The following is a 288,358-nucleotide window of genomic DNA, read 5'->3' as shown; positions in this document are numbered from 1 at the left end:
AGGGTCTACATTGTAAATGCAGAAGTGAATCCCAAATGCTAAAGCACGGAACGTCTTGCAGTTTGCAGGGCCCAATGTGTTAACAGTACAGCACAGTCTTTAGCCAGCTGGGGTGACTCTAAAACGGGAACACTGCAAAGATTAGACGTGTCTAAAAATTGCTCAAGGCAAACTCGTGAAACTTTGGCGGAGTAATGCAAAAACATCAGAAAGGCATCAAAACAAATGCATATTCTGATAAAACTTAATTCCATGACAGATTATGACCTAACCAGGCCTGCACGATGCACGTCACAATACACAGCTGTCTGCTCGAGATATGAACTTTCATTAAGGTAAACTTAACAACTCTTTCAAAGATTTGCTTAGCAGCTGTAACCACTAATAGCAAGAGTGTAGGAATGATTGAGGAGCCTTCCAGGCACAAGCAAGGAGTTTGGTGCCATGTGTGAAAGCACACCCTCAGCAAGCTTATATGAGGCAGCTGGGCAATCACAGAACAAAATGTAAGCCAGAGGTGTCAAATGTGCGAATTAGGTTGACTCTAAAAGCAATGAATACATTGCTATAAAGAAGTCAGAGATTTTTTAGTTGGCCTGCACTTGACCTGCATTTGTTCCTCTGGCTGATGCTGGCCTAAATTGGTGCACGTCAAATCTTACAAGGGGCATGCTTCTGACTGGATGTAACAACAAGAGCTGGCTTACCACCTATTGCCGAGCCAGCACCCCTAGAGATATACAAAGACTCTTATTGACTAATATAGGTCAAGTCGGCAAGCACATTTTTGGCAAAACTTGCTGAATCTAACAAAAAACCATCATGGCTACTCATTCCTGCTCAGCGAAAAGTGCGGCAAGCCAAGGAAGGCATTTACCGGATCTTTTCATTGGATTTAATTTTCCCTTTATTATCCGATTGTGTCACTAATATATCCGTATTGCGATTGCACGGGTTTGCTAGCATGAAGATTATATTTTGAACTTTGTAGATTCCAGCAGTCAAATTAAATAAGTCATATCTGGATATTTTATTGTGTGTCATGTGCAGGCACGTTTACATGTTTATTGGCTTAGCTGTTTTCATCTAAACATTATGTGTAGCTTTTATTTTGATGCTATATGTAAAGGAGTTATCTATCCAGAATGATTAGTTCAATAAATAAGGACAATTGTCTACACTTGACCTTCTAGTTGAAAGTTTTATTAGTTTAAGCATTATATTGAGTCCTTGTTTTAACACTCCAAAATTTAATAAGCAATCAGCTCTCTGTATTGGGTTTATCGACTTTGTAGAATATTTAATTATCTGCAAGAGGTGGTTTACAGCACACTGAATTTAAGCTTTAATATAGACTTACTTGTTTCTATAGAGCTAAGTAAATAGATGTCAAGCTATCAGCATTGTGATTGGACAAAATATATTGAATTATTTAATAAGAGAATATCTTACTTACTAAAGTAATCAGTGATGCTGATTAATGGACTGGCTGGCAGCGATTCACTCTCGTTGTTACAAACACTTCACTTGATAAGGTGTATAGCCATACCAGTGAACGTAAATGGCTACACCCTCAATCACTGCAGTGTAGTAGCTCACAGAGTCGAGAATAATGTAGATAGTCAGACTTGAGGTTAATATGTCTGCTGTTTTCTAGCAGGTTATCTAGTCAACCATAAAGTTTTTCAACTATCTTAAAGGTATGTAATACAGCAGTGTTGTTGTGAGTTATTTTTAAGAGAATTCTTCTCAAAAAAACCAGAGCTTGTTTAAATTATCATCTAAAGTAGTTAAGTGGTATATTTTAGAGAGAGCTGAATTTATATATAACAAGTTAATGCATATGGCTAATCATATTTGTTGCATGATTATCTTTAAACATGAAAATAAAAAAACTATTTAAAATGCTAAATTACCGTTAAAGAAGCAGTCATTGACTAAACATATTTACACTGACTTCTGCTCAAAACATAGCACTGAGCTTATTTCAGTAATGATGAAAGATGCTACTTGAGCAATGCACAAACAGTTATATACATACCTTGTTCACTGAGATCATAACATTCATGAAGCTAAAACAATTTTATATCGGCCCATTTCCATCTTGAACTTTTGAGACACGACTCAAGTCAAATGCTCTTACTAAAATATATCATGACATAATTTAGCATCTCAACTCCATGTGTAGATGTGAACCCAGTGTCAACACATATTCTAAAGGAAGGGCAATGAACCTACTAGCTACTTATTAGATACAATTAGGCGCTTTCCCTCACAGGGGATAAAGTATTTGTGGGTCACGACTTTCTATGACTTTTGAATGTACTAGATAGTAGTTTTTTGCTAAAGGCAGCCGTTTATGAAAAGGGTGTCTGGCACACCGTATTTTTTGTTAATCTTTTTAATTTTAAATAAAAAGATGGCCTGTTATTGACACCTTTTTCTATTATCTCACTTGCTTTTATGAAAGCTCATCACTTGCCTATTGAATACAGATTTCAATTATGCTCAATACCGTATTGATTGATTCTGTATAATAGTATTCCACTGTTACAATCAGTTCCAACGAATAGTCAGACTTGAAATTTAAACATCTTATTTGTTATTCAGAAACTCATCTTAATAAACCAACAGTGCAATTATAACTTGATTGATGAAAAGGCCTTTTACTGTGAAACACATTGCACTCACGTGTCCTAAATTAGCAACTTCTAAATGACTTAATATTTACAATCCGTGATAAGTTTTTATATTCCGGATGAGATATTTACATTCTCTGATATGGCAGTTCCACTGAAAGTTTTGATAACAAACTGAAAATTTCTTCTATAGCTTTGACATTTAAAACGCACATATAAATATTTGATTTAATCAGACACAAGCTAAAACACTTCACATGTGCTTTAAACAATTAGTGGCGGCACCATGCTATGATCTTTAGCTTAGGAGGAGGACACTATCCACTGTGTTAGGCTTATGCTTCTATGTTATAAACAGCAAATGAGCACTTCTTAAATAACTTTAGTTTGTGTTTAATTAAAATTCCAGCAGTGGCTGGTGCAGCTCATTTGTACAAAATATATATTGTCAACTTTACACAACTGTTAGTTTTTTTTCAAATGAGCAGTTGGTGCTCTAAGCTTATTGTTATATTGTTTTATTTATATAAATATATAAATATTATGTCTAGCTCTTGAACTAAATGCATGTTTGGCGCAATTTTAGCCTTTTATTTACCTTCACAGGCATTCATAGGTTTCATCCGCTTCATCAAAAGGAAAATCTGATGAAAAATGAACCTGCTCTGTCTAGAAAGTCGTCCAAACCAGTTAATGCACATAACTTTTAATATAAGGTCACCAGCTTTTACCACTTGATGAAGAATATCACTCTACTTGAAATAAAGGCTAGTCCGGAAGAGCGTCGACAAATAATGGCAAGTAAATCTATTATTGGTCACTCAATATACAACTTAGTAACCTGCAGCTATTGTATTGATAAGTGTTATTATTTTCTGTGCATACAGGTGTTTCAAATAATGTGACACAATTATCTGTCTGCTAGGCAAAAAAGTTACAAAAATATGTGCATAACTTCAGGAAGCCTGTGTAATAAAATTATCTTTGTGCCAGACACCTTGAAGTTTGATCAATTCTGAACAATGCTAACGGATATTTTTGGAAGAGGAAACATACATGACAGAGATATGAAAGCCCTCTTTAGAAAAATATCCAACATCCCAGACTCGTGCATTGGTTGGTGTGAGGTAAGGGTGATCATAAACACTAGAAGTGTGTTCATGCTCATTTTCAACACTAGAAGATGTTCTTTGACAAATGAGCATCATAAAGAATTTTGGATGTTTGGAATATTCATCAATGCTCCTTACTTGAACATGAGAGCAAAAAGTTGTAAATATTTTCTTGATGTTTTTTATTTTTTTTGCCCAATGTTCACACCATCTTTAAATATAGAAAAAAGTTTATTACTACTGAAAACCTTTAGGTAAGCCTTTAAATTACAATAATAAATTAGAAATATATAAATTGTTACTTTTAACATTATTTATATTTGGTTATACAACTCTGTTCTTATAGTGGTTTGGTTATAAAGACTCTGGTATGGCAGCCAATGAGGATACTTTAACTTTTTCAAGGGTGAAAGCAGAAATGTTTGCTACTAACTTCTGAACAAGCAATTTTAATGGAGAAAAGGCGCCTCGATAGCACCCTTTCAATTAACTACTGCAAGCAACTGGATACTTACATCGCTACATCCAAAAAAGGCATCGTAACCCAGTGGGACATGAAAGTAAGTTTCTAGCTAGATTGCTCATGTCTTATCTCAAACAGACATAACTTAAAACATTGAAGTTAGTTGACCGATTGCTCATTTTTTGTTTGCCGTTTAAGAACTTTTATTGCACAGACTTACTAGTTATCTCATGGCTCATTGACTGTACATACCTTGTCAACTTGAAAATTTTTGTCTGCTGCACAGAGAGGTGGCTCGTAATTTAGGATCCAAAGTCACAACATAAGAATATGGCATAGTTACAGGCTGCGAGGTTTAGATTGAAAGTATAATTTGCAAGAATTGGATTAACCCACTTAAAACTGTAAAGATAAACAATGGTTGGTTTGAGTGGCACAGAAGAATAGAAAAGCCAGTTTCCTAGAAATCAATTACATGAAATTTACATCAATGTTTAAAATATGTCAATAGTATAGAACCAGACTCACTAGTTATGAACAATTACTGCTATAAACCACAGCCTTGTTAACTGAGCAAAGAATCTGTTCTTTAGTAAGATCTCTGCATTTCAGTCTTCCATTAATTCAATATTTTCCTTCAGGTTGTTAAGCGTTTGCCACAACTTCTTAAAGACCTCAATATAGTTTTTTTATTATATTAGCTTCCTCCTATTTTCCAATAATTTGAACCAGCTGTGCCTCTTTTACCAGATTAGTTTTCTGATACTAAACTGAAGACTGTTCACTCTAATTTCTTGATTTTCACTAAATTTTTCCTTTTTTCAAGTTATTGAACAAGTATTTTAAAGAGCTATTAAAAACTTTTTTCTTTAGTAGTATGTAATATGGAGATTCTGGATCAGAATTTTTGCCCTGGCATTTTTTGTCTAAAGATGGAAAAATTTAGAATTTAAAGTTTTCAAAATCCCTCGAATTTTGAAAAATGGAGAATGTGAGAAATTTATACGGAGAGAAAGTACGGCTGCCAAAGAGCACGCGACTGCAGGACCTAAGTGCTGGTCACGCTTGCCATTTGTACCTTTATTATACAAAATTCTTTAAACCTCTGATTGTCTATTTATTATACGCTTTTCTTTAAGGGTAGTTTAAAATAAAAAAAAGTGTAAAACTGGTGTTGTGGAGAGCTGGCGTTGGGTGCCCCGAAGACGAGGCTATGCGCTAGGCGAACTGTAGTTGTAAAAATGTGTTTATTAGTTGTTAGATGCGCAAAGTGAATATCCTTCCTGTGCATAGCACTTGCAAGTATATAGCGCTTGAATGATTTTGTGATATGACAGGCGTATGCAGTGCTCAGTTTAATGTAGGGTTAAATAAAACTGTATAATAAATAACAATGCCAGTTACAATCAGAGGAAAAACTTACGGATACTCAAAGGTGCATAACATTAGTGAAATACCAATGGAAATACCTCATATGTGCGTAAGCAAAGAATCAAAGCCAACGAGGTACGGGTCCTTTATAGTCACTGTACTTAATATGGATACTGATGAGCAATACAAAGTGTATATGTCAAAGTATGCGGCTGACGGTGCTATGCCAGACAGGGAGTTTGTCTACTGCGGGCTTGTAAAGAAAACTGATGGCAGTGGAGAATCATACCACTGTGTAGAATGGGAAGAGTAAATTTGAATTTAAAACATTTTACTAAGAAAAATAGTGCGACTGACAATCATTGCAATGATTGTCTGCACATTGGACAATTATGCTTGAGTTTTTAGCCCATTCCTCTATGCATTCTTTATGAAATATATGCTTGCAAAGTGTAGCCACCGCTTCTGAAATATCAGCTAAGCATATAGAGCATGGATCTTTTGCTTCTGCAGAGGTAAGTACTATAGGTTCTATTGCACGCTCATCTACAAAATTATGGTCTAACCAGAAACTCACATATACAATATAGTTGTTTAATCTCTGTGATCTTCGGGGAATATCTCTTTCTCGTTCTTCTTGAAACAGTGCTTGCGATATAACACTTCCTAGAGTTTCATTGCTTCTATTTTGATAGTCTAGTATGTTTAGTCTCTGTGCTTGCTGTTCACAGTACACTCGCAAGCTTGGATGAGATAATATCACAGATCTTAGTGCACATTTTCGATAATACCGCCAATTATCCCGCCATGCTCTTATGTAAATATTTCTTATATCATCAATGCTCATTTGTTGGTAGTCTTGTAAATTAAATTCTTCCATATCACTCTCAAACTGTGCTCGCAATCTTCTTGCTTTTCTAGCTTTTTTCTTAGCTTTTTTTGTAGCATTTCTTAGCTCTTTTTTATCCATTTGCTGATAGCCTTCTATTTCAAACTTTCTCGCTTGACCTTCACAGTGAGCTCGCTGTATTGCTTTTCCTAGCTCATTGTTGCTCATACCCTGATAGCCTTCTATAGCCAATTCTCTTGCTTTCTGCTCTATTTGTTGTCTATTTCTCCTTTCCATTTATTATACGTCGACATACAATAAAACCGTCAACCAATTTTAAAAACTGTCAACCAATTTTAAAAACTGTCAACCAATTTTAAAAACCGTCAACCAATTTTAAAAACCGTCAACCAATTTTAAAAACCGTCAACATAAAATAAATGGATAAGCTAAAGAAACAATATTATTCGCCGTCTGGCTATGAGCGTGGTAAGACAGCTGCTAGGAAGCTGCATGAAAAAACCCCCGAATTGAAACGAAGTCAGATTCAAAACTGGCTTGACCGTCAACCCATCTACCAGATTTACAAGGCAAAGCCAAAGCGTATAAAATTTCCCCACTACAGCCAAGACAAACCAAACCATACTCACCAAATTGATCTTCTGAGCCTTCCTACTGACAAGGGGTACAAGTACGCGCTGACAGGGGTGGACATCGCTTCTAGATACAAAGAGGCGGAGCCACTCAAAAAGAAAACGGCGGCTGATACGGTTGAGGCTATTAAATGTATATATAATAGGTCACCACTGGAATATCCAAAAGAAATAATGTCTGACAAGGGGCGTGAGTTTATGGGAACTTTCACAGAGCTGATGAACGAGAAAGGCATAAAAATATCTAGAAGCCTTAATAAGAAAAAGGTAGCGTTTGTAGAGCGTTTTAATAGAACGTTGTCAAAAAGATTGTTCGCTCACCAGTACGCTGAGGAAATTAAAACTGACAAGACCAACCGAGAGTGGGTAAAGAGGTTGCCGGGTGTAGTGGCTGCGATAAATGATGAAGAAACTAGTATGATAAATATGAAACCGATGGATGCTATAAAACTTGACAGTGTAACACAACCCGAGTATAATGATGTTAGTGAAGACTTGCCAATAGACTCATTGGTGCGGTATTTGTACAAACCCGGAGAAGAGCGCAATGACACGCGGTACAGAGCCACTGATGCCATTTGGTCGGTAAACGTATACACCATAGATGAGATTCGTTCAGCTGAGAATCAACCATCCGTGTACACGCTCCAAGGCATTGATGATCGAACGTTTACTGCAGAGCAGCTGCAAGTTGTACCACCCGATACAGAGGGATTAGATATACAATAAATGACGGAAAAAATATATCCCAAACTGCCGACAGCGCCTCCGGATGGAGGTTTTGAGCTGTACAACAGAGTGCGCGACATTCGCAATGAGCTGCAGGTTCTGAGAGACAATCGGAATGGTTATTACAAGAAATACAGCAAGGCGGTAAGTGGTCTACAGAATGCTCAAATAACTCTATCGTCACTGGCCGCCGTGGAATCGACAGCTGGTATCGCTACATCCCTTACTATAGTAGGGCTGCCCATTGGTGTGGTACTAACGGGTCTAGGTGTTGCGTCAGGTCTGATGGCTGCGGTACTGACACCCATAGCGAAGCACTGCGCCAAGAAAAAGGTCAAGCATGCCAAGAAGCACGCCATTCTGTGCACTGGCATATCTGTGCTAAACAAAAAGATCTCACGCGTGCTGGATGATAACTTTATTAATGACGCGGAGTTTGAGGACATTGTGAATGAATACAATGCCGTACATCGGGAGCTCGAGTCTTTTGACGTTGACAAAATAAGAGCGGAGGCTAAAGAAGAGCTAACTCAGCAGCTGCTTCAGCGTATGCCTGGCACAAAAGAAGCTGCACAGTAAACCTCGCAAAATTTTATACTCTCGAGTATAAAATTTGAGGAATGAGTTAGTAGTGAGCAGTACTGAGAAAGGGGCCAAATACATTCCGTAGTCGTAGTAGAATGGCGGGAAATATTCTTTGAGGAATGCCTCGACAAAGACGTCTTTGTTTAGTTCAGCTTCCAGTTCCACCTCATCTACAGACACGACTCTAGACACAGATTTTGTCCAGAGTTTCTCGAGTATAAAATTTTTATTTAAATACGTTTGCGGGCAGTCCGGCGTCCTGTAGTTTCTTCAGAACAAAGCTAGCCGTTGCAATTTCTGCGGACAACATGCCAAGACTCTTGACCTTCATTTCGACGGGTCTGTCCTTGAAACCCAGTTCCTTAACCGCTTTTCTAGTGACTACTAACCCTGTAGCTAACAAAGCGCCTTGGTACAGCGCGTTACCAATATCCTTGAGAGTGTTGTTCATCTGCGCCATTTATTATACTAGAATATTCTCGCTTTTACAGCGGGCGTTGGTGTAGGCTTTGGTGTGGGAGTTGGTGTAGACGTTAGTGCTAGTGGCTTTGTGTACCATTGCCAACCTATCAACAGTAGAGCTATACCGAGACCGACGGTTATCCACGCGTGTTCAGTTTCTTTGGGATGTTCAGTTTCTTCGGGATGTTCAGTTTGCTGGGTTATCGCGGAGAGCTCATCGTTAATGTCACTCAGAGGTTCTAGAGGAGTCTGCATCGGCGTCATCCTCTTGGGGTTCTTCTTGACCGTTGTCATTTATTTCTAGAGAATTTCCTACCCACTTGTAGTCAATGTGGTTGGCAGTAGTGAGCAGTACTGAGAAAGGGGCCAAAATACATTCCGTAGTCGTAGTAGAATGGCGGGAAATATTCTTTGAGGAATGCCTCGACAAAGACGTCTTTGTTTAGTTCAGCTTCCAGTTCCACCTCATCTACAGACACGACTCTAGACACAGATTTTGTCCAGAGTTTGGCGAACACCTTGGATACGTTACCGGCAACGTTGTCAATGATGCTCTGCTCGTGTTTGAGATATAACTTTTTAACTTCATTCTCTGACATTTTGGCAAGGTCTTCTTCTGTCTTGACGCGTGCCTTTACCAGCCTTTTTCGATAGTTGGCATCATGTACTGATGTCTCTTCAGCCTGCTCCGGTAGTGAAATTGTTGGTTCCATTTTATTATACAACCGTTTCCATGTCAGGTAGCACTTGATGATTACAAAGCTTCCCAGAGAAAAGAAGAGTGAACCCGTCGCGTAGAATATTTGTTCAATCATTTGCTAAGGATCAAATACTGTCCAAGGTCAGTGTTGACAAACAGCATAAAAGTATTTACTAGTCCAGCCTTTATTTCAGCGTGGCGCTTTGACGGGATAATGTTTTTCTCGCTGGTAAGAGTCTCAAAAGACTTTTTACAAGTGTTTTTGGTTACCAAGACCCAATGAATATTTTCTCTAAAATCTTTGGGAGCCGAAACATAGCGCTGCGTTATGAACCAAGTGGTTAGGTTGGCATGGCGCCCGCTAAAAGCGATCTTGCTGAGTGATGTACGGTGTTTGTTGAGGTCTTTTTCCGCGCTGCAGTCGTCAATGATGATTAGCGACTTTTTACCTGACAGTTGGCCGCCTTTGGAGTGTCGCTTGATCAGGCTTTCTAGGTTGTCAACCAAGTTACCGTTGCACAAAACTGTGCACCTATTCAGCCAAGGACGATTGTAAGTCTTGTTGTCATGGAATATGGGACAGATGATAAAAATGTGATCAAAATCATGAAGGTAATACCTTTCAATTAAATTTAGCGCGTGATAAGTCTTACCCGTGTTTGTTCGTCCGCAAATGATTGCGTTGTGCGGATGCTTTGGAAGTAAATTGTCCATTTATTGTTCGATATTACTCAGTTGGTTATTTACAAAAAATACACGTTTGTCAGTCACTAGAAATACAAACGCTTTGCCATCGTCTTGCGTTACATCTTTTGATAGCTTAAGCTTGACATAGTCTTTGATCTGTCGACCCGTCCCACTCGAACTTTCATCATTCAAAGTCCTCATATCTATAATTAAACAAAACTTGTCTGTGTAAAATTTTTCTTGGTTGATGAACGCTTCTCCTCCATCACCAAAGTACTTGACCGCGTTCTCATACGAGTAGGGACCTAAGTAATTTGATGTAAATTGCTGGTTTGTTGCGCCGTCTATATCTAGTCCGACATCTTTTAGCATCGGATTCCAAAATGTAGTGTCAACAGAGTTATCCTTCTTGAAAAACACCACGATCGCTCGAAGACTTTCATAGCTCGCGTTTATGTTTATTTCAAACTCGGACTCTTCTTTTTGTATATCCTTGGTCATGTGAGATTTGTAATCGTTGATAATGTGACTATGATTAGAATATTTTTGTTTAATACCTTCAGCCAAACTGGGTTCTAAAATGTAGTCATATTCTAAGCAGAGGTTGGTCAGCGTATACTTACCCGCGGCGAATTTGATATGAAACTCTACATTGTTTTGGATCGCCTGCGGAGTAAAGGCGGCGTAAGTCAAAAATGATCTTAGGTGAAAAGAATATCTCTCACCGTGAATCTTTGCGAGAATGTCTTCAGCCGCGCCATTTATTGAATGTCGTTTCTTTTTAGTCGCTGTAGACTGAATACCTCTATGCGTAAGATCGTAAGTATAATTTTGCTTCGAATGCCAAAACTCTCTATATATCGCTAGATGAGCGTAGTTGGATATGTCGGATATAGTTTGACCATTTATGGTCATCTTAAACTTTTCTACGATCGCCGATGTAAGGTGATCGGGAATGTCCGCTTCAGTTCCATCGCTGGCTAGTTTGAAATTGTAGGTTAGATTAAGCGATTTGGGGTAAAGAACTGTATTGGGCGTTAGCTGGGGCATTTTAATTACTAGCTCATCGCTAGGACTCGCTGTAGATGGATTGTGCACGACTCGCGCGCGCATCTTGTGCTCTTTTAGACCCTGCCTGTCTCTCGCGGACAGGTTATGGTTTAATTCTCCTGTATACATTTATTATAATAAATAAATATGGATTTGGAAGGTAAAGACTTTAACCCCGATGTCGATGAAATCCCGGGAGAACCATCATTTATTGAGCCCACATTTACTGCCGAGCAGCGCATTCATGAACAAAATGATGCGATATCCAAGGCGAATAATTGGCTCGCTCAAGCTGACTTGCCCAGCATTGATGAAATAATTTTAAAAAAGGGGAAAGGTAGGGTTGTAGATAAATGATTGTTTTCGGCTATTGTTGAAGTCGTGAAACCCCGAGATGTTGATGGAATAAATGCGGCTATAAATATTTATGACGAATACTCGCGGTGCGGAGGTACTTATGATGACTTTGTTAGTAAAAGGTTTTTTACGCGAGAAGAAATTGATAGCTATCTCACCTCTTCTATAGATAGTGTACCTAATCCTCCCGTTAACACGCCTGGTGTAGACACGCACACGCAAAATACAATCGGTGTAAAACTATCCAAGCTGGATATATACTCTGGTATAGATCATTCCAAGTTTGTTCTGATGGATGACGGTGGCCTAGCGGTAAAAACGAGCAAAGGCTCGCAAATGTTGACTTATGTGCGTAACCCTGAGTTTTTTGTCAAGAATCCAAAGATCCCAACCGTGGAATATCAAGGACTTTTTGGCTTGAACAAAGATGAATACACGAAAAGAGTAGAAAAAGCCAATGCTAGAACCATCGCTCTGGTGGATGAAGAAGTGGATGCGGATCAAGGCAATTTGACTGACTTCAAGTCATGGCTATCTAAACAGGGAGATACGGTGAAAGACCGAGCAAAAAATTTCATAGATCGGCTCAAAAGTAACAGAAAAACATCAGAGTTTAATTATCGCGAAGAACTTGAAATGAGTGATATAGAGGGAAGGTTACCGGAACGAGAGTTAGTAGCTATTGATCAGAGATTTCAAACTATAGAAGGACAAATATCAGTGGCTGTGTCAAAATCTGCGAACCTGACAGAGCAGATACAACAACTTGATGCTAAAGAGGACAAATCTCCTAATGAACTCGCAAAGTTGCAACAACTAAAAGAAGAGTTGGATGCGCAAAACGGTTTAATCAGTGATCTAAAAGGAGACCTTTCGGATAATACAGCAAAGATGCGAAAGCAGCGCAACCTAATTTTAGGCATTGGTGGTGGGTTAGCCGCTGGAGGAATTTTAACGGCCATATTCGAAGCGGTAGCGAATGCATTGGGATCTGATGCGGTAAAAGATCTTATTCCTAAATCTACCGATCCGAAGGATATTATCGAAAGCGGCATTGGCAAAATTATCAAGAAAAATCTGGAAGACTTGGCCGCGTACTTTCATGACAGATATCTAAACACTTCCGGCGCAGTACAAGCATTTTGGCACATGATGGAAAATGCTGTAGATTATCTCGAAAGCAACTTGTGGATAATCATCGCCGCGGCATTAACTTTGTTAGCGTATGAAATAAATAAGCACAGATAAATCTTTTATGATGCCATAAAAAATTGTTACAAAGATTTTTACAAAGATTGCAAAGATTGCAAAAATTGTTACAAAGATTGCAAAGATTACAAAGATTACAAAGATTACAAAGATTACAAAGATTACAAAGATTGCGAAGATTGCAAAAATTTTTTACAAAGATTGTTGAGGTTTGCGAAGATTGTTGCAAAGATTGTTACAAAGATTGTTGAGGTTTGCGAAGATTGCAAAGATTTTTACAAAGATTGTTGAGGTTTGCGAAGATTGCAAAGATTGCAAAGATTGCGAAGATTGCAAAGATTTTTACAAAGATTGCAAAGATTGCGAAGATTGCAAAGATTTTTACAAAGATTGTTGAGGTTTGCGAAGATTGCAAAGATTTTTACAAAGATTGTTGAGGTTTGCGAAGATTGCAAAGATTGCAAAGATTGTTACCTTATTGGATTAGCGCAAAACCTCCTACACCCGCAGCCGTGGCAGCGGCTACAAAAACTCGCTCATATTTTTTTTGTTCAGAGCTAGGGGTGTAATCTAAAGAAGGCGCTTTTAAATCAGGGTGAGGTAGTGTAGGCTTTTCACCGTAGAGCTTTTCATAAGTATCAAAGGCCGAGTTTACCGAGTATATTTCATCGGTAGCCTCCTGCTTTCGAGCATTTTGCTCGTTTAGCCAATCTTGGTTTTTGGCTCGTTTGATGTTGTAATCCGCTTGTTCAGCGTTTAGCTTTTCTAACGCCGCATTATGCCTCTTGGCTTCTTTCTGAGCTCCATTCTTATCAATCTTTGAAAAAAGATAATTTCCACCGGCGAACGCTAAAGAGTTTACGACGGCTCCCACTACCATAATCGCGATACTAGCCATTTATTATATCTCATAAAATACTATAAGCTCTTATATATCAGTACAGGATACAATACAGGTCACAATTCCGTCTACCTGAAAATTGATCGCGTGTAGTTTATTACTTAACACCCCGGAATATGTAACAATTTCGGATTCGTCATTAAAAAATTGTACATCTAACCTCACAACGGATGAGTATGGCCAGTAGAGAATAATATCTTTGATATTTCCACCTCGAGGAATAACTATCTGAAACAAGGCTTTTTTATCAGAAACACTTATCCGCTTTAGCCTGACTTGATGCACAGTCACGGATTTTGATTTTGATCTGCCATACATTTATTATACGACAACTCAATCTCAGCAACAAACTTGCCAAGATAGGCATTACCTCGTTCATCGGATATTGACACGTTTAAGCTGTTGAGCTCGCCAATGAGCATGGATTTGTAATTATTAGTAGGATGGTGTTGTATTGTTTTCCCCATATCAGTTCTGCCTATGGGAATAATTGAAAGGAGATTTGATCGTTTACCGTTCCATAAATTTTTAGACGTGTCTATTCCATCGATGTATAAATACAAACACAATGGGGTCAGATATAAATATTCATTCTCTATCAGTTTGGCTAGTCCACCCGTAATCGTCGCGTCAGTACTAACCTTTAAAGTGTTTTGATGAACTTTAAATGAGCCTGGTAATTTGGAAAGGAGCTGCTCATACGTGTAATACCCCGGCTGAATAGTAGTCGTTCTACCGTTGTACGTGTAACTGGTCACCTCGGTCAAATTGTAAAAAGATAAATATAACGTAATTGTCTTAAGGCTAATACCAGTTGCCTTCACGGATCGATCATGCTCAATGCGACCGGTTTTGTTTATTGTCAAAGAGGTCATTTATTAATAAATGACTGAACAACTATCTAGCGGTTATCCCATAGATTTTTACAACTTAACTGTCGTCGTAGCGATAGACGAACATAACAAAATATCGTATAGCTTTGTCAAAAAGTTTGTCGATATCTCACCAGCACCGGTAGTGGTAAAAAGCTTTGATGATGTCAATCGATGGTATGATGACCCCATGTTATATTATTTTCAGCAATATAAGTTTGCTTTATACTGTGCGACTGCTTTGTGCGGTGTGAGTAAAGATCAGCTGACACGAGGTCTACCTCTTACAAAAGCTATTTTAAACTTTCACGTTATGTACCAAACTAAAAAGATGTTGGCGCAAATGGAGATAAGAAATCCCGGAGATCGAGATTTTGATCCGTACAACAATCCTTACAACAAAACCGAGTACTGCAAATTGCTCAATGAGTTTAGAGTAACCGCTAAAGATATTTCTGAGATTGATCAACCAGCCAGAGGTCTCGGATTTATCATACAAGACGGTGGTAGTAAAGTAGGTTCTTTAGAAAAACAGATGGCCGATCTAGGCAGGCATCACAAACCGTATCCAAAATATCCATCAAGCAGTAAAGATAAGATGGATATGGATGTGCATCGGAGTGGTGCCAATGGTTGGGGTACTTATTACCAGTTTCCGGAGTGGAATTCGAGTGTGGGTACTAAAATGGTTTCGGTAACTCAAGACCCATTTGACTACAAAAGGGTAGTGCCCGATCATAGTAAGTCATTCACATCCCCCGGAATAGTTAGACTTAATGATAGTATTAGAGCTTACGTCTACTGTTTACTGGGAGCTCAGGTGCAAGCTAGACAAGCGGGTTCCTCCCTCGAGTCTCAACAAGAATTTTTAGTTCTGGTCAATGACTTGATCATGAAAAAGCAATCTCTCCAAGATTCTATATCAAACTTTGAGGACGCCCTCACTAAAACTCGCGGGCAAACAAATTATGTTATAGCCAAAGGTCTGTACATGATACCGTCAGACTTGAACTTGAACGCTTTAGGACAAAGCGTAAAAGGATTTAACGATAAAATTAAAATAGCCCAAGCGTTTGATAGCGTAGGAATAAAACCTCCACCGAAACCAAAACCCGCGCAACAGCCAAAACCTGCGCAACCTGCACCAAAACCTGCGCAACAGCCAAAACCTGCGCAACCTGCACCAAAACTCGCGCAACAGCCAAAACCTGCGCAACCTGTGCCACTACAACAGCCACCGAAACCTGCACCACTAAAGCAGCCTCCAGCACCGACACTAAAATAAACTCCTTCTTTAAAGCCATTTATATTTCCTACAGAATTATTTTCACCAAAACCTGCCCCGTCTGTAAAGCCATCAACAGAATTGTCACCGCCCGAGGGCAACGTTCACGAAGGAAATAAATTGTTAATTGGCGGCACTATAGTCATCGCGGGTATAGCTTATTCCATGATGTAATTTTATACGACCGTATAAAATTATGACAATGCGGCTTGTAGAGCCGCCTTTTTCATCGTTTTGTACCCGGGTATACCTTGTGCCTTGGCCAGCTTTTTGAGTTCGGGTAAGTTAACGCACAGTTCTGGTGGCATTCTATTCTCATACCTAGGTATGGGTCTACCTCGAACTGTATATCTTTCCGTCGACTCTTTATATTCGTCATACACAGGGGGTCGGACGAGATCAAACAACTCCATCGCATTGATCCATCTTTGGCTCAACTCATCTAAACTTTCTTTTGCTTTCCTATTCAAGAAGTGCGGCATTGTTAATGTCATTTATTCTGTAATGTCCGTGTGCCAAGCTATTTATTGAATCTAGGTAATAGCGTTTGTCGTCAAAGGCCGACAGAGTCTTTTTGCTGAATGTCCAATTTTTTATCTCGTGTAGCTTGGACTGGAGTGTCGTCATGGTTGCATTCGGAGCCGGATCTCCACTATCCAGGCATTGTGTGTAGGTATCAAACTTTAGGTTTTCGGTTATACACTTTTTCACTCCTTTGCATTTTGTCAGTTCCCAACCCTCACCCTCTACGCAGTATGACTTGGCTCGCAAAGCCACAAATTCCGCTATCGGTTTGCCACCACCTTCATCCTTGGGCAGACCTATCACTTTCTTGTTTTTCTCACTGTAGCACGGATGATCTTTAGGGTAGTTGCTCGTATCATACTTTTCGAGCGGCATTTCCTTATAAAAATCTTCTGTCTCGATTAATAACACTAAGCTGTCCGTGTCAGTATACATCATTCTAGCATCAGGGTATCGCTGTCGTATGTCATCGTAAAAGAATTCGTACATGAGCAGTTTGGACAGATCTAAAATGGCCTGACCGATGTAAATAGGTTTGTTTAGGGTCACTGTAGATTTGCTCATGAGAATGGCCGTCAACTTTTCATTAAACTCTTTCTGACACTTGAATCGCGGCTTATTTATGAGCTTTTGTTTGCGATTCATTTTAGTAGTCAACTCTACATCTATCCGTTTGCGAACATTCTCCATCGATTTCCCGAAAGGTCCTGCATTGTTCATGAGCTTGAAAAAATCTTTTTCAAAATCAGTTTTAGCTTGCTTTCGAAGATCGGTGTTTAGTCGAATGTACGGCTCCATCCATGCACTTTCTTTAAACTTGAGAGCTCGGTGTACTTTAGTCAAACGCAGACCCTTTTTCAAATAATACTTTAAGATACTGTGATGTACGACGTACTTGCGCTTATCTCGAAGGTTTGGCACCAGCTTAGGAACTTTTGCATAGCACGGCTCTTCAAGCTTGTCAAGCTCTCCCACATCGCGCATATACTCTGACCACTGATCAGGTTTCATTGATTCGGGTGCCAGCGGATAATCATTGTGTTCGTCGTGGAGCTTGTTTGGATATTCTAGATCTACCTCCGCCATGTAACCTTCATCATCATTAATGTCTGGCAGCCCTTTCGATTTCACCCATTCGAAACCACCAGTCGGTAGCTTTTGCGACTTGGCCCACCCGTACAGGTTATTCTCATCCAAGTACATCAGGTAGGTAGCTGGTTTATTTTTATCATACCCCTCCACATAAGGATTGTTGGCCTTGGCGTATCGTAAGCCTCCGCATGTAGACACACCACCTCTTATACCACTCTCTACAAAATTGTACATGTCTAAATCACTGATGAGCTCCAGTTCTTGTTTTGTTATTTTAAGCAATGCATCCCATGACAATGAGGGTGCTGAGATGTAGTGACACGGATCGAGACCATATACATCCATGGCTGTCGATCTATGGCTCTCAAAAACATCAGTCAAAAGCAAGACATCCGTCTTAAGATAAAGATCGTGATAATCACCCAAAGTCTCACACCCCAGCTCCTTCCACACTTTTTGAGCATGCCGATAGTCCTCATCACTTATACCGGCATAATTGTCAAGCGATGAACTAAAGTACTTTTTATCCGGCAGTCGTCGTTCTTTAAACCACTCGTGAGAATCCATGTACTCGTACGGATATACACCCTTCCTAGAAAGTAGCCCGGCATGCTCTGGATACTCTCGTTTCAGGTGCGGTAGATCATCTAGGCCTTCCACCAATGTAGCCAATGAGCTATTGAGGTGCTGGAGGCTGTCCATAAACTTAAAGCGACCTATTCTCATTGACATGTACTTTTCATCCGTGTTTGCTATAACATCAATGCCCTTGTCCCCCTCGTAAGCCTTGACAATTAAATGAGAGTCATACCCCTTGAAGTTGTGAAATATCACATTAATCTTTTTTGTCTGTCTGTGCTTGAGATTGCAGCTATTGTGCGCGGGGCCTCTGTACGACCCAGAGACATGATCATGATCTCTAACTAGACAATCTTCTTCCGTAGCCTCGCGCCCACACATGTAGCACTCTGTCGCAGTTTTAAATTCTCGCTCTTGCTCCGGAGTGATTATTATTTTCGCGATTGGAATGCTATCTATCAACTCTTCTATTCTATCCAGCTCTGCAAAGAATCTCTCCATGCAATCCTCACCCCTGTGAGTCTCAAACCTCAATGACTTTCCTAAGCTGTTCACCAGGTTTACGCCGTAGCCACACGCTGTATAGACTTTGGTATTTTTGTCTATAATAGACTCAAAGTCCGCGTAGACGGCGTAAGGCGCCTTTTCCATATTTTTAATGTTCTTAAACTTCATGACCGAGCCAGGTTTGGGCATCTTGATGACGCAAGTACCATCGTGAGTGGCTAGGCACCCTTTGATGTGGTCCTTAAATGTTCTCTCACAAGTAGAATGATGAAGGCAGCGTAGGCAGGTATAGTTTCTATGTCCTCTGTGATCAGTTTGCTTCCTCATTAACGCTGACATACTCTTGATCCACATGTAATGATCTTTGTAGAGAAGCAGGTTAACCTCGGGGAGACCTTCCGCCTCCTCAGTATACAACTGGTTATTCGTGTGGACAATCTCCAACCCGCTCCTGCTCTCGCCGCCTTCTCCCTTAGATTCGATCCACTCAAACACATTAATCACAAGTTTGTTTTTGTAGGCAAACCTTTGTATTTGATCTTCCGAAACCGTCACCGGATACTTTAACATTTTAGTTTTTAGGGCATTTTTATACGGAATGTACTTTGATAGCCTGCCAGCATTGTCATTCGGTGGATGTAAGCATGATAGCACCGCCCACAAAAAGCACTTGTTATCTACCGCTTCCGGATTTATATCTTTTACTTTTTTAACTAACGCTGATTTCTTGGTTTTGGTAGTAAAAGCAATGTCCATAGATTTTGCAATCCGTTTTATCTCTGCCATTGATTTGGCACCTCCATTGTTGATGTTTATGATGGCATTTTTGTTCGCTAAAGCTTTAGGGGTTGGTTTGTACGTTCCACCTCTTAGAGGTTTCCACCGATAAATTTTCAAATAAAATCTAGATACTCGCTCCAAAATCCACCCCGAACCGTTGTTCGTAAATTCATCAATTTTTCTGATTATATTCGCTAGCTGTCTGTTTAATTCTTCATCCAGATTGGTTGATGCTAGGATTGGTACGGCGCCTTCTCTAGGGGTACCCCAGAATCGAGTGATTATAGTACCACGCTCTAGATGGGAGAATGCAACTTCAGCACCTACGCGAAGTTTTTTAGTTCGGTTAAACGCATCATTAATCCTACCTATAATGACGGGTTTGGCGTGATTCCATACAAAGTCTATGTTGGCTGATTGATAACTGGATACATCTATAGTAGATTTGTTGGTGACCTCGTCTACAAAAGTGGTTCTTATCTCCACCCGTGGCGCTCTATCAACACCTCTCAATGCGTCCACCAAGTCCGCTTTTTTCACACGCGGCCCAACTGTTATATCTCTGGCTCGAGCTAAAGATTTTAGATCTTTCAGACTCAAGTCATCCACTGTAAGACGTTTCTTGCCATCGACAATATCCTTTAACTCGGCTTTTCTCAGCTTCGCTGTATTCCCAAACCCCATACGCTTCGCCTCCTCCCTCATCTGACTGGAGGTAGAGTCTCTGTACAGGTTTCTCACATTGCGGAGGGCATCATCCGGGTGTGGCTTTTTGTAAGTACCGTCTAGCAATATCGGTATACCCTTGCTAGTTTTACCAATCACCTTGGATTGATTGCCAGCGTGATACGCGAGCTCAGCCTTGCTCATCTGGCTATATCCTTTTACACCGCTTCGCTTGGCATCTTGTCGAAGCCAACTCTTATTCCCTTTTCCGTATAGATTTTTCACATTCTCCATTTATTATAAACTTCATGCTTTAAGCCTATATCAAATGACCTAATGTTCAGTCAAGCGTATAATAAATAGACAATCAGAGGTTTAAAGAATTTTGTATAATAAAGGTACAAATGGCAATCGTGACCAGCACTTAGGTCCTGCAGTTGCGTGCTCTTTGGCAGCCGTACTTTCTCTCCGTATAAATTTCTCACATTCTCCATTTTTCAAAATCCGAGGGATTTTGAAAACTTTAAATTCTAAATTTTTCCATCTTTAGACAAAAAATGCCAGGGCGAAAATTCTGATCCAGAATCTCCATATTACATACTACTTTCTTTATTCGATTTCATCTTGAGACGTGCAAGGCTGAAGCCTTTCATTTCTCGTTTGTTTTTTTAGTACCACCTGACTAAATGCTTCTTTAAATTAATGTTGCATCAATTTCTTCTTGCCCATATATTTAGTAGAGTTTGTCTTGTTAATGACTGCTATAGATCCAGTCTTACCTCACTATTTTCATTAACTAATGACTATCAGCTGTGAAATTTCTTCAGACATGCAGATTCAGGTTACTCTAGTCCAATGCAATAGTGTCTCCATCTGTTTAGAGAGATTTAGCAGCAGTGAGCACCATTTTCAATATACATGGTCTTTAACTTTGTTCTACATGTGCATTGTACTGACAACAATGGTAAAAGTGGAAGCTGTTTCTCTCATTTGTTTATGGAAATCTATTTGCTTTTTCTATATTCAGACATTACACTTTTGAAACTTTTTTAAAGAAAGCCCTGAAGTAGTAAACTAGTCAGAAAACATCGACAAAGAACAATTATGAGTTTATGTTTTATGGTTTTCAGGAGTTCTATATAATTGGATCGTTTTGAAATGTGTTCATTTCGATGGCCATTGTGCCCACTGCTGATCTTTTAAACAAGAGGATTTTGCTAAAATAGGACACAGGATTCATATTGAAAGTCTGCCTGTTTGCTGCAGACCTGGTCAGCAGACACGCCACAAACAGTAAAAAATTGCCAAATGGAAACAGGACCACGTTCATATTAAGCCCAAAAAAATCTGCCCATGTGAGTTGAAGTAAATAAAGCTAGGTGGAGGTATGAAGTGACCTCCATTTTTAAAGTATTTAAAACCAATTGTCAGATCTCTGTACAATGCATTTTTATTAGACTAAAAATAGAAACACTACCAACATGCAATGTTTTTGCAGTTTTTTAATGTTATATAGAAAATAAATGGCATTATCGTTTGTGATACATTGCAGTCTTTTTGCCAAAACTTTCCAGTGAAATATTGTGAATGTTTTTTTTTTTGGGAACCATTGCTACAAAACCAAATATACTTATAAATATTATTACTTTGTCTTAAGACAGTAATCAAACTATAGATTTTTATTTAATTCTAAAATGAGCATTTGAATATGTTTAAACAGTTCATAATGCGTGGTTTATTATTATATGACATGTTAATGATAATTATACACAAAATATGGTGGTTAATGTAGTTCAATGAACTACCAATTTTGAAGCTCATGCTTTTTACCACTGTTACATCTATTATTTGTAAATAAAAATGATCGTTTGAATATAGTTAAACAGTCCTTATATGCTGTACATTATTAAATGTTATGTTAAGGATAGTTATACACAGAATATGGTTGTGAATATAGTTCAATGAGCTACAAACTCTGTATCTCAAGTTTTTAACCGTTGTTACATCTATCATGAGTAAATAATTCTGCTGAAAATTTATCTCAGTATTGTGACAAGATTTATTTAAATCCTTATTTATGAAGGCCAGTTAGAATAAGGCAGGTACACAAAGGATGGGTGCTGATGCTGAAGTAGGTAGAAGAGTTACAAAACTTCATCTCCTGCTCACCAACAGATATTCAGTCCTTAGTCATTGATGAGCTCAACACATTGCACAGTGCTCAGGGCTCGGTGCTCTTTTTCGATTCTTTTGCTGATCTTGTTTTGTATTTTTTCTAATCCTCTCTTTTTGCTTTTCATCTATTTATATTACTGTAAAGAAACCAACTGAGTTTCGCTACTCGCTTCACAAAGAGACCAACCATTCCAGTGCAAGGCAATTAATGCATATATTTCTCAGTGAATATATAAAGATACAGTTAAATATGCGATAAGCCTACAAGTAACTGTTTGAGGTGAAACTTCCAACTGCTCTGGTTTGTTTGTTCCTATGTTGAAGGAGGCAGATTGAGCTCTGCCTCCTTCAACCTCGGCTGGTTGTGTGAATGTGACTTAGGTTCATTGTATGAGCTATAAATTGTCTAGTTTTAATTGAGCTGGGTATAGCCTTAATAATTCAGCTGACTTTGTCTTTCATAGCCGAGATGGTCTCAACCATGCCGACTTCGATCCTGTTAGCCGAGCTGGTTGTAGCTGTGCCGATTGTACTCAGTCAACTGGTTAGTTTCCGATTTCTTGGCTGACAGCCTACACAGCTTGTTGTTAACATTTAAGCCAAAATTCTCAGTGCCGGTGCTGCTGGCCTCCAAAACATTACTTTTGTATTGTGCAAATAATTTCAATTTGTGTATACTTTCCTGAACATTCTCTACCTTTTTTATATATGATCTCTATTTTTTCTCTTCTTCTGTTTTTCTCTCAATCTCGGCCTCACTTATTTGTTTTTTTTTTCTTTCGTTTTATCTATTTTTCTCCTTTTTAAACTCACTTTCTCTTTCTTCTCTATCTTTTTATATTTTTTCTTTTTTCCATTTTTCTTGCTCCCTTGTTTACTTCTTCTCTCCTTCCTTCTTTTTCTATGTCTTTTTCTTTCTCTTCTTTTGCTCTTTTGCACTTTCGCTATTTTCTCTCTTCTTTTCTTGATATTATTTTTCCTTTTTTTCATTTTCTCTTTTAACGCTCTCTTTTTCTCTCTTTTTCTCTTTTTTCATATCTCACTTTTCTTTGTCCATTTTTTCCTTTTCACTCACAACCCATTATGGGTCTCCGTTATTCAACCAACACTAAGAGTAATTATCAGATTGGAGATAGCATATTTAAAGTGACAAGATTGACATACAGTTTGTTTGTGTTTTTAAGATATAGAACAATTGGAGTTACAGAGTATACGTATTGCCTTGTTAATGATTGGGTGAATCAAGGCAATGAGTTTTACAAATATATATAAAAGCTGATGTTGAAGCTGCACAATGACTTGCATTGAATAGTTGGTTAAAGTTTAACTCATAGCATTTAATTGTTACTTTGGATTGCTGATAACATGCAATAGAAAGGGTCGAAACACTTGCTTGAATGCGCAAATGCTCAAATCTGAAATACAGTAGCTCAAATAAAATTACAAATCAATTCTGCAAAATGGTTGCTAAAGGCATAATGAGCAGTATACATAAATACTTTTGGCCTCTGATATCCAATGAGCATACAAGCATTTTTTTGCTGATAGTAATAAATGTTTTACTAGTACATAATTTGCTCAACGATGAATGTCAACTCTAAAATCTAAACTACATGTAGTGTTAGCAATTTCATAATATACTAGAATAAAAACAGTGAGCATTTTGTGGCATATAAGTGGCATTAAATAGTTCTTTGGCAATTCAACTTACAAAAAACCCAAACTAATTCTTTTTAGATCTAGTCAATGTTGTGTAGCAGCAAAGGTTATTGTTTTTAAAGAAATCCGCAAAGGTTTTTAGTAACAAAGATCTTTGTAGTACCACCTACACATCGGTTAACTTAATTTTACTAGTTTAAGAAGGTATCTAGAATACAATAATAACTTATGTACAAACAGACATTTTTCGCTGAATGATAATCGAAAACAGAATAAAACATTTTATTAAAAGTTATATTTTATTTAAACGCTGCATTAAATTCAGTTATTGCTGTCAGTCCTATTCAGTTATTGCTGGCAGTGCTCTTAGTGCATTCCTGGCTCAATTTTATTAAACATTTAATGCATTAAACGCTCCTAAAAGTAAAGCAGCAAAGTAAAGTTGCATAACAAGAAATTTTGTGTATGGTTATTTTGTACATCTCTTGCGCTCTTCAGACAACAGTCTCTTGTTTTCCTAAATAATTTGGAGTGATATTGTAAGTAAATTATTTGCCTACATAAAGCTTTATACTTATTCGCTTACTCCGGGTGTTTTATTTTTGCCAGGTGACTTAATCCACTTTCTACTTCTTAATCAATATCATCAGCCTCACAAGCGAATTTAGTGTTGTTGTTCCTTGTCTTTGTGCTCAATGGCGTAGACTATTTGTTGTTGCATAAGTATAAATATGAAATGATTTATGGCTATCCAGCTTCCAGCTGTAATTTAAAAGTTATCATATTAAAAATAATTTGTTATGAATGAGAGACTTGTTCTAATTGAGCTTAAATGTATTTTGCAGAAATCGAAATTACGAAAGTTCTTTCGCTGTTAGTATATTGACTCTTGATAGTTTTGCACTTTTTTCAAAAACTGCACTGAGCACTTGGTTTTGTAAGGGAACAAGTTGAGAAAGTTGTAAGGTCCAGTGAGCAAAGTGCAATTTCACTCGCTCTCAATTACTACAACATTCCAAGAATTGAATTGTGATTTCTTTTTATTTTAGAAGCCAACTAAAGCACACTAATACTAACAATTTTTTAGAAGAATCTGACAGCCTCAATATAAGTACCAGTTACCAATTTCTAAACAATGTTGTAAAGCGCACTCATCAAATTGCAACCAAACCAATGCAGAACAAGATTATGAAACATGAGCACACAAATTATCAGCGAATCATTTAAACATTGGTGTTTAAAGTCAACCGACTCTAAATTCTCTGTAATCTGCTGAGCATAAGTGCTTTTTGTGCTCGACAAACATTTGTCTTTTGACTAGGTACATTTATGCATAATGAAATCATCAATTGCTGCTGTAGTAGATATTGGGTGTATGTTTGATGATGTGTGCAATTAACTGAAGCTAACTAATTTATATACTTGTTGGTCATATATTATAATCAACTCTCTTGCATGGATCTAATCCGACACTGTCTCCGAAAATCTAAAAACCATTCTTGAAGGGCAAAAGTTTGCATTCTAGAGGTGCAAATGTGTGATGCAAAAGAAACTCTAGAGACTTCAATTGTCAAGCAGATCGGCATGATTATCAAGGCAAGATGAAAGTCATGCTGATTAAGACTATGAAAGAAAAAATTAAAACAGATTTGCTGAGAGTGACATAGACAACGATTTGGAGAGCCGATTCTCTCTGATTGTACAGAAATCTAGTGAGTTTTTAAGTTTTTTTGCAATCTGCAGGCTCTTACTACCAAAAACAGGAGGCTGCTATAAGTTCCATCCAAAAGCGCTTACTTATATAAGTGAACTGCCAACAGCTGTTGCTATAATTTTCAGTACAATATTTACGTTTTGTGCTACTAAAGACTAAAGGACTAAGCTCCGCCTTTTCAAAAGTTTGGCAGCCACCCTAAAAGAATCCAATGAAGCTCTTATTTTTTCTATCCAATGGTGATTTATGCTGGCGTCAATTTTCAATCCCTTTTACATGTAGTTATTGTTCTGTAAATGCAATTTGTTAATATTAATATATAGGCTACATTTGAATTTTTGTGCTGTAGTGCTATATATATAATGCCACAACTATGCAATCACTCTTTGCAACAAATTTCAGCAAGAGATTATTTTGTTGATGCCAAAATTATTTATCAATAAATTGACACAGTTCTTGTGATCAAAGTAATATAGGAAAAGCAGCTGTATTTGCACAAGAGCTTTGCCAAGTTTATAGTGATTTTGGGAGGTAACTCGTTAGAATAAGTGAATGGATCCAGAAAATTTCTCATTGACTGTTGTTCCATATTGGAATAGTTTGAGATCAACAACCACAATGTTTAGCACTAGCAGCCTATGCGCATAAAACAACTATCAAAGTGATTGCTATCATCCAATGCCTAGCTAATTACAATTATCGCTTACCTCAGTCTTTTTGGCTTTTCAAAATACATGTAGTTTGTTCATAGACGTGAAATAACTGCAGTAATTTATTTGTTTTGTAACAAATTTGACCATTCTTTTTGCACTATGTGTACTGTGTTGGTGACCATTTCTACTGAACTCGGCAGTATCGAGATAAACTAGTGATGTTGATTGCTTTAATTACTAAATTCACCAATGACTTCTGGGGTATTTTCAGATTAACTTTGCGTAGTTGTTAACACAAGGTAGTTTCCAGAGCTGTCCGGGGTTAACGATTTCTGCAGTTTGAATGACTGAATTACTGTTTGATCATTGAGTCTCGTACCAATGTGTGCAAAACATGTCGTTCAGCATCACACTGAACTTACACATTCATATATATTTACGCAGTCAACTAGAAAACTATTTCCCCACACTACCATCTTCTTTCTCAGGCGCATACCATTCACCTGTGATAGAAATTTATTTATGACTTTCAAATTTGGTCAAATTGTTGTAGTTTATAATCATATTTATCTTTATACTTTCCAATATGGAAGTTTATGTTATTTTAAGAGACCTGCTTAAAAACAGTTGTTTTGAGCAGCGGCCAGATCAGTACCTGCCACCAGCAGTTACTTTGTTTAAAACTTGTCTGAAGAGCTAAAATATTGTTTTGATTGTCTTCAACTCTATAGGTAGACCGGCTATAACCTAATGGTATAGAGGTCAAAAATACACCCTGCTATATTTATACTCACTTTGGCTACCAAATAGTATAGCTTTTAACAGAACTGGAAATCAAAAAAATATAGATTATTAGTCAGTAAGCCACCTCCAATTATTGTTCAGTTTCGCTCCAGTTGCATGGATATACACTGTGTGGGTTGTGGGTTATAGAGTTGAAGGTGCTGAACAACATGGCAGGTAGTAACTCACTGCAAACTGGCACATTCACTCAGAATAAACGATTGTTTGAGGACTAAAATTGAGGAGTTGCCCTCTCTTGCCAAACAAATATCGGACATTTGATCGGTTTAAAGCGCAAGGTCGTTAAAGAGTGGATACAGTGTGTGGAGGTCTAGCATTTATTTGTATTGAGAAATTAAGTTCCAATCGACATGTTTTTGATTTTTGAGTAAAATAATCAGCATTATGATTTGTTGCTGCCACTTTCAAAGCACTAGTCAAAGAAATCTACCCAAACAACTGAGTCAGCAATGCTATAATACATAGCTGAAGTATGCCAAAGACTGGGTAATTACTAATAAAGAACCAGAAAAAACTTTGTGCAAGGAATTTATACATTCTTATGCTTATGATGATGTTGTTGATAAGGCCACTGGTAACCACTGGTGGCCACTGAGCTGCCTTTAATTCACCAAACCTGTTATGTAAGGGTAACCAGCTTAGCAAAGCTCAAATCAGCACAACAGTCAAATGTAAGTAATCTCATAATTCTGAACTAACCTGCAGTACCTAGGCCGAATGATGTTTTAAAATTTTTAAATTACATTTATTAAATTAAATTACAAACTTTGAGCTAGCCTTTCACTGTTGTCTAGACAACTCTGAATGATGAATGTAATGTATGAATGCCTGCATATGGTTAAATTTTATTGATAGCCTACATGTTTCTTTCAAGATTGTAACTCATGAGAATGAAGATCCTGAGCCATGTACTAAACAACTGCGCTCCTCATTCTCAATAATAGCTTAAACTATGCTACCCAAACTATGTGTTATTTGTGGAAAAAAGGAGCGGTGGACTAAAAAAGCTGGTAAGCACATCAGAGATGGTCTACTAAGGGCAGAGGCAAAAAATGCTGGTAAGTTAGGTAACCTTGGCATTATGTTTATCACAACCGTCGTCTACCTAAAGACTAATTAATCTAGCATTTGTGATGTTTGTTGAATTGTTATGTTTGTTTTTACAAAGTAAATTAAAGCAAGCTGCTGAGCTAAGAGCTCATCATAGCCTCCTGGTACATTTTCTCTCTGCTGACACCGTTGCTCAGGAGATGTGTTACCACAGACAGTGTTACTACCAATACCCAGGGCTGAAATCATTGTATAACTCCCACACACAAGACACGGCGCATCATCTAGGTTGGTGTAATTACTGTACATTGTTATTTGTGTGAATATGAACATTATTGCTGTATGTTCTGTACGTAACTGCTCCCATCGTCCAATATCAACCAAAACCAGAGTACAAACTAACATGACATGTCCACCATATACTTAGATTTTAGCTAGGCACCAAACAAAATATGAAAAGTGTGTAAATTGTGATTTACATCAGTACTTAATATGTAGAATTTAAATTATTTATGACATGCCATAGCTCAGCTATACTCTGTTTCTTTTCAGTGAATCTTTTCTCAATCAGGTAAAAACCTAACATATGTAATACTGCACAGTATGTAGATTGTGTGAAATGTGGCTATTTCTTTTGCAAAACAGTAGAGATGCCCCGATTCTAAATTCACCAGCCGATTCAGATACCGATCTGATATACCGGTTCTCATTGAAAAATAATCCGATTCAGATCTTTTGTGTTGCACAGATAGTTGTTCATTTTATTATGCAAATACAAACATTATGCAAAGAAAATATAAATATTAATGTATTTATCTGTTTGTATTTATGGAAATAATATACATGTATATACATACTCACATACTGACATACCGTGCATGTAGTAACAAAACAGTCTGTGTTTCTTGTAATTGGTAAATAAAGGTAATTACTGTTAGTGGTACAGTTCTCTCTGTGATAACGAAGTCTCTCTTCTATTGCTGGATAAACTGCTGCTCCTGTACAAGTTTAGAGCAAATCAGCATTTGTTTTAGTTACCTTTAGTGATTCAATTCTCTTAGTAAGAAGTATCTTTCTTCTATCACTATCAATGTAGCCACTCGTACTGAAGGGCGATGCCACAGATGATGAAGGACAGGCTAAATACCGATAAGCCCCTAGGATTACTGTTTTTGTACGATACAAACGATATATTGTACCGTCAGGATCAAGAAAGTGATAAATAACTTTATACACCGATTGTTTAAATTACTTTCGTATATATATAATGCTAGAAAATAGAAATATTACACCGCGTTTTTGTCTTCATATTAATTATCTTGCTCAAGATTGGCTGCAATAAATCCTATCGCTGTAATTGGGAAATACCACACTTTGTGATTACGTCTTGACTAAAGCAAAAAAGTTCCTTAGCTGTGTTGATCAGGCTGTAGACATGAAATAAATTGTGTGACAGGCCTGAAATTCATTAGGTAAAAGTAAGAAGCTTGCAGCTGATGATTTTTTATCAGTGTAGCAGGCTAAACTATGGATTTCTGCAAAATAGTTTATTTGTAAAAAGTATCGGAAGTTTCTGATAGTTTCAGAAAAAATCGGCCGATACCGATTCAGATACTTAACACCCACATCGACACTGATACCAATTCCGATAGGGTTTGGTATAAAATCGAGGTACCATCGGGGTCGGGGTAGCTCTACAAAACAGAATGCATAATCTAACACCTAACACACTTTCATCCTGTCTGTGTATGTAAAAAATGAAAAACTTTTTAACATGGCCTATGCTGGACTGGTGTCCTTCTAAACAATAAAAAACTTGATGATTGTTTCCTTGGTGAGGAAACACCTTCTTATGAATTACAGTAGATGCTATCTGAACATAATGGTACATGGGAATCTATTGTGACAAACAGTACCATATGCATTTGTAATAATGTGTTACTTATTTTTTTAGTAACATGGAGACACGATTCAGCCCTACCTTCTGCCGGGAAGTGATCACTTATTGATTAGTCACCATGAAGCAGATCTTATCGATGACTCAGTTAAGAAAACTTCACAATAAGTATGAAGATGCCCCTGATATCGAGAGGTATGCATGATCAATACATAGCACCAGTAATGGATTGTTCATTAGTTTATTTGGAAAGATGTTCCCTTTGCGAAAAAAAAACAAACATGATTTGACCTGCAGCCAAGAATATCTTAAATTGCTCAAAGAACTGTTGGTCTGCCAATAATAGTTTACAGCTTATCATCATACTTTTTTGTCTAGGTGCTCTGCAAAGATGGTATCTCACACAGAGTGGGGAAGTACTCAAAGATGCTTCTTGCTCATGTAAGGCTAGTAAATGTCAGTATGGACAATGTGGCTGCTATAAGCAGAACCTAAAATGCACCGAGTTCTGTCAGTGTTGTCAATTGTGAGAATAAAGCTGGATGAGATAACAACGACGAAGGAAAAATCCAAGAGGACGACGACTTTGATGGCTAATTTCAGTTCTGGTGTATTTGAATTCATTATTTTCTTCATTTGTTCCAATATAATATAGTTTTAACTTTTCCATAGACCAGTGGATAATCAAACAAATCAACTACCAAAGTTTTTTAACTTTTTTGATAACTCGCACGCGTATGCCAGCAAGAGGCATTTCTATCTACCCCTGTGAATTTTTCACAATCAAATTCTTTAGTTATACTTTCATTTAAAAGATATGAGTGTTCAGTCAATAAATTTATAAAAACTTAATGCTCAGTTTGATTTTAAATGATTCCCATATGTAATGAAGTAGGTTTGTTCATATTTTTATACACCCCTGTTTTACCCAACTATCGTGCCAGTTTGGTGCAAGTTACTACCCAGATTTGAAAAATTCAGTTTTTTTCACCCAGAAACCACTTAATTTGTGTATATCCATGTAACTGGAGCGGAACTCAATTTTTAGGCCACTTTTTAGATAGTGGCTTACTGACTATATCAAAGGTTATCAAAATAATACATGAATGATGACTCGCGATTGCATTCATGTAATTTTAGGAGTTATTAATACACAAACACAGCCAATTTGAAATTGTCAATATATGGTATGCTATTATACTTATTATTATTATTATTATTATTATTTTTATGTTTTTTCACTGTATTATTTTTCAATTGATTATTCAATTATATTTTCCTGTCCTTATTCTGTTGCAAAGTTTTTAAATTTTTGGCTCATGCAAAGCAAATGTAGATCAGTATGTTTCACTACCACTTATTAAAATGCTTTTTTATTGTAACTGTTTATGCAAATTACGTAATTTGATGTATATGAAAGAATTGGTAGAACACATCATTAGGTCAAAAATTGTGCTGTGCATAATGATTTATTTAATTTTCATTTATTTCTGTAATGCGATATTTATTTGTCTTTTAACTTCATCTTTAGCAACTATAACTTGATACTTAAAAATTTAAAGATTAATGATTGACAGCAGTTCTGGCAATTTTATAAAGTCATGTTTATGATTATCTCTAAAAACTGGAGTACATGATAAATAATACAAGACAAATGTGCTTGTATCACAACTCTAACTGCCTAATCCTACAACCAAACACAAGCGAAGCAATTGTTTGGGAGCTTTATGGTAAATGCATATGTGCACACAACTCACGAAATTTATTCATGAATGTCGTCCCAAATCTCATTAACAAATTTAACCATTTTTCTATGGTTAAATATTACTAACGATACAAAACGCATATAAACCTATTTAAATATGTTATCAAATCTTTGAAATTTGTAGACAATACTTTAAAACTTACCCACCTTATTGGATTATATTGCGACCAAACGAGCGGAAGCGAAGTTTGAGAGTTTGTATGATAAATGCATGTGCACACAACTTACAAAAATTATTCATCAACATTGAGACGAACACTTGTCTCGAAATTTCATCAACAAATTTAACCATCGTTTTGTAGAGTCATTAAAGTATAATAACGATTCAAAACGCATATAAGCCTATTTAAATATGTTACCAAGTTTTTGTAGGTTGTCGACATTCTCTTAAAACTTACCTATCTGATTGGATTATACACAAATAGATTAATTTGGCCAAAAATTGGCTCAAAACGCTTGAAAAGCTTAGTTTAATAAAAGGTAATACTGGAAATTGAAACGCCAAGTGACAGAGAATAGAATGATTAAGTCGTGCACATTTGACAAAAAACCGACGTGCGCATTTCACCAGTATATAGCATTGTCGAATTGACGAAGGTTTCTGTAATTAACGTAAAAGAACTTTAACAACAGTTTTCTCAATACTATGTTTTCACACTATTGGTAAACATGCATTCAGTTTACTGACCATATAATCTGCTGTAATTAAGCTGAAATCAATTTTATAGCAAAATAACTGAATATTTTCTCCTTCTGCTAGTGTAGATAACTCTAAATCTCACACACCCAACTTAACCAGGGTTTCTGTGATCATGACCCATTTCCTCCATTTGGTTACAGATCGCTGTCAAAGCCATCCTGCATTTAACACAACCAACTTTCAAACTGTGTATATTACACAGCAGCTTGCCATTTTACTTCTAATATTGCATTTCTCCTATTGCAGGAGAGAGATATAAACATATAATCTTTTCCGTTCATTATTGCTGTTTGTTGTACATAATAACACCCAGTACATTACAGCTACCATTGCAGCTACCATTGCAGTTATCCTATTGCACTGCAGTGCCATTTGACTGCTAATATTGCATTTCTCAACCAGAAGTACCCTTCTTTTTTCTCAATACCACTTCGGTTGTGGGCTGTAGAACAGGGGAATTTGTAGTCTTTATATTTATACCCTTGTCTATGTTGGCTTGCTGGCATAACAACCCCTCATATAGAAATGGTTTAAAAGTATCTTCGGATGATGCCACACTCTTGTTCTCAAAATTTGACTAATTAAAGTTTCATTTACATGTAAAGGATTTAAAACCTTTTTACAGATAATGGATCGCAAAAGAATCAAAGTTGTACATTAATGTAAATTTTTGAGACATGATCAGATAAATTTTTACTTAAGTCATTTGCCTTTTTGATATTTTTTCATTTTTACCAATTACGTGAATACATGGCTCCGTGACCTTAAATTACATTTCTGCTACATTACTTCATTTCTGCTAATTTTAATATCTCAGCTTCAGTTTTAGCTAGTTTGTTGCAGCTGATAGATTTTTGACAACAAGCAAATGCTGAAAATTATTCCAAGTCAAAGATATTTGCTAGGCTTGAGTGGCTTTTACGTCAATCAAAACAAAAGCTAATTCTATTGTTGCTATATGGATTAGCATAGAAATATTACAAGTTTGTTGGCTATAATAAACAAAACAAGTTATGTAGAGATTTGTGAGAGCCCATTAAGCAATTGAGTGCAATTATGGTTTTGATTGAAGCAACATAATTGACTCGATTCAGCTTTGAAATTATGAGCAGCCACTGCAGGTATTCTAAAGGCTAACAAACAAACCTCAAATAGCAGTCAGGCGTAAAGAACACACAATTAGTTTCAAAGTATTTGAATAGGCAATGAAAGAGGAAGTTCCGTGTCTATTTTTAATAGGTCACAGACTTAACAGTCATTTCAAAACTTAACCGCAGTGTCTAATAGGTGCTGTTACTAAAAGTTAGAAAGATGATTGGAGGGAGTCAATTACTGATCGTAATTATTGCTGCATTTATAGCAACCGGTAGGTGCTCGCATATACATTTATTATTGGCTGTAATATGAAAAAACACTTAACCATCATGGCTAATCAAAACATATTAGTTACTTCTTAAAAGTTACTTCTTCATCATAAAAAAAAAATAATTAGACCATTTCACTTGGTAAAAATATTATATAAATATCAGAATATTAAAAATTATGGACTTATTTAGCTATTAGTGTTGAATAGCTAAGATTAAATCAGATAGCTGAGCAAAACATTTTAAGGTACATTTTCCTCAACACCAACTTTCAAACCAGGTTGTTCCGCTTTTTATTGTGAGAGCATTATGTAAACGTAAGCATATAACCAATGTAATACCTGTGTACTGCTTATAGAACAGTGATTTAAAGACTGTTTACTTTTAATTTAACACTTATGTACCACTAATGTAACAGCATTGTAGTACTGATGTAACATCAGATGAACACTCGTGTACTGCTAATGTAAGACAAATATCACACCAATTTAATACTAGTGTAATACTTGTGGAACATTTGCAAACTATTAATATAATACACCTGTGTTCTACTCATGTATTACTGGAATAAAACCTGAGTACTAACAGTGCAAAACTAGTGTCTAAAGCTTTTGAAGTGAAAATGTTACTCCAGTGTAACTCCTTTTACTGTTAATTTAATGCCAGTAAAAGACTAACATAATACCAGTTTACTACTAATTTAACATCAGAGAAAACCATTCTGCTGACAGTGTAACATAGTTGCCTCACCAATATAACACCAGTGTATTTCTAATGTAACACTTGTGTGCTATTACAGTAACACTAATGTAATACCAACGTAACACCGGTGTAACAATTGCATACTACAGGCGTAACACCTGTGAATAAGTAAGATAACTCTAATGTACAACTCATGTCTTATACATTGGTTTTTACTAATGTAACACTTGGGTACCACTAGTCCAGCTGTAGCGTATCACTTTTGTATTGATAATGTAACTCCATTGTAACTCTTTTCGCTGTTACAATAATACTAGTGTAACACCAGCATAATAATAATGTAACACTATTTTGCTAATAAGTTAACACTTGTAAACTTGGGAACTATCAACACAAACCTGTTCAGATATTTTTGCTTTCCAGCTGATTCACCCATGGAAATAAATTCAAATTGTTCGTTAACGTTGTTTGTATAGCAGTTTGTTAAAACACTCAAACAGATGAGATATGTTCACCATGCTGTTTACTGAATGCGTGTATTCATCCTCCCTCACTGTAAATCTGTCAAGTTTCTGTGCAAGACTATATTTTTCATCAGCAGCTGGAACCATGTACAGCTACTTGAGTAACCTTTCTTTTGCTCATTGATTTGGTAACACATGAATGTGTGCTCATTTGCTCGGCATGATTATTTTATGTGAGCACATGCACTTGACTGAAAATTAACAAGAAACTCTTTAGCGGAAAACACAGCTTCATGTAATTTTATTTCTAGTATGTTTAATGAAGAAGTTTATCCATGAAATGAGCCAAAGGAAATATTGAAGAGAATAACAGATAATCAACTTGATGACCATTTCTTGGCACCACCTCTGCTACTTAGATTAATAAAAAATTACTGTTAATATATAGGTTACAAAGGAGAAATTTCGGTAAAAAATTTTGACAGTGGAGTTTTATAAGATTTCGTCTTAAGAGCAGGTTTGCTAAATACATTTTAAGAAGACTCACAAAAATTGTTTTGTGTCAGGAAGAGTTTGGGCACTTAATTGTGACTGGACTGGTGGCTCTGGAATGCTGAAACAATACATATATGGCGACCCAACTACAGTTACTAGTATAGACAGTACTGATCAGTGTAAAAGTCACTGTGTGAATCAGACAAGGTTCATCTGTGCTGCCGTGAACTACAAAGATGGAGAGTGTCAGCTGCTGACTGAGAACAATGATACAGCTAATGTAACAGATGACATGGCCTGGCAGTACTTCATCAGACCAGCATGCGCAGGTAAGCTTCTGGACAATGGATGAGTCTGACTTAGTGGACAGATTGTGGCCTTAATACCCTTTGAGGACACAATCTGTCCGGAAAGGATATTCTAAAATATATCTTTTTTGATTCCTCAAATTGATGTTTGTATTAAACAAAATTCAGATAGTACTCTATTTTTTACATAATAACAATTTTAAATCATTCATGTGTTTAATTGTAAAATGATGCATTAAAATTACCAAATACATGATGCTTATAAAAAACATCCAATACATCAAATCCCACTGAATTTTAGTGCAGCGATTCATATGATAACATGTGAGGTCAGGCAAAATACTTTATTACCCTATTTGTAAAAACCTGTTACACCTTTCACCCTTCTGCAGACTCTGCTTTAAAATAAATAACAATTTTGAAATAGCTTATATACTTCAGGCTAATGTATGGATATATCTAGGCTGGTGCTAAAGTTTTGTTTTTTATGTTACCTTCATATTTACATGCTTCAGTTTTTCCAACTAATTAGGAATTAAATTTGAGTAAAAAATCTGCTATAAACCCTTTACTGTTTCACTTAGAACTAATAATTGTGTTTGACTATAAAACAATATATTTGCAAAATAAATATGTTATATATTCGAGAGTGTGGGCATACAATCAACTGCGTAAAATGTGGCATTTGGTGCTGTGCTGTACCGTGCTGCTCTGGTGTACCAGGTGTTCTTCTATTGTGCTTTGTGACAGAAGAGTATTGCAAAAAGCATAAGCAAAAGCAAAACTGTAACGAGCCTATCATTAGCGCCCCAACAATATATTAATTGAGTTACATTTGCAAGCTGGTTTTGTGCCAAAAAAAGATGAACCTCTCAGTGTTTTAAAAGTTTTTAATATTGTCTTGACCAAGTTTTTTAGTATATATTATGAATGTAACCGATTATTTTGAGTGAGTAGAAACATTTTGGCCTGGAAATTGTAATCTACACTGTAGCTGAAACATAAAATAAGACAAGTACAGCAGAAACTTTGATTCATTCAAATTACATTCATGTCAAAACCAAATTTGGGGTCTTTATATCTGCTTAGATTAAATAAAATGGAAAGTAATTTAGGGTAAATTTTAGGTATATGGCTACCATGGAGAGCTGAAAGAGGCAGGTACATAAGTGAAGGCCCAATAGTCATATATGAACCTATGAATGGAATAGAACAAGGAAACCTAGAAGACTGTATGATTGGATGTCTGAGAGATCCAAATGATGGTGATGCCTGTAATGCTATTAACAAACATGTGAACAACCACAAATGTAGGTTGAAATCTGACCGAGTTAATGCTTCAGAGATGGGTACTTCCAACTTGAATTGGCAGTACTTTAACAGACCAATCTGGTACCTTGGTATGTAATTATTACAACAATATTTGCATGTAAATTGTAATAAAGTTTAGAAATTTATGATGTTAAGAGTTTTACTAATTTAGTTATCTCTGAAAAGTGTGATAATCTTTTTTATTTAAAGTTTTGAAAATTTCCCTGTAATTGTATTTGTGTTTGTGTGACTAGCAACAGCTGCATTCCTAAGTCTCAAGGAAGTGAGCATTCAGTGAAGGCTTCTACTTCTAATAAAACTGGCAGTATTTTAACAGACCAAATCATTACTTGATTATGTATGTACATTTATTTAAATGATAACTTTTGTACCTGGATACTGGAATACCTAGGCAAACCGACGCTTTGAAGGGTTACATACTTCTTTGTTACAATGAGTGGTTATCAAACGGTGATACATGTAAATAATTAAACATAGGTATACAGGGTTTCTTTTAAAATAAACTATCCTTATACCACTGTTAAAGCTAAACAAGGTAAAAATATAAAACCATAGGAAGTCAAATAAGTACATTTTGTACATAACATTGTAGTTTGCTATCAAGCTATTTTTTACTCTAAAAATATATTTGTCTTACAACCAAACAGGAGCGAAACAATTGTTTGGGAGATTTATGATAAATGCATATGTGCACACAACTCACGCAAAATTATTCATCAACGGACGTCACAAACCCTTGTACCAAAATCTCATCAATAAAATTAAAACTTTTTCAATGGAGTCGTTTAAGAATAATAACGATACAAAACACATATAAACCTATTTAAATATGTAACCAAGTTTTTATTATCTGTAGAAAATCTCTTAAATCTTACTTATCTGATCGGATTGTACATAAATAGACAGATTAATTCGACCTGAAATCGTTATTAAAACTTGACAAGCCTTATTTTTGTCAAAATTAAGACAGGCAATTGAAACGCCGAGCGACAGAGAATAGAACCATTAAGTCATGGGCATTTCACAAAAAAACATGTGCATAACACCAGACTATAGCATTGTCGAATTGCCAAAGGTTTCTGTTATTAACGTAGAAGTACTGATAAAGCAATTGTTTTTTGCCGACTTCAAAGTAACTGACATTTTGCACATTTATGAGTACTTTGGTATTCCAACAGATTTCCAAAGCAGTGAAGGTAAAGGAAATGACGATGATATTTTTTGACGATTCCCATGAGGTTTTTACAATATTTAATTATAAGAATAACAATTTAATGTTATAAGATTCAATTATAAGAATAATCATTTGAATTCACAAGATCAAACTATATAGTGACTGATGTTGGGCAATATGTTACTGTTATTTTTTTTTCCAAATAGTTTTGTTAAATAGATTTTCTAAAAACCTATATAAATACCACAACTTTTTGATATTGTTAGCCATGACGTTTTGAAATGTAAACAAAATTGTGTATTGGTTTTTTATTGTTACCTTATTACTATATTAATAATATTGGTTATTCTAATAATATCAGTACATTTTACTTCTAATATTGCATTTCTCCTATTGCAGGGGAGAGATATAAACATATAATATTTTCTTTTCATTATTGCTGTTTGTTGTACATAATAACACCGGTGCATTTCAGCTACCGTTGCAGTTATCCTATTGCACTGCAGCGTCATTTGAATGCTAATATTGCATTTCTCAACCATCAGTACCCTTTCCTTTTTCCAATATCACTGTGGTCATAGACTGTATGACAGGATAATTTTTAGTTGTAAATATAAGGCAATTACTGCACATAAAAACCGATTTAGTAGTAAAATCTTTAAATACTACTGAACATTCATTGAAACTTCTAAAACAAGTTTCAAATTTGCTACGACTTGTTTGAGTTGCTATGCCTACACGTATAGAGTAAATTTCAACCACCGAGGTACTTATTTAAATATTTTTAATTTGTGCACACATAAAAATGTCTAGTTAAAATTTTACTGTTGAGTTTATGAAAAGAAAAACTGCAATGATTTATAGTTAAAACCCACAAAAAAACAAGCTACAATGAACTGACTGCTAGCAACTGAGATACAGTTGTTAAACTGTAAAACAATCAAATTATTGTTACATCTACCAGCAGATTGATATATATCCTTTATATATATCAATGTTATCTTTTATATCTGAAAGACCTTTGCACAAAAGTTACAGTTTTTTACTATCTCTAATTGCTAATCTGCTTTGTGTTGCAGTCTGTTATTAGCTCTATTTACATGTAATTGATTGATGAAGTTTAAACTTTAAAATACAGTGGAGTATATAATAAACTGCCACTAAGGATTCAACGCTGATTGTTGGGATATTAGCATGAGCTTTATCAACTTTGATTTGGCTTATTATTTATAAACATGTAGCCATAAAATGGAAGATTCAACTTTTATATCACAATCTGGGCAGCAAAATTTCTCAAATATAGACTTTTTTCGTAGGAGTGAGCACCAAATTTGTTCAAGTTTATAACTTATTTCTTGAATATACCTACAGTTAAAACATTGCAAGCTGTTTTTAATGTACAGTGACTTTATACAATTTTCACTGCTAATAAGATTACTTTGACTTGTAAATATTAAAATAAATTATTATAAATAAACAGAACTGATGTTACGAAACTACTTTTTCTACTCATTTCCTGAAATCTTTGAGGTTTTTAAGAAAAATTGTCAAAAGATAACTACTTCAAGTAAATATGCTCTCAAAATGTGTTAGAATTAATAATTTATTAGATTGTTTTCTAGATTTAAATTTGTATATAAAGGTTTCTAAAAGTTATATGTGTCTAATATTTAATTATAGAATCTTCAAAATCAGCCTCAGTTGCAGAGATAGAAGATAAAGGAACTATTGGATACTACACGAGTATATTCATCAAAGTTAAAATACCAGTGAGTGGATATCTGGTAGCCTGGCAGTATTACATGAAGAATGAGTCATGTACTTCATATGCTGCTATCTGGAGACATGCTGGTGGAGATGACTACACAATCATTGCTAGAACCCTTCTAGATCCAGAAGACAGCACAGTACCTGGTGTGAGGTTTCAGTTTATCCATAATGAAGTAGTCAAAGTAGAGCAAGGAGACTTCCTCTCTATACATACAAAGAAAGGAGACCAAGAGGATAGTTGTGGAAAAAACAAAGTATCAGTTAACCCAAGTGAAGGTCAAACTACTATATCAGCACCAGTTTTCTCTGGTATCGAAATCAATGAAACAAAAACTTTTAGAGACCGAGTAAATCTGGTTACCTACAGACTTGCCAGTCCAGCCTTAAAAGCCTATGTTTCAGGTACTTTTTAAGGAAACTTGTACTAAAAATTAATTTTAGTAAAAAAATGGTTACCTTTCTAAACATAAGAACAGCAAAACATGGTAAATTTAATATTTCTAAAAGTATAATTTACTAAAAGATTTCAGAATATATATTGAAACTGTATATTCACTAAACATTGTTTGCATGAATCAGGTAAAGTTTAATATGAGAAGATTGGACATATCCAGTTCAGCGCCCATCATAACCATTACACCAACTTTATGTATAGACAACCGAATTGTTATCTGCATTACTAAATATCACTTCATATTTGTCCATGCGTACAAAAGTTTTCGAACATGTGTATGTGCGTGATTGTTGGTGCTAGTCTGTACAAATACTATCATGCGCTTCCACGTTCAGCGACATATGCTCTCTACCTTTCATGAGGCTTTCAAGATTTTGGTTCTAAAACTTCACAATGTTTAGAATAATACTTCACAATAACCTGTTTCTTCAAGAAGTACTTGCAGGCTATCTGATTAAAAGTGAAAAAGATCTGAGACATTGTCAGACTCACTGCTAGTTATAAATAAAGTCAAAAACGATCAAAAGTTATTTAGAGCAGGACGATGACCAAGCAGTGAAGTTCAAATATAAATTTAGTGGCCACAGAATTTTGCATTTTTGCCAATTTAGAATGAACCATAATATTCATTGTAGAAGTTTCTTTTGTTTCAGCATATATGTCATCCAGCAGAGCACCAACTCTTTATCATAGCTTTTCTCTCAGCCATGGCCAGAAGTGGTTACAGCTACCTCTCCTTTATGATACCGAAGAAAGTTTTGTAATTGCTGGCTACAAAGTTTCATGCTCAACAGATGCCCATATGGCTAAACCAGTAGATTGCTATGATGGTCTGGCATCTGTAAACTCTGGAGATATCCTACTTAATCTACCGGATTTCACACAGCCATACTATGCTGCTATACAGATAGTTAGAAACTTCAATGGTGTGGAACTACCTGAGGGTAACTTGGCTGTAAGTGCTGCTTTTTGTACAGGTGAGTAGTTTAAAATGGCATTACTAATATTTGCTGACTACAGCTTTGGCCTACAACAGGTTAAAAATTGAAAGCTTCACCTAAAACATATTAGCTCATACTTGGTTTCCACTCAATTTTTTGTCATAAGCATTTATGTAAACTTTTTTAAACATTTTGTTTACGTAATCGTTGAACTCATACTAAAACTGTTAACAGATATTGCTTATTAGTGAGTGGCAAAAAGGTCTTATGCTTTAAAGTATGTGCAACTTTTACAATTATAGTCTAGTATCTACTCACTTAGATTTATGGTTCGGTGTTCCCACACTTCAATGTAAAATAACTTACCAAGTTGTATTATGTTTCATACCTGATAGTAAGAGCAAAGTAAAATTTTTAAAATTCTTGCCTCCAACCACTCCTTACTTGCAGGAAGAAATAAAACAGATCAGGTCACTATCACTGAATCTATTATCTCCAATGAGGATGATTTACTTAATGTGACTGTCACATTTTTTCACATCTTCCAGGTTAGCTGTTTTGGATCACATGATCAATTAATTAATAACTGCTCCAACAATTTTTAAATAATGATTTAGCTTCTTGTACCAATCGTGAGTGCTTTTATCGTCTGACAAGTTAGCATTTTTTTACATGGAAAGTGTCTTTTCTAATACAGGAAAGTGACATATGTGCAAAAGAACTTCTCGCCACTACTTCGGGATATAATAGCAGTTACAGAGAAATAAATGGTAAACTGCCGATAGAGTTTATGCTTTCATTAACACAGGGAACCACTTACCACTTTACAATCTACTTAAAGCTGAGCGATAACATTGAGATGATTTTTTGGACTCAAAACTACACCACAACCAAAGGTAAGTATATTGTTGTAATGCAAACTGACTATTTTTGTTTTATTAAACTCACAAACTCACTTTCTATTGTTGATTAACGCAATTAAAATGCAAATGCATTAATGGTGTAGAGCTGAATGATCATTGTTGCCGTGTTTAAGTAAACAATTAAAATTTGTATACCATTTAGCATATTTGATCTAGCACAAAACTATCACAAAATTTTGATTAAAAATCAGCTTATATTGTAACGATTGGAAGATTCTGAAACATTTGTTCTGCTCTGCATTATAGTATTGCATTATGTAGTGATTTTACGGCAGTTAACAACTTTCGAATATGCTCCAACGATGAATTTTTCAAAGCAATTTGCTTCAATTTTACTTCCATGACACATTACCTGAGCCTAGAACTTCAGGCATCCTGCGATTACGCATTCTGCAAATCTCGAAACTGCTTGCGTATGGCAACTGGGCATCAGCAAGATGTTGATACTATGGATCAACTGACACTGTTTGCTTTCCAAACACTTGCTTTCCAAACTGCATTGTACGAACCCTTTATGTGTTATGTTCAGCAACCTCAATATTTGATGATCTAACTCCCATATCAGTTTGGAATAAGAGGCTTGGCCATGTCAATGTTTCAATTAAACTATTATCATCATATACTATTCTCATTAGCATTACAAGTTAAAATCATCATAGATTCTCATTTCCCCCATATTCAACCTACTTTTTGTGATCAAATTCCTTGCTTACTTGTAATCAGGTTTGAACAGTATTCATATTTTGCATATGCGTCGTGGTTGTGTTCAAGTCAGTTCAAGGCTTGATTTTGCAATTCTGCAGTGTTTACAAACATATGCTGTGCAGGAAAGTACAGCGTAATTCAAAATATTTATTGTTAAATGTGCACTAGTGGCGCTGCAGACTATTTGAAACTGCTTCCTGTGTATTAGTTAACATCTTCACTGCCCAACCATAGCTTATTGTGCATTAGAAAATAGTGGTACTGCATGTATATTGTCAAGTGCCCAGTAGTAAAATTAAACAACACAATTACATGTACACTGTATATCGCAAGACTGTAAGATGCTGTAACAGCAAAGCGGCAATACAAGGGCCAGCTCTTTAGCTAGCCCAAGGTCGACCTCACAACCTGGCATAGTCTCAACTCAGCTAAAGATCAGATTGACAATAGAAATTTAGTCAGTCATGACAAAACAGTGAAAAGTATACAGCCGAGAATGATGAAGAACAAAATGACCACTTTATGGAGCCAGCAGATCACCGACAGTCTCTTGCTCGTTGTTTTGTTGTATGTGCACCTACTGAATTACATGTATTCATATTGCTTTGTTAAATATATCTCTACCATATTGCCTTTCACTGGGGTTTTGATTCTAGTGAAATAGTAAAAGGAATCAGCTCTTTCTTTTACATTGGCGGCAGTGGTTGAATCGTTGGTCTGACTCGCCAAGAAGTGTCAGATCGTTGGATGCTCTAGCCATAGTTATACAAGTGATAGTAAAGATATGGCACTGGAAAAAGTGTGACCCAACACGAGACACTCTCTAATCACAAATATTTTTAACTGCCTATAGGCTGCCTGCACCTATTGATGATCAAGTACTCTTATTAAGGGTGACAGTAAAATAAATTTCAGATGCTCTCAAAGCGCGGACAGAGGTACCGATTATCCAAACAAGATACTTAAGAGGATTATGATAGCACAATGAGCCGCAGCTCCAGGTAGCCAAATCAAATCACCTCAAAACTCCGGTTTGGAAAATGTGGTGTAAAAATATTGTCTGTAAAAATCTGGTCGTATTAGCTTTTCTTGCTGTAACAAAAACTGGCAGCTAGCCTAGGGTCAACCAAAGTTACCCTGGAACTCTGTAACATAGCTCGAATGACCACTAAAAGAATGTCGACAAGCGGCAAGCCTAGGGGACCCTGAGCATTTTCGAGACAAGCTGTAGTAGAGCTGTGGTCAACTTGTAACTTGTCGTGGCTCAAGTAGGGAGTTGATTCGAAATTAGCTGAAGATGAAAGGCCAAGAACTCTGACAGCTACGCAGAATCTTGTCATTCATCAGGATGCCATTGAATAAGGTACTGGAGACTTAGATATCTCCTTATGGTCAATCTCAGTAGTTCACAGTTTGTCCACCAGTGACAAAGAAAGCTACTGTTTAGCAGTTTCACACTCTTGTTAACTTTGGAATGAGAAGAACAATCAGCTCGTACAATTGACACGGTATGGGCCAAGAATCACAGTCACAGTAAGCCGTCTGGTCAAAAGCTGTGAAGTCTGGGCAAATGGCACAGCACTGTGGCGTAAAATGTCTAGTGGCAGGCATAGACTATATGCTAGACGCTCTTGGCAGAAGCTGGACGTGGACCAGGGGAGTTTGATGTTAGAAAAACTGTGAAAAACAAATGGATCCTAGTGGAAACAAACTATTTAACTCAATTGTATGATGAAAAGCCTTTTCGGAGTTTATATCCCAAGTTGTGGTTAGTGCCTTGAATGAGCATGTGTTCAGCTATATGAACCCTACCAGATTAAATCCACACCGACCAGGATGTATAGTGTTAGAATCAGCTAAAGACCGAGATGTGCCAGCTTGAGTGGGTAGAAAGACTCACATGATTCTAGACTGTCTTCAAGCAATGATGTAGTCAAACACAAGAACAAACATCTACTGTAGGTGACTCCCGGTGAACACTACTGCTGACCCAAGTTCTGGAGGAATGGTATAGGTTGCTCTCGAAGCGGGTGAAAGCATACACCTCATTCGGGTATTGGAGATATGGCTAAGTGTTTAATGTTAAGACAGGAAATGCGCCTTCCTGACTAGCTAAAGGTTATTTAGCTACTCATGGAGGGCCATCATTCACTTGAATACATAGCGGAAATGCCGAAGAAATTAGATAATATACATGCGGCTTTCAGAAAAGAGGAGATGATAATTCTACAGGAAGACTAAGAAGAACCACTTCTATATGCACCAAGAGACTGGGTTTAGCGCCTAAAACTATAAAAAAGTAAGATAACTTGAAGCTTGAGGAAAATTTTAAGCAACATTCTAGGTCAGTAAGGTCGCACCAAGTACACATCTCTTATAGAGCACCAGGAGCAATTATCTGTGCAAAATGATTACCGGCAGAAACTTTTTTATGCCTGCTAAAAAGAGCTAGACAAAGTGCTAGTTACCATGGCACTTCATAAAGGATTGAATATGAAAGGGGCCAAAAGCAAGAAGAACAAAGCGCAATCGAAGATAAGGATTAAATTAGAACTGAAAAAGCACAGGGCAGATGCAACCATAACCCATACTTGAGCCAAAAACTTGAAGCTCAGCTAAAATGACTTTGAAATCAGTTGGATGAATTGAAATGCGATACCCGGAAGAACCAGCCCGACACGTGAATCTATTACCAGTTCAGCCTTTGAGACTACAGCTAAGTTCACTTGATGTTTTTAGGTGAAATCCTAGGTTTGCTCGAGTCACTCGACAGTCCGACCGATACGGAGAGAGAGCATGGCTATCAGCAGCGGAAGCCAATTTCAAAACATGGCTTATCTTTACATGTTCAACTGCTTATTAGCAATTGAACAGGGCGTATGAATACAGGGGTTGTGAAAAGGCGGCAAAATTGGGAGATTAACGGGCTGGAGTCGGACCATTTTCTTTTGTAACTGCTAGTGAGCAAGTACTTTTTTGGAGATATACCAATATCTAGACCACAGACACCGATCTACTTTCTAACTAACCTGGCGCCATGACTCAATCGAGTCAGACAGTAAACTCTTTTGCAAATATGTTTACCATGTTAGAGTCAATGGAGACAAAAGAGGAAGATCATTTGGTGGGCCCTCTAGACTAAAAAAAGGAGTCCTCGTGCGTAAAAGCACAATACTAGCTAAGTCTGATGAAATAGTGGAATCTTCCACCAACCAAAAATGATAGTGTCGTATTCATGCAGCCTATGAATGCCAGGAAGCCAGCTGAGGCTGGTGAAGTACTGATGGAACATCGAAACACCAGCGTGTCTAGTCAGCACAAGACGGCTTGTATAAAGATGGCCGGAAAAACCACAATATTGAAGATCGCTGGCAGTGTCTTGCATGTTGTTCCATTGCATACGCACACATTAAACTACATTTATTCAGATATATTTATCAAACATATACCTATATTTTTGCTTTACACCTAGAGACATTGATTCTTGTAGAGCTGCAGTAGTAGGAATTGTGAGTTTCTTTTACATTTCGTTCGACAGCTATTGCAGTGCTAATGCAACTACATATCCAAAAAAACTTTAAATACAGCTGAGAAACATCACTAGTGAGTTCTTATCAATGTTAAGTTAAGATTTGTTTGTAATGATCTCATCCTGGAAACTCAATAACTTGTTTTAATATTTTGCTGTCACATGTAAATAGCATCCTTCCCTTTGGAAAACTTGTGGGTAATTTTTGTAAGACATTTCTAATCGGATATACGTACACAACTTTTCGGTCGGTATTTTTTGCAGCATGGATGCTTTGACTAGAGTCGTTATATGCTGATTGATATGAGACAATTAATAGCAAATCAGAAGATTCCAAATCATCAAAAGTTTTGAGGTAATACTGTTTTTGTTTTAGTCGAGAAAGTAACTACTTATTCTGAGCTTCAAGCCTCTACAGAAGAGACTACAACTAAATCTGTGTGTCAAATAGAACAGGCAGCTTCCTATAGTGAGTTATTTTATTATCTATGTGTGAATAAAACTTGATCCACAATCAGAACCGCTATGCACTAGCATTATTAGATTGGGAGTCGTCGCTGCACAAGACAAAAGCTGTTATTGCAAAACAAATAAAAAAATTTGTGAGCGAGTAAACATCAAAGTGCAAACTAATATCAAGTAACTTAGGTTACTTTTTATCAAAATATTTTCAACAAGCAAACATACACAGTAATTTACCTTATTTAATCTGATTAAAATATTTCAATTGATTCATCTCTAACTTTTTCAACATAAGAACATAATTAGGTTGGCACTTTAGCTGATTTAAAAATATGAGAGCGAGATAATTAGATGAATATGAGATACTAAAAATGAAGATGAAATAAGAAATTAAAACACTTCTGACTCCTTACTTCTAATATTCTGCTAGTTAATTAAGTTAACATCTTTTTTTACTTGAAAACTTTGTTTTTGACCAAAATTCAGCTCCATTCACAATAAGTACTTCATTGTGTAACTGTTTTGTACTAGTAATTGTTACAGTAACTATCATGTTCATTGCTGATCAATTCATGTGATGAGAAGTTTAGCAACTCCCTGATTATCAGTTGTAGCACATTTATGTCATAGTAATGTTGTAGAAAGTGTCAATAAAACTTTTTTTTAATTGGTGAATAGTTTAAAACAAACTACCAATTTTTTTTTCTGTCATTGCAAAGTGAACAAAAGTTAGCTTTTATTACTGTGCTGCACTCACTTCAATTAACAGCTGCGAATTGATTTACCAAAATGGCATTTTTAAAATTCAAATTCCGTATTAATAAAGTTCATAAAAAGCTTATTTATTATCTATAGTGACTTCAATAGCATCTGGTCTTGGAGCTGGACTTGCAGGAATTGTTCTTGGAGCAGCAGGTCATTTTCTTTTCATGAAACTAAGAAGCAAGCATCAAAGTAACAACACTCCTCCAATAGATGAGAGAAGGGGTGATAATTACATGGACCTATCTCCGGTCAAACCATCTCACTACTCTGTTATTGAAGTTGGGAGTTCTAATCTTTACCAAGGAACCAACACTGGAGAGTATGAAACAGTCTGTGCCAACCCTTAAACAAGAAGAATTTATGGTAATCAAAATGAAATTCATGAATTTTAAATTTTAAATATGAGTTTTAAATACATGTATGTTTGCAGTGTTAATGTAAGAATTTTTAGAAATATGCTAACCTTGTAAGTTTTAAAAAAATGAATGTACCAATGCAAGATATATGGACAAACAATATTTTTAATCCTTGCAAAAAACAGAACAGAGAAAATTTTATAAAATTTATTTTGTATTAATAGCTTTTTGGCTGGCGCAACTCATTTATACTTATTTTTGCCTTCTTTTTCACTTTTACTTGCATGTATTTTTTGCTAAGAAAATTGGTGAGATTAATAAGAAAAGGAAGGAAAATTTTTCAATGCAAACCAATGATAATGCAGTTACAGTGTAACTAACAATTTAAAAAAGTTATGTCAGATGTTGCCTTTCCGTATGACCAAATGAGTGAGTTTAGTAAGATCTTAGAACAAATTAGGCATATTGCATGTATTTCAAAGTTTTTATTATGTAAAATCCTTATAATGATAATTTTCTTGAAACGGATCATTTATGGAATCATTTTTAACGGATCATTTTAGGAACGCCTGTTGTATACTCTAATTGTTCCACTTCATTTTTAAATATAGATTTATCTATGATTACTATTGAAATCACTTTTAAACTGTTAAAGATAAAAAAAATTATTATAAAGATTAAGATTTAGAGAAGAAAGTAACAATCGCATATAAGGTTAATATCATGCTTTTTAACAAGACTAATAGGCAAGTTTTAGAGCACTACTTTGCTTCTGAGAGTTGTCTCCTTCATTCACTTTTTATATGACTAGTAAGTGTGACCTTTTCAACCACTTCCAAGTTTTTATAAAATAATTAATCATCTGAGGTCTAAATGAGCTCAATGATGACAGTAAAACAACTTAATGAACCATTATTTGAAGAGTAGGGTTTATCTTATCTTGCTCAACTCTTGTTGTCAGCCATAACGAGCTCCATCCCATTTACTCCTTACCTTTTTTCCAGCTGAGTCTCACGATGCATGTTAGGATTTTTGTTTTGATTATTGAATGATTGTCATGAGAAAACAGTGGTCAATTTTGATAGTTGAAAATGTTGAGCGTTGAAAACTAATCTTCCAAGTTCTTCTCAATATAAAACAACAATAATGTGATAGTCGTGAGCAGTTGGGAAGCTTAAAACAAAAGGAACTTGACACTTTGGGTCAGGTATTTATGCCACCATTGATTAGGGTACATCAACTAACACGCTAATCGGCTTGGGTTCTGTCATAAAATTCCAAGAGTAAAGTGCAAAATGCAGTCGTCTTTGTGCATGAGCTCTCACAAGTTGCGCCAAGTGACTGTATCGATAAACATTTATAATAGACTGCTGCATGGTGTAATGACCTGGGAACATCAGGTAGTGAACCTAGAAAAACAAATAACAAAGGTGGGTCTTACCAATCAGAGCTTGGCTGGTCTTGCTCATTGTACACATCAGTATTCTTGACTGCATGAAAGTTTGATCACAGACTTAGACTAGCTGCAATAATTTTTTTTGTATTGTCTTATTTGAGACCTGATGATTTTGCACTAGATTTACCACCTTTTCTAGGCAGTTTCAAGTTTAACTAGTGAGGTTGTTTGTTTAAGTTTTTGAACCCAGTAACAACAAATAGTAGTTTTTCTGACAAAATTTGAGCAGTTGCTGTTTCTTACATATAGTTTATAACGTTATGAGAAGGTTACTTATTGGTTTCTGGCATTTCATTCACCTACAGTGTAACTACTGGTTGACCGTTGAGGCTTATACCAGCAAGCACAATATTATATTGTCCAGCAGCTCCATAATCTGACATAACCTAACTGCTTTGCGTAGCCAAGTAAGAGCCTTGTACACCAGATTAATGTTATGCTTTTTCTGTTCAAACATTTCTATCTCGACCGAATTTTTACCCATGGCTTTCAAATTTTGCAAAGTTGTTGTGACACATCACCAGGTTTAATTTTAGACTTGCCAATATTGTAAGTATTTGTAATAAACATGTATTTGCCTTCAAAACAAATTATGTTGAATGGCAACTATATCACCGCATGACATCAGCAGTTTCCTTGTTTGTTAAAAGAAGTAAAAAGTCTCCTTGAATAGCTTAAAGTCTTCAGGTAAATCAGTTCTAATTCAACCTCATACAATTAAAAAACTATACTGAGCCATATTTTAACTTACTACTGCTACCAACAGTGTGACTGGTTACTGGCAGCAATGGGCTAGTCTGTAAATCAGAAGAACAGTACATTGCAAAAGGTGGCTTGCTATTTCATTCAAAATATTTAAAGATTTACTAGTACAAAGAAACACTAAAGCAATGTCCATCGTCTTTCTTCCATCGCCCTTCTTCCATCGTACAAGTCATTACTGTATGAGCTATTATAGAAGCGAAAAAAAACTGGTTCTGCTATTGTCTATACTGGTATGCAACCATAATGGTTTTATTACCAATATTTCTCTCTCTGGTCATATACTTTGTATTGGATTTTTACAAATAACTCTTTGACTAATCTCTTCCTCTTTGTATACAGCTTTCAACTTTTTTTTGTGCGGAGTGATTGCCTGTGAGTATATTTCGGTAGAGTAGTTTGAGGAGGTATGCTCAGTGTTATTGTTTATACAAATGACATAAATTGGCATCAATCAAATGAATGGTTGAACACATCATTGAGTAAAATATTTTCGTGTATTAATCTTTGTCTAATTATCATACATTACTGTAATCATATAATTATTGGTCTTCTAAACCTCTTGTAACACATATGACTTGGTACTTGTTAAAGAAATAATGATTGAGAATAATTTGATAATTACATTGAACATTTCTAAAAACTGAAGTACATGATGATCAATACTATAGGATATTTGTAATTTTATTTCAGCTTTGCCTGGCTAAAGTCTATAATCACAGCCTAGTATATTTTGACTTGTAGGCATAAAAACAGCTCCTTTAGAAACTGCTCCCATGTGTTCCAAGATATTTTACCAAAGAATAAAGGAGCAAGTTCCGTGTCTCTTTTGAATACATCACAGATTTATCAGGCAGCTTCGAAATCAACCATGTTTTATGCTAGGTGATGTTACCTAAGGTTGAAGAAATTATTAGAGAGAGTCCAATACTGATCATAGTTGTTACAACTTTCTTATCAACAGTTATGTGTTTGGATACACAGTTTGTTAATGTGAAGAGCAATGTGAAAAGCAATCTACTACTATGGTTGCTCCGGAACTAATTATTACTTTTTGTCAGCTATATTTTCAACGTGTAAAAATGTGTCAAACCATTTTAATTGTAAAATTGCTATGAATATATTACAATTTTAAAAATCATAGATCTTATTGGCTGTTAACTTTGAATAGCTAAGAGTAAATCAAATGACTGAGAAAAACCTTAAACGTTAGTTTTGTTTGTTACAACTCAAAAATTACCAACTGATTGGTCAGCTTGCGTGTGTTACAGATTTGCATGGAATTTAAGCATAAAACTAATGTAGTACTAATATAGCATCAATGTACTAATAATGTAGCACCAGTGTAACACCTGTACACTTTTGTTGTAATATCAGTGTAAGACGCGTGCACAACTAGTGGAATATTATATGTAACACATATGTTCAATTAATTTATCACAAGTGCAGCACACTTTTCCTACTATTTTAACACCAAAGTAAAACTAGTGTGTTGCTATTATAATATCAATGTAACATCACAGAACTATTTCTATATCACAAGTGTATAACCGGCTTAATACTCATACCACACCAGTTTACTACCAATGTCTCACCAGTGTAACATTTGAGCAATACTATTTTAAAACCAGTGTACGACCTCCATACCACCCATGTAGCAACAGGGCTGTTTCAATGAAGATGTAGTTTTTGTGTAACATATATGCTCTACCAATGTAATCCAGTGTAACATAAGTGTACTACTAATGCAACATCAGTGTACCAACAGTGTGCTGCTATTGTACCGACAATGTAGCACCTGTGTACTATTAAAGTAAGACCAGTGAAACAATTATGTAGTATCAAACTACTTCAGAAGTATTTTGCATGCAAGCTGATTCACACATATTAAGAAGTTCAATTTATTGACTTTTACCAAATGGCATTGATCTAGAACACTCAAAAAGGAGACATCAGCTCAGAATGTGAGGTAATGCTTGTACCTGTTCAGCTCCATCATTGCAAAACTGATGAGCATGTGTGCGAGACTATTATTGTGACAGACAGCTAAAACTATGTACACCTGCTTGTGTGTATTTATTGTTATTCTTACAGAATTGGTAATCCAGGGACACACACTCCTTTGTTTCTTTGCAATGCAGAGATTGAAAATTATCTCATGTATGTGAGTATATGAAATGTGGTGAAAGTAAGAACTAGACCTTTGTAACATAAAGCATGATTGCGTGGTCAGCTTCCTAACAGTAGTACTAATAAAGGAGTTTTTGATTTTAAAATAACCTTAGATAAATCTGGTACAATTCCAAATAATTAGTCAGATGAGTCTACTTATCTGGGTATGGTAAGGCGATTTGCTTAAAATCTCTAATATTCAGTATCTGAAACTATTATTCTCAAGAGCAGAACTGCTGATTTTTTTAAAACTCTTTCAAAAAATGTCATGTTTCAGGAAGAAGTTTGGCACTTTGCTATGACTAGACTGGTGACAACTCTACTACACTTCACAGTAGACGGTACGGCTCAGCATAAAAGCCGATGTGCGTACCAAACAAGGTTTATCTGTGCTGCTATGAACTACAAAAATAAAAAAATGTTAGCTGCTGAATGGAAACAGTGAACAAATTGCTGTAACACCGATACAAAAATGTAACACTAATGTATACACTTTATTACTCTGTGTTTATATCTATGTTACACTAGTATTACTCCATTGTTACAATGAAGTTACATCGGTAGTACACTAGTGCTGCTTGAGTGAGTGATGTGCGAGTGAACATTATGTGTGGAGGTGTGTGAGTGAACACTAAGAACATTGATGTAGCAGATGACCTGATATGGCAGCGTTTCATCAGACAACTATGTGCAGGTGAGCTTTATAAAATTGAAAAGATCTCATTTCGGTTTTCACAACAATCTTCCCAAAAGGCTATTCTGAAAGAGATTTGTATGAATTCTAGATATTATTTTTCTATTAAAAGATTATGGTGATATTAGGTTATTCCAAACTTTAAAAAGCTCTTTTAAGTACTTATGCTTGTTAAAAATGAAAATTATTTTTTATAACTAAAAAATAATAAAATCAATAATTTTCTACTATATAAACAGCAAAAGATCTGTCTGTATATCTGTGTGCGTGTGTGTTAGTCAACCTTATATATTGGTATTTCCTTTTTTTTTGATGCGATAGTACAAAGTGAAGTGAATTAATATGAGTAAGTAGTAAAATTAAATTAGTAGTCAAGTTACTATTTTAATTTTCAAAATAAATAAAATTTATGCTCCACTTGATGTTATATTCTATGCTTTGTAGTCAAAAGAGCTACATCATACAACAAGACCACAGGCAGATGCAATCTATGTCTGTATGAGAAATTTTATATTATATACAATCCTAACATTGCTACCTTAAACAAACGCTGCGAACTAGTTTCAACATGTAGACATGCTGGCAAATTCCTTTTAAGCAATTTTAAGACTTAACTTTTAAACTTCTGCTTTGTTGAGGCTTTAAATCGTGTTGCTTGCTAATTTTAATCCTACGTATCAGTGGTGTATTTAGGTATTTTAAGACCTACGCTTTTATTTCCATCTATATATAAGTCGTTTTCAGTGCTAACAATTTTATCTGATGATTATTGCATGGCAATATGAAACTATTAGTAATAAAGTTGTTTTAAACTTAACTTTAACTTTCATTTTTACCCAATTTTATATATATATATATATATATATATAAATATGTATATATATAATGTATATATACATTGCATAATTTTCTTGTTCTCCTCAAAATTATTGACACAAATGACTACATATGTGTATGTATAGTTTGGTCAGAGTAAATTTTTAGTAAATTGCTTATTTGGAGCTGTCTTGCAGTATGAAAGACAACTCTTAACAAACCTCTTGGTGTACGTGAATCTGTTTCCGAACACGGGTAAAGCTTCCTAATAACAGCATATATGTGAAGCACGCTAGTTTTTGCACAAGCACCGTATTAACATATGAGACTAGGTAAAAAATGTAGTGATGTATCTATAAAAATTCTGTATCATAGACGCACTCTTGCAGAGTTGAGTTCCGAATATAAAAACTATACAATTGCTTATAAACTTTAGGGTCAGGAGTATAAAATACACTGAGGTGCTTATACACTTTAGTATTTTTATTGTTCTATACATTTTAGTGTATAGAACAATAAATTATTGCAATAATTCAGAATACAGTCGGTATGTTTAAGCCAAAATAGAACCTGTGGGCAGACCTCTGTTGAATAACCAAGATAAGAAATTAAAAGGTTTTAATGCTTGTGAAGATATCTTCAGGTTCTTTGGCTAGCTGAATGTCTATAACTCGAATATTTTTCAGAACTTTCCTTAAAGTAATATCTAGGTAGTATACATCTTGAGTATGTACAAAATCTACATGAGTATGCGAATGTTGGCAAATTGATATTTTGATATGTCAGATACTTTTTTGTTACAATAAGCAGTTTTCAAGGAGTGATAAAAAATTTCAGGCAAATATATAAAACTGCTTCAAAATTTACTTATTTCCATTAAAGTCAAAGAAAGTAAAATGTTGCTGGATTTGTAATAAGTACAGAATGTTGTAGTCATCCCTTTGTAGGCTCCCTTTCACTTTTAGAGCGTATTTGTGGCAAATATTGGGCATTACTGCACATAAACCATTTGACCAGTAAAGGTTTTAGTAGCACTGAATCTGAAATGCTTTACTACAAAAAGTCTAAATTCGTTGTGAGCTGAATGGTTTTCTACACTGATATAGTTAATTTCAACCACTGAAGTGTGTCTTTAAAACTTTTACTTTTGTACTCACATCAAAGTTGAAGTTGAAGCTGAAGGTATGCTGAAGCTAGTTGATGTCCTATTAGGGGATTTGATCAGCTCAGGCTATATTGGTGTCGGAGCTCAAGGCAGTACAGGTGGTCTTGGTAATTACGGTGAGTGCATAAAGCTGGACAAAGCTAGTAGGTAAAGCTAGTAGATTAGGTAGTATAAGGCAGTATGGGGAGGATATAAGGAAGTGTAATGAAAGACGAAGGTTCTTCTTTATCTTCACACCAATACATAGAAGTGTACTTATTTATACAACAGTTGAAGCTATACAGTCCAAGTTTTTGAGAAAAAAGTGGATTAATATAGTTAAAAAATAAAAGAAAACATGCAATAATGAGCAAACTGCTAGCAACTCAAACACTGCTGTTGAACTGCAAAATGATCAAGTTTATGTTACACCTACCACCAGCAGGATGATAGATTTATATAAATTGTCTTTGCACATAAGTTACAGGTTTCTACCATCTATGACTGCTAATATGTTTGGTGTTGGGTTTATGGAATGTCACAAGCTGTATTAAATGTTATATGTTAATATTATATCAAATGTTCACACTAGAACACTTTCAAGTAGTGTGCACCGTGACAGATTGCCATGAGTAATCATAGCATGCATAATTATTTTACAAGGTGACTGAGTGATGTAGTGGTACAACATTTGCTGCTAAATCTTATGCCCAGGATTCAATTCAGGTGTGAGGCAAACATTTTTCTAAAAGCTCCTAGCATGACAATGGAATGATGAACAGGCAGTGCTTATTCTATAGTACAGACTAATAAAGTTTACATTTTAAAACCCTACAATCAGAAATATTAAAAAGCTGACCATAAGTGCTAAGAACTGAAAGTTTGAATTTGATTATGAGGCTTGCCCACATTGATCGAATCTATTATTTATACACAGTCAAAAAGTTATAGTGTCAGAAATTATAGATTGAAAAGTAGTATAAAGTTATAAAACTTATCTTTACATCAAAATAGGATTAGTAATTCTGATACATATGAATATTTTTAGTAGAAGTGAAAAAGAAAAGATTTTCCAACCTGTTCATGTATTCATTTGAATAAACTAATAGTTAGGACATTTTAAACTGTGCTGTAATGTATAATTACTATACATTCTTTGAAGCCAGAAATTATTACTTCGACTTTTTAAAATTAAAATAAATTATCCTAAATAAACATAACTCAATTCCTTACAAAATTAGCGTTTTTAGAGAAAATTGTCAACGATAACTAATTCAAATGAAAATAGTGTTAAACATGCATAAAAATAAATCATTAAATTATTTTCTAGATATCAATTGGCATATATAAGTTTTAACAAGTTTTTAGGTGTCAATTATTTAATTATGGAAATTTTATATGCAGCATCGGTTGCTGAAACAAAAGATAGAAGAACTATTAGATGCTACTGAAAGATATTTCTTTATAATATTGGTGTTTTTATCAGAGCTTTCACTGCCTTGTATACGCTGATTTGTACACTTAACGACGGCTCATTTAGAACCTGCTCACAAATACCTTAAGTAATGTCATACTGGTCTTAAACATTGCCAAATCGAAGTTTTAATTATATGATTACAAACATTTTTACAACTAATTTAGTATACAATAATAGAAATGCTATATTCATATAACTTCTTTCGACAATTCTGCATGATTGGATGAATCTTTTGTTAGGTCATGTATTTTTTATAATCGCTCTATTTAAGTAATTAGGTGAGCACTTTTACGCAAAGAACATTAAAATGATAAATTATTTTTTAACATAACAATCATAAATTTGTGGTTTAGTATCTGGAATTTAGTTGATTTGTTGTTTACTACATATTGGTAATTAGAACAGCCAGTACATAATTTTATGCCACAAATGCGCTAGGATAAGCTCTCTTTTAAGTTACTCCCCATAGCGGCTAATAACATTATTGCTAAAAAGAATAGCATAGAAATAATGGATAGATCCCCTTGCCTACATTGAATAGAGCTAGTTGTATAGAGCTTTAGTAAAAGTATATTTAGCAATTGCGTGTAATTATGGCATTAATTGGAACAGCATAAAACACTCAATTTAGCTTTAAAAAACATAAACAACTATTGAAGGTATTCTAAAGACTAGTAAACCAAGTTTAAATATCACTCAGGCTGCGCTGGGATACAAGAAAATATTGAGCTAAAAGGTATTTAAATTAACAATCAAGGAGGAAGTTCCTTGTCTCCATTGAATATATTGCAAATCTATCAAGCAGTTTCAAATCAACCATGTTGTATGCTAGGTGTTGTTACCTAAGGTTGAAGAGATTATTAGAGGGAGTCAACTACTGATCATAATTGTTGTTACTTTCCTATCAACAGTTTTGTGTTTGTATACACAGTTTATTATTGGCTGTAATATGATGAGCAGTAAACTACTATGGTCGCTCCAAAGATAATCATTAGTTTTTACAAGTTATATTTTCAATATATAAAAACATGTTAAGTCAGTTTTATTTTAAAACATGATGTAAATGTTAGAATGTGAAAAATTATTGATGTGTTTATCTGCTAATTTCTAATAACTCAGAGTAAATCAAATGACTGAGCGAACCCTTAAAAGCTAGTTTTGATACAATTCAAAATTTAAAAACTAATCACTCGCCTTTTTGGTCTTACAGCTTTGCATGAAATACAAACATAAAATCAATGTAATATCAGTGTAGCATCAATTTACTGTATCAGCAAAATAGTTATACAAGTTATCGTCGCGTTGGTCAAATATGTATTTTTTCTGTAAACGGATGTTTCAAATACCGTGAAAACTACTACTTGCGTACAACTCAATCAGCTGCACTTATCTGGCCAACAGTCGAATAGTCATTATCTTTCTGACATTTAAAAATATTTCATAAGCCGTTGGCTAGCATCACACCAACTTGTTTATTCTGATAGCGATCATGTTAACAGTTACCTCATCCTGTAATATTTGCTGAAGGAGATGCAACCAAGCAGAAAAATCTTCTAACAAACTTTGCATGCCTGTATTACCTGGTTGCAAGTTGGGCTGCATATGTTAGGGAAGTAGTTATGAACACATGGGGGTTTGGAGAACGGTTTAAGCTCCCCAACGAGGTTTGGGGCAGCGCCTCAAGTTCTGGACCTTTTAAGCATCAACAACCCTCAAAGTATGCATAAATGCAATCAATTGTATGCACTAAAATTTACGTAAATATATTGTTTATGGCTCGTGGTAGGAAAAACATTTTCTTTATTCGAAGAACGATATTAAACTCATGACACAACAGATTTTTAGGGCTATTACTTCTTTATTGCAATAGCCCTTGTTTTTTCAACGTACCCATAGCAGAAATCTTTCACAACTGTTTCTGAATCTACTTCAACATCTTTATATATGTGTAATATTAGAATACTATTCAGACGAGCCTGCCCCATAGTGGTCCTCATCGATGTTTTGATTCGCTTTAATGCAAAAAATGATCATTCACTCACTGCGTTTTAGTGGCAGGCAAAATCAATACTAGATTAGTGAGCCTCTCTACTTCATCACTAGTAGCGCTAGAGCACAGCTAGCACAACTATCATACTAGCGCTAGAGAGCTAGTTTGCTAGTTGTTGGAAACTCCAAGTGATTGAGCCTAGACCGAAATTCTTAGCACTTGACCACCGAAAATCACTAAAAGGTTGGAGCGGCTCAGCCGCATAGCCGCTGCAGAAAATACAGGCCTGACTATTTGTAACACTGCTAGTTACTGTGGTGTTTTCCTTTATTCTTCGGACAACCTATCATATAACATATTAGCTGATGGTTGCACTTTAACTGTGGGTAATCTTTTATTTCAGCTATATTCCTTACAGTGTAACAATAGGTAATGTAATTATCTTTGCACACTACTGAAATATAAAGCTGTATTGTATTGCACTCTGAATAACCTCAAACTATTTCAATAATCTGGTTATGTTTTAACGTAAAGTTTTCTATTGTCTATATATTAAAACTATGTATCAGGTTCTCTATGAGTTCCTGGAACCCAGGGAAACTATAAAAAGGGTTAAAAGTTGTAAGTAAAATAGATGTCACAATTGTCTCAAGATCTTCGTATTTTTGGTTTGCCTGTGACCTCAGCTCATTTTCTGTGTGTTCAGTTGTCTAACTGCTTAACTTTTATAGTTGGTGCTACAATCCAAATATAATTAGCATATATAGTTTTTTTTGCTAAAAGTGTTTGTTAACTTTTGGCAGATTACAATAACTTCAGAACAAAACACACCTAAACATATTTTAGATATGTAATGTTACTTCTTGATTCTGATGCACGTACTACTAATGTAGCGCAAGTGTAACCTCTGTATAATTTTGATGCAATATTGGTGAAACTCGGATGTACTACTAGTGGAAAATTAGATTTAAAATCTTCGTGCAATTAATGTAGCACCAGTGGAAAACATATTTAATATTACTATAACACAAGTGTAAAACTAGTGTGCTACTAATATAATATCTATGTAACACCTATGTACTACTACTATATCACAGCGTATAACCAGCTTAATACTCATGCAACATTAGTGAACTACCAATATCTTACCAATGTAACTCTGGAATAATACCAGGGTAACACCAGTGTAAGACCTCTGTATTACTCATGTAGCACCAGTGTATTTGCAATGTATCCCCAGTGTAACGTATTTGCTCTACCAATATAGAACCAGTGTAATGTGTCTGTACTACCAACATACCACCCATGTAACACCAGTATACCACTAACACAACCCCAGTAACAGCAGTGTACCACTAGTGTACCAATATGTAACACTTGTGTACTATTGATATAGCACCATGATAAAAGCTGTGTTATCATACCTTATGATTATTAGGTCATTGGCAAGAACTATCCATAAACCATTGGTGTCATTAAAAACAGCATCAAAACACAATTGCTCTTGTGCCGATTGTTAGGGCTAAATAGTTCAAATAAATTCACATTATTAATACCAACGGCAACCACAAATACACAATCGCTCTCTACAACAGATTTCAGCATGTGATTATTTTGTACCTGCCAATATTATTCATCAATAATTAAATTGAAAATAATTTGGCGATCAAAAATGATTTAAAGAGCAGCAGTTTTAGAGCAAATGCTAAGCTATGATATCTAGCAAAGACAACAGGTAAATTATTTCGATGAGTCACTAGATCTAGAAGCATTTTTAATAGGTTGTTGCATTATGTAATAGTTTTAAATTAACTGCCAGGTTGTTTTGAACCTGCAGATAATAAACATGAAAGAACTTATCAGAAGTGATTGCAGTCATGCATTGCTTGGCTGATTCCATTCTATGGTCATCGCTATGAGAAATAGCAATGAAATAGCGGACAAGGCCAACACCTATACTTCAATAATTGGGCTATATCAAGATTTGGTGAGAACTCATTAAGCAATTGAGGGCAATTATGGCATTGATTAGAACAGCATAATAGACCCAATTCAGCTGTAGAAAATGTGCATAATCCCTGCAGCTATTCTAAAGGTGAGTAAACAAAATTCGAATATCAGGCAAGCAGTGAAGATTACAAAAAAAGATTTGCTCCAAAGTGTTTGAATGTGCAACCAAAAAGGAAGTTCTGTGTCTCTCGTTAATGGATCAAACATATTTTCACCAATTTGAAACCTGAGCTTGCTGTCTACTGGATGTTGTTACCAAAGTGTGAAGAAATGATTAGAAGAAGTCAACTACTAATAATAGTTATTACTATATTCATATCATCAGGTAGATGTTTGTATACACAACGCTTTATTTGCCGTAATCTGAAAGAGTACTAAACTTCCATGGTCTTATGATAGTCATTAGTTTTTACCAGTTACATGTTTTTCCAACATGTGGAAACTTGACAAACCAGTTTCCTCTGTAAAAATTTAGTATCAAAATTAGATATGGCAAAAACTGTTGATCTATTTAGCTATTGATTATAAATTGATAGGATTAAATCAACAGGCTGGGCAAAGCCTTAAAAAACTATTTTCTAACAACTCTACATTTAAAAAATTATTTTCCCTGTGTGTTTATATCACAGCCTTGCGTGTAATGCAGATTTAACAGCAATAGCACACCAGTTTACTACTAGTGTACTACCAGTAGAATAAATGTTTAATACTAATGTAAAACCAATGTAGCATCCAGCATGTTACTGATGAAAAACATCCGTACCACTACTGTAACACCCATGTAACACCAGGGTGTAACACCAACAATATAACACCGGTTTACAGATAATGTAATGTCAGTTTACTACTAATGTAATGTCAGTGTACTACTAATGCAACACCAGTGTAATACTAATGTAACACCAGTGTACTACTAATGTAATGTCAGTGTACTACTAATGTAACACCAGTGTACTACTAATGTAACACCAGTGTACTACTAATGTAACACCAGTGTACTACTAATGTAACACCAGTGTACTACTAATGTAACACCAGTGTACTACTAATGCAACACCAGTGTACTACTAATGTAACACCAGTGTATTACTAATGTAACACCAGTGTAATACTAAAGTAACACCAGTGTACTACTAATGTAACACCAATGTACTACTAATGTAACACCAGTGTACTACTAATGTAACAACAGTGTATTACTAATGTAACAGCAGTGTACTACTGATGTAACAGAAGTGTACTACTAATGTAACACCAGTGTACTACTAATGTAACACCAGTGTACTACTAATGTAACACCAAGGTGTAACAGCTGATTACTATCAATGTAATATCAATGTAATACTTGCACACTATCAGCGCAAAATGGTTCCAACAGCTTTTAGGATGCAAACTAATTTACCCCTATGAGTTGATTCAAATTATTAACTTACTTTGCTCAAATCGGAGCATGTTAAGACACTCATCAGGAAAAGATAAGCTCAGTATGTGGTTTACTGTGTGCACCTGTTCATGCTCCATCAAAATTAATCAAATAAGCATTTGTGTCAGTCTACGAAACTTTCTAACAGATAGCAGGAACCATATACACCTTTTTCTGTGTAACCATGGTTATATCCGCTGGCTTGGAATTGCATAGGTGGGTACTCATTTCCCTCTTTGCAAAGTCAAAATATAAAATTGTTGATTACATGTCATCAAGTGCAATGAAGTTTAAAAAAACACTGAACTTTTACCAAAAAATACAATTGTATGAATGTTTCTTCTGAAGTGTTGTTGTGAGTAGTTTTATCCATGAAATAGATTAAATAATTATTTTGCACAATTTAAAACTATAAGCTAAAATAGTCAGTTAAGCCCAAACTCTACTATATTGCATATGGTACCAAACCTTTTTGTAAGTTTTGATATTGAGTTTTAAAATATCTCACTTAAGAACAAAATTGCTAGGTATCTAACGTTAATGATAATTATTATTAGGAAGGGTTTCGGCAATTTCCTGTGATTGGACTGGTGGCTATGGAAAACTAAAACAATACATACCTGGAAATCCAACTACACTCATTGGTATAGACGGTACTGGGCAGTGTAAAAGTCATTGTATGAGTCAGACAAGGTTCATCTGTGCTGCCGCGAACTACAACAATGGACAGTGTCAGCTGTTGACTGAAAACAATGATACAGCTATTGTAATGAACGACCTGACCTGGCAGTACTTCATTAGACCAACATGCGCAGGTAAATTTCTAAAAGCTGAATTAATCTGACCTTGGCTAACAAATTTTGTATAGTACACACTTGCTATTTTCATGTTTTATTGCTGCTGATCTTCAAAGATTAGAGTTATATTATAACGAACACCGTAACCACAGCTGTGAGTTTGTAGCAATATTCACAGATATTTTTTGGGTTTCAAACAAATTCCCTATCTTTTACTTGCACTGCTTTTGATTATCTATGAAAGTTCATTTGAAGCAACTCATAGAAACATTCTTATTCATGTTTAGATAGTCAATTAGTGGATGTCTGTAGAGCTTGGTGAATTCGTTCATGATTATTTTTCTGTTATCATGAGTTGAAGCGATAACTCCTTAGTTACAAGGACTTAACTGACTGATCATGTCTATCCAGACACATGCGATGTCTACAGTTAGTTCCTTGCTAGGCTGCTGAACTTAAGATTTCATCATCACAAATTAAACCAAGAAATCTGTAGATTCGCTAAAATTGTTCCTTTGTCAGTTTTGATGGTGAAATTCCTCAAAATTATTTCCAGTCATGAAAAAGTTTTGAAACTAAAATAGACTAGATCGTCAGTAGACTGATCACATGACTCAAAGAATCCTTTAAGAATTTGTTCTAAAAAACTAATAAACTACTGCTTTGAATTATAGCTAGATAGGTTTTCTATATTGTTTATAAATAGTTCCCACATCTAATCAATACAAAGCTTGAAGCAACATTGTTAATTTGCAGAGCGAATATTACCAAGCTGCTGAAATAAATTATAGCTTCCTGAAAATAATATCGATAGGATTACGCTGACAAGCACATGTTAGTGGCAAAATATAAAGAAAAAAAATCTTAGTGGTTAAGCAGTTTTGAATGTTCTTCTAAATAAATTGTTTCTACATATTATGGATCCAACTAATGTTTTTAGGTAAGCTGAAATATAGTGACTTGAAGTGTGTAGTTTAAGTCTTAACTAAAACATAACATGGTCTAAAAGAAGTACAACAGACACTTTATTGTCATCTAAACAATATTCATGATAAAACCCTTTTTACTACCGCTATGTTTGCTTAGAAAAATTTTAGGTAAGCTGAAATATACTGACTTGAAGTGTGTAGTTTAAGTCTTAGCTAAAACATAACATGGTCTAAAAGAAGTACAACAGACACTTTATTGTCATCAAAACAATATTCATGATAAAACCCTTTTTACTACCGCTATGTTTGCTTAGAAAGATTGAAGGGAGTAAATTGTGGCAACTTTTAGGTATCTGGCTGCCATGGAGAGCTGAAAGAGGCAGGTACATAACTGAAGGCACTTCAGTCAGTTATGAACCTGTGAGTAATCTGGAAGATTGCATGACTGGATGTCTAAGAGACCCAAGTGGTGGTGATGCCTGTAATGCTATAACCAAACATGTGGATATCAACAAATGTAATCTCAAGTCTAACAGAGTTAGTGAGCCAGTGATGGCTACTTCCAACTCTAACTGGCAGTACTTTAACAGACCAATCTGGTATCTTGGTATGTATATAATACAAGTAAATAATATGTGATTAATTTTAACTTTTAATAAGTTTAAATAAGTTTTACTGGTTCTACTATCACCAAAACAATGATCAATTTTATAATTAACAAAATAGGCCAGCAATTGTATTAAAGTTTGTATAATTAACAAAAGTTACCAATAAAAACTGCAATTGTCAGTCTCAAAGAGTTGATGGTTTTTGATGTCTTCTTATAATAAAAAATAGAAGTTCATTATTAGACAAATTTGTTACCTGGGTTTGTACACCTTTGCAGAAAAATATTGAAAAATTTTAAAACTTATTAACTGTAAGGAGCAGTTTTCAAGTGATGGTAAAATATCTAAGTAGAAGTACAAAACTGTTTCCAAGATTTCATATTTCTATTAAAGTAAAAAAACTGAAAAAAATAGTAACCACAAATATTTTACTAAAATAAAATGGTTATCAAGCTTTTTTTTGCTCTGAGAGTGTGTTTGTGGTAATTGGTAAACATTACTGAACATACACTTTTTGACTGCTAGAAGCTTTGTTCAGCAAGCTACTTGCAGTATAATTCATATAAAAGTTTAAATTTGCTATCAGTTGTTCAGTTTGTTATACCTTTATGGTAACTTTCAACTAATGTGCTGCTTATTTAAACTTTAATAGTTTTGCGCACACTTCAAAGTGTTTACTCAGAATTATACTTTTTAGGTTGAGAGAAGAAAAAATTTGAATGTATAGTTAGAAACAAAAACAGACGTGCTATAATGAGCAAACTGCTAGCAACCTAAACACTGCTGTTGAGCTGTAAAACAATCAAACTTTTTTTACATATTCTAGCAGGTTGATAGATGTATCTAAATTATTTTTTTCACAATTAGTACTGATTGCTACCATATATTCAACTGTTAATTTGTTTCGTGTTCAAATTATGGAATGTCACATGCTGTATTTTTATTGAACAATGATGAAGTCTGAGTTGCGAAACCATAAAATAAAATACATGAAAAGCATGCAATGAGTGTTGAACACTGTACATGTCAAAATTAGTATGAGTTTTACCAAAGGTTAATTTGATTTATAATTGATACATATGGTTATAAAATAGAATTTTTACATTTTATATTATAGTGTGGCTAGCAATTTATTTTACATACTTGTTCGAGAGCCGAAGCCACTAAAAACTGTTTAAGGTTACCATGTATCTAATGGAATATAAGGCTATGGCAGAGCACAATGACCAAGGTCATAGCGATCAACTTTCTAGCTACCGCAGTCGCAGGGTACAGCCTTCGGGTCAAAGGAGAAAACTCGCTCACCACTGAAGTCACACAGACGACGGTGGAAACCAAACTAAAAAACTGACTGTAAACAGAGGAAAGTGTACGGAGCCTAAAATAGAGAAAATACACTGTATATAAAAGAAGTAAAATATGATCATTTGAGCAAGGTTGTACGATCACACTCTTTGTATGTTCACGCTTGGTTTTTGCTTATCTTACATTTATGCTGATGTACATTTATTTAAATACATATGTCATTAGTGTTTAACACTCAGTGTTACTGCTTGACTGTTTTGTGGAGAGCAAAGAAAACTGAGATTCTTATTTACACTGGTGACAGCAGTCGATTCAAGTATCTCAGCTCAACAAGACTGAGTCTGAAAATGGGAAGGATAATGATCCCTTGGAGTCTGTGTGCTGGAGACAGCATCATCCTCTCCTCATGGTTGGCGAGTACGGTTTGAGTGGATTGTGGAAAACTATTTATCTGGAATTGGTAGGCCGTGTTGCATGGGCAACACTACCCCAGAGTTTGGTGAGTTTTATCTTTAGTAGAAACAAGTATTAACATGAGTTTAGTGAGCTGTGCTGTATGAGCAGTGCCACCCTTAGATTGACGAAATTTTCTAAATAAATAAGGATTGGCCAACGCTCAAGGAGCACGGATCGGGTAGACGGACCAGCTAGAAGAGGTCCTTGTACTACTGGCATTAGTAACCTCGAGATCAGGCTCAAGTCAATTAGTTTAAATCAGCTGAATACTCAAGAACTGAAGATGTGAAGTATTTTATTAGCCGGTTCCAGGAGGTAAGCGGAGCCATTGCCTAGACCAATAAAGCCTACTACAACTATGGCCTACTACAACTCCTAGAGTCCCTAAAAGGATATGCAGAAAACTGCGGAAAGGTTGACTGCATTGAAGCTGCTTTTGATGTTCTTTGGGCTCAATTCAGCTTTTTTCCCAGACAGGCACAAAACATGATGGCACCCGGGGCCGACCAATAAGCCACCTTTTTAGCAGCAAGCTTGCCAGATTGAAATGCTAGTCGGAGTAGGATATTGTAACCTTTTAGGCCTCTATAGGAATGATATGGTCAAAGAATTGTCTTGCGACTTGGTCAACTATGTCAACTATGTCAACCCTCAGAGACACTTACATGCTATTCCAACTACCCTAACACAGGCTGTGCATGTGGAAATAGAGTTTCATTATTCTTAAAGGGCAGAGAGTCTACTGACGTTCAAGTCATGGAGGAACCCGGGGAAAACAGAGTCATACTGCAAAACCATGCGGACAGCTAACTGGCCTATCTCATGTAGCAGCTGAAACTACAGGTGAAGCAGCTGCAAGAGGTGAGAAACCAACCCAAAGAGAGGAAAGAGCCAAAGCCTCTATGTGCATCGGCTGTGGGACTCTCAGGCATGTGAGCTCACACTTTCCCAAAAAAACTAGTACACAGAGGAAACGACAACGAGCCGATTCAGTAAATGAAATCAGCCTATCTCGTGTCAGAAAGCCGTCGCAATGACTGGTCATAGCAGGCCAAGTATGTGAAGATCCAGCAAGGAGGAACTCCAACTTGAAATAGATCTGTTCTTGATGCTGTGGTTTTCAAGAACAATTATACGGCCCTGGATTTTGTAAAGTTCGGATCTCACGAACCAGGCTTGACTCTACCACTGGTTGAGGAACCGACCAGTACAGCATCAGAAACCTGTCTATACAGCAAGACAAACATATATTTTGTTGCTCACCTTTACTGATCTGACATTTCAGAAACTTACTTCGAGAGTTTAGGTTCCCAGGCTGTGTCTTGAGAACGGGAGTGTAAGAAAAATTACAGATTAGTGAAGATGCTATGTTAAGAATACCCTTCTTGGTGGCCCAACAGTGTGCCATTGAATTCAAAATACGGCTTTTATCCCTGAAATGCCCATTGACCTGTATAGACAGACACAGCCGGTCACTTATCAGTAAATTCTAAGTAGTTCGGGACCTGCCGGTGCCAGGCAAGGACTGAATTGGACAATTTATACAAAGTAACGACAAATAATTACTGACCATTGCACAGGATTAAAGGACGTCCGAATGATCCGCTGAGCTACGAGGCTAGAAGCTTGAACTGGTCTGAGCCAAAGAAAAGCATTGTGGCACATTGCTTGAACTTTATGAATCTGCACTTTTACCTTTAAACTGGCAGTACAGTAGACCTGTACACATGACTGACCATGAGAATGAATAAGCATTTGTCTCCCGTTCGATAGCCACCCGGCTGAGTGTTGATATGCAAAAATCAGGGATGCCAGCCAACCTGACAGATTTCTATCTGGTGGTCCAACACAACTGCATGAAATCAGGACAAGCTGAGCAAATGTCTAGGCCGGTGACGCTACTAAAACATGTTCAGTACCGGAAATGGGAAAATGGGCCAATATTCAAAAATATAACATTTCATAGCACTCAAAGAGGGAACTTGTACTATTTCCAGCCACCGCACCAATGGGACCTGCAGAAAGGAGCAAATAATGAATGTCAAGTCTGAGAGCCATTGAGACTCATCATGTTGAACAGTGTGTGTGCAGAGCTTCTTGCTTGTATTCGATTGGGAGGATAGGAAGTGATGCTTGTGTGCCGGTTACCGGCAGTTGAGCGCAGTCACCAAGGACGACACCCATTCCCTTTTCTACGACAATGACAGCCTCGATGCATTCTCCAGCAGCAGTTATTTTAGCATAGTTGTCTTGGTCAGCGGCTATTGGCAAGTACCCTTAAACATGGATGCACAGGAGTAGTCAGCATTCACTATCTGCTCGGGTCTCTAAAAGTGGAAGTTTCTACCTTTTGGGCTCACTATGGTGTCAGCAAGAAAGACATTGCTGCTCTATATAGATGAAACAATAATCATTGCCATCGACTTCTGCATTCACTCACAGGGGATAGAGGAATTGTTTTAGCGGCTGAAAAGGAAACCACATGAAGTTGAAGCCTTCCAAGTGTGAGCTCTTTCAGTTGTGCATCTGGCATCTAGGCAATGCGGTGAGTGCAAAAGAGGTAGCTACTAAGCTGGAGAAAACATGCACTGTCAATCAATGGCCGACCCCCAGAAAACGCTAGGAGCTACAGGGTCTTTTAACTCTTCCGCTACTGGCAGCTTACGGCTTGGAAATTTCCAACGTACCGAGAAAAATGCTAGTGCGATTTGAGCCTTCGACGCGACTGCGTACGAACTGCAGCAACTTTCATCAAGTTGTAGTGAATACATAAATTAACATACATAGGAAAACTGGAAAATGTATCCACAAGCTGGTATTTTTATGTAGATAGCTTGCAAATACTTTACAGCACACGTCTTAATTTGTTGGAGCTATGAATCTTTCGTTTTAATATGCTAACTTCCTTACATTTTTCTAATTGATGAATGGAAATGACAATGCCATATAAAAATACCTGTATGGATTTACAGACTGACCACAATTTGCAAAATTAATTAGTCTTTCAAGTGCATTAAAAGTGGAGTTATGAGCACCGGTGCATTGCGGGGCGCACCTCCGAAATGCTAATTGCGTGACCACAACCAGCAGTGCAAAACGGATGCTTGACATGGCCGCTGAAACTTTGCTATAACTTACATGAAAAAAGGCATGAAACTATAAATAAATTTACATTGGAAAGCTTAAAAATTTCTTTAAAGGTAGCCATTTATTCCTTGCAAGTTGCTTGTGAATATTTTAGTCAAAACTTTGATTTGTTGAAACTACCACTTTTTTATCAGTAAACATGAAAAACAAATACATTTTTAGAAGCAAAAACTAAATGAAAACGTAATTGCTCCATGAACAGTAATTGCATCAATTGATACTTTTTCACAAGTTTCACACAAATAAATTGGTGCTCTATGTGCATTGAAAGTAGAGTTAAGAGCTCTGATGTATCACAGGTTCTCATCCTCAAAGTGTTCATGATGCCATGTCGATGACCAGTGCAAGCTTTTCAAACATGGCTGTTCAAACTCTGCTATAACTGACATGCAAACTGGCTTGAAACTACAAATGAGTGTGCATTGCAAAGCTAAGAAAAATTTATTCGGAGAGAGCATTTTTTCTTCAGCAAGCTTGTGAAGAGTTGACAGCTTAAGTTTAAAATATTTGTAGTTGATTTTGCTATTAGATTTTTATGCAATTCTTTGAGTTTTAGATATATGTAACAATTGCATATAAACTCATAGCCAAAATTCATGTTTGCCACAGTTTACTGCAAAATTGACTGGTTGTGTACAAAAAACATTGCGATGTGAGCCTGTATTCATACATTTAGTAAAGCAGCAAAAAACAAGAAGCAACATTTAATATGAATAGAAACAGCAATTCATCAACTGCTAGATTGAAACAAATATGAGAACTGAAGTTTTGACTAGGCGGGTGCCCTGTAAAGGGCAGTGAGAATATACGTGCATACCATGTGCAACCAATATTAGACAATAACATTTCAGCAAGTGAATGTACAACATCTAGCGATATAAAGCCATGAAGCATTTGAAGAAACTTAAGTACAAGTTTGCCAATGTTGAGAGTGGCTCCTCTTCCAGTATCTCCAGCTTGCTCCCGCTCTTTAATAATTAATACAGCCAACTTGTGCACATAGCAAGAAACAGCATCAAAAAGAGTAAACAACTTTATTCCAAATCTAGATCTTTTAGATAGAATATACTGCCTGAAGCAGAGCCGGTGGTTTCAACCCAGCAAGCTTTCTGCTCTAGATATAAACTTACTGGTGAGCAAAACAGACGATAACTGGTCGAATGACATGGCAAAAATGTTTGCTAGCTTGAACAATTTAATACTAGCCGGGTCTTCCAAATTGTCAATAAGATGCAAAATAAAAGGTAAACCGGTTTCTTGAAATCAGTTTATTAAAATTCAGCGTAGATAATAAAGGATTGTGGACCAGTAAAACAACCGAGTAGAGTTTTGAGAACACCCATATACAAAACTAAACCAATAAACCAGGCACTAAAGCCTCGCAATGTTTTGAAGACCATATCTATTTGTTTTGTTAAATATAATATTTATAAAGAACGGTGTTATAAAATGCCTAAAATAATAAAAAATACTCACCTGCTTGAAAATTCGAACTTATGTTTCTGCTAAAATGTCATCCAAATGCACTTATTTTGGTTTTGAATCAGTTCCTCTTTGACATCCGTCATTATTGCCTGTTTCAACGCCTGTCATTTTACTCTCACTTTTGCAATCCAATTCACTCTTTTTATCTTCTTTTTTACCTCCACTGTCGTCTCCACATTCTTCTGACCAGAAATCGTTTTCTTCTCTTCTAAACCAGTCGATGTCTTCATCTAAACAAATATTTTTTAGCAGTGCTCAAACAATGACGTCCCTTCATGATGAATAGCGTTCTGTGAAAAAGATCAAATCTTTGCCATGTGTACTCTTTGCACATGTGTATTAGGGATTTTTTATAACCTCAAAACAGCAGTGCAATGCCTACCAAAATTGCTCAAAAGATTATATGTAAAATTTTATGCTGCTTTTTAAATAAATAAAATAATTTTTTTAAAAAGGTTTATCAAAGACTGAATTCTGTTGAGAATTTACGGGATTGGCATGCTGAGACAAAGCTTTCATCTCGACGTTTTTCGGTTAAGGTACACAAATATTAAGAATGGTAGAAAATTACAAGCAATACATTTCCAACTTTCCCACTATATAGCCTAACTTATAAATGGCTATCACACAAGAAAGAGAAGTTGATGTGGGACCAGGAAAAGCAAGCAGCCTTTGGCAAACTGAAGGATCACCTTTCCTTGGCCCCTGTGTTGGTTTACCAAAATCTGAGTTGACCATACATCTTGGGTACAGACAACAACGACTGCATATTGGTAACCGTACTATCCCATATGCAGGAAAAGGCTGAGAGGGTAATAGCTTTCCTCAGTAATCCAATGAACTCCGCGGAGAGGAACCACTTCATTACCCAAAAATTAACTGCTTGCCGTGGTAAAGAATGGGAAAAACCTGTGTCCATACCTATACTTCTCTTTTCCGCGGCTTTGTTGCCAGAAGAAGCCCTTCAACCAAGTGGCAAAATAGTTAGAAGTCCTGGCTAAATTCTAGCTTCCGCTGGAGCACCAAACCGGTCTCTTTTATTAGAACGTGTTTGACTCAGCCGAAAGACCTGTGTAGACTACTGGCAAAGCGACCTTTCAAGTGGGAGAAGAAAGGCCAACTCGCAGATGACGTTATCTGGAAATTCAGCACTTTTCTCTAAAGGACTTGAGAAACGGACGTTCATCAGACCATAAGTTGTCAGGATTGCCCAAGAGATGGTCGGCTGGGCCAGTGGGTCAATCGCTGCTATGGCAGCTGGTGGGGATCAGGCTAAGGATCGATTGAGACACATGGGCTTTTGCCACACGACTAGGGTAAAAACTCAAGAAACCATTTAAAACAGGGCTAGGGCTGATGCAAGCCACTGGCCATGAACCATGGCCACCATCTGCCATGCTTTCAAGCGGGCCGAGGTGCTGACTCAAAAGCAGCTGGAGCTCAAAGGTAAAAAACTCTGCAACATGCACGAAGTTAGCACCAGCCAGCGGTAGGTATGGGTTTTTTTGCCAGGCGATTCTGACAAAAGGTGGTAGTGGACCTGGTGGGGCTGATGCCAAAGACTTTTGAGAGAAAGTAAGTGGCTTATGTTGCTGACAAAACTTTTCACAAGATGGCAGGATACCATAGCCTTTGTGAAGGTCACTGCTTTAGTGGTAGCAAATGCAATGGATGATTCGGCGTTTTGCTACATGGGCTTACTAGAGCGAATCTACATTGACCATGATGTACAGTTTGAAAACCAATTGATGACTCAGCTGGGCCAACTATGGTAGGTAAAAAAACTCACACTATATTCTATCAACAGTGTGGTCTAGCATAATAATTGACACTAGAGGACTTTTCGTGAGCCACAATGCTGGCCCAGGATAAGGAGGAGTAGAACAGGTTGTTTGTTAGAGCCGATGAAAGCATATCGTGGAACATCAAACTCGATCACTGGACAGCCGGCCAACCTGCTGATGCTTGGTCAAAAGTTGACACTTCTGACCGGGTAGAGTTTAATCCTTCTCCACTAGAGGGTCAGCCCTTACATGAATACGTGGTGGAGATGCGGAGAAGCCTAGAGAAACTGTAAATGCCTCTCCAAAAGGAGAAAATGGCTATCAGGCAAGAGGACCAAGAGGAAAATATAATATATGCACCAGGAGGTTGGGCCTGGCTCCTACATAAAAAGCAACAATGATGAGACAACCTTAAAATACAGGCAAGATTTGTAAAGCCTTTATAAAGAAAAAGATCTGTCCAAACCATACTTGGCAGTTAGACCAACAAGGCCATACCTTGGTGCAAAGTGTGAGCGAGCTGAGCTCTTTCAAGCCTGCCAGAGAAAGCTTGGATAGGCACCGGACGCCATAGAGGAGAGCCCAACAAGTAGAGGAGAGCCCAACATGCTAGCATGCCCAACAACGCTAAGCAACAAAAAACTAATCCAGAGTTAGAGCATGCTAGAGAAAGCAAATAGGCCTAAACCTTCCTTGATGTCAGCAAGAGCTACTGAGAACTGGAAAAACAGCATGAATAGCAGGAGCAAAAAAGTTCTTGATATTCAGTTTGGCCTGCGAGCCCAGCACTAGTCTGGTTTTCTAGCACAGAAGAAAAAGCTCATTGGGTGGTAGGGCAAAACTACTTGTTAGACCAGAGCACTCAGCCACCTGACCGTTTTTGACAGTAGTAGTGGTCAACCATGGTAACAACCAATCAGGATTGCCACAGGCATAGCGTTGCCGGAGCTCAAGAGAACTGGGGTATCAAAAAGACGTAATACATAAGATCTTTAGTTTCTGCAGTTTCATAAGAGTCATTTGAGAACATCCTCCCTCTTATAGATACAATTTAAATACATTACACTTTTCAAAAGCTCATTCAAACAATAACAAGCTCAGGCAAAAATCTACACATACTGGCTGAGATGCTAAATTTACTAGGGTCTAAAAGAGAAAACGAGTTGCTATTGAATTTGCTGGACACAGAAGAGGCGGCTGCGTCTATGTGTCAGAGCACAGGTCTGGGTGTCTCATAGAGTACGGCCAAACTTTCTGGCAACTCAAAATATTACTCTGACTAGGCTGTCTACTTGGGCCAGTCTGTTATCAAAAGAAAAGCTTGAGTTGAGACAAACATTGTCGAAACTTTTGCTACAATAGATCAAAAGGTACCACCTTATGTTGTACTTTTTAGAAAGATTCATGTGAGTCTACCCACCGATGCACCATTAGAAATCCACCAACAATTTTTCTGGGCGAAAGAAGAAAAAAGGCTGAGTGGGTCGCTGAACCAGTTCATGTTGCAAAAATTACTAAGACGAAGCATGTTCGGTTTCCAACCTCTACGCAGCAACTTCTGTAGAAACGCTGAAAAAAGCTTGCTGCATTACCGACAAAAAAGGGAGACAATCGAGATGGAACATTACATCAGCAGTAGTACGTGGGAACAAATAAAAATTGCACCGAAAGCGCCATGCACCTGTGGCATATGTGGCATCACCATGAACGCAAAAGGACCAGAAAACATATGGTACAGCATTTGGCTGTGTTTGTCTGTTCTTGTTGCTATCAAAATCTCTCCCGAGATCAGTTGATAGTTCAATAGAAGTCTCACTAAGCTACCGAGTGCTGCAGCACAGCAAACCTTGTCAACTTGGCCTGCTGGTTATCATTTTTGTGTGACAGAGAGTAGCTGGACAACCTAAAGATGCTGCCCTGTTGACCACCATTGACCGCGGCCGACCTTCCTGCCTCCAAAAAATCAGCAGCCCCAAATGCTACCACCAAGAAAATGAAAAAACGGTGATCGAGGCTTCATGTCGGCTTTGCAGCACTACAGCGCTGTCGGCCACATTACAACTAGGAGCTCATGACTTCCACCTGGGCAGAGGATGGCCAAGATCACGAGGGCACCATAAAAGTCCATACCTACTCCCTTTCCATAGAACTTCTGAGCTCAACAGATCGACTGTCTCACTTTTTAGTCATTTCGCCCATGAACGAGGCTATGTATTAATGTCAAGAAGAGAGGGCCTTACATCTGCTCAAGGATAGGCGGAAGTGGCAGCGGATAGATTTTCAGATAAGCCAACTCATCAGGGTCCGATGCCTTGAAGGAGCTGATGAAGCATTCATCTGGGCCAAAGTGGCCAGGTTTATGTTTGGCGCTCGAACAAAGCGATTCTGGTCACAGCTGCTTAGCATTACAGCTTCAAGTGAACAGATCCCCTGGGCGTCCACTAGAGGAAAAGTGTCACAACAAAGCGTTATGGCCAGAATCGTAGATATCAACCACTTTGCCACCACACTCACATATCCCAGCATTCTGGTTTCAGGAGAAGGCTCAGTCACTGTTGAGGATGCTCGAACAACCATGAAGACCTTAGTAAAAGAACCAACGTAAAAAGGAGACACGAGAGGACGATGTCTAAAAAGCAAAACCAATAAAATTAGTATGAAACGATAATTTGAACATATTTGTACGCTTACACTCTCTGCATATTTGCATATAATTTATTGCCTATCTTACATGTATGCCAGTGTATATATTTTTACTAGGTGAATTCTCAGCATCATTCACTTAAAAAAATCTTTGGAAATATTTATATTCAACATATACAATATTTACCTTTATAACTTCTAAATTTCATATCATGGGAAGGTGTTTTTTGTGTAGTTAAAACTGATTGAGAAAGAAAATCAACTGTTAAGGTTTTAAAACGTTTTCAAACTACTTTAACCTATAAATTTCATATCATGAAAAAAGTGTGTTGTTGAGATAAACTGAGAGACAAAATATTCTGTAAAGACCTAAACTGTGAAACTAGAAAGGTAAGACTTATATGTAAACTTGAAACCATTAGAAAGTAATGGCTAACTACAGTCTGTTTTGCTACGACTACAATAAAAAAAACTTTGGTCTACAAGTATATGATTTTAATATGTTTCAGTGTTGACAGGCGAAAATATAGTATAAAGCACCATAGAAACCCATAGCAATTTTATAATGCAAACACCTCCCGGTAAAAATCATCAAAACTATCATCATTACCTATTATGCCTACCTAAAATAACTTTAGTGCATTTTGTGGTTATCATCTGCAAGAAAATGTAACTTCACAATGTACTGCTTGCAGTACGTATAATTTAGAGCACGTTCCTTCGAGACAGACAGATAACTTAAACGCTGAAACTTATTTGAATTGAGCTTAATAAACACATGCCTAATCAAAGTTTTAGTATATTTATGTATTTTACGAATTTTCTAACCTTTAACTAAAATGCTATCACTTACCTGTTAGTGAATCTGTTTTACTATAACAAAAAACAGCAAACTGAGACAACAAGAAATGCATACATGTACTTCTTTTCAGAGGTTGTGGGAGATATTTCGGCAATTAGCATATTCACATTTTTTATTATTTCATTGCAATCAGTACACCAATCGCCAAGTTTTTATTTCGAGAGAAATTTTTGTTCATATCATGTTGGCCGAAAACAAATTTGCTCAAGCATGGCGATGACTAAAATTGTCGTGTTTGATAGATCAGGGCAAACAAATTTTATCACACGTAAATCATGGCTTGTGAGAGCACTGTATTAATTAAAACGTATTTTAGCGTGTGGAGGTAGAAAAAGAGTATACGTTGTATAGTAAGAGCCATGAAATGGTAAGAACTGCAGAGTCTTGTGGTTATATGCAAGTGTTTGGAAATTTGTGGTTGCAATTTTCATGAGTTCAATTCCAGCTCGAAGCAGACCTTTTATAAATATATTTTAGTAACTTTAGCTGGACAAAACGGGAACGACTGACAACAAACTTAGAGATATATATATTTAGGTTGAAAAAAAAATATATATATATTGTGGGTGTTTAACACTAGCTGTTATTGTGGGACAGCCCGTTGCAGAGTAAACGGAACCGACAGTTTTCTTTACAGTACCAAAAATTAGGGCATGGTTATCTGTGTTGTAAAAACAATGATTTAATATGTTTTTCAGTGCAAAGACTTTATACTTCGTAATTTTTTAAACAAAAATAAATTATTACAATTAAAAAAGTAGTGTTAAGAACCAGCTTTTTACACTAACTTTCTTCACTCATCTAGGGTTTGCAGGAACAACAATTAACATATTACTGCTTAAAGCAAAACTACTGCAAAAAATCATCAGAATTCATGCATTAATTATTATATATACTCATGTTGGCCTATACAGCGATTGCAAGTACAAATCAATAAGTATTTTAAGGCAAAGAATTGCATCATTATAGGTATTACGCCTATATACCTGTAAGTTATTATCAGTTTTTCAGAACAATTTGGCATAAATATTTTGAACCTGAATCAGTCTTTGCTATTCAAAAGGGAAACATGAATTTTCTACATTTATAGTTTTTCTCTGCATTATACATTATACGTAGTTAGGCAGCATATTTAAATATGGTTCGAGATGACCCGCTTGCAGTATTATTTAGGCGATGACTTCTAACCATAACCTAAACATTAAAAACTGTAAAACACCTGCTAAAAATGTTGCTTGTTCCCAACACGTGTTTGCTGTTCAATGTTTAGTACACAAACAAAAAGTGGAAACAAACAAAAAATTATCTGTTTTAACGCATATAATGTACAATTACAGAATCTTCTAAATCAGCATCAGTTGCAGAGATAGAAGATACAGGAGCTATTGGAAGCTACTTACATATATTCACTGCAGTGAAAATACCAATGAGTGGGTATCTGGTAGCCTGGCAGTACTACATGAAGGCAGAGTCATGCACATCATATGCTGCTATCTGGAGACATGCAGGTGAAGATAACTACACACTCATCACGAGAACTCTTCTGACTCCAGAAGACAGCACAGTACCTGGTGTTAGATTTCAGTTTATTCAGAATGAAGTAGTCAAAGTAGAGCAAGGAGACCTCCTCTCAATTCATACAAAGGAAGGAGCTCAAGAGGCTGGATGTAGAAGAAACAGAGTATCAGTTAACCAAAGTGATGGTCAAGCTACTATATCAACACCTTTTTACTCTGGTGTCAAAATTAATGAAACCAAAACTTATCAAATAGGAAATAATGGTGTCAGAGACAGAGTTGCCAGTCCAGCACTAAAAGCTTACATTTCAGGTACTCTTTATGCGAAATGGCTATGAAATTCACCTCTTGTTCAGGCAAATTGCTTTGTCTCAGAATATAGGTGAAGTGCAATATTGTTCATTTTATATCATAGCAAGTATATCAGATTAAAATATGTCAAAATATATGCAAACTTGATATTCAACTTTTAGAGTGAGTCAAATTAAATATAACATAAAATTGTTGTGCATACCTTTAAAATATAAAATATAAAATAAAAAATATAAAATATAAAATATAAAATACATGTATAACCTATAAACTATATAACCTATAAAATATATTTATCTGTAAATTATAGATTGAAAAAGTGTCACCAGAAACTGCTAGACACCGACTATTTTCTGAAGATATCAAAAACAAGCAATCTGCTCTTTCTTGCTTTGTTTTTTTTATAACAAAAAGAGTTACTTAACCCTAAAATATTGTTATTTCTAAGAATGCACCAGATCAGCGCTCATCATAATCTTTACTTAAGTTTCATGCGAGTACAACAACAAAACTTGTTTTGATCAAAGTTAAAAACAAGAAGAAACCACTTAAAACTAGGTGTTATTCAGAAAAGCTTCAGTTTTAAATTATTGCCTGCAAATACTGGCTTTGTTTACCATTGCAAAATAAACCACAATACTCATTGTTGAAGCTTCTTTATCTTATCTTTTAGCATACACGTCACCAAGCAGCACACCAACTCTTCATCATAGTTTTTCACTTAACCATGGCCAGAAGTGGTTACAACTACCTCCCCTTTCCATTACTGAGGAAAGTAGCGTAATTGCCGGCTACACAGTCACATGCTCAACAGATGCTCAGATGTTTAATAAAGTTCACTGCTATGATGGTCTGGCTCCTGTAAACTCTAGAGATATTCTACTTAATCTACCAGATGTCACACAGCCTTACGTTGCTGCTCTACAGATTGTTAGAAACTTTAATGGTGTTGAACTACTAGAGGGTAACCTGTCTGTAAGTGCTGCCTTTTGTACAGGTGGGTAGTTTCAGACATCAATTCGAAGACCGCTGATTACGATTTTGCTCTACAACAGCTCAACCATTGAATACTTCCAAAGGAATATATTCAGTTAATAGTTGATTATTATGCAATATTTGATTGTAAATATTTAGATAAAAAATTTAAACTATGTTGGCACCTCTCATAAAATCCCACTCAGAATTTCTAAAAAGGTACTATTTGATTGATGTGTAGTTTTGAAGATGTATTTAAATTATACGCTTAAATAAACAGCAGCCGCTCAACTGGTTGAATGTTGTTGTAAAAGGTAATAATAGCCAGAGAAATATTTTAATTATTTGCAACTAGCTACTCTTCACTTCTCAGGCAGAAACAAGACAGATCAAGTTATTATGACAGAATCTATTCTCCCTGATGAAGATGACAGACTTAATGTGACTCTCATATTTTATCACATTTTCCAGGTTAGTTAAACTAGATTATATAAATCAGTTAAATAACTATTTTTCAAACCGCTTAATTTTTAATTTAGACTTTTTGCACTGATATTCCAATCTTAACTTTTTTATCTGCTAACCTTAAAATTGTTTTGTGTGTCTACTACAGGAGAGTGACATATGTGCAAGAGATATCAAGCTAGTTACTTCAGGATATAATAGCAGTTACAGAAAAATAAATGCTAACTGGCCAGTTGAGTTTAATCTCTCATTAAAGCAAGAAACCATGTACTCCCTTATAATTTACCTGAAGCTGAGAGATAACGCGGAGTTGATTTTCTGGACCAAAAATTACACCACCACTCTGTGTGAGTATATAATTGCAATTTAAGCTCACTGTTTTTATTGATAAAAACAATTAAAACAAATTATGTATGCATTAATTACATAGAGCTAGATTACGTGGCTATGATAATTTTAAAAAAATCATCCAAGGTGCGTCCAGACTTCACTAAGCAGAAAACTATTTAATCTGTTTTTATGTTAACTCAGCATATACTGAGAAAATTAGGGTGCTGCGACAGATTAGAACTGCACGTGGTTCATACTGCATTGCACTAACTTTTCGGATGCTATGTTTACTGAGTTCAACGCTTTATGCTTAAACTCCCATATCATATTTGAATTTATGCTTCCACTGCCGTATCATAATTAAATAGGCAGTATGGCCATTATAAATTAAAACCGCAGTGAGCTATCATTTCCACCATATGCACAAAGCTTGTTATGTGTGTGATCAGATTCTTTACCAACTTATAATTCGGATTGAACAGCATTCTTATCATGCAAGTTCAGAATTTCAACTGAATTTTTGATTCTGTAATGATTTTTCACAAAAATATATTGTGCATGGAAATTCAGTGAAATGAAAAACTTTGTTATGAGATGCGCACTAGCCACACTTTCTCGCATTCGGCCCTGCACACTGTGCAGTGGGTAAAATCTCCACTGGAAAAATAGTACTTACTGCGCATTAGAAAATAGTTTTACTTTATCTGTCTTGTATACTAGACTGTAGTAAAATGTATGATACAAAATCACTGTATACTGTATGACTGTGACATGCTTACAGCAGCTACTGCACCGCTGACGCAACTACATATATTCTTGCAAAGATTTGCTGCTATTATAATGTATTTCACATCAGAGCATCAGTAAATACTTTTTACTGCACGGTCGTGATTTATTGGGTACAAACTCTGAAAACTTGAATAGGTGTTGTTCAAATTTTGCTGTGCTATGTAAACAACATATTTTGGCCAAAACTTTTGGGGAATCTTTTGTAAGACATAACTAGATAGACATATGTACATTACTCCTGCTATTGGAAATATTTGTTACCGTACTGTGTTTTTAACTAAATTTGCAGAATGCTGATTGAATTGAGAACAATTATAACAAAGAAGAAGATTTAAATAATCTAAAATAATGATGTACTAGTATTTACATTTTAGTAAAGAAAGTAACTACTTATTCTGAGTTTCAAACTTCTACAGAAGCGACTCAGTGTAACTGTGTGTGTCAAACAGAACAGCCAGCTTCCTATGGTGAGCCATTTTATTATCTATCTACCGACTATACTTTATGTACAATTGAGTCAGGTCTGCTTTACTTTCACCATATTAAGAGTATTCAAAATTTTCTACTTAATTTACATATTAAATAATGTTAATTAAAAGCTTGACTAAGCAAATATCGCAATGCAGAGTCTTCTTTAGTAGTTTATATTATTTTTTGCTATATTTTTAAATGAGAAAATTTGTTAGTTTTTTACCTTATTTAAGCTGAATAACTTGATTATAAGATTTACCTTCTAGTTTATTTATTATGAAAACATGGGAAAATACTTTATCTAATTTAACGGAATATATTAAAGGACTAAAGGGAAGTTGAAATAAGAAATAAAATCATTGCTGACTCATTATTCCCAACATTTTATCGTTAAGCTAATATAACTTTACTTTGTGTAGAAACTGTTCATTTTGACCAAAGTGTGGCTTTATTTATACTAAATATTTATTGTCTAGCGGTTTTGTCTTAGCAAATTTCCCAGCAACTATCATGTTCATAGTTGATCAAGTCATGAGAGCAGAAATTTATCAATTTACTGACCATCAGTTGTAGCACATTCTGTTATGAGAACGTTTAAAAAGGTCTCAATAAATTTTTTCAATTTAGCAAATTTATACAATGAAATCATTTTTTCCATTTTCCACAGCAGCGCAGCAAAAAATTGCTTTAAAAATTGCTGTGGTAAACTAAATTAGTAGCTGCACATTTATTTGAAAATATCATAATAACACAATTCAATTTCTGTATTATTCATGTTCATGAAAAACCTTCCCTGCTTTTTGCAGCAGCTTTAATAGCATCAGGTTTTGGAGTTGGACTTGCAGGAATTGTTCTTGGAGCAGCAGGTCATTTTCTTTTCATGAAACTAAGAAGCAAGCATCAAAGTAACAATGCTCATCCAATAGATGAGAGAAGGGGTGATAACTACATGGATCTATCTCCAGTCAAACCATCTCATTACTCTGTTATGGAAGTTGGGGATTCTAATGTTTACCAAGAAACCAACACGGCAGACTATGAAACAGTCTCTAACAACCCTTAGATTAGCATATTCTATTGTTGTGCTATCAAATTCATTATTTTTTATTTGCACTTAATTGGGTGCTGAATATTTATGTTTGCTGTGTTAATGGGATACTCTCAGATATATTCTGATTTTGATTAATTTTGCTTTATAACTGAATGAAAGGTAGTCAGTTTACTGACCTAATTTAAACCATAAAGTCTGCTAATAGCTTCATTTAGACATTAACCCTTTCATGACTTACTGTACACAGCCTCAAAAGTGCTGCACAACGGTGCTCTTTAGCACCGCATTTCATATCTCACATGTTGCTTAAGGAAATTATCTATGTTTTGCCTCTAACTTGTATGTCAACCCTAAATAAATATGCATTGAAAATCTAAAGAAGTGTTCCATTCTTTCACATACTTCACTAACAAGGTAAAATTCAAAACCACTGCAATTTGACAATAGCTCAATTTGAAAACAAATTTGGTTATTTTCTTTAATTTCTTAGCTCTTTCACACCTGTGGATTTCATTAATATGCTTTACAATTTTTATGAAGCTTTAATGGACAGTATATTCTTTACTTCAAATTTAATTAGAAAACCAATTAAGATTGCGATTGAAGCTACTTTCAAACTCACTTCTTGCAAGAGATAAACTACATCCTTATGAAAATTATGATATAGAGGAAAAAGCACCAATTAAACATAGTTTGAAAATATAATGAATCATTACATGACAGATGTAATAATATATCATATAATAATTGCATAGTGGTGATACAAATTATGGAACCGCCTTTGAGTTTTAATACATACTGCGCTATAATGGCTCTCATATTAGTTATATTTAGTCCGAATATGGAAAGTTATATATCATTAGGAAGGAAATTGTATCAGCTGTGACATTGTTGATTTTTTACCGCATCCAAACATAATTCCATCGCTAGTGCAGTTAAAAGTGCAACTAGTCAAGGTGTTTCATAACAAGTTACTTTTTTCAAAAACAGTAGTCTGGTGAATGATGTCTAGAATTCCCAAATTCTTTGATCTGCTCAGTTTAACAATCATTTAAGACAAAAATTGCATTGAGTGAACCGTTGTGCATTATGCAACGTAACCCACGTAGTATTGAAAAGTCCTTCTGCTCTCTGTAAAAGTCATTCTAATAACTTCATCATCATGCCTCAACATCTCACACAAAAAAACGTGCTGTAATATTCACCTTCATCAGCCAGGGAAATCGAAGAGGAAAATTGCAAGGGAAGTAGATTGTTCTAAGAAAGGGGTATTTACAACAATCTGCAGATGGAAGGAAACCGGTCAAGTTGAAGAAAGTCCTGGTAGGGGAAGGAAAAAGCTAGCAACAGATCGAGTGACCAGACACCTAATGAGACTTTCTTTGGTTGATAAACATCTAACCAGTCCTCTACTAGCCAGAGAGTTAAAAGAATCAACAGTTACAAAGTTAGCACCATCAACTGTTCGCAAATCATTGAGAGATAATGGCTTGCGAAGCTGTAAAGCTAATAGAAAACCTTTGTTATTATCTCGACAAAGAAAGGCCCGTTGACAATGGGCAAAATATACTGTGAATTGGTCACCAGAAGACTGGAGAGCAGTATTATTTGGCGATGGGAGCTCATTTACTGTGCAAAGTCACTCTGGCAACAATTATGTAAGAAGGAGACCTGGTGAAGAGTTTAAACCAGAATTTATTTTACCTACGATAAAGCATTCCACCTCAGTAATGGTCTGGGGTTGTGTCTCCGCTGCTGGTCCTGGTAGATTATTTTTGTTGATGGTATGATGAATGCAAGATGAATGAAAGTTTGTCACTAACCCAGCACTACTAAGCAACACTCTCATTGCTTTCTCACTGTGGTTGCAAACCTCAATCACCACAGGCGAAGACAAAGTCAAGCCACCACAATTCTTAACTGCGATTAGGGAATTCGTTGCTTGCTTGTCATCACAGTTGGTAACATCCACGATGGTAGTGATACAATCATTACACTTCAGTTTTAGTGATCGAAATACATAGCCAGTTGTAAAATAATCATTCTGTCTCATTTTTGACTTAAGACATACTTGCATACTCATCATATTTAGCCCTGTTTAGTTCAGCATGATATTAGTCTATTTACCTAGTCAGGCTCTGGCTCTTCGGGTGTGTGGGCTATTTGCCCCCCATCTCTTTTCTCTCTTCTCTCTTTTTCCTTTCCCATTTCTTCTTGGGAGAAGAGGGAAGGAGAAAAAAGAGAAGGGGGATAGGAGAGGAGGTGACAAATAAAGCCCTGATTGCTCATGATTTGTGTGCAACATTTCATAACTTTCATAGTTTTAATCTATGGTAGTTATCAGATATTATCACAGAATCACCTTGGCTTACTGGATTATGTATCCAAGAAGGTTTTTATGTGAAAATAGATGTGATTTTGTCACCTTCACCTCATTAGCTTCATTGTAAACAACAGTGCAGCCAAGCATTAGGTACAATACAATGACGTAACGTCATGCTATTTACGTCTAACAAGGCCACCGATGGGAATAGCTATTATTGGCCAATTTAGTTTATATATCTATGGATTTGTCTCATCCAGTTCGACTTTGAGCGTCAGCCGTAATTGACTCCACCAATTTGTATATTGTGAGCTATACACTGATAATACTTTACACAACAAGATCTTTAAGATTCAACTATCTTTTTTAATGTTGTGTACAGTAAGTATTAGAATTCTAAAAACTATTGTTTTATTTATTTGTTAATTTTAATAAGCTAAAAGTAAAACAAAAGAGTAGGGAAAACCTTGAAAGTTAGCTTTGTTACAATTGAAAACTGATCGTTCGGCTCATTTATGTTACAGCTTTGCATGGAATGCAGGCATAAAGTCAATGTAATACCATCATAGCATCAATTTACTATTATTGTGGCACTAGTGCAACACCTGTATACATTTGGTGTAATATCATTGTAACACGCTTGTACTGCTAGTAGATTATCAAATCGAAAACATCTGTAAACCTAGTTTAACACTAGCGCAACACATTTTCACCTTATTGTAACACCAGCGTACTACTAATATATATATATATATAAAATTGTTTCCTCACCCCGGATACCCCGTATGGGTGGTAAATTTTGCTCTAACTCGGGTCTCCTACCAGAGACCTGGGAGTTTGAGCACTCGCCTCAAGATCTTAGCTGTTCCCAATAGCACACTTTTCTGCAACTCACCTGAGTTGATTGCTGTTGGTATTTGGGCAAGCCACATTTTATGCGCCGGTGTTATTGCGCCCAGTGCCCCAATGACTACTGGAATTACAGTTGTTCTTACATTCCACCATTTTTCAATTTCTTCTCCAAGAGGGAGATATTTCTCTACCATTTCTTTGTCTTTGCTGGCTATATTGTAGTCATTGGGTACTGCTATATCTATTACAGTAGCCCTCTTGTTCTCCTTGTCTACCACCAATAATCTGGTTGGTTTGCTAAGACATGCTTGTCAGTCCGGATGTAGAAGTCCCAGAGGATCTTAGCGCGGTCATTTTCATTGACCTTACCAGGAGCTTCCCACCAGTGTTGTGGTTTATTAAGGCCATACTCATCACATAGACTTCTATACACAACACCTGCGACGTGATTATGTCGCTCAGTGTATGCATTTCCTGCTAGCTGCTTGCATCCACTAATGATGTGTTGGATGGTCTCAGGTGCATCTTTGCACAGTCTGCATCTAGAATCGTCTCTAGTGTGATAGATTTTTGTTTGGAGTGGCCTTGTTGGGAGCACTTGCTCCTGGGCTGCCATGATTAGCGACTCTGTATTGGCCGTTAGGTTTCCTTTGTTCAGCCACATATATGTCTGGTGAAGATTGCCAACCTTAGACATTTGTCGGTGGTAAGCACCATGAAGAGGTTTCGTGTGCCAGTCAAATTCCTCATCATCAGGGCGTAGGTCCATTGTAAGAGCAGCCGATTGAAATTCAGCTATCAACTTAACTGAAATGGCCATGGAGGCTGCATATGCTTTGATGCTCTGCTCCTCCTCTTTCACTGTCTGTTGTACACTTTTGAGTCCCCTACCGCCATCTTTCCTATCAAGATTCAATCTAGTAGTATCAGATTTTGGGTGGAGTGCTCCATGCATGGTCAGCAGTTTACGGGTTCCTATATCTGTTTCTTTGATGGCTTCCTCAGTCCACTTTATTATGCCTGATGGATATCTTATTACTGGCAGTGCGTAGGTATTTATTGCCATGACTTGGTTCTTGGCATTGAGCTGGCTCCGCAAGACCTGCCGAAGGCGCTTCTTGTATTCGGTAATGGCTTTGTGACGTACCTCGGCTTTGTGGTTGATGTTGCTTGGCATAATCCCCAAGTACTTGTACCCTTATTCTATATCTTTGATGGTACCATTTGGCATTCTTAGGCCATCTGTGAGCAAAGAATGGCCTTTCTTAAGAATTAGCCTTCCACATTTCTAAATACCGAAGGTTATTCCGATGTCCTTGCTGTATACCTGAGTGAGGTGTATTAGCGAATCAATGTCTTTTTCTTTGTTAGCGTACAGCTTGATGTCATCCATGTAGAAGAGGTGGTTTATCTTAGTGCCACTCTTAAACTGGTACCCATATTGAATCTTCTCCAGCATATTGCTTAGAGGGTTTAGGCATATGCAGAAGAGCAGCGGTGATAAGGAGTCACATTCATATATGCCTCGCATAATTTTTACACTCGCCAGCTTTTTACCATTAGCCTCCAGTTCCGTCTTCCATTTGGTCATTGACATCTTGATTAATGCCACAAGAGCAGGGTGAACATTTTACATACTGAGGCACTCAAGTATCCAACGATGGGGATTGAGTTATAGGCTTTTTTGTAGTCAATCCAAGCCATGGCAAGATTGGTTTGCCTTCTCCTGCTGTCTTGACATACCGTCCAATCCACCAGTAACTGATGGTTGGCTCCACGGGTGTTGCGCCCAATTCCTTTCTGAGCACTGGTCATATAGTGACTCATGTGCTTTTCCAGTTTGTCTGCAACTATTCCTGAGAGCAGTTTCCAAGTGGTGGGCAAGCACGTTATTGGTCGATAGTTTTTGGGAATCGGCCCTGCTTTGGATCTTTATCAGAAGTACAGTTCGTCCTTTGGTCAGCCATTCCTGATGGTCACCTTGTTCTATTAGACATTCCATCTGCTTAGCCATTCTAGTGTGAAGTGATGTCAATTTCTTTAACCAGAAGGCTTGAATGATGTCATTGCCAGGTGCCGCCCAGTTCTTCATACGCTGCACTCTGCGCTTGATGTCCTCTTTGCTGATGGTGAGTCCTTGCTGAGCCACAGTGTGTTGATGGCTGTCTTTAAACCTCTTCAGCCAATTTGCAGTGGTGTTATGAGTAGTCTCTTTCTCCACGATGTCCTTCCAGAACTTTGAAGTGCTATATCGGGGAGGCTCAGACATTGGCCTCTGTAGTTCACCTTTGAACTGGGAATACACTCTAGATGGATTATTGATGAACAGTTTGTTCATTCTCTTGTTATCCCGCTATTTGGTGTACCGCTTCAGTTGTGCAGAGAGTGCTACTAGCTGCTGTTTGGCAGATTATAGAGCTTCTATTGTGGCTTACTTTTTTGGATGCTCCAAACTGTGGTTAGATCTCTCACTGAGCCTACAAACTTTCTTGCGCAAGTCCTTGATCTTATTTTGTAGCCTCAGCTGCCAGGATGGAATGGCTTGAAGCCTTGTTGGCAGTGGCTTAATATTCATCTCCTCCAAGATGACGGTTGCTGTACTGTAGGTTAAGGCATTAGTCTCACTGATTGATCCAGTTGAGATCGACTCCAGTGCCAAGTTAATGTCTTCTAACAGCTTCTTAGGTATGGCCTTGCTAACTCTTCGTAGTGGTACCCTGCTTCCATAATCATTAGCAGCTGACATCAGGTTGATGATATTTTCCGATATATATATATATATAGATATATATATATATATTTATATATATTTATGTCTTATATATATAGTTATTTATATATATACATGTATATATCTATATATATATATATATATATATATATATATATATAAATAACTACTAATATAATATCATTATAACACCTCTAAACTATTACTACTTCACAAGTGTATAACCAGTTTAATACTTACGCAGCACCATTGTGCCACCAATGTCTCACCATTGTAACACCCAAGTAAAATTAATGTTTCACCAGTGTGAAATCTCTGTACCTCTCATGTATCACCGATGTACTTCCATTGAGACTACAGTGTAACAATTTTGTTCTACCAATGTAAATCTGGTGTACTGTGTATGAACTACCAATATGGCACCTGTCTAACAGCAGTGTGCTACTAGTGAACCACAATTGCAGCACATGTGTGCTATTAATGTAATGACAGTGAGACAACTATGTATTATTGAACTGGCTCAGACATTTTCAGCATGCAAGATGGTTCATCCATAGGAATAAATTTATTTTATTGCAAGGGAAGTGGCAGTGTGCTATAAAACTCAAAAGGAAGACATTATATGTGGTCTACCATGTGAATCTTTTCTTTCCCATTGTTGTAAATCTGATGAGCAATTGTGTGAGACTATCTTTGTGACAGGCAGCTAAAACTATGTACATGTGCTCATGTGTCTTCATCTTTTTGCTAGCTGATTTGATAATGTGCAGGCTTGTGCTCATTTGCCTCTTTGTAATGCAGAGAGTGAACATTTCATACTGTAGGTTAGGATATTTAATGTGATGTAAGTAAGTCTGTCCCAAAAGGCTCTTCTAAATAGATTTGTCAGAAGTCTTGCATTGATTTTTATATTAAAATATTATGGTGACATTAGGCTATTCCAAATGATAAAATGACTCTTAAGTATTTTACGCTAATTAAAATAAAAACATTTTGTACCAAAACCAGCAAACACGAAGAGCCCACTAAAAACAGCCAATATGTGAATTATATTAGATTTTACACAAGCCCACAGTAATTTATAAGGCTAGGTAAGAAAATATATTACTCTATCTATAAAAACTGTATACTGCGGCCACCCTCTGGCAGAAATGGGTTCAAAATAAAAAAAACTATAAAATAGCTTATACACTTTAGTGTAAAGAAAAATAAAATTATGCAACAATTTACCATTCAGTCAAAGTTTATAGGCCAATGTAGAACCCGTAGACATACTACTGTTGGAAATCCAAGATAAGGAGAAAATAGTGTCAATTAAAGTTCTTTGGCTAATTAAATGTCTATATTTTGATTTTTTGTTAAGAAATTCTTTTATAGTAACATCTAGGGAGTATGTATCTTAAGTATATACACAAATTTGTTAAGATGATGAAATGTTTACCTGGGTATGCATAGGTTGGCAAATAGATGTATTAAAAATTTACATACTTCTTTATTACAGTGAGCAATTTTCAAATGGTGATAAAAATATATAGGTAGATATTCAGAACTGCATTCAGATTTACTCATTTCAGTAAAGTCAAGTAAAATATAAAATTGTAGGAAGTTAAATAGGTACATAAACCTACAGTCAACAGGCGCTTTTTTTTCTAAGAGTAAATTTGTGGCCGATATTTGAAATTACTTTGCATAAACTATTTGATTAGCCAAAGCTTTTAGTAGCAGTAAACTTGCAGTGTAATTTCTAAAAAAATTTTTAACTTGCCACGAGTTGTTTGTATGCTACATCGATATAATCAATTTCAACTATTGAAGTGCTTATTTTGAATTATTTACTTTTGCACTCACATCAAAGTACATATATATAGTATGTATCAAACTATGTATCTAGTTGAAATTATGCAGTTCAGGTTTGGAGAAAAAAAAATGTATTAATATAGTTGAAAGCTAATAAATACATGCTACAATTGACAAACTATTAGCTACTCAAACACTGCTATTAAACTGTAAATCGATCACCTTTGTTACATTTACCAGCAGGTTGATAGACATATCTAAATTAGGTTTGCACATAAATTACAGGTTTCCACCATTTCCAGGTCCTAAATTGTTGTATGTTAGAATTATGGAATGGTTAGAGAATTTTCATGATGTAAAACTTCAGTTTATTCAGAACAAAATACTCAAGGTTAATCTGCCAACATTCTCTCTATACATCAAAAGCAGGAACTCAAGAGGCTGAATATAAAAGGAACAGTGTATTGGTAAACTTAAATAAAGGTCAAACTACTATATCAGCAGATGTTTACTCATAAATGCATCCTCATCAATGAAGCGAGAGCTTATAAATATAGAGACATACTACTTAGTCCATCTTTAAAAGTTTATATTTCTAGCGCTTCATGTAAACTTGTTATCCTAATTAAATCTTGTTAAACAAGATATTAGGTCTCAAAATATTTGAAGCGTGCAATATTGCTCATTTGATATTTCGCGAGGTCTCCAAAAATTTTGATTCAAAGCTCCATCATATTATTAAGAATCTGTTTTTTAAAAAGTTACCTGCAGAGTATCTGGTTAAGGAGGTAAAATTTAAAACATTGTCAGTCCTACCACTACATGTAGCTTTAAATAAAGTCAAACAAAAGCAAAAATTAGTTAAACGCTGCTATGCAACCCCAGACCATCGCAGATTCCGGATGCTTGACAGTGGGTATGAGCCACTCAGGTCTAAATTCCTCACCTATTTTCTGCGCACAAAGTTGTTTCCACGATGCTGTTGCAGGGTAAATTTCGACTCATCGCTGAAGATCACTTGATTCCATTGCTCACTTGTTCAATCTTTCTGAGAGCGTACCCAACACAGCTGTAGCTTCTGCTGTCTATCATACATTAGAGTTTTTGCGGGCTTTGCATCCACAGAAACTAGCATCCAAGAGCTAGTGTCTACAGATAACTTTACCATGTCAGAGAACCAGTAACAGAGTTGGAGTTGCAATCTTTTCATACAGAAGCTTTAGTAATCAGACCACATTCATTAACTTGCTAACAAAAATTCTCTTCATTGTGAAAACAGCATTATTTGAGTTTCCTTGATGATTTATGTTAAAAAATGTTCAAAATAGGTTCGCTAAAAGTTATAGAGAAAGCGAAACAGAAACTGATGTGATATACTTTTAGTGACGAAAATTTTGAAATCAGGTAAAATAGTTAAAAATACATACTAAACTTAGCTTTGAGTGTGTGCGTTTAGTAAGCTAAGCTTGTTTGGTGTGAATTCAAAGTTTATGTTATACATACTCCTTTCTTGAAAGTAAAAACTTGTTATGGTACGTGGTACTGTATCTTATAGCACATTGTAACGTTAAATTTTAATGCATTATATAACAGATACATAACAGATAACTGTAGGTAATTATAGTTACTGAAGTTAACATACTCTTTTGTTACTAATCTTTAATACGTAAATCACCTACATGCACATAGAATTTTTATTATTTACTCCAGGATGTGTTTCATTATATAATTTATATGGTTTCTATACTTCTAAATACAATTGTTTCACCAAAGGATTTCAACCTTGAAATAAATCCAAATTATATCCTGAGGGTGCATTGTATTTGCTACTTGAATTACATACCAAAGGCTGTTATCCCAAAAATCATGAAGGAGCAAATATCAAAATACACTATCATATTTTGTATTTTAAATTATTCTTTTCAAAATTTTGTTTACATGAAAACAGTTCTTTACCTTATTAAAATTTATTTATATTGGTTCATCAGACAAACCTTTTACTTTATTTTTATAAGGATATTTGACAATAACTGATTTTTAAAAATATAGTAAAGAATGAAAATGAAGTTGCATTTAAAAATTAAAACAATGCTGATTCATTGTTCACAACAGTTTATAGTTAAACTAATATAATTTCATTTTCTATTTGCACCTAATTGAATGGTAAATATTCATGTTTGCTGTGTTTATGGTGTTTATGGTGTATTCTCAGAGATATACGTATTTTGATGTATTCGACTTTATAACTGAATGAGAGATGGTCGCTTTATTAACCTAATTTAAACCCTAACTTCTGATAACAGCTTTTATTTTGACATTTGGCCTCTCATGACTGATTGTACACAGCTCAGAAAGTGCTGCACAAAAATGCTATCTTGCACCACGATTCATATCTTGGACAGTTCTGGTAGAATTATTTTATGTTTGCCTCTAGCTTGCAGTTGAACACTAAAAATATATGCATTAAAAATCTAAAAGAACTTTCCATTCTTTCACATTCTTTGTTTGCAGTTGATATTTAAATTCCTTGCAATCTGAGTTGCAAATTAATCAAGCTATTTTCTTCAATTTCCTACTTTTTGTAAACCTTGGAATTTTATCAATATGCATTTTATAAAGGTTCATTAAACTCTAAATTTCTTACTGCACATTCAAAGTCGTATTCAGCTAGAAATAAAAGACATCATTATTATAACAAGAATATGATACAGAAAAGAAAATACCACTTAAATACAATATGATAATAAAACAAATTACTATAAGATATAAAATATTGTAACATATTAACAGTACAGATAATGCTTTTCGAGCAAAGCCACAAGTCTAGTTGTAGGACACAAGTTTGCCTCTAAGATTTTTCCTTTTTATTCCATTTTTATATGACAAGTACGCATGACATTTTTGAACAGTTCTCAGTTTTGATAAAATAATCGATCCTGTGAGTGTCAAACATTCTCAGTGATGACATAAACACAACTTAATAAACACATGTGTTTAGAAAGTAAAATTTGTCTTATCCAGTTAAACGTTGAGTGTCAACCTTAATTGACTTCACCACTTTGTTTATTGTAGGCAGGCACTGTTTATGCTTTGAGAAACAAGAATTTATTTGGTGTTCACATAATGTGCATGAGCAGGCAACGATCAGTGATGCGCTTGGCATACATGGATCTTTACTCTTTGTGCTACTTTGCTAATTTCGGTATGCTGATAAAATTATTTCAAACGAACTTTCGGAAATTCGATATACTGGCATTATATATGCAATATCTCGAGAATCAATTCAGGTATTGTTTTACTGCACCTTGCATTTTATTTTCAAAAAAAATTTCCACAAGACAAGTACAAATTCTTTTAGTGAATTCCACTCTCACGAAATCTCTGACGCTTCTTTTTTTTGAACGAATGCGGCAAATTTCTTATTGCTTTGATGTAGCGATCTAGTTTTCCTGTTTTGAAAAAAAAAATAGAAATGGAATTGCTTAGCAGAAATAATTTTGCTTGGTTTGATTTCTAACATGTTCGTTTTATCTAAAACAAAAATTTTTTGGTCTAGCTAATGCATAGGCTTCGTAATAAAAATAAAAGTGAAACCCTATCGATTAGCCGATTCGTCGGCTTCCTTTCTGCACTTCTAATACCGCGATTGCCAATACATTGGCTCACGATAGTGAACAAGTTAAAAGAAGTTCAGTATTGAAAATTGCTTTTTAAATTTTCTAAAATTGTTCCCACATATCATCATGTTTATTTTTAGACTTGTCAAAATGGAAAGAAAATTTAATAAAAATGTATTTCTCTTGGAACAAACTGTTTTGAACGGCAACCAGATTGGCCAACGTCATCAGCAGTTTCCTGGTTTGTTGCTTGTTTGATGCTAACAGAGATAAGAATCATATTTTAATAGCTTTAGTTCATAAATGGAATCAACTCAAATCTAACAGCATATAAGCCAAAATCTATACTAAGTTATATTTCCACATATTGCGGCTACCAACAGTGTAACTAACTACCGGCAGAAAAGCACTAAAATGTAAATTAGATCCTGCATTCATATATATTTTTGTTGAAATTTCTGGGTGATCAAATGAATCCTTTGCTTGTGTCATCTCTATATTTAAGTAATTGCATAAAAACAATAGTTTAATTAACAAAAAAAGATTCAACTATTTTCTAGTATCTGAGCATTAGTTTAAGTTTCTTTATTTTGCCCACTACGTTTCAGCAATTAGAATAGCTAGTACATAATTCCATGCCACAAGTGTGCTGAGTTCAGCTGTCTTTGATGTTATCCTTTATGGCAGCTAATCACATCATTGCTATAAGGGAATAGCATAGAAATAGTGGGTATATGACCCTTTGACTACAAAGGGTGGATTCAGTGGTGTAAATGAAGTCAGTGAATGAATCAGTACGAATGAAGTCAGTGGTGTAAAAGTTTAGCGAGAGCCCAATAAGCAATCGAGTGCAATTATAGCATTGATTGGAACCACATGATAGACTCATTTTAGCTTTAGAAAGTGTAGCAATTATTGCAGATATTCTAAAGGCTATTAAAGATGTAGTTGTGTCAAATTTTAAGTTGATCTTAAAAGAAAGCATTTTTTTTCTCTATCAGTTGATATGTTGTTTGTTGTGTTACGCGATCGCATTGCCAAGATATTTGAAGATTAAAACCAAAAAAATCTGATCGCCGTAAAAACGCTCAGGCCACCAAAACGTGCCCAGACTTGCCCAAAATGATGTCACGTGTTTGGCAACCTGTCTCTATCTCTCGTATTCACATCGGGTATTTGCGATAAAAGTCTAGTCTTACGCGGCTCTATTGGCATATATCTTATTTTGTATTTGCTCATGTTGGCTAGAATAAAATTTTAAATCCTGCTACAGATGCATTATTATGAATGTTTAAAAAGCCACAAATAACGAAAATTGAAAATTTGTTCTACTCACTTTCTCTAAATGTTGTGTAAACATTTGGGTACCGACTACCAATTCTACCGGTCTACGGTAATTCTGTCAAGTCACTTTATGTAGAACGCGGTCTTTGTATCAGCACAGTTCTGCAGCTACCCATATAAACGATATACAGCCTCCCATAAGCCCCGCCCACATTATGTCGCCTATTACCTATTGCCTACGTACTAGTTTCTTACTAGTATTCTTACCGAATACTAAATGAGTGAAATAAGCAAGCCACCTCTTTGAAAAGAATATAGACAGGGATAGAGTTTTAAGGATGAGAAGTCTGCTGCAAACTGGATTTGAACTCACATTCTCCAGTTCTGCGGACACCCATATACCATATCCGATTCACTACAATATTCTGCAAATCATGTTTTGCATTATCTTCAACAATATTATTTTATTATATAATTTTTACAAGCAAAAATATTTTCATCTGGGCATAAAGCTTTTATTAAAAATATTCATCAAGTCGTGGCCACTCACATAGTATTAGCTGATACAATAAGACAAATTCATCTACTGCAACAAACTCAAACAAAACATCATCCAGCACGCATTCAAGTCTCGCTTTCTTCTTTATGGCAGTTTCCACACTGACAAAGCTTCTTCGGCTGGTGGGACGACATAAACATTCTGTAATCAGTAAAACAAGTAAATGTAAACAAAGTAGATGCAATAAATATGTCATTCATAGATATGTCATTCTAAAGCGTATCTATTGACAGCTTCCAAATTGGGAGTTGAATAGATTGCGAGTGTAATTTTAAAAACGAATAAACATTTAATAAAGGCACAAGTACGCCAAGCCAACGATTCGAAGCTTTGGTTCTGGAAATTAAAGATTTGCAATGATCAATCGATTTTACCCACTTCCTACGAGTGAAAATAATTTGTAATCATGACTCTAATTTACCAAAGAAAATTCGAAAAAAATATTATAGCTAGGTAAAACGGCAGATAAGCTATGAAACGATGATTGGAGATAGCAAAGAATTATCATTTTATTAATTAGTATATGCATTTATGACTATAAAAAATATTACATTTACTAAAGTATAGAAGACTCTAAGTTAATTTACCTCTATTCTGTCTTCTTCTGCAGCAAAACGCTGCTGACGCCTGTCAGCTTCGGCCATAGGCTGTCTACTCTAATATTTTACTTAAAGTTGCTCAGAAAACTCTGAGTAGCGGTCGCTCGAACTTGAAGCCATTTTAAAACTATGTATAACTTAGTAATTGTTGAAACGCGTTGAATCAGTATCGATGAGAATGAATTATCTATGATGAGAATCTTCAAGATCACAGACAACGCGTTTTACGAGTGATAACATTTATTACGGCCTATATAAAAATTTCGCACGCATGATTGGCTAACGAATCGACCTCATATTTATCGCTCGTGGTTTCGTTTCAGATAACAAGCTTGTGACGTCACGAAATAGGCACCCGCTGGAACGTGAGCTTTTTAAAAGAGGGCCTCATTCAAACGCATATATCTCTGGACAGGGTTGGTCTACAAAGACAAAAATGGCATCAAGTTGTAGCTGATGTTTTAGCCTTTTATGGGTCCTAATTTCATTTTTGACGCAACTACATCTTTAAAACACTTCAAATAGCAGTCAGGCTGTCATGGAGTACTAAAAACACATCAAGCATAAAGGTATTTACTGGGCAATCAAGGAGGAAGTTCCGTGTTTCTTTTGAATATATCACAAACCTATATTGCAGTTTAAAGTTTAACCATATCGTATGCTTAGTTTTGTTACCTAATGTTGAAGAAATGATTAGAGAGAGAGCCAACAACTGACCATAATTGTTGCTATTTTCCATATAAACAGCTATGTGTTTGTATATGCAGTTTGTTATGTTCATGTGAAAAGCAATAAACATTAAAATAATAAAACTATCCTCTGGTTACGTTTTAATGTAAACTTTTTAGTTTTTATAGATTTAAACTATCTAATGGGTTTTCTATGAGTTCCTTAAACCCAGAGAAACTTTAGAATAGGTTAGAATCGTCAGTAAAATAGATTAATCATATTTGTTTCAGCATTTCTGTATTTTCAGTATGCCTGCAACCTCAGATCATTTCCTTTGTGTTCATTTTTCGCACTGCTCAAATTTCATAATTGTCGCTATACTCAAAATGTTTTCCTATAATTTTTTGTCACTAAAGTAGTTTGTTGGTCACAATAACTTTCGGAATAAAGCAGACCTATAACTATTCTGCATATGTAATGCTACTTCTTGATTCTGGTAGATGTACTACTATTGTAACACCAATGTAAATTCTATATACTTTAAATGCAATATAGGTGTACCAAGCCTGTACTAGTAGTGTAAGATTAAATATAACACCCTTGTACAGGTAATTTAACACCAGTGAAACACATTCTACTATTATGGTAACACCAGTGTAAAACCAGTGTTTTATTAATATAATATCTATGTACATGTAACGCATGTGTACTGCTGCTACTATAACACAGCGTATAACCAGCTTAATATTCATAAATCATCAGTGAAATATCAATGTCTGGCAAGTGTCAAACCAAAGCAATACTAATTTCTCCCTAGCATAGGACCTATGTACCACTCAGGTAGTGCTGGTGTATTTGAAATTTGTGTAAAAGAGTGAAAAACTAGTGTAAACTAGTTGTTAAAAATCTCCTGTACAATATAACATCAGAGTAATGCTTTCGTATTACCAATGTAAAACCCGTGTAACACCAGTATACTACTAATAAACAGTGGGTGTGCTACTATGTATCACTATGTAAAACTTGTGAAATATTGCTATAACACCAGTATAACAACTACGTAGTATCAAACTATAGCTCAAACATTTCTGTGCATGCAACCTGATTCAGCAAAAAGAACAAAGTTAATTGGGTTACATGGTTTATTTATTTATATATATTTGAATATTATATAAATGATTTCAATTTATTAGTTTTGGCCAAATGCCAGTGCAAAAACACTCAAAGGGAAGATATTGGCTCAGAATGTGGTTTACTTTGTGCACATTTTCTGCTCCGTTATTGTAAATTTTATGAGTATTTTTGTGAGACTATCTTTGTGACAGGAAGCTGAAAATATGTACATAGGCTTGTGTGTATCAATTTTAGACTCGCTTGTTTGTTAACGCAAGAAAATCTTTTCTTTTTTCTTTTTGCAATGCAGATATTGAACATTGCCAATTTTATGTGAGTATATGTAATGTAGTGAAATTAAGAACTAACATTTTTAGCATATAACGTAATTTCATAGTAAACATTTTGACGGTATTCCTAGTGAAGGAGTTTATGATGATAAAATAAACCTTAGTGTAGAATAGTGTAGAAAAGGATTTTGGCACACAACTGTGATTGAAGGCCAAAGTAAGAAGCTCCTCTTTCATTTCTTTACCATCAAAGAGTCTGCAACACATGGTATATGACTAAAGCATAATACTATGCTTGATAAACAAACATGCTGATGCTTTATATAAAAGCATGTAGTATAAATGTGTGGGTTAGCCACTTCGAAGCAAATATCATAAAATAGGTGGATCATTTTCTACTTGGAGTTGTGTTTTCTCTTTACTGCTTTTAAAAAGGTACTTGTATGACTTCAGATTGCCACAGCATAGTAAGGATGACATAACCAGCTATTAGTGTACACGCAGTAGCCTACATACCCTACAAAGACGGCTAATTGAGCTACATTATATCTGTAGATTTATCAATAGCGATTGAAAAGTAATCTACTTTATCTACATGAATTAGCAAAGGCGTACTGAGATGATCATTAATGCTTTCAATTCCACCAGTATCAGCTTTCCTAAAAAGTGGTACTGCTTTGAGTTCACACCCACATGACACTTATCTAGAGAAAGTGTTTCCATAGCCTTAACTGCGCATTCTTCTACAATCTCAGCATGAGAATAGAGAAGCATTGCTTTTGCTAAAATCTTTAACACTTGTAGAGAAGCTTTTGTAGCATGTTTATCAGGAGTTGTGAAATAAGCTAGCATATTTTCTTAAGAACTTAGTGATATTTGAAGTTTATGTAACTGTTGATGTCAAGTTTCAGATCCCAGTGGAAATGTAGTAGTAAACTCTTTGTGATTCGTCTCATGATGTCGTTTGATGTTGGTTTTTTTGTTAGCAGAGATCGTTTCCTAGTACAATAGACATTGTGGTTTGCCATGCCTAAAGATGAACGCATATTCCAGGGTCCAATCATTTTGGAATTCCATCATAGATTGGTTTTTCATTTTGTTTAGTTTTTGAGGCTCCCATTGTAACTCTGGAAATGGTTTGTTTTGTTGGAAATGCCACTGCTACCCCCACTGCATTAATTGGCTTAATTACAAATGACTTGTTCAACTAAAACACTGCATCTTACGTAAGAGAGCACTATAAAATCATCCTGAGATGACTTCTTGATGAACATTTCTGGAGCATTCTAATTTTGTCTTCATCAGGTCAGCAACGAACCTTATTGCATCAGAAAAGCTACATGTGCATGATGCCATGAGCTATGACTTATGATGCATGTGTAGGCTATGTATATATGGCACATTAATAGTGCACATTTAAATGAGCCTAATATATCACAATGAATGTAGTTTTGTACAGTATTTTAAAAGGATATTTTATATGCATCAAGAGAATTCGAATTTTCACAGAGTTGAAGGAATCAAAGCTCTAAAATCACACTTTGGTCAGCACTGAATTAGTGTAGAGGACCTGTGCCTATAATTATAAAGCAAATTAAATAAAGATTTTATGTGAGAACCCACATATAACTTGAGAGCAATTATGCTCACATAAAAGACTCAATTTAGCTTTAGAAAATGTGAACAATTGCTGCAGATATTCTAAAGGCTGATAAACACACTACAAATACCAGTTAGGCAGTGCTAGCTTACATGACAAACGCTGAGCTTAAATGTATTTGAAAGAGCAATCAAGGAGGAAGTTTCGTGTCTCTCTTTAGTATAACACACGTCTAACAGTCGGCTTAAAATCTAACCGAGCTGTCTACTGAATATTGCTACTAAAGTTTGTAGAGATGATTAGGAGGCAATTACTGATCCTAAATATTGCCACAGTCTTATTGACAGGTAAGTGTTTGTATGTACAATTAATTATTTGCTGTAATATAAATTAGTACTATACCACTATGATTGATCCAAAGATACAGTAATCATCACTTTTTACAAGTTATTTTTCAACATCTGAAACTTGATAAGTCAGTTTACTCTGTAGAAACACTGTTTTAAAATCAAAATGATAAAAAGTTATCGGTTTATTTAAATGCTATATAGAATAACTAGCATTAAAAGCAAATGGCTGAGGAAAACTGTAAAAGCTGCTATTGCCATGACTCAAAATTTATATTCTGACTATTCTGCTTGTTTGTGCTGACTCGTTGTGTGAAATGTAAAAGAGACACTTATGTAACACCAGTGTACTACTAATGTAATACTGGGTTACCATCTGTTTATAACTAATGTTGCACAAATGTAGTAAAAATATAACACCAGTGTAACACTTGTACATTATAACAAATCAACCTGTTTCAACCATATTTTTAATAGCAAGCTGATTCACCCATTTGAATAAGTTCCAATTACAGTACTGATCAACTCTGGTCAGGTGAATATTCATGTTTTAAAACAATCAGAAAGAAAAATTCAGCTCAGCTTGTGTGGCTTACTTCCTGTGTGTTTGGGTTTATTTTCCATCAATGTGAATCTATTAAGCATTAGTATGAGTATTTTTTTCTGACAGGAACTATATCACGAACTTAAATTCATCCGCTTGGGTGGCCGCGCTTGTGTTTACAAGTAGGATGTATCTTGAAAATGTGCTCATTTGCCTCTTTTCGATGCAGCAGTTTAACATGACTCATTTTATGTGAGCGTGTTCAATGAAGTGTAATCATACACCAAGCCCTTGAACAAAAACAATTTCATTTAGAATTTTGTAAGGTAGACTTTTAGTAAAGAAGTTTTTATCAATAAAGTGAATCAACGAAATACTTGACACACTTTCTGATGATCACATAAAGCATATAGGCAAATAAGTGCCACCTCTAGTTTTTTTGATATGGTAGAGCGACTTAGTGGAAATTTCTAATCATGGGTTTTCAAAATATTTCATCCTAGTTGCAGATCTGCTAGATATTTTTCTCAGAAAACTAACTCAAAACTTATTTTATTCCAGGAAGAGTTTTGGCACTGTCTTGCGACTGGTCTGGTGGGTCTGGAATGCTGAACCCATATATACCTGGAAATCCAACTACACTTACTAGTATAGACAGTATTGATAAGTGTAAAAGTCATTGTATGAGTCAGACAAGGTTCATCTGCGCTGCCGTGAACTATAAAGATGGAAAGTGTCAGCTGCTGACTGAGAACAATGATACTGCCAATGTAACAGATGACATGGCCGGTCAGCATTTTATCAGACCACTATGTGCAGGTAAGCTTCCTAGAATTGAAAAAATCTGACATTGATTTTTGACGGATTTCGACCCAACAAGGCTACATTAAAATATTTTGTTTTAAATCCTCAAAATGTTTCTACATTAAGGAAAAGTCAGTGATTTAGTCCATTATAAACTGAAAAACCACTATTAAGTCTTTTTATGATGTTTTAGATGAAAAACAATGTAATCAAATATCTACTAAATGAAGGCCGTCAAGTTTTATGCAGGCGCTGAGGTAACATATAAAACTAGGCAAAAGAGCATGTAACTGTATTTAAAAAACTTTTTTACTCAAGCCAATTTCAGAAAACTTTGGTTCAAAATAAGAAAATGTGAAATAGTTTATACACTTTATTGTATGGAACAAAAATAGTCAACAATTTGAAATGTACATTATTTTTAAACAAAAATCGAGCCCGTGAGCATACTGCCGTTGAATAACCAAGATAAGGAAAAAGAGAATATTTATGCTAGAGAGGAAATATTCAGGTTTTTGAGTTTAGTGAGTCTGTTAATTTTTAAATTTTAGTTTAGCACTTTGTTTAAAGAAGTATCTAGCCTCTTTAAAGGAGTAGTGTATACTTTCCTGAAACATGTTGTGAGGTTTTTTCAGAAATAAAATCAGTATAACCCACACTATTAAAATCTTCGGATAGTACCAAAACATAAATTTACCTTTTTTACGACTGAATTTCATTTTGATACGGCTAGACTAAATATTTGGCAATTTATTATTAGTTCTCTTAGTTGTCATTTTTTGCTAAACAATGACTAGTCTACAGTTTTACTGTTGACCTTCATAGGTTGCAGTACCATAATTATAAAAAGGAATTAATATTCTAGGAAGCTACAAGCTGTTTAATAGCTTTTACAAAACGTTGTATGTTTTCACCAGAAGACCTTTAATTTGCTTAAAATTTATTTTTGTTGAAGGTTTATTCAAAGCAATTCATAGAAATATTTTTGTGCAGTTATTAGTAGTAGTCAATTAGGTAGCAAAGTACTAGTCAATTAAGTAAAAGACCATGGCGACTTATTGGATTTGTTCAGGATTTTTTCTTCTTTCAATATGAGTCTGACTTTCAAAACATTGACTACAAGAGGTAATCTGATTGGCCTTCTTTATCCAAACACATTTACTATCGCCACCTGACTTTCTGCAAAATTTATGAACTCAAACAGTATTAAATTAAGATTTCATTATCAAAACTTACAGAAGAAATTATGTTGTTTGCTAAAATTGCTCCTTTTCCCGATGTAGCTATGTAGCCGTTTATGTTAAAATGCATTTAAATCAGTTTAAGTCATTGAAAAAAATACTTTGAAACTAAAGTGGATTATATGGTTGGAAAACTAATGACATAACCGATCATTGACGCATTTCAGAACTTATTTTAAAAACATTTTGAAGAAAATGTTTCTTAGCGATTATGATTAGGCAATGTTATGCAATATATATAAATAAATATTTCGCAAATGACATCATTACATATTTTGGGAGCAGTAATATTCCTGTGTTGAAAAGCTAATATTTCAAAGCTGCTGTAGCAAATTTTTATTAGCACCTAAAAAATATCAATGGGGTTACAACGGCGAGCTAATTTTAGTGCAACATGAAAAGGGTTCTTAATGATTTAGAAGGTTTGAATATGGTTTTAAATACATTGTCTAAACTCAATGTGATTGCAACCATTGCTTTAGGGTAAAATGAAATATAGTGGCTTGAAAAGCCTTGTTTAAATCATTCCAAAAATAGAGATTGACACAAAAAAGTACATCAGAAAATTTAAATCATCCAAACTTTATGCATGTCAAAAGAAAATTGGCTTATGTTATGTTTGCTTAGAATAAGTGTTTGTAAGGCGTATTTTATAATACTCTGTAGGTATATGGTTACCATGGAAAGCTGAAAGAGGCAAGTACATTAGTGAGGGCACACCAGTAGGCTATGGAACAGTGAAAAACCTAGAAGAATGCATGATTGGATGTCTGAGAGACCAACATGGTGGTGACGCCTGTAATGCCATTAACTTTCGCCTAAATAACAGGAGCTGCAATCTCAAGTCTCAGAAAGTTGATGATTCATTGACGGCTACTTCTACAAACAACTGGCAGTACTTCAACAGACCAAGTTGGTATCTGGGTATGCATATATATAATGGAAAATTAATACTTTAAAAGTTTACACACGTTTTGCAACAGTGACCAGTTTCCGAGCATGATTTTTTTTAAATCTAGAAGCTGTGAATTTAGGTTTGTAAAAATGCTTCCGAAAGTGCTTAATTTGATTATTCAAGTAAAATTATATTACAGCTGTAGGAGGTTTAATGGCTAGCATTATTCTAAATACTTCATACTGTTTCTCATGTTGAAAGTGTGATTTGGTAGATCTTTGGCAATATTGTACATATACATATACCTTTTGAGTAGAAAAAGCTGGGAGTAGCCCTGAACTTGCTGCAAGAAGCTTTATGGTTAGTGAATCGCGTCTTGAAAGTGTTCTCTGCAGAGAACACTTTCAAGACGCGATTCACTAACCATAAAGCTTCTTTCAACCACCCATCTAAGAGAAACTCTACTGAATTAAGTAAATATATATGGTCACTAAAGGACAATAATACCAACTACGCAATATCATGGAAGACCCTACGGTATGCTAAAGCATACAACACTATCTCAAACAAGTGTAACTTATGCCTATGGGAGAAATTCTTTATTATTTACAGACCATCATTAGGCACTCTTAATAAACGTAACGAGCTATTATCATCATGCAGACATTCATCTAAGTTCTTGCTACGTAATTGTATCACTTAACTATTTGGCTTTTGGCTTCTGTACACTCATCCAATTATCAGCTTATCTAACTCTGCATAACAGCGTATTTAATACTGGAGTATGAAATTCAATTTAGACATTTTATCTGAAGAGTGTGATACTGAGTGTACCACATGAAACTATTAGTAATAAAATGTTTAACTTATAGAGTGAAGTTCCACTTATAAATATTTTATAATTTAGCTCTGATTTATCATTGAGCACTCTGTAACGAACTGTGCAGCGTCCACTTTGTCTAAATATATATATATATATTTATATTATATATTTATATTTATATATTTATATATTAATTTATATATATTTATATATTTATATTTATATATTTATATTTATATATTTATATATATATATAGTTATATATATATATATATATACATATATATATACATATATATATATACATACATATATATATAATAGCTGCATATGTATATCTGTGTGTATATATATATCAATATATACATATATATATATGTACATGAATATTTGTATATAGATATATATATATATTAGTTTAGCTTTGTATATATAATATATAGATATAATAAATATGTTATATATATTAAATATATATAATATATACATATTATTTTAGCCTATTGTTTTGTCGTAAAACTCTAAGCCAACATGTTAACAATCACATTCATCATCTTTCTTGTACAGTTTCTTATGTGTTCCATTATACGGTACGAGAGGAGAGTACATACATGTATTGGGAGTGCTTTTGCTAGAAGAACAGGGTAGTCGTGGTTACGCATCTAAAAGGAGTTTTTTTGAACAAAACCAACGAAACCATTCACACTTTCTTGCATTTTATGCATCTATAGATTTATCATTCTTGCACTATAGATCGCGCCTGACTAAAGGCCGGCAAATTCCTTTACATTTATGGCAGCAGTGAGACTGTGCTGAATTCTTCAAGCACCATCTAAACAGCAGATGACAGCAGACTTCCTGCTTTGCCTGTAAAAGCAGCCTCAATAGAGAAAAAAATGAAGTAGTACTGCAAACACTTATTGTTCCGATATCTTGCCAAGGTAGCTTTACGGCGATTTCCCCACATTCGTAGAGAAACCTGGCGTTTTAAAATAACAGGAGGTAATCCAACACTTTGAGAGAAGAGTTGACGACTTGTGTAGTGCCAGACATACTCCACACTACTAAGTTGCCGACACCACCAAATGTCCGGTTGTTCCGAGTCAGGCAAATATCGTCTATGATGATCACCCTCACGCGTTGAGAAACTCGCGGTTTAATAAGAATCATGTCTCAAAGAAGGGCAAGGAGTGCAGACTGAGACATGGACTAACTAGCTGATGTCATAGGGCAACTTATCAGGCTGAATAGAAACTCACAATCTGTTACCAAGTTTAAAACGCTCGAGTATAATGGCGCGGGGGACTCGGAATACTTCACTAGCCAATTTAGAAAGGTCGCAGATGCAAATAGGTGGGCTGAGGAAGCATGCACACATCATCTCAGAGAGCCATTGGAGGGAGAGACAGAGTCCTTCAGAAAAGCTGTCAGGGTGCTGGCCATCTTTAAAGTCGTTTGAGCCAAATTTGATTTATCTATCCAACAGGCCTAAGCATAACTAAGCTGAGTGGAAAAGGAAATCAGACTTCCATGCAGGAACACACAACTGAGATTGTACGCCTAGTCTAGAATGGATACTCTGAGCTGGCTGAACTTTTTAGGAGCAAATTTGTGAATGAGCATTTCTTAAACTCCCCCAATACCCTGCATTACAGTGGCACCTTCTAACAGTGCCCACGGAAATCATCGCAGACGCAGGCAAGGCCTGAGGAGAAATTCACCAGATCAAATCCTGAGAGAAACAGATCTTGAGTAAACTCATCCAAGCAGTGTTAGAAAAGGCAGAAAACTCAGAAGGCAGCAAAGAACATAGTTCAGTATACGGTGTCAAACCAGATACCCTGAAGGTGCTCCTATCCACTGTCAAACAGGTGGTGCATCAGATTAAACTGTTGCAAAACCAGCTAACAGAGAATCGAAAAAATAAATTTGCGACCTGTTGAGGTTGTGTGGGCACTAGTCACCTTTAAAAAAATTCATTGGTAAAAATAAAAAGGGATCGGGAAACGGAAGAAGGCTGCAGCAATATCACTCACTACTAGCTGCAAAAAGGCCCCTGGGGTATAGGCCTACAGATTTTCTTTTAGCTAAGGTCTCATCCGGATAGACCTATCCAAGGAATTCATGCGTACTAAATATCCCACCTCAGATAACTCCCACAATTACCCAGAATGCATTCCATCTATTACACATAAAAAACCGAATGTGCATCATTCCAAAACAAGTGCTATGCCTTCCCTCCGGGTACTTTGGTGTCTTTTCTCACAGAGGTCAGCCTCCCGCCACTACCTATAAAAATCCACTCAGGTATGTTCCCCACTTGCTTGTACAGAGCAGCCTCCCGCGCCCCTTCAAACACAGGGAACCTGCCAAAGCACATCTGCTAAGATGCCAACACACAACTAGTTACTCCCTTCCAATGAAATTCAATAGCCGAGTTGTGCAATTCCCGTTGAGAACAGATGCACACCTAACCTGCTGGGAAAACAGGTGTTCGCCTGACTTCCTTGAGTTATAAGAGACTAATTGAAGGAGAACAACACCCATGGCCTGCTTGCTAATGCAATCAGGTTGCTATTTCATGGCATAATCCTGCTCCCTGTAAGACTTCGCAAAATCATGACTGAAGAAGTGTTCATAGTCAACAAGATTAGAAATGACACTGTTTTAGCATGCCCTTCTTCACCAATGCTTGACAGAGCTTAATCGACCCATGGTGAAGATAGATGGGAAGTTGTTGGCTGGTATTGATCAAATGTACAAGTTTTTCTTAAATAAGGCCCAGGTGATTGAAGACCTAGTGGCACCGACTACGACAAAAGTCATAATTCGGTGTAGATTACCTTAACATAATTTCTGTTCGCTAGGAACAATATAATGGTACTACGAAAGGCTGCCTCTAGTCACAAGGCTAAATGGATCGGAACCAGACAGAAAAGTTTTGGTTAGGGGCCTCACCTCAACCCCATAGCCCTTTTTTCTGTTATAGAACCATTGTGGGTACATAAACCAGTGTAGAAGCACCTCCTTTCTTTGCCGGCTCTTCTACTTTCAAAAAACACCCTGCCGTGCCAATCACTTGTAGAGAGACCAAGCCACGGATACCCTACCATCTCCAGGGGCTGTATAATCCTGCAAAACTTTTGTGCTAAAACACGGAACAAGCCAAAAACTGGTTACCTTGTTGACTGAGTACCAGTTGGTATTTCGCACTGGAGACCATCATATGGGTAGAATTTCGTTTGGGAAACACACCATACCAGTGAAAAATGGAATTTGACCTATTTTTGTCCCTTCATCGTCTGGCACATGAGAAAGTAGCAGACGGTAAGAGACAGGTGCATATCCTGTTGGCCAAAATGCTAATCTAGCCAGCCGTAATAGTGCAGAGCCCACAGGCCTGTATTCCCTGGTTGCAAATTGGGGTGGCTAATGTTAGACGGCTAGTTAGGAGCATCTGGGGTTTGGAGGGGTGGTATCAGCCCCCTCAACTGGTTTCTTTCATGTAGGGCCTCAACCAGGCATATCACAGAAAGTTTTTAAAGATTTTATCGGAAAGTATAAACATTTTTTCTATTATATGAGATTTGTTTGTTTTAGTTGGTGTGACCGCCAGGACGTTTTCACATTAAAACAGGCTAAACTTGACCGCAGTTGAAACGCTAAAAAAAGACATCTTTTTTCTTTTGAGCGTTTCAACAAAGATCAATTTTGCCGGTTTTATTTTAAATTCATCCGAAGGCTTTTACGCTTTCGTCGGGCCATTGCCAAACGAATGTTTGGTAAAACTTGACCTTTTGCAAACCTTTATAAAAGTCGTTAACAAAAATATTTTGTCGATCATGATAATAATGACGCTCAAGAACTATTAAAAGTTAACGTTTATCTCTATGGCTTGGAATAAAGTGATATTCTACAGCGATAAAAACCGTTCCCGTAACAGTTGGACAAATAAATGTTCGAGTTAATGATGTTGAGGTCGAGTTATCTAAAGCAGTTTATCATTGCGTGAAAACGGACCAAACAAATCCGTTCGAGTTAACCAAGTGTTCGTGATAAAATGTTACATTTTGTGCGAGGACGAGTTCCTCGAGTTTGACTATACTTAGCTGCCAAAAATTCCTAAAAAATTGGGGCAGCCCAGCCGGCCAGCCGCCCTAGGGAATATGGGCCTGAAAGCCCATCTATCGTGTTGATAAAAAAAACGAAAACTGTAATTTTTTGGACTACCAAAGGCTCAATGCGATAACAGAACAAGACGCCTACCCTTTTTCCAGAATAAACAATGGCTTGGATGCTCTAGCCAGAGCCGATATTTAAACAGTCTTGATTTCTTCCGTGAATACTGACAGTCTCTGCTGGACAGAGACGCAAAAGAAAGTCAACATTTATCACTTGCTCAGCATTTTTGAAGTAGAGAATTTTTTCCTTTAGACTGACATCCATTCCAGCTACACGTCAGCAACTGATGGAATGACAGTTACATGGACTCCATTGGCAGACTTCGCTACTGTATCTGAACAACATAATTGTCGTCAGGCCTGACTTTGAAACTAACCACTAAGTGTGAACTGCTTCAGTCCCAATTGCGGGCCGTGGGCCACATAGTGAGGAGCAAAAGTGTAGCCACAGACCCAGCCAAAGTGTAGGTACTTGAGTGTTAGCCTACCACACATGGAGTCAAAAAACTACAAGGGTTTTGGGTACTGTTGGATACTATCAGGAGTGTATCCTGAGGCCTACCACAATTGCGTGGCCCATCTACCGGCTTATAGAGAGAGAAGAACTCTGGCAATAGACGAGCAAAGAGCAATCAGCATTAACATATTGTCACAGCTTCACTACCACCCCCGTCCTGGGGTATCTGTGTCCGAGAGGTACGTACATTTTTGACACGGATGCCAGCGAGTGCGGCTAAGGAGCTGTGCTTTTACAACAGAAGGACGACTAAGAAAGAGTAATTGCTTATTACAGTAAAACACTCACCTCCTCAGAGCACAATACTGTGTGACACACAGAAAACTGTTGGCAGTTGTCAAAGCGGAAAAGCGTTTCCGTTCATATTCATACAAAAAGTAGTTCTGGCTTCGCACAGACCATGCCTCACTTCGCTGGCTCTGCCGCAGGAAAAAACCCTCTCATTAGGTGGCACATTTTGCTACAGGTATCAGCCAAGTTCAAATACATGTTGGGGCATAGTGCGGAACTGAAGCATGGCAATGCAGATGGTTCAAGTCGACAGGCAAGGATTGTCGGCAGTGTGCGTAAATAGAGTACCACAATGGAGGCCAACTCGGCTGGAGTTAGACCAAGAGGAACTGGAGGGGACTAAAGTAGTAGGGAGAAACCATGTGCTGTTAAGAATTGCCAAGCTTGTGCAAGGTGACCGGTTAACCGATGTGACCCCCTGTCTCAACTGTGACAGCCAAGGTCAACCCGAGACTAGACGAGGCCATCCTGAGATTCACTGATATAGAGTTGGTGATCACCCAAAGGAGTAATAATCGCCACCAAGCATCACATAAGAAATGGGCGAAGGTCACTCAAATGCGCCCAAAACGACCGGCCAGACGGGCTAGCACCATGCACCCACATGGTCTGAGGTCAGTCAAGGCCACCCTGGGACCCGAGGTATTGGCCTAGCTAACAAACCAGTTGGCTCGGCTACAGTGTAAGAGCATGAATGCTGTAGCAATGATGTATCGAAAAATTCGGAGCCACACTGAAGTCCCTTCAGAGAAAATAGAGTTGGGAAGCCAGGAGCTCAAGATTCTGCAATGTAGAAGGGAATCCCTGAGAATCAGGCGTAATGTGTGATGGAAGCCAGAGTGCTCTCTCATGGTCGACCACAGTGGTGTGCTGTGCACTCATCAGTTATGAGAGATGGGGGAAACAGCAGGTCATTTCAAGCTAACCTGGTAGTGGCACAAAGTTACAGCTGCGGTCTGCAGGTTAGTGCTAAAGCCAAACAGTCAAGCACAGTAAGACTAAGCCTATCAGAAACCAACAGCGGTTGTATACTGGCCGACTCTGGCAGTAGGTCGTCGTTGACTTGGTGAACCCTCTCCCCACTATTTTGAGAGGTAATAATTTGATGCCAGTGTTCCCGGATCTTTTTACTCAATGGCAGGATCGCATTGCCATACCGGAGGCAACGGCTTCAGTGGTGGCCAGTACCCTTAATGAAAGGTTATTCTGCTTCCAGAGCAACTCCAAACAAACCACAGTGCTCAATTTGAGAATCAACAGAAGAAGGAGTTCTGTCATCTCTGGAAGGTGAGCAAGACACACACTACTCCCTATCGTCTCCAAGCTAATGGGCTCGTAGAAAGAAATAATCAAAGCTAGGGGAATTCACTGAAAACCATGTTGTTGCATGAGGACAGAAATAATTGGATGAACTCCTGTGTCAGCTCATGCGGGCATACCTAGTTACCCTAAACACTGTGATGACCAGACAGCAAGTTTCTTGACGTTTGACACTGAGTTGTGACTGCCTGATCAGTTATATTGCCACCTCTCTCCCAAAAGGATGCCACTCACCAACAAGTTTGCGCTGTAGAGGCATCAAAAGCATCAGAGGCTGAAAAATTCTAACGAGGCTCTCAGGGAAGCACAGCTAGAAACTCAGCAGGTAGATCAAAAACACCAACCACTTTTCACATTTAAGGGTTTGGTGTGGTTGGTGAACTAGGGGCAACAAAGGCAGCCAGTGCTGAGCTACAAGCTAAGTTTGTGAACCCCTACCAAGTCATAACCATCTGACCTAACCACACCTATGTGGTAAAAAAACAAAGCCAAACCTTAACTTAGCACAAGTCCAGATGAAAGCCCTAGCATGCCTGCCAAGAACATTTTGGATGTGCTCCAGCAATTATTGACCCTTATAGAGAGCCAAACTTGAAAGGGGCCAGAAGGTTCCGGTCGTCCCAAAAATCCCACATACAAAATAACAACGAATTAATAGAGTCTCTTTCCCAAACTAATCTAGCTGTTGAGCTCAATAAAAAGGGGTAGACAACTCCATAATAATGGTTGAGTGTGCCAAAACAAAAATTGAAAATTTTCCTAAAAGTTTCAATTCTGAACATCCTGCAGCACACCCCCAAAGCGAAACTAGAGATGAGACAAATCCATCTCTCATATAGGGCCACAATGAGTTGAATACAGGCTTGGACGCCAAACACCAAACAATGTCCTCGCAGGCCGAGAAAAATTATCTCGAGCCCCAAACAGTAGAAACAAACCATTGTCCATCTCGTACTAGAAAAAAGCCTGAGCGATGTAGTGACTGTATTTACCAGACAACAAAAGGAACAGAGGAACACGGTATGTTGATGGGATCAAAATTTCAGTTTTTACACAAAAGATGAGAGCTAGCAGAGGCAAGAGCACAACTAGTTCACCTCGCAAGCATGTATACCAATGACACAGATGTTAATACCGTATTACAATAACTAGGACCAGAGCTTCAATAAACTAGATGACTGTTATGGAGACCATTCCTGCCAGACTTTGCAGCCTAGCAGCCTACAGAGAAAAGTCAGCCTCACACCCGGCACCCACATCTCCGGTACTCAGCCCACAAGCCAAGGAAAGTTTTTGGGAGAGAACCACTTCACCTATTCCAAGCTTTCACAATCACATAAACATGATCCAGCCACCAGAAAAATGAGCAGCCACCCATGAAAATCTACCTAGATGACCTTGCACTGTCAGTAACGTACATTACTTGACAGAAGAAGCCAATAAGCAATTGGCAGCAGTGTTCAGAAACACCCAGGACATTTTAATATATGGTTTTCACTACAAGTCCCAGACAGGGTAAGACCCATGTATTATAACATGTGGTCGTGCATGTCTGCCCCTGTTGCTTCCAGCATGTGTTCGGATATCAGCTCATGTTACACCAGAAGTGTTGCTTAATGCGGCAAGTAGACCCAATAATGTACTTGGTGGACCAACCGTCATAAGTACAGTTTGTGCAGGGCATGACATGAGAAGCAATCCACATGATCCTATGTACACCCTCCCTACTACTAGCAAGAGAATACAAAGATCCAGCAACAATCAGAGCCAAGCCCACCCAGGAGAAGACAAGCTACAGACGCAGCAATGAAAACCATGATGCATAGCCCAGACTGTCTAACCACTCTGCTGGGACAGCAACTTTTCAGCCTCCAACTATCCACTCACGTCAAAGCTATGCAACAACAACTCAGGAAAAATGGGAGATGGTGCAAAAAAGCTGCACGCGGCACACAAGCAAGGCACATCATTCGCTACCCACTGATGATAGACAATTAATAATTAGAGAGGCCACACGCTTAGAGAATTACACTGAACTGCACGTGACATGGGCCAGCGGGTTGCTCCGCCATTTTCTTTTAGATGTAATTAGATGTAATTTCTAATGGAGAGAAATGTGTGGCGGACGCCGGGCAACAAACTTATTTCTGACATGGTATTTTCATAATATCCGAACATAATTACTCTTATATATTTTACTATATTTTTTGTAGATTCTTTATGTCTCTATTGTAAGTTTTATTGCTAATATTTTTTAAAGCTTATAGTTTGGCGGTAACTAAGTCAAAATATTAGCGATCACATTAATTTTTTTATGCCGTCTCCTATTGGTTCAATTATATGGTAGGGGGAAAAATACAATCCTATAGAGAGCGCTCTCATTAGGAAAGCAGAGTAGTCATGGCTACACTAATAATGTGAATGCCCTTAAATAAAACGAACCAAACCAATCGCACTTATTTTGCATTTTATGCCGCAGATCTTGCACTTTAGATCGTGCCTAAGTAAAGGTAGGCAAAATATTTAATAGTTGAATATCTAGCCTTCATATCGTAGTGTGGTTTCCACGTTTTCTTTACATAAAAAACTAATAATTGTAGTAAGCAAAAGATATTCAAGCTTTATGTGTATTTATTTGAATATACCAAAATGTAGGATATTTTAAGGTTGTTTGTAAAAAACCTGTGGCTTTAAACTTTTGAGTTTTAAAAATTGTTTAAAAACCTTTCCTAACTTTTCTTTATTTTTCTACAATGAAACTAACTAATTATAAGTAAACAAAGGTAATATTAAAAATAGCTACTTTTTGCACGGATTTCCTTACACTTTTATTGATTACAAGAAAAAATAGTCCACAGATGAATTTTTCTAATGAATCTACTATTAAAAAAAAGTATTATAATTTATATGTTAAATAACTTTTTAAATTCCTATTTGGTATGGAATAGTTTTTTATGTTTTAATAATAATTTTTAAAAATTCAGCTTGGACAGACCAGACCCCTTTTTTAAATTCTAATGTTATATAGACTAGTTTCTTCATGTTTTAATGTGCAGAATGTATAATTGCAGAATCATCTAAAGCAGCATCAGTCGCAGAGATAGAAGATAAAGGAACTATTGGAAACTATGTACATATATTCATGGAAGTGAAGATACCAGTGAGTGGATATCTGGTGGCCTGGCAGTACTACATGAAGGTTGAGTCATGTACATCATATGCTGCTATCTGGAGACATGCAGGAGGAGATAACTACACACTCATTGCTAGAACCCTTCTAGATCCAGAAGATAACACAGTACCTGGTGTTAGATTTCAGATTATCCAGAATGAAGTCATAAAAGTAGAGCAAGGGGACTTCCTCTCTATACATACAGAGAAAGGAGATCAAGAGGATGGTTGTGAAAAAAACATAGTATCAGTTGACCCATCTGAAGGTCAAACTACTATATCAGCATCTGGTTACATTGGCATCAACATCAATGAAACGAAAACTTACAAAGATGGAAAGAATTTAGCTACCTACAGACTTGCCAGTCCGGCACTAAAAGCCTATGCTTCAGGTACTCTTTATGGAAACTTGCGATGAAAACTAACTTTTGTTAAATTTACTTTGTAGAAATTTACTGTTTTCAGAATAAATGAAGTGTGCAATGATGCTCATTTACTATTATTGCAAATAATATATGTCAAAATTAAAATATTCTAAAATATATGTAAACTGCATTTCCAGCTGCTTGAAAGAGTTAAATAGAATGTAATATATGTTTAGGAGCATATATTTAGAGATCTATCATTTAGAGACATATCTTTCAATAAGATATCTCTATCCTCAAGTAATAAACTTTACTTCTGCTATCATCAATTTGGTGGATGCTAACTATTTCTGAAGATACGTGTATATAAAAGAAGCAATCAGTTATTTTTTGCTTTGATTGATTTTTCCCGAGTTGACGGAGTTGCTCAAACCCAAAAACATGGTCACATTTAAAAATGCCCATGAACAGCATTCATCACAGTATTTATTTAAAGTTCATGCAAGGACAACCAAATTCTTTTTTCAAATTGATTTAAGCGCAGACACAAACCATTTAAAACTAGACTAAGCAGAAAAGTTTAACTTTTAGTTTTTTGTCTGTAGATTTTAGCCTTTTATGCTCTTGAAATAGAATTGCAATATTCATTGTGAAAGTTTTTATTTTTGTTCCAGAATATATGTCACCCAGCAGCGCACCAACTTTTCATCAGAGCTTTCCTCTCAACCATGGCCAAAAGTGGTTACAGCTACCTCACCTGCCGACTACTGAAGAAAGCAGTGTAATTGCTGGTTACAAAGTCACATGTGCAACGGATGACCAGATGACTAAACTAGTTGACTGTTATGATGGTCTAGCTCCTGTAAACTCTGAAGATATTCTACTTAACCTATCAGATGTCACACAGCCATACTATGCTGCTCTGCAAGTAGTTAGAAACTTCAATGGTGTTGAACTACCTGAGGGTAATCGGAGTGTAAGTGCTGCTTTTTGTACAGGTGAGTAATTTGTAACAGTAGCAAAAATCTTGCTGATTATAACTTGACCCTATGAGAACCAGTTATTAAAAGCTGTAAACTACAAATATTCAGTGAATAACTTTTGTTTCTGCAATTTTGTTTCATGAATAGTAATGCAACTTTTTAGCTATTTTTCAGCTATGCAAAGGCTCCTTCCTTCCTTCAATCGTAAATAGATAATATTGTGCGAGTGGTAAACAGGTCAGGATATTTGCTACAGACCATTGTGCACGTTTTGAATTTATATTTTATTATCTATTCACAAAGATTTATTGCAAAAGCTTACCCTACTAGCTTTTTATAATAATTGCCCAAAGTTTGTTTTACAACAGGTATAAACTGCCGAAAACAAACTATTAAATACTTACATTCATCCACTCCTTATTTGTAGGTAGAAATAAGACAGATCAAGTTAATATCACCGAATCTGTTCTATCGGATGAGGATGATAGTCTTAATGTGACTATCACATTTTATCACTCTTTCCTGGTTAGTTAACTTTGATCGAGTGATCAATCAACTGATCATTGCTCCAACAATTCTTAATGCTCGATGCAGTTTCCTTGAACTGTTGAGTCAGTCAAAAATTTTCTATCTGCTTACCATTAGCAATGATTTACATTTCTAACACAGGAAAGTGAGGTATGTGCAAGAGAGATCCAGCTAGCTACTTCAGGATATATTAGCAGTTACAGAAGAATAAAAGCTAGCTTGCCGATAGAGTTTACTCCAATGTTAAAGCAAGGAATCATGTACAACCTTACAATCTATCTAAAACTAAGCGATAGCACTGAGTTGATTTTTTGGACCCAAAGATACACCACAACTCAATGTGAGTATATTTTTGCAATCCAAACGAACTATTAATTTTTATGTTTAAATAAAATAATTGCCATGAAATGAAAATGTATCAATGGAGTACAACCTAATGCGCTTAGCTATGATGATTTTTTAAAAAGATTTTGAATGCAGATTTGATGAAGCAGAAAAGCTATTAGAATATTTTAAAGATTAGATTTCATGGTTAAACTTAAGTTAATTCTGCTGCCACATGCCAATAATATTTTTTGTCAACTTTCTGTGTGATTTTCCTCTGTGAGGTATTTCTAAATAAAATTCGGAATCTTGCTTTAAAAGAAGTCTAACTATCATTGCTCTATTTAAAAGAAATAACTCAAGAACCCATTTAGCTGCATCCGTAAAAGAACATTTGCCGACAATCAGCAGTTTTTATCATTAATTAAAAGTATTTTTCAAATCTGATATCAACTATTTGTGAGTATATTTCATAACCCTAACGTCAATTGAAAGTTGTGAAGTTACATAGTTTTTTTCAAAGTTCTTCATTTTACTTTGGCATTGTTATTTGTGTTTATAACATAAATATCTAGAAATTTTACTCAACGACTTTTAATTAACACAGTAAATACCAAAACATTTTATACCGTGATGTGTCACCATGAATATTAGTTATTATTTGTTTAGTATCAACGCTGTTAGAACTATCTACTAGCTATTTTGCAGGCTTTAGATTTGATCCAGTGTTTGGTATTAACAAGCTACACACATTTTACGCATGTAGTTGGGCACTGTAAGATTGCTCAAAGAGAGTCCCTACTGAACAACCAATCAAGATACCAGTCTCATGTTTGTCTCATTAAAATGTTTAGACTAATCCTAATCCACTGCTCTGTATAACAAGCAAGTTTACATGCTAGCTTCCGTAACTATTCGAGTTGCATTTACAAAAAGAATTCACTATTTAACTGGACCATATTTAGTATTAGTTGTGACCTGAGAGAGTTTAAAATACTTTACTCACAGGAATAATTATCACTGCAGCTCAAATTTTGTAGAAAAGAGACCTATAAATACTCTCCATCGCAATTAACTAACATAGGATTTTTCAGCTGATTGTGGTTTAAAGATAAATATTGATATTTAAATAGCAGTCGCACCTTAGTAGTTAGTGCTTCGGCATACAAGCAGCAAATAGTGCCAAATGTGCCAAAAGTGCCCCTGTGCCAAATGTCATGAGTAAATTGTCACGATGTACTATGCTCTTGGTTATACCATTTGCAGTGGAGACTAGATGGGTTAAGCCAAAAGGAGAAGGTTGGAAGAGATGTACGATTTCATATTATGAAGAGTTTTTATTTCAAAACGTTATAACAGAGCCATTGGTTGTAAAATGCATTCTTTTAATGATAGCAGTATTATCAACATTAATTTATCAGACTGAAGTTGCTATAATGATAAGCCTGTCAAATTGTAACTCTATAAACTGATAATATTCACTAATTTTAGATGATTATACAACTGTTACATCTACACCACTGAATACAACAGCAACAGCATCTTCTTTGGGGAACAACAATGCTTCCAAAAGCAACACTCTCGCCATTGCCTTTGGAGCTAGTGCAGCTGTCTTAGCTGTTATAGTAGTCACAGTTGTGTTAATTGTCTCCTCTCGTCGAATATTTTTTACAAGGTGAGATAACTTATTGATAAGCTGGGTGAATAAAATAAATGCAATTAACCAATTTTCTGTTATAAAGTAATCTTTTTAGAAACTCCATGAAAAGTTTTACACTTTTTGTTGTAGTTGATTTACTAAACTATTAAAGAACAGCAGGTAAAAAGCGTTTGTTGTTAATCATTGAATTATTTATGTGACAGCAATCACTTTGAAGGATTTGAACTTTTTGGATGCAATTTAGCTAAAGGATCATCAGATGGTAGCACAAAATATATTGTTTTATAAACCATATCAAACTTTGTTATATAATCGGTAAAAGGATGTTTGGTAATGTCAAAAAGACAACTCCCTAAAAATTAGTTAACATTGTAACTCACTGTTAACTAGCTGCCTGCTAGCTACATGATTTGCTAGCAGGCTGACCACTTTTTGATTACTGGTATAGTAATAATATTAAAAATGTGTAAGTGGAGTAGGGAATTTGATGACTCATCTTGATGAGCAGTATAAAAACTTTAGTTGCAAATTTGTCTGTGCTAGAGGTAATAGCAGAACAAATCACCCAATTCAATCTACCAAAGTGGGAGAGACAAGAATAAGCTGCTGTTGTGGAAGAAACAGTGTGATGAATTTACTTATCTTCTTCTTTAGTAATTTTTTGTTATATAAAACCATCCGCTATCATTTCCTATAGTCAAAATTGGTACAATTTAAAAATATATGTGCAAAGCAAAAGTATTTTCTAATTTATTTCCTTTGAAAAAAGTATGAAAGCTAAACAGCAGAATGCAAATATAGTTAAATACTATACATGTACTTGTGTGGCCTCTTTATATTTTTAAAGGTTATTGTTATATTTTTCATGCTCTAATTACCCATACATATTTAGAAACAGCAAATATTTTGTAAACAAATGCAATAATCTATCTATTATTTTGTATAAGAAATCAATTTATCTACAAAAATTCTCAGTTATTATACACACTGTTTTAGGTCAACAAGGAAGCAGAACCCAACTAAAACTTCTACTTTAGAAGGTAATATTAAACCATCAAACTTTATGTTTTACCATAACTAATATAGGAGTCTCACCAATCTTACTGATCACAGTGTTTTAGCGGATAATCGTGAGCTTGCAACAGAAGCAGTGGAAAACGTAAATGGAAGCCTTCAATCAGCTGAAATCAGGTCATCACCTGCCACTATTTCCCCTCCAACCTCTTCAGCAGCAACAACAAGATTTGATGAGCCAGTTTTATCCCAAACAGAGCCAACTTATGAGAACAACACTAGAATACCTGTTGATCACCTACATCGTGTGATACAAGAAGAAAAACTCAGATCACCTGATCATCCTTTCAAGGCAGAGTTTTCCGTAAGTTCTCACTACCTTACATAACATAGAGAACAAGTTTTACTTGTATAGTGTAACATAAATAATTGGCTAATTGGTAGAGTATCAACATATGATTTAGTTCATTGAAGGCTGTTAGTATATAAGCTGAAAGTTAAGATAGATAGATAACTCCTTATATTATGTGTTTTCAAAATTGGCAAACCGCTAACTGGCATAACAATTTTCAATCCCACAAATCGCTTCCATGTCAGTTATATTGTTAGTACCATCTAGTACCAATTTTAACCTATTTTATTTCAGTTATCCTTGCTCAATCAATTAGGAGACTTGATTTTATATCAAGTTCTTCAGCTATTATCAAAGAGCGATACTCCATATTAGGCTACTGTTGACTATTTTGCAGCTGGTTAATAGGTTTATAAGTGAGTTGTCGTGTTTGCTGAAAGCATCAGGATGAGTGTTAGTGCTAGAGCACATTCCATCTTCAAAGTGAAATACTGTAGTGGGCCAACTCTAAGTAACGCCTGGCTAAATTGATAATCATGGAAACTTTGGCCTGTTATATGTGCCATGATCTATCTGATTCAAAACTCAAAAAAGCACTCTCACAAGGCTACATACAATTGCCTTCAGTAATCGTGTTTTTAGAGTATTGTCATGAAGAAAGTGTAAAGAACATATGTTTAAAACCTACAGGTGCGCTGCCATCTTTCTGATTGAAAGTAAAAGAAGTTCTGGGCAATGTTCAGTATACCTGCTAGTAGAAACTAACTTTTATCACCTAGTTACGCAATCACTAAATAATTATATTATAAATATATTATATAAGTTATATATTTGATACGTTGTAGTGCTAAATGCAAAATCTATAATTATACTTAGTGCATTTTCAATGAAATAGGTTAATGAGAAATTGGTTTATTGGTTTACGAATGGATCAAAGTTTAAATCTCACTTTATATACAAGTAAATGTTAAAACACTTAACAGGCTCTGAGTAATCCTAAACTACCCTGTAATGAAGGAAGGACTAAAGAGAATGCTAACAAGAATCGCTTTAAAAACATCACAGCCTGTAAGTTGGTATTCCTTTATTCTACCTTACAACACCCATATTCTTTGTGTCCTAACCACTTCAGATATAAATATTTGAATGACTCATTAGACAATAAGCCATACATTTTGGTGAGCTAAAGCACTTTTTGTATCACTTAATCATTTATTTTTTATGCACTTCTACTTTCAGTTAATGCAACAAGAGTGAAACTACAAGTGACTGAGCAGCACCCTACAGACTATATCAATGCCTGCTATATTAAGGTGGACTCTGTGGTTTTCTCATTTAATATTTGGCATCTATACACTGTTCCTTATATTAATATTATTACAATAAACCTTATTTTTTTAGGATTATGAAGAGAATGTGAAGTTCATTGCTGCACAAGGTAATTATAGTTAATATTTACATACAAATCCGTGTGAAATTATACATGTATGTCTTTATTTAAAATTGTGTCTCGTGGACCATTATCAATTTGTTGTTATGTCTCAGGACCAAACAACATCACTGTGGTAGACATGTGGAGGATGGTTCACCTGACTAAGGCCAAGGTCATTGTTATGGTGACCAACCTTGTTGAAAATAAAAAGGTTAGTTGTCTGCTATTAATATAATTATTGATTATGTATCATGCATTATTGATTATTAATCACTTTTAAAAAATAAAATTGGTATTTTAATAGTTTGTTTTGATAGTAAGAGTTCTAAAATGCATGTATTTTGATGTTTGCTATTTTAGACAAAATGCTCTCAATATTGGCCCTCTAGTGGTTCAGCATTCTTTGGAGAGTACAAGGTGACTCTGATAGAATCAAGAACATTCTCATCTTATACAATTAGGAAGATGAAATATGAGATCAACAATGTAAGTCATATTTTACTACAAAGCAGCATACCAATATGTTCTTAAGATCAAAAAAGGAATAGAGGGCTAAATTTGTCAAGAAAAGAACTCTAGTTGGTATGGTTGTGATTGCTTGATAAAATTTGCCACCTTACTACTACAAAGCTTATATACATGTACTAGCTGTGCTACCCGGCGTTGCCCGGGTAATAAAAAGGTCTGGACAGAAAGTGGATTTGTATTTAACATATAGCAACATTTTCCATTCTAACTTTCAAATTACATATCTTGAGATAAGGGTTTTGTGTAGTTGAAATAAATTAGGAGAAAAATAAAAACAACTGTAAAGGTTATAAAACTTTGTCAAACAACTGCAACTTTTAAGCTATTAGCCTGGCACATTGCCAATGGAAAACTCAAGTAAGCTAGGCTTTTAATGACAGTAAGCCATGACTTTGCGTCTGCATTGTTGTCCAGATACAGCTATTCTAATAATAGTTATAGCCGGAATGCAGACAAATATACAACATACAGACATACTTTGTGAAATATATATATATATATATATATGGGCTCCATTGTTTGATGGCAGTTGAAATTCACTATCTGGATTGGTTGGCTCATTCTTGGAAAATGATTTTCTCACCGCATAGACAAAAGGTTACATCCATTTTTTCACTTTGACACATCAATTTTGAATTTAAAAGTTGCTTCAGATTTGCTTCGTTTCACAATATATAGCAAACAGTTTTGCAACAAAAAGCAGTTTCTCAAAAAAATGTATTTTTATGTTAAAAAAGGTTTTGCAAACAATATCTTAATATACTAAAACTAGTCAACATAAATAATGTTGACATTACCAAATAGAATTAACCCTGCTCAGCCGAGATTTTAAGTTAAGATCCGCGAGAAATTTTTGCTTAGGCTTATAGATTTTACCTTGGCTATCGACGTGGAAGTCTCCTCTTTTTCCTTCATTACGACATGTTTTTCTTTCTCTTTTACTCACTCATTTATGCATTTTCTTTCGGTTTTATTTTTGGTTTTTTTTTGTATTTGTAGATCGTTATTTTTTGGTTTTTTCCTTATAGTATTAGTAATCAGGTCTCCATTTTGCTGTTACATTCATTGCGCTAATTTAATTTTTTTTAAAGATTTTTCACTTTCAAATTAATAACATTTCAAGTGAATTTTTGTAGAATATGTTTGTAAGAACACTACGTACTTTTTATGGCAATATATGACAAGCTCATAATCAAAAACTAGTTTTTAAATTACGGAAAAAATCAAATGAAACTTTACTTAACATTTTAAAAATAACTTGTGATGCTGTCTGCTCAACTCTCTAGGAGACTAGAACTGTCACTCACTGCCACTTCACTGAATGGTATGATCAAGACATTCCATCAACTGCTGAACTTTTGAACTTTCGAGCAAGAGTTAAACAGGAAGCAGCTGGAAGTGCAGCTCCAGTTATTGTACACTGCAGGTAAATATTCAGTCGCACCTTTTTAAAGTGGTAGTCACTTAGGGACAAAAAATGTGGGCCATCTCAGTTGTTCTGCACTTTTCCTATTTTAGTCCAATATGTGAGATAACAAGAAATTTCCATATTTTTGCTAAACCTCAATTCTATGTTGTAGTAATTTAATCTACATTTTAGCGCAGGTGTAGGTAGGACAGGTACCTACATAGCTCTAGAGAACCTAATTCAGGAGGCTCAGAACAGCAGGATGAGACAGAGCTCTGTGGATATCGCTGCTTGTGTTTGCAAACTAAGGGAACAGAGAATGTGCATGGTACAAGTCCCTGTAAGTTTCTTTTCTATACAGTTGAAAAGGCCCAAGTTGTTTTGCATTTAGTTTTATCATTAGACAACCACATCAAGCAGGTGTGCACACCTGGCTTTACTAGCAAAACTCTATTGAACTAGCTGAAAAAACTGCAAGCAACGCTTAATGTAAAGATACCAACTTTTGTAAGCAAAGCGATTTTGTAGCTATTTAATTTCGTCATTATGATATGCAAAGTTTATTACTTTATAAAATGTGCTTCTTCACTGCTACACAGTAGTGTTGAAACATTTCATCAATTAAATATGGTTGGTCACAAGGTGTCTAAGGTTGTCTAGTTTGTACCACTATCTTGATTGTCTGAACAATTACACAATCATTTCAGCCGCATTCAGACGACAATTTATAAATTTTACATACATGTAAGATTGATCATCTTTGATATAAGAATGTTATTTTTTTATTTTAATCAAAAATTAATATTTCGCTTCATGTATTTTAAAAGTTTTCAAATTAAAATATGAGAAACACGATAAACTTTTTTTTTGTAAGCTTATTAATACTTTGTTAATGACCTATGTTTTTATTATACTTATACACAGGCTAGTATCTTCTGAACCATTTATAGTTGATAATACTTGAATAAGCAATGCACCACACACTAGTTGTAGTAAATAGAAGTTGTTTACATTATGTCTTCAACTCGCATCTAGTCTTTCCTTTACTCAAACATTGTTATAAGAAAATGGCTCTATTATTTTACAGGAACAGTATTTGTTCTTGTATGAGATGGTATCAGAGGCTCTTTCCTGTGGTGACACATCTGTGTTATGTGAAAGATTCTCTCAGACCTTTCAACGCTGGAGAAAAGTAAGCAATAACAAGCATTTTAATTCATTCTAACACATATACAGTCACATTCACATTAAAGTATTAATTATTATTTTATGCAAAATAAAAGCTTGTGTTTGACCAGCTTTGCAAGACTTACAGAATTGATAGTAGAATTAGCTTGTTTAAAGTGCTAGATAAAAGTGTGAGTTCAAAATTTTGATAGATTGTCAGTTTTTTAAAATTTTGCGCAATTAGAAACACACTCTTGTTTGTCACTATGCCATTATCTGAAAGATAATGCCGTCAGAAAGAAAACTTACTTTTTCAAGGTGTTAGTTTAATTTTTTTGTTCAGGTTGGCAAAAAAGGTGTCTCAGGACTAAGTGAGCAGTTTCAGAAACTCAATCTAACATCCAAGAACATCACTGATGAAATGCATGGGACGGCAGCTATGGAAGAAAATACATCAAAGAATAGAGATCATAGCACCCTTCCTTGTAAGTTTGAGTACCTTATTTCCACTTTGACTCACATGGTTGTTAACAATTTTGTTACATAACTTCACAACAGCTCTGTTTATAAAATTGCTCCATTGTCTTGATGTTATGTTTTTTTACAGTGGACAAGCGCCTGGTAAACATCCAGAAAGTAGAGAGAGGGAAAACAAACTACATCAATGCTACTTTCTGCAATGTAAACTCGCTACACAATAGTTCAAGCTTTCACATCACACTCATGTCTAAGAGTCTGAAAACTAATTTCTTTATCCATAAAAATGCTGTCAGACTCATTCTCAAGTAGCAATACTAAAATTATCAGGTTACTTCAGATGCTTTTAAACATTATAATTTGCACGTATTGTTGTGTTTACTGTACTAAAATACTTAATAAAATTAGTGTGACTTTTCACATAAAATGCAAATTAGTCAAAATGGAAAGTATAATTTAATCTTATAAATAATAGCTGAATACTGTAAGCTGATATAAAATAATGTAATCAAGCGTAAAGCTATATATAATTTGTTGATTTGACATTAATTAGAAAACGACCAGTTTATTGATGAATATAATGCGTGCCATAGTATTAGTCAAAGTATTTGATTTATTATTCACTTTAACATGTGTCAAATTAAAGACATTTTTATAAGTTTCATATTAAAAATGATCTTTCTAGGGCTACCAACAGAAGAATGGATTCATTGTCACTCAAATTCCTCTCCAGTCTACTGTCAGTGAATATTGGAGAATGATTTTGGAGCAGAAATGTACCTTCATTGTCTCCTTCAATGACTGTATGGTAAGTATACATAGACTTTTTGCAAGTCTGATGGAGTGCTCTTGACAAACTTGTTTAATTTTATCAATCAAGGTACGTTAATTAACAACCCGTTTACACATTTAGTAGCGACATAATCTATTAGTACTACTGCATGGTTACATATAGTTTTTTAATTTGTAGAAGATGTGTGTTCTTGATATTAAACAAAATACTGATAATAATTATGCAGTATTTGAACCATAGAATACTTTTGGAAACTGTTTGTAGCACTTGGTATTCAAAGTTTTACTGGAAATCTTTCTAGCATTAGTCTACTCCGGCTATTTAATTTACTGTTTGTAGCGTGGATTGTTGTTTGTTTTACAAAGCTAATCATAAATCATTGGCTGTTGAACTTCTAAGTAAGAACAGGACAAGAGCAAGCAATAAATAATCTAAATGCATTAATTTCAAAACTTGAGCGCCCAATGAAAATTACCAACTAAAAAACTATTCGACTCTCTTAATGAAAAAAAGTCCATAAAAGCCACAAAATTACTGGAAGACATGATTCAAATGTGCTTTAACCTCAAATATCAACACTTTATGCATATTTCTGTGTCAGGCATGTTTTTATTTATAAATAGCTAGCTATATTTAATTAAATGCAGCTACTTGATAATGTTGATGTCGTAATATTTTGTTCTACAATTACATTGCATTTGTTTTACAAACATGTTACAAACATTTGAAATTACTGAAACTGCCAAATGCAAAAAGACATAAATTTTGGGGATCGAGTCCAGACACTATTGAAAGTTATACTATGTTCTCAACACTCTGAGCACCAAATGAAATGTTAATTTAGTTTCTAGGAAGCCTTATAGTTACAGACATACATATAGCAAGCAACTAATAGTCCAACTATTTAGGAAATGCCTCATCACATGCCTTCTGAGGGTGGGAGCATACAAACAGGAGACATTTTGGTGACAAACCTTGGTAAAAGTGACTGCGGTGATAATAGATTTGGTGAAAGTGCTTATACAGAGACTGTTGTAGAATGCAAAGATGAATCGATGGTGAGTCATAATCTGTCTTGTCGCTCTCTAAAACTAGTTACACGTATATGTGTGATAGAAATTTTATCCAGTATCACCACAAAGCTAGTGCACATACTTACACATTCTATAAAATACACCTTAAAATACCGACAAGACAGTATTCTGGTAATTACATTTATTGTACTGCTGAGTGTCTGATCTTTTACAGTGCACCTAAATGTTTTTTTACAATATTTGTTACTTTCCTAATCAATCATAAAAAATCTAACAGAAAATTTCTTTAAATGTTAAACTAAGCACCACCTGCAACTGCCCCAGCTTTTTATGTGATACTAATTTTAGGTGCAGCGTGTGACAGTCGTAGAGATAGAAATGAAGAGAGATACTCTCCCCACCAACAAACAACTAATAGGTTTCTGTGAGAGAGCTGAGAAGTACGCAACCTCTGGTTCAGATGTTGTAACTGTCCAGTGCAGGTAAGATTTAGGTTGTTTTCAGCAACTCCACACATATCCTTCTGGTGAATTTTTCAACATTGTTTTTAAACTGGGAAAACGCTGCTTATGAAATAGTGTCTGCATGTGTTTCAGCATGTTTTACTCTCTGTCCTTTTCCTTTACCTTGGTGTCTTTTGTCTAGTTTTACCTCTGAACCTGCTTTTCTCTTTCAACTGCTGCATAACAGTTATATTGATCTCTTATTGACTACAGCCTAGTCAGTTCAGTGTCAGTATTAAACCAGGCAAGTTCAGATATCAAATTTGACAGATACTTGAAAAAACAATTACTGCATAGCAAGTAAGCTTATGAATTTTGAAATATTTTATGTGCGCCACTTAGCATAATTTAAAAATTTTTTAGACCATTCATCAAATATTCCTGACAAAAAGAAGTAAGTAAATCTATGTCTAGAAAAAGCTTGATATGGTGCCTATGGAGGCAGCTACTGATGTTTATAACTTTTACAACTCTTTGATCACTGACTCTTCTACAATCTTGAAATATAAACTCTCTACTGTATAGAAATATTGTAATAAACTGTTACAGAAATGGGTGCAGACTGAGTGGACTGTTTCTCATTGCTATGAACTTGTACATGAGAACCAGAATAGAACATGAGATAGATATTGTGTTGGAAGTTAAATTGGCTCGACTCAGCAGACCCCAGTTCATCTCTACTCAGGTAAGTTTCTTCAGGTACATTTCTGTTAGCTTTTAAACAGAGAGTAAAAACCATTTTATAAAGTTTACCTGATTTAGAATGTCACCTGTTTTTGTTTGTCTGCTAGTGTCTTTTACAAATATTTAGCCTTCCCTCACACATTGTAGCGAGTTGATTTGCTATTTTTACTATGCTTATGTTAATTTAGGAAGAATTTGAAGCTCTCTATGACTTCGTGGAATATTACCTTTCCGAGTTCAACACGTACTCCAACTTTTCAGAGATCAGACAAATTACCTAACCACACTTTGCGTGTGATTCGTGGTCAACACACAAAGATTGTTAGTTAGACCTAATAATTGCAAGGTCAACTGTTCACACATTTTGTATGCTGTAGTATATACTCACACATGTACTTCATCTTATGTATTGTTCTTATCAGCAAAAATTAGATGAGAAACTGCTTAAAATACCTAATACTCCAAAATCTCTCTTTGTTAATCAAATTATTACAAGTATATACTAATATAATATATACTAATATAATTCAAGTTGGTATATAATCTCTAGCTTACTGGTTTATTTTTCAAGTTTTCTAATATTTTCTTTTTGCTCGAATTTGCAACTGAAAAGAAGTAAAACACAATTGTATACTGTTGTTTGATATTAATCTTTTTACGTATGCATACCATACTTTTATTTATGCTTCAATCATTCTTCTAGTTTTTTTGTAATATTTGAATAATTTTCTAGAAGGTTTTATCTGAGCAAGCATTTATTAAAAATACAGTTTTGCACTATACCAATAGTCATTGTTTTATGGATATAATGGGTAGCTAGTGTGCACAGCTAATAATACTAATTAAACTATGGTAATTATGTGGGTATTTGCTTTCTTTGAACCATTTTGCAAAGATTTTTGCCCTTTTCATAAACCTAAATTTCACATCCTTTGAATCTATACATAGGTAATTTTTTGCTTCTCAAACAACGGTTTTTACACGGCAATCCTATATCCGTTAGCTATTAGAACTTTTTATTTCAGTGCTACCAATTCACAACTGAGCCAGTTAGATTAAAACCAAAGTATGTTTGGTTAACACTGAAAGTTTGACAGGTAATATTTATATAGTGCATTCTCTTTGTAGAGTAAGATTGCAAAAATTCTGAGTTAGTAGAATAGCTTTAACATCCGGTCATGGCTTAAAGAATTTCTTATCGATGTTACTTGATGCTGTTTCAAGTTTTGCTTGAATATATTTCTACTATCCAATAATTGTGAAATATCACAGCTGGCAAATAAAAGATAAGAATACGATACCAATTGAAACAGAATATTTAGTGCACCTCATCATGAATCAATACTATAAAATACCTACAAAACATATCTGGCAAACTGGATAAGAATAAACCAGATAACTCTAGTGTTTTGTTGAGTTGATTGCTCATTAACTGCTACTTCTTGGCAAATGATTCAGCAGCGATCAGCTTTTTGCACACCTGATATTGTTAGAGAGCGGAACTGTAAAGAGCCGACTTGAGAACTAGTTAAAAACATTATTGAAAAAGCTGAGTACACCAGGATTATGAGTCTATCAAGTCTTATAAGGATGTTCAGTCAAAACCAGAGTTAGTCACTGAAAAATCCCTGTTTTGGTAAAAAGCAAACTTTTGCTACATTCTAATTTTGTTAACATAAAAGCTCTTTGAGGTCTGCTATCAAATTATTTGTTAAAAAGAGTCACACTAAAAATGCCACTTCAACAACTTGCCTCTAAAAAAGCACCTTGAAAAGATCATACTGAATATTTAGTTCTAGTCATTTACAAATTCCTCTTTATCTTGATTACTCAAAAGCATTATATTTGCTAATCTATTAAGACTATTGTAATGGAGTCAATCATATTTAAACTAGTGAATTGTGCTCCTGATTATCAAGCAATTATCATTTATACTCTATACTAGCTGACCTACTCGGCGTTGCCCAAATATTAAAATCAGCTTATAAACAATGAGAGGTAATGAGAGTTGCCTGCCACTTGCTATTAGCCTGGCACATTGCTGATGGATAATTTGAGTAGGCTTACTAATAAGAGATACCGGCTTCTCATGACATTACGCTATCACTTTGCGCCATAACCGAAAGCGGTAGCCTATTTGCTCCCATATAGCGACATATATCTTTTAATGAATTCATCTAACCTGTGTGGCTGAACTGGCAAGGTGTCAGACTGGTGAACAAAAGGGCTCGAGATCAAATTTTCTGTGGTGCGGATTCTTCGTTTCAAGATTTTAATAGCTCTATCTGAAACAACACACATGCCCACAAACTTTGAGAAGTATATATATATATCGAGATTTAATGGTAATCATAAACCTAACTTGTCAAGATGAAAAGCCAAGATTTGTTGATGTCATTATGAAAGCAAGTTCTATCTATTGAACATATAAAGGCAGAACTGATTTTTTTAAGGTAGATATGGTTCTTTTTTATAACTCTTTCAACACCGCATTAAGTATGCTATTCTGACCAAATTAATCTTAAAGGATTTTCAAAATATCGATTAACTGCTAGTAGTTATGCAATATTTTGAAAATCAATGCAGAGATTTTTTGCTGTAAAATGCATCTTATTCAGAACAAATTTTCTACAAGATAAGCATAAAGTTGTTTAGTGAAACCCACTGTCACAAAATTTCTGACGCTTCCTTTGCATTGAAAGAATGCGGTGAGTGTAGTATTGCCATGACGATAGCAATTTGGGTTTCCCGATTTGAAAAATTATTAGAAATGGAATTGCTTAACAAAAATATTTTTGATTAGTTGCACCTGATTGGCCACAAGGTTGTTTTTTTGGAGACAAAATTTGATTTGTTTAGCAATGTGTAGGCTTTGTAATATAAAACAAAGTGAAACCTTATTGATAAGCTGATACATCAGCTTACGGTCTGTACTTCTATAACTGCAACAGCCGATACATCGGCTTACGGTAGCAAAAAAGATACATGTAGTTACAAGCATGAGATATCCATGAGATACTTTCACATGAAATAAGTATGGGTACAGTTCTCCTTAGATTTGTAAAGACGGATCAGTGGTAGTTCACTTGCAAAAGAATCTGAACATGTATTCAGTTTCAATTCCTGTGATGGGTGTGATTTTTCAAAGCGCTTTCTGCCATGACTTTGGACAGACAAACAGCTGCTGGTCTTATTATAGCGCAGATTCTTTTCGAGTTACATTTTGACTAACTTTTAAACATTTTGGAAAGAAATTCTACAGTCTGCAATAAAATTGTTGATATTTCAACTTTACCAACAAATCCTGCTGCAGATACAGGTTGTAGTTCACTGTTTACTGAAAAAAGTGGTTTACCAGCAGTACGCCTGTTCTGTCATGTACCAGATCAGCATGATGCATCAAAAACATTTCTAAAATGGATCTGTTCATTTGAAATGCTGGTAGATACAGGCCAATCTTAAGCATATTTTACCAATCTGTTTAGCTACAGAATCAGAACAGAGTTGATTTGTTGTATTAGTATCAAACCTGATTAGTGCTCCAATATTCTAAAATCACTTTCATGTCACACTCCATGCTCACTTTGTTCATGCATATACAGTAAGATGTTGGTAAGTGAACCAAATACATAGCGGCACACATTCTACCTGCTGTTGCTGTAAACTCTTCCTCAGTTTTCACATTAAATGTGTAAGGCACTGCATCCCTTTTTCTTAACCAACAAGCAGTATTACACTCACACCTTGATAACTGGTTGTCTTGGCTACATGATATTTTTACTGTTTACCTCTCAGAACCTGAACTGAAGCAGACTATTATGGACATAATACTGTGCAAGAAACAGGTCAATCGATATCTTGGCAGGAAAACTGAAGCACTGATCAGCTACCGCAGCACCTGGCTTGTAGGGTTTGGCCAGGCTCAGCCAAAACAGCTTGACCAAGGGAAAAAGGGAGCTCAGGTTTATTGCGCCAAGAGGAGAGATTATTGACCTGGTCAAAAAAGCAGCCATGCGGTTAAACTCCAGCTGGCTCAGAAAAGATGGTTCAGTTTCCAAAAAACAGTGGGTAAGGTCTACATTATAAATGCCGAAGTGGAGCCCAAATACTAGAACACAGAACGTCTTGCAGTTAGATTGTTGCTCTAAATTGCAGGCTTTGCAGGGCCCAATTTGGTAACAGTACAGCACAATCTCTAGCTAGCTGGGATGACTAAAAACGGCACACTGCAAAGATTAGACAAGCCTAACACTTGCTCAAGCCAAACTCATGCAACTTTGGGGGAGTAATGCAAAAACGTCAGAAAGCCATCAAAACACATGCCCATTCTGATAAAACTCAGTTCCATGACAGACTATGGCCTGACCATGCCTGCGCGATACACAGTCACATTACACAGCTGTCTGCTCAAGATATGAACTTTTATCAAGGTAAACTTAACAACTCTTTCAAAGATTTGCTGAGTCAGCTTTAACCACTAATGGCAGGAGTGTAGGAATGATTGAAGAGCCTTCCAGACTCAAGCAAGGAGTTTGGTGCTGTGTGTGAAAGCACAGCCTCAGCAAGTTTATATGAGGCAGCTGGGCAATCGCAGAACAAAATGTAAGCCAGAGGTGTCAAATGTGTAAATTAGGCTGACTCTAAAAACGATGAATAAATTGCTATAAAGAAGTAAGAGATTTCTTGTTGGCCTGCACTTGACCTGCATTTGTGCCTCTGGCTGAGGCTACCCTAAATTGGTGCACATTAAACCTTACAAGGGGCGATGCTTCTGACTGGATGTCACAACAAGAGCTGGCTTACCACCTTTTGCCGAGTCAGCACCCCTGGAGATATACAAAGACTCTTATTGACTAAAAGAGGTCAAGTCGGCAAGCACATTTTTGGCAAATTCTGCTGAATTTAACAAAAAATCATCATGGCTACTTATCCCTGCTCAGCGAAAAGTGCAGCAAGCCAAGGAAGGCACTTGCCGGGTCTTTTCTTTGGATTTAATTGTTGTCTTATTTATTCGATTGCGTCGCTAACATATACATATTACAATTGCACGGGTTTGCTAGCATGAAGGTTATATTCTGAACTTTGTAGATTCCAGCAGTCAAACTAAATAATTCATATCTAGGTACTTTCTTGTGTGTCATGTGCAAGCAAGTTTTCAGGTTTATTGGCTTAGCTGTTTTCATCTAAACATTATGTATAGTTTTTATTTTGATGCTATCTGTAAAGGAGTTATCTATCTAGAATGATCTGTTCAATAAATGACAATTGTCTACACTTGACCTTCTGGTTTAAAGTTTTATTAGTTTAAAGAATAGAGAAAGCATAATATTATTATGCTTTATTAGTTATCTTGAGGTGTTGACTGATGTTCTAAAAAAGAATCAAGGAGATTGACCCACTAGAAGCTAAGATATAGCCAGCCAAACACAGGTCTACCTAATAAAGAATCAGAGGAAAACCCTTCGAAAATCCCGAAAACTGTGACGTATAAAATCGACTTAATGTTCATGTGCCGAAGTTGTCCACCCTTACCGCCGTTACGTATAATGATTGTTTTGACTACGAGATGTGAAAAGCTTCTCGCGATAGTAAATAATTTAGAGACTAGCTCTGGTTTCTCAGGAAAATCAAGCAAACATTGTGTGGTAAAGGCATTTGCCCACAACCCCTCGCCGTGATTTGTCAAAACAGAAGAGCATATATTGACTATTGTGCTTCAAATTTTAACTCGATCTCCACGGATATGCTCCGAAAATCCTCTGTTCAACGAACGGCGCGTGTATAGTCTATATGCAACATTCGCGATTTCAAGTCGTTTAGAATAAGAAATGAGAATGTGAATTTTTGTTCATTCATCATTTTTCTATTGTGTATCTACTGCAGCATTTAGTTGATTTTCAAGATTATCGTCACTATTAACAGACTGTAAGCTCACTACAGCCATAATCTTAAAAAGAATAACTTGACCGTGCTGCTCTTGCTGTAAAAAAAGAAAACGATAACTTTTGATTTGATTTTTCTATTGATCTATTATCTTATCTATGATTATTTTTTATGATTAATATTGTAATCATAATGCATATTATACAAAATAATAATATAACTGCGTATAGAATAAATGATGTAACTAATAAAATTTGTAGAAAGTGATAGCAGAATGTTGCGAAATAATAGATGCGTGTAATTATTTTATTCTAAAACTAATCTATACATCAGAGGGACTGGTTCGGAATTCTCAGAGCAATGATTGTTAGGCCCAATTTGATTGTTCTATACTTCCAGGGATTAAACCAATTAAAACTCTGTGATTGTTATAGGAGAGCGCATTAGTTGGCTTAATTGACCAATGGCACACGAGTCGATTTCATACGTCCTATATTGATGACTACTAAAACACTTATGTTTTCTTGGTAGACCTGTGTTTGGCTGGCTATATCTCAGCTTCTGGTTGGTCAACCTCCTTGATTCTTTTTTTAGAACATCAGTCAACACCTCAAGATAAATAATAAAGCATAAAAATATTACGCTTTCTCTATTCTTTAAGCATTATATTGAGTCCTTGTTTTAACACTCCAACATTTAATAAGCAATCAGCTCTCTATATTGGGTTCATTGACTTTCTAGAACATTTAATTATCTGCAAGAGGTGGTTTGCCTTAGCAGCACACTGAATTTAAGCTTTTATATAGACTTACTTGTTTCTATAGAGCTAAGTGAATAGATGTCAAGCTGTCAGCATTGTGATTGGACAAAACATATTGAATTATTTAATAAGAGAATATCTTACTTACTAAAGTAATCAGCGATGCTGATTAAAGAGCTGGCTGGCAGCGATTCACTCTCTTTATAACAAACACTTCACTTGATAAGGTGTATAGTCATAATAGTGAACAGAAATGGCTACACCCTCAACCACTGCAGCGTAGTTGTTCACAGAGTCGAGTATAATATAGATAGTCAGACTTGAGGCTAATATGTCTGCTGTGTGATAGCAGGTTATCTAGTCAACCATAAAGTTTGTCAACCATATGACAGGTATGTAATAAAGCAGTGTTGTTGTGAGTTATTTTTAAGAGAAGTCTACTAAAAAATAACCAGAGTTTGTTTGTATTACCATCTAAAGTAGTTAAGTGGTATATTTTAGAGAGAGCTGAATTTATATATAACAAGTTAATGCATACAGCTAATCATATTTTTTGCATGATTATCTTTTAACATGAAAATAAAAAATACTATTTAAAATGCTAATTTACCGTTAAGGAAGCAGTAATTGACTAAACATATTTGAACAGGTTTCTAAAAACTAAAATTGCGGCAGGCTGTCTTACGTTCATGGAATGTTTACACTGACTTCTGCTCAAAACAGCACTGAGCTTATTTCAGTAATGATGAAAGATGCTACCTGAGCAATGCACGAATTATATACATACCTGGTTCACTGAGATCGTAACTTTCATGAAGCTAAAACAATTTTGCATTGGCCTGTTTCCACCTTGAACTTCTTAGACACGACTCAAGTCAAGTGCTTTTATTAAAATGTCTCATGGCATAATTCAGGATCTCAACTCCATGTGGAGATGTGATCATAGTGTCAACACATATTCTAAAGGAGGGGCAATGAACCTACTAGCCAGTTATTAAATACAATTAGGCACTTTTCCTCACAGGGGATAAAGTATTTGTTAGTCATGACTTCCTATGACATTTGGATGAACTAGATAGTAGTTATTTGTTAAAGGCAGCCGTTGATTAAGAGGGTGTCTGGCGCACCAAATTTCCTGTTAAATTTTTTAATTTTACATAAATAGATGGCCTGTTATCAACACTTTTTTTCTATTATTTCACTTGCTTTTATGAAAGCTCAGCACTTTCCTATTGAATACAGACTTCAATTATGCGCAATACTGTATTGATGATCTTGTCTAAAAATATTCCCCTGTTACAATCAGTTCGACCAAATAGTCAGACTTGAAATTTAAACATCTTATTTGTTATTCAGAAACTTATCTTAATAAACCAACAGTGCAATTATAACTTGATTGATGAAAAAGCCTTTTACTTTGAAACACATTGCACTCACGTGTTCTAAATTAGCAACCTCTAAATGACTTAATATTTACATATCGTGATAAGTCTTTATACTCCAGATGAGATATTTACATTCTCTGATATGGCAGTTCCGCTGAAAGTTTTGATAACAAACTGAAAATTTCTTCTATAGCTTTGACATTTAAAACACAAATATAAATATTGGATTTAATCAGACACAAACTAAGATTCTTCACATGTGCTTTAAACAAATAGTGGCAGCACCATGCTATGATCTTTAGCTTAGGAGGAGGACACTATCAACTGTGTTAGGCTTATGCTTCTATGTTATAAACAGCAAAGGAGCACTTCTTAAATAACTTTAGTTTGCGTTTAATTAAGATTCTAGCAGTAGGTGGCGCAGCTCATTTGTACAAAATATATATTGTCAACTTTAAACAACTGTTAGTTTCTTTTTCAAATAAGCTGTTGGTACTCTAAGCGTATTGTTCTATTGTTTTATTTATATAAATAGATAAATATTATGGCTAGCTCTTGAACTAAATGTATGTTTGGCACAATTTTAGCCTTTTATTTACCTTCACACGCATTAATAGGTTCTATCCGCTTCATTAAAAGGAAAATCTGATCGAAATGGAACCTGATCTGTCTAGAAAGTCGTCCAAACCATTTAATGAACACAATTTTCAACATAAGATCAACAGCTTTTACCACTTAATGAAGAATATCACTCTAGCTGAAATAGAGGCTAGTCCGGAAGAGCGTCGACAAATAATGGCAGGTAAATCTATTATTGGTCACTCAATATACAACTTAGTAACCTGCAGCTATTGTATTGATAGGTGTTATCTTCTGTGCATGCAGGTGTTTAAAATAATGCGACACAACTATCTGTCTGCTAGGCAAAAAAGTTACAAAAATATGCACATAACTTAAAAAAGCCTGTGTGATAAAATTATCTTTGTGACAGATACCTTGAAGTTTGATCAATTCTGCACAATGCTAACGGATCTTTTTGGAAGAGGAAACATACATGAGAGAGATATGAAAGCCCTCTTTAGAAAAATATCCAACAACCCAGACGCATGCATTGATTGGTGTGAGGTAAGGGTGATCATAAACACTAGAACTGCGTTCATGCTCATTTTCAACACTAGGATATGTTCTTTGACAAATGAGCATCATAAAGGATTTTGTATGTTTGGACTATTCATCAATGCTCCTTACCGGAACCTGAGAGCAAAAGGTTGCAAATATTTTCTTGATGTTTTTTTTTTCTGCCCGATGTGAACAACATCTTAAAATATAGAAAAAAGTTTATTATTCATGAAAACCTTTAGGTAAGCCTTTCAATTACAATAATAATTTAGAAATATATAAGTCTGTTACTTTTAACATTATTTATATTTGGTTATACAACTCTGTTCTTATAGTTGTTTGGTTATAAAGACTCTGGTATGGCAGCCGATGAGGATACTTTAACTTCTTCAAGGGCGGAAGCAGAAGTGTTTGCTACTAACTTCAGAACAAGAGCTGGAGCAATTTCAATGGAGAAAAGGCGCCTTGATAGCACCCGTTCAATTAACTACTGCAAGCAACTGGATACTTACATCGCTACATCCAAAAAAGGCATCGTAACCCAGTGGGACATGAAAGTGAGTTTCTAGTTAGATAGCTCATATCTTATCTCAAAATGACATAACTTGAAACATTGAAGTTAGCTAACCGATTGCTCATTTTTTATTTGCAGTTAAAGAACATCTATTGTACAGACTTACCAGTTACCTCATGGCTCATTGACTGTACATACCTTGTCAACTTAAAAAAGTTTGTCTGCTGCACAGAGAGGTGGCTCGTAATTTGGGATCCAAAGTCACAACCTAAGAATATGGTATGGTTACAGGCAGCGATGGTTTGATTGAAAGTATGAATTGCAAGAATTGGCTTAACCTACTTACAAACCATAGAGATAAACAATGGATGGTTTGAGTGGCACAAAAGAATAGAATAGCCAGTTTCTTAGCAGTCAATTACATGTACATTAAATTTACATCCCGTAAAATATGTCAATAGTATAGAACCAGACTCACTACTTATGAGCATCTACTGCTATAAACCAGTCTTGTTAACTGAGCAAAGAATCATTCTGTTCTTTAGCAAGATCTCTGCATTTCAGTCTTGCATTCAAACAACATCTTTTTTAGGTTATTAAGTATTTTTTACAACTTTTTAAAGACCTCAAGATGTCTTTTTATTCCAATAGCTTCCTCCCATTTTCCTATATCTTGAATCAGCTTTGCCTCTTTTACCAGATTAGTTTTCTGACACTATACTGAAGATCGTTCCTTCTAAATTCTTGCTTTTACAGTAAATATTTCCCCTCCTAAGTTATTGAACAAATGTCTCTTATTGAATTATTAAAAGCTTTTTTCTCGATTCGACTTCATCTTGAGATGTTCAAGGCTGAGGCTTTTCATTTCTTGTAGTTTTTCCAAAAACCACCTGACTAATTGTTTCTTTAAAATCAGGTAGCATCAATCTTTTTTTTGACAAAATATTTAGTAGAGAGTTTGCCTTGCTAATGACTGCTATTATAATGGATCTATAATAGATCCAGTCTTACCTCAGCATTTTCATTAACTAATGACTATCAGCTATCACTATGCCATTTCTTCAGACATGAAGATTCAGGTTACTCTAGTCCGATGCAATAATGGCTCCATCTGTTTGAAGGCATGTCTCACTTTTTCAATCAACCATATATTTATCACCTATTTATTACCTACTAGCTGCTTTGCGTGCCTTTACGAAAGTATTTAGCAACCGTGAGCCCCATTCTCAGTCTACGTGGTCCTCAACTCTGTTGTACATGTACATTGTATTGACGACAGTGGCAAAAGTGGCAGCTGTTTCATTCATTCTTGTTTGGAAATCTTTTTTTGCTTTTGCTATATTCAGACATTGCACTTTTAAAGCTTTTGTAAAGAAAGCCCTGCAGTACTAAACTAGTCAAAAAACATCTACATATAACAACTATGAGCTTACGTTTTATGGTTTTCAGGAGTTCTATACGATTGGATCATTTCAAAATGCATTCACTTCCATGGCCATTGTGCCCACTGCTGATCCTTTAAATGAGATGATTTTGCTAGGAGATGACAAAGGATTCATATTGACAGTCTGTCTGTCCGCTGCAGATCTTGTGAGCAAACACGCAACAAACATTAAAAAATCGCCAGACGGAAGCAGGACCACGTTCATATTAAGCCAAAAAAATCTGGCCACGTGAGTGAGTTAAAGTAAATAAAGCTATGTGGAAGTGTGAGGTGACCTCCATTGTTAGATTATTTAAATGTTTTATCAGATCTCTGCACAATGTAAACTAATTGAACTACGATAGAAACACTGCCCACATGCAATGTTCTTGCAGTTTTTTTTGATGTGATATAGTAAATAAATGAAATTATTTTTTGTGACACATTCCAGTGTTCTTTGTCAGCAATTTCCAGTGAACCATTTGGAATGTTTTTTTTCTGGGAACCATTGCTACAAAACCAAATATACCTATAAATATCATTTCTTTGTCTTAGGACAGTAATCAAACTATAGATTTTTATTTAATTCTAAAAATGAGCATTTGAATATTTTTAAACAGTCCATTATGCGCTGTACATTATTATATGATATGTTAAGGATAGTTATACACGGAATATGGTTGTGAATATAGTTCAATGAGCTACAAACTCTGTATCTCAAGTTTTTAGCCGTTGTTACATCTATCATGAGTAAATAAATCTGCTGAAAAATTATCTCAGTGTTGTGACAATATTTATTTAAATCCTTTTATATGAAGGCCAGTTAGAAGAAGGCAGGTACACAAAGGATGGGCGCTGATGCTGAAGTGGGTAGAAGAGTTACAAAACTTCATCTCCTGCTCACCAACAGATATTCAGTCCTTAGTCATTGATGAGCTCAACACATTGCACAGTGCTCGGTGAGTAGATAGAACGTTTTCTGCTCTTTGAAGATCTCAAACTTTTAAAGTTTGTTTTAAAAGATGTATTAAGATTTTGTTTAAATCAAATGGGAGCTACTCAAACTCAAGATTTTTATATTATTTTCTTTAGCAAAAAAACAAGTAATATGTATGGTTCTGACTTATTGAAGCATATAATCAAATTTGTTTAGGAAGTTGAGAGCTGCAGCCGTGTTTAGAGGTGTCAACGCATTTGCCTACTCAACTCAAGCCAACATTGTTGCTTCGGCTGGTACCGACAAAATAGTCAGACTTTGGCATCCCTCAATATTGGCAAAACCAACTGGTTAGTATGACTGAATCTATTTTTCGATTCTTTTTCTCATTTTTCTTTGTATTTTTTCACAATCCTTTCTTTTTGCTTTTCATCTATTGTTATCACTGTAAAAACTAACCGAGTTCCACTACTCGCTTTACAAAGAGACAAACCCCTCGAGTGCAAGGCAATGAATGTATATATTTATCAGTAAATATATAATGATACAGTTAAATATGCGATAAACCTACATGTAACTGCATGGGGTAAAACTTCAAGGTGCTCTGGTTTGTTGAGTTCGTTTTTCTCCTTACATATGTTTTAAACAATGCCTCTTCCGACCTCAGCTATAAGCTAAAAATTGTGTGGTTTTAGCCGAGCATAGCCTTAGTGATTCAACCGACTTTGTCTTTCATAGCCGAGATGATCTCACCCGTGCTGCCTTTAATCCTGTTAGCTGAGCTGGCAATAGCCGCGCCGATTGTACTCAGTCAACTGGCTAGTTTCCAATCTCTCGGCTGACCGCATACGCAACTAGTTCTTAACCTTTTAGCCGAAATACTCGGTGCCAGTGTTCTGCTGCCCTCCAACACATTCCCTTTTTATTGTGCAATTAATTTCAATTCTCCTATATTTTCTTGAAAATTCTCTATCTGTTTTATCTATTATCTCATTTTTTTCTTTTCTTCTGTCTTACTCTCAATCTCAGCCTCACTTATTTGCTTTCTCTTTCTCTCTCTGTCTTTTTTTTGTTCTACCTCTTTTTCTCCTTCATCTCACTCTCTCCCTTTCTCTCTCTCTCTTTTTTATATTCTTCCTTCTCCCCTTTTCTTGCTCCCTTGTTTACTTCTTCTCTGCTTGCGTCTCTCTCTTTTTCTCTATCCTTTTCTTTCTCTTTTTGCTCTTTTGCACTTTCTATTCTTTTTCTCTTCGTTTTTTTATTCATATTTTGTTTTCTCTCATTTTCTGTCTTAACGCCCTTTTTCGTATTTTCTCCTTATCTCTCCTTTTTTGTCCTTACTTTTTCCTTTTCCCTTTCTTTCCCCCAACTCGCTGTCTTTATCTTTTTCCTCTTCTTTTCTCTCATTTGTCTTCATTCTTTCTCTTAAACCGAGATATATTTTTTAAAAAGATATAAATGATTGCTTACACATGTGCTGTATAATTTTTGTTCTAAAACACAATCACGCTTTGAATTACATCGTATCACATATGCCTTCATAAAACCAAATTGCTTAAACATTTGCAACATGTTTTTTCACTGGATGACCATTACAAAACTTTGGTTAGCATACATGCCATATTTTGGCCAGTTTTAATAAATGCATTATTATCTTAACCACTTTATTTGCAGGTAGGCTAATTGGTCACTTGTTTACTGTTGTTGCTATTCAGTTCAATGAAAAAGACCAGCATATCATCAGTCTTTCATCAGCAAGGGTTTTTAGAGTCTGGTGCATTACCTCTATGACTTGTTTGCAGGTAAGTCATGCATTGGTTTAATGACTCAGCAAGTAATTCAAAATTATCGACAGGTTTTCCAGCCAGTAGGTTTCAACTAGTTGAGTTTGAAATGACTTTTCGGTTTTTTTTGTACTAAACTTATAAAAGATTTTTTTTAGCACTCACACCATGAACGTCGCATTCTAGCTTTCTAATGCAATGACATCTGACTTCTTGCTTTCTGTGATTTTCTATTGCAAAACAGTCACAAAATTTTATGCCCATGTTTCACTGTCTTTACACTATTTCTTCCACAGTAGTTTGGAAGAAGAAAGAATGTGGTTGATTGGTTTTATTCAATAGTGTTTCTTTGTCATAGATCTTCACTGACAATGATGATAGAGCGGGTGAAAGGAGAATCCAAGTGATGCTTTTTGATCAGCGATACCAGCGGCTCCTTACTGGTTTGTATCATCGTTACTATTTGCTAGCGAATTGCTTTAACTCTGAACTAGTAATTTTAGAAATTCACTGTGAGCTGTTGATATAACTCTCCTGTATATCTTTATAGGCAGCGGAGTAATAGATGCATGGTCACTGTCAAGAAATGTGATGAACTCTCTGGTAGTACCACAAACGCATGTCAGATCAATTGTGCAGGTAAGTGAGATTGCACAGATGACTTCAAAAGAATAAACATAAATCTTTTATCCTACAAGAAATGCTTTTTTTCAATAACTGAGCAGTTGCATATAAAACATATTAAATTTTAACGTAATCATGGTCTGTCTGAGTGTTAAAATGAGTAGCCTGTCAAGATTGGCTAAACAGCGTGTATGAGTCAAGTTCAAAGAATTTGAGTTGATGGTCTTCCTTATCTGCTTTTGTGCCCAAAATCAATCGACTTTCTACTAAGTGAAACACAACACATGTAAGTAATAACAATAACTCATAATTAAAACTGCTTAAATAAAACAATACCTTTGACCTCCTTTTAATAATCTCATAAGACCTTTAGCTTCCTGTTTAAACAAAAAGAAAATTTTCAGACTTGTGTGAATTAGATGGTCTCATATATTCTAATAATTAACCGATAGGTGAACATTTTTTGAATTACTTTCTGTGGAAAGTGAGCACAAAATTATGATGGCAATCATAGAACATCCTTTCAAACAGCTTTGACTTGAATAGGAATGCTGATCGGATTTGCTATCAATTATGCTATATTTCACATAAAGCTAATAAAAAATGGTAGAAATCTCAAGTTCTTTTCTGCTAAAACTATCTACATGTAAATGTGATGACGAATTTTGATGACTTTTTGCAACACCGATAACACTTTCTAAGTAAGCTCAGTTTAGCTAATAATTACCATGATAATGTTTTAGTTGTTATATAATGGGGTTCTAAAACAGTTCATAAGTTTGTGCACTGAACCAATAATAAAAGTCTGGGACGAAGAAAGCCGCAATATTCTTTATCAGTTATTACCCAATGATGGTAGTGGAGAAGTAACCTGCATGTCCATCAGCCTTTGTGGGTACAGGCTTGCTACAGGTGCTACTGATGGTAAGTTTCCTTATAAATGCTATTATTAGTGTGACAGTTATTATTTGAACCAAAATGCACTAATCTTTTTCAGACAGGGTATCAGAACTTGGTGTTCAAACTGCAATCCCTGCATGTATATATATGTAACGAGTTCTAGTATTATCCTTACAGCCAGTCGTACTATTGCAGGCTCAATAAATGTTTGGGATCTTGGTGCTGGACAGGAGGTCAAGCACAGTGAAGAGAGGGTTTTGTATAAAGATGAGGAATCAGTACCTGCCCAAGGCGTACTTTGCTTGAAGTTTCTTACATCGGGTATAGAAAAGCAGAGGCTGCTTATAGCAGCTGGGTGGAACAATGAATTAAGGCTCTATCGGGTAAAGCTTTCCATTACAAATATATTTAGATCTTTCAAAGATTCTTTTACTACACACGCTTCAAAATGACCTCACTGTCTGTCGAAAAATCCTTGAAGAACCAAGAAAAGACAAAAAAGTTGCAGACTCATGCCGCCACCAATTTTTTGCTGACTTGCATAGAAAGCAATGAAAAGCTCTAAATCTAGTTAACCAGAATACAATTAATGAGCTTTATACATTTCTAAGAGGTTGAGTGTTCTAATAGGGCATCATGTAATTCATCAAGCGCAGGAAAACTACTAGGAGTGAAGAATGTAGTTTATTTGACTATACGCCTTATATACATCCTCTGGTCTAATTTCTTCTTTGAATGGTTTTCTGCTGGAGATACATATACTACCCCTTAAATACTATCAATAATCTAACTTTCTTTTAGTAATCATCTCGGTTTTTTCCTACATTAAATTCCTGAATCAATTGCCTTCATCACTCTTATTTCTCTAACTCTTCTATCGTCTATCATATAGCTAACGTTGCCATCTTTGTCCCAATTTTGTGTCTTGGGTATATTTGTTACCCCTAAATTCAAAGCTGGTTGGTCCTATCTCACCATTAAACCAAACTAACTCACTAAAGCCTGTTTCAGGATAGTGACAGTGAGTCAGACTTGCAGTTGCTGAGCATGTTTAATGATTCCTTCATGAAGATGAGCTCACTAACTCGTTCCTCTACTCTTGTATCCTGTCTTACCACTCATGAAAAGTTGCCTCCTATTGGAATGACACTTACTACAGGACACAAAGGTCATTCAGAGGTCGGTAAAAGATAATTTTATTTAGTAGTAGTATGACTGTTATTGCATCGTTGCCCTCCAAAAGAGAGAGAATAGCGGCCACCAAACTTCTTTTGAGCGACGCTGTTCAAAAAGATAAATATAGCGAAAACTGTTGCAGAAAATTCTAGAAAGAGAAAAGATCACATGCACTGGTCTCCTACCTGAGACGGATGGCTTCACCTATGCACTTCTTGTTGGTACACAGAGTGGCAATATCATAGTCTGGAATACAGAAAGCTGTAGCATCACAGACATGCAAGTATTTACCAGCAACAGAGAACTCGGTTATGTGATCCTCGCAAGCTTTATTTTGACAAGCCACTGTCTTAAGGCTTAATCGCTTAATTATGACATATATTTTACCATTAGTATAAGCTTATTGCTTGTTGTGAGTTGTTCATCAAAGTTGTAGATAAATCGTACATGACCAAGTAACAATGATAATATGAGCTTTGAAATGTTTTAAAACTGAAAAGAGTTTAATTGCTATTGTTTAAAATTAAACAGCTCTCTGCTAGTGTTAATATAATCACTAGATCAGAATTTTTGGCAGAGAACTAGAAGTTAATTTGTCTAAGACTGGTAGTTGATCATCGCTTAGTATCAATGAACTCTGTCAGCGAATGATTCTTACTACGAATAATTAATTGCTAACATGAAGGCGCTATTTTTAGATTCAACCTGGCTGCTGCTAGTCATGGCAGACACTCGGATATACTCAATTCAAATGATAGCAAATCTGTCAACATGGTAGGGACTATCAATCGAAAGAAAGCCACTAAATCAGTGAGGTGAATTAAACTCAAATAGAGGAGCTACTATTATGGTGCGTTTACACTGGCCGACACCGACTCCGATTAGGTGCCAATACCCCGACTCAGACAGGTACCTCCGACATTTCACGTATGGGTGTCGACACCGACTCCCACTTTACATTGCAACGATCAAACGATTTTTGTCGGTACCAACAGCCAATCACAGCGTTTCGCCGTTCTGACCTTCACCCGACCTCGCGAAGACGAGTACACATAAAAATCAACGCGCTTGATGTAGAAAATTACAGTCATACTTCAACTTACGAGCTTAATGCGTTCCAAGACTGAGCTCGCATGTCAATTTACTCGCATGTTGGTGCAATTAATTTATATATAGAACAATTAAATATATATTGATTGGTTTCCATACTCTAAAAAAAGGCAAATAAAACACTCAAAACAAGATGTTGTAACAGAAAGAACATGTTGGCTATTGTCCTTACGTACTACATGCTTTCAAAAAGCAACAAATAAAAAATAATGCAAGGAAATGTGATTAATTAAAATGTAAAATTAAATACATACATGTACAATAGCAGTTAACACTCGCATTTGCCAGGGAGGGAGATATAAGTTATCCTTCGTTACAACAGTTGACTTTGATAAATTTAGATTTTATCAAAATGTTAACAGACAAACTTAGAAGCAAACCTAAAAGCAAACTTTCATTTTCAACTAAACGTAATTAAAATTTCTTCGGCGTTCATAGTTTGAAATTTCTCACTGGTTAGCGAGAAATCTTTCCTTTTTTTCGCTTTCACGACTAGCCGGCCGTTTTAAGATAAACCTATCTAAGGACGTTTGCCTTTGTCGCCCTTGCAACATGTTGCGATTAGGACGAACACAGGTGTCGTCACAAATGGTTAACACACGACCACTAGCCAACTTGTCCGAATGTCTATTAAACAGTTTGGATAGATAGCGCCGGCCTTTTCACATAGCATCGTTTCAGTTACGCTGTCACCGGCCAATTGTTTGTCCAATGCCATCAGCGGTCGTGAAGATCGCTGCACCGTTTAGAAACTGGTTAGTCCTTTTGCGAACTAAATGCCCTGAATATAATCCTTCTGTTTGATAATTATGAATGTATTTCTGTCATATTGCCGAGCTATCTGAATCACGCATACACATTTCGCATATTTTTCAATACTTTTCCGTTTAATATCGACTGTTATCATTTGCTTTTTCTTTGTATTATCTTTCATTTTACTGGCAAACTTTCGGTCTACGCAGAGTACTTTTGCACATAATGTACTTTTACATAATTCTGCACAGAAAATCGTGCACCAAAAACACGGTACAACAATATAACCTGAGCAGTTGAAAAATACAGAGTGATGCTGTTCTAATAAAACACCTCCGGCATACTTGGCAACTCACTCAAGTGCTCGTATCTCAAACATGGCTCGTATGTTAGTGCTAAAACTTGCTAGAAAGCTGGCTCGTATCTTAAGTTTCTCGTACGTTGGAGCACTCGTAAGTTGAAGCATTACTGTATATACTAGTACTACACTACTACTACTGCTCCTACTACTACTGCTAGAAGCAACTACTGAATGCCAAGCAATGAATGAATGATGAGGCAATGAAAATCCGAGCAAATAACTGTACGTACAGTTCTTTCGTCCGAGTAATTACAATAAATAAAATGAATAATGAAGAAGATTGAATGGTGAATGTATATTTGTGGTAGTAGTAGTGTGATGGACGCCGGGCCAACACTTTAAACTTCTTGTAATTATTTGTTTGTATATATTTTATATGTCTGTAAATATTTTATTATATGAGTTGTCCTTTTTATTCCCTCTTTATTGCCTTTTTATTGTTGGCCTTGTTACTCGTTATGCTATCAATTTTCGTCGTTTATGTTGTCATATCAACGCACTAGCGGGCCTAATTATTGGCCATTTAAACATTGCTAGCCGGTGTTCTCACTCGGTCCCGTTAGCCGGAACGGGCAATTTTATTGTATATAAGGGAGCAACGCTCACTTAGTAGACAGAGCAAATGGCCGTACGCTCCTCAGCTAGTGAATTTCCTTCGCTAATAAAACATTGAATGAAATCACACGCAATTTATTTCTGTATGACATAATCTAAATCGTGCCAAGTAAGGGCCGGCAAATTTCTTTACAGTTGTATTTACAGTAGTACTAGTAGTAGAACTAGTAGTAGTCGTACAACTGGCTATTCACTTTTAATTAATTTAAATTAAAGAAAAAAACTTGATTTTTTGGTACTCTCGCGTTCACATCGTTGCTAGCCATGCTGGTTCACTATTAAAAAGAGAACGAGGGAAACTTTAATGACAGTCTTCTAGCCTCTCATTAAACCTAGCCCTTTCGTTTCATAAACTTAGCACTGTCATTAAAGCCTAGGCTCATTTAACCAGAGGCTCCTAGCTTCTGATTGGCTGATGAGCGTCCGATTTGTCGGTGCAACCGGGCACTGCTGGGTAGCTCCGACACCGACTTTCAGATCGGTGCCGACACCGATTTTTCTGTTCACACCTACCGACACCGACTCATCAAATTTGTCTGTGCACGACAAAATCGGTGACAAAATCGGCCAGTGTAAACGCACCATTATAGCAATAGCTATTGAAACAGGCATCATACACATTTAGTCAAAACTGTCTGTTCTGTCGACTACTTAGTTGTTTACCATGAATTAATTGCACAGAGTTGTGTAATACTCTCATTCAAAAAGAATACATACATTTACATCACTGTGGAATTTATTTAATTAGTTGTATTATATCTTTGTTTTTATACTGCCACAAGTTAATTTACAGCCATCACAACTTTATGTTACAAGTTTGAGGTGTTTTGTTGAGCGTGCAGTGTAAAACGTGCTAAATAGCTGAATGGCTGCCATTTCAATCAATAAAAACTTTGTGTTGTAGAATTGCCGAGGCACCTTTGGATGCAAGCCAAGCGGACCAGACCCTGCCGCCTTCGGCCCATCTGAGTGAAGACCACAGGCCAGGTAGCAGAAGTCGTTATGATTATCAACTCTTTGTGAAAAATCAATCGGTTACTATAATCCATGAATACGATATATCACAACCAGGTACCTTGATTTGGTAGGTTTTACACAGTTGGTGATAAGTGTTCATGAAGACTCAGGAATTCGACTATGGAATCGAGAAGGCATGCTGGTTGAAGAGGCAGTAGCCATGACAAGAAGAACTGGAGTTGAAGTTACATGCTATACAACAAATGCTACGGACAACAGGCTTGTCACAGGTTGATGTAATGCTTCTTGGGCTAATCTCTAAGGTCTCCTAATATCTATAGGTCTTAGATAAAAACTCCAAATGTAAAATCCTTCTTAAACTCTTTGCATTCTACTACAAAATTAAAAGATAGAGTTTATTACCGATAATAATTTAAACAAAAAGGTTTCTAAATTCATCCATTAACTATTGGAAACACTAGATGAGATAGTTTATTATGAAATTGCAGGTGATGCATTAGGATACGTAACAGTATGGGAGATGAAAGACTTGGTACATGGAAGAAGTGATTCGATTCAGCAGGTGGTGTCATGGAAAGCTCACCATGCTCGATTGACATCTGTTGCAGTGAGACCACACAAGCAGAATATGATTATTTACACCTCTGGTACGGATGGCTCAGTTAGGTGAGCAAAGATCAGCTGCAATATTTGTATGGCCTCTATTGGACATTCATGATCTTAGCTTGCCTGCTGGTTTTATCCATATGAAACTCTCTAACAATGCAGCACATCCAACCAACCTGTTTTTAGGATGAGTAATTGAATTGCAAAGTCATGGTGAGTGATGAGTAACTGGATAACTGTCTTTTAAAAAAAAATGGCAGCAGCTATACAAAAGTTTGAGTTGTAATTAGCTAAGTTCATAAATTTTAGAATCTGGTACGACAGCCCATGCAGGTATATGGGTTACTTAGGGCAAATTATTCCAATAAAACTTCCCAAAGCGGCTGACAGTTTGTCTTTACAAGAAGCAGGCCTGCCTTGTGACATTAAGGAGAAACCCCTATACAGTGTGAGCAAGATGCCCAAAAAGCGCATGCATCAGACAGAAAATATGAATATACCTTTAGTTTTCAACCCATCCAGGTAAGCAATGAATATTGGTTGAATCTTTGAAGTTATTAATTATAGCTGTGAGCTTCAAACAGGTATTCTTGAGAAATCTGGAAATCATTTTTTTAAATTGAACCTTGTACTGTTTCCAGCTCCAGCAGTAACCATCAAAAGACACCAAGCCTAACAGGTGTTCAGAGCCCATTCAGTGGCACAAAATTCTTCCATTCACTAGCAAAGCCTAAGCAGTACAACGATCACCTTGAAGCTGTTACAAAAGTGACCACCCTCAGCAACTCCACTCCTTCTGGCTTCGTTTTTAAGACACTGCCAGTGTATAGGGTCAGTAGGCTCAATTGGTTAACCAATGAATGATGTCCATGAAACACATAGACTGGCTGAACAGTTAAGTTACAATCAGGAAATATTAAAGAGTTCAACTAAAAAGCGGAGCTATCTGATATATGCTATTTTCCAGGTATCTACACCAGGAAGCATTTCCTACCCAGAGTCATCACTTAGAAATGTTCCTAACATCTCACCTCATTCTCGACGGCTTCCCAGCATTACAAGCAAGGTCTGAACTCTATTACAAGTACACTGTAACTTATATTCAACGAGTACATAGAGTAAGGCCTGGTTCCCATATATGCCGCAAACACCGGTGGCAGGATCGCCGGGCTATCTGCAGAGAAATGAGAACCTAAGCGTCGAGTACTGGCGGTAGTTGCCGGCGGTCCACGCAAAAGTTAAACGCTGCTCAACTTTCGCTAGGAGCCTCGGACAAAACCATCCCGAAATGCAATGTACAGGTGAAGGTCGGCGCTTTCAAAACGGCATGGTGAATGGCCATTTTATGCGATTATTAGCGATGCAGCTTTATGTGAACATTAGCCATCGAGCCTAGCACTCCAAGTGTTTTGTTGCGCGAGATTATCGCCGAAGTCTCGCAGCCGAAATGAGAACCAGGCTTTATTCTTGTTAAAGACAAAGAATGAAGTCTCTAAAGTATTGACACTGCCCGATGCTAAGAGGGTTAGGACTAATGTACTTGAATGAGTTGAACCAGACAACAGTTTTCAGCTCACGGCGAGCACTGCATAATTATGCCTGACATGAGTAAGCAACTTTGCTAGAGTTGTCACTTGCTGGACTCTGCCAAGTAAGGTCGAAGTGGACAAGAAAACCTATTATCTCCAACTTTATCACACCACCTATTTGAATTTGTAGGTTACAAAGAGATAATAGCGCAACAGAAACCGAGTTGACGTGTCATAGAAGATGGAGGCATTTAATGGAGGAAAGTTGATAGCTTCTATCATCACTAAAGCACTTGTAGGCAATAGAAAGTTCAGTTCTTTCATGTTTTCCGTTAAGAAGACCACATGATGGAGAGCTGTGCCAAACGTTGGTGGTAACAATTTCTCATATACTTCACTTTTGTGATGAAAAGGGGAATTGAAAACTACGCGGTCAATATGTTATTCATTCTTAATTCTGCATCATTACTAGTAAAAAATCTATATTTGATATCACTGAGTAAAATAACTTATCTCATGGATCCTAGTTGATATATTTATGAATAAAGACAGTCGGAGCAATATTGGCCAATTTAAGATAATCTGTAGGGCTCTTCAGGTTTTACTCAAGCACAGCAGTGAGCAAAGACTAACAAGTTTCTATCTGCTGGCCCTTCCATAACAGCTAAGAAACAAATATTTTCTTTAGGCGTCACAAATAGTCTATCAGAGAGGAGCATGTACGCGCATGTCTGCTCATCGTCTAAGGAAGTTTTTTTGCCGTCATACTTGCTCTTTGACCGATAACCTTTAGAAAATCTTTTGATAACCGATAGAAAATTGAGAGAATTTTACTTGCATTGCGCCATTTAAAATGTAGCGGCAATGAATGTCTGAACAGGAATAAATAATTGAATAAATTTGTGATCGGTTATTTCTGGAAATTTGAGATCCGTTTGATGCGGTCGACTATTTTATGGCTTCTTTACTGCACTCTTACTCGCCACAATCGTGCACATCAGAGCAGTATCTTTACCAAGAATCATTGGTTTTCAGATGCATACAGTTTTGAACACTTGTATGTATACAGATGGATACTAAGAATTTAAAGAAAGACAGCAATGCTGTTGTTTACATGCAAATTAAATGCAGTTGTATGTGATTAGCAAGCAACTAATCCAGCTTTGATTGCCTTTTTTGAACGAAATCAAATTTATTTGTGCAATAGTTGTTAAAGACACTATATCAGTGATACCTTGTAAGGGTAATTTTTGCTATCAATGAATATAGTAAGTAACATAATAAAATTGAATACTGGAAATGTATGTAATGTTGCAATTTGAATATAAAAAATAGTATTGCAAGGGTCTCTGGTCCGAGCGAACGATTATTCAAGATACACAATTACCAACAGCAAAAGTATAATATTTACAAAGTAGCAATTACAGCCTTCCCATAATTCTTAACTTCATAAGCTTAAACGCCTAATAACTTGCGTATGAGTTTGTAAACCACCTACAAAAATAGTTGTTTAATAATAAAACATAAAAAAAGAGAAAATGTCGACGCTCTAAATAAGCGTGCCATGCTGCGTAATGTCATTTAATGTGACACAAAAGACCCGACTACACATAAAATATTCAATTCGTGTGGTTTATAATGCAAAAACCGGCAAGCTTCAGCAATAATATATATGAAATATATAACCTACCTATATTGAAAGAAATAACTGTCACATACACAACTGAGTGTGTACCAAACGTATTCTGCCCGAAGTTAGGACGCACCTCTATTAATAAGGAGTTTGCTACCATTTGCTGTATTGCTGTTACCATTTTTGCTGACCTCCCTATCATCAACTCGGCTGTTGTCACCAGTTTCTTCTGCGAGTGACGCTACGGAATCACATCTGTCTAGCTGCTCACCATTTGATTGCTCTAAATAGACAGACAAACTGTTTTAAGTGTTGAATTATTTAATACGCTTTCTTCAGCTGGTGTTTTTGCCAACTAAAACCCTAGTTTGAACGAAGAAAATATAAATTTGCAGGTCTTACTATTGATGGCGATATGGAGGTATCTGGATTAGCGTTAGATGACCTTTTCTTGAATGAATCTAAAACTTTGGACACTTAAATATTTATGGTTGTAATATCTTAGTTGGATCCTATCACACGGATGTAAATATCTAAGGAATTTGACATCAGGAAATAACTTTTATTGATACTTGTGGATTTTAAATTGAGCAAATGGTGTTTTTTAGAGTTGCCCCGATTTTAATATCGGAATCGGTATCGGTGCTGATATGGGTGTTAAGTATCTAAATCGATATCGGCTGATCTTTTCTTAAAAATCGGACAGTTCAGATACTTTTTTATAGATCAACTATTTAGCAGAAAACCGCATTTTAGGCTTTTAGCCTGCTACACTAATAAAACATTATCAGCTGCAAGTTCCTTACTTTTACCTAATGAATTCTGGGCCTGTCACACAATCTATTTCATGTCTATAGCCTAATCAACATCCACACCGCTGAGGAATCTTTTGGCTTTAGTCAGGACGTAATCACAAAGTGCGGTATTTTCCAATTACAGCGATATGATTTAGTGCAGCCAATTACAAACAAGAGAACAATTGATGAGCATTGATGCTCGATTGACGCAATTGATGCGGTGTAATGTTTCTATTTACTAGCATTACGAAAGTAATTTGAGTAGTCGATGCATAAAGTTATCCATCTCTCTCTTGATCTTGACGATATGATGTATCATTTGTATCGCATAAAATAATCTCAGTGGCTTATCGGTATTTAGCCTGTCTTCCATCATCTGTGGCTAGTGAGTCCTTCTTCAGTACGACTGGCTACATCGATAGTGATAGAAGATAAAGGCGTCTCACTGAGGTAATTGAATCACTAACGGCAATTGCAGGAAACATTTATTTGAACTAAACTTGTAAAGGCGCAGCAGTTCGTTCAGCAGTAGAAGAAAGACTTCATTATCACAGAGAAAGTTGTACCACTAACAGTAATTACCATTATTAATAGGTAACAGATTTCAAAAACATGGACTGTTTTGTTACTAGATGCACGGTATGGCAGTATGTGAATATATATACATGTATATCTTTTTTCCATAAATACAAACAAATAAATACATCAATATTTATATTTTCTTTGCATTAAATTTATATTTGCATAATAAAATTAACAATTATCTATACAACACAAAAGATCTGAATCGGTATCTGAATCGGATTATTTTTCAATAAGAATCGGTATATCGAATCGGTATCTGAATCGGCTGGCGAAATTAGAATTGGGACATCTTTAGTGTTTTTGTGGTTTCCCATTGATAATGATCAATATAAATAGAGCTGATCAAAGATAGGAATGAAATACAATACTTCCATTTGCTAGCGCTACAAGATTGAATTAAATTTACAACCTATTTTCTTTATTAAATACTGAAACTAAACGAAGAGAATACCTATTCATATTTTATGAGATAAAAACCTATCAAATATGCTCTATGAACTATTCATATTGGTTCCTGGTTTAGGTTAGCTTATAAAGAGGATTAATAGATTAGGTCAGTACAGTGCGCCCTTGCCATACGATTTTAATCCATTGCAGTGTTGGCGTCGTATAATAAAAATGTTGTTTAGAGGGGTATAGAGACCCATAGTATCATATAATGTAAACATCCCCTGATACAAATCACCAAAACATAAAAATACTGTACATATTAAAAATTGGTAACAAAATAGTATGTTAACCTTTGTGACTCTAGTTACTAGGGTACTGGAAACTATGGTGTACTTAGTGGTTATGATCTGCAATTGAACCATAACTGCCACGTACAACTTTTATCATATTTTCTTGGTAAATCAGACACGCTGATTCCGATTTTGTACTCAAAACTTTTAAAGAAATGAAGGCTTTTTACAGCAGTGTAATATTGATCTCAAAAACAACACAATCGGCACAACAAGCTCCGCCCTTTGAGCCCTTATGTGCCCCTCAGAGGACAGTAATAAACTATACAGTATCATCAACATAAATCAATTATAGAAACTAAAAACTAGGTTTCCTATTCAAGGGACAAATTGTGAGTTGTTCTCTCACAATTTTATATTTGCTACCTCCTTCAGCTGAGAACTGCAATAAAAACAAAATGGCTGCTTCCTGTTCTGATCCATGTGCTTCAACTTCAGGTAAATTCTTCAATTAATTAAGTTTATCCAGTGTTAAAAAAGTTTTGATTAGTTATTGTTGCTGTGAACATATTCCTCTATCATAAGCTCAAAAAGGCTTTTCAAAAACGTTTTTGGTAGTTTTTATTGAAAACATTGTTCAATATCCCTCACAAGGGACATTGGGTTTTGATGCCTATGAATTAAATCAACTATAAATTTAAAGTTATGGCGAATGTTTCCTTGTAACAGCTTTTTCATCTTATTTAATGGTTTTTATTTTATGCTAGCTAAAAAGTATTTCACATTCCCACTAAATATGTTGGTGAACAGCTGTAATTAAAAATACTGAAATAAAATAAATTTCGATTATCTTTACTATTAGGATTAATGTTAAACCTGAAGCATTTTTGTTTTTATTCATTTTAGGATTACCAAGGAAAAGACCATCAGGAAATTTAACTGACATTGATGCCATTGATGTATTAGAACGGCTTGACAACCATGACCTAGACTTATGTTCAGATGACAGTGATGCAGATGTAGATTATGATCCTAGCAGTACATCCCTGCTGAATCATTCCGAGGAATCAGATGATGATGTTGAGCCACCACTATCGAAAACGAGCAAAAAATCTTCAAAAAAAGCATGCTCATTCCACAAAAGTGATAGCTTTGCCAGCAAGTTCAAAGTATTACACCAAACTGCTGAGATGGATGATTGTGAAAGCCTAGTAGAAGCCATTAGCAAGTATTTTCCTAATAAAATATTTGAGTCAATGGCGTATTTAACCAATCGCTATCATACTCAGCATTCAGGTAAATCTCTGAGGGTGATGCCGGCTGAGATCAAAACATTTTTTTGGGATCAACTTGGTAATCGGATGCATTGGCATGAAGTGCCTCAGGATGTAAGCCTATTGGGAGAAGAAAACCAAAGTGCCTGTTGCAAATGCGATGACTAGAAATCGTTTTTTAAGATACGAAACAACTTGAAAGTTGTAGATAATGTGCTCAAAAGTGAAGAAGCTAAAAAAGAGGACAGGTTGTGGAAAGTTACACCATTAGTGGAGCATATCAGAAAGATCTGCACAGAATTACCACGAGAAAGTTTCTTAAGCATTGACGAGCAGGTGATTTCATTCACAGGCAGGTGTCCAGCACGGCAGTATGTTCCAAGGAAACCAAACCCGACAGGTTTAAAAAACTTTGTTTTGGCTGGTTCAAGTGGACTAGTTTATGATGTTGAAATATATAAAGGAGAAGGAACATTTGCTAAATTCAAGTTAAAGGATGGATCAGGAGGGCAAGGAGTACGAGCGGTGCTTCGTTTAACAAAAGATTTAGGGCCAGGCAAGCATGTGTTCTGTGACAGGTTTTTTACAACAAGTCCGCTGATTGAGCATTTAGCCAAGCGAAGTATCTCTCTTACTGGAACGATAAGTGCTAAATATGTGCCAGTGCAGTTCTCGTCTGACAAGGTCACGAAATCAAAAGGAAGAGGTACAATGGAGAAATTTGTTACAGTGAGTAGAGGGAATGAACCAATTAGCATCGTAAAATGGTCCGACACAAAAAGCATTTTAATGGCATCTTTGCATGGATTGCATCCTGTTGAAGATTGTAAAAGATGGTGTAAGCAAAAAAAAACAATTCATTACTATACCCAGACCAGCGGTTGTTCAAAAGTACAACTTATCGATGGGTGGTATTGATCTTTGTGACCAAGAAATTTCTTAACACAGAGTAACAGCAAGGTCGAAACGATGGCCCATTCGCGTGATAAATCATCTTTTAGACTTAGCAGTTAATAACTGCGGGCTCACTCAGAGACAATCCAACCATTCAAACAAACTCATGCAGTTATTTGATTATCGTTTCATTATGGGAGAACAAATAATAGCATCAGCAGCAAAAGAAGCTGATAGTGATTACACAACGGATGACGAGCTACAAACTGCCAGAAAGATAGTTCCACTTCCAATAGCGTACAATCGGGAAAGGGAGCAAAACATTTGCCAAAAGCTGTGAAACTAAATAACAGTCCTCGTTGTAGACGACAAGGTTGCTTGAACAAAACTAGCATACGCTGCACAAAATGCAATGTTTTTTTGTGTGTATTAATGCAAGCAGATATTGCTTCATGTTATTTCATAAAAGTACCTGCTAGTTTTGCTTACAATTTTAAATTGTTGATTGCTGCTTTATGCCTTTATGCTTAGTTTTCATGTTGCAGCTATAACAAGTGTTTTAGACCACTTTTATAGTCACCAAGTTCCAGTGTCCTCTACAGGGGACTGTCAGTAGTGCTGCCGATAAAATACATAGAAAGAAAACTTGGTTTTATGTGTTATTTTGTCCAATTTTGTCATAGAAACATAATTGCAAGTTTAAAATATCTACTCAAAATCTTTTGGGTCTCAAAGGGATAAATACTTAATGTAGCCTAACTTTTTAGGAATGGAAGTTAGGGATGTTTAGTCCGATTTAGAATGATAGAGATGGGTGTCTTAAAACCCATTATTATCTAAATTCAACCCATTATTATCTAAATTCAGCATGCAAAATCTTCTCAGTCTTTTATGAAAGGTAGATAAACTATTTAAAATTGGTCGTAGCTTGTTACAGGATTTTTAATAGACTGAATGCCGAGAAAATGAGCTCAAAAAGCACAATTTTGTCACAAGCAAGCGTTGCTATCGAGATTTGAGCTCATTTTTAAATATGTAATGTTAAATAGCTAATCTACTGTTCAGAAAAGACTGAAATTATTTTGAAGGCTGAATTTAGATAATACTGGTTTTTAAGACACCCATCTCTATTATTCTAAATCGGACTAAACATCCTTAACTTCCGTTCTTAAAAAGCTAGGCTACGTCAAAGATTTATGGGCGGAGCTTGTTGTGCCGATTGTGTTGTTTTCGAGACGGATATTGAAACGATTTAAAAAAGCCTTCATGACTTTGAAAGTTAGTGGACCACTATTTATTTTGAGTACAAAATCGGAATCAGCATGTCTGATTTACCTAGAAAATACGATAAAGGTTGTACTGGCAGTTATGGTTTAAATGTAACATTATAATGTACAACGTGTATGTGCAGTAGCAGCAGAACGTACCGTAGGGAGTTCTTACCTGCGAGACAGACATATAACAAACTTTGAATTTAACTTAAATGAATTTAGCTAACTAAACACACACTTGAAGCTAAGTTTTAGTATGTATTTTCAACTATTTTACTTAAAATCAACTTTTTCATCACTAGCATTTTATCACCTCTTTATTTCCAGCTTCCTTTTCACTATAACTTTTAGCCGACCTCGTTGAAACCTTTTTCAAACTAACTCGACAAGATGGCGCGAGCGATGCTGAACGTTTTTTTGAATTCATATAGCAAAACAGGGTTCAGATGGCAAGGATGAAAAATCATTGTGCTCCACTTCGTAAGACAAAAAAATCGCATAAAAGGGACATCGTAACCCAAGGGCGCACTGTAACTAAATTGGCTGTCATATATTGAATCTGAGCATCTCTAGTAAAACTGTGAACACACTGGACTTATATTAAGTACAGTCAAACCTCAAGATGTAATCAATGTTGCATAAAAATTTTTTGAACGAGTGACTTAACAGATAACGGTAAACAACCTTCACAGAAATTTGAAGAATATAATACAAACCTTCAGCTTCCTGTTTAAGAATCCTCTCCAACTCTTTTTTCTTTTTCTCTGTCAGCATTGACATTCTTTCCTCCAATTGAGCAGGTGTGCGCCTCAGCTCAGCTGCCATCTCCTCTTTTGTTGACCTAATATTGGCCTCCAGCTTGGCTTTGCTCTTCTGCACCACCTCTTCATCTAGCTGAAATATCACACAACAAACAAGCGAGTATTCATACAAACTTTCTGAAATTTGAAGCAGGCTAGAGGCAAAATAAGAGACTATATGAAAAAATCATGCTTGCGGAATTTAAACCAGTTGTCAAGTTCAGCAGGGCTCCAAAAATGCACAGGCATTGTTTGAACCACAAAATACATCCTTTCAGCTTATCAACACAAAACCACTTTTTAAGGTGACATCTATCACCTACCCACTGACAAACTGTGACACTTGAACTGACGTGTTTGGACTGTATCTCCCTTTTCAGCCTAAAAAATAATTTAGGCGTTTACATAGAGAAGCTGAAGCAGATGTTTGTTCTGATCTTGACAAGTACTACAAAAATGAGGCTTATTCACTGCTTGTTCATTTTTTTAAGTCATTCAACAAGGTAAGACACACAAAACAGAGCGAATTTCAAAGGCTATTTGATATCAAAAGATTCACCATGTCTTACTCCGCTGTGTTGTAGGTTCAAAATATGTAGAAATGTGATTTCAATCTTTTAACTCTTTCACTGCCGCAGCCCGATGTATCGGCTCGGGTTATCTTCCTTTTGTGGCCTTAAGCCAATACATAGGCTTTTAGACAGTGTGTTAGTTCATTTATAATTGCGCAGCTTTCGCTTCAGATAGACCAATAAGATCTGGTCTCCATTAAAACAAGCTTGTTGCTAACAATATAGACTAATCAGCAGGCCTCTCACTAGCGGCTCACTGATTATCAAACGAAAGTTCACCGCGGAAAAAGCATGGCCAAAAAAGAATACCGCGATCATTTACAGCTGCAGAAGCTTCTAACATTCTTGACCATTGGGAATCCAGTAACTCTATATCGGCAACACTATATATCGGCAATCTAACAACACTGCCAATTATGACTCTTCTAGTGTATGTATTTTGTGTGAAAAACTGTTATAGTAACCGAATATTATAGTGACAGCCAGAATATGAGTATCGAAATTGCTAGCCAAATATTGTTAGCAAAGTTTATGAAATTATCATTTGTTTTCCAATCAAATTAATTGGAGATTTTTATCGATTTCCTAATAAAGTATCTCCTTCCCAACAACCTGTTTTTTAAATTAAATGTACATCTTCATTATTTCTCAAGTTATCACAAAACTCCCTCACAGCTAAAAATAAATTTGGTAATGAAAGAGTTGAAATCTCAAAAACGAACAGTTAACAAAATGGCAGTGGTTTGGAATTCCTTTATTTTGATGACGTATTCAACTCGACGGGCGGTTATTGCTTTGACACGTGATGTTATCATGCGAATTGAAACGCCAGTAAAGGCTCAATGTAACACTTCTCGTAGCACTAGTTTATGACAAACACTTCGGGATCTACCGGAAAGTCCGTATCAAATATAGATGCTCTCTACTATAGTTTTCTTCACCTTGGTCTAATCATCTAATCGTAATCTGATCATGTAACCAATATTTTTTGCCAAATGGCGTGAACAACTTCTGCAGCAATTTTCCACCATCACAGGTGACCAACAGGCTCCTCATGTTTATCAGAGGATGATATGCACTCCCTCGAGTTAAGGTTAAAAAAATTAAACTAATTATTAGGCTAGGTTTTGAGATATCGGTGCTCAAAATGACAGCATTACAATAATAATGAAATAGACCCGTGAGGACAGTAGACATGGTTTTAAAGAATCGTGAAGTTCATTTGTGAAAATATTTCAACGAATGAGGTTGCATGAAAGTGTAAACAGAAGCACATCGTGTTCAACTACGACACATTTGAGTTGTTTTGAGAGGGATTCCAACCTACGGCATTTTCGTGAAAAACGCCGTAACTCAAAAACTTTTCGTTTTTGAGCTTTTAAAAGCTTGTAATCACATGGCCACATACTTTGTACCTACAACACAGCATAGTAAGACATGTTGAGCCTTTTGATACCAAATAACTGTAATGGGAATATTGTTGCAAGTCAACCTTTAAATATTGAAGAAAGCTTTTCCTTTCAATATATGGAAATGGTATCTTCAGAGATTTCTACAGCCATGATCATTATCTGTGTTTTATTACGCCTTCCTAAGGTTCAATGACATAGAAGCAAACAAATACGGTGAATACATGGAAAAAGAATATACTACGAAAGCTGATGTAGGTCGACATATTTCTCGCCTAAAACCCTGTTACATGCATTCACGAATGAAATGTCCTTGAGGTTTTGCAATCAGATAACGATTTTAGGCCAAATCCTTTGTAAAGCAACAAAATTTTTAACAAGAATGAAAGCATGCATACCTGTCCATCTCATCCTTGTTTTTGTGCTTCCGCTGTAAGTCTTTGAGTTTCAACTTCAGCCTAGAATGCATCAGATTAAGAAGTTCTGCCTTCTGCTTAGCGTGCAATTTGTCAATTCTCTTGAACCTGTCAGATTGCAGTAAATCGAGGACCTTGAGAGATGCCTCATGTATGAGCTGTGCATGTTCCTTCTGTAAGTCTACTTGTGCTTGGTAGTAGTCCTGGTAGAGCGCAAGATGCTGAGTCACATGTTCTTTTTCTCTGCTTTTTAGCTTAAATAATATAAAAATAATTTTATTTCTCAATAAATACATGTCAGTCAAGAAAGACTAAGAATGTGTAATCCTTAAAACTTCTGTAGATCTTCCGGCATGTCAACTTTTAATACAGAGATGAATAGGAAAAAAGATGATAGACTATTGACTAGACTAAGAGAAGCATGCGCTCCAACTACAGTACGTCAAAAATAGTATTTCTATGTGACCATAAGTCAAGGTTCAACTGCACATTAAAATTTGGGCGCCCCTTTCGTACCTGTGCACAAATGCTCACGTGACCCGAGTGTCGTTTTCGCATTACCGCAAATCTGCAGTGGTTCACAATCAATGAAATTTAATGACTGGTGAATGAGTATGTTTACAAAACATTAATAAACCTGATATATTGACAGTAGAAATATATTTAAATTATCTATGAAGCAGTTTTAAACAGTTAGGGCGGGTATTTAGCAAATGTTGAGAACCAAACCCGTCCCAAACCCTTGTGTCCAAATCTCATCAACAAATTTAACCATTTTTCTATGGAGTCGTTTAAGTATAATAACGATACAAAACACATATAAACCTATTTAAATATGTTACCAAGTCTTTGAAAATTGTAGACACTATATCCTAAAACTTACCCATCTGATCGGATTATACATAAATAGACAGATTAATTCGGCCTAAAATCACCATTATAACTTGACAAGCCTTTTTAATCAAAATTAAGACCGGCCAATGAAACGCCGATTAAGGCCTTGCGACAAAGAGTAGAACCATCAAGTCGTGCGCATTTCACGAGAAAAACATGCACATTTCACCAGTCTATGGCATTGTATAATTGCCGAAGGTTTCTGTAATTAACATAGAAGTACTGAAAAGTAATCATTTCTTTTTTGCCGACTTCAAAGTAAATGACATTTTGGACGCTTATAATTCATGAGTACTTTGGTATTCCAACTGATGTCCAAAGCAGTGAAAGTAAAGGAAATGACGATGATATTTTTCTAATGATTCTTATAAGATTATTACAATATTTAATTATAAGAATAATTATTCGATTTTAAAAGATTATTATAAGATTTAATTATAAGAATAATCAGTCAAATTTACAAGATCGAAGTATATAGTAACCAATGTTGGGCAATATGTTACTGTTATTATTTTTCTAAATATTTTGTTGATGATACTACGGCTGTGCCCAATATCGCGGTACTGCCAAGCCGTTTTAAATATCTGCAAAATTAAGTTATAGGGCTACACTTTCTTAAAGATATACAACTTTTTCTATGACAACCAACTAAAATCTGTTTAGATTTTTAAATTCAGCATAATTTTTTGCATAGGCCTATAAATACAGAAATCTAGATAAATATCATAACTTCTTGATATTGGTTGCTATGAAGGTTTGAAATGTAAACAAAATTGTGCATTGGTTTTCGTTACTCAAACTTTAACACCAGTTTTCTTAGAACTATGTTTTCGCACTAATGGTGAACATGCATTCAGTTTATTGACATAACATCTGCCGTAATTACGCTGGAATCATATTTTTTTGCAAAATAACTGAGAATTTCCTCTTTCTGCTAGTGTAGATAACTGTAAATCTCTCACACCAGACTTAACCATGGTTTCTGTGATCATGACCCATTTCTTCACTTTGGCTACAGATCGCTGTCAAAACCATTCTGCATTCAACACAACCAACTTTCAAGCTGTGTATATTCACAGGACTCTGTGAACAAAACTGGAAGTGAAGTGACTCTGTGAACCTATACGGCTCTGGGTATTTGAAATGTCGTAGAATTTGTGATTTTCCATAAAAGACTCCTTAACATAAAGATTTAATCTGAACATGGCCCAACACTGCCTGTAAAGTAGAGTTGCGTGCTGCTAAACAATTGCCGTAACTTGGAGCGATTTTGCTGTCATTAAAACTTTTTAAATTTATATTCACTGTGAACTAGCCTTCGCAACTATCGCTATGAAATATAATATCAACAATTATTTTTATTTTATATCAGATGGTTGAGCTGGTTGCATTAAATTTGTGATTTAAATAATGAATACTTCAAGAGCAATCCTTCGAAGACTGGGTATGATGTCTGCTTAGCTTACTGCGAGCAAAGGCTGTACGTGCTTTTTTAAGAGCCATTGTTGCCAAAACAATGGTTCTGTGATCTTGGCTGGACATGTCTGAGTATGGTGACAAATAAACCTTGGCGAAACCTTTAGGGTTGAAAATAATTTCTGTCACACCCACTGGCCGTTTTAGAGAATTGAATCCCAACCTTTTGTTTACAGGATACGAGCTCTAGACAACTAAGGCAGGGCTGTTCTGTAAACCTAACCAAACAGATCAAATCGACGAATATAAGAACTAAATAGTGTTTTCTTTTGTGTTATACTTACAGAGTGGGCATGTCGTTTCTTCATGTTATCAAACTCTTGACTTGTTCTGTGCCGGACCAGCTTGTATCTGCCACTTTTGCTTGCAGCCTGCAGTGACTTATGACGTTTCTTCTCAAATCTTTTCAATTCTCGCTGTTGCTCTCTCATCAACTTCTCAACAGCACATCTTCTCTCTTTGCCATAGTTGAGCACGCTCTATAAGTATTTTCTTATATAGATGTCACCTTAAACTCTGTAACAGTGTCTAATAACTACACGTACAGAGCATCCACTTACTACTATGTATTCCTATAAGTATTTGAATTATGGAATCTTGAGTCAATACGATATGAGCGAATTGTTGTGATTTATGTAGTCTTTGAATACTACCCGCTGCTTTTTTAGACTCTGCTCTCAAATAAGTTGAAGTTTTTGTTGTTTTCATGTTGTTTATCAGTTGTTTAGTGTTTTAACAGTAAAACTTGTGCCAAATATTTGCTTGAGAAAAGAATTTAAATTAAAAAAAGTAAGAGAATTTAAAAAGAGAAAACATTCTTTTCAGATACATGTCTATATGTTTTAGCTGATCTGCTAAGCTTTTTATTTCAACTTTATATCAGTGAAAAATCACGTTAAAGTTTTTATCAAAGGTAAGTACACGCAATTGAGAATGCTTTAAAACATTAATTTGAAGCTGAATCAAATAGCCTTTTGAAAAAAGATCTTCAGTTCACGTTGCGAGGAAAAAACTGCCTCATGATCACAAGAGCAGCAGGCTATGCAATTCTACTCCTCTCATGTAGGTTGACTCACTAGCGGTTTTACAGCTCGCGGGAATTCTAATAGTGGCTCTCAAAAGATCACTCATGAAAAAAGATTGTGAACTGGTATTAACCCAACAGACTATGGAAAACGTTAGGTGAGTTTCCGAAATCCGTCACTAGGGTGTATCGATTACATGGTTGAGCTGCCATTGGTGGTTTCAACTAGCCTTAATGGAAATCAATTTTGGCCATAAGATATGTAAGGAGAAGCGTTGAAGAGGGGAACTCAAGCTTATTGAAGTCACAAATATTTGAACTATAGCAAGTTTTTAACTGACTCACCAACACTTCTATTCACGGAAGGAAAATAATATGAATGAAAATTATTTGCACCAGAAGTGCCGGTTCATTGAATGGCAATAAAGTTTGCGAATGATCCCTAGACCTTGCGTAAATGTCAAACTTGGTACAATAAGGCAAAATTTAAACTTTACTCAAGTGGTCACAATACGCTGAATCAGCACACCTAAATCCAAAGAAAGCGAGCGAACAGACTAACATCCTACAGTATTTTCCGTGTTAATAGTTTTATCACTAATTATAAGAACAACTTTTATCATTCACTCGAACTATAAAATACTTTAATAATTTTAATACAGCTTACTGACTATATGCTGTTTGGGATACCTACAAACAATCCACGTCACAATGAAAGGTGTATAGTGGTATCAGTTTACAAGCATATGTAAGAGATTACAAGAGAATTAAATTAGTATTACATATACTAAATAGCAGTTACCTTACTGTATGGGCGTTTCAACCCAAGTCTTAGAAAGTCATGTTAAACATTAGGCACTAACATACAATGTCAGTTTCTCAAACAACCAACATTTATGTTTTCCATTAAGATAGCCAGTTACGCATGATTTGGAATATCTGAATGCTAAAGAATTTTATGACGGTTTTTGCAGAGATTAAAGAATGCTGCAACTTTTATTCGCTTACTAACACACAACCTTTTCAAACATAAAAACGCGTTTATTAAATCAGAGTCTGATACAGCTACACATCTCGTTATTATCACGGAGCTAAAATTTGAATCACGCTGTATATGCCTCACAACCGGCTAGTTTTTGTACGCCTTCTGACATGTTTAAACAAAGCCTGAAGGGAGGCTTTGTTTGCATTAGTGAGTAGCTTCTATTCTCATACTAGAAACATTGCTAAGGTGTTCAAGGAGCAGCTGATAACGTAAAGGAAAACCGAAACCAGTCAGAAGTATAATTGTTATCCTGAACTATATAGTTATTTGACCTGTCACCAAACTGGCACTATAATATACTAAAAACCATATGCTAATTGTTACTTGAAAGGGTAATACATTAGGGTAATGACCATCTTAAGTGAAAAGCATTAACAATAGGTAATGTATTACAAAGAGCGATACAAGACACAAGCCAGACAAGAGTTTCATGCATAGCCACATGCAGAGTATAAATCAGAGCATGGTTAATATTAGCCAGGAACGAACATAGCAGCAGAATTGGTTTCGCTTGACTCTAATACTTCTGCTTCCTGAGTAATAATATCAATTTGTTTAACTTCTGGGCTGATCTGTACAATCATCTACTCAACACTCTTTAAAAAAAAATTAGTCAAAAATTTAGTCAAAAGTTCTGATTATCAGATTTTAAATAATAAAATGTGAGTGATGGACCTGCCAGAATTAAATAATGAAGTTAGCAACAAAATGTTCTCCATTTCAGCCATCTGTTGCCCTTGCAGCAAAAATTGCCTTGAAATAAAATAACCCCAAATACTTGCAACGCCACTGCTATACGCTATATGTAAATTATCCCTTTTAATCACTGTCTATCTACGCGTAACAAGCAGCCTTTAGGATAAAAGCTGCCGGTACCGCACTATTCATTAGATGCAATGGGTTCTTTATTTGAGACTGAGCAGTGTAGATGAACCCAGAAGGACAGCATGAGCACCGAGCAATCACTAAAAGCCAAAAGAAGCATTACTCATTTGCATGCCTGATTATGGCTGCAATTACTCACTTTAAAGGACCGAGCAAACTTGGGTTTAATGTCATATGCACAGACATGCATCAACACTGCCTGCAATGGAAAGCATCTAGGACTAGATCTGACATTCCATATGATGAATGTTCATGTAGCAGATTAATAAGTTAGAGTTGCCAGCGCACTAAAACTCTTTCAACTAATGAAGATAACCCTTCAAATTATTTGAGATGAACAACCTATCCAACTGATACTTTAACAAGATTTCCTGAAACAGTTAAAATATTACATATAAATTGTACATATGCAATGGTTGATAGGGCAACCTTTAGACAAACAAACTAAATTTGAATATTTGAATATAATAACCTTGACTTACGATCTTTTATATACTAATTCGGTAAATTTGGTAAAATGTAACATAAAATTTGAGCAGCTATTTGGCTCAACAAAGGAAGTAATTTCCAGGATGTGATGTTAAAATTAATCAGTATATCTTGTGAGTAAAAGTAAAAAATAAAAGAAGCTAAAAACAGAAAACTAAATAAATTTAGTTAATTTACACCCAAATTTGCTCCGAGCCTAAACTTTGTCACGTCTCACTATGGTAAGATAACCACTGATAACCTCTTTTTACTGATTGTTAATCAATTAATTTAATTTGTAATTACCAAGTATCTTTTAGAGTTAAGTGCTTCACAGTTCTACACAGTTCTGGTTTGTCTTAATGCTATTGCATGAAAGTATTTGTCATTGTTTTTAGGATCTAGAATGAATTAACCCAATTACAAAGTATTTTGATAAGAAAATTTTTAACAACATAAGTTTCAAGATGTGAAGCAAATCTTGTAACAAATGTATATTGTAGTTTGACTGTATTTGACTCTAAACTCCAAATTATTTTAACATAAAACTTTTAAAGCTCATCGAAAGTTATGCAAAAACTGATAAAAATTTAAAATATACTTTAAAACTGGGTAATTAAGAAAAATATTAACTAAACTCTAGCTATTCTATGCTGCAGTAGTCACCATATCTCTATCACCATTTCTACCTTCAAAGTTACGCATTGCAGTGCCTACACTTCTGTTTCTGTGTTTCTGCAAAATATTGACAATAAAAGCTCCTTTTCATTGATAACTATTAATTTATTAATTTATCTTTCGAAGATAAAGTTAAGTTTGCATAAATTTTATATAATACACCTAAACATTTTGATCATTAAATCTTTGTACTGTAGAACTAACCAAATGAAATACAGATTTTTCTTACCGCCAAATTAGTTTCAACGCACGGCTGCTTTGACATACAAAGTAAATCTCACAACTAACTTACTTGTTTTAAGCATATATCTAAATGCATCGAAGAATTTATTGCGAATTGCAATGCAAATTGATGTACTCATATTTAACTGGCTATTAAACTATAACTGGAGGTAGTAGTTATTTGACCATATGAGATTCGTCCCATAAAGCCTTTGACAAGGGTTACATTGAGTGATGGCCAAGATAAATTCCCAGAGCACCAATATGCAATATTGTCATAGCTCCAAGCAGTTGCCCAAGCATAATCCAAATGTATGCCTAAGAGTGTAAAACCTTAGCCAAAATTAGTGTCACTAGTGCAAGCAGACAAATTTCTTATCTGATTGAATACTATTTCTAGAGTTCTATTCAAATTAACAATATTAATTGGTAATACTGTTGCTTTAATTAAGACTCGTGCGCCTTTTGGAAATACCAAGTTACCTGCAAGGTAATGAGGAAATGGTTGCACAAAACTGAACAATGCAATTATTAATAAAGCATGCATGTTAAAGCATTAAACACATCGAGTTATGTTATGTGGCAAGATCGAAAAAAAAGTCATTGCATAACCTTGGTAATGAAATTGAAATATTTCCTAATTTATTCTAAATATGGAACTTGAGGTACTCCGATAGACCATGCTGTTCAGCTAAATACACTACAGACTAAAAAGATCTTTAGTTCCCATCAACCAACTTTCCCTCTGGCTTCAGAAATGCAATGTGACATCCTTTTTAAAATATAAAGAAGAATACCGTAAAACCTCTATTTGAACGCCACCTTCATTCAAACGTCACCTCTAATTGAATGTCACCATAGGAGAAGGGTTGAAAAACACAGTGCGACCCTTTAATTAAATGCCACTTCTACTTGATTGCCACTTTGAAAATTTTTGTTTTTTACAAACCCATAATAAAAATTGATCAGTAAAAAAGTGTCCTCAAAATGGTACTAATAATGATAGATTACCCTAACAACAATTAATTCTTTCATTGTTGCTGTAGTGATTGCCATGGTTTTAATGATGGTGCACCCAAAAAGATCCGTCGTCACAATCATCAAAACTATGATCTGATTTAAAGTCACTAAGGTCTAAATCTGATCAATTGTCTTCAAACTCGTCCATAATGTGGTTTACAATCTCACCTGAAAACTAGCATTTTGAGGAATGATGAGAGACTCTTTAGGAACGCCGTTCAACGTAATTGTTACAATGTGGAGTTTCCATCAGGTTATTTATTGTATGAATATATTGACAGGGATAAGGTAAGTTGATTGCCTAGCTCGGCTGCTTACTCCGTACTTGTGAGTCATAAAAAACACCTGGACTACCCATAACATTGCCATAAGATCACGCATACTTGGGGCACATAAGCCCTTTTTTGGGAGGACAATATAACAAAATCGAAAATGTCTGTGTACACAAAAGGTACGCTAGGGCGCATTAACCAGAATCTCCGATTAGTGCGCCTCTAGCGGTGAAAGAAAATGCGAAACAATGCCTAACAGTACTGTTCCGTTAGGCACTAGGTTAAAAAGCGTCGGTTAATACGAAACAGTGCCGTTAGGCACTGTTCCGTTTTAAACAGCAACGTTGGTGCCGAGTTAAAAAGCACCGTCCTGAGTTCTGCAGCCTATACAAATGTGCGGCCTATGTATTGTTTTATTATCGGTTTTTGGAAAATAAAGCAGATGTGGCTTATATAGGGGTGCGGTTTATAGTCCGAAAAGTATGGTAATTAGTTTTGACACCACAAGCAATAAATCATGCATAAACTGTATTCAATATGTATTATCTAATTATAAATGGTGGTTGATTATTAATATAAACAAATTGACCAAAATATTATGCCTTATGGATATAAGTTTAGCATAATATGTCCATGTCGATATGGCACTAACATCGACACGAATCGACATGTCGCGCAGCTAGAGTACAAATATATTAACCCTTTAGCGACCGCGAGGTTACGATGGAAAAACCGCTAGCGTACCAGCCAATAACTGGCGCGATTTGAGCTTTTGACATGACCGCATAGAAACTGCAGTAACTTACATCAAAATTGTGGCAGTTACATAAATTGACATGCATAGGAAAGCTGAGAAATTTATCTACAAGCTGATGCTTCTTTTATGTAGATAGCTTGCAAATATTTACCAACAGAAGTCTCAACTTGCTGAAGCAGTGAATTTTTTATTTTTGTACGTCATTTTTAATTGTATTTTTTAAATTGATAAAGGCAATTGACAAGGTTGTCTAAATAATTCTTGCATAGATTCATATCTTCACAACAATTTGCAAAAAAAACTGGGCGTCAAAGAGCATTGAAAGTGTAGATATGAGCTCCGTTACAATGCAGGAGCGCCTTTCCAAATTTTCACCGCGTGACCCTAACGACCTGCGACAATCGAGGCTTGACATGGCCGACTAAAATTGGCTATAACTCGCATGCAAATTAGCATGGAGCTATAAATAAATATGCATTTGAAAGCTTAGAAATTTCTCAACGGACAACCATTTATTCCCTGCAAATCGGCTGTGCACACTTTAGTCAAAATTCTGATTTAACAAAGTTGTCACCTCTCTATCATGAAATTTCGATTACAAATATATTTTTAAAAGCAATATCTCTGCCAAAACTGGTTTATGATAAACATATGCACGGTGTCATATGTTTACAAGAGTTTGCAAAAAAATTGGGTTATTCAAGCTCATCAAAAGTTGAGTTAGGTGCTTCTGTGCATTCCGGGAGCAGACCTTGGAAATGCTCCTATCGCCATGGCGATAAGCAGTGCAACTGTTACCCGACATGGCTTCTCAAACTCTGCTATAACTCTCGTGCAAATTGGCATAAGACTGCAAATGAATATGCATCTGAAAGCTGAGACATTTTCCTTCAAGCAGCTTGTCGAGACTGCAACTTGAGATGAATATATTCACAGATATGATTTTTTACTGGCAGATTTATGTGCATTTCTTGAAATTATAGATTCAAGTAACAATTTTGCATATAAACTCATTGCACGGATTCAGGTGTGATGCAGCTAAGATCAATGTGTGCTGCAGCAAGGATTTACTGGTTGTGCACAAGAATTGAGTGGTGAGCCTGTATTCACACATTTTGTGAAGCAGCAAAAGACAGGAAGCAACATTTATTATGAGCAGTTACAGCAAATGATGGAGAAATCATTCTGCTAGATGGCAAAGCAATATGAGAACTGAACTCTTTTGATAAGGTGGGTGATAAGGGCAATGGGCATCAAATACAACATATCAATACACAACAAATACAATAGATAATGACATTTCAGCGAACGTATGTACAAAAGCTAGCAATACAAAGCGAGGAAGCATTTGCAGAAACTAAATAAAATACAATTTGTAAATAAATTTATTTTGCATGGTCGGGATCAAAATATGACTCGCATAGAGATATTCCACAAGAGAATCTGCTGCCGGTACCTTCAGCTTTACTTGCTCATCACCCATGTATACAGACAACTTGTGCACATAGCCAGAGACAGCATCGGAGAGCAAATAACTTTGATCCATATCTGTTAGATGGAATACACTGTCTGAAGTTGAGCCGTCCTTTCCATGCCAGCAAGCTTTCATCTATAGATAGAAATTTATCAGGCAGCAAAACAGAATACAACCAGTCGCATATCATGGCAAAAACACTTTTCAACTTGAACAATTTATTGCCAGCAGGGTCTTCAAAATTGTCAGTAAAAGGTAAACTTGCTTCTATTTTTCTTTCTACTTTCAATTTTATTAAAAATCCGCGTAGATGATGAAGGAATGTGGAACAGTAAGACAACAGAGTATGCTTTTTGAGAATACCTATATGCAAAACTAAACCAATAACTCGCCACATATATTTATCATCAACAGGCTCCGAAGCATCGCGATGTTTTTGAAAGCCATATTTATTCGTTTCGTTAAATATTACATTTATCATGGCCAATGTTATAAAAAGCTTCAAATAATAAAAAATACCTGTTTAAGTATTCGAACTTATCTCCTGCCATGCTGTCATCAAAATGTAATTATTTTGGATTTAAATCAGCTCCTCTTTGATATCCGTCATTATTCCCTGTTTCAACGCCGGCCGTTTCAATCCCACTTTCGCAATCCAATTCACTCTGGCGATCTTCTTTTTCACTTTCATCGTCTTCCCCACATTCTTCTGACTTGAAATACTCTTCTTCACTTTCGAACCAGTCGATATAATCCACTAAACAAATTTTTTAGCCGAGCTCAAATAATCACAAACGTCCATGTTGATCCGCTTTCCATGAAGAAAGATCAAATCTTTACAACGTGTTCTTTTTGCACATGCGCATAAAATTTATTATTTTTAGCCTCAAAACAGTAGTAAAAAACTTACTGAAATTGCTCAAATTTTTAATTTTAATTTTTAGCCTTGTTTTTAAAATAAATACAACGTTTTAAAAAAGGTCTATCGAAAACGGCAAAAATGTCGGGTTTGTCGGTTTTGGTACGCTGAGACATTGCTCGTAAACCGACAAAGGTCGGTTTTGGTACGGAAAGGGTTAACAGACATAAAGAAAGGTGACAGCCTAGTTGGGCTGATGCTTACTTCGTACTGGTGAGTCATAAAAATAACACCTAAACTACCCATAATATTGCTGCAAGGTCACACATATAACAGTAATGGCAGCCATTATTGAGGCATATCCAAGTCTGTTTTCTACATTAACTCCAAAACTTTACAGTTTTTTCTTTAAACTGCAAGCAACACTATCGAAATAATTAATACCTGTATCAGGCTAAGTTCCTTGTTGTTCCTCGTTTAACTCAGTCTGATACTTTGAGGTATACACGAAATGGTTTAGCAAAAATGCTGAGGCCGACAGAATTAATGTAGTTCTATCCGAGGGAGAATGCAACAAAATATAGACGACATTATCATCACATTGCCCATATAAGGGTTAAATTTATTTTCCCAAAATTCTGACGAGCTAGTTGAAAAATGCAATGCCAGTCTCAATTTGAATGGCACCTCTAAACGCCACTATAGGAAAAGGGTTGTTCAAATAGAGGTTGTATGGCATCTTGGCGAATAAAGGAACGTTGGCCTAGGTTCCTTGCAATTAGACTAACATAGACTGCTTCACAATACAACCTCGCTAGCAGGTGCAAGCATGAACCAGTCCTGGTAATTAGCCTTCAAACGATATTAGTAAGTTTGCATGTATTTGTTTTAAATGCTAAAAAGTAATGGCCTGTAGTCAGTCAACTCACTACCTCTAAACAGACATCAATTGATTACAAAAATGTAGTTCTTTGATAACTTTTCTTAATCATATTTACAGCTTACATACCTTCTTATGCTTTTTTTCAAGCCTTCCCAGCTCGCTGCTCTGTTGGGAAATGGCCTTCTTATATGGCTTGTAGAGTTTCAGATGCTCAGTGCCCACCCCAACCATGTCATCGGCTGCACAAAACAATTTGATCTAGCATCCACATTGCAATAGTTTATTGAGCAAGTTTTGTAACATAATTATAGCATACAATTGTCTGTAAAATGAAATGTTCAGCTTTAGGTGAAGTAGAATGAGTAAAGAAGGCCTGAAGGAAAACCCTCCACATAAGCAAATGGTTGAGGCTTTACCTAGTAGTTACCAAATACAACCAAAAAATTGTGACAATTAAACAGGCCTTGTGTGCATTCAATGAAAGCGCGGCTTCAAAGCGCAAAGACTATTAAAGGTTGACTTGCAACAAAATTTACATTACAGTTCTTAGGTATCAAAAGGTTCACCATGTCTTACTCTGCTGTGTTGTAGGGGTAAAATATGTGGAAATGTGATTACAAGTTTTTAAAAGGTCAAAAACGAACAGTTAAAAATGGCCATAGGTTGGAATCCCTATATTTTGATGACGTACACGACTCGACGTGGTTATTGTTTTGACAAGTGATGTTATCTCGTGAAATGGAAGGCCAATAAAAGGCTCAATATAACACTTCTTGTAGCACTAGTTTATGACAAACACTTTGGGTCGTACCGAAAAGCCTGTACAAAATATAGATGCTCGCTACCTTAGTTTCGTTTCAGCTTGCTTGGTCTAATCATCTAGTCATGATCTGATCATGTGACCCATACTTCTGCAGCATTTTTTGACTGTCACAGGTGACCAACAGACTCCTCATGTTTATCAGAGGATGATATGCACCCCCTCGAGCTAAGGTTAAAACATTAAGCTAACTTTTAGGCTAGGTTTGAGATATCAGTGCTAAAAATGATAGCATTACAATGATAATGAAATAGACGCGTAAGGACAATAGACATGGCTTTATTGAATGCGTGAAGTTTATCTGGGAAAATATTTTTATGAATAATGTTTTGAAAGGGATTACAACCTACAGCGGTTTCGTGAAGGCTGCGATTAACTGTTCGTTTTTGACCTTTTAAAAGCTTGTAATCACATTTCCACATATTTTGCACCTACAGCACAACAGAGTAAAACATGGTGAAACTTTTGATACCAAAGATCTGTAATGTGAATTTTGTTGCAAGTCAACCTTTAAGCTAATGTTTTATATGTGAGAAACGAAAGCGATGCCTGAGTACTACAGTGTAGAACAAAACCATGAAATTCCTAGACTTACCTTTTGTAAACTGCACCAGCCATGGGCAAAGAAAATCGACCAAACTTTTTTTAATCAAAATAAATGCTGACACGAATTAAACTTTGGAACTGACATTTAAAGTAACTTTTAAAACCATTGATACTGTGCAAAATTAAACCTAAAAGACAGTGGCACTCACAAAGGATTCCTGAAACCAAATATATCTAGTACTGTGTTTACACCGGTCCATATTTTACAACACATTTTTGTAAAAGGGTGTAAACTCTCTGTTTTCAGTGTCTTCGTGAATCCAATGACATTTGGCAAAAGTTGCCAAACAATACAGATATGTCTAAAAAGAGCGTGCTTTTCTGTTAGCGATAATGTAATATATCCGTCAGTGTAGCCAGCTCTCTATGACCATCAGCTTTATTCATCACTTTTTGCTAAACCATCGGTAATCTTTGTTTAAAGCAGAATGAAGACAAAAGAGATATGATGTTAACAACAAATAAAAATGCCTACCATGAAATCGCTGATGTATTTCTGCTTTCTTGGCATTATCTAGAATGGATTCTTCCGGTGATGTAATAAATAAGGGCATGCTGGAAGCTATGTCTGTAAATCAGGTAATCACAGTAATAAGTGTTTTTAAAGAAAAGCAAGGTATCTTGTTTGTAAAATGAGCCAATTGGAGACGAGGCCACACGGAGCCAAACAGACAAGGGCAGCTAAACTATGCCTAAATAATGGAATTGACACGACTGAATGTCGCTAAAATTCTTACAATGCACCTGCATAGAAGTCTTTACTATCTATAAGTAGCTCTAGCAATGGCAAGAGAATGTGCATGTTCAGGAAAAGTTATTGGCAGAGCAGGTTGAGCATGCGGTGGATGTAGCGGGTGTATAATACGGTTTCATCACTACCTAGGTCACTATCACCTATTCCTATCATTTTGTGGATGTAGCGGGTGTATAATACGGTTTCATCACTACCTAGGTCACTATCACCTATTCCTATCATTTTGTGGATGTAGCGGGAGTATAATATGGTTTCATCACTACCTAGGTCACTATCACCTATTCCTATCATTTTTCCTACCATGTTTTACTCAAACTCCCTATAGCCCTAACAATGTACATTCTAAAAATTTCTGTTTATAAGAAAAGGCTTATAGGCTTCCATCGTTAAGCTGATGCACCAAGTAGTCTGAATTTGCTGTAACCTAATGTGGCTTTAGCTAGCTGAGTAAAAAGGTCTGGTTATGCACGAGCAGGAGTCGCACAAGTCCTGAACAAACAACTTTTTACTTTGTATCACTTCACGAAGATTCATTTGGACAATGAAAATTGAGAGCTTTTTAATATTTAGTAACTAAAAATATTGCAGTTGTTGCTTTTTTTATTTCATTTGTTTTCGTAAAAATGATAACTTTCAAATTAGAATGGTAGAGAGAAAAATGCATTCAAAGACACACAAGCCACGGGTAGATTTTAGAGCAGTAATTGTGCTGGCCTGAGCACCACTCATATGCTTCGTGCTTAAAGCGAATTACCATAGCTACTCCGAGGTCCCAATGGTAGAGAAGGAGTTACGGATGGTCTGGTGGAAAGGACTGAAAGAGTACCATTTGTAGCAACACAATATAATGAGGATATAATATGATATAATATTATAAAAGCCTGAACTAAAATAGCCCGATTGTGTTAAAAGAATCAAGCGACATCTGAGTTTTCATAAACAAACGTTATTTAATATCAGGACGAAGTGTGACTCTACTTTCCTGTTCTGAATGAAAGAGTTCAGCTTTACTATAATTGTTGGTACTAGGCTAACTAGCAAAGAGACTCGTTTAATTTGCCTTCAATAGACAGACAATTTAGAACAGTTTTTATGTCTCAAATATTTCAAAAGTAGCCTTTATTTTTATTCGAACTTTATTTGTGCTGCCAAACGACAGACACACTGAGAGCAATTTAAGACCAAATAAAATTCTAGTCTTCTCACAGAACTCAACTTTGTTAGCCTTGACACATACCGAATAAGCAAGAACTGTGTTAATAATGATTAGTCAAGTGAATAAATCTCACACACATGCTATATATAAAGTGTAAACTATCACCGTGTTTATTGCAAAACCAAGCCGTGTGATGACATCCATAGCTGATAGTTACCAAACAAATGCAACACTGAGCTGAACGCGCTGAGCAAATGTTCAAAACAGAAGTTGCTCAACAAGATAACAAACATTATAAAATGACTCCGAATGGTGCAAAAAACGCTTGTACAGAGAATTCTGGGTAATTTCATGTAATTTATCATGGCGCAAGTTAGCGATTGTTGATGTGAAGACTGTTGTATGATCAATTACGATCATAGACCAGAGTCTTTAGATGCATTACTGCAGATTTCAATCATGCTTTGACCAAATCGTATTCAAGCCGATACAGTCAAGAGAAAAACCAAACTCATTAACTCAAGAACAGACACAAAGAGTTAATGTCGTATGTTGCGGCTTGTTTGGCAAAATAAATGGGGACTCACGAATGTTCGGTCTAGAAGGAGCAGGCGCCATGGATTCAGAGGCTGGTATCTGAGGCATGCTGGTAGCATGGCTAATGGGAAAAAGATCTACAGCTCTAAGGTCACCATTGTCAACTCTATCCAGATGCTCCTCCGACATGTGGCGACGTTTCTCTTTAGAGTGAAGGTCAGCAGACGGCGTACTGTCAGTTAAGTCACTGCTGATGGTGTCAGAGAGATACGAGTCCGCAGACAATTTTCTAGTTACCACCTTGTGTCCATCAATGTTGTCAATCGCATCTGGGTTCCTTGACAGGCTCTTTTTTATGTTTTCCAATTTCTCCTTTTGCTGTTGGAATAAAGTGAACAAAGAGTGGCACAATGATTGTGATAGGAGATTGATCTCGTAAAAAATTGATCTGACTATCAATTGACTTGAGTACTAAAATGTGTCAAAAAACTCAAGCATCACTAAGGCGTTGAGATATACACCTTAAAGTCTCTAAGTAGAAGCCACATGGAGAAAGAGACTTGATGAAACACAACAACTAAGGAAACCAAATCAGGGAAAACAATAAAAAAATGTTGAAAAGAAGAAAGTGATGAGAGGAAAGAGTGAGAAGGGGAGAAATAAGGCAGGAATAAGGAAAGAAAGGAAGATGAGGACAGAAATAGAACAGGACAAAGAAAAGTAGATAATCCAAAGATGAGAAAAAGAACAAAGCAAAGGATGTGGACAGTTATAGAATAAACAAGAAAAAGAAACACGTGGAAACCAAGAAAGCAAGTCACCGAGAAAGGAAAGTGGTAGTGAAGTGAAAAAGATAAAAGACAGCAAGACTCACCTGTTCCTCTGTGAGTTCAACATTCATGTCAAAGTCTTGCGTGAGCATCTCTAGTTGTTGAGAGTGCTTCTCCAGATTTGACTGGTAGGCTATTGGATTGGAGAGGGCCGAGGCAAGGTCTATAACAATGAAAGCATCTATGCAGATATGGCACAAGCAAAGGTGAATTCAAGTTCTAAATGGGATAATATTGAAAACAATGAAGGAAAAATGTCCAAAAACAATGAAGGAACATGTCCAACTTACAACAGCTTATGAAACCTGTTACCATGAAATTAGGAATTTGGGGCAAAAATCTGATGTGCGCCTAGTAGTTTAAAACTGCGTAATATTTTGTGATCCTTGAGAGTTTTACTCGAAATTAAGTTCAACTGTGTCAAAAATTGTGTTCCAAAAATTGAAAAGATAAAGTATTTGGAATGGAAATGAAGTTCATCGAAGTTTATGTTTAAAAATTGTTATAACGATGTGCTTATTTCGATATATTCCATAGTTTTACATACGGTATTTTACCTTACTGTGAGAACTTTAGTTTCAACACAATGTGGCAGAAGCAGACCTTACAGGTCAACTAAGAATTTAATATTTAGAGCAAATATGTCTGTCTGTAAAAACTTAGTACACCTTGTATGTATGTAGGATCTTTGTTCGCAATTGCTTATTTAGAAAATGAGTAGCAGATCATGGTTTGTAAAAACGCTGCATCAAAAATAAAGGTCAGCTATCAAAAAAAGAGCAGATTTCATAAGTCATCCTTAATCTTTAAAATGTTGCCTGATCAATCAATTAAAACATGTCGATTTTTAGTATAGCATTCAACAAAAATAATTTTCAACCATATACCACAAAATTCTAAAAAATTCATTTGCATAGTTTACTAGGCATCACCTGACTTGTTTAGCAAACTATAAAAAAGTCTTATTACAGTGCATCCTCAGGATACTATTTAATCCGTTCCAGGGTTGGCATCATATGGTGAAAAAACCGAATGGAAGAGTATAGAAGCCATAGTAATTATAGCTTACAAACATCCCCTGGTGAAAATCATCAAAATTTTATACAAGTACTGCACATATTTAAAATTAGTAACAAAATAGTATGTCAACCTTAGTGATTATAGTTACCTACAATAACTTTAGTGATTTTAGTGTATTTATTGGTTATGATCTGCATTAAAAGGTTAAGTAAGGTTGCTATGTGCAGTATATACCGTTGAGAGTTCTTACCTTCAAGACAGATGTACGTGTAACATAAACTTTGAATTCACTTTAAATAAGTTAAGCTTATTAAACACACTTAAAGCTAAGTTTTAGTATGTATTTTAACTATTTTACTAAATTTCAACTTTTTATCCCTAAAAATTTATCACCTATTAGTTTCTGAATTCGTTATGATTATAATTTTAGCCGTTCTCATGAAAACCTGTTTCAACATAATTCGGCAAGAATGCCTGAATGAGGCTGCTTTCGTAACGAAGTGGATTTTTGTTTGCAGATAAAGAGAGGTTGTCTGACCAGTGGCCTTCTGTTTGAAGGAATTGCAACTCCAACTTTGCTACTGGTTTTAGAGCGAAAAATATTACCGTTTTACACACGAGAATTGCTGACCTGAGAGAAATCAATCATCGTGCCTCTTTCAAGCGTTATGAATATGTTTTAAGCAAGCAGCATTTCAGTGTGTTTATTATTTTGACGTACGGAATAAGCACATCGACTGCCAAATTTGAAATCGGACGAAAATTTTGTTGCATTCGTATGTTGAAATATGCGTAGGGCGAGGTGAAAAAATCAGCATGTTCCACTTTGTAAAATGAAAAAATTGTACATAAGGGTAATCAAATCCTAAGGGTGCACTGTATGTGCAGATACACTCACAATACCAATCATTACAGATCAAGTGTGCCTTATTTGATAGTGTATCTACCTGTTAGTCGGTCTGGTACATAATCTTTGACAGTAATGAATGCAAAGAGACAAGGCATTAGCAGGGGTTGTCCTACTTCATTTCTTAGTGGTATGTGCCTGTAACCTGTAAAGCACACAACATATTACAGTTATAGGTTAAATTATGAGTAATAAAGTGAAGCGCTGCAAAGGAGCATTCAAAAGCATTATTATATTGAAGCAGTAAAATCATAAACAAATTACGAAAAATATATCACGAGTCAGAATTGAGGATCGTAGTGGCAACTTGCCTTTTTAAAAGCAACCTTATATGATATGTTCATAGATGATATGCAAGTATATGCAAAGATATCTATATACTCGTCTAGTATCAATGTATTTTGTGGAACTGGTTCAACGAGAATGTAAACTGCAAGCATAATTATAATCATTTGACTGCCATTTCTAGTACTTATCCAGCATTTTAATGAGGACACAACTGCTAGCCAATAGTATGAATTGTCCCCAATTGCAAGCATACTTAACCAGACAAGCCACACCAATGGCCCCTCCCTTAATAATGGGTATTATTTGGGACTACCTTAGAGTGAGGTAGAGACAATTGCAGTTGAGTACTCTGCATAATTAACAGCGAGGGCATAAGAGGAATAACTTATTTTGACTGTAATGTAATGTTATTCTCGAATGAGATCAGAAACATGCAAATCATGGATTAAGGCCAGTGATACAAGAGATTATCTGACAAAGAACACTAGTTAAAAAGCTTCAGCACTGAAATAGAGGTTAGTAAAGAAAGAGACCACATGCACAGAGGTGTCGCAACTACCAAGCTTCCAGGCGAGCATTCCAAAGCGAAACTTCATCTATAAATAGTGAAAGTATGGAAATAAATGGATAGCGTTAATTGCGATGACTGCGTAAAGAGTAATGAAGCTTGAGAAAGGGCAATGATGTCCACATTAAAGAATATCAAATAATCAATATGAGAGTGGTTAGAGAGATCAGTTACCCGGGCAAAGGGCGGAGACAGGAAGTAATCTGTGACCGATCATCCTTCCTTTTTCTTCATAGACAGCGACCCTCAATGTGGCTAGATGTGGGAGCACCACCTAAAGTATATTAGAGAGTAACAAAAGAATAACAACAGACCCTCTAGGCATCAACCAGTGCTTTGTAGGAAAAGGTGCCTATTTTGCGATATTAAAGGAAGCATAGAACATTTTCCCAGCTAATTTAAAGCTACTCGATTACAAACTGCTCAATGTGCATAGTATATAGCAAAATACCGTACATCATCCAATACCTTTTGAAAGACAAACTCTTCCTCATCATATTTTGGGTTCAGGCCATTGGCCATAACTATTTTAGTGCGAAACTTTCGGCGCACTGTATCAGCAGGCAAGCCATACATCTCTACCTCCACATATGTTCCAATATGCTTGTCAGAGAGGAAGTGACCAGAGATTATCTAAAAAGAGTAATTAAAAACTGTGTGAATGTAGAAACTTACCAACAATGTAAGCCTACTTTTGAATTTAACAATTGTACAGTGAATAAGGTATTATTGGTTTGTATCAGCAACTTTACTCTTTTTCCCGTCACATACATTTGGTATAAGATTTATGTTTACTGTAATTTTACGTTATGTTAAAGGAAGCGCACACCTTCAATGTCGATTTAAAACGATTGTTTATGCCGAAAGGTCTAGGTTGTACAGCAAAAAATATTGTGCATGTCTAAAATAAAGTAAAACAAAATTATATATTCGCTATGTTAAAAGCGGTGTCTGTGTGTCCCAATCCTAGATTAGAGGTTGAGATAAAATATTGCATTCAATGCGACTACAACTTGTGCCATTCAATTGGTAAATCGGCACTCTAACGTCTGCACCCACTGACTCCATTTAGGTTTTCATGATTGTGCAGCTACTTATTCTCTATGCTTTATCGACACACCTGACAATCTCTCACGGTGAACCAGACTGCCAAGGGACTAGTACGTATAGTGGATATTCTAATATGTCGTTTTATCCCATACACGACAAGTGAGAAAATGATATTTGTAAGGTAACTATGGTACTCTCGTTAATCAAATCGAATTTGAGGATGTGCACTGACTTGATGCTTTACGCTGTATAACATTTCTTACATAATACGAAGCAAAAACTACAGAAATCCTATATGTTATGTAAAATTTACGTTGAAGGACGTTTATATTATAGAAACATCTACTGTACTAATAATACTTATCAAAGAAATCTTAGAAAATGGGAAAGACCACGTAAATCGCAGCACCTTGATAGCAACATGTCCGGCCACAATACCATCTACTGTACTCTCTGCAAATGGATCGAATGTCTTGTCCTCACGCCTCATAAAGTCTGGTTTAAGGAGGTAGCCTGTGCTAAGGTTCATCTCAAATACCCCTTGGTTGAGCTGCATAGGTAAGTCAAGGGTTTGGAAATTGAGGGCTACCAGCTGACAACCTGCATTCCAGAACACCTACAAAAAAGATACATCGATATGTACCATTGTGATACAGATTATAATGAAAAAAGGTGGCAAAAAATTGTCTGAAATGCTCCTGGAATGCGCAAATCACTTAACCTGCGACAGAACCGGCAAACCACTATTAAGTAAAGCCATGTGAACAAAATGTTTGTACATCATGCTTTTTAGATTAATAGATAGTTTAGATTATAAGACAGCTGTCATCAGTAGAACTCACTTGAGGCATGTAATTGCTGGAGTCAACACGGGTACCTCTAGGGTAAATCCTGCTCAATTGACGTTTATTATAGTTGACAAACTCGACAGGTGTCTTTTTCATTCTGTTCATGGCTACGGTTTCGACAAAGGATGACATCTCATATGAACGGTTTCGATCTGTAAGCAATCAGTGAACGCAGTAATGATTTAAAATTTCAGACGGATTACCTCAAAAAGGTCAGCTTTTGAAAGATGTATACCACTAAGAACCCTAAAATACATTCAAGGAAATGCTAACTCAGTCACATCATCTGATCAGTGATTAATCGGTACTACAAATATTGAGGCTCTCCCAGCCACTGGCCACTATCTGCAATGAGCGCCAGCATGTGCTAATGCTGACAGTAATTATTACTAACATATCATCACTTGATTAAGAAAAAATCGGAAGACTAAACTTGCAGAAGGCGAAACGCTAGTTGCAATTAAATTGTAAGTCTAACATTGAGATTTTGCGACTAGTTAAAATTAACATTTCACCGAAAACTCCTATAACTGTAAATAGATTAATCATTTTTAAACAACTACTGGACTTGACTTCCCCCTTTAAACTAGCCAAAAAACAATAAAACTACAGTTTTAGTGCCAAGAACATATTATAAAAATTGAATAACTCGACGCATACCTACTCAAATTATTGAGAAACATTATAATTCTTTTTGCACTACAGACACGACTGACTTGGCACAAAACATTAAACATAGTAATTTATTTCAGAGCATTGTGGAAACATTTGTCATAAAAATAGGCCACGATGCTTTATTTGTAATTCGTAGAAACTATTGCAATAACAAGAAAAAATATGGAAGAGCTTGATGACAAAAAGACTTAAAGAACCAGCTGTACACTTTGCTCTCAAGAGGTTTTTGTATGAGTCATCTTTAGAGTTCAGATTGGAATATAAAACGCTAGCTAACAAATTTGATGGGTTATGGCGAAGCCCTAATGCATTTCTTCTGCCACCGTTGAAGGCGATAAGAAGCTATAAAGTGGTGAAGCCGCCCTGAAAAGTACCTACTCATGGCATATTCGAATGAGTGGAACGGTACTGGAGTACAGTAGTTTACTAGGTTAGACATCTCATCAGAGGCCACGACTTCCTTGGGTGTCGCTTCCTGTAACTATGAAAAATGATACTTCATTAGCCATAAGATTTGGTTTCTAAGTTTTTAAAATTACCACAACTAATACTACCTGCAAATAGTATATATATACATATATATATATATATATATATATATATATTGATAATGATTAGAAAAGCCAGATTACATCCCTCGCCACACATTGATCATCATTTACTTTTAACATAGTAGAACTTTGCAGATAATAAATATCAATTTATTATACACTTGTTGCAAAACACGTCTGAAAAGGGATCAGCAAAGTAGCTATAACCATTTTTAAATAAAGAACTATTTCAAGTAATACCTATGTAAATCTGAATTAATCACACTGCATGGTTGTAATATGATCTACAAAAATGTAGTTGAGCCTAACATTCAAATCAAGCCGAAAGGGAAATAGCCACAAGGATAAAGGACATATTCATATCACTCTGTTTAAAATACTGATCATTTCAAGACTGGAATCTTAAATAGAGGCTACGCACCTGCCGGTCTGACTCGGTCATGTCACCATCTTCCACCTCAAAGTCAGACACTTCATAGGTCATCTGCAACACAAGCACTGCGGTATCATCTAGTGACATGACTCTAGGCTGGATAACATGACTTTTTTATTTTTCCTTTGAAATGAGAAATCCCTAATAGACATTTAAATCTGTGCCTTCATTAGTATAATTTCTAAACTATCATAAATCATTATAGGGTAACAACAAGTTATTTCACAAGCTTTTTGTTTCAATCATAGGAGTGGTAAAATTAAATCTCTACCTACATAGTGGAACATAATTTTGGTTGTCAATTTGATACAAAGTTTGTTACTGCTGTTAAAACTGATTATCACTCGCTATGAATGTGTTCACAACTTGCAGTTACATCTTCGCAAGAACATTGCAATTTATATTGTCTGGATAGCAATTTACCGACAGCACCGCAGACTATCAGCGATGAAATGGGAACCTACGCGCCGAGTATCGCCGGTAGTTACCGGAGGTGAATGCAAGAGTTTAGCGCTGTTCAAATTTCGCGAAGAACCGCATGCAAAACCTTCCCAAAATACACTGTACAGGTGAAGGTCAGCATTATTGAAACAACAAGGCGAGCGAACATTTTTTATGCAATTATTAGCGATACAGCCTAATGTGAACAGAAGTCTAGCGTCGCAAGTATTTTGCTGTGCAAGATTACCACCGGGGTTTCACATTAGATATAGGAACCAGGCTTTAAGGCCTGTGCACACTATTGCTCAAATCAATGATCAGCTGTGTGATGGACCGCAACGATGGGCTGCTATGACATCATTTTGCGATGAGAGGCCAACGAAATCCTTGCGATGAAAGCGATGGACATTCAACACGTTGAACTTTGACACCGATGATTGCAACTGTTAGCATCTTGATTTGCAGTTTGTTGACAGCATCAGATCAAATTTCAACATTTGTGAAGATCGATGTTAATTCATATTCTCAAGCATGGCAAACAACTTCACCCGTGATGAATTGCTAATTTAAGTAATTAAAAAAACAAAAGGACTGTGATATCCCGAATGCAATTTCGTAATATCTGTTGGTTGTTGGTTAGCCATCACCTACAGCTTATCTCTCATAGTGTGTACACCTTATCATTGATGATGAGGTCAAAACAGGTAATCATTGCGGTTCATGGCATAACCAAACATTTGAGTTTGAGTGAGTGTGCACAGGCCTTAATGCTGTTGTCATCTATTTCTAATAGTAATAGAGCATAGCTACAATTTTATATTACACCAGTTCACGTTTGCTCTGGAAATTTTGCTGAAATGCAGGTGTCAGCTAATAGAACCGCAACTGTAGTATGCAGCTACCCTTACTACGTATGTACATTGAACTCTCCAGAAGCCTGACATTCACAAAATAATTTTACTCACTCTGTCCTCTGACACTCCTGAGGCATTTTGAATGGAGGGCTTTGGATGAGGCTCAGAGGGGCTATCATTTTGCTCTTTTGCTGATATTTCCTGACTGGTGGAGTCCACATCATCAGCTGAAATATTCGAATTGATGACAAAATTGACTAACTGCTTACCTTATTTGAATGAAGGTTTCTATATTGATACCAAAAATCATTCACTCGCATACAGTTGTGCAACTCCATGTTGTTGTTCAATGTACATATTATTCAACGCATAGACCGTGCTGTCTAAACCATAGTGAAAAAACATTGAAATGGTCATTGAAGATATGCTCCCACTCATTTTATCATAAAATTACTATAATCAAGGACCTTGAACCGGGTGTAAATGACGAGAAAAGAATAGAAAGGTTGTCAATACAAACCAATAAAACCACAGTTACTGTAGTCATTAAATTAAAAATGTGTGAGGTGTGTGTGAAGATCTAAGAACAGGTTAGGCAACTTACATGCATTTTAGAGCTCTTTATAATGTAAAATCCCTAAAATGTAAACGTTCTCAGAACAAATGATGTTGTAGGCGCATCCACTGTATACATTAGTGCTGGAACTGGTAATAAAACTCATCAAACTCACGGGTTTTTCTTCTCTCGAGTCTCGGGTAATAGAAATTTTTACTTGCAAGTTTGGGTTTTGGTACACAAATTCGTCGAGCAGAGTGGACATAAAGTGGGTCTATTGCGCTTGCGTACTGAGCACTGTTCAACACCCTACCTGCTAACGCTGCTAGCCAAATACTGGTCGATAGAAAATAGCAAAAATAAATTGAATTATAATTGCATTGTAAATTTTAAGATATGTCTGATGTTTGGAAATTTTTTGCAAAAGACAGCCCAACTATTGCTGATGGTAACGAGACAGTTAGATGCCGTTTGTGCAATTCAACTTCGAAGCATAGTTGTGGCCCTTCGAGTTCCACGAGAAGGCATGCGCAAAAGATTCATCCTAAACAGTGGCTTGAGAGGCAAGATGTTGTTGGTACCGCTAAAAATCGTCAATTAAACTTCAAAGCAGCTAAGGAACCTGCTGCCTAATAACTAAAAGAATTTGTACATCCATCTCAACCAACAATTTATGACAATGAAAGCCTTAGTAGGCAGTCAACGACAACATCCTTAGTTGTTGCTACTACTTCAAAAGGTTTGGCGTATACTATTTTGTTATTTAAGATTTATTCAATATCGAGTGGATATAAATCGATGAAATTGTAAAAATTTCTTGCATTCTATTTATACTGTTTTTCTTAAGCCTTCACTGTTAGTAAGTACAAATTTGTTACAGAAGCACCTATTCTCATTGATGATGATGACATGACGTCTACTGAGATTGAGCTGCATTTCAAACCCCTCTTGTTTGCAAAGGAGTAGAACCTAGTTCTAGCAGTACTAGTAAAAAAGCAAAGAGGCAGCGATCTATCTTATCCTCCTTTACGGAACCCCATGGAAAGAGGCAGCGATCTATCTTATCCTCCTTTACGGAACCCCATGGAAAGAGGCAACGATCTATCTTATCCTCCTTTACGGAACCCCATGGAAAGAGGCAGCGATCTATCTTATCCTCCTTTACGGAACCCCATGGAAAGAGGCAGCGATCTATCTTATCCTCCTTTACGGAACCCCATGGAAAAAACAGTGCTCAACATCGAAAGCTAACTTCTGCAAAGTAGGTACTATATTTGTAGAGATGGCGTTCCAACATGTGCTGTTGAAAAATATGGTTTTTAAGCGATGATTGCTGAGTTTGATAGATGGTATGAAAGTAAAAAGAATGTGTTCGGGTTTCATGTAATTCCAGCACATGCCAGTGCTATAAACATCAAAGTTTGGTAGCTTTGCAAGTGATATTTATAAATTTAAAAAACTGTTTTTATGTGTGACCATTTGTAATGAAATGTGGCATATTATAATATAAATACTACTTGATATGTGAATATTAGCAGCAATAATGTAAGTTTTCGGAAGAAAAAAACGCATTTTTTCATTGTTGCTTTTTTCTGCCGCTGTAATTTTGCATTTACATAATTTTAGGATCAATATGGAAATCAGAAAATGTGTTTTGGCCTTACATTTATCATTATTAGCTCAGACCAGTGAAAGCCATGTTCTTTGCAATTAGTCTTGATTTTCTATGTTTGCTAGGTATTCCATTCCAAGTCGACATCACTTCAGTTGCTCAGCCATCCCTGAGTTGTATGACAATGTGTACGGCACCATTAAGCAGGAGGTTGCCACTGCTCAGTTTTATGCTGCTACTACGGACATGTGGAGCTCACGCACTAGGGCACCTTACTGTGGGTTTACCATTCATTTTATATCTGACTGGAAGCTTAAGTCAAGATGCTTGCAGGTATGTTTCAACACCAATATGCTGCTTCGCATTACAATTTTGTAACGTTGTTTGAAAAAAATGCTCCTTTTACGTAGAATAAACCTCATTAGTCATTACATAAAACTAAGGATCACAACTTACCAGCCGTCTCAGAGTTCTGCCTCATGCTTTGCTTGCGTAAATTGCTGCCATCGGTTTCAGCTGTCATCATCACCCCTGGGAGACTTTGAACGCTGCCTGACCATTGTTGCTTAGCATCTTTGTGAGAAGAATCATCACCTGTTCTGACAAAGTTCTGATAGCAAGTACAAGACAAAGGCAACAGAAGCGAACAACGGAGTACGGTTTGGTCATACAACATGAACTGGAAAACCAGCTGTGTAGCTAATACTAAAGGCTGTATGAATGACTGTTACATACTTCTTTGCTTAGGTGAAAAGTTATTCAGTTCATCCATATCCGAAGGTTGACTTGTTTTTGTATTAAGATCCGCTGCAACAAAATAATACTTCACCAATGAATTTAGAAAACTGTGGAGTTAGAAATACCTATAAATAAAATTGTTTGCATTTCAGCAAGTAATCTCTCCAACTTCATTTTATCAGTATTTATTGTCACAATTCTTTCTACATAATCACCCACAGCATTCTTGCACTTGGCATTTTAATGTTTCAGTCTGAATTTATAGACAAGGAGTTTACAACCAAAGATGTTAACACAGTTTGCATAATTGTTTTCACCGTGTTAACGCATTGATTTTTAACGCTATTAATAAAATAGATGTGAATAAAAATTCTTATTTCAAGCAGATTAAAATTATTGACATCTGTGATAGGAAAAATCCTTTCAAAACATGGACAATTCCCATTTCAAATGACCTTTAAAACCAAAGTCGCAATAAAAAAAAACCATGAACAAATAACAGAACAGCTACCATGAATTCCGGCGTATTAGTAGAAAATTTGACACCAAAGTTCAAGCTTAAAAGTACTAATAATCCTACTCAACATGACATGAATCAACCATCAAGTCTCACTCTTCACTATTCAAATTTTCATTGCTAGGATTTTCTGCTGGAACGTGTTTTTGTCAAACTCAATACGTGTTTTTGTCAAACTCAATACGTGTTTTTGCCAAACTCAATGTTTTTTTAGTGGTATCTGCCTGCAAGCCTATACTTCAGTAAACCATTTGACACATCCACTATCGTTCATCAATCCTTTTTGTACATGAATCATAATTCCTGACAGAAATCTGTTTTGCGACATGTATTTTCTGTTGAACATATACATATTAACAAAGGTGGAGTTTCGTTCTATTGGCGAGAAAGGCCAATACGATGTTGAAGTATTGTTTTTCGTGCCTTGAAGCCTTTACTAGAACTGCCCTCTCTCATTCTTCTGGTAACTGTTGTACGTACTGTCAACGGCACAAAAACATGGGCATGAAACCATTCTTCAGCTACGCTTTGCCCACTTCTGATGCTGAGTGAACTATCAACGATCAAACGATTTGAGCCAAAGAAGGGGGTCGGCTTAAACAGCAGGTACATGTCACAACCAGGATTTTTAAACCAAACTTTAGACCTCGACTTATACGCCGGGTCGGCTTGTACGCCAGAATTTACAGTAATTCAAAATATCATAGTATAGTAACAACGTAACTAACAACTAAACTAAGTGAACGCGCGAGACTTTTACAGTGGCGCTGGCTGACATGAATACTAAATGCTGAATATTTTTGCTGTGTGCTTCAGCAAGTTTGCTTCTTTCATAAAAATTGTAACAGGTCCTCCCGGAAACGCAACGTAATAGTGAATGCAAGCGAAACACTACAGATGGACACACCTTCGCCATGTCTACATCACTGTGTTATGAACATATCTCACTCACAAAGCTTAAACATATTGTCATAATTATGAATTAGTGCTTCTAGATAATGGTCAATGAGAGAGCCTGCATTTTGAATGTGATTTGCTTAAAAATGAGCATGCTCAATTTAAGTGTCGATGTTGAGTGTTCCTGAGCAGGATGTCACACGCACCATGAATAACACTTTAATATTAAAAATTATCAAGCATTTAGTGTTGCAAATACTTTTAAAAGATGCAAGGATGACCTTTATTTCATCATCTTCCAGACAACTTTTTGTTTGATTGAATCCAAGTTCAACAAACCAACGGTAAACAGTTCAAGTAATGATATAAAATGCACCCTCAGGATATGATTACTCTGATATATGATTTTTCCACCTTACCAAGTAGAACATGATGACTTTTTTTACCTTACCAAATAAATATTTTTTCACCATACTAATTCAACAAAATTTTCACGCGACTTCAAATCTGACAGTCAGTGTGCATGTTACGTATGTAAAAAAAACAAAGGCACCGAAACGCTGTTTACCAATAAATGTTTTCACAACCCCTAAAAGAGACACATGACCGATTTTCCTCAGTTCAGCAATTTTCGTGTGCAAAACGGTAATATTTTTCTTCGAAACCAGTAGAAAATTTGGAGTGGTGGTCCCTTTATGCAGAAAATCTGGCGGTAAGACAACTTCCATTACCTTGCAAACAAAGATTTACTCCATCACGAAAACCAGCATCGTTCGGGTTAATTAGGTTGAAAAATGTTTTAAACAGGTTCACTAAAAGTTATAGGGAAAGAAAACACAACAACTGATAAGTGATAAAATTTTAATGATAAAAAGTTAAAATTCAGTACATAGTCAAAAATACATACTAAAACTTAGCCTTTAAGTGTGTGTATTTAGTAATCTAAACTTATTTGAAGTGAATTCGAAGTTTTGTTATACGTACGTCTACCTTGATGGTAAGAACTTTTTACGATACGTAGTACCGCAGCTCATTGCAACGTTACATTTTAATGCGGATCATAACCAATCAATTCACTAAATATAATAAATTTACTTTAGGTAACCATAATTACTAAAATTAACATACTATTTTGTTACTAATTGTTAATACGTACAGCACTTATATAAAACTTTGACGATTTTTACCATGGGATGTTTGTATTATATAATTACTATGGTTTCTATACCCCTACATACAATTTTTTCACCATGTGATGCCAACCCCGAAACAGATCAAAATCGTATTCTGAGGGTGCACTGTACTAAATTACCACAAATGTATTATACAAAATTATGTAAAACGCTAAATACCAAGACCAAAGCAGCAAATAAATAATAAATGAACACTACAATAATCAATAAAAATGAGCTTTTATTGTTACTTTATCTAAGAGTCCCTTGAACTAGTGTAGGTGTAGCAATCACCAAGTTCAGTAGCAGAATAAACAATGAACTATGTGGCATAAATTACTCTAACATATATTAAAATAATTGAATTATTGAGTTAATTTGAAGTTTTCAATACTTTAATCTTTCACTTTTGCCTGTTTTTACTTTTACTTACAACCTGCAATATTTTGGAAAATTTTGAAAACAAATCGGTATGCCAAGACAAATGTTTGCTCAAATTTGGCATTGAATTTGTTTATACAGGTGATTGTAAGCTGAGTTTGACTAATAATGCTACTCTAGACCCCGCTGCCATACTATGCATTTTTCCAAGTTAGATATGAGCAAATATTCACTAGGTGTTGTCATCTTTTGAAAAAAAACATGAAAGCACAACTTCTCATCTCAAAGAAAAGTAGCTGTCTTACTTGCTGTTTTTTTAGCTTTGCTTTTATTATTTTTGATGAGAATTTTCTTCTTCAGCACAGCAGGACTTGGCATGGAGACACCTTCTTCCAACTACAATCAAAGACCTAATTAGACGAGACTAATAATAATAATTATTTATTAATACCAAATAGAGTCATAAGAAGTTAACGTTGATGGTAACAAGTTAATCTGATGGTAAGTTAAGGTTTGACTGTACATGAACCCAACTGCCCTTTGCAATAATGGCTTGGCAGTATACAAAAGCTTTCCATATATGATGATCAAGATTATTTTGGGTGCAAAAACATTTATGTTTTAGGTTAACTTGAAAAGCAGCGTATAGAGTTTGTTGGTATGTGATGGTCACGACCGGAAGAACCATTTTTGGGAATGGTAGAGGGTTAATCACATGCAATCTTATCAACTTGTTGACAATGCCTACCTACAGGTACTTTGTCATTGTATAGATGATTAAGATAGATGCGCGAAGGCTAGTTCACACCATATCGACGCATGGATGCCAAATACTTTAGTGATGGTCGGTAGAAACAATGCTCACGCTATCAAAAACACACGACATTGTCTACTCCATTTTCACCTTTCTTTTTAATTTTTCACGAAGGCACCTCGTTCTTGCCGCGTGCTCGAATTAATGACTAGTCCCGCAGCAATGATCATAAACCAAAATATAAGTTGAAATATAAACACGGAAAAATACAAGATATCTTCTGACTTGCTGGGTAATGTACTCACTGGATGACTTTGCAGAGCCTCATCCAGCAAAAGATCTCCAAATATCTCCTTGCAATACTTGGCCATCAACTCCTGCTGTGACCCTCTGTGATTAGGACAAACATAATTCAGACCGAGCTAATAGTAGAGACTCTCTGTTCGCACTAGTTCAACTATGGCCATCAGCAAGGATATCGTTAGAGTGATTTACGTTGCGACAAATTGAAGAACAAAAAGTATTCTTGAAAGCATGACTAACATAATTGTCAACTATTAATCACCGTGTTTCCATGATGCGCAGTGCTTCGGAGTTTCGCCCTGAAAACGGCGTCTTCGCACTGAAATCACTGCGCACTGATCAGTGCGAAGCCAGTGCAAATTCGCAGCAAGGAAATGGCATTTGCGCAGTGGCTGCGCAGAGCTCTCTTGTTGTGGAGGCAGATTCATGGAGGGCCATAAACTAGTACAAAAGTTATCCCGCTAATCTCGTTTTTTTTTCTATTCTTCCGATCTTCTTTCACTTAAATTTAATTATGGTCTGCACCCACGAGGATGATGAGGTGATTACTTTCCTAGACTTTGTTATCGATGCCAACGCTTTTCGAAAAATAGGTGGCAAATCCTAAAGTAATGTTTAAATAATATATTACTTGAACATACTTATTAAAAATATATTACTTTGTAAAAATTGTGATAAGGTTTGTAGAACCTTATGAATGTGTATTGTAAATAAAAGTATAATGACGACAGAAGCATAAATAGACTGTTTCTGATGTTCGGTATACATGATCGATTCTATTTCTCCATCAGGCGATTCGATTTATACAATTTCTCTTCTCTGGCTAATTTGCTGAAAACCACTGCGCAGCATGTAAACGTAAAATCCCTTCGACTTCGAAGGGGGGATGCATCGAAGTACTGCACATCATGGAAACATAGTGAATAAGACAAGCCTCGTGGCCTCAATCAATAGAGATTAGGAGGCTTTCAGATTCCTGGTATTGTCATCAAAGAAAATGGTAGATGTGTGCGTCTACGTGTACATCTTGTAAATGTGGGTGCTATCCAAATACCTATCGTGTATATATTATTTTGTAGCTAGTAAATTTTCCAATTTTAAAATAAAACTCATACTGATCTGGGATTTTAGGAAAGCAAATATTATTGAAGCAACGACTCAGCGTGACAGTTGCTCGTGTACTCCGTTCATGGCTATTAAAATATTTGTGAATGATTCAGCTTTTATTTCTGTAAACGACGCAGTATCCATACAGTGACATTGAATTCTATTAGATTATTTTGGGATATGCATATGAAATTCAAAAGTACCCAAATTTAAAATAGAGGTTTCAGCTGAGACAACTCTGAGAATATAAAAAGTAGTTGAGAGTCAGAACTATGTCACAGACATGGATAACGGTACAATGAAACGAAGACGGCAGGTGTTGCTAGAGAATTTACAAGCCTTCGCAAGTCTAGCTATCTACTTGCAACAATTACTTAATTTAACAAAAGTGACCAACTCAAAAGTGTACCTAGATTGTCTGTTTCATGGCTTGTTGTAATTATGACAATGAAAATTTATAGCTTTTAATGAAAGAGTGGAAATAAAGTTGTAAAGTTCTACAGCAATCCTATCATTCCTTAGAAATTGGCATAATGATTACCTTGCAAGAACATGATATATTTTAAATAAAGTTCCAACAACAGATACGTCCAAGTCTAAGTAAAGAACTACATGAGTTCGAGAGGCAGAGTCCAATATTGTTGCGCCGAATATTATTTTACATGTAATGATAGGGATTGTAGTTCTCTGAAATAAATTAACTGAAAGCAGAGCTGATTCAGTGATAAAAGGGATGTTAAAAGATGCCTAAAATTAAAAATCTTTCGGAAGGAGTTACAAAACTCAGGTGAGCAATTCAACCGTCACTCACCGGTTCACGTGATTTTCAAATGAAAGGATGACTGGATAGTCAGATGTTTTAAAAGCACTTTCCGCGATCGCCTCTATCACATCCTTGAAAGGAATCTCTGTACAAACAGTGAATCCATGAGTGATCATGGGCTCATTCCCATTTGATCGGTCACCTGGCCAGCAGTCAAGCTCTATACAGCGACAGCCAGAGAGCAGGATCTGTCTATATATTTCAACCGAAGATTGGCTACGCATCTGATGGCCTGTTGAATAGAAAAAAAATATATACTAGTCTTTATAGTCCTTCTAGTCTTTATTATCAGTAGCATATAGCGTTACAATATAGGGTTTCCCTATTTTCCTTTTAATTTGAGTCAACTACTAGGTTCTATCAATATTCAAAGTGATGAAAATGGACAGAAAGATTTGTTATTTGCAAAATATTGATACTATATACATGTAGTTATATCCAAACTGCTAAACTTTTGAGCTAGATTATCTAAAAACAATACATTCCAGTTCCCTTTTCATGATGCAGAGCCAGCATGGATAGATTTTTAAAAGATGACTTCTGAGAACAATTATTTTTAAGGCAATGTTTAAATTTCCAGTTTGTGCGAGGGAGGAATTTAGTTATTTTGCACTCCACAAGATGAGCCGCCACGTAAGTTGATGAGTGTGACTCTACAATTACCACTTGAAAACTAATGAAGGACATGAATACAATGCTGACTTGTTTCAGCAATCTGTTCTGACCTTGCCCTCGTGTGCCCAAGATTGATGACGAAAAGCAGTAATCTATGATGAAACTTTTAGCTATAAGCTGGAAGCTTACGGCAGTGCCCAGTAAGTATTACTAGTGTTACTCGTATTTTCACGGTTATTTTTTATAAGTTTGTTCTTTATAAAATGGCTGTAATGACTCATTGTAAGTAATGCCAACAGAAAAAGTTTTGTCCTGAATTTACACATTGGTTAAGTCACAACATTAATGTCAGTAATTCATCTGTTAATTTGTGCCAAGAATGCACTCTTTATGCTGCAGTCAAGTGCCTTTAGAGGGTTTTTTGTCCCTAAAGCTGGTTGTTATTCTACTAACATCAAAATTATTGATGAAAATGACATATTATAATCAATGCTATGAATAAAATTTTAAAATGACGTCAGCCAATCTTAAAACGCTATTAAAGAAACTAAGTAGGCCATCTAATTATATTACACACTACCCAGGAGCAGCGGAAACTAGCAGAAATGTGACGTCTGCAATGTTTACTACACGAAAGAATAATCAGAGACGGGCAAACCAAGGCTGTGTTACTGACCGGTTATTGATCTTGTAATATGTTATCATAATTAGAAAGGTAATTCAGATGGAAGAGAAACTGAGCTATCATCTACTAATTACATTGAGTATAAAAATACATCGTAAACATGACATGACGCTCAGCAGCCTTTGGATGTGAGTCCAGCCCTCTGCAGGCGCACGTGAGAAGAATGTGCCTTGCCTGTGAGATAGGTGTTATGGGAAGAATTTATAAAATAGTGGGATAAAGGTTGGGTCATATCGTCGCTTTCGTCATATCGATCAAGCCGGATTACAAGGCTGTCTTCACTCAAAAGGTACAGGAGAAGGCCATGGAATGAGAGTTTTCCTAAAATAGACAGTCATATCTTTTAATTATTTAGCACTAGAGACCATGGAAAAACCTATTTAAAATGTTTCTTTAAAAGTTGCATTTGATGTTTTTCTGGTAAAAAGATGGAAACAGCTTGGTGATCACAAACTGGAATAAAACTATTGTCAACGTCACTTGACAGTAATGCTAGTTATCAAGTGAGCGCAAACAGAAAATTGCACAATGTCTGGCATTATTTGTAAGGATGTAGATATTAAACATTTACTCTAACCAACATTCTCAACCAATCAGTTTTCAAACATGATTCTAAAATCTTTTGTCCACAAGCATTAAAACGCTTGCCACACTTAGAGCAGATCTGAAAGAAAAATGTCTGAGCAGAGCTAGTGCTTAACTGAACCAGGCTATAACTAATTGAACCCAACACAGTAAGCTGACACTGTCACTGAAACACAATGCAACTATCAAATACAGCATTTAAGTGTTTTGCGGAAAGATGGTATGGAATCCCTTCAGATATCTAGTTAACAATAATGAACAATTAACAAATGTGACCAAGAGCAGACGACTATGCGTGTCCGAACAGTGAGATCTTTTCAAATCTTGCTGCATGTACCTACCAATCTTACGGTACAGTTCATTTGGCTCAAATTTTTGAATAAGATTTTCAGCATCACTTGTCGTAAGAAAGGGGTAGAGAAGTTCGTTAAGTCTGGTGTCACGCTGATACATGTTGATAAAGTCCCTTAACTTCTCTCTATCTATCAGCATTTGGCTGTCATGAATTGTCTCCTCAAAGTCAGTTTTTCCATCACTGCAACATGAAGTAGCCAACGTTATACACCTTGACATCTAGCTTAAATCACAATTGATCCTGAACATATTTTTTGAAACAGGAGTAATGCAATGAAGAGATAGCTAAAATTTCCCAAATTCAATACAAGCCAGGCGAATGTCTCCAGGAGTGCTCTTACTGTATATCTACACAGGGCAATCAACCAGGTGCAGATAATAGCATTTTACTAGCAGAAGCTATCAAAATCTATGCAGTATCATAGCTGTAATTATCTATATACAATGTATATAGTATATATGTATATAGTCAAGCTAATGGGTATGGGAGAGGAACATTTACAATTACTGCTATATTTTCAGCTAGTGGTCTGTAATGAAAAGAGATGAAGATTACTTTGAGAATGTGTCAGGAAAAAAATCTAAATGATAAATGAAAGAGAAAGTTGAAGACGAGGGTAGAGCATGCCCCCAGTTCTCTAATTCCGAAATTACACTACACTATTCACGATGACAGCTTGCAAAATCAAGTGCTAAAACGGAGACACAATTGATACTCAATGTGTCAGCCATAAATGGCAACCTGGACATAATACAGGCCAAATAATCAAGTAGTCCATATCAGAGCTCTGAAAAGCCTGTGTTTAGAGCAGGGACGTATTTTGGATGAACACTTCAACTAGAACAACTTCCATTGATAGTTTTACAATTGTACAAAATATTTAAAAGATCAAACCGACTTTCAAGGTTTGTTGAATGACTTTACCAAATTTTCTAATGAATTAAATATAACTCCTTATCATTCCTAGGTTGCTACTAGAATAGTTTAAAACGCTCAAAGATCAGTTTTCATTTGGATTTGATAAAAAATCCATCATTACAGATATTTAACAAAAACTACTCATATCATTGTATATGAAAAGCTGTGACCTATACAACCCAGCTCAGTTCTACAACAACGCGAGCTTCTTACATTTAACGACTACAGACAATTGATGTTGCATTATTTATTGAAAATGGTCATACTTTTGTTTCTAAAATTGCACTTAAAATGGTAATAAATCATCCAAATGGATGCAAGTAACACTTAATTCAATTTCATCACAGCTGTAGTCAGTTTCAACTATTTTAGTTCAAATTTAATACAAAAGTTAACCTGAATTTTAAATGGCCCATACAACTTATTTGCAAATATAGCTGCTATTTTCCGTGCTACTAATCTTTGATTCAAATGGACAAACTTTACAAACATGTATCAAATCCATGTAGAATACTATCAAATCTATGTAGAATACAATTACGAAGAATCTTAGAAAGAAGAGCACAATTCTTCCCATATAACTAGATGATCCCATATAACTCACTATAAATGCTCGATGATGTCTAACACCTCAGTTCTTTTGCACAGCTTAAGGTAAAAAGTGAGAAAGTGTGGGAATGTAAAGTTTTGCAGTAGAATAGTTTTCTTGTTTCCGTCATCTTCTATAGGAATTGATGCCTCTGTCAAGGCATCCAAAATTTTTCTTCGGTCATCCTTAGGTGAGACAAAAAGTTGGCTCAATCTGCAACCGGACAGGCAAAATATCACAGCAGAAGTCCACTTTTATAAGTGGTGGTACTACACAAGCCGCTATCCATCTACAATAATTCTAGGCTTGTGACTACTGTAACAATTATTTATAGTTCAAATGAAAGCAAACAGTTTTAAGAACATTAGTACTATGCAGAACACAATTTTGCAGTCATCTGGACCAAATCTCACTTTTTATTGTTCTTCTAAGTATATGTTAGTTACTCCACTAAAAGTCTTAGATCGCAGGAGTTTACATATGTCATCAGATAGCCAGTTGAATTTGCAACCATTAACAAAAATTGACAAATCTAAAAAGGTATGTCATCCAATTAGAAGACTAACAATGCTGCAAATGGTCTAGAATTTGGTGATTATACCTGAAACTGCTGCTGAACATTGTGTGAACAGATTCTTTCACATTGCTACGGTTAAAAACACTTATAAAGTAAAAGGTAGTTTCTTCATATAGCAAGCTCCTTGCAACTTTTAATGCACTGCTGAAAATAAATTAATGCAATCTCATAGCAAATCTAAAGCATCCCCAGTATTGCCAGTTCATACTTAAAACTAAGCCAGTGACAAGACTGCTTTGCCGTGGTCAGCTTCCTCTATAAGCTAACGATAAATTTAATGACCGTGTTTGCGCTTTTCCAACATGCTGAGTTAGATTTCCTTTATTTTTAATATATAATGAATGAGCATGACTAACACGAAAACTTTCAGTAAAGAGTCATAATTTGGGGCGCTAGGCATTTGAGGCACTAAACATTAATAACCTAATCCTAAAGGAGCAGTGTCGTGCTAAAAATAGAACGCTAACCATCTACTTACTAATTTTATCAACTTGCTTACAGCCTATACCACATACTAATCTATATAGCCTAGGCTACTCATTCTAAAATATATGTAATCAACAAGATGAATAATGAACAGCTTCTCATTTGGTAGTCTATCACGCTAACTGTAAGGTTAAAGATTTGTGTGCGTTAACAATAGCCATAAAAATGTTCCTTTTCTCCAGTCAACACAGTAACAATCATAGAGGTAATAATGAAGGAAAGCTTTGGTGCATTTTGACTTGAGTCATTTTTCTTAATGACAATAGAGAATCGAGTCAATTTGTCTATGGTGACAGTAAAGAGACGATTTGGAGCAAGCATGTTAATTCAAGTGCCCTTACCAGCCGAATGCTGGAAATTACTTTTAATGTAGCCAAATTTTGGCCAAAAATTTACATAGCTTGTTGAAAGATCATGAGCAGAAGCAGTGGCAAGTAGATATTTATCTAATAAGTGCAAACGGCAAGGGGTTAAAAGGTAAAGTTACAAAATAATATACAGTACCTACTAATATCATAATCGGAAACTAGATCACTACACTAGCCATAGCATGCAGAATAGATAATCGCACAATATATTGTTATACATGTAGGTATGAGAAATTGAGAATGTCTAATGTAGCCCTAATGAGTTATTAGTTATTGATAAGCTGTCTTGAAGAAACACACTAGGGGAGTGAATGAAATGAGACAGGCTGCAAACAGGCTCAGTAAGGATAAAAGACGGATTAAAGAATATGATATGATGTACAATAAAATTTCTACAGCATGGCCCATCGGCATATGTTATATGACATAAACTGTCCATGAACTTAAGTTGACCGAGAAGTGGTGGAGATCCTAGTAAAAACACACCATACTGACATTGTGCCAGCAAAAGTCAATAGAGACTGAGTCGATACCCCCGCCGTGGGACAATTTTCATGATTGCGCTTACCTCGACATATTGTACATAGGAAAAAGATCGGTTCTGAAGAATGAACCGAAAGTTGCCAAAAATAGTCATCATATTGCGAAGCAAGAAATGCAATGACAGAAACTTCAGCGATATCATTCTAATGAATGAGACTAAGAAATACAAGAATATGATTTTATGCTATGGTAGAAACCTTGATCCTGCTTTGGCACAGCCCCTACAATTGTTATCCTGCTTCATCGTTTATTAAGCCCTAGAGTGTGATGCTATGAGGATGGTTGAAAAAGATGTTGATCCAGTTAGTAACGTGGTTAAGCAACCAAATATTACATTTCCATGTTTTAGCATAATCAATATTTTATTTTATCAACCTAACTGTGATCTTTAGGCAGTAGATAACAGGTTAGCGAAGTTGCTTAAGGAATGATAAAAGTTTAATAATAAAATTATGGTTGTACAAATCTAGATGATGATCATAAATGCCCTCCCCCTTCATGTGTATGCATTACCTCAGGTGATATGCAAACTGATGGGCATCAAAAGGCGACATAAAAAATGTACCATCATCTAATGGGCGAAACTGCATATCAATGCTTATGTAAGCCTTTCAAGTACGCTTTCAAAGCCTTACCCTTTCACTGGTATGGCAGTACCCTCCGCTATAGTGAGAGTTATCCTAGCATGAATCTTCTCCAGGTAATACAAGGCACTGCCATTTGTTATTAGGGGATTTCGAGAGTATTTGAGCAACTCATCAGTCCACAGCTACAATAACACCAATTCTCCAACAACACAGAAAATACCACAGGCACCCTAGGTGTTTGGCAATAATGATGACCTGTGGTATCAGCCATTATCTACTAGACAAACCACTCTAATACTGTCCTTTTGTTGTCTTTCAATAAAAAACGATTACTGCTTGGCGGTAACTATGGTTATAATTTTAAATCAAAATTTTAAGATCTCTTCAAAAAGTGAAACATGCGATAGTAAATATGCAAACATGTTGGTCTACACATACAGAGACTCCTAAACCAGTAACATTGACACTGATCAACAGGTTAGCTAAGTAAATTTCTATCTCATTCACACATGATGAATGTAGCTGCAGTAGCAATTATCTTTGTTTCATAGCTGATATTGGAATGATCTAGCTCGTTCCAGATCTAGCTCGTTCCATCGGGGCATTCTACTTAGCATTCCAGGTGAAAAGCAACTTTTTCTGGAACACTGAGAGTGAACTGATATTCGACTGACCTTCGAACATACCACTACCAGATACTTCATATGAAAAAGTTTAGAGCCTACGGTCAATCCAATTTATAAAAGGCGATTTTGCAGACAACAATTTTACCTCCTGTTTTCAATTGTAATCGGGATTGAAAGACTACTTTTGGAAGCCAAACGATAGCAAAAACAACTAGGCTACTTGATAACGATAGCTAAGAAGCTATGATGTATTGGACCTAAATACTAACGCTTAGAATAAGAACATCTCTATCTCACTCATAATATGTTAGAGGCACATGCAATGTGAGACTTTCCGAACTAGCAAATCAACCAGAAACTATTGTAATTGGCGCAGGCCTGAGTTTACCTCTGAAAAATAGGCTTCCTCATGACTAGGCTGTAACGTGTATATTAATTTTTTGAGAACAATCATAATACAGGCGCTTCCCAACTTACGAACGAGTTACGTTCCGAACGATCGTTCGTAAGGTGAATTAGTTCGTAGGTTGCTTCAGCGCTATATTTTGTATTATATTTTATGTTCAAGGCCTATATAAGTATATTGAAGGTTTATATAAGTATGTTTAAGGCTTGTATAAGTAACCTGTATTGGTTTGTACTGAAAAAACATTTAATAAAATGGAGAGAATACTGTGGTGGACGCCGGGCCATGACACTGCATTTCTTATTTATTGTATGTGTTGTCCTTTTTATTATATCGTTGTTTTACTCTTTATGCTATCACTTATCGTCACTTATATTGTTGTCATACCAACGCACTAGCGATCCTATTTATTCACCTTGTTAGCTGGTGTTCTTACCATTTGCCGTTAGCCGGAACGGTTGATATTCTTGTATATAAAGGAGTACGTTCACTTAGTTGAGCAGAGCAGATAGCCCTACGCTCCTCGGCTAGTGAAAGTTCCTTCGCTAATAAAAAGCTGAATGAAACTACACGCACTTCTCTTTATTTATTAGTCTTGATAGTGCCAAGTAAAGGCCAGCAAATTCCTTTACAACGTACAGTAAAAATAAAAAAATATATTTGCGCACTGGAGCAATTATGCACTGCAACGAAATGGGCAGAGGAAGGTGGATGCTGGGTAGCGCTTCCGAGTAGTGCCTCTTTCCGCCGCTAATACGTCGGTAATACCGTTGCTAATCGCGTCGGTATTAGCGGCAGACACACGCGCAGACATGTTCGTATGTAATGTTGTTCGTATGTAATGTTGTTCGTATGTAATGTTGTTCGTAACTCGAATGTTCGTACGTAGGGAAGCTTCTGTATATAGTAATATTTGCTCCATAAAAAGAGTTTGAAATCAAACACTTGCAATGTACAATTATTGAAACAAATGGTGACTAACCATTTAATAATAGAGACAAAATCATTAAACGAACAATGTGTCTATAGTCACAAGGCATGATCTCGTGACTTGTAGAAGCTTACCCTTGCTTTTTCTGCTGAGTCAAAAACAAAGGTAGTCCAAGTGATGTTGACAAAGTCCGTCCCTGTACAAATAGTCAGAGTCTTGTCCTCAAGACTATCTCTCTGAGAGCTGTTGTCCTTAGCCTTGGCATCCTGCACAACCAAGAAGGAATAACATTAAGTAATATGCGGTAGAAAGCGGCAATTTATCAAACTTTTAAACTATCTCCTACTTTTTTTATAGATTATTACCATATTAGAACTTTACTCAGCTCTCATGACAATGTGAAATAACTTATGGCTACGCTATAACTCGCTGGAACAAATGCTTCATGAAATATTTCTGAGATAGAGATACAGCCATACATAGACTTTGATCACAAAAACAGCCTTGCCGCCAGTCAAAACTGGCTATTAAATACTACTGGCGGCTTTGAAAGGTAGGCCTAAACCTCACTCTAGTGAGGTATTTTCAAGCATCGTCCCTTATACGGTTGCTCTGCAATATGGACAGTTCACAGACAACTTTTGATAACTTCACCGGTAAACCATATTTACAGTTTGCTGGCCTAGCTGTCTTAGTAGCTTCATATCAATGAGCTAGAGAGTTCTTGCGAAAAAGAAAACTATGGGGCAAACAGCAAAGGTTCACTCCATACTAGCCGCATAGCCGATAGTCCTGATAAATTTATTTTACATTTGTGGCCAATTTCTAGCCAAAACACCTATACCGATGTTTCCATGACGCATATCGTGTGTATCGTGCAGATTTGGAGTTGTGCACAGTTGCGCTATCATGCGAATTAAATGTTTCTATGGACATTTGCATGATGGAGATTGACTCAGGCTCCTTGTTGAGAAAAGGTAAGGAAATGTAAGCTATATATTAATAATTAGCGATGTACGCGTTAGCGATGCAAACACGTGAAACTCGATCGAGGAAGATTGACAAAGTAGTGAAAATATTTAAAATTGATTAGCTGACAATGGTATTTTAATGCGCATCATTCGCAAATGCTGTTTTCATGATTCACAAGCATGATGAATTCGATAAAGTTTTGCGAATTGCAAAACTCGCTTATCTTTATGACTTAGGGCTTAGATTTATGTGGTTTTCATGATGATGTTACCTTGCGGATTGGCTCAAGTTTGTGATCATGCGCGTCATGGCAACATAATGATAAATCAACTTCCTTTCTTCCCAGAAGTGCAATTGTAACCTTTCACATTATTTAAATACACAATAACGCTGAGCAACTTTTTTCGGAGCTATTTTACAATCTCGTCCTCTATTACAATACATCACCCATATATCATGAGTCATACCTAATGCCTGCAGTCTTAACTATGTAGGCCTACTTCATCTAAGTCATCTGTCACATCTAATGAGCAATAGCAGATTATGGCAGTTGTTCAGGGGCTTCGTTCAGGGGCTCCGCATTTCTCATTTAACAGTATTAAACATTATAATACTAGTGTAACCATTCCAACTACCGTAAAACCTCTAATTGAGCATTCTATTTTCAACCTCTCCTCTATGGTGGCGGTCAATTGGAGGCAGCGTTCAAATAGAGGCTGGCGGTCTATTTTTCAAATGGCTTGTCAGAATTTTTGGAAGATAAATTTGGCCCTATCACAGGCAAACCGGATGTCGCCTATATTGTGCTCCCTTTTTCTGGTGAACCGATATTAATAATTTTGAATGCAATAAATCTGCTAACTTGCCCTCAACTTGTCAAAGATCTCTTAATAAATGTACATCAAGAAGCCGAGAAATATCTCTAACAGTTGACATCTATTGCTTGCACTTGACCTGCAATGATATTATAGTCTGTGTCCTTCTTTGAAATTTTATTTCATTTTAAGTTTAAAAACAGATTTTTATTTTGTATCTATATTTAACATTGTTGAATAAAAGCTCATTGCACTCACTGATATTTTTGCTACCGTTTGCAGCCAAAACTAGCTTTTTATATGCAACAGAGGTGTCGTTATGAGCATCGATAACACGCTATAAATCTGCATATCTACAATCTATACAACAATAATTTATCAAATGATACAAATACGTATTCATGAGTAAGTGAAATAAACGAACCATACTTATTTTACATGCAGAAACAAAAATTTATGTTTTAAAACAAAAATATTTCCATCGTTCGCTCGGATAGCTGAGTTCTGATTGTTGCTTTCAATGGAACGAACATATTCTATTTGTCCAATACCTTCCATAATATCATCTGACCTCAACTTTTTTGCACTGCTGAACTAGGCGATATTAGCGTTCTAACAATTTTCTAGCAGAGCAAAACTTTCACGCGAAATCCACATTAGTGCTGCATTTAGCGCTAATGTAATGCGTAAAAGCTTGCTTAGTAAACGTAACCTTTGGTCCAAAACTTGCGAACCGGTTTTTATACGCATGTCCTTCAAAGTATTAGGACTGCATTAAACAAGGAACTAGTATTACCCTGAGACAGTAGTTATTTCTATGGCGTTGCTTTCAATGTTTCATCCACCATCGCAAATTTAAACGTACATAAATAGTGAACGAGTACCTCGAAGTATCAAGACCGCGTTAAACAAGGAACCAATATTAGCCTGAGGCCGTAATTATTTCTATAGCGTGGCTTTGAAAATTAATCCACCTTCATAAATTCAAGCCGTATTTCTTATACATGTAGGCTACTTCGAAGTAGAAAGACAACGTTAAACAGAGAACTACTACTAGCCTGACACCGTTATTGAGTATTTTTATGGCGTTACTTTCAAAGTTTTAACGAAAAAAACGAAAAGCTCTGGAATTGGACTACGAAAGAATAACTGTTGTTGATATAAACGATTCATTATTAATACGATTTTGTGGACACTTTTCTGCTGATCTGTTAATATTATGGGCTTGTCAAAGTGGTGGTCAAATGGAGGTGGCGTTCAATTGGAGAGTGGAGTCTATTTTTCAACCCTTCTCTCAGGTGGTGGTCAATTGGAGGTGACGCTCAAAAAGAGGTGGCGTTCAATTAGAGGTTTTATGGTAACTTGTATCGATATTCAATCAAAAAGAAAGATACAAAATCTTATGTTGCAGTGTTTGTTTAAACATATAAAATTATATTATATACGACAAGCTTCACAGAAAACCGCTCAAACTTCCCAAAATATAATCTTTTCAAATGAATATAGCTGAATTCAAACCTGCATCTGCATGCTGAAACAGAGTCGGGGAACAAATCGGCTTGCCCACATAGATGCTTTCGGGCAGGCAATGAAAGCATTTAATTCTAACTGCAGTTTCATGCTCAAAAATTTGCCAAAAGGCTTATCACAATTTCAATTACATTCCGCGCAAAGGTAATATTTAGGGAAACACAAGCTATTCTTATTTGCACTGAATGGTTTTTTATGCAAAATATTCATGTGTGTTCCAACTCGGCGTAACGGCAGCACTATTGTCATTGTAAGAAAGGCAGTCAGAATAAGTAAAATGGTTGAGTAAGTGAAGTTAACAGTGAATAAGTTAATGAAGAAATGTCAAGTAACAGGAAAACCTATAGAACGAGTAATGCATTCAGGGTACTAAGGCTTCCGTACTTTGGAATGCGTAGTGCATGCAATATGAGACAGCCATCACGCATCACACAGTGAAGAACTCTTTGTAGTAGGTTAGCAATAAAGCAAGAAATAATATTAGACCTACAAAATGTATTTATACAGAGGTTTAAATAGCAATCTATAGATCTTTACAGCAAGTCGAAAGAACAAGCATTGATTAGATGCATTGATAAAGCCAATCGCAAGAAGTCTAAGGGCAGGGAGAGCGTATCTGCAAGGTGCTGAACAAGCAAGAGCAAGACATAGAGCTACAGTTGGCCACTCAAGGGATCAGCGCCACTACCTGACTCACTTTATACGACCTGCTCATTGTCGACCCACCCCACCCTGATGCACCATTAGGGTGGGTGTCAGATGTTCCATTAGTCATGGTTTGGGAAGGCCCAGGGCTGGCCTCTTGTAGCTATTACACAACACACAAAAGTTACAATGCATAAGGAAAAATGACCGCTTTCGCGTTGTTAAAAACAGTAAGCTGCAAGCCAGACCGATGTATCCCTACAGGGTTGCCTAACAGCAACTAACAGTATCCAGCATCAACGTGAGGATACATTTTGATAAAAATGTGTTATCTAGACAACACCTAAATGCTACTATAATGTATGTATTCAAAAGCTAGGGTTAGCTCTGGGTGTATCTGTTGACAAAGTGAAACTAAGATCAATGTTGTCTGTGCACATGGATAAACTTTGTGCATTAGAAAGCTTGAGCATGATGCTTATTGAAAAAAAGGAAATGAACTAGCTGATTAGAAAGACCGGTATTAATTCATGACTGTTCATGATTGCAATCACACAAGATCGATGCCAAGAACTGATTGCAAGAGCATTACCTGTCATGTCCATTCGTTGTCTGGACAGACAACAGTAAAAGTCAATATGAAAAGTAATTTACTATGGCAATGCTAAGTCATCATTATACTGACCTCAATGATAATACATCTACTTGGGCAGATCTCAAATTGATTAATTCTGACAGTAACCAGTAAACGAATTTCAAACGGAAACAACCCTAAGATTTTCTAATTGTGTAGCAAATGGACCCACTTCAAATGACAGTGCCTTGTGTTGTATAGTTCACGTCCATGCTATCATATCTACCTAATATGCACACTGTTAGGACCGGCAAAATGCTGGTTGATAGGACAATTTGGGCCACCAGTGCTGCTAATAGTAAAGAAGCAACCTTCATACACACCATACATGAGCAATTACAAGCGCTTCAGGTCTTTTTAGAAAAAGCAACATGAACTAACTAGCCATCCTCCGCAAGGAATCTTACCTTTGGAGACTTGGAATACTTGCCAGTTCTTGTGTCCCTGATCTGTGAGACATCGATATACTGAGGCTAAAAATAGACCGAAGAAGTCAAGCGAATGGGAATCTAAAATCTGGACATCACGTGTCTCAAAGATATAATTAATGGGTAATTAGTCATTCGCTAGCGATCACTTTCACATCTGCTCAACCAAATGTAGCAACATTTGTTAACGATACGTAGAAGGAAAAACTACTAGCATTAAAGGTTGACTTGCAACAAAATTCACATTACAGTTATTTGGTGTCAAAAGATTCATCATGTCTTACTGTGTTGTGTTGTGTTGTAAGTGCCAAATATGTGGAAATGTGACTACAAGCTCTTAAAAGCTCAAAAACGAAAAGCCGCCGTAGATTGGAATCTCTTTATTTCGATGACGTAACCACGAAATTTGGTTATCGTCTTGTCACGTATGTTCTCACATGAATTGAAAGGCCAATACAAAGCTCAATATAAAACTTATCGTAGTACTAGTTTATGACAAACACTTCAGGTTTTACCGAAGACCCCGTATCAAATATAGCTCGCTACTTTACAGTTTTGTTACGGTATTATTCAATCGTCAAGTCGTAATCTGATCATGTGACCCAATACTTATACAGTTAAAGGTTGACTTGCAACAAAATTCACATTACAGTTATTTAGTATCAAAAGATTCGCCATGTCTTACTCTATTGTGTTGTAAGTGCCAAATATGTGGGAATGTGATTAAAAGCTCGTAAAAGCTAAAAAACGAACAGAAAATCGCAGCCACACGAGACCGCCCTAGTTTGGATTCGTTTTCCAAAACGGCTGAAATGTGACGTATGTGTGCTAAAACGGCTAAAATGTGTGCGAGATAGTTTATGTTTACACTTTCATGCATCCTTATTCGTCGAACTATTTTCACAAATATACTTCACGCTTGCGATAAAAACCATGTCTATTGTTCTTACGCGTCTATTTTATCGGCATCGTAATGCTGCAACTTTGAGCACTGATATCTCAAAACATAGCATAAAAATATGTTTATTTTTTTAAGCTTAGCTTGAACGATTGCATATCATTCTCTGATAAAAATGATGAGCCTTTTGGTCCGCTATGATGGTTGAAAAATGCTGTAGAAATTTTTCGCGCCATATAGCGGGAATTGTAAGTCACATGATCAGATAATGTTAGTTTCAGTTCAAGTTTGATCTATCGCAAATAGCAAACACGCTATCTCATATTAAACTTGTTTATTTCAATTCGTCATAATGTCTAACGCGCCGCATAGTGTTTGTGCAGTTGCCAAGCTGAGAAGCACCTTTTTTTGGCCAAGAGCTGAGAAAAGACCAGACCTTCACCGGGCGTGGAGCAACTGGGTGAAGCTGGATGTGACAAACTTTATTTATTCGCCTGCTTACTCTTACCTTTGTTTTCGCCAGTTCAAAGACGACATGTTTTCTAACCTGTTTGCATACTCCACATATCACCAAAGCACGTGAGTAATTTATTTTATGAACTACTTGTATTAGTAGTTGTAACTCGGGTTATTATCTAGTATTCTCCTAATTGTACTGTATTAATCTATATTTAATATAACAATATTAATGTCATTTAATTGTAATATTATATTATTAGTATTTTATCTTTTTAATTACGTGTATTATTCTTATTATAATAACAAAACTAATTCATACTGCATATCTATCTGTAAAACGTAATATATTAATATATAATTGATAAAATAATGTTGTTTCACGATTAATTTCGCCAAATTTCTTAACCCCACTCACTTATAGATATGTTATATAAAATAGTTATTGTCATTTTCTGGTATCATCGTTAATAGCATATTAATATTATTAGTTGATTATTATTAGTATTAGATGAAGAGTTTGTGCCAACCACTGAAGACTGGGAAAAGTTTGAGCGCTATGTTGGCCAGCATCAAACGCTCTCCAATTACATGTAAGATAGAGCTGAACTAAACCAAACTTGACAAAATATAAAAAATATCCATAGAGTTATTACTCACATTTTATGTTTACAATATCATGGATTCTGATAGGGTTTTGTAAAATCTGTGTCATGATTGCATGGCTATATATTTATTCTTTTTTTGATCAAGCAAATATGATATAATAACAGGAAATGATATTGTACAAATCTTATTGCAAGTCAACTATTGTGTTGTGATTTCAGAACCGAATCCTCCTTCAAAGAGGAGAAAATAATAGTAAGTGTGACAGCACTCCAGCGACTATTTCACTGTCACACCTGCGCCCTCCCCTGCTCATTCACGATGGTGCGAGAAGGCGGATGGGTAGAGTTCAAGGTTACATGTGCCTCCTGTCACCGATCGTACACTTAGGAAACAACTGCCAGGGTGAACAGAGCTCACGTCATCAACCCCCTGCTGGCAGCTGCATCACTCTTTTCTGGCGGATGCCTTACGCAGAACCTCCGTTTTCTGTCGCTCCTGAACATCGCAATACCAAGCCACAGCGTTTGCCTCTACCAACAAAGAGAATACTTACATGGTGTGAGTGTTAATATTTACTCATAAACTTGGAAAATGTGAGTAAAAGCTTGGCACACTAATTGAATAACAACATTTAGAAACAATTTTTTTTTGAAATGAAAATATGTCATCCTTCAAGCAAAATATATTATAATTCAAAATTCTGATTCTTCATCATAATATAGCACAAAAAGGAGGAAGAGGATTCTACATTCTTAGACTAATGATAATGATACAAATTAATCTTGTATAATGAAGTTTTACAATATATTACAGTGTATTGCTGAGCAGTACACCCTGCATAACGAGGGATTGATGGCAGCAATCGATTGGGAGCTTGATTTGGCAGGTGACGGTAGATGCGATAGTCCGGGGCATTGCGCACTATACAGAGCCTACACTATGATGGATCAGAGCTGCGGTTTAATAGTCAGCAGCCATCTTGTCAAGGTAAAACTTTGACAGTTTTTACTTCACAGCCTGACAAAAACCCAAATTTTTTAGTAGTTATCAATACATAAACATGAAGTTGCTCATCTAGCTAAATAGTTCATTCAAATAATGTGAAAGTAATTGTTGGTCGTAACTTTCTTTACTTTGCAGTCAACAGAGACCACCAGCTCTAACACCATGGAGCTGAAAGGCTTCAAGCGATGCCAGTCCGATCTAATTTCCCACGGCCTGAGAGTGAGGTCCATTACAACGGATGTTGTTACAAAGGTTGTGTGCATACTGCAAGCTTGTGTTTTGGCTTATGCCGCAAATTTGTCGCCGTGAGCGACGGCCTCTACCTGCATGCTTGGTGTCTAAGATTCAGGCTCTTTTCCCACCAACGGATGATGAAGAAGAGTTTGCAGACTTGCAAACAAGATTTGCGGCATAAACCAAAACACAAGATTGCGGTATGCACACAACCTTTTCCGAGCATTTGGCGATGGCTCTCCAAATGGGAATAGATTATCTACCAAAACAACTATTGAAAAACAATAATTGCTGATCATCAAAATAATCTCGATCTTTATATAATAAAATCATAAAACTAATACACTCTCTACTGTAGTAAGTGTACAAGCCAAATATACCAGTTCTTGTGTTCCACGAGTTCAGAATATGTGTGTTCAAGTGATGCATTAAATGTGTAACACAAGAATTGTAGATAATGCTTGACACATTAGCATAGCCTTGGTGTTGTTGGCATTAAATGAATATCCAACTCACTATGATATCGCAGGTAATTATTCCACCTCAACTCAAGGGGTGCAGACGCCACAAATTCGTTTACACCAGGATGCATACGCAGGCATTCATGCTCCCCTCGGTCAAGGAGACAATGCGAAAACTCAGCATAATGGCAGCACAAACATTCAGGAAGAGATGGCATGTCTTGACAACGCTCGCAGGCACACCACTCTGTAGCCGGTGGTATTAGCTCCTAAAGAAATGAACAGATATGTCTATGCAACCATAGCTAATACATCAGGTCGATGTTATCCAACAGTATATCAGTGCAGCACTAGATTTAAATATTAAAATTGTTAATGTTGTCATTCGAGAAAAATCTGTAATTATTTTTCGCAATATTGAAGCGATAATTATCATCATTAAAATCATATATAATAATATTCGTTCTATCACTCTCAAGCTAAAACTATTACTACTAGCTAGCTTGACACATAAGAGCTGGCTAGTGGCGGTGCTTACTTGCTGGGAGGTTTGATTCTGTTGAGGATCTTCTTCAGATAGAGCGTCAGACTCGAAACGCCAGGGTCTTAACTCTTCAGAATTTGACATTTTTTATGATCGCAACTCAGACATGAATAGTCGAACGGAATGGCCAAGCCGAAACTGTAAAGTAGCGAGCATCTATATTTGATACGGGGTCTTAGGTAAAACCCGAAGTGATTATCATAAACTATTGCTACGATAAGTTTGATATTGAGCTTTTAATTGGCCTTTCAATTCACGCGAGAACATCACGTGACAAGACAATAACCATACAGCGCGGATACGTCATCGAAATCAAGAGATTCCAATCTACGGCGGCTTTTTGTTTTTGAGCTTTTAAGAGCTTTTAATCACATTTCCACATATTTGGCACCTACCACACAACAGAGTAAAACATGGCGAATCTTTTGATACCAAATAACTGTAATGTGAATTTTGTTGCAAGTCAACCTTTAACACTGAGTCATAGGCCTACAGCCAAGCATTGCGCATAGAATCTATAAACTGTTGTTAGTTGGAACACTTAGGGCAATCTACTGAGAGGGATAGCTAAGAGGAGAAACTGTGTTTTGCGCTTAACATGCGTTAGCCATCTGGATGAAACCAGAGTGGGTAGAAGAGGCTCAGGATATGTGAATCACACTGGAATGGACAAACTATGAGTGGCTCACTCCATATAAAAATGAAAAGTGGTGCATAAGTCTACACATTTTAAAGTAGTTTTATGAATGCCTACTTTCCATACTTACAATATGATCACAACCTAAAGAACTAGTCTCCAGTCGCCGAAAGAAGCCGTGAAGTAGCTAATGATGCTCTGCTATTGCCATAGAAAATTACCAGATGGTGTATCAGCTCAGGACTATTTTCAGTGTAACTACCTCAAGGTAATTTAAAAATGAGTGCTTAAATTTAGGAATGGGTTTTGTTATATAGGATTTTCATTATTAGTGGCTATAGGATTTTCATTATTAGTGGCTGAGACAGAGGAACAAGTAGTTGGCAAGACCTCGAGTATACTATAGGGTTCCATGAAGTGATGGTATACCAGCCAGTTGCCATAATTACTCTCTCCTTTATGTAAGCAAACCACTGATGAAAGCATGCCAGCAAATGATAGAAGGATAGGATTCTATTGGTAAAACAGACTAGCTGAAATAGGAGGGTGAAACAAACGAAATAGTAGCTTAGTGAAGCTGAATTGACCTGGAAAACCTGATTGAATTGACATTGTTTAAGAGCTATCATCGCCAAGGAGGTAACTAACTGTATTTGCTATGACTCGATTTCCCACTAACTTTGTACAATTTGTGTTTTAATACACCAAAAGCATTTTATTGCATCGTGCACATACATGAACATAACACCTTCACATCCCTCTCACCTATTTCTTCTCTTATATACTGATAAGGGAGGAATATCTACCAATAAATTAGTCATCGCCATTAAACTTTTGACAGGGTGCAGGAAATCACTCTGCAAACAGTCAGACGAACAAAATTCTAGGTTTCAGTCATCTTGGGTTAGAGACAACATGATGAGTTTCGCATTCTTCAGATACACTTTTACTAAACAATGTGCATTACCAATGATTATGCACCACTATGAACATTCGCCTAGTAGTTTCGTATGAAGTCACCTCACTAAGCTTTTTTCCCACCCCCATTCGTTTTGTGAAGAGTGTAACTTTACTTAACGAATTCAGTAGGTAAATTGTCATTAATTTTTTCCCGATACATGTACCGATTATTATCTATTTGAAGGAATATAGTATTTTACCCTTAGTTAAGAAGGAGCAAAAAGGTCTGAATAATTAAGATTTTGTGGTCAAATTTTTTGTATCGCAAAATATTACCATTTTGAACTTGGTGCTCCTGCGGATTCCTATAAAGCACTACAGGAAGTCTTTGGGATAAACAACCACACAGCCCGTATGAGCTGTGTAAACAAATAATTCATGACTAGTATGGATATCGGCGTGTTGCTAGGACTGTGCAGTCAAAGTGGCAGTATCGTGGAAGTGACAATAAAGCGTTGCAAGTTGTTGCGATGTAATGTTGTGAGGCAAGTTCTATAATAGCTAACAGTCCTGGAACACAAAGAGTCAATAAACGGTGTCAAATTAAATTCACAGGTAAATTAACCACTGTTATATTACAAGTCTTATGATTAGTCAGCTACCTACTAAGCAGACACCCAGCCTGGGAACATGATCCTAGTTGAACATTTCTGAAAGTGTTACATTAGTCCATCAGGCATGGGCAGTAAATAATAAAAATAATAATACTAGTCAATCTTTATATCATCATTTGTATTTAAAAGGGTAGACAGAACATGGGACAGCTAGGCTGTTGTGTTGTCTTAATGAAGATGTTCATCTATGCTGGCATCTATGATGAGTTAAAAAGTTGATTTCACAAAAGATAATTTTGATTCTACTTTTTTGCTTTTCAATGCAACCTTCCACTTTGAACAACAGGGAAGGTTCACGCAATCAATTATCAATGCAACCTTCCACTTTGAACAACAGGGAAGGTTCACACAATCAATTATCAATGCAACCTTCCACTTTGAACAACAGGGAAGGTTCACACAATCAATTATCAATGCAACCTTCCACTTTGAACAACAGGGAAGGTTCACACAATCAATTATCTAAATACATGTATAGTAGAATTTTCTATAGCATAAATAATCCACTGCAAGAGCGTTTACATTATAGGGATGTTACAATATAAAGACAGTAAAATTGATGTAAATTGCCTAATCCGTTCTAAGATCTTCTCAAACCTACTGCACGCGGGCTCTTTAGAAAGGAAATATTAAAAAATCTAGATTTCTAATTCAATCACTTTACAGTAACTGTGGTACTATTCATTTGTATTGACAACTGTGCCCTGTTTTCTCATCACTTTCACTTGGTTTAAAGTTCACGATTACGATGAATTCATGTTAGTTTAAGGGAAGCGCACGCCTTCAATGTCAATTTAAATCTTTTTTTAAACAGCAGGGTTTATGTTGCAAAAAAATTATACATGTCTAAAATGAAGTAAAACCAAAAATATCTTTGCTATAACAAGAGTGGTGTCCATGTGTTTCTCCGAAGTCATGATTAGATACGCTTAGCTGCAGCAGTTGTTTTACTACACATTGGCTATGCATCTTGTCAGTTTGTATAGCTAGGCCTTTAGATACAAATTCAATGGTAGAATTGAGCCGCTACTTCTTTTCAAATCCATGTAAATGTAGCTGTACGTAGTGCAGCAGTCCATTTTTCATGTTATACAACCTGTGACCAAGTTCATATCGGCACCGGAAACACTATGACATTCAGTATGCACTAGCTAAGTCTTTGGTTGAATAACTACTTTGTAAAATCTTACGTGGAGCAGAGCTACTCTTTCCTTTGGTTCAAGTAACACCATGCAAATGTTGCACTGTTATCGATACACCTTAACTTGTTTTCTACATGAATAAATCAGCACCAGTATTTTTATCCTGTTCCCTTATGACAGTTACACCATATGTTCAACCCTATTTTTAAACAAAACATGGCATGCTGGTGTCAATCATACTGCCTTTCAAACCAAATAGAAAGTGCTAGCAATGTTTGACCTCAGATGACACACAGAACTGGCAGTTCCGCCACAGACTAGATTCTGACTGCATTACATAGCTTAATTTTCTTCTTGTGTTGGTGATAACTAGTAGAAACCACTGATTTTTAGCTTCAAGCCAAGATTATAGTAACAATACCCAGCAATAGGAATAGCTAAAAGTTTTTACAAATAATCCTTTGGCTTTTTAATAATAATCCCTTTAGAGTGTCAAAAATTTTGATACAGCGCCATGCTTAATTTGATTTAGTTTTCACATGGGTGATTTAGTTTTACTGAATATTAAACCATCTTCTGCTTCCCACTAGTCAAAATTATTTTGCAGTTTCCTAACCTATTTTTAAATCATATAAATTTCTAATGTACAATATTGCATGTCACCAAGATCACCAGTAATTTGACTTTAAAACACATTTCACTTTGGCGAGCAATTTGTAAAATCTACTGCTGAGCAAATAGCTTCTTCCCCTTCATAATCTTAAAAAATGTGCGTAAAGGTAATTGTAGGCCAGTTTTAACAGTTATGGTGTAAGTGCATTGTGACTGCGGTAGCTGTGACTAAGTTTGATGTTCACACAAAACTGTAGCATTACTCAGGCTAACTGGTTGCCTGTAAGCGGCAATTTACCGTCACTATATTAGCTAACGCAAATGTATAGAAATTGATTTCAGCAAATTCAGTCGCGTACTCAATGTAAATTGGTCTACATTACATTTTAACTGCTTCGTGACTCTACAAAAACCAACAGCCAAAATTAATGATCGACATAGGAATATGGGCATCATTTGTACTTGTTGGTGAATACTGGCCGAAAGTTAATCTAGTCCTAAAATAATACGGTATATGACATGACATGGCGTTTGCATTGGGTTTGAAGTTATTATTGTACAGAAACTTTTAATAAAAAAATTTTGGTCGATAGGCGTTAAATGTATCAAGTTTGCATGAAGGTAAAAGGTTAGAGTTTCTGGTTTATTATTCAACAAATAGTATGCATTGCAACTGAATTAAGTAGCTAAGTTTATTGATTTGTGTGGGCTTGCTTAAATTCAATGTTATGCGCATGTGGGACGAATGGGCAACCTGAATTTCAATTAGTCAGCTTGGCACTAAAAAGGTTAATATGATACAATCACTATGTTTCCATGATGCGCAGTGCTTCGGAGTTGCGCTATCTCCGAATCATGGAAACGGCGTCTTCGCACTGAAATCACTGCGCACTGATCAGTGCGAAGCCAGTGCAAATTCGCAGCAAGGAAACAGCGACTGCGCAGTGGCTGCGCATAGCTCTCATGCCGTGGAGATAGATTTTTCGATGGCCATAAACTAGTACAAAGGTTGTCCTGCTAATCTTGTTTTTTCACTATTCTTCCGATCTTCTTTCACATAAATTTAATTATAGTCTGCATTCACGAGGATGATGAGGTGATTACTTTCCTGGACTTTGTTATCGATGCCAACACTTCGAAAAATAGGTGGCAAGTCCTAAATTAACGTTTAAATAATATATTACTTAAAAATACTTATTAAAAATATATTACTATGTAAAAAGTGTGTTAAGGTTTGTAAAACCTTGTGAATGTGTATTGTAAATAAAAGTATAATGACGACAGAATAATAAAAAAGACTGTTTATGACGTTCGGTATCCGTGATCGATTCTATTTCTCCATCAGGCGATTCGATTTATACAATTTCTCTTCTCTGGCTAATTTGCGGTATTTGCTGAAAACCACTGCACAGCATGGAAACGTACAATCCCCTCGACTTCGGAGGGGGCTGCTTCGCAGTACTGCGCACCATGGAAACTTAGTGATTGTATGAAAATAGCATGTTTATTTTTCGCTTGATCTATGATTGACCTATCAGTGTGCGCACATCCAGATGTGTCATAGGATTCTTACATTCACCGTTACAATCTATTACTCCTAAATCATGAAAAACACCCTGAAATAAATGTATAGATGTTAATTACAAAATAGCATATCTTTTAAATCAATGCTCTGGTTCAAAATGCTACGTTCATGAATGTTTGTAACACTTTGGGTTAAGTCAGAATATTGCTAAGTTGTGATAACTGGATGACACGACAGCTGGATGATGAAAGCATGTTTGTTTTAGCTATTCTGGTGCCAAATTACCTAGCCAATCACCATTCTGTTCAAGCGAAGACCAAGCATTTAAACCATAACTGTCACGTACAACTTTTATCGTAGTCTAAAAAATCTATGTGAACCAGGTTTGAGTAGAAGCTATGAGTAACTGACTATAAAATGGACATGCTAAAAATTAACAGTTCTAAGATCTCATCGTCTAAGAAAAATTGCTTATCAGAGTAAAGTAGCCCTAGGAGTTCTCTTACTCAACATTTATCAAAAAATTCCATTTGCTCATTTTTTTCAATTTGAAGATGGAGTCCAAACCATGCACAAAGCAGAATGCGATGCGCAAAGCAGAATGAAATGCCATCTGCCATCTCTAAAGGGCTGGCTTATAGGAAAATACAGGGCCTACAGTTGAAGCTCTCTCACTATAACAGTTACGTGCAACATATGGCATCCTGTGGGAAAGTTTAACCAGTTTCCAACTCAACTTACATGCCACAAACTATTCAAAACTGTTATAGAACAATGAAAAGATTATAGGTTAGATTCACTTGGTAAGTCTGATGCCTGACACGCAATCCATAACCAGAGGCAATGGCAGAACCAAAAAAGGCATAGCCACATGAACTGCGTCGCTGTGCAAAAATAAAGATAAATGATGAATCAGTTTCTTCTAGCGAATGCAACAAAGATTTCACTATCAATCAAAAATGTATTCGATGCCCTTGCATGACGTCAACTGCTCCATAATAATCAAACATGAGATAGTTAAGGCAGGAAATATTAGCAAAGGAGAAACGTCCAGACTGCTTAAAAAGTTTAAGCACTAGGTAATTGTAAATTTAATTGTGCATTGTTATTTTAAGTCAACAAACTATCACTCACATCCACTCGGCCCGAGATGATGTTGGGAGAGCACAATTTAGGTGATGCACACAGGGACAATATTCTAATGATATGCACTCTCTTAGGTTGGCTAAGAGGCCATTCACTCCTAGTACACATGTTTATTGTATCAAGACTTAATATTCAACAATCTATTTAAACTAGTGTCATCAAAAAATCACAAAGAGAGGAGACCATTGTGGCCTTAGTCAACTATTGATTATAACCAGAACTTAGTATTTTTGCATGCGGTCTGTACTAGTCAACTCACAATTTAAAATAGACACCCAGTATATGAACTAATGTGTAATGTAGTAAATTAGTTTTACATTAGCACCATTTGCAAGTATTTCTGAGTAATGCTTGTCTCTTGTAATATAACCACACTGTTCTGTTAATTCCACTACTGCTCATCTTGTCAGCCTCAGTAGGAGAACTGTACGAACATTGAAGCTCAAACAATAGCTAAAACCAGACTGATCTTAAAACGCTGTGATTAGGCTGTGTTGCTCAAATAGATTCTACAGCAAATAAAACATTTTCTTTGCTATCACCAAACAGGAGCACAAGTTTCCATAATCCGTACTAACCGTAAAAATGGAATTGCATGAATCACTGAGTGTTTAGGCTACATCTATTGGTCATAAAAACATCTATTCAAATAAGATTAAAGACCGTAAGCTGGCAAATCAATCTAGGCTTCCTACTACAGATTTCATTTGATTTAGTAAATGCTTGTCTCTATCACTACTAATGGCAAGTCAGGCTCTGAAGGTCTCAATTTCTCAAACCCTTGTGACTTACTAATGATGTTTCATCTTTAGTCAAAAATACAGACGTCATAACTGTACAATAACTATTACATATCAAATAGATTAACTACCGCGGCTAAATACTACATAACAGGGTCATAAATATCAATATAACGTATTGCAGCTGCAAGTTTTTCTTTAGAAAAGTCCATGTTTTTTACTACAGATGAAGTTACAGACTTGATAATAATCTGATTGCTCCTTATGGATTACACATCATCTTATATACATTATTGGTTAAGATAGAATAAAACAATGAAAAGCATAGTGAGAATGACTTTGGAGCTTTTCACTTATTTCGCATTAAAGAATGATCAAGATTTAGCATCAAAATGTCATATATTTGTGATCGTAGATGCAAAAGCTTTTACTAGCAGTACTGCTAGCAATAGCAGGGAAATCAGTTTACCAAATGCAGGTACCACCTCCTTCGGGAATGAATGTCAAACATATCACAGCTGATTGTTTATACTCATCTCTGCAATACAGATTTATAATCGTATATTAGACCATCATGACCTAGTTTAGTTTTGTTTATCTTTTCTACTGGCTTTGAGGCTGGTATGAGATATCATTTTATAGCCATCAAAGCTAAGCAAATGCTTATAGGAACCAAAATTTAAAAACCGCAGAATCTAAATGTTTTTCCTCGGACAAGTAAGACTGCATATGCCACTTATAGCATCCCAGTATTTGTATAGATTATTACTAATAGGAGTTGCTAACATATGGCATCCATTTTATTACAGACACCATATGTAGTTCTGTGTTCCGGAGCACTGCTCCATGTTTAACAGTGCCTTTACATTCAGCAGATAAACAATTTGAGTTCTCTAATAATGATTATATCGCAAGGCAATCTCTGTTTATGAATTCATAGCAAACACTCAAGAGCACTGATAAGCTATTGGCTTGCCAGCTAGCTCTGATTAATGGGTGATAATTTGTGGCTACCCGATGCCTGAATTGATACATACATTGATATATTTAACAGATCTTATGAGGAAAAGGGCAAGTAAACTACTCCAGTCGTACACCCAATGTTAATGGGCTATTCCAGTGCACCATAGACCAGCGAAGTCAGTGTCTAACTTCCTGGTGAGGCACCAGATGGTGCTGTGAAAGTTAGGTTAAATGATAGTAGTTGCCAGCCATTTAGTTCTTGTAGTGTTGATAAATAAATGGAATGTTTTTATAACAATGTAGTAATAGCAGCTAGTATAGCCTGTGTTCTTCTATTCCAGGTAACAAATAGCTATAACTCCATTGGCTACCCTTTTTAGCCAATGGTGTATGCAAGTTATTTATCAGCAGCCACTCATATAAAATTTAAATCTAATAAAAACATAGTACCCCATGATAAGGCTATGCTGGATCGAATTTCGAAGACGCCAGAATCTTACTGCGAACTCATTTCTTTGCAAAATTGTGCTGTGTCCGTTTAGGTTGCTACCATAGACCATTGGGAGATTATAGACAAAGGTGATGTAATCAGAATAAAGCAGGATGTCGTGAAGGCTAATAAACTGGAGTGACACTTTGAAACAAATGATGAAAACTCTCATTTCAGTTAATTCACAAGCAGATCAAGTTACTAGTTTATGTCCGAGATATGTGACTAAAGCGTTCCACAAACCGCAGCCGGCATTAGATTGCTAGTGTTAGTACTCTTGCTGACAGGGAGTAGATGGCATTATTTGCTATCCTGCCACTAGGTCAATCTGTTTACACTATGTTGTTAGGTAGTTTTTTATGTCAAATCACTGAAGTTCAGGCCATTTAAAGCATCAGTTTTTCTTTGTAGCTGACTAAAGTGTATGAGCATATTTGGGCAAAGTTCTAAAAGAACTACAGTCCCAAGCAATCATTTGATGTTGTATACAAATAATTGCAAGTAATTGTTTACAAGATCCTAGTCCGAGTTTCTAAATGCTTCAACCAGTCAGAATTTATTTTAACGTTAAGGTCTTTTGCTAGCAAAATGCGCAGAACATTCGAGCGGTAATATCGCGAAAGAACCAACCACGTTTATGAGAATGACATCAAACGTCTGATGACAAACTCTGCCGACGCATCACTAGAAAATTCCATTTTGTAGATGTCTACCAACTCTTCCAACTTTTAAGTGTTATAGTAGAAATGATTACAGGATATCCAAGTGAAGGTAGTTCTTTATAGGTCTCAACAATGATTTAGCTTTATTCAAAAGAACAGCGAAATTTAGCTACTAGTTTTGGCCTGCGTGATCGTTTTAAATGTAACAATTGAATGTTGTTATTCATTGGTTAGCTGCTCTAGACAAAAACGCAGTTCTTTTTGAATACCATCAAATGACTGATTGAGACCATAGTTGTTTCTTGAGCGATGACCAAAATGCTGTTATACTAGTTACAAGAAAACCGAAATTGGTAATTCTACTTGAAAGACTGCGTAGCAACAATGCGTTAACATAATGTTGCATCTGAACGTGGCCGTACCGAATCTTTGTTGAAATGGTTTTTTCAGTAGAGCAGCAAACGAATTACTGCTTTGAGCTGCTTAGCCTCTTTAACTATTTATAACTATGATATACGTCTTTTATGACATCGAGCAAGTTTAATAGTATCAACTTAATTCAGCATTAAAAATATTTATATAAAAATGGCTTGAACACAGCAGTGCTTTTTTTTAGTTTTGATGAGCATTCCAGGATATGTAAAAAAATTATTAAAACCCCTACTCTATGATTGTATTTATTATGTCTAAGTTCAATGCCCAGAACAAAATGTTACAACATTTTCTGACAAAGGTCAATCCTCCCTAATCATAGCTATAGTCACTATCAACAAAAGAGGAACTTCTACAAAACTCCTGAAAACTATCCATATACATATCATTTAAACTGCTTCTTGCTATGAAACGGTATTAGGTGGAACCTAAGTATCAACCGAGGAATCTAAGGGCTGTTTTTTCCAATTTATTACGGACCTAAAAATAAGATTGTCTAAAAACATTGTCTTAAAGAAAACAAGTCTGTCCAGACTTTATGACGCCGATTTGATGGGCTTTTTTGGGTTATCCAAGAGGTGGCTAGACTCTTAAATTTAATTGTGGCAGTATCTACAAAACTTTTACTTTCATAAAAAAATTGCCATCCATATTTATTAAGCCAAATGCCGTTGGAATGCAGTTCTGGTGAATTATAATAATTCGAAGGCAGAACTTGAAGTATTGCAGAACACGTCTCAAACCAAATGTCGAAAAATGTCCTGGCCAGGAATAATATACTTCCAGCAGCAAGAGGGCTACGTAAGTCAAGGTTAAGGGTGATTTCACTGAACATCATTTTAAAGAAGTAGCTCTAATGTGATATCAACTTTAAGAGCTACAACTATATCACGGGTTATGCAGGTGGGTTATGATGAGAGATAAGCTGCCTAGTCAATCAGCACTGGGACAGCATATGCAAAGATACTAGCAAAGGATGAAAGAGTTACCTATCCCTTAGGACTACTTCTTGTACGCATCCTAGTTCGAAAGCCAATCATTGTGAAATTATAAAATATCTTTGTTTTGCATATTTAGCTTGCTACAACTGACTTGCTAATTTTAATTCAGTAAATCATATTCATCGTTTTTTTTGACGTCATCGCCCTGTTTGCACATGCGCTCATCTACGAAAAAGCCGCCATCTTTGTAGAAAACGATCATCATTCACTTGATGAATAGTATTTTTCGGTGTTGTTTTGATACTGAAATAAAAAATTTGCAACAAAAGCATTGTTTGCAATAATTAATTGTAGAAGCTTCACGTTTTTAACGATAAAAGTTGTCCATAGAGATGGCAGACAACGATAGAATGACGTCACACAAAAAACGAAGGATTGTCGATAAATTATCACCTATTACGAATGGTAGCTTAAGGGACATGACTTTGTTACTAATTGATACTTAAGTCATATCATATTAATGGATTGGTGTATGGTGTGATAAAGCTAAAATAGCAAAACTAAAACTATAAATGCTAAATATTAAACAAAATATTGCGTAAAATATGCATATCCATGACAGTTGAGCAAAGAATTCACTGTGACAATTCAGCTTTAGAATAGCGCACATTTATGAGGAATGTGAGCTTTCAAGACTTGTAACCTTAGGATCTATTCCTTCTGACTACACTCCTAGAGATAGTATATTCTTTGAAGCGTGGAAAACTATTCCTTCAAGCTGCAAATGATGAATTAGATATGTAGAATATATATTTGTGTTACTTGCAAGCTGACAAAGCCAAACAAATAATAAGAGAACCCACTGTAGTAGCTGCAAGATTGTTGACCCAGTATAGATAGAAGGCCTTTTCATCCACCTTGAGAGTGCATTGCGTAGAAGTAGAACTTTCCTAAAAAAATCCAGTTGAATGCCTGGAAGTGACATGTAAAACTGTGACACGAGGTGATGACACTAGCCTATAGAATGACAAGTGGTATGATATGTCAGAACAAGAGACACTAATTATTAATGTTACAAGTATATCCAGTTGGTATTACGAAGCATTGGAGTTGCCTTTACTACATACAGACATGATTGTAGTAGAAACAGGATTTGAAGACACTAACCAGGATATAAACGGGGTATACTGAATTAGTAGAACATTCAAGATGAGCAAGAAACCTAATTGAAATGGTGAGAAGCAAAACTACATGAGAAAAGTTTTGCTTCTCCTTAATCAGTCAGCTTATCACAGATATGATTTTAAAAAAGGCAATTTTAAATCTTTTAGTTTTGACATCTTGAATGTCAAAACTATAGCAAATCACTAAGACAACAAGCCACCACTTGTTAGCAAACAAATCGAAATTTAAAAAAGGATGTGACTTTGTAAGACTGTTCGCTGTTCACTCACCTCCTCCCACTTGAGTACCTTCTCACCGACTATAAGGGAAGGAGGCACCTCATTTGGCTGCAGATTGAGCACATGTACCCCAGGCTTAGCACTTGCCATTCCCTAGCCGCACTCACTGGTTCATGGTCAGTCGACATCCATACACCCTTAACTCTTGGAAAAAGTAAGAAATCTTGTTACTATACTCCTGTGGTGAAAGACATCTAATTGAAAATTCTCGAACAAGCTAAACAGAGATATTAGATACGTAGCAGTCACAACACTGACCAATGATTGGCTAATAATGGGTTGCTTGGTATATATGATGCCAGTTTAATTAGCATGCTGTTTATGACATATAGATACATATTAGAGTGTCGGGTCACGTGATTTCTTGGTTTTTGTTTTGTGCTAGGTCAGCTTAGAGCGAAAGAGCTAACCGTGATCAAGTTCTGCAAAAAACAACATATCTATAACATAGCACCGTGATGCTGCAGATCACAAGGGCGGAATACTCGAAATCCGCATAGGCATTGCGGTAGATGACATACAAAATCATGTAAATAAGACCAATCAGCTTCACAAGAAAGCTTTACAGCCAGAGCTATCGTGCAAGGTACCTTTGAAAACTCATATTGGTGACATTCAAAGCGTCCACATGTGAAGGCTTCATTCAAATTGGTTGTTTCCAACATGTGACAAAAAATTATATGCATGAGTCATTGGAGCAGACTCCCTAAAAAATCTTTCAACAGTTATGACACAAAAGAAATATGCAAAAAAACTATTGCTGTATGATAGTGAATAATAAACTTGTAGTCTTTAGACAAAGGGACAAACTTGGCCAGATCCAATTGCACAGATAATTCTAGGGCACTATGTTAACTCAAGAAACAGCCTTTTTCAAAATACTATTAGATATGTTAAAACTGTGTACAACATAAATAATAACGGTAAGTTTATATATATATAGCATACATGTATATATACATATACACTTATATATTCTATCTAAAAACTGCATCAAATATTCACCTTAAAGGTTGACTTGCAACAAAATTCACATTACCGTTATTTGATATGAAAAGATTCACCATGTCTTACTCTGTTGTTTTGTAGGTGCAAAATATGTGGAAAGGTGATTACAAGCTCTTAAAAGCTAAAAAACGAACAGAAAATCGCAGCCACACAAGACCGCCGTAGTTTGGATTCCCTTTCCAAAACGGCTCAAATGTGATGTAGCTGTAAGAGATGGTTTCTGTTTACGCTTTCTTGCAACCTTATTCGTCGAAATATTTTCACAAATATACTTCACGCATTCAATAAAACTGTTTATTGTTCTTACGCGTCTGTTTTATCGTCATTGTAATGCTGTCACTTTTAGCAGTGATATCTTTTAACTTACCGTAAAAATTCGTTTAATTTTTTAAACTTAGTTTGAAGGAGTACATATCATTGTCTGATAATCATAACGAGCCTGTTGGTCACTTGTGATAACTGAAAAGTGCTGCAGAAATTATTTGCGAAGTATTGGGTCACATGATCAGAATACGACTTGCCAATTACACCAGGCTGAAACAAAACTGTAAAGTAGCGAGCATCTATATTTGATACGGGGTCTTCGGTAAAACCCTTAGTGTTTGTCATAAACTAGTACTACGATAAGTTTTATATTGAGCTTTGTATTGGCCTTTCAATTCACGTGAGAACATACGTGACAAGAGGATAACCAAATTTCGTGGTCACATCATCGAAATGAAGAGATTCCAATCTACTGCGGCTTTTCGTTTTTGAGCTTTTAAGAGCTTGTAATCACATTTCCACATATTTGGCACATACAACACAACAGAGTAAAACATGGTGAATCTTTTGATACCAAATAACTGTAATGTGAATTTTGTTGCAAGTCAACCTTTAACATCTTCTACATAAATATTTCTCAAAGTTTGTCTGTGTGTTGTACATGTCGTTGTGTATGTCCAGCTATAGCTATGAAAATCTTTCAATTAAAACTCCGCGCCCTGATGAATTTGAACTCACAGAGATTGCCTCCACAAGTTTTATATCCACAAGCTCTACCACAGAGCTACGCAAGTGATATTGATCATAGACAATATTATATACCATATAGCATATGCACACGCTAAATGACGTATTATTTGAAACTCTATGAATTCTATTAACTCTATGAAACATGATGCCTTTTTGCATTTTGGTGAACTTCTGTTTCCTGCTTTTCCAGGTTGAATTGCTAAATCAAGGTCAATACGTTTCAGAAGAAAATTGTATTATCTACTTGCGCATGGCCTCTACATTCCCTCACCGTTCGATCAGACAAAGACAGTACGATATCTCATTTTTACATTTGTACCAGTATGGAGAGGTACCAGTATCGTATTATTCAAAGTTTTGATGAATAAATTCTGGTGAAACGATAAGCTTTTTTATGCACACACTTCTATGCATGAACTGTTATTATTAATTCAACATATTCAGGACTTTCATTTTGTTCTATCACCGATATTAATTGTATCATCACCAAATCATCTCATATTGTAATTGTAGCAAAACAGACTTAATTTAGCTATTACTTGCTAATTATTTCGCAATTACATTTAAACTCTTATAGACATTTTTTCTACTTATTTGACCTGCACGAACCATTTTTCACATGATATGAAGTTTGAAAGTTAGAGTTGTTTGTCAAAGTTTAAAAACCTTTACAGTTGTCCTTATTTTCTCTTTTAATTTATTTCAATGACACAAAACACTTTTCTCATGATATGTAATTCAAAAGTTAGAATGGCAAACATTGTTATCCGTTAAATACAAATAAAATTTGTGTCCAAAGACTGTTTTATTACCCGGACACCGCTGGGTAGCACAGCTAGTACAATATAATTTCCAAGTTCTGAAGTTTGTCAAAACCTTGTAGCATTATAAATCAGTGCACATGTATACAATTCTTATCTACATGGTTTGATTCTATGTTGATAGAATAATATTAAAGAATAGAGAAAGCATAATATTATTATGCTTTCTCATATAACTAATAAAGCAAGATAACTAATAAAGCATAATATTATTATGCTTTATTAGTTATCTTGAGGTGTTGATTGATTTTCTAAAAAAAGAATCAAGGAGATTGACCCACTAGAAGCTGAGATATAGCCAGCCAAACACAGGTCTACCTAATAAAGAATCAGAGGAAAACCCTTCGAAAATCCCGAGAACTGTGACGTATGAAATCGACTTAATGGTCATGTGCCGGAGTTGCGCACCCTTACCGCCGTTAGGTATAATGATTGTTTTGGCTACGAGATGTGAAACGCTTCTCGTGATAGTAAATAATTTACAGACTAGCTCTGGTTTCTCAGAAAAATCAAGCAAACATTGTGTGGTAAAGGCATTTGCCCACAACCCCTCGCCATGATTTTTCAAAACAGAAGAGCAGATTTTGACTATTGTGCTTCAAATTTTAACTCGATCTCCACGGATATGCTCTGAAGATCCTCTGTTCAACGAATGGCACGTGTATAGTCTATATGCGACATCCGCGATTCGCAGTTAGTTTAGAATAAGAAACGGGAATGTGACTTTTTGTTCATTCATCATTTTTCTACTGTGCATCTACTGCAGCATTCAGTTGATTTTCATGATTATCGTCACTATTAACAGAATGTAAGTTCACTACAGCCATAATCTTAAAAAGAATAACTTGGCTGTGCTGCTCTTGCTGTAAGAAAAAAAAACGATAACTTTTGATTTGATTTTTCCATTGATCTATTATCTTATCTATGATTATTTTTTATGATTAATATAATAATCATAATGCATATTATACAAAATAATAATATAACTGCGTATAGAATAGATGGTGTAACTAATATAATTTGTAGAAAATTCCAAATGATAACCGAGATTGATGATTGATTCCATTTATTAACTATAGTTAAAAAAATCTGAACAACGCTAAAGATGAGTCTGAATAGGGAAGCTACGTAGGAGAACAACAAAACTGAGCTGAACTAGCAAGATAGCGAAATGTTGCGAAATAATAGATGCGTGTAATGATTTTATGCTAAAACTAATCTACACGTCAGAGAGACTGGTTCGGAATTCTCAGAGCAATGATTGTTAGGCGCAATTTGATTGTTCTATACTTCCAGGGATTAAACCAATTAAAACGCTGTGATTGTTATAGGAGAGCGTATTAGTTGGCTTAATTGACCAATGGCACACAAGTCGATTTCATACGTCATATATTGATGATTACCAAAAACCTTATGTTTTTTGGTAGACCTGTGTTTGGCTGGCTATATCTCAGCTTCTGGTTGGTCAATCTCCTTGATTCTTTTTTTAGAACATCAGTTAACACCTCGAGATAAATAATGAAGCATAATAATATTATGCTTTCTCTATTCTTTAAACAAAACCTGATGCTTTCCTTCAGTCTCAAAATAACAAATCCTAAAAAACCAAGTCAAAATCAAAAAGTCGCATTTGTGTAGTTTATGTTAGAATAGCTTAGCATCTCTATCACAACCTTTAGCTACGCACCATCTTATCTGGTTTCACCAAGGGTATACAACAATGCTCAAGTTTTTAACGTAAAGGCAACGTAACAAAAAATATCACTTATTATTATATCACTTTATGTACATGTTATTACCGGAAGTTTTTTCAAGGAAGGAAATAAACTAAATAAAGCACCATATATTATTATAAGAATGTTTGCCCAAAAATATGATGATTTTGACGTAAGAAGCAAGTCAGACTGACTTCATATGTTGAAGCTTGACAGTGTATAAAATGAAGCATTCGCCTGGATGTCTTTGTGCACAATGAGTGACTGTGTTGATATTAATACAATGCTTACATAGGCAAGACAATCGCTTTCCAAGCAGGCAAACTGGGGATCTGAGTATTACCAACAAATGGAGTTGTTTTCCAGAAGATATTGGTTTAGTTCTATAATATTCTGCAAATAAGCCATCATATGGTGCCGATATATCTGAGAGAATACAATTTTATTCAACTGGATAATGCCAGTTCACAAAAACAGGAGAAAATTCAACTATTGCATAGCGCGGCAACTATTTATAAATTTTTACATGCAGACCAAGATCAAAATGACACCAAACACTACCATCCTGAAAGATTTCTCAACTATCTCAAGCTATCAGGTGTGCTCCACACAATTGAACAATAAAAGTACAAGACCTCATCATGTTGCATCAAAACTTGGAAATGGGACAAGATCAATTACATAGAAGCAGCAATACGCAAAAATCATAGGCAAAGGTTCCTTCATTACTATAATTTCTTAAAGAAAACACACTCTTTGATTCAGGAATTGAAAAGGTTGAAGTCAAAAATTTGCCCGTCTTTTGCCATATTTAAAAACCAATTCCAAGGATCTCTCTCCAAGCATTTTTTCCAACCATAAAAATTAAATTTTTTCACACAAATACTTTTTTTGTGATTCTCAAATGGACAAGTCTAAAATACTATTTGCAATGGTTCCAGAAGAAAAACTAAAATACTTCCTAAGACAAATCTGTTTTCTTTAGTGATATATTTTTGTTTATAGAATGGTTTGATACATTATGATTAAGGTATGAATATGACTTATTGATAAAAATTACGAAAATTCTTATTTAAAACATGAGCATATTTTACAACCACACCATTCATTTCTTAATATCACCCCATCCGTCCCGCCTTCTTTCGGTACTTTTGCTAGTTTACATAAACCGCTGTCCTTGAAACTATATACACAGGTTGCTCAACAGCTTTTTACTGGCAGAACACAAGTGTCGTCCACATATAACTTTATAATTCAACTTCAGTAACAACCAGTATACACTTTTAGTTTCAAGATTCCTATAATTATTTTATTAGTCTACTAAATCAAGATACCTGCACGCATTAGATTGAGTTTTCTGATACAGACGTCACCAGAATTGTGTGCACATCACTGACAATGGGGTTTAGCTACGATCTGCAACTTTTTTTCGTATCAAACGCGTGAAATAACTGTTGATGTATAGATGCTATTAACGTTTGCTGCCTTGATGTTCACAAATCGACACAACACTCATCTTCAGGTAGATAAAATCTAACAAACGAATATACGAGAATTTTACATTTATGTTTGAATGTATGTATTAGCATTTATATTGAGTATTGAATGAATATTGTTAAGCTGCATGCAAAGCAACACGGAAACAAGCAAAGCCTGTCAAATATGTAATCTAATGGAAAATCTAATCGTGCTAAAACAACATAAACCATGTTCGGTTATGCCATATGTATATTAAAGAATAAATCTAGTTAACATGTTTCAATTTTCATTCTTACCACGAAACACTATCAAAGATAGCTGGTAAATTCAAAGCAGCTGTTCGTACCTCAGCAAAAAAATGAAATTCAACAAACAAATACTATAAATTAAAATTCTTTTCTTGCACTTTATCTCTCTTGCGTGCCACGGTAATGAACAAATGCGCCCATACCAACAAGTTTTTGATCCGTTCGTACCAGACACAAACGAGAGGTTGCAATGAATTTCCGGGATCACGATCTTTACTAATATATCCACGATTGCACCTGCGGAAGAACAGCAGTCTAAACTAGTAGTTTCCACAGACATCGAATATCATTGATCACGGTTAAAACGCTCTAGTAAATCGTGGTTGTTAGTAACTACAACTCCTAATCAAGTGCAAGTTCACCTAGCTATCATTTGGATATTTTATTGGCCTTTATTGTATTTATTATAAAGTTAGCTCAGTGAAGCAGCCAGTTGGATCCAATTATGACTAGTTAGATGTGTATCATACAGCCAAGCTAGAAAATTACATCTTCCTTCTAATTGGCCAAGCTATAAATAGACGCTATACAGATGCATCATTATCAGAATAGGGCAATTTAGCTAACCTAGACTTTGGTCAATCTAAATTGCATAAATCTACAGTGAACAACATAAGTCACAATCATTTCATTACAAATTGCTATGTAGATTCAAACCACAACCATCAAGATGTCAGCGAACGACAACACTTGCCATGGCATAGCTCAAGGTTTGATCATCTTTGAAATATTCATGATAGGGTTGATAATAGAACTATAATCCTCTTGCGCGTCTTCAAGTATATAGCACAAACTGGCATGTCCCAAATCTACATTGACAACTGCCAATAAAGTGGGCCTCAGTGGTAAAATATAGGTACATAAGTGGCTTCATAGTAAACCAAGAATCTTTGCACAAGGTAATAGATAGCCAACTCTAACCGAGTTACTGGGAATATAAAACTATACCACTCAATTAATTACAATATTGCGCCAACGTGTACAAACCTAAGCACAATCAGGTCTGCACTGAGTTTAATTGTAGTAATCATATAGGCCAAAGAAGAAATGTTGATTTGCAATCAACTATAACCTACACCGAATATTTCGACTGTTGGCGTTACACATTAATTCTGAATAAGCAAAGTATTTTTTGTTCGAATGTGTGGATAAATTACGTGTACAAATTCTACATCACATAAAGCATAAGAAACATGATGGGATTAAAATGTGGCATTGAAAACAAAATTTGGAGGCATAGGTTTGTTCAATTGATGATTGTATTCATGAATGATAGATAACACAAAAGAAGCTAGAGCAAGTCTGCAGTATGCTGGTCATTACCCATAAATCAACTGTATATGATAGAGTGTACAACAATATCAGTGAATAGTATGTACATACATGAGTAGTGAAATGACAATATACTAAAAATATCTACAATTGGTAGAAAGCCAAGGTAAAATTGTTTCTCCTCCACTTTCAACAAGCCCATAGCTATCAGATCGGCACAAATTTTACATAATATAAAAATGTTGCATAGGCAAGTGATGCTCATGTTCCAAATCAAAATACTGCAATCTAATGATACAATCCATGATCACGCCATCTTAATTGCATTTTACTCCGACTCACCATGGGACTCTGAATCACTGCCCGACCCAGAAGACGAGCTCGAACCTGAGCTACTAGACGATGAACTTGAACTAGCTCGACTTGTTTTCCTCTTACCTGACTTATGTTGAGGTCTTCTTTCAATCGATCTACTGCGAGAGCGACTGGAAGAGCTGGCACGACGTTTCTCGCTACGCCCCGTCCTTTTTCTTGACTCTCGTGCCACATCTTGCACTCTCTTCTTTTTATCCATTCTCTCAACCCTTTCCTCACCACCCTTCTCTTCAGACTTCATTATTTCCTCACTCTTTCTTAGCTCACTCAAACCACTCCCTCCTCTCTCCACACTCAACTCCCTCTCCTTTCTCTCCACACTTTGTCTATCCTCAATGCACCCCTCATCTGGCATGGTATTTCTGACATAGTCATCTTCTCCGACTCTCGTCTGTCTGTCACTAGAACTTACCTGCTCAAGCGCCTTAGAAGTGAAAGAAGATTCCATATCTTCATCAGAATCCGCAGGCACTTCATCCTCCACCCTATGGCCTACCTGCTGTACAGTCTCCTCAGACCTTTCTTCCAACTCTTCCTTAATCTCCATCTTTTCCCTTTTCACTGGCACACTAGCCTCAGAGCTTCTGAGCGTATGTCCATGTCTATGGGATGGAACCTCTCCATCCTCTAACTCACTATCATCAGAATGTCCTGAGCCTGTATCGGATCTGTCAGACCTTTCACTATTTTCAGCCTTTTCAGTACCGATGCCGTTGTTAGGTACATCCCTTCGTCGGGCAGGCGCGGTCATGATTCTATCGATCTCTTCTTGGAGCCTCTGTTTCCTCTTCTCCACCATATCTAAACAAATAAAGTTTCGATGAGTAAGCAAAAGTGTGACAACCTTAAGAAAATGACTGAATTATACAAAAATGAGTTCTCTGTACAGTAAAAAAATAAGTCGCATCAGGGTTTAGAGAACATTTTATCAGAGATTTCTGGAAAAGGTAAACTCAAAACCTACCTATAAACTACAAAATATTCTTTCACTACCGATATATTAACAAAATAAACACCCAAAGGGTTCAGTCACTACTTGACTAGTTAGGAGAAAACAAATGTGATATATTCTAACTAAAAATCGGTGGGTTACAAAAGGGTTGATTTGTCATTTCATACATCAGTTAAAACATTGTTCAAATTGTAACAAATGGAAAAAATAGAGTGGAAGAGAACGGGTGTGAGAAAAAAGATATAGAAGGGGTGTAAGGAAAAAGGGGATTGGGGCATGTTAGTGACAAGGAAAGGAAAGAAGATGGAGAGTGCGATTAAAAGAGCGTCATTGAGGGTGGAAAAGTTGGGAGGAAGAGGGAAAAAATAGAGAAAGGGGAAGAGAGAAAAGAGGAGGGTAGCAGAGGAAGGAAGAGGGTAGAAGAGCAGGGTAGTGGGGCTATGGGCCTGTAACTCTTTCGCTACCACAAGCCGATGTATCGGCCTTCGTGGTAAGTTAAGTACTGACCGTAAGCCGAAGTATCGGCTTATCATTAGGGTTTCACTTTTCTTTTCATTACGAAGCCCACACATTAGCTAGACCAATCAAATTTTGTCTCCAACGAAACAACTTTGTTGCCGATTACATGCAACCAATGGAAAATTATTTGGCTCAACAATTCTATTTCTAATTATTTCTCAAAACGAGAAAGCCAGATGGTAATCGTCATGGCAATAAGAAACACACGGCATTCGCTCAACACAAAGAAAGCGTCAGAAAGTTTGCAAGTGGGACTCACTAAACAATTGTATACTTATCTTGTTGAGAATTTTGTTCTGAACAGGATGTATTTTACAGTAAAACGATATGCTTTGATTCTAAAGATATTGCTTAAATACTAGCGGTGTATCGATTTTTCGAAAATCTTTGAATTAATTTGGGCAGAATAATCGTTCGGTCAGAATTTAATGCGGTAGCGAAAAGAGTTAAATATTTACTTGTTACAAAATTCACGTGACAGTTATTTGGTATCAAAAGATTCACCACGTCTTACTCTGCTGTGTGGTAGGTGCCAAATATGTAGAAATGTGATTACAAGCTCTTAAAAGCTCAAAAACGAACAGTTAATTGCAGCCATCACGAAAACGCAGTAGATTGGAACCCCTTTCCAAAACGGCTCAAATGGGACACAGTTGAACACGATGGCTTCTGTTTACACTTTCATGCAACCTCATTCGTCTAAATAATTTTCACAAATATACTTCCCGCATTCAATAAAGCCATGTCTATTGTCCTCAAATGCCTTTTTCATCATCATTGCAATGCTGTCACTTTGAACACTGATATCTCAAAACCTACCATAAAAATTTGTTTAATTTTTAACCTTAGCTCGAAGGAGTGCATATCATCCTCTGATATACATGAGGAGCCTGTTGATCACCTGTGATAGTCGAAAAATGCTGCAGAAATTGTTCGCACCATTTGGCAGGAAGTATGGGTCACATGATCAGATTACGATTAGATGATTAGACCAAGCTGAAACGAAACTGTAAAGTCGCCAACATCTATATTTGATACGGGCTTTCTGGTAGAACCCGAAGTATTTGTCATAAACTAGTGCTATATTGTGCCTTTTATTGGCCTTTAATTTCAGGTGATATCACGTGTCACAACAATAACCACAGCGTTTACGTACATCATCAAAATAACACGCAAGCGAGGAGCTACAAATTTAAACGTACTGTTGAGCATACAGTGAAACCTCTCTATGTGATGTTCATTTGTTACAAGACCTGAAAGTCTGCTAAACAAACCTTATAACAATAAACTGTAATTGGCTAAATTTGTTCCAGAGCCCTAAAGCCTACAACTCCTTAAAAGCACATAGTAACAGACGCATTCTACCAAACAATAAAAAACTTAATTAAGAAACAAATAATCAACATAGAAACTTCCATCGTTGCTTTACCTTATAAATGAAAGCAAGAGGCGACAGAGATGAGGAGAGCAACTTAACTAACACAAAAATACATTTCAGCCCACTTTTTATATATATATATATTTGTTAATATTTTTCATAGTTTTATATTTACTTACTAATTCTTCAGAAAGTGTGAAAACTCACACATCGGAAATTACTTCGGTGTTAACTATTTCCTTGAATTTTAGATCACAAGTATGAAAATTCACACGTGAAGACAATTGTAGGTAGAAGTCTGGCTGTATTCAACCAGTTAGTTCCACAGGCATGATACAAACATGGCTCCAGTTGGTCCTACCAGGTACTAAATTAATACAGAAACTTAGATATAAAACTGATTTTTAAATGCAACAATATCTATAGGATGCCACAGAAATACAAACTCATTGGTAGATTTTTATTTGACAAAAGATTAGAGAACTGGAGCTCCGGGTAAACTTTACATTACAAGCATGACTGTATTTGATCCATGCACCAGCCATTCACAAAACATTTAAAAAAGAGAAACTCCTTGCTTGGCCAGTTACTGACCATTATTTTTATAGACTGTCTTTGTATTAACAGTTTGATTAATTCATATATTAACTATATTAAAAGGAAAAGATGTGAGACGTTATATGCAATACTTAAATAATTCAAAGTGCATTTGGTTCTTTCGGGTCAGTAACAATCTTTATAGTGCAAATACTTGAGTTCCTAGAAGTTGCATGTTAAATGTATGAAGTGCAATAATTAACCTTCGAGACAGCAATTTGTTTTGATTAGTTGTTTATCAACCTTCTAAAATGACTCAAAAAGACTTTAAAGGTATGTGACGTCTGTAACAAATACGATTCTCTTGAAGAATATGATGCATCATTCAGTAAAAAACATTTATCTTGATGAACAATTGCATTTAAATTAGATGATGCTTACACCATATGTAATACCAAATAATACTGGACTTGAACAACTAAATGATATCTAAGGCGTTTCCACGTTCCCTGCGCAAGAGGAACATGATTGGGTAGGTATATATGAGGCGTTGGAATTGCAACAGTGTAACCTTCACAATTTCAAGAGAAATACGCTAGGTTTTTGTCAACACGGTGAACACAATGGAACATGACAAATGCATAGTATAGGGTGTGTACACAGTGTATGAGCGATAAGGTGAGGATAGGGTGATGCATCAGCCAGACCTTTATATAGAAATTCTCATGCTACTAGGCTACAATAACCTTACGGTGGCCTTATAACAAAGGTCTACAGTGTCGACTGAAAATAATTTATTGGATTCATTTGTGGTTTTTGATAGATCGATTGTCATATAGGCTACATATTGCTAAAAGTGCCACGAGGAAGATAACTCCAAGTTTATGAATACGCATGAGGCTACACAAACGCTTTTCGTGTATTTGATTCAAAATACGCATTTTTCCTACATTTTGTGATGCCTACCCATCTAGGGTACATATCAGAAATCTGAAAGTGCCCTCCAAAATAAGTGGGGGTGTAATGATTAAAAGGTGTTTAACATTAGGATAAAAATATTTACAGGAATAACATCATGTTAATAAGTATCTAACTCTCTTCAACAGTAAACACACAAGACGGGACGCAACGAGCTAATTACTTCAACACTACTCTATCTGCAATTGTCTGAACCTCATGGCACCTGCTAACATACATTGAATGATCTGATATTATTATGATTTGCTCTCACCCACCTGCAACATACTCCTCTGTGGCCTCCAGTGCCTTGATATTGGCTGGCATAAGTGCCTTGGGCATGTAAAAGACATGGTGCTTCCCTTTAGTTGTCCTGATAAAGTTGGCTTGATCTCTCACTATCCGCTCCCACTCCTCAAACTACAAACAAGTAGGACAGTGGGACTGCATGACAGTAGGACTCGTGTAACTTCTGACACAGCAGCTGGTTAAACTGCTAGTGCTGGGCAGAGTAAGTAACCAGAGTGAATCATATCCAAATAATAGGATGTGCCTATCACTCAGGGGTTTATGCCTATCACTGAGGGGTTTTACTGAGCAGCATTAAGTGGCCTGGCGATGTAGTCAAGTTTATACATAATATTAACTTGCACCAAGCACTACTTTGTATGTTGAAATCATCATATTTTGGAAAAAGTTTTGTTATAAGAATAAACGGTAAGTCATGTAATTCGTTCAACAGCAGAAAAACCCGATGACGATACCTTAATAGATAGCACACATCCAGATAAATTAAATACATTATATAAGAAAATGAACATGAGTAAACTAAAAAAATAGATGCAGTAACAATAAATGGAAAAAGTAGTTATTGTTACTTGACACTAAAGATATGTCGAGTGTAGACCTGACATAGTATGAGTGCGGAGGGAAAAGTGGTGATAGCGATATGCATGGTAACACACTCTAACCTAGACTACGTGAAAATGAAACAAGCTCACCATTCACATCTATGTTTGAAAACTGAACTATGTATGTGGGAAAATTACTTAGAATGGAGAGTTGAACAGCTGCGCATATTTTACATTTCAAGTTGGCAAATTTCGAAGTTGAGGTGATTTTAAGTAGTGGTTTGAATGCGTAAGAAAATAAGACATGATTCAGATAGAAGTGGGCATTTTTGAGAAGCAAAGACACTCTTACACTGACTGTGAGGAACAAAATGTCCAGAGTCCTGCTCCATTACAATCATTTGAGTCTAAAGTAGGGAGAAATAGTGTGACGTGATCACGTGAATAGCAGGAAACCACAGTCTTGCGTGAAACTCTCTGTCATTGAAGAACATAGAAAGAATGGCAAACCCCTATATGGACATTAACATTTAGGGTAGCCTTGGGGTCTAAGATCAAATGATGACCAATGAATACTACCATGTAGAGGCTGCATGAATTTGGGAAAACGACTACAACACTTACCGATCTGACCAACTTCATCTTAGCCTCAAGCGATCTCAACTCTCTCTGTTTCTCTCTCCTCTCATTCCAAAGAGCTGCCTTGTCTCTCCGCAACTGGAACTCTTCATTTCGTTGTTTTTGCTCGAGTTTCTTCTCAACCTCAGCTCTTCTCTTCTCCTGGAACCAACATACCGATTGGCTATCAAAGTTTACAGTCAATAGAATGCACTAGATTATACTAATGTACTAATGCACTACATCATACTAATGTAATGCAATTGCATTAAAATCCACCACATTGAACATATAGCATACCTTTTCTTCCTCTTTTTTAGAATCCTTCTGAAAACTCTGAAGCGTTCCAAGCAATGCACCAAACATCCTTCTGTTCCTACAAAAAAGAAGCCATCCTTATATATGAAGTTGTTCTGTTGTTGTCTCGCACGTAACCAACTACATGTCGCACAAAAAACTATTATACTAGTCGTACCTGGCCATCACCTTCTTATCAGGTTTCATCGCAGCAGAATCTTCTCGTTTCAGGGGTTCCAACATTGGTGCCACAACAGCTGATGGGACCACCAGCTTCACAGACAAATATAAATAACAGTCAGTATGGATAGTCTGCATAGATATACATAAAATGACAGAGCTAAGGTACTTGTAAAGGATGGTAAGCTTAAGGTACCTTGCGTGGTGAAACATCATCCTCATCACCACTGTCGATTCGTCCTCTCTTGGGTCCTAGTCGAGCCTGTATTCCACCCAGCCTGTATAAATGAACTATGTTGCATCACTAACTATCGCCATTTTGGTTGGAAGAACAAAGTTTGCAGTCACCTATGCCGTAATGTGACAGGCGAGACCAACTCAGACCGACACCGAGACAGACCAAATCGGCTTGGCCCAGCTCTGACCGACCGAGGTAGGCCTCGTCTACCTCTGTCTGTTTGTGCGGAGCACAGGCTCTGTCGGTCTAAACTCAACACTGTGGGTCATAGGCGGAGCCTACAGCCTATGAAAGGCACAACAAAAGATCTAAAAACTCAAGAGTCAATTTGCACATTCTTGTGAGTGCTTGTCTAGTACAATTTCCAAGCAGACGCAAATACATTATTCTAAACTTGAAACATATGGAGTTGTTCTTCTCCGAGTTTAGGCTTGGAGCTAGCAAAGGTAGCACAATAAATTCCTTTACAGTATAAGCAATCATAGCTGACTTTGCGTAGGTGTGGTTTGCACAGACTGAACTCACCTCTCTCCAACCGGCAACTTTCTGATTGGGCCTCTTCGTCTGTCTAGTCCAACAGGTCCTCCAACAGGCTCCCGGTTTGGATCATTGATGATCCTCCTTCAAGAATGACAAATGTCTCAAAATCCAGTGTATAATGCTGGTGAATAAATGTAAAAACAAAGCAGAAAATCTCTAATTGAATGTCATGGCGCTCTATTTTTCAACCCATTCTCTATAGCGTCGGTCAAAGAGAGACGGCGTTCAAATAGAAGCTGGCGTTGTATTTTTCAAATGGCTCGTTAGAACTTTGTGAAGATAAATTGGGCCCTTTTACAGGCAAAGCGAATGTCACTATATAGTGCTTTCTCTTTCCAGTTGAGCGATATTACCACTTTTGGATGCAATAAATCCACTAACCTATGTGCAACTTCTCAAAGATCGCTTAATAAACATGCATTGAGAGACTGAGAAATATCTCTACCAGATAATATCTATTGCTTGCAATTAACCTGCGAAGATATTAGGTATAACCTGTGTCCTGCTTTGCAATTTGGTGGAGCTTTCAATTTGTATTTTATTTTAAATTTGAAGACATGTTTTTATTTATGTTTTTTATTTTGCATTAAAGCTAAAGCTCATGACACTCATTGATATGTTTGCTAAAGTTTGCAGCCAAAACTAATTATTATGTGCAATAGAAGGAAAGTTATGAGCTTTGATCCATTGTTGGATGAGATTGCTGCAAAGGATGCTATCAAACAATATGCCATAAATCTGCACATTTATAAATTACATGATGATAATTTATCGAATGCCACAAGTATACAGTAGGCGCTCCTACAACGTAAATAATTCATACCAGGAACGTTCGCGTTATAGGCAATTTACATTATAAGAACAGTAAAATACATACAACTTGCCTAATCCGTTCCAAGATCTTTACAAACTCAACGCTTTGGCCATGCAAAATGGAAAGACTTTACTTGACTCTTTTAATTTGTGGGCTGTACCATAACTGCAGAATTATTAATTTGCATCAACCACTTTTCTCCTTTTTATGATCAAACTCACTGATTTTATAGACCAAGATTGCGGTAAATTTACGACAAGTTGATAGGGACTGCACATTTTCGACGTTCATTTACAACGATTTGCATATATTTCTAAATTGGAGAGTCTATTCTGCAAAGTAAAAGTAATAACAAACATTTTATATGCCTACAATAAGGTAAAACAACAAAATATTTTTGCTATAAAAAGCCATTTTACCTGTTCGTCGTGAATTTGTATCCAGGGGTCAAGGTTAGGATAAAAGACAACTTTCGACGATATTCCGACTCGTGACATTCCGATTGTTAGACCGACGCTGCGACACATGCACTAATCAATCGCTTTTGTATTCATGAACAATTGCGCAGCTATCCGATTCGGCTTTTTGTCGACACATTTAACAATCTATTACGATGAACTAGAATGTCACGAAAGTTATAATAGGTATAATGGTAAGGCGTTATACCTATTATATATAACTTTATAACTTTCAGTATATATAAAATAGGTATATAATATATACCTATTATATATATACTATATTATTATTATATAAAATAGGTATATAATATATACCTATTATATATATACTAGAAAAACGCAAGGTGTTTTTCTTCTGCAAGTGTGACGAAATAAACTAACACTCAAATCGATTTTGAAAACTCGCCGAACTTGACACTTTACGTTATATGGAATTTTTTACGTAGTAGGAAGCAAAGCTTCGCATAAACTATTTGCGTTATCTGGAATTTACGTTAAAGGAGGTATAAGTTATCGGGGTGTCTACTGCATATGCATGAACAAGTGACACAAACAAATCATACTTATAATACATGCAGAAACAAAAATTAACGTTCTTGAAACAAAAAGTTGGCACCATTTGTTCGATGGAATGAACATCTTCTGGTTGTTCAATACCTACCACAATGTTTTCCGACCTCAACTCTTTTTCTGCACTGCTGAACTAGTCGATATTAGCGTCCAAACAGTTTTTTAGCAGAGCAAAACCTCTACCCGCTGCATTTCTCATTGATTCGAAGCGAAAAAGTTTTGCTCGCTAAGCACAACTTTTAGCCCAAAGGTGCTCATTCATACACCATCTTAAATGTAAACCGTTTTTTATATATGTACTTCGAAGTAGCAGTGCCGCATTAAACAAGGACTACTATTAGCCTGAGACAGTTTTCAATTGTTTCCATGGTGTTCCTTTTAAAGTTTTAAGGAAAAAAAAACTCAAAATGCTTGGTAGTTGGACAACGACGGAATTAGTTGTTATTGATGTAAACGATTTATTATCATTACAATTTTGAGGACATTTGTTAACTGATCACTCGCTATTATGGGTTCAAAAAGATCAAAGAATGTCAAAGTGGCAGTCAAATGGAGGTGGGGGCTCAATTGGAGGGTGGCGCTTTATTTTTCAACCTTTCTCCCATAGTGGCGGTCAAGTAGAGGTGCCGCTCAATCAGAGGTTTTATGGCATATCTTATATAAAACTGCATATTATACAATATGCATAAATTGCTGTCTATAACATTGCATTCCTCAAAAGCAGAGTTTGAAGGACAAACCTGGCTTCTCCAAATAGTCGACCAACTGACGCACCAGCAAATCCACCCTGACCAGGTATACCAACATTTCCCCCGGTACGAGACACTCTCCGCTGCAACCTGACCAACCAAGAAAAAACCTTATTAACAATAGACATGGTGATATGAGCCGTAAAGGTAAAATAGTCCTGAAACATTTTCCAACTCGAAGTTGCCACTAGCGAAACCCATTTTCATCAGAAAAATATATAATATTTTCAGACCAAAACCTTCATGTAAAATGATCCCTCTGAATGGCTGAATCAATACATACACATGCATTTATTTCAGCACAATGCACATTTAAAGAGTACAACAAATAATGATTGTCATAAAACACTGTTCCTCTGATCGTTTTTGTTTCTTCTCTTGTTATGATCAAAAATCTGTTAGAGAGTGTTAAGTAAACCTATACGATATATATATATATATATATTCTAGCTATACCATGCAAGGCCCAAAGAATGTTCGACTGGGTGTTTGAAAGAAATATATATAATTTTGAAAGTCTGAGCGCAAACCAAATTAGAATCAAAACTAAAACACATTTCAAGCTGAAATTATGTGCCTAAATTGGAATACCATAATGAAATTAGAACGAAAGCAGTTCATGATTTGCATCGCCAGTAGAGCAAAGCGCACAAGCCAAATCATTTTCGTTGAATCAGACATTTGCTCAAAAGTGATGGGCAAAAATATATTCTTTGATGTGGTTTCACTTTAACTGCACCATGATAATAAAATGGGTGTCGTTAAACCTAGTAGCAAAAAAACACCTTCAAAATTGTACATGATAATTGTGATTACTATGAAGATATATGACATTTTAAAGACTTGCCTGGTGTAGTAAAAATCACATACAAAACTTTATAAAATATACAGAAGTAGTAAGCTGGCATGTCTACAGTTAGTCATTGATCTAACCTGAACACCCTCACTCTCTTAACATTTTCCTATTGCATTTTAGCATGTCTAGCATTTTTAAAGTGAAAGAACTTATATGACAACATTTTATAAACGAAGGTCACTTATTGATAAAATGGCCACTACTTGGCTCTCAAAAGACGGTCAACCAAATGACACAAAGTCATCGCAAGTTTTTTAGTGTAACTACTAGCTTTGTGCAGGGCGGCGCCATGTAACTTATTCTGTCAAAGAACTATTGTTTGGTCTACAAGAAAAGTAAATGAAAAAATTCATCTCCTTTTCTCAATCTCAGAGTTTAAAGATGAAAAATACTCAGCGATATAATTTATGCCGACAAAGCTGAGAATCGGAAAATCTTATTTGGATCAATATCAAAGATTTAATGCTACATTACAAAGGAGTGCTATGAAGATGCAACATGTTGCATCAAACGCTATTGATTGCTGCTCTATGTGGTGCTTAATTTCGATAGATACGATGTTAACCAAATGAATGTCGCGTGCCTATTGGTTTGTATCTTCAACCAACTAATCCAGATTGTCAGGTTTGTTGTGAAAGACAAATGGGTCTATCCATAATCACCATTGTTACAATTAGAGCAGAAATTTAATTATAAAATATTGGTATTGCATTTAATGTGATTTTAAATCAAATATTCTTTTAGAGCTCAACAAGCTCTTTCCAATGATGTATAGTATGTCACACTAAAGCTAATTTTCACTGAGAAAATCTTTAGTTAGTGTGTCACTCGCGTTACATCAGAGAAATAGGCATTTTGAAGAGCTAGTTGCTTATCCTTAAAATTTTCTGATTTGGTGGGAAGCTCAATTATAAAAACTTATCTGTCTTATTTTAAAGAAGCTTGCTGACACATGCACCAAAATTTATACAGATATTCGATGGTAGTTGTGAACTACATGCTTGCAAACATGTCACCGCTGTTACATTCGATTGTCACCATCATTACGCTTCTTATATTCTGTAAATTTAAAAGTATTTAAGTTTACTGCAACGAGATCAATAATGGTATTAAAAGTAATGATTACAGTATATATGGACATGCCTTAACTTGAAATGTTTTTATTGGTTTCAAAGTATAAAATATAATAGTTATAATACATGACAAACATGATTAAGCTTAAATAACGTAAGATAACAAAATGAATATTGATCATGTAATTGTGAGAATGTACTAACAAAACGTTTTAGATCATTCTGCTTGCTCTAAATCTTCTGTAAAACATTACTGACCTCTTTTAGAGAGAGTAGGACAAGACAGTGACTTGGCTACGTGATGAAATTCTACCCATGCTATATTTTTTGTATTAACAAGTGTTTTTTGGCTTCACTCTTTTAAAAAAACTGCACTTCGAGGGCATCTACACTTTTTACCACTTCTACATAATGCCTAGAAGTTTTTTTCCAGGCAGCAATGTTAGCACAAAATCCCTTCCTTTCAATGTGCTTGCTAGTTGTTTGACGGGCTCGGAATTGCGCTCACTTTCTGGATCACTAATTGCATGGTCATCAGGATCTATGTAAAAGTTAAAACTTTCCAATGGCATACTTTTACTTTTCTATTTCTGTTTTGTTTTCTATTTTCTAATCTTTCTTCTGACAATGATAGTCCAACTGTCATTGCTAGTTTACGGAGAGCCTGGCGACCTTTTCTTGGGCTGTTTAGAAGTGATGAATCTTTTTACAGCTTTATCTTCAGATTGTGGGTTGCCAAATTGGGATGAAGTTACTACAAAAATAGAATTTAAACTTTAATTTTAAACTATAAACATTTTTTTTACAAAATACTTGCAACATTAATTTAAAACATTCGTAATGTAGTAAAGCATTAAGTTTGTTGAAGGAAAAAATGAATGTACATACTTGGTAGTTTTACTTTCAGAAGTCTTTCCCGATCTCTGTATTGCTGAACTCTAATTCTTGCTTTTTCTCGAGTTTCCTCCAATTGATCTTCTGTAAGTTGAGCTCTTCTTTTTGCTCCTCTTTTGATTTTGACTAGTTTGGGCAGTCAAATATTGAGTCTATTGTTTTGAATATCGATTGTATTTTGTTATGATATTTACGCATCTTACCCATGTTGAAAGCACAAATGACCAGTAGACTTTCCATCTAACAATATTCTGTTTCAAGCACTAGTTACAAGTTACTCCCATGAGTAGGTTTGATTAAATTTTTAACCATTCTCAGCATCGGATTCGCAAGTCTTAGTAATACATTTGGAAGGTAGCAACCGTTTGCTAACTTGCTTGAAGAAGCTTGTTAAGTTCCCACAATGGCTTAAATTTACAATATAATGAGTAACTCATACATGAGAACATCAACAACACCACAAATTACTGTTAAATGTGAAATTCTCTCAAATTAATTCTATAATTATATGAGTTGAGGGGTGTAACAATGGTGACAGTGTAACAGTGGTGACGCAAAATTCGGAAATATTTGCAACTTTGAGCAAAACTGATATTAGTTACAGGTACAGCATATAAAGTTACTGTTGAAAACAAATTACCACTAATTTTGAACTAATAATACAAGTGTAGTAGAAACTTATTGATGTTTCCTGTCACCATTGTTACTCAAAACAAGCCAACTTATAAAAGAGCCCACACCAATAGATTAGTGCACACAATACCAACTTATGCATGAACAGGCAGCAAAGCCACTGTGAAATCTATTACAATTAGATATTTGTGTTCAGAGGAATATGTATACCGTGTACAAGCATCGCTATCTTGCCTTTATGATTATAAAGTATTTTGTGCGTATACACTAACTTTAGCAAACTATTAAAACATGATAGAGGAGCACTACTCCCACCATTATTTTCTATTTTAGGGTTTGGTATGTATACTTCATATGTGAAGCATTATTTTAATGAAATAACTGTTTTGAAATTTTGCCAAAAAATCCATTTATTTATGGATAGACCCAAATATTAGTCAACTTTACCCAAAAAATACTGGCAGCACTCTATTTCAGTTATGAACAATTACCAGAGCTTACTAAAATGGTAATTTCAATTAAACCACATTTTTATTTCTTGAGATGGAATATTTACAGAAATTTAATTGTCCCTACACTATTAGAGTAGCATAGACTTTACTCATACTCGATCTTGATCGAACAACTATGCATATAGAGGTGTGAAGTGGTTTGATATTAACGGAACAGCAGTCAAATCTGAAAAGCAATAATTCCTACTATACCAATATTGGAATATATCGTTGGTTATAAAATTCTAATACAGTGCAGCAAAAACAAGCTAAGTCAGTTAACTCAGGGCCATCATTAAGATCGTTAAATGAAAGCAGCAAGGGTCAACTGCCTGTGGACGCCTCAGTTTTGCAGAATGATTAAAAAACTGTGGTTAACTCCGCCAAACGATGCTTTTGATGTAGCATCATGCAGTATTGGTGAAGTGAAGAATCTGGATGAAATCAGCAACTAAAGCTGATGAATGGCTGGCTATAAGTTAATCGTTACAATGAATTTACTATTCACTAAATATATGGATCAGTTAACTAAGCTTTTTGCTATCTATCTTCGTAGGATATCTCCTGTGAACTTGGTTAGTCGGTGGAGATAAAATGGCCTCTATTTTCTCTAAAATGCCTATTAGAAGAAAATAGAGGCAAAAAGTTAGATCAATTGTAAATATAATACTTCAACACTACATTAGTGAATAAACTTTTCGTTGCGTTAGTGTTTCTAGCATGTCTTATGTTGTTGCATCTATTCAAATATTGAGAATTGGTGACCCGATGAATATCAACTTGGAAGATTTTGAGAGTGGATTTCACTCAAATATTGCAGGTCTCTCAGCTCCCGTCCATGTTCAAGGACTAGCAAGTCTCTATTTATCATTTTATACGCAACATTATAAAGTTTACTAAAGCCGTATGTTAAAAGCCTTTCGGTTATTGTTTTCCGGATCTTCAATTAAGCATTTAAGATCTGGTTCCATATACGAGATAAGTGACGTGTACTCCATTATTGGCAAGCAAACACTTAAATAAGCAGTTTTTTAAATTATTTACCATATATAACTCGTTTTACTGTTAGCCAAGTGGTTTTATCATTCTTAAGTATAATGCAGGTCATACCTGCCAACTCTCACGCATTGGGCGTGAGACTCACGCAATCACCCCAAAGAAAAAATGAAAATGCGTGAGCGATGCGTGAGATTTTTGCCCCAATTTCAAAAATTTTATATGCGCTATCATTGATACATCAATTGCCCCAAAACCAAATCTCACGCATTGCCCCACTCTTGGGTTGGCAGGTCTGATGCAGGTGTATATGTACGTTGACACGAGCATAGCAAAGAAGTATGCCTAACCTTTTTTCATTGGGGTCTCGTCCGTATAATCTGATGATGTTATTATCAACACCTTTCAGATTTTCTTTAACTTTTTCATATTCAACAGATAAGGCTGCTGAAACTTCCTCCATAGCATTTGGTATTTGTTTTGGAGACAATTAACTTTCTACGATACCAACAATTTGAGTTCTTCCAAAAAACGTTGTAGAGAAACACCGATTCCGAGCCGCGAATAAGCAAAAGGGTTGTCGCAAATTCTATTCTCAGCTTCTATTCGCTAGCATTGCTATAATTAGCCAATAAGTTTTGTAATAACAATTGCGCTTAGCATCCTTTTCAAAATCTAATCTCAGTTTGCCGAGGCCCGTCTCGCGACAGTTCTAAGCCCGTACCCTTTTGCTATTTTGAAGATGCTTGTCCGTTGGCTACTAACTAGGCGAAATCGTAACTGCTACTTGGGGTTATCGCCTAGGAATTACACACTGGAATTTTATACGAAACTTGTTTGCTTGATGATCTAGGCCTATTTAACATGAATGAAGACTACATATTTGAGTATTTACACATGGAGATGGTGGAGAAGTTTTGCAGCGATCCTGACACATCATCCTCACTCGACGAAAAAGATCAAGTTGTAAGTCTCATTTTTCTTCGCTGATACTGTTGTCTATTGTTGTACCTTGCAAACTTCGGAAAGATCATTTGATTTTTAATACACTCAGGTAGTTTTGGCATTTATCATAGCAGTCCTTCACAAAAGCATCTTAGCGAGTTCACCATTTTGTACCTAGATGGCAGACCTCAATCAGGGTGTTTCACATGCCCATACGTCGAGAAACATGAGCTCTGTCAAAAACTTGCTATCAAATTAAGTCAGTTCGCCTTTTATTTTTTGATGTACACCATATTGACACGATTGATTCTTCCAGTAAAAGTCAGTTGTATATTTTTAATGTAGCTAGGCCTATGGGAGCCTATGCTATATAATATACATATTGCTTTGTCATTTAGGCCTAATTGGTTGTATAATAGATATTTGTTATATTAACATTTTCTTCATTTCCATGAAAGTTTTTGATATAGCATAAATACTAGCTGCGATGTATTATCCAAACTTTGCATTCCAATTAGCCTTTGTTACTGTCATAATTTATTTTCTCTATTTATTTGTATTTGTTTTCCGTTAAAAATTGATTATTTGTGGAATTATTTAGTGTCAGCACAACATGGGTGAGCAAACAAAAATATTAAATTTAATAAAGTAAAATTTCACCAGGGTAAATTGACCAAGGAGGTAATAATCTGACTCACGGCTTCTACAAGAAATGGCCCATTACATTTACTAACGCAAAGTGCTAATCAAGTCTCAAAATATTAACTAATTTTATAATAAAGCCATTCAGTCAGATTATAAGTAAAATGGCCTTTGATTCCCTAATTTCGTAACATCTCCATATGGCTGTCATTAATTTAATTTAAATAGAATTGAATGAAATTGTGTCTCTGTAATGTTTGGTGAACTGCTCATCTGACGCATTATATAACTTTTCATAAATACCTAATAGTTTTATTGTACATGTAGGGTGTATATGGAATATATATATATATATATATACAGTCAAACATGGATAACTCAAACTTGACGGGACCGAGCGAAAGTGTTTGAGTTATCAGAGCGTTCAAGTTATCAGAGCACTGTCACAAGTGCATGCATTTAACAGAAGATACATGTATATATACAAACTATGTATTAAGCAAAATCATAGATTGCTTGTCACAAGTTATAGAGCCCCTCATGTAAAGTTTCAAAAGTATTTATCAGGAAGTAAAGATGTTTTTCTATTACTTGAGATTTGTTTGTTGTTTTAGGTGATGTACTGCCATGAGGTTTGCAGATTAAAATTGGCAAAACTTGATCGTCGTCGAAACACTCAGAAAAAAATCCATCTTTTTCTTCTGAGCGTTTTAACAGGAATCAATTTTGCCAATTTTAATCTTAAAACATCTTGGCAGTCACATCACCTAAAACTACAAACAAATCTTAGCTGACTGAAAAATATCTAAATTTTTGGATAATTTTTAAAACCTCACACTAGTAAACATTTACGACCAATCCAAAAATGCATGCTTCACATCTGAGTAATTGTTTCATTTAAAAACCTATCGAGTGTAGTCTGTGAAAAGATGTGTTATCCTTATATATCCACATATAATCACTCTTACAATATGCATTTTGCATGTTGTGTCGATCTTTATTAAATTTTTATCGCTAATACTTTTTAACGTTTTTAGTTTGGCCGTAACTTAGCTGACGTGTTAGCGACACCATTAATCCACCATTAAGGTTTTATACGGTCTCCTAATCGGTTCCATTATACGGTACGGGGGAAATATATGTACACTATATACCTATAGGGAGCACTTTACTCGCTAAGAAGGCAGAGTAGTCGTAGCTCCGCGATTAATGTAAATTCCTTCGGATTAAAACAAACCAAAGTTTGTTTTAAGTTTGTTCCTTCGGCAAAAAACTGTTCGAGTTAACAGAGTTGAGGTCGAGTTATCTGAAGCAATTTATCATTACGCAGGAACGGACCAAAGAACCCGTTCGAGTTAACCATGCGTTCGAGCTATCTGAGGGCGAGTTATCCATGTTTGACTGTATATAATATATATAATTATATATATATATATATATATAATATATATATAGGCTATATCAATTATGTATGTCAAGTTTTTGTCCAAAAACTTTTGTGAGCTGTCAACTTTCTTGTTATTGTCATGATGCCTTCTCGCATCATCACTGCCTTACTAGATGAAGTCCCTTCTGAGAAAAAAAAACAGATCAATATTCTATAGCAGTATACCCCGCAAGGAGAACAAATCATGCCCACGAGTTTCTTGTGGGAGAATTATTCTGTTCTAAGAATGAAACTGATTCTAATCCCGGCCTTCTGTTTTAAAAGGTTGCTAGGTTGAAGCATTATCTTTTAGTTCTATGTGTAGATCTATTAATAATTTAGACAATAAGCAGATAATAGCCTTGAGGAGCTGAGGAGCAATCATTAGAGAGGTATATTTATGGTAGAAATTATCCACTCACAGAGTTCATTGTGGTTGCTAACGATTCCAAGATGTCACCAGCTCTTTGGAGAACTTCTCAACCTTTCACCGGTTTCACAATCAATAGTGATTTCCCTTATGGAAAAGCTATGCTTGCCAGGAGTTATGTCCTTTTTTTAACATTCAAGTCTAGACTGAATAGCCTAGCGTACCTTTTTACAAGTTGTTAAATTAGAATCTTCCAGAGATATTTTGGAAAGTTAAAGATACTGTCATCCGAAGCAGGTGCTTGCTACAATATGACAGGTGGAAAGAATTCACTGCCCAATTGGTGCAATATCTACATATAGATATAGATGATTTGACTGGTTTATTGATCATAAATAACTTTGTATTCTTAGTTGTGAATATAGTGATGCACATGTACTGTACGCAGTGCACATGGTCCAAGGTGAATGGCGAAAAGACAACGGCAATCCTTTGTTTTTTCGTGACATCATTTTATCGTTGTCGGCCATCTTTATAGACAATTTTATCGTTAAAAACACAAAGCTTTTGCAATGAATTTTTGAAAACGATGCTTTTGTTTGCAATTTTTGTTATTATAGTATTAAAAGTACCTTTTCATTTACTAGTACCTAAAAGTACTAGTAAATGAAAAGAAAAACAATCGTTTTTTACGAATATGGCGGCTTTTCGTTAACGAGCGCATGTTTAAACGACTTGATGACGTCAAAAAAAGCGATGATATCCATCGTTTTGTATCCATTCGGTAGTGTGAATCAACCTTTAAAGAGTGAAGTTGTTCTAGAAGGCCTAAGAGTTCACTCATTCTATGAAGCGGATTTCACTGGCACTTTGAATTATGGATTTTATAGCTCTCACGCAAATTGCAGCTTGCTAGTTGAAAGTTATACTACTAACAGCTGTTAGGGCCATTGTCTAATCTTTGACATTTACACTCTTTGTTCCTTTATCTATGAATTGTAGAACCTCGCTATCCAGAAGCTAGAGCGTCTTGGCTTCACAGTCGGTCAGAGGTACATAGAAAAGTACGTATTGTTTGTGTTCATTCCATCCACTTTAACAGCACCACTCATGATTGCCTTCAATTTGTGTACATTATCACCTATAAACCATGTTGTATGCATTGCGTCAGGAAAAAGTTTTGTTGAGCGCAAACTTAACAGTTAATGAGTGTATCTTACCTCAGTGTGAGTAGATGACCTGGCATGGCAGTCTGTGTCGCCTAAGGCTTCATGTCCAGCATCTTTTGGCCGTTTAGTTAACTACTCACTTCCCTTCAATCACTATGTTTCCATGATGTAGATGTCGGTGATTTGGAGTTGTGCGCACATAGAGTTACCGTGTGATAAATGTTTTAATAGACATTCTCATGTTGTGAATTAACACTTGCGCGTTGTTAAAAATGGTAAGAAATTCTACATCAGAGGTCACAGCGACGCATTCGGAACTGTTTAAATTAATATAGGAACGACTGAACTTGTAAAATGTTTAAAATAGAATAGCTTGAACGGAATTTTTTGCTCATCATCCGCAAGTGCAATTTCTTTCTTTTGCAAGTATAAAACATTCGTTAAGTTTTGCGAGTAGCAAAACTCGCTTGATTGCAGACTTTTGCTATGTGCATATTGACACGTCGGTCGCATTTTGACCATGAGCTTTCTTACTTCGTAATTTTAATTGAAAAATAATGCCAATAACGGCTAATCGTGACTCTGCTACTATATTCAAGTATGTTTAAAAATGCATCGATGTTATTATAAATCTATGATAACAAACAACTAGATTCATTTGCAGTAGTTTATTATGGGTTTGGCTATTACATATGTACAATGAGTTTACATGTGCCGAAGATGTCATTGAAAATATTAGTCCAGGCAGGTTTTCATAGTAGGTAAACATCAGAGATAGCCTCATTTCTCAAACACGAACTGATTGATTGTCAATACTAAATGAGTCTCACCCACTAACGAACTGTGGAGCGTAAGATACATTGTTGTTAGCTTATTCTTGTTTCTTACCCCTATAGCGGTAAATTTTATAGTAATATGTTTTGAAGGTTTAGGTTTTAAATTAAAATAATGTTCAAATAATGATTTCTAATTATGACAGATTTGCTGTATGACCATACAGCAAGTGACCATACAGAACTCAGAACATGCTATCTCGAGTAGTACATATCAGACATTGCTCATAACGGCTGAAATCTTTGAATGTTTCCATTTATATCTTTCCTACGGCCGTACGAAGTATAAACAGGAGAAAAACATACATCAAAGCATCAAATCTTTTTATTTATTCCAACTATTGAAGAATGTTGCTAAGAACTAGTTATCAGCACACATAAGCAAGAAAGGGTATGTATAGCCACGGCTGCTATGAGAAAATTAAGATAGTCTTAGGCAATGGCTTATGGACTGTCAGGCTCTGTACAGTCTTCTTTGCCTGCGTTACATTTTTAAGGGACAGTGAGTGCTGCATGAAAATAAAGGGAGTTGTTTTTCAGAAGCTAACTTGCGCAATACTTCACTGTTTATGCGGTTATTACTCGTTACTTTTTGGTTTCAGTGCTTTGTAAGACAAAAATTATTGGTTAAAAAATTAAAAAACAAAGAAAATAATGAAATAAATAGTTTATTTACACAAATCTCTTTCATTCTCCGAATCAGTGAGATCCTGCCATGAGCATAATTCTATAAGTTGTCAGGGTTTGTTATTTGCTTGCTATGGCTTGGTGAAGTCTACAAGTACAAAGTGCTTGTGACATCATAATGATTTCTAAGCGACGGCTGCCTTCAAATTTGCTTACTGAACTTAAGAAAGAGAATGAAATGCTCATAATTTTTTAAAAAGTGACTGTATTTTGTAGCCTATGGGTGTATTAGTTTCTATTTTGCAGATTTTTATTTTTAGCAGCCAGCACTTTTCCAGGTTAACCATGAAAATTGAGAGATTACTGTAGATGTAAACTTTGCTGACAGCCCATACTAAAAAGCTATTAGCACTTTTAATTCCATGCAGTAACAAAACGCAGAGTATCAATGACTTGCTATACTGATAAGTGGTTTTAAATCTCATTTCTTAGTACCGATTCAGATAAACTGGCATTGGCCTCTTTTCTTTCTTTCAAGATAAAACTGGAAAGCTCCATCTTCTAATGAATGTAACATGTTTCTAGTTGTTCGTAATGCCATGAATCTTATTAAAACTCACCTCGCTCAACTAGTGCTTTCTCTATAACTTGTCATCTAATATTGCAACAAAAATTCTATAGATCTGTGTACATTTGCTCATCACGCTATGATTTGGATATTCTTTCGTGAGATTACTCATATTGTTCTCTGTCAAACGCAGTTCTAGCCGTAAAAACTTACAAAAATATAAGGATGGAATATGAAATTACACTTTTAGCAGAAACAAAGTTCAGAAGCTCATAAAGTAAAGCAGAATTATTTATCTTCTGGCTTTTTATTCTGGCAAATACTTTGCATTAAAACAGAATAGCATTTATTACAGGTAAGCTATGAAGAATGTTGTTTTGACTATTGGAATTATCTGTTCTCATGAGCACTAGTATTTGAAAAATATTGGTGCTGTCAGAGATCCTGGTTGTTTAGTTATGCTAGTAGCTTTCTATTCCATTATGACTCGTGTAAATATTACAAAACCTTTTCGCTAGTTTATTGTATATTTTGCACCTACTTACTTACAGTCTCAACATAAAGAATAAATATTTTTCAACTATTCCAAATTACAGATCCTTCGTTTTTCTGATAAAAAATGATGCCCAAGCTTGACGCACCTCTTAATGTAACCGCTTTCTTGTTTGCTTTTAAGAAATTCTAAACAAATGGTTCCGGACAAGTTTGTATTAAAAAGCCTCTTTCTGGGTACTATATATCCTCATTTTCACCATCACTGCAATGTCACCACTTCAATACTAGCATATCAGCCCTTATCTTAGAGAACCCTTAAGTCATAGCCGAGCAAGAGGGTATACCATACAGTAAGAATACAATACATATTTATTGATAATAATCTTGTTTCAACTTCAAGGTCTACCAAAGACATTCCTCGGTTCAAGGATGAACTGGAGACTATGAAGTTCGTCTGCAAGGATGTATGGCTGATGATCTATAGGAAACAAATTGATAACCTCCGAACCAACCATCACGGAGTATACAACCTCCATGATTACAGGTTAGTATATTTGGAGTATTTCTTTATATGTCACTACCGTTAAGCACTATATTTGCCAGATCTTTAATTTTCAATCAGATATCCTGCAGTACTCGTAGATTTTCACCGTAGATTTTCACCGCAAATTGCTACACTGCTTTCATGACAGCAGTTCATGAACCGCTCATTGAGTGCAATTGCCCTTCATGCATGCAAGGAGCATTCTTGAGTTTACAATCAGACAGGTGTTTAGAAGGCTCAGGAATGAGACTCAGTTTTTAAACCTAATATTTTGGCTACATGGTATAAGGCATGGAGCATATTCGTGGGCAGTTTCGATGAAATTAGCCAAAAATTGAGAAATACATAGTATTTATGCAGACTAAAAAATAAACACGCTCTCACATACACACACACACACACGGAAAATATTCGCAACACACACATGCGACACACATGACTTTGTTGGATTTATTAATAAATATACTTCCTACTACTTTTTATAGCGTATTTTCCCAATAGTACATCAGGTTGGTCATCTGCGCTGTCTGTATATATATCTGAGTATGCAAAATTTGTGTATGTAGACAAGGAACAGAGCTTGGAAGCTAGTTAGACATCTCTTTTGGGTGTTATAAGGAATTGCCGCAAGGAATTCTGGGTATTGATCAAGGGATAATTATATATCAGAGAGAAATATCTGAGCCTCTGTTGCAGGTTCAGATTACTTGAACAGATGTCTAACAGCAATCAGTACAAGGAACAAGCTCCTAAGGTTAGCAGCTGATTGTTCTATATATAGTTTGTTCAGACATTGTAGGTTAGCGGCTGATAGCTATGTAGTTCTCATAGATGAAGTGGATATTCAATAGTACAGTCATGCAGGTGCTAATTAGGGTAGTAGAGATTGATGGTTACAGCTGATCAGATGGTTACTTCATTTGGTGTCCCAAATACTGAAGTGGAAATCTCACCTGCCAATTAGTATTTGTAGATAGATTAACCCATTAAAGCTGTCAATTCTATGATGTATTTTGGTTGGAACCTGTAGATGAAATAAAGCTCTTCATTTCTATAAAAAATTGATGGGATGTTGATATACCTTGTTGCAGGTTCTGATGTGTAAATAAATGCTTATGTGAAAGCTATTCTTTTTGTCAATTGTAAGGTGTAGATAAAGACCAGAGATTCTGGGTGTTTTGCAGCTTTTTACTTGCATGCTTTCAAATTCTTCTCTTGTTGTCAAAAGTCTGGCTATAGCAATACTCAGATGTTGTTTCAATTTGTAGTATCTGGCATTTCCCTGTGGTTTCCTACGAGGTGCCCTCTCAGGTCTTGGGTATGATTGCCTTGTCACAGCTGAGATCACTAAAATGCCAGCATGTATGTAGCCTGTGTGTATTTCGCTACTAGAACATTTACCGTTTTTACTTGATGCCTCCATCTTTTTTTACTGGTAGTTACCAGTGTGGGTTTTGCGAGGAAATACGTTTCGTGAAACACTCGCAATGCACACTGACATCGTGAAGTGAACATCGAATGTATCATTAAAGGGCCAGCTTATGTAAAAAAGAAGTGAGGACTTTTTAGGTTATGATTTAATTTTGTTCATGGTTTTATGCCATTTTTCATTTCGTGTCATAATGAAGTTCTTTTTGGTTATCCAAAATATACAGTAATACAATGTTGTACAGCTACAGTATTTCAGTAGGAAATCAAATAAAGTGCGTCAGCAAGGCATTGCAACAACTTTAATAACTACAGAAGTACTTTGATTAAGATTCTGAACTGTCATGTATTCGTCGATATTGTGATTAATATGGGTGACCTTGCTGTCAACGCTGTGGCTACTCGCATTTTTATATTGTTTTTAAATTAACGTGTTGGCTTGTGTCGCCGATACAATTCTGACGCCACTGGGATTGGATGAAAGAGTTTATCAGTAAAAAATATTAGTGATTTTTATATTATTTGTTTTCATCGCAAGTTGAGTTTATTTGATACGCACTTTCGAGTTATCACTGGAAATGAGTCAAAGTTGCAGTCTCTCTCTTGTTTAATATATTTCATGAACCAAAGGTTTTACAGATCTGGAAGATTTCCATTGGTAATGTTTAGTATGTTTTCTCTGCACAAAATATTCTACCGTCGCGCAAGTATATACATGTGATGCGTGCACTAGGGCTTCAACAAAGTAATGATGATTTAGATAATTTTTTAGTTTTTAAAATTAAAATAATTTGTTAAAATATCCTTTAGCAATCTGATGTTTTAAGACTCTTTAAAATTTAATATAAGATGATGTACAATTATCTGTCAATAGAACTTAGTTTGAGAATTGAGCCTTCATTTCTTAGAATGCTGATTCTGCCCCCTCAGACCATTTAAATTTGTCTTTTCAAATTTCGCTAGTATGCCAATAACCACTTTTATTACAATTTTTACATCCATTTGCTGCTTTTCTTGCAACTTGTCATCTCATATAGTTTTTTTGTTTCAGGTAAATTCCTAATACAGATATTGCATTCATAAGGTCAACGCTGTTTCATGCCAACACTTGCCTATCAGCTGAGTTCATCATGTCTTCGTGGCTCATAATTGCAACCTACCGTTGATGCCAGCAATAATGACTAGCAAGCACTGGATAGCAAGCATCGCTTATAGCAGGCTGTTAAGGAACTGAGCTTCATTTTTGTATTTACCTTTAAAACCCATGAAGGTTTAAAACCCTGCTCTCGGATTATGCTTGTTGTGACTTGTGTTGCTGTCATTTGACAATTGGTAACAGGATAGCATATCTGAGTCTGCTGGACAATTTTTGTTACTCTATTTTCCTGAATGACTGTTTCACAAGTTCACCTTTGTAGCTACATTGTATGTTGGTGAGAATAGCATGGCTTGGAGTGATTAAGGGTTACTAATGATGCCATGAACTTTCATGTCATTTCCTACTGCAAGCAATAAGACTCCCGGAGATTAAAATTTGTGTATAGATCCGTATGACAGTTTTTACTTTCCCGCAGTTTCAAGTGATTCCATTTTTTTTTCACCCATGTAATTTTGTCTATCAGTTGTCAAAGCAATATATCTAACCATTTAGCATCCTTGCTGAAAGGTGAATTTGAGGTAACTGTATTACATAATAGAATAGAGTAGCCTCGGAGGTTATTGAAGGAAGTTGGTCAGACAACTTCAGGCAAATACCAACAGAATTTTTCTGGCAAATACCAACAGCAATTTTGAAGATTTCATATGTTGTAACATTGTAAGTATGAAGTAAGTAACTTTGTAACACACACACAGATATACAGACAGATTGTTCGCCGTTTATATAGTAGATAGGATGTCAAAAAATTTCTTTCAAAGTGGTGTTACTAGACAAAATACTGTGACTGTTGAAGACGTCTAATGAAAGTAAATCCATTGAAACCATTCAATGGATTTACTTATCTAACAGAAAATGATGGTCTTACAAGAGCAGGTAATACCCAAATTTTGATCACCATCAGCAGGCTTTAGAACATAAATATATACCGAGCTAACATTCTATATCTGCTATGCAATCTTGAATAGTTTAAAATATTTTAAAATACCGTTCACTTTTTTGAATTCCAGAAAGAAACAACCCCTTCATCATGATTTGACTTGGGGACAGTGCTAGTGCTTTAGAACATTCCTAATGAATCTATGGAGTTGTTTCCCTTCATTGTTCACAGCTTTTTGCTAAGCAGTAGCTGAGTAAATTTGCTCTCGATTGATGGTTTTAAAGCTTCTTCATTGTATGGAGAAAGAGTTAGTTGAACAAATATGTAATCTTTTATAAATAGGTTCATCCTTTGGTAGACATTTTACATCCACTATCATTGAAAAGCTGCTGTGAGACACAACTGTCAAAACAAAGTACTAGTGTTTGAATCATTGCTAGTTTCTTGCGATACCTAGACTGCATACTTCTCTACTACCCTAGCTGACAACTAACAATCAGCGCTATGATAGGAATGCTGGATAGCCTTCAGAAGTGATAGGATAATATTAGTAGACTTTCGACTAGCAGGCCAGTCAAGCTATGTAGGTAAGCCAGTATCAAATTAGTTGCCTTTCTGATGAATGGCTATGACAGGTTATTTCACTGCTTTTAGTTTTGCCTAGTCTGTTGTAAACATGTTGACGAAATTGCTGAAATTATTCCGTATTGAATGTATCACTAAAATTTAAAATTTATTCAAGTGATATTCATCTTGGCAAGGTCTGTCTTTGCTCATTGGTAATCACGCTCATATGCAACATACGTACCTGTATCAATACTAACTCGCGTACACTTGTATATCGCCCTAAAGCAGAGGAAAGGCAAGAGTTCTGTTTAAAATGAATCATTTTAGTCCCATACCAATTTTTATCATAAAAAACTACGAGCATAAAGTCAAGTTGCTTTTGCTAGAATTACAGGAAGAGTTTGTACAGCTGTAAACGTCGTCTTACTTTTAAGTTGAACCGCAACAACAAACGTATTCATATGATTCATTTTAGCTTGTGTAGATACCTAAAATGTATTGCCATAGCATTACATAATAAAGACTTGAAGACTAACATAAAGTTAAGATTGTGAACAAGCAGCTTCATTTTGAGATTGGCCAATAAGACAGGCCGGTAAATGTGATCACGAATACTTAATCAATTAGAAAAGCTAGAGCAGAGATACTTACAAATCAGGGATGTAGATATAATTTTAGACTATAGTTTAAGTACGTGTACCTCTGCTCTAGCTTCTAACTTCTGGTTCTAAATTATATTTACATCGCTGATTTGTATTTGGCATGCAACGGTGAAAACGCATTACTTTGCATTTCGGTACATGGTGACAGAGTTAAATGGTTTAGCGTAGTTTTTTGAGTGATAGATAATACTGCGCTAAAGGCATTCCTTAGTATATGGATATAGAAGTGTGATTGTTAGAAAAACTGTTTAGAATATAAAAAACAGTTCTACTTGTTAGACAAAACTTCCGACTGGGCATGGGTTATGCAAATAGTATCATCAATATTGAAAAAACTTTTTTATTATTGATTTTTTATTATTGACTTAAAAAGCACTTCTCTACCAGTTGAAATAAATAAACAAACATTGCAACTGCATTTCTAGTTGTGATTTTATAAGCATGGTGAGGTAAAAAGTTATGCTTTTTCAAAATCCCTAGTTTTCAACAAGTTTGCCATAAGTACTTAAAAGCAATATTTAAAGAAAATTGTAGGAAACAAAGTGCTGCACAGTAGAAAATGGTTTATCAATTTATTTGGCAAAAGCTTTTTTAAACCTTCCTTATAGGACTAGATACTAAAAGTTCGCATACACGGTTCTAGCGGAAAAAATGAAATTCTTCTGCCTAACTGCCTTTTTCAAGCTAGTACGTTACATTACACAGAACTTCCTTATATTGGTTTGATGAACTTTATGAAAAAGAAAAATTGATTGTGGAAAAATTCAAGAGGTAAGTAAAATTGCAGTTATTTAAAGAATTTGTTAAAGAATTGGTTGTTACTAGATCATTAAATTTGCAAGGCCATTTTGTCAAGGTTTCCTTGTTAGTAGTTACCAATAAAACGACAAATTGAAAAACTTATGAGTCGCAACAAAAGAGAACCTATTTTTACCAAGCAACACAAGCATAGATGTGCAGCGAGCAAGTCATACCAATGAAATAAGTTTGGTGACAATGAATGCTGTCGCCTGGTAAGCAAGAGGGAAAAGATTTAATAACCTAGAAAGTCGATTTAGTGATGTCCAGCTTGCTTTCTGTTTGAGCTCCCCATCTGAAAGTCTGGACATACCTAGAATTTCACACACATACAACAGTTCAAACCTTTTACAGTGCATTTGTTCACGCAGATTAAATAAATTGTCTCATTATTTTGCTAAAAATACATAAAAATAGCCATGTATATATAAAAGTACGAAAATATTAATATTGGTTATTTTCAAAGTTGAAAGGTCGTCCTGCAATTTAGCTATCAAATAGCTATCAATGGTTTTATGTGACATCATACTAAAAAGTTATGTAGTAAGCTATACTTTCAATATAAAAAGCAACTTTGAAATAACCGCTACGGAACTTGCCAGGAAAAAGGCTCAACAGAACTTAAGTCTTTTCTAAGAGTAGGGAAGTGACAAAATTTTAATGTTCGGGGTTTTTATTGCCCTAGGCTATTCAGATGTAAAAAGGGCTACATATCAAAAGTTGCAAGTCTGATTCTGGGTCATCTACGTAAATCAAACAGGGCAGGCAGCTTTTATTTTCTCCGTGGCATTAAATTCATATACTGTATGCTTGATCGTCTATTTTTTTCGTGTGCCATTCCATTCATTCACCCAACTCTAAACCTTTGAGCATATTCTCTTCTTTCACTGAGCTTTTAATCTAGTTACTAAAATCAGCGTGTCGCTACTGATTTGTTCTTAAAGCCAGGCAAGTCAATAGGTTAAGAAAAACTCCAGCAATGTCCACCACCCAGGTATGTGACCAATAAACAGTTGCTCAAAGGGGACTCATGTTAAACTTTAAATGATTTTATCAGAAAGTATACATATTTTTCTATCATTTGAGGTTTCATTATTTGTTTTAGGTGATCCGACCGCAATCAAGTTTTGTTGAGTTTAATTTTGAAATTTCCTGGCAATCAAATCACCCAAAAAGAACAAACCAAACCTCAAACTATAGAAAAAAGTCTTTACTCTCTGATAAAAAAATTTTAAGATTTGACATGAGTGACCCTTTATGATGCTTTTGTCTCTTTGTCGCCTCTCCTTTGCTGACTGAGCTTGATGTAGCACTAATGAGCAACCAGTTGTAAAAACCACACTGCTACAATGCTACTGCTACAATCAGCTTTTTCAACTTAAAATCAGTATGGCACACCCAGAGCCGTGTAGCTTCACAGAGTCTCGCGACTAACGGAAGCATATATGGGAGCTCACTAGTTTCAAATCGCTCGTTATTATTTTTTATTTAACTATAATGGAGGGGTTGCGACATCAACCAACAAGAATTGCTCCCATTGGCAGTCACTCGCAAGTTGATTGTTGTACTATACACCATTTGAAAGAGGACAAAATTCCCTACAAGAAGCTACCAATAACTTTTTGTAAAAAAAAGTAAATACAAAAAAAGAGGTGCTGAGTGCGAACTATGAATATTCCATTAGAGATCAGCATGCCGATCGGGTTTGTTTGGAAACAAGCGTTTTTGTTTCCGGTTTTTGTCATGGGGCTCTGTAAAGCTATACGGCACTGAGTATACCTATTCAGAGTTTTCAATATGCTTATGATGTAAAAGCATGCAATATATGTTGTTTTATACATTGGTTATAGTTGGTTTTATGCATGTACATGCTTATTTCCAGACCTCAATGAGGTCGACTGTCTGTTTTATTTACAGACCAGGTTCTACAAACATTCCTAGCATTGACAAGAATACTTACTATTATAAATAATGACTGTTGCACAGCTGAATCATAAATACAAATATATGTATGATATAAAATTTTTGGTGATGCTAAATATTGCACTAAAATTTGCATTTGTGTTTTAAAATTCGACACAAATAACAAAAAATATATAGGCTTACTAAGATAATGCTCTTATCACATGAGAATATAAGTAAAGAACTATCAGTTTCAGATACTTTTTGAAAGCTCTTGTGAACTTGTGTCACAATTCTTCTCAAATACTTGCACATTATCTACATTATATCTCATTATATGAATATATTAGGGCTAACTGATTGGGTTAGTTCGGTTTTCATACGATAATTTTTTTCATAGAAATCTCACCTATGCTATCACTTACCAGCTCAGCCCAGCCTGCAAAAATATTGTATTTTTTGTTCTTTATGGACATTTTATCCATTAGGTGTGAGATTTTCTAGCTAGTTTGAGTTTAAAGTACTTCTGAATTTAAAATAAAAATTAAATATAATTATCTCCACTGAATCTTATTAAAATGGCCATCCAAACAATAGAACATGAACTAGTTTGAAGAGGCTGAAATCACTAATATTTTTGCTTTTACTTTATCTTTATTTTTAGAAGATTCATGCCATGCTCTTATTTTTACACTTTTTCTTAAGTACCGCCCATTTCAGGGCCACTACCTCTTTTAAGGGTGATCATTTGAATTGCTTTCATTTATTTTTCTGAGATGATCAAAGCCGATTATATCAGTGATTACATTTTATTTAAAATCGTATACGCTATTTATTTTTCATAGTGCTAATATTACAAGATCTTAAAAAATTCAGTCTGATACATTGTAACAATAAATGGCACCACTAAGATACATAAAAATGTTTTTAATTATTTATTGAAAAATGTGTAGAAACTCTCATTAAAATCTACACTGAATAGTTTGAAAAGTATCTACATATGCAGATTAAAATTGCAAAGCTCATTTGCAAAAAAAGAACTGCTATTTTTACTTTTGGCAATAAATTTGAATTTCAAATCTAAAAAAGTTATAATAAAAGCTGCTTATCACCAGAAGTTAACAGAATCGTTAGAAGTACACAACATTCTTTATTATTCATATTTTAACCTAATCAAGAATTTTCTCATATTGCAGGGAAAAGTACGATGGAAGCTTCATGGGGCTTGTGGTTACTGGTGACATTTTATTTTGTTCCAGTTTGTTCACAAGAGTTTCTACCTCATGTTTTATGCGCTCATACCGCAAACGTTATCAAAGAATTTAGCTCAGGAATTATTAAACATTACAAGAAAACAACCAGCAATCCCTGCATATTAATATTGAGCGGCCTTGCAGTGGCAACTCACGTTAGCTTTCCAGGAGTTGGTAACAGCTCTGGAGGCTCATGCGATGAAATCATTATCAATGGTGTGGATTATTGTGTAAAGGACTCAGAGCTTGGAGAATCAATCATAATTCAACTCACGACTGCAAAACTTAATGTCACTCTTCCTGATCCGTCTGTATCCACCTTCATTCTAAACTACTACAGCAATGGTAAGTTAATTTTAAAATATAATATTAAAGATTTATTTAGTTATTTTCAACAAGCTGGGTTCATTTGAAACATAGTATTTAATCAGAGAATACAAGCGTGTGTAATATCTGTAAGTGCTATGTCATTACTAGTTTACTTCATCCTTGAAGTTATGGCTACACTGTCTTTTACCATGGCCTTTGAATAAAAGCCTCCTGGCTACACTTTTGTGGCATTGTTTCTCTATTTTAGAAATACCTAAACTTGTTACAGATTGGCCAATGTATTTGCATTTTTTACAGTCCTTTTTTTATTAGTGATCAGAAGGTTTAAAATATTCCCTTTTTGCAAAGGAATATTTTAAACCTACAAACATGCTTACTAATAAAATTAGCAAGTTGAATAAGAGAGCCACAAAAGCAATCCTGACATATGCATCAATGCTTCTGACCTTATCTCAATGCTATTGGAAGCATTGTCTGCATTAGTGTCTAACACTAACTTGTGTAGTAGACACCATTTTGACCATAGAGCTGTGCATGATCTCTGTTGTATAAAGTGTTGCATTTGTTTGGAAAAAAATGCTGAAAAACGTTTATGTATATGAAATATTAACTTAATCTAGAATTGACCATTCATCAGCAACTAGAATTTAATGCGTGAAGATGAAATTTGGTCAAAAACTGATTGTCATAGCTATGATAGCTTTTTGTCAGCGCAAGAGTTAGCATCATGCCTCATTTAAAAGACACTACACAGTAGCAAGCCATTAAAAACTGTTATCTTATGAGAGGGAAAGTGTTTACAAGAGACTAGACAACTGAAGATTTTAAGCAGTTAATATTTGAAGTTGGATTATTCTTTTAATGTTGTAGGTTTTTTTCATTGCATTAAGTTATTGAATTTCAAACTATAGTAAGACGGTGTCTATTTAAAAACCAAGTTCTAATGAATTATTTATATTTAACTAATCAGAGTAGTTATATGGCTATCAATTGAGTTCTTTTAAATATTGTAAAGGTTTTAAAGTTATATTTTCACTTTGAAAGCCAAGGACCTCGAAATTCCCAATAAGAGTTTTGAAAATTTTAAGATCTCGATTAAAGCATTTAGTTTTATTGAAATAATCAAACAGCTTCAAGAGAAAGACAACTGGATTGAGTTTTTGATGAATTCCAATTTGGAAAACTATTCACTTTACCAATACTGATTAAACCAAACATTTGATTTGAAATGCAAACGGGCTTGATCGATGATTCTTTGTTGATAATGAAAAACTATGCTGGTATGAGCTATCATCAATCACTATTATCAAGAACCAGTATATATTTTAATAGTATCATACATATACAAGTACATGTATGTCATGTCGTCATGCTTCTGAAGGTAATTTTTTTCTATTCATCTGCATACCACCCCACAACACGTTCATAATAAAGTTTTAATGGATTTTCCGACTGTGAAATGAGAGTGAAGGGGTTATTTTTTTTATCATAACTTTAGTCATAACTTTTAAAATCAACCTCAATAAAAAGGTAATTTAGGTATGCTAATTGTTACACACAAAACTACTGTAAGTAGTCTAGATTTGCAGCGTAAATGTATGTGGTGATAGTTTAATGCTCATATGTGACCGCAAATGTATTTTTTATCTGTGATTGTAAATAACAGATGACAGACATGAAGAACAATAAGCTCTTCTCAGTTATTCCCAGTGGTAGTAATTGGTCAGGTGCTGTTACACACCGGTTACAGACTACAGGTACCAATAGTTATACTGCTGTCACAATCAACAGCCACTGCTCAATGAATTGAGCCTCTATCAAACCTGATCTAGCACAACATTTGCCCCTGTTTAGTCCAAAATAAATGTCCTTTCTATTAGCTCTCCTTCATACATTTGTTGACCATTATTATTTCCCTTAGTTTGACCCTAAAAGCTGTTTTTGAAATTAACCAAACATTTTGCCCAACTAACTTGATGGTAATGAAAAAAACAGAATCTTGTAGATTTTAGGCTTGATTTTGGTGAACTCGCACCAATGCTCTCTGCTTTCTAATGCTTTAACTTTGCAACCATATTACTTTTGCATTGGGAGAAGAAAAAATAGAATGTGTTGTAACATGTTGGATCACTGACTTACCCTTCTTTTGAGAGAAACAGGGAAAGAGGGCAGTAAGCGCTAAAATTGCTTTATGCATTTCACGGCATGCTAAGAAACTGTCAAAGGCATTTACTCATAAAAATTACTTGTTAGAGATAATCTACTTCATCAATTGAAAATTTGGTTGTACAGGAGCAAAAGTAAAACTCTAGTTAGTGTCTATTTCTGTCGTGTCGATACGTGAGAACAGCAGCAAACAAGTATTGCAAATGGAAAGTCATATGATTCTATAAGGATGACGATGATCTTTTTTAAATTTACATAGAGGTTTGTAAATATGCCACACCACTGTCTATTAATAAGTAAAAACTTTAAAATAAAGATCTGAATAATAAGTATACAATATACAACTTCTTATATGGCCTTGAACCATAGTTTGCTGAGCTTATACAAACACCTGTTTAAAGCATGCTAATAATCAGCTGGGAATAGGTTGACAATTTCTCTTTGTTTCTAGTCTGCTCCAACAATAATATAATAATTTTAAAAAGATATCAACTCAGATTACAAAACTCAGATATTGCAGCATTCTGCAATAATTAATGATAATATTCAGTAGGTTTTCAGTAGAATTCTCTTCATTTTCAATAGTAGGAGAGTGCATTCTTAGCGTGGCAAACCATTCAAACCAACTGAAGAAGGTTTAAATTCATCCCTCAAGTTGAGTTTTTCATTGTCAATGACCTCTGTAGCTTTTTTTATCGACTTTAGTCCTGCAGGCACTATTTAATACTCCTAACTCATTTCTTTTTAATATCTCATAATCTTGTTCAGTTATTGAACTCTATTTTCTTTTGACCATAGACCCACTTTAGTTTATAGTTTTCTATTTCCTTGCTTTCTCATAATTGCAAACAGCTCCATTTTGGCGCTGTTCAGCATTTTGTTTGAAACACAGCAAATACTGTCGACCTAGTACACTAATACATTTATTTTGTGTGTGAATGAAGAGCAAAATAGCGGTATGCCCTCATCCTTCTGTCAATGTCTCACTAATGTGAACTGTTGCCGAGTATACTAAGGCATTTCACTCATAAAAGTTTCACAGAAATACACCATTAAATGGTAATCTGATATGGTCAAGGCATGCGTTAGTAATTTGGTGGTACATGATTTGATTCCTAAATTTTGAGTAAACACAGTTTTGTAACATAAAAACAGCTACATTGTTGGTATACAATCTTTGATCCTCAAGCATCTACATGTATGTGTTGTTATGAGGCAGAGGAACATCTAGGTAATTAGTAATTACATTGCCCTCACTAGTTGGTGCATATTAGAAAAGCTTTTGGCTGAAGGAATTATTTTTTATAAAAGGCTGTAAAAATGGCGTTCAATCAAAAAGCTGTTGCACTAGCTACAGATTCAAACATGTTTTGTAAGTAAGTACAAAAACAAACATCTTTTGCAGATGCTGATGCAAGTTATACAATTATAAGCTTATCCTAGATTCATAGCTGTAAACCAAAACTAGTTGTAATAAAATTCCTTTTTGAAAAGCTCTCACTACCTTTCTTGCGATCATCCATTTTTAATTATATTTATTGAAACTATAATAAGTTTGTGTTTATGCCTTTGAGGTTTAAGAATTGTAATTATGCAAAGCCTATTATTGAAAATTGTCCTGTACATAAATCACTCTTTTATTTGAAATAATATTGAATCAGTTACAAACTGATTTGGTTAACGTCCAATAACGAGTTCATGTCAAATGTGACATAATAATTTAACTTAAATTACTCACGCCATGCATACAACTCGAATACCAACTCACACGATAACTATTTGGAAGTATTGGATCAATCATTGAGTATAGACACATCTCAAAAGTAATGTTAGAAGTAAGTGTTTACGCGTTAGCGTATGTTACCATAGGTCTCCTTTTTTGTCAGTTGATAAAACTTTGATGATATATTTTGTACTCCTAGACTTTGTACTAATGAAGCATTTCTTTCCTTGTGGTATATCAATGGATGTGTTGAATATATGTCATGCATTTTGACCAGAAAACAACAGAGAGCAAAACATAAAACATAGGAAATAATTAGTATAAGCTTGCTATTGGAAGAGAGAAAATGTCTCAAACTGTCATTTTATTATTTACCTTTTGCAATTACATTTTAGAAACAAAACGCTTGAAAAATTAGATATAGATAAAGAACTTTGACTTGGAAAAATAATGAATTAGTCTTTACAAACAGTTTTTTATCGGAGCAGACCTTGCTGAGAATAGGTAATAACCTGAGAGGAGACTTAAATAGCTTAGATAAGTTTTCCTGTTATATGTTGTCAGGGCGAGGAAATATATCAGGTATAACGTGCATCTTTTATTTCAGACATAGTGATAGTATTTAAAATAGTATAATAATCACTCACAAGCCATTATTATATGATGTTTATGTAATTTTTAGGCTGCTTCCTGTAATATTATTATCAAATAAAATGGCTGTAAATCCTAAAATAACCACAAGTTATATGAAAATCAAACATGTTCATATTAGCAAAAGGTGAGGAAATCAAACAATTAAACCAAAAAGGCAGCTGTCCTATCACTATTGTCTGTTATTTTGCAATTTTTTTTCTCAGCAACTCATCAGCTGCTTGAAAATATTACTGAAACAGCATGTTAACAAAGATTAGACTGAGCAGTTCAATACCACATGATCACATGATATTACTTGAGCTGTCTTTGAAGAGAACGTCACAAGGGCTATCCTGCTAAGAATAACCTATACTTCTGTTTTATAATCGATAAATTATTGTCCAAAGATTGCATAGAAAAATGCCTGGTAAAATTTTTTATTTGTTTATTAAATCCAAAATCTAAATCACTTTATTTTTGTCAGATCTAATTTTGAACTAATCTTGCATTTGTGCAATCAAAGCAAATCAAACAAAAGCGAACTCAAAAAGCTACAAAAAATATTTGTTTTAAATATCCAAACAGTCAAGAATTTGAATCACTACCAATTTAAACACGGCGCTGAGATAAGCCACTTTGTTTTTATGCTTATACCACATTTTAGTAGCAGTAGAAGCAGTAACATCACTTGCACAGTTCATATCTGCATCAGTTATAACAACTGCAGTCATTTTATTACTCATGAATTTTACTAGCAAGAGATAGCTACTCATCAAAGTTATTTATGTTTTTATTAGTTTGTTAATGTGCAGATAAATAGCAGAAGCTCTCAAAATAACTATTATTAATAGTATATATAGTAGGATATAATAGTATGTACATGTATATATATATATATATATAGTATAAATAATATATATAGTTTAAAGCATATGCTTCAAAATATAATTCCATACTGAGTTTTTCCTACACTAGTGATGAATTTTAGCAATTCTGCTTAGGTTTAACCAGCTAATATAATAAAATACTTCATGACAAAATTTTTGGGCAAGAGTATGGCAATCGAATGTGCCGGCTGACTGGTAAGAGAAGAAAGGTACCAACAAGGATAAGAAAAGACGATTTTAAAGTTATAACCAGAGAAGAACGATTATTTTCATCTACATGTATTAGTGCAAATGATAGTTGAACTGTACATGTACAAAGCCTTTTTTATTTTGTCCGCTTGTACTGACATATAAGAGGATATTTAAAACCTCTTGTTATCATTTGTAGTTGTAGCCGCTACTTGGTAAGGGAAATTTTTCTGTCATATGCCAAGGCATTTGCCAAAGGACAAATATCTCTTGCAGCATCATAAGATATTAATTAGCTAGACATCACCAAACTTTACTTTTATTGAATACACAATAACTTAATTTGAGTTTCAGAACAAAACAGTCAGTCACCAGTGGAGATCTACCATTCACCAAATTGATTGAGTTCATTTTTAGCTAAATTAAAGTCTAGTTCAACTAATTAGATATAGACTGTGATGTACTGGCCAAGTAGGGATCTTTCATATTTTTGTTATATATTTTGAAAAAATGTTATGGCTTTTTGATTTTGGCTGTGGCTATGATTTTGAGAGACGATTGTGGCTTAGGTTGAATTTGGCAACCATAGCATTGTTCATAATTATTGAGCTGTTTGTGAAATTCTAAATAGTTGAAAATTATGCGAAATAATTTTGACACAACATGCAACTTAAATGAACTATTTACTAACAATAAAAAAGTAGAAACATAATTATAAATGCTTCTACTCACTGTGTCTTTAAAAGTCTAAAATTAGGCAAACCTGAAAAAAACCTGCACACAGCCATACACTTACGCACTTGACTAACCTTTTAGTCTCCTATGCTCTGTAGAAAGCATCTGGAGTATTGTTTAGCTTGCCTAACTCCAGTGGCTCTCAGTTAATTTCAGTTAATAGCTTTAAACTGTAACAAGATGAAACAACAAACTGCATGACTGTTATTATTTGTGTGCCATTTTTTTGATGTAATTTTAATAAGTAATAGCTGATTAGTCCACATAGCATAAGTTTTTGTCAACTTCAAACAACATTTATGGTACTATTATTCACATGAGCAGACCAAAAACCAATGAGTTAAACAAAATTCTTATATATCATTATAGATCTTTGAAAACAGTAACGAATATAATATGGCTGATTTATATAATTTAGGTGACTGCGTGCTAAAATGGTAATTAAGCTGAAGGCAAGTTTATTTGTAACTCTAAACATATGACTTGGAGATCTTAGTAAATTCATAAATTCTTCAAATTTTTTCAGTTTTTGCATTAAGTTAACAATTTAAATGCACTTAACTTGTTTGCTTTTAAAAGACAATGACAGCTGATATACGGTGAGATTAGCATTTTCTTTTAGTGTAATAAACTCAAAATCTCATCTTCTCACACCATTTCATTTATTTTAATTTTAGAGATACTTTATATAGCTAATAAAATGATTGCAGAATTTATGCCAAGTTACACAGCTTTGATGTTATATGCACAAGTAAATGTTTTCTAGTTGTAAATTTCAGAGTTCACAAAAATATTTTATGCTGTCAAAAAAGATTTTTTTGTTATTCTTATTACATGTAGCTATAGAGGTCATTTACTACTAAACACTCTTAAGATTTATTGACAAAGTTTGTCAATTTGAAAAGGTCAGAGAAAGTATCTGAGTTCCAACTAGTTTAACTAGTTTTCAACTATAAATATTAAAAATCTACTATTAATTTCAGTATTGATTTTTGAGTCAAAATATTATAGGCACTTAGAGCTGATATTTACTAAAGCAAAAGCTAAGCGGCCATAGCTTGGGTAGAGCTAAAGCAACAAAACACATTTGGTCGAATTGATTCACAAGTGCACAGCTGAAAATTGTTGAGTTATGTCAAAAGTACAGGATATTTAACAATCATAGGCATGACTCTAAGATAAAAATTGGTATAGAAAAATTTTGTAATTACAGTTGAAATATCAGTATTGAAATAGTCAACTAATATTCATCAAATGCATTATTTATAATTGCAATAGGAAGTTTTCAGTGAAGATCTTTACCGAATATGCAAACTCAGCTGTTTTTGCAGCAATATTAAGGCTCACACCTCATTGTTTTGCTAAATTTCTGCTGACCAATAGCTTGCCTCGAAAAATTAATAAGAGTCTTAATGAAACACCTATTATACACGCTTCCTAAGCTTTATTGAAAATTCACGCATGAAGTTTTTTGAATGTTAAAAAGTATAAAAGGCTTGTAATTTATGTTTTACTATTCCTTCTCAACCGCAAAGCAAAGAGTGCAGAGGAAGTACCTAATAATTTTTTCAAGAAGGAGATAAATAGTAAATTTGTCAATTTTAGTTTCAAGGTATTAGACTAATTTAATTATAATAGCTTACCAATGACAATTATAAATAAAACTTATAAAATATTGTAGCGGTTCAGATGAGTTCTTTTTTCATCTATCACGTAGTTTGACATTTGTTGGTCAACTCATCAATTGTGTAAAACAAGCTGCCTGTATTATATGTACAAGTTACATCATAGCTTGACAAACTGTTCAAGTATAGAGAAGTTACGCCCTCAGACTAGACCATGATGTTGCTAGAATTTTTTCTTTTCCTGTTTATAATAGTAACATTATAAATAATGCTTGTAGTTCCTCCCTTTCCTCCTCTATCTCTCACTTCTGTACATACGTTTTAGCACATAGGACAATTTATCAAATATAAAACTCTAGGCTGAGTTAGTTTATTAAATTCATCTATAAAAATATTTCCTTGGAAGGAGCTTAAGTTGTGAGTACAAGTTTGATATATTATATATTGATAAGTTATTGATTTGCTGCCTACAATCAATAACTTGCTTTACAAATGAAAATTTATGCGATCTTCAGTTTGACCTTTGAACCCTAACTCATTTCTATCTAGAGATTACTTTCTCCTGAACATTAGCCTAACCTTTACCATTAGCTTAGGAGAGAGTTAAACACACTCTTCCCATTAAGTGCAAAGACACTATTAACATACTCATATTGACAGCAGTCAGAATCATGATTTTTCTACCGGTAATTATTTTTGCGTAGGAAACACTAATATAGGTTGTGTTTGATAGTTAACAGCAAATTGATATAATAGTATTTGCATTTGAGGCTTATTTAATGTAAAACTTCAAACTAAAAAACTATTATAGGCAGTTTCTAAAGAATAATACTTGTAAAAGCAGATAATTTTAATATAATTATGTACACTGTTCAAACCTTTTGTTTAGCTAGCATGAGCTATGACTATTAGGTTGAAACAAACTAATTGTCAAAAGTTATACATTACAGAAACATAGGCTTTGCCCTTATTAAGGTAATAGAATACTAACTGCCATGTTTTAAGCACTTTTAGTTCATTATAGCATCTTAACTGACCTCATTTAACCTTTGTTACACAATTTATAATATTCACACAGGAGGACTGATTCATTCTTATTCTCTGAAAACCAAAAACCACCAGTTTTTAAATATCAATAGCTAATTTAGCTCTTGGCAACGCTGCAAAGCATGCTTCTAGACTGCATGATTCATAATAAACAGTTGTACAACATTAGTATATATACATGTATATAGCATAATCAAACCTTTAGGCATAACGTTTCAACAACAGTAAATAATGCCAGAGCGAAATTAGCTATTATTCAACAAGAGAAAAGACTAGATTCTTGTATATGCAAATATTATAGCCTTGCAGACAGAAGACCTTTTAGCTCAATATAGCTAATATATCTAGCTCAAACATATCTATATCTAATATAGCTAAATATAGCTCAAAATAACTAATATTTCACCATTCAAAATAGGTTGACTGATAACTTAGTCATCTCTCCTGAGTTGTGTCTTTCGTAGCTGCTAAACCTTATTGGCTATACCATCATTCACAACACTAATACAAAAAATGACTTACTAAATAGTAATTATTATGCTAGCAGTCCTATGAGAAACCCTTCGGGTGTAATAACTATATGTATAATTATTGTTCAATTAGGTGATGTGGTCAAGTGGTGCACTTGCTAGCATGCCTGGCTGCAAAATCCATTATAGGAGTTCAATTTTGGAGCAAAGGAATTTTTTTCCTAACACCCTTAACGTGGATTCAAGCAGGCAAACGAACAGATGCATGAGCACAGCTCTTATTACATAAAGATTATATATTTAAATTACAACATGATTATTGGCTCATGTAGCTGACATTATCCATGTAAGAGAAGAGCTGAAGGAGAGATTATAAAGAAGCAGACATGAAAGCTGTGAGTTGAGAGTGACAGCTAAAGCACCAGCTAGCCATGTCACAATTCATACATAGAAAATCATGATGGCAGTTACATTGCCTAATAACTCGTGGCTTTCAAATACTAAAATATATGCTAGATTTTTGCAGTGCTCATTAGAATAGTATGATATGAGAGTTTGTCTGTTAGTCTAATTGTTTCCCATTGTTAATTAATTCTGAGCAAAATGATAATGTATTATTATTTAATGTTGATATAATTTAACTTGGATTCATAACAGAATTAAAATCAGAAACTTTTTTCTTCACGTTGCAGCTATTTTGGTTACTTATCTGCGTTAATAGAGAAAAAGGTGTTTATAGTCTATCTGAAATAGCTCTCTAACAAATAATAATTCTGTTACTGGCACTCTGTGAAAGTGTGCTGCTACTTGACAGCTAGATTAAGGCACTGACAATGAAGCCTTTAAAGAACATGAAAGCAATGCTAACAAGATCTATATTCTACGCTATAATATGGAAAGTAAACAACGCTTTTGATGAAAACTATATTTCATTTTCAGTTCCCAGAGGTTATGAAAACAGAGATAAGTACTGTTAGTAGTTAACTTGTGTTTGTGGCTTCACTCGTACCCAGTAATCAACAAGTATGATTCAACTGTAGGGGTAATGATATACTGTTAGTATCCTCAATGACAATGTTCCCTAACAACAGTGTGAACGGTGTAAAATATATACGTATTAATATAATTATGGGTGGATGGGAAAACAAAATAACTATGCAAGTTAGCATGGAGCTACTACTTACCAAATATGAATATAGTCAAGTACATAAATAACTACTAATAATGTCATGAAGCTTTTCTATGATTAATTTTGTGTAAAAAATGATGCTTCAACTCTGGCCAGTCCATAGTAATAAGACGACTCCACCTAAATTATAAACACTATCAAGATGATCTGTGTGAACACTAAAAGTATTATTCATTCATTACCTCTCATGATTGCAGTCAAAGGTCAGATATAAGTTAAATTCACTGGCGTCAAGTATTCCAAGACAAACTCCGATGTCAGTAGTAAACATGCTTTTACTTGGACATCTAGCTGTTGGTTGTTACTATGACTCAAAAAGTAACCTTTGAAGTAAAACACTCGTTTAGGTAAGAGAATTTTAGTCCATAACACGACTAAATAAGACCATTTGATTTCTATGAGAGGAATACGTATAAAACTAGTGAGATGGCTGCTCAATATAAGAGTTGGCTGCCCTTGATTCTCTGAACAAACTCCAGCAAGCACGCATTTCATACAACAGATAGCTTTGATTTATGTTTGTTCATGTCAAGGAATTCGCACCTATACTCACCTACATTAGGTAAGGATGTTTCTTTATGAAGCATCTTGGGTTCATGTTGCTGTCTCCTACTTTCCAGTTATTTCATAACTTTTACTGCTTCTGTAACTGACCCGTTTCCTTGTCTTGCTTCTTATGCAACGACTTCAGCTAATTACATTCTTCATCATAATTCTTGAATGTTTCTTTGTCGCTCGTGAGAGTTTTTATTAGTATACTACTTTAGTAGTTGTATATCAGGCTCAGACCCTGCCTTGAGGTTACTTCAGAGTTTAAGTTGGTCTGTATGCAGGTCAGTTTAAAAAAACATTTTGGTTAAAAATGTAATCTGTAATGTATATTACCTTTAATATTGGTAAAAACTAAAAACGACTTGTGGGCTGACTGGCTTTGTTTAGCTTTAGTAAGCTTGCTAATGGCCTTTTTAGCTGTTTTAGCTGGCATGGCATTGATGAAATGCTGCTTAGTGTTGCATATCATTTAGCCTATCTATTCTGTATACATTATAAAAGATATTTTGAATTATGATAAGAATCTGACGGAAAAAGGTTTTCGTTTTGTGGAAAGTGTCAAGGTCATTTAAACAGCAATAAACAACTAAATGCTTTATATTATCTCATACTCCCTAACAGCTAATATATGCCTACTAAGTTTTGTTAACTATTGGTTAGGAATACTGCTAAATTTCCAAAAAAATTATTTGCATTGTGAAAGAACAAGGTAGCATTTCTTAGAATGGGAAACGTTTCACTGTAATAATTAGCTCGAGAATTCTGGTGTAATATGACACAGATGTAATGATGAATTGATGTCACATGATACAATCGGAGCTGAGGTTGTAAAACATAGCCATGAGCATTCAGTGGCTTGTATGACCTGCTAATGCTCAATTGGACATAGATATTCTCAGTTTGCTTGCTGCCCTCTATTGCTGAGCTAGATATAGGCTATGGGGTATACTCATGTGTCTTCTTTTCCTCTCCTATAGACTGTGATGGTAACTTGTAATTCAACTCTAGTTCAACTTGCCAGTTTAACTCTTATGTTTAACAATAACACAAAGTTTGGTATAACTACTTTTGTAGCATAATATGACACTAGGCTGACATGACTAGCAGGTACTTGTGGTACTCTTTGTATAAGCACAAGCTAATAAGATAGCAAAAGCATACCATCAATTATTACCTCTTTTGTCTATTAAATCTATCAAGATACATAGTTGCTGACTCATAGCAGCATCATATATGCGTTTTGCTAAATCGTAAATAATTTGGAAAGTAGTATAATTTATACTAGTATTACAATTTCTATTCATACCTAATAGTTGGTCATCATTATTATTTTGATGGACAGAAGGTTAAGTTAGTAGCGTGGAGCTTAAGCTAAGTTCATGCACTTTTGTAACAGCTGCGGAGGTATAAAGTATAGATATAAAATGATATGAATATAAAATATATATATAAAATATAGATCTATAATAAAATATACCCTAGGACACTTATATTTCGCTAGTATTTAGTTTCGTGAGTAGCATACAGAGTAAAAATTCACTGCATCTTAATTTTGCAGCTCTGATAAATGCGGAAATATAGTGATGTGAAAATAAATGCAGTGGAACAAACATAATTAGATTCCTCAGGTTCAGTTCACCGCAGGCCAGTATTCACTGGTTTCAAGTTGGGGCGGCTAATGTTAGGCGACTAGTTATGAACACCTGGAGGTGTTGAAGGGGGTGGTGTAAGCCCCCAACAGGTTTTTCTTATGTAGGACCTCAGCCGGGCCTCTCACGTGAAGGTTTAAAAATTTTTTTCGGAAAGTATCAACATTTTTCTATTTTTTGAGATTTGTTTTGTTTTAGGTGATGTGACTGACGAGAAGTTTTAAAATTAAAATAGGCAAAACTTGACCGCAGTTAAAACGCTCAGAAAAAAGACATCTTTTTCTTTTGAGCATTTTAACAAAGATCAATTTTGCCAATTTTATTTTAAGTTGTTTGGTAAAACTTGATATTTTGCAAACCTCTATAAAAGTCGTTAACAAGAATATTTTGCCACTGATGATGATAATAATGACGCCTAAAACTACTAAAAGCTGATGTTTGTCTTTATGGCTTCGGATAAAGTGATATTCTACAGCGATAAAAACCGTCTCTATAGCCGTTGGGCAAATAGATTTTCGAATAAATGATGTTGAGTTCGAGTTATCTGAAGCAATTTATCATTGCGAGGGAACGGACCAAACAAATCCGTTCGAGTTAACCTTGTGTTTGAGATGAAATGCTACATTTTATCTGAGGGCAAGCTATTAGAGTTTGACTGTACTTAGCCGCAAAAAGTTCCTAAAAAGTTGGGACCGCTCAGACGGCCAGCCGCCCCAGGGAATACGGGCCTGGACTTCACCGGTAAGAAAAAATTTCAATTTGGGACTTGTTTGTAATTGTGAACTGCAGGTAGAATAGTGTGGGCGAGGTCGGTAATGCAATTTGATCGCTTGCTGCTATTGGTTTCTTGGACTATCAATGAACAAAGCTATTTAATTTCGTGTTTTCGCTCATTCGTTATGATAGTTTAGTTTCACATACGAAATTTTTGTGAGAGGATGACTCCGCGAAAACGCAAAAGTTAGATGAGGCGAATACATAAGTGTCCTAGGGTAGATATAAAATTATATAAAGACATAAAATATAGATATAATTAAAATGATATTAAGATATAAAATATAGATATGAATTGAGTTTTATGGTTTACAGTAAAATACCCACATTAGCAAAACACACAAAATATACAAACCTATTAGCTTCTCAATACCAGTTCATCAACATCAGCTCTATTTACAGATTGTCTTTTTATTGCTTCAAATTTTCCTACAATAATTTACCTGATCAGCAATTCTTACATAAATGCTGCAGCGAATGCTCAAATGACAAAAAACTGTTGTATCTAACGTAGGATCAGCCCTGTTAACTTGGCAGCACAGCTGTACTTGTAATTCTGACATAGGGCATGGTCATGTGTACTATTGCATTTCTACTAAAACAAATTATTCAGCTTTAAGGTACTTACATTGTAATGTAAATACATTCCACTTACTTTAGTACTGGTTTTATTCTACTAACCATATTAAAACTCTTTACTAGTTATTTTATAAGTGTTTCTACTTATTGACCTCTCAGCTGCATGATCAAAGAAATAGCTTACTTTTAGGCTGCAAAAAAAATTTAAAACTCAAAAGCTATTTCTGTGTTTCTATTTTTTCTCTAAAGAATTCTGACATTAAGCAACTTTTAATAGCTATAATGTACAGGGGTGAGTTGGGATGCAGGGGCATGAAATGTATCATATTTTATTAGTAGCAATACTTTCAAAAGTTTTGCAATCATCCGAGCAAGCTGGTAGGGTTGCATTAGACACTCACATTTTATTAAGAATTCAATTTTATTTTGCTGATAAAACCAATGTACTAGCTGTAGTCACAATTTTAATCACTGCCCAAGTAACATGACTACCAAGATACTTGGGTCAGATGTGAGGATACGTTGACCAACTACTGTCATGGTGTCATTTTAATATTGTTGCTTAATGCCAGTTTGTTTACATTTGATTAGGAACTATATAAGAAAAAATATGATTTAATAACTAAAATGATAATGGTAAGGTAATGGAGGCAAGTTAGCAAGATACATGGTAAATAGTGAGATAGATGGACTACTGGTACATGTATCTCTAGTCTATGTATTCCATGGTGCACACTTTTACAAAAATGAACTTTTACAAAAATGATTTTTTGCTCAAAACTAAAAGAGTTTTGATTTAATGTTTTGCTGTAAAAGCCATGTAACTTTAAGGCAATTCAATATTTCAGTGCAACAAGTTAGCTGCATAACATTTAGCAAGTAATTACGCTGCAAAAGGCTTATGATAAAATTTCCTTTAATTGTTTGAGAAGAATTTTTACCTACCTTTTTTTCTTGAACTATTATCAAAATGGGGGCTTTGGTGTCAAGGACACTGTACCTGACAGATTATCAGCCAGTAGAATATAAGCAATGAGAATTTAACACAAAACCTTTCATAAATGTACTCATGTCTCCTGCTGACTCAGCTATCTCAACTCTCTCTTATTGAATAGCTACCAACAGTAAGATCTAGTACATAGGAGTCAACATGAGTGTGTATCTGCTTGCAATCAATATTACAGCTAAATCTGTCCTAAACATTTTAGGCTCAACTACTGTACTGCTGTACAACATGGTAACTTAATTAATATAGAGCAAATATGTACATCCTACCATTTCCTGCCATAAAATAGTTTTCATAGCAATTTGATACAACTATATGTAATTAGTTGGTGCATATATTGTTGTACCAGCTAAACCCTTTTCATATTAAAAAATAACTTTGCATTTTAAACAGTTTATTTCATGGAGATTATATTATAAGATCTGACAGAGTGCTCAGCTGAGTAGTAAGTGTTTGTAACACAACAACCTTATAACCATTAATGATCTGCTACTTCAGACATTTTCCCTACTACATGTATCTAATGATGAAACGTACTGCCTCAATAACTGTCACAAAACAATACATTATCAACATAGAGTTGTCACCTCATGTAGTTTTCTAGTCACTCACAAAAAGACAACTCCAAATATGCATGACCGTCAAAAATTTCTAGTGTGTGAAAAGCGTGCCTATTGAGATTGATGCTTATTAAGCATGTGAAATCGTGTCAGTTGTTGTATCTACTAGGTTTTCTGTAAGAATAGAAAACTTCTTAAAATTTTCTAGAGCATAACAACATCACTGTAACTAGTTACTGAGGCAATTTCCTTTTAGTTAGGCAGCTAGATTGGTCATCAATCAGTGACTGATAACTGTCATTTTTTACGCAGAATTAATTAACCAGATCAGAATCAATTTTGATCAACTTTGTGGAAACATTTTTCAAAACCACTGAATCAATTTTGAGTTCTTATTTGTAAACAGAATACATGTCCTTGATTATTACAAAATATTTATACTGTTATCATTCTATTTAGAAAAATGAAAGTTATACTAATGTTCTCTCCTCGCCTCGAAGACCATAAACCATTTTAATTTAAATCTTAGATGGCTTTAGTGACTAACGGTGTGACACTTAAATCAGTAATTATAATATACGTAATGAAATGATAATTATTACAGGTTATTTTTGTTATTATTGTTATATTATTTCATTTACCAGTGACGAACAAAAATTAAAATTAATACTTACTCTCTGCCACCTTTAAGGTTTGCTCCTGTTATCCTGAAATTCCCTTCACGGAGTGTATACCTGAGCAACAGGGTATTCTGTTGTATCATAGCTTGATGTAGTAGTCACAAAAGCTATTGACTAACTAGTGCAGTGGTTCCCAACCTATTCTTTTCTTTTACCCCTTTGTAAAAATTTCAAATACAAATTTCACCCTTGGAAAATGTAGAGTGTGCACCTATACTATATTGTATTCACTGAAAGGACTGCACAGGTACATATATGTAGGTCAGAAGTATATATACATGTATTTATTTGTAATTTAATTTAATCAGTAGTTTTCAACTACTTTCAACACATCTCTTGCTGAAGTTGTTCTAAGGGCTGACAAAACAGAAACTTCTCTTCAATGAATGTGTCATGCACATATCTACCCTACACCAATAGCTGGGAAAGACTGGCAACATCAGTTGGCTCATCAATTTTTATGGCCCAAAATGGAGATGCTTTAATTTTAGCAACTACTTTCTCCTCAAAATCTGCTGCAATATCATCAATGCGTCGCTTCACAGTGTTTTTGGATAATAGGAGGTCTTGAAACCTTTGTTCAGCTTATTTTCAAAGTACCATTGATGCACAGTCTAATATACAGGGCTTGATCAGGGTCTCTCCTATTGTATGTGGCTTTTTACACTGAGCAATACGGTAGGAAACAGCGTATGAAGCTGTAATAAGTGCATTACTATGAGCATAAAGATCTCCACTTGCATCAAGTCTACTCCGCTTTACTTGCCGCTCCTTGGACTGACAGTAATCCCTGTCTTTCTCAGCTAGTGTTAGGGGAGTTTTTTTTGCAAGTGTAGTGTCAACTGAAATGACTTCATGGAGTCATTTGAGAAGGTTTTCAGGGATATCACACATTGTGGAAGCTGAAGACCATTTTGCGTGAGATACGGAAACCTATAATCCAAGTAACATTCATTGTAGGTTCGTTTCTTTGCCTCTAACATCCTATACTAATTGATAGTTCTAAAAATAGAGTATCGAATGAAAAACCTAGTATTTGTTTGTACAATAATAATCTGTGACTGTATTAGTATTTTTTATTTGATATATTACTATAGATGCATGATTATGTGACTTCTTTGCAGAAAAGCAAGTGAGACGTAACATGAATGATAATAGGAAACAATAATGTGAGCATATATGTATTTATACTTGTACAAAAAATTTTACCAGATTTTTTTCTTTCACATGGGATGAAGTAGTTGATAAGTGAGTGTGTCCTTGTGTCAACTACATGGGCACTGTGAGCAGCACAATGTCAAACTAAGTTTGACCTTAGTTTGACCTTAGTTACAAAGGTCATTAATTAAGGTCAAGCTGGCTTATTGGAATTTTTCCAAATTGTTGGCAAAGCCTATTACATGTACAGTACATGCAGATTGTATTACAATGAATGTACAGTAAAAGGTACTGGGTCTACCCCAGCCAGAATATACATGTAATAGAAGAAGAAGAAGAACAAAAAACACATATAATTTCCCTCAGGTTGGGAACCACTAAATTAGTGTCACGTGTATAATAAATAATACCTCAAGAAATAGCAGTATTGTTCTGATAATCCATGGGTGGTATTTTCCTTGACATTTTAAACATAAAGCCTTGACGTAAAGGGTTGCATAATTTTTGTTTTACTACAGTGCCCGATGGAAACATGATATGCTTGTTGGCCAGCATAGCATTTTGACTCTGGTGCATGCGGGTGTGGCTATACTATAGCTGTATGGAAAATTAGTTGAGAGAGAAGTTCTGCTGAAAGAACACAAGGCTAAACTAAAATGAAAATCTATTTCAGAGATCACTAGAATACATGGTTTATTAAGTTAAGGCTAACCGCACTCAATACTATGCAGTTTTCCTATATAAGTTACAAAATGATAACACACAGGAGTCTGTCAAACAAATAATTTTAGTTGCCAAAAATTATGATTAGAAAGTTCTATACTTATTTTAATGACTAAAACTTATTTATTTGCAAATTAATGATTTTATATTTTTTGTTGGTATTTTTTAGGTAAATTATTTTTGTCGAGGTTGCGAGCAAGCCTAGTAACATTTGTGATACACTAATTTTTAAACTGACTCTTCATTGCCATTCTTATAAAGTTAACCGTTTGCTCAAATGCAAATAAGTTATTTTTACTCGAACTTCAGAACCTATTAAGAGTTCTCCCTGTATGTTTTTGTCTCAATTACCTTCCTAAACTTACTACAGTATGATTGGTTGTGAACCATGTAATCATGGAGTACCGTAAAATAAAATTAATTCTCTCGCTTTTAATAAGAAGTTGTAGAATATGGCTTTTTTAAAGTTTTATTTTATACATTTTTAAATAACTTCTTTACTGCTCAGCTGTTAATCAAGATGGTTAAACTTTAGTATCTGCTGCCTGTGTGCCAGACCTAGACGGTGACCAGATTGCTAAATTATATATATGAAATGCTGTTACAAGTGGTTGATTCCACTGTAGCATTGTCAGACATGATGATGATTAACATTGAGTTTGATTGCCAGACAAAATAATTTGTAGGCTTTGCCGAAACCTTAAAGGCATACATTAATGTTAATACATTTATATTGAGTATAATTCAAAACAAGTCACAATTCAACTGCACTCAGTCTAGAATATTTTATGATGTGCTAACATCAGCTGATTGTGTAATCAATTTTATAGTTTTATACTGCTCATGGCAAGTACAGCGTGTCTAGTAAGCAAGTCATATGTGCTGGTGATAACCAACCGACATACGTCTCTGACATGAAACTGTAAATAGCCATCACACATGTATTGCTTTATTCTTAAGATATTTGACAGCAGAAATTGCTTATTACATAGTTTTTACGTAGATGCTCCCTAAGGGGCACTATTTGAAAAGTAATTTTTGAGACTGACAACTAAATACGTCTCTGACACGAAACTGTAAATAGCCATCCAACATGTATTGCTTTATTCGTGAGATATTTGCCAGCAGAAATTGCTTGTTACATAGTTCTTACATAGATGCTCTCTAAGGAGCACTATTTGAAAAGTAATTCTTTAAACTGACAACTGGTAACAGGTGCTGGCAGAATATTAACTCAGCGATTGGTAACTTTGCCTATTTTAACCCATTTCTGCTACCTTTAACATCTGCTATTTCATAAAAAACATGTGTAGTTAGCCACTTAAGTAGATATGGTATTACTTCGATATTTGAAAAAAGTTATTGTGAATGTCCTGCAATGACTAACAAATATGTGCCTTGTAAATCAATGTAATGATTTTTAAGAACAAAATTTTTTAGTATATTTATATAGCAATGTCATTACAACTGCATTACTGATTTCTTTATTAATGAAAGTTGCAATTAATTTTGTTTGTGCATTTATTACTTTGGTGGATCCTTTTGGCATTAATCTATAGCAATTGTCTATTTAATTTAATGATACCATAATTATTGTAAGCCTGTAACAGTCAAACATAATAACCAACCGTCAAGACTAAATTGACAAGTAAATACATTTAAGTCAATGTCTAATTTCTAGACTGATTAAGTATGACAGCTAAACACACAAAATATAAAGAGCCACAAACATGATCTTAATTGCAGAAATAGGCACTGTAAATAATATGTAGTATGCATGAATGTATGTATGAATGTACATGTAGACTAAGATAAGACTAAGACTAAGGAAGAAATGGATAGGTACATACCTATTAGCTCCTAAAAACCAGTTCAACAATATCTGTTCTATTTATAGATTGCCTTTGCATTGCTTCAAATCTTTATACAATCATTGGATCTAAAACTAAAAATGTTATCCAACCAGCAATCACTACACAACTGCTGCAGTGAGTGCTCAGATGACAAAAATAATATGGTGTGTCTAATGCAGGGTTGGCCCCAGCATTTTGGCATCACAGTTATTTAACAATTTGAAAATAACAAGTACAGAGTGCACTTGTTATTGTAACATTGTGCAGAGTTATATGTACTGTGGTATTTTCAATAAAACAAATTATTTACCTTAAGGTACTTACATTGTAATGTAAATACCTTCCACTTACTTTAGTACTGGTTTTATTCTACTAACCATATTAAATCTCTTTAGCAGTTATTTTATAAGTATTTCTGCTTATTGACCTCTCAGCTGGATATTCAAGGAAATATTTTAATTTTAGGCTGTAAGAAAAATTGAAAGCTCAAACGTTCTTTCTGTGTTTCTAATTTTTCTCCAAACCTTTAACATTAAGCAACTTGGGAATAGTTATAATGTATACTGGAAGGTTGGGATACATAAGTGTAATGGCATGCTTCTGTCATGTAGTACAATGCTTGGTAGTGTTCTCAAGTTCTCTAGTAGAGAAACACATCGCCAAGACTAGTTTTTTCGTATGCTACCTCTGGGTGGTCCTAACACTTATCAAGGGCTTCCGGAGCTGTCAGATTAACCAAAGGGACGCATTTTGCAACGCGTTCAGATTGACAGGGCCTGGTAGCCATTTCACTTGCCCAATGCACGAAGGATAGTGCCTGGGTCAGTGTATTGGAAGGTTGGGATTTTATTTTATTGGGATTTTATTTTATTACTGGCAATATTTTTAAGTTTTAAAGTTTTACAGTTTTCAAGAATTCAATTTAATATTGCTGAGAAAACCAATGAATGGGTCGTAGTCACAACTTTAAATCACTGGCCCAAGTACCCTAGCTTCCAGGATATTTGGATCAGATATTATTTTTCATTTTAATATTATTGCTTACTGCCAGCTTTTTTACATATTTGTTAGCAATTGTGAGGAAAAATAAAATAAAATGAACAACGATAATGATGGTAGGGTAATGAGACAGGGTGTGGCAGGAGATACATGGGCCAATGGAAAGATAGTTGGAGCACTGGACAATTTAACCTTGGCCCTAGTACTTTAAGGAGTAGATTTTTACACAAATGAACTTTTGCTAAAAATTAAAGGAATTTTGATTTCATGTTTGCTTTAAATAGAGACTAATCTTAAGGCAATTTAATAACCCATCACAAATTGGCTAAATAATATTTACCAAGGAGTTAGGCTGCAGAAAACTTATGGTAAAAGTAAATTTTTTAAAAATAAGCTTCTCTTACCTTTCTTTTAAACTCTTTTTAAAATGGTGGCTTTGATGTCAAGGACACAAGTATCTGGTAGTTGATTGGTTACTAGAATATAAGCAATGATGATTGAACACAAAACATTTTATAAGCAATGACTCATGTCTCCTGCTGACTCACCTATCACAACTCTCTCTTATTAAATAACTACCAACACATTGAGTCTTTACGAGTATTTACTCAAGTATTCATATTCTAGTATTCTTTCACTCTCCAATGGTCCTGCATCTAGTGAAATGTTTGCTATCACTAATATAATGTAACTCTTAGTATATATGTCACCAGGCAGGTCACATATATTTATATACTATCATACTGAGAATTTTAACCAATATAATCAGTCATAACTGTGCGATTAAAGTTTTCTTTTTGTATAATTATATAATCTGTCTCACTAGCTGACTTCAATTACAAGCTAGTAATCTGTCTGCCTAGTTGTTATTTATTTCTTAACATGCCTTGGCTTCAGATTTTGCTCATACAGAAGTTCTGCGCTTTTAGTCTGAATCTTCAATAATAGTTGTATATTCCTATAATAGTAGGGGACGCGGTATGATTAATCTTGTTCATCTCATTGATAGAAACAAGTTCAATAGTTTTTGTCAGGGTTAAAGATGAACTAGCACAAAATACTAATATAATATGTCAGAAATGTTCGACATTTTTCTATCATTTGCAATTATTTTCGATGTTTAAGGTTATTTGACTGCCAAGCTGTTTCAAGAATAAAATCAACAACACTTGATTACGGTTAAAATTCTCAGGTCAAGCCAAAGTACAAGTATGACGTCTATAGTTGCAAAAAGATTGGACAGAATAGAGACGTGTCATACTCCAACTTGAACACAGCAGCCGATATCAAATGTCTCACTGATAACAACTAGTGATGTCATTTCTCATAAATTTTTTCATGAGCATTCTAATGTCGATTAAGTTTTATCAATTATAATCTTGAAGCATCCTGGCACTCAGATCCCTTCAGACAACAAAACAATTATAAATTATAATTGCAAATAATAAAAAAATACCGATACTTCCTGATAAAATTTTCTAAATTCCTAATTTCGTATTTAAAAACAGGTTCAATGTGATTTAATTTCAAGTTGATACTGGTCTCGATGCAGTTCACTCTTATAAATGTTTTTTATAGAGTTGAACTTCAAAATAATAGCACAGACTACTGTACTACAATTATTGATGGCCTCTGATCCTAAACTTATTGCTTGCCTCAGATTCTACACTCTTCTTAGTTTAATAACCACAATCTGTAATTGCATTATCAGCTGCAGCGGTAATATTGATACTGAAAATAGCCAAATGCTGGTCACAATTAATTGTAATTTGTTTCATGTATTTAACTTGAATTAAACCGTTCATGTTAATAAACACAATACATGATTACAAGATCATCGAAGCTTTACTTATATATAGGTAGTAATTTCTACTCACCAGTAGTTCATCATCTAGCAGTATATTTACCAGCACCTAGACAAATGTAATATAGCTCTCAGCAGGTAGGCCTACTTTATGAGACAGTATGTATTTATTTACCTGCTATCAGTATTTACCTGCTATCAGTATTTACCTGCTATCAGTATTTACCTGCTATCAGAATTTACCTGCTATCAGTATTTACCTGCTATCATTATTTACCTGCTATCAGTATTTACCTGCTATCATTATTTACCTGCTATCAGTATTTACCTGCTATCAGTATTTACCTGCTATCAGTATTTACCTGCTATCAGTATTTACCTGCTATCAGTATTTACCTGCTATCAGTATTTACCTGCTATCAGTATTTACCTGCTATCAGTATTTACCTGCTATCAGTATTTACCTGCTATCAGTGTCAAAAGGGTTTAGTTAGGTCTAAATCCTTACTATAATAAGAGCCGTGACCATTTTTCTTCTCAAAACAATGGCTGAAGGTTTTAGTAAAACATTACATTTGGTGGCATTTGAACTCCCGACTTTTAGCTTTGTGGACATGCTGCACACTACCACACCCACGTCAACCAACCTGCATGTAACAGTTTATAATAATTGTGGAAACATGTAACTTTTTGTTGTGCATTATTAGAAACATGATAAACTCTCACAGCTCACTAAACTGTCAGACTAATTATCATAAGAGGGCATCTAAAGTTTTCTTTTTTGGGATATTATAATTTACTCTAGAAGTTTCCTGTTTTGATATTTTTGTGTGATTTATATTGATTAGCTCTACACATATGATCATTGAATTTACTTTACTACACACACTTGTATTCTTTAATTTTCTATAACTTTGATTTCTGCTCTTAAAACACAAAAAATACAACCACTAGGTCTTCCACTAAAATATTTAATTAATGAATTACTGTAAAACCTCTAGTTGAGCGCCACCTTTATTTCACTATAAGGTAAGGGTTGAGAAATAAAGCGCCATGGCATTCAAATAGAGGTTTTACAGTATGTATATGAGTCTTAATCAAAAAGCATCATCGAGATATCACAATGTTTTGTTGATAAAGCCAATTTATACAAACAGACAAATACTGCTATTTATACGTATTTAAGCAAACTGCATATTTAATAGAGAAATACATCCACATTAATGCAGCTTGGCGCTTTCTCACAGCAGTATAAAGTATTTTGTAAACATCTGAGACTAACTAGCTACTCTCTGCAGGTTTCTATTAGGGTAACATATGTAAACATAAAAAACAAATTATAGTTCCTTGATAAGAATTATTATGAGCCTTTTTATAGTTTCTATCTGCTTCAATTACAGCAATGTTGCTATAGCAACAGTTCTTGCAATGTCTTGTTCATTCAGAGCTTTTAGTTTGCAAAAATATTGTGTTGATATTTATAATACTAGTAAATATGAATCAAATGATCTGTGCAGGCAAAAATTCAATAAATTAAATCCCTCAAGTTGCTCTTATTTATGAAGCAATCAATATACAGATACACAGATGTTAGTGGTAGGTGGTAAATTACAACCTGCAGTCTTTATTAGAATATGATATACAAATACAAACTGGATCCATCTGGCATTAATCTTTACTGATACTTTATTTAGTTAAACGGTACCATAGCAATTGTAAGCTTGTAACTGTCAAACTTTATAACCAACCTTTAAGACTAAAGTGACCAGTAAACACATTCAGGTCACCGACTAACTTCATGACTGATAAAGTGTTACAAAGCCAAACGACAGAATATAAAAAACCACAAACAATAATAATTGCAGCAAAATAATAAAATAAAATATTGTAAGATAATTGTAAAATAATAAGTGTTATGTCTGCATGTACATGCAGGCTAAGGTAACGAGATAACTACATACCTATCAGTTCCTCAAAACCAGATTATCAATATCAGTTGTATTCACAGATTGCGTTTGCATCCCTTAAAATCTTCATACAATTATGTGATTTAAAGGTTTTATCTAACCAGCAATCAATGCAGAACTGCTGCAGTGAACGCTCAGATGACAAAACAAACGTTGTGTCTAACACAGGGTCGGCCCCAATAATTTGGCAGCACAGTTGTACTTGTTATTTTGATATCGGGCATGGTCATCTGTACTATTGTATTTTTACTAATATAAACATTTTCAGCTTTAAGGTCTTTACGCTGTTGTGTCAATACGTTCCACTCATTTTAGTAATTGCAGAACTAAAATTTGTAGTATATTTACATATCAATAGCCTGAAAACTGCATTACTGATTTCTTTATTAATGAAACCAGCAATTTATTTTGTTTGTGTATTTATTATTTTGGTGGATCCTTTTGGCACTAATATTAACAGACACTTCGTTTAGTTTAACGATACCATAACTATTGTAAGCCTGTAACAGTCAAACATAATAACCAACCATCAAGACCAAATTGACAAGTAAATACATTTAAGTCAACAACTAATTTCGAGACTGATTAGGTGTGACATAGCTAAACACACAAAATATAAAGAGCCGCAAACATGATCTTAATTGCAGAAATAGGCACTGTAAAATAATATGTCGTATATATTCATGTAGATGCAGGCCAAGATAAAGAAACAGATAACTGCATACCTATTAGCTCATCAAAACCAGTTCACCAATAACTGTTCTATTTATAGATTGCCTTTGTATTGCTTCAAATCTTCATACAATAATTTGACCTAAAAATTTTACTCAACCAGCAATTAATGCACAACTGCTCAGCGAGTGCTCAGGCAACACAAATATGTTATGTATAGTGTAGGGTCAGCCATGGTATTTTGACAGCACATCTGTACTTGTTACTTTGACATCGTGCATGGCCATATGTACTATTGTATTTTCACTAAAACAAATTTATGCTGCCTTAAAGTACTTGCGTTGTATTTCAAATACTTATTATAATTAAATACTAACTATATTAAAACTCTGCACCAGTTCTTTTACCACACTGTTTCTAGATTTGACCTCTCACCTGAATATTCAAGGAAATATTTTTCTTTAATATCTTACTTTTAGGCTGTATAAATTAATAAAGCTGGAGTTATTTTTGTGTTACTAAGTTTGCTCTGAGAACCTTTGACATTAAACATCTTGTCAATAGATATTATGAGGAGGGTAGAGTTGGGGTACAGTGGCCATAAAAAGTATCATATTTTATTTATGGCAAAATCTTTAAAAATTTGGCATATATCCAAGAAAGTTGGGAGATGCATACTTATTCTTTTCAAGCGTTGAATTTTATATTGCTGATAAAACCAACGCACTGGCTGTAGTTACAATTTTAAATCACTGGCCCAGGTAACATGACTACCAGGATACTTGGGTCAGATGTGAGGATACATTGACCAGCTACTGTCATGGTGTCATTTTAATATTATTGCGTAGTAT

At 35.5% G+C, this 288,358-nt stretch overlaps 6 protein-coding genes, 1 long non-coding RNA gene and 1 pseudogene across 7 annotated transcripts; 5 read left to right on the top strand and 3 right to left on the bottom strand.

Annotated features, from left to right (window-relative positions):
• Positions 1-6,854: 6,854 nt before the first annotated feature.
• On the top strand, positions 6,855-7,796 carry LOC137400389 (uncharacterized). Its single transcript, XM_068086717.1, has one exon. The coding sequence runs from the start codon at positions 6,855-6,857 to the stop codon at positions 7,794-7,796; it is 942 nt and encodes a 313-aa protein (XP_067942818.1).
• Positions 7,797-16,366: 8,570 nt separating this feature from the next.
• LOC137400388 (uncharacterized) lies at positions 16,367-20,347 on the bottom strand. The gene has a single exon (XM_068086716.1). The coding sequence runs from the start codon at positions 20,345-20,347 to the stop codon at positions 16,367-16,369; it is 3,981 nt and encodes a 1,326-aa protein (XP_067942817.1).
• Positions 20,348-135,670: 115,323 nt separating this feature from the next.
• Positions 135,671-148,904, top strand: LOC137400387 (WD repeat-containing protein 64-like). Its single transcript, XM_068086715.1, has 20 exons — positions 135,671-135,734; positions 135,924-136,057; positions 136,387-136,608; positions 136,704-136,844; positions 138,015-138,238; positions 138,807-138,947; positions 139,142-139,275; positions 140,600-140,727; positions 141,068-141,152; positions 141,260-141,348; positions 142,077-142,257; positions 142,429-142,616; positions 143,245-143,412; positions 143,552-143,688; positions 144,108-144,224; positions 147,320-147,495; positions 147,715-147,892; positions 148,142-148,354; positions 148,474-148,663; positions 148,800-148,904. The coding sequence occupies exons 1-20, from the start codon at positions 135,671-135,673 to the stop codon at positions 148,902-148,904; spliced, it is 3,015 nt and encodes a 1,004-aa protein (XP_067942816.1).
• A 1,630-nt stretch (positions 148,905-150,534) lies between these two features.
• LOC137399236 (1-phosphatidylinositol 4,5-bisphosphate phosphodiesterase beta-1-like) lies at positions 150,535-229,183 on the bottom strand. The gene is made up of 34 exons (XM_068085252.1): positions 229,010-229,183; positions 222,668-222,820; positions 222,077-222,163; positions 206,122-206,187; positions 205,133-205,243; positions 201,253-201,384; positions 199,204-199,337; positions 196,610-196,807; positions 195,074-195,267; positions 194,322-194,468; positions 192,836-193,079; positions 190,920-191,004; positions 190,166-190,256; positions 186,891-186,962; positions 186,612-186,749; positions 184,099-184,214; positions 182,681-182,743; positions 182,087-182,183; positions 181,028-181,185; positions 180,595-180,801; positions 179,604-179,768; positions 179,310-179,409; positions 178,320-178,424; positions 176,397-176,515; positions 175,573-175,900; positions 174,584-174,643; positions 173,551-173,643; positions 171,776-171,888; positions 165,156-165,215; positions 162,347-162,541; positions 159,675-159,946; positions 157,619-157,676; positions 157,212-157,389; positions 150,535-151,277 (listed from the first exon to the last, which is right to left on the bottom strand). The coding sequence occupies exons 2-34, from the start codon at positions 222,764-222,766 to the stop codon at positions 151,117-151,119; spliced, it is 4,446 nt and encodes a 1,481-aa protein (XP_067941353.1). The 5' UTR covers positions 222,767-222,820; positions 229,010-229,183; the 3' UTR covers positions 150,535-151,116.
• LOC137399581 (piggyBac transposable element-derived protein 3-like) lies at positions 153,515-155,703 on the top strand (annotated as a pseudogene).
• LOC137399237 (uncharacterized) lies at positions 207,988-209,431 on the top strand. Its single transcript, XR_010979133.1, has 4 exons — positions 207,988-208,089; positions 208,324-208,663; positions 208,919-209,092; positions 209,246-209,431. It is a non-coding gene; the product is annotated as an uncharacterized lncRNA (long non-coding RNA).
• A 1,085-nt stretch (positions 229,184-230,268) lies between the features above and the next one.
• LOC137399774 (pinin-like) lies at positions 230,269-245,822 on the bottom strand. Its single transcript, XM_068085994.1, has 9 exons — positions 245,623-245,822; positions 240,321-240,419; positions 237,721-237,816; positions 237,154-237,235; positions 236,956-237,050; positions 236,781-236,856; positions 236,487-236,642; positions 235,290-235,431; positions 230,269-231,469 (listed from the first exon to the last, which is right to left on the bottom strand). The coding sequence occupies exons 1-9, from the start codon at positions 245,733-245,735 to the stop codon at positions 230,622-230,624; spliced, it is 1,707 nt and encodes a 568-aa protein (XP_067942095.1). The 5' UTR covers positions 245,736-245,822; the 3' UTR covers positions 230,269-230,621.
• A 213-nt stretch (positions 245,823-246,035) lies between these two features.
• On the top strand, positions 246,036-255,433 carry LOC137399911 (trafficking protein particle complex subunit 6b-like). The gene is made up of 6 exons (XM_068086172.1): positions 246,036-246,238; positions 249,658-249,719; positions 252,748-252,891; positions 253,588-253,645; positions 254,160-254,253; positions 255,371-255,433. Exons 1-6 carry the CDS (start codon positions 246,137-246,139, stop codon positions 255,400-255,402), a joined length of 492 nt encoding a protein of 163 aa, XP_067942273.1. The 5' UTR covers positions 246,036-246,136; the 3' UTR covers positions 255,403-255,433.
• The last annotated feature ends 32,925 nt before the right edge of the window (positions 255,434-288,358 follow it).

Source organism: Watersipora subatra, chromosome 7 (genome assembly GCF_963576615.1).
Source record: "Watersipora subatra chromosome 7, tzWatSuba1.1, whole genome shotgun sequence".
Classification (NCBI taxonomy): domain Eukaryota; kingdom Metazoa; phylum Bryozoa; class Gymnolaemata; order Cheilostomatida; family Watersiporidae; genus Watersipora; species Watersipora subatra.
Note: the sequence above shows the minus strand (reverse complement) of the source record. Positions and strands in the feature narration are given on the sequence as shown.

Excerpts from the sequence above, each read along its gene's own strand:
- LOC137400389 (XM_068086717.1), top strand. The coding sequence starts at position 6,855 with ATGGATAAGCTAAAGAAACAATATTATTCGCCGTCTGGCTATGAGCGT.
- LOC137400388 (XM_068086716.1), bottom strand. The coding sequence starts at position 20,347 with ATGGAGAATGTGAAAAATCTATACGGAAAAGGGAATAAGAGTTGGCTT.
- LOC137400387 (XM_068086715.1), top strand. The coding sequence starts at position 135,671 with ATGAAGAATATCACTCTAGCTGAAATAGAGGCTAGTCCGGAAGAGCGT. Across the intron at positions 142,258-142,428 it reads TGCTACAGGTGCTACTGATG|GCTCAATAAATGTTTGGGAT; the intron begins GTAAGTTTCCTT and ends GTACTATTGCAG. Across the intron at positions 143,413-143,551 it reads GACACAAAGGTCATTCAGAG|AAAATTCTAGAAAGAGAAAA; the intron begins GTCGGTAAAAGA and ends AAACTGTTGCAG.
- LOC137399236 (XM_068085252.1), bottom strand. The coding sequence starts at position 222,766 with ATGGCAAGTGCTAAGCCTGGGGTACATGTGCTCAATCTGCAGCCAAAT. Across the intron at positions 174,644-175,572 it reads TCCTTCTAGACCGAACATTC|TCCTTTCCACCAGACCATCC; the intron begins GTGAGTCCCCAT and ends GTACTCTTTCAG. Across the intron at positions 173,644-174,583 it reads GGGACCTCGGAGTAGCTATG|ACATAGCTTCCAGCATGCCC; the intron begins GTAATTCGCTTT and ends CCTGATTTACAG.
- LOC137399774 (XM_068085994.1), bottom strand. The coding sequence starts at position 245,735 with ATGGAGGAAGTTTCAGCAGCCTTATCTGTTGAATATGAAAAAGTTAAA. Across the intron at positions 236,857-236,955 it reads GATAAGAAGGTGATGGCCAG|GAACAGAAGGATGTTTGGTG; the intron begins GTACGACTAGTA and ends TCTTTTTTGTAG. Across the intron at positions 235,432-236,486 it reads AGATGAAGTTGGTCAGATCG|TTTGAGGAGTGGGAGCGGAT; the intron begins GTAAGTGTTGTA and ends ACTTGTTTGTAG.
- LOC137399911 (XM_068086172.1), top strand. The coding sequence starts at position 246,137 with ATGAATGAAGACTACATATTTGAGTATTTACACATGGAGATGGTGGAG. Across the intron at positions 249,720-252,747 it reads GGTCAGAGGTACATAGAAAA|GTCTACCAAAGACATTCCTC; the intron begins GTACGTATTGTT and ends TTCAACTTCAAG. Across the intron at positions 253,646-254,159 it reads ACAAGGAACAAGCTCCTAAG|TATCTGGCATTTCCCTGTGG; the intron begins GTTAGCAGCTGA and ends TTCAATTTGTAG.